Here is a 230,598-nt window from a genome sequence, read left to right on the forward strand (position 1 = left end):
GAGAAAAAGCCACAAATTGAGCAAGTCGTTGGAAATTTCCCTGCAAGTTTGGCAGAAATAGATTGGTGTTCATATAGGAAGGTATCTCGCAATACCTTCCTTAAGAGCCCCTGCTACCCAAGGCCCATCATCCAGTAGCCACAGGAAGTCTGCCAACTCATCTGTCTGCCTTCTTCACACAATGCATAATTTCATATGCCACTTGTGTCCCCCTCTGCTTGGTTTTCTCCAAACTAAAAGGTAGTTTGTCATGCAGTTGATAACAGCCATATATGCTCCTAGCTTGTAGTTTTCTGTATCCCACTGTTCTGAGAACAGGCTGCTGCTTAAGACGCAACTTCCACATTGTACCTGGTTCAAGGGAGTAAACATTGGCACTGCTAGGTTTTGCACTTGAACTAGCTGGAAATGTGGCATGAGGTACTGAAGTATCTTCAGAACAAGAATGACCAGCTCCAAATATTGCTGGACTCCCAATATCATCCCCATTGGCCATGCTAGCTAGGATTGATGAGAGGTGGGAATTCTGAATTAATATCCAGAGAGTGGCTTGCTTGCTACACCAATCCAGGAGGATTCCCTGCCAGTATAACTGGGGAAACCCTTTGAGGCAAATTGACAAGTCATTGATAATGTATGCATTTTGGACTGGATCTTGCAAGCATGCATTGGTTTTATGATTGCTTCGGTTCTTTTAATTTGCACTACTTGGCAACAGCCCCCATCCACACACCAGCTTACAGTAAGTCTTCTCTTTTCATGTTAAACACTGTAAAGCTTTCCACACAATAGGAGTTCCTAGGTAGTATTTACCCCATAACGCAGTGCAGGGCATTTTGCCAAGGAATGACACCTTGAAATACTGTCTTTTACCTTGGTGCTAAGGGATGCAGGTGGCGCTGTGGTCTAAACCACAGAGCCTAGGCCTTGCTGATTGGAAGTTAGGCCATTCGAATCCCCATGATGGGGTGAGCTCCCATTGTTCGGTCCCAGCTCCTGCCCATCTAGCAGTTCAAAAGCACGTCAAAGTGCAAGTAGATAAAATGGGTACCACTCCAGCGGGAAGGTAAACGGTGTTTCTGTGCGCTGCTCTGGTTTGCCAGAAGTGGCTTAGTCATGCTGGCCACATGACCCGGAAGCTGTCTGTGGACAAACGCCAGCTTCATCGGCCCACAGAGCGAGACGGGCGCGCAACCCCAGAGTCGTCTGCGACTGGACCTAACAATCCGGTACCCTTACCTTGGTGCTAAGACTAAATTGATGTTACTCATTCCTCGGTAATGTACAACTGCTACAGCAGATAAAGCCATAGGAGGTTTATTTTCCCCAAGCATAGATTTAAACAATGTAAGAAGCATTGTGTTTAATATAAAGCTTTTATTGACTTAAAATAGGTTCTAATCCTACAAGGTTTCTATGGCTTGGGTTGCTCAAAAAGGTGTATAGATTCGCATTGTACAGATTGAGCTCAAACATCATTTTTGCCTTTTCCTTGCTCCACAGGGAAGTAGAGAATGGCTGCTTGCTTTCACATATTTGGAAGCATTTCCGAAAGTGCCTTTCAAAATAAAGGATTGTATATTTATGCTTTCTGAACTGTGACAAAGCATTACCGCTCTTTTTCATCTGTCATTCAAAAATGCCACTGAATCCTAGGTAGCCAGCCTAAGCAGCTGTTTTTCCCAGCTCAGGCAAGTTTATAATGGGGGTTTATACTCCTGGAGTTTAATGTGTATTTCAACCGAAACAAACCCATTCTTGCAGTTATTTTGGAAATGCTTAAAGCATTTATGTAGGCTGTTGTTTCTTTTACAGGCACCCATTAGATATTGAGAACCAGCTAACCAATAGGAAGTCGGATGTGTAAGAAAATAAGACCCCAATCCAAAGAAACTTAGCTTTTATAAACTATTATTGCAGTCCATGAAACTTGAGAACCAACTTACTACACAGCAGGCAGCAGCAATAGGTTTACTGAGCAAGTAGAGGAGTTAAGACTCCAGTTGTGTGTGAGAAAGAGCACACTGTAACCTCAGCTTCGGCTATGAAATTAAGTTTTATGGTAAGGGGCTGATACAAGAGCAACTAATACATTTAAGGGTGCTACAACCTCATACCCTGGAACAACGCTTGTATCATACGTAACTAGAATTTGACAAAAAGGGACACCACAGCTGCATTTAAGTTGGGCAACAGATATTTGATGGGAGAGTGAGAGGCATAAGTTTCTTTAGTATTTCAGTAATTGTATATGGGCACACATTTGGCAATCCATTAAAATTTTCTTATAAAATACATCAAAGTGTATGCATGCCAACAAACATCAAAACTTTTAATGAATTCATAGTGGCAACTTCCTTTAGTGTGTGAAACATCAGCAGTTTCCCATTAAATGGATTGCTGGTTTACTGAAGCTTGGTGATAACTTTGGTCCTAATTTACCGTCTCATATATTGGTTTCATTCTTCCTTTTGGTCCAGGCCACTTAAAATAGACAGAACATCATCTTAATCACTCTTCTTTGCTGGCTTCCTGTAGTGCAGTATAGTTGCTGTGACCCATATATTCAGAGCCATCATGACTATGAAACGGACCAGAACTGTGGGAGGGGGGAAGTGTTTAGTTAAAAACTGCTTTGTTTTCCTCCATTTTACTGTATGTAACTTAATTTACTATATTTCTATTTAGTCTCTCATAGGATACACACTCTCGATACAGCTTACGATCGATCAATAGAAGACAACATTAACATTCTACGATTTAAAGCAGTAAAAACTGTCAGTATTAAAAACAGTTACAGATAACAGTTCTAAAAACAACAACACCACGGACAATATTTTTAAAAGCCCCAAAGCATTTTCTTAAAGCTCTGCGCCATACAATTTTCCCTGTAGAGGGCATTCCAGAAATAAAGAGCCACCATGGAGAAGGCTCAGTCCTTGATGCTAACCTAACCACTTTTACTTGCGGACCAGAGCGCAAGGCTTTGAATGCTAATTCTTCAATCCTGGGAAATGGTAGTCTTTCATATAGCCTGGTCCCAAAGCATTTAAGGGCAGGTGTGGCTAATACATGGCCTTCTGGAAGCTGCTGAATTACGACTCCCATCATTACCCTGCCCACGGGCCATACAGGCTGGGATTGATGCGTGTTTTAATTCAGCAACATAGGTCTGCAGGTTAACTACCCCCGCTTTAAGGTTTTAAAAGGCCAATATTTGAGCCCAGAAGCTAAGAGAAGCTTCCAGGTATAATCACAGCTATGCCAACCTGACGTCACAGTAGCTACTGAAATACCCGACAACTGTGTTAATTTGCATGCATCCCACAAGGCAAAATTCACACACGGAAGGCAACTTCTGTCTACAGATCCCCTTAACTGCAACATAATGTGCAGTGCCGGTTGTGAGATGCACTGCTGGATGCAAAGCACACGGTTGCCATCCACGCCAGCAAAGTGGCAGATTGATTGGAATGTACATTTCCACCTGCCTTGTCAATATCAATATTGAAAGTACAATATTAATATAAATCACTTGAATTGCAGAATTTATATGCAGAGGATTTTAAGTCAAATTCCCACAGTAGACGCTTCTAATCCTTTCGTTTAAAATGCAAAGAACAGGTCTGAAGAGACTGACTTGTCAAAAACAATTCAAGCATTCCCCCCTAAAGAGATACAGCATAAACCAGATATTTGCAAGAGTCTGTCCCCCCCCCAAAAAAAAACACCATGTCTTTGCTTTATTATATGCCAGTGAAACAAAAATTATGTAACCAGGTAGCATAAAACCATCTGCACTACTGCTATTGATGGAAATGTGTCAGTGTATTTGCTGACCAGTTAAGGGCCTCTTATTTTATTGTTCTCAGCGAAACAAATTTTAAATTGCCACACACACAAATCACCCGGCATTACAATATTACCTGTGACATCCTTTGTGGTCATTACTGTTGTAAATATTCTGGCTGCAATTGAAAGAGAGCATATTAGCACACTTTAAACAGGCAAAAAGGGAGAGACGTCAAGCAAATATCCTGGCCTTTTGAAACCTGTGGTTTCCCCAAGATAAGTGAAATGGCTCAGTTAAGAACCACTTTTACCCCCTACGCAAGATGTTTCGCTGGTAATTCTGCATTCCTCTGATGTTTCTCCTTCCATGTGCGATTCAAAATTTTGTTTCAGATTAAAACTGCAAGCAAATCCAGCCCATTTAAGTAAACTTCGTTCACTGTTGTGTAGTTTCTACACCCCTCCCAGCAGAATTTCCAGCGCAGACGGCACTCACAGTACAGATGGCGCCCACAACTTCCATTCATTTTCTCTCTGTATAAGGATATAAGGAACCGTCTCCAAAATGTTATTAGGCTGACAAACTTTTAGTTTCCCTTGGAATTCCTTTGAGCAGGAAACTCAGAAGTCTGCATTACACAATTTTTGGAGGCAATTCTATTTCAGGCATGAGCTGCTCCCATGCTAAAGCGGGAGTTTGCACAGGGTAATTTGCATTAGAAAATGTTCAGATGCTGGCATCCTTGTTTTATTTGTATTTAGTAAACAAAGCTAAAAGTTTGAGAAGCTGCTTACTTGCACAGGTATATGTGGCTAGACTCCAAGTCATGGCACTCACTTGCCCGGAATCTCTCGTCCGCCAAAGATATCGAAGCTGCACAAGTTTACTTGCAGCACTGATTACAGTGCTTAAGTTCTGCAGGGAAGGAAAAGGGATAGAGTGGGAAGTAGTGGGTGTGGTGGAAAACTGCCCAATTCAGGATAAATCAGCTGCTTTGGAGAGTTTTAACTCTGAGCTGAGATTTAAGTCTACTCTAAACTTCTGAAGACTTGACAGCTCAATCACAACCACATCCATTCAGAAGTAAGTTGTACTGAATTCGGTGGTGCTAACTCCCAGGTATATGGGGCTAGGATTGCAAACCCAGGAGTGCATATTTTGCTTAATCCCAAACATTTAAAATACAAACATAGTCAATCTCAGCCCCTCTCCAATCTTGTGAAGTCTACCTATAACTTTATAGTAGTACAGATTCAGCTCTCTTTATTTAAAATAAAAAAATTAATTTAGGAAAGCCAGCTGCAATCTGAATGGCTCTTTCAACACTCATAGAGGCAAGAAATGGAATAAAGAATTTGTTAAAATGGCTTGGCTCAGAAAAGGTTTCACTTGTCATAGTTTAAGCTCCTCCTCGTTTTCCATAAGCAGCAGGAGAATGAGCCTATGAGTGATTTTCAGGAGTAAGAAATGCTGCAGCAATGCATAAATGTTTTATAATATACCATATTTTCCTGTGTATAAGACTAGATTTCCCCCCCTAAAAAATGTCAAAAATTATGAGACATCATATATACGGATATTGCTGAGGGTGGACTGTGTATTTTTGAGTCCCCCAAAATAGGGGGCATCTTATACATGGGGATGTCTTATAGACGGAAAAATACGGTATATCTTAATCCAGGTGAAAGGGGGGGAGGGGCATTCAACAGCCAGGTCACTGGGTTCTGGCTTTCCAATCCACCACCTTCCCACAGTACACATGAAAACTTTACACCAAGAACTGGAACCATTCGACAATTGTTTCCCAAATTTGGGGTCTGTTTTCAGACTACAATTCCCATCATCCCCGACCACTGGTCTTGCTAGCTAGGGATGATGGGAGTTGTAGTCCAAATACAGCTGGAGACCCAAGTTTGGGAAACACTGCATTAAACAAAAGAGACTTTGCTGAGCATGATGTGCATGCCAAGCTTATGACTCAAGTGGCCCATGAGAAGCTTGTGGGCTGGCAGCAAGAAATTCAAAGCTACTTTGCCCCTCCCTGTTCTTTTTACTTCCTGCCACACTGAGCTGTACCATGCTTTGGCTTAGTGTGTCATCTTAACCTGGGCTTATGTTCCAGCTCTTTCCTTGCTAACCATGAGCTGTAGCCACTGTTTATTATTCAGCTTGTGGTTAGTAAGGAAAGAGCTTAACCAACCTGGGTTAGCTCAGTGTGGTGCAGGATTTTAAAAAGTCAAAAGTGGCTGCAAGCTTTCTTCTGGAAGCCTGCGCATTCACGCAATCTGGGTGAGCCAAAGTTTGGCTTACCGTGATGTGCAAACCAGGCAATAGGCGCGTTCCTTCCAACTACTTACCATAGCCAGGTCCACTATCCATTTCTGCAGGGTTAGCATGTACCATCCTGCCACAAATCTAATCTTGAGGTTAAGTTGCATAAGGATGATGGCAATCAGGTGGACACTTGGTAGTTCACTGGGTTAAATGCATTTATACCCTGTCTTTCCGGGTCAAGAAATGTAGCTTCTCAAGGTAGATTAAGGAATGAATTAAAAGCCAATGAAGGAATTACTAAATTGCAAAGGTAGCCTGTAAAAATCACTACAAAGGGTTTCTAGCCCCAAGGCAGTAAATTTTGTGATTGGATACACCACTCTCAGGCAGCCATCTTGTGAGCTACGCCTCCCAGGCAGCCATTTTGCGCTGGTCCCCAAAACACACTCAAAATTCCAAATGTGCTCATAGGCCCAAAAAGGATGAAGTTCATGCTGTAAAAGACAGGGAATGCCTCATCATGCCAGGATCCAAAAGGGAATTTGGACAGGGTGCTCTTTTGAGGGGATAGGGTTTAATTACCCCTGGTCCCTGACAATAAATAATGCAAAATAAGCAAATTATGAAAATATTCTTATGTGCAATTTATACAGGTTGCTCTACCCTGGTACAGAGTTTTGATTTTAATTATAAGCACGGCACATAAGCTAAAAATAAAAGAATCCCAGGAGTTAAAACAAAGGCTGTTCATGATGGACCTGAACTTTTCCCACAAAGTCCTTATATTCCATTACAGTGATTCAATTGCAAATTTTGCACCTTAATCCACCAGAAAACACCTGAATAAGATCCTGGGAAATGTGCACATCAAATCAGGAATGTGTGCTGGAAAATAGTTGCTTTATTCAAGAAGATGGAATACAAAAAGAACCAGCAGAAATGCTATATAAATGGAAATGAGCCAACAGATAGTTAAAAGGATACATGGCTGTGTAAGGCAAAGCATGCTTCATTTTGCCACTGTAATGAAGAACAAATAGCAAAAGAATGACATCTGAAACACAACAAACGAAAAAGATCGTGAGCGAGAGAAACAAATGATGCTGCAATATTGGTGGGTAGGAGCAATGTACTACCTTGAACAATGATGATAGGATATTCTATATACGTTGGCAGAGGATAATTGTAGTAACTCATATACCGCAGGCATACAAGGAAGCTGAAAGGGAAAGGTACAATTTCAATTTGCACTTTAACCACTCGTGATCTAAATCCACCTCTGATAGGGGTCAGTTACAGAGGGCAAGACATGACTTATCCCTTAATAACACAGGGCATGAATAAACCTAGTAATATCTGTGGGTTACGAAGCACAACTGCACTGGAGTACAGAAGGGCTGTGTGGTACAAGCTATACCTTTAAAGCACATTCATTCCCTCAAAGAATTCTGGGCACTGTAGTCCAACCTTCAGAGTTCTATTTCCCAGCAACCCTTAAACTACAGCACCCAGAATTCCTTGAGAGGAAGAATGTTTCGCATGTGGTTAATAGGTACAGTGTGTACACACACACAGCTAATGATTTATTATTGCTGTACTTGCTTTCTGTGTTCTATTAGCATGGCTGTGGTTGTAAAGTCCACAGCACTGGAATAAGGTGACTATTCTGTGCAAAACAACCTTAGAAATACCCACCCAACCTTAAAAGAAGAGATTTATTAAAACAGACCATATCTTTTAAATACTGTACATAAAATACATACATTAGGGCTTGTGGGAAAATCAAACCTTCTGCTCCAGGGAGCTCAACCCATTCTGCATAGAAGAAGCTACCTGGAGCCTGTCTGCGATACACGGAATGAAATCTGCACATGCTCAACGATACTACTTGTTACTTCATCTATTTTTTCAAAGTTGCCCAAAGAAGGGAAAAGAAAAGAAAAGCCGCTTGGGGTCCATCATGCAAATTAAAGCTATGTTTACCTCTTTTGAAAACAGGAGCCAAGGCTCACATTTCTCTTCCGTTTTCAAAAACGGGCTCAGCCCTGGAACTTTTGAATCATCTGGTAGGAGGCAGGCCACACATGATACAGCAATCATAGAATTGTGGAGTTGGAAGGGTTCCCCAACGGTCATCTAGTCTCACCCCGTGAAATGCAAGAATGCAGTTGAGTAATCCTGAGAGCCGACAGCGCCTGAAGGCGAGACCCGCCCGGGAACCCGACCTAAGCCAACTTGAGTTGAAAGCAGCTCAGGAAATGAAAACATAGCGGGGAGTGCCTTGCCTCTGGGCGTGTTCAGAGTGCTTTCCCCCTCCCAACACTAAGTTGGGAAAGACCGCGCGTGCTTTGGCGCCAAAGAAACGGGAGTTCTCCCTCCTCCGAAACCCAAGAGAAAAACGAAGCCCAGAACTTAAAAAGATCCCTTTACTTGCCCACTCAGCTCCAGCACCAAACTTTCCAGGCTGACTCCCCGGGCGGACTTGGCAGCCAGCAAGGCGGCTCCCTGCGGCACTTTGAGCACCCCGCAAACCAGGATCGTGCTCCAGTTGGCCACGTCTAGCAGCAGCGACTCCGGCCCCATGGCGATGCCCCCTTTCCTCCGCCCCCAAAAGATGCTCCTGATGCAGCAGCCCCGGCCGCCTGCTCGTCTCCCTCCTGCTTCCGCCGCCCTGGAGCGAGGGGAGGAAAACGCCCAGTGGGAGGAGAGATGAGGGGAAAGGCGGCGCGCCCTGGGCGCCTGTTTCTCCGCTTGCATGGCGCGCGCGGATTGCAAAAAGGTATTATTGTTATTCCTCTCACGCACACTCACACCCCTTTCCCCCTCACTCTTATTACTACTAGCGGTAGTTGTTGTGCTGATAGTAGTGCAGTAGTAGTGTATCTACCCCTCCCCCCGAGAGCTAGTTTTTGTTTTTAATGATTTCTGGCGAGGGCGCAGATGGAAACGAAAAATCCTATTCCGAGATTCAAAGGCCGCGCCCACAATAGGAGGCGGAGGGGGGGGGAAGCCTCACGAGTTAACTCCTTCGCATCGCCCTGCCACAAAAAAGCAGGCTGTTTGTTATGCAGTTGGCAAAACCCAGTGATTTATTATTATTATTTAAATCCATTTTGTAGTTTTAATGATGTGCCCGTGCTTGATCAAAGCGCCGTGCGTGGCGAGGCAAAATGGTTGCAAAAGAAAAGAGGTTCGTTCTTAGTACCGTTATAAAGAAAAGCACTGGGAACAACTGTTGTCAGCATCACCTGATGCAAAGCAGGGCTTACCCTCTTTCAGTTGCATTACAGTGGTACCTTGGGTTAAGTACTTAATTCGTTCCGGAGGTCCGTTCTTAACCTGAAACTGTTCTTAACATGAAGCACACTTTAGCTAATGGGGCCTCCCACTGCCGCCGCGCCGCCGGAGCACAATTTCTGTTCTCATCCTGAAGCAAAGTTCTTAACCTGAAGCACTATTTCTGGGTCAGCGGAGTCTGTAACCTGAAGCATATGTAACCTGAGGTACCACTGTACTCCTTCCCCCACCTCACAGGTAGTGCGTGGTCCCCCCCCCCCTTATGTGTTTCAGGGCAAAACAAATTTCCAACCAGTTATGTTTTTCCAATTGTCCTGTTAAGCTGCACCTGTTGAATTTTTTGCCAGTCAGCAGAGGAGTTCTAGAGGGGGAAAAATAAGGCAACTTTGGAAGTTACGCACAACTTGCAGAATTATTCGTATGTTTATGCAGAGGTAAGTCCCAGTGTGATCTTACTGCTTTGGAAAGTGTGCATGGGGTTGCAGACTTGGGTTGCAAGCCTATTATGTGCATTTATTATTATTATTATTATTATTCATAATTATTATTATTCATAATAATAATAATTATTATTCATAATAATAATTTCATTTCTATACCACTTTATATTTTAAAGAAACAATCTCAAAGTGGTTTACAACACATTAAAACTTCAAATAAAACAACCCAGAATAAAACAAATTCAAGCTTCAAGGAAAATATTTCAGATCCTTCTCTTAAGTGACTTTTTGCTTTTCTCGCATTTACTTACCTACTTAATTTATATAGCTGCCCATAGCAGAAGTGCTCTAAGAGGTCAGTGTGGTGTAGTGGTTAAAGCCAGACTAGGACCTGGGAGTTCAGGGTTCAAATCCCCAAATGGGCATGCTGTTGCATAGGATCAGACAACTCAAGTCTGAGGAGAAACACTGAGAACTCAGCTAGTCACTGTAAGCTCAAGCGTTTAACAACAGCTTGATGAGTATATGCTAGCTTACAGTGTTTTATATTTTTGCACTGTGAAGGGCTTCCACCTAACGTTGTCTGTCAGATAGCCAGTGGGGTGGCCCCCCATATATTGTTGGACTCCAGCCACCATCATTGCCAGCCAGCTTAGCTAATGGTCAGGAATTATGGGGGTTGTAGGCCAAAAAAATGATGCAGAGAGTGCCACATTGGCTATCCACAGGTAATCCTGTGGTTCTTCAGATGTTGGTGGACTACAACTCCCATCAGCCCCACTCAGCACAGCCCGTGGTCAAAGATGGTAGGAATCATAGACCAGCACATCTGAAAGGTCACAGGTTCTTCCCCCTTGCTGTTGGAGATGGGAATATACTGGGCTTGTATTTTCACCTTGTTATTTGGCAACCCTAGAGTACAGTCCAGACACATTTCCATTTGCAGTGACACACCATAGCTTTATTGGGACTCAAGTATGTCTGGAATCCTCACTGTCTGGTTTGGAGCGTTCAGGAAAACAAGGGGAGGCTGGTTGAGAGAACGGTAGTCTTCATTTGCTTAGAAGCCCACCCTTATTTGCTCGTACTAGGACTGGAATTCAAAACCTCAGGATTGCGTGACTCTGCACTGCCCCCACGTAAGCCCTGCACTTTCCCCAAATCTGACTGTAGATCCTAACCCTGCTTGATCTGTAAGTAAGCCCCATTGAATTTAGTGGACTTATGAGCACTCACGGTTATGATGTTCCCATAGTTTCAATTACCCCATCTCGTTTTGCTTGGCTTGAAACTTAAGATTTGGCTTTAGATTACATATGTTTGCTAAACCAGCTAGTGGGACATGGATGTGTTAATGAAATGGAAGGGCAGCCTGATGCCACCTTTGATTGCAAATGGCTGTCTGCTGCATCCAGGTTTCTATTGTTCTAGTTCAGCAAAGATTGCCAGTGTCGAAGCAATGATTCTTCAACATCAACTTTGTTGGGCAGGTCATGTTGTTTAGATGCCTGATTATTATCTTCCAAAGGTGCTCTCAAGGCAAATCTTTAAAAATGTAGTATAAATACCGACAACTGGGAAACATTGGCCTGCAAGCGCTCCAATTGGAGAATAACCTCTACCAAAAAGGTGTTGTGGACTTTGAAGAAGCACAAACTCAGGACGAAAAGGAGAAATGAGCTAAGAGGAAGGCACGTTTGGCAAACCATCACTGTGATCAACTCCTGCCTGGAAACCTATGTCACCACTGTGGAAGGATGTATGGATCCAGAATTGGCCTCCACAGTCACTTATGGACTCACTGTTAAGACCATATTCATGGAAGACAATCTTACTCGGCTAAGAGTGATCGTCAAAGAAGAAGAAAATGCAGCAGCTTACAACTCACAAGCCATGCGAGGTCCAGAGCCCCAGCTTGACTGGCCAAATAGCAATTGAGGAAAACAATACACACAGATTGTTGCCTTTACTATACGTGCACAGTGGTGGTACTCTGTGTTTTTTTTCCTCCCTTGCTGATCTTTAGCCAGCAGTACTTAAAAGCACATTAGTCACAGAGCTGGATTACTGCTAACATTATATGTAATTTAAAAGCTAGAGCAGCGAAAGCTTTTCCTTAGCATCATTTAATCTTCACTTCCTGCTGCTGTTGATTCCCCCACGCAATACTTTACAGCTAAGAGCTATATCCTTTGAATGGAATGAAAAGATCTTCATTCAGATTAGTCTGTTCTTTCTCCACAAGCTTTATATTGCCTGTTTGCGTGAGCATGTCTGTAGTATACTTAAAATGAAATTATTCTTTTATTTAAAAAATGCCTAAACCAATAACTGATGGAATAGTTTGGTACACTTACATTTGTCTTCGGAAGATTACCAAGAACAGTCCTCAGCCTGTGTAGCACAGTAATTATAACTAACGTGTCACATTTATTTTCCTAAAGAAATTAACAACTGCATATTCCATAGCTTATTTTGTATCTGAACAGGCTAGCAAGATCCACCTGTGGCTGACTTGTTATGTACTGAAGTTCTCACCCTGGGCCAGCAGGGGGATACTGTAGATAGTTTTCACTCAGGTCCACATATGCAAATAAGGGATTGAAAGTGACGTTCAGTGATTGGATAGTTACAAAAAATGGTTACTGTTGCGTTCTAGTGGAGCTCTATATAAGCAGGCTGGCTGAACCCTTCAGTTCAGTTCTGTTCTGGCCTGTGAATAAATGAGCTGTTTGAAGAATCGCTGTGTCGTGTGATATGTTCACCCACAACTTAACATGACTCTTGGTTTGTTGGTTGTTTGGATGGTTTGTTTGGGGGTTATTGTTTTGAATTTTAAGGGGTCAGGGACTGCTAATCCATAACAAGGAAATAAAAAACCTTCCCCAGTTTAACAGAAAAGGGAAACCCAAAGGCTGAACTGTTTTCCTTATGAGGGAGAGTTGGAAGCCCCGTTTTTTGCAGTTTAGGAAAAAGATGACTAAGAGGAGAAAAAGATGACTAACATGAAAAAGTTATTATAGTGGTGGGGGACCCTGTGGACCCTGTGACCCATCAGCCCTAGCTAGCATGGCCCAAGCACCATGGTGGGGGGGGGGGAGTTGTTGCCTGACATAATAAATTGATATTGAAATGAATTGATGGGCTTTTGGACATATGGTGAAAAATGCAAAATTATCAAACAAATAACAACTTGAACTTAAATTATGATAGCACAGAAGCATATTGGAAAACCAGTCAAGGAAGCACACTGTGTAGGAAACAGGCAATACAGGTTTGTGCTGTTATTTATTTGATGGTTTTGTATTTTGTCAGAAAACCTATAAATTAATTTCAACTACAGTCTTGAGCTCATGGTCCTTGTTACTGGTTGTGCTTTACCCACTGGGGTGCAGAGGTGCGAATTCAACCACAGATTAACAAAAACTGAATCTATAAATGCGCCTAAGGGTGCAGTTCTGTGCCTGTCTACCTGGGAGTAAACCCCATTCAGTGGGACTTATTTCTGAGAAGTCACATATAGGATTGCTCTTTAAACTATTTTGGGGGTTGGGAGAAGAACCAAAAGGTACTTAGAAGAACGTTCTGAATAATTTTGTTTGATGCTTCTTGCCACAGAAATCGTTAGTGTTGTTATCAAAGGTGATTAGGTTCAAAGACCTATCAGCACAATTGATTTCCTCCGGACTATAAGATGAAAACAGAAATAAAATCCAGAACATTATCAATATTGCTACCTATGTGTTGCATGGAAAGGAGAGGCAGGATCAAAATTTGGAGATATGCTTCAAGGTCCAGACTATGGGAAGTCCCGAAAAATTTATAATTATAATTTGGATGATAATTTGGTCTTTTTATTTTAGTTTTTTTATTTTAATTGGATTATGAGTTGATATGTTAACTGGATGTTTTTTATTGGAAAATTAATAAAAACAATTTAACATAGAAAATCTCTACATTTTTTAATAAGTCAGCCTTGAGTGCCATCTGCAGGTCGCTAAGTATTTTGTGTTGTAGTCTCTGCATTCAGTAGCAACATCACTGAATTCTGTGTGATTACCTTAAGTGGTTTTAGGATTGTGAACAAAGTGTTATTTATTCTGTATTCAATTAGTCAGGAAGAAAACATCACCGTTACGTATCCTCCAAAGTGTTTTGTTCTTTTTCTTCACAGAGTCTCACCAAGCCTTCGAGTCCAATAGAAAACTGTTTTCAGGGTTTTCTGAGATCCTGGCTGGCAGAAAGGGATTAAGCCATTATAAGAGGCACAGAGCTTCAGTCACGGGTTCAACCGCTGTCATATCCCTTACAAGGACCCCAGGTAATAGGGGTTATCAGGGCTGCGGAAGGCATTTCCCCCAAGATTGGAGAGCTACCCTTAGTCAGGTAGGCAGTCCTTGGCTTCCCAGGCCAATGATGTGATCAACACGGGTGCAACTGGAAAGTGGTTTGCACCCCACAGCAAAGTGATAAAGAGAAGGCAGAGCCAGTTGATGCTGGAAAAATTTATTTCAATGCTGGTTTCTAGGATTTTCAACACATTGCAAATGTAGATGTTCCTTATCACAGGAAGCCATTTGATGTCTTCATTCAGACATCAATACACTGGTTAACAAAACAAAACAAAACACCAACCTGCTTATTCTAGAGTAAATACCTTAGTTCATCTGCTCTGGGTTTTCATTCAGGTTTACTGTTTCATGGGAAACACACTGTAAATAACCATGGTGACTTTCCTTCAGTGCTAACTCAGTACAGTTGTACCTCAGGTTACATACACTTCAGGTTACATATGCTTCAGGTTACGAACTCTGTTAACCCAGAAATATTACCTCGGGTTAAGAACTTTGCTTCAGGATGAGAACAGAAATCGCGCAGCAGCGGCACGGCAGCAACAGGCGGCCCCATTAGCCAAAGCAGTCTTCAGGTTAAGAATGGACCTCTGGAACAAATTAAGTACTTAACCCGAGGTACCACTGTACTATGTACTTTTGAGCCTAACCTACAAAGGTGGATGTAGAAGGAGACTGGTTCCCATAGCCTAACAGTTCAGTGATTTATCTAGCTGCAATATGGTACCATCCAGCTTGAATTGAATGAGTCACTCTACTATTACTCTTTTGACAAGTATAGTCCGTCACATGCTGAATTCTATCAGCTGTAGTGTACATGACCAGCTGTAAATTAGTGCTTTTAAAAAGCATTTTAAATAAGGGACAATTGGTTCCCACAAAAGGGCAACAGGAAGCCAGTGGCAATTCTTCCCTAGTGGGTCCAATCAGTTCAGTCAGCTAGGACTGGGAGGACGTAAAGCCTCTGCCGAACGATCCCTTAGGACTCTGTTTTCCAGTAGTTTCCTAGGCAATAATTTCTGTAGTTTACCAGCAATTATATACTTGGGGAGGGGGGAATCCCAGACTTCTTTTTCATGTGTGTGAACAGAAGTGGATGAATGAGAATGGAATTCAAAACCCACAGTTGGGCATTACCTTCATTGGGACCAACCAAAATGCCGGAACATAGCGGCAAGCTTTCAAGTTCTCCTGAACTCTTCATCTGTCAAGACATTACACAAAGTGCAGGGCAGGGATGAGAAATAAAAAAGTACAAGAAGTTAAGTTGGGTTTTATAGCTATAAGGCCAGCTTTTAGATTCATTTTCAAGATGGTGTATTATTCCCCCACCCACTTCATAGACCAACACAGCTTCCTTTAAGTTGCTTAGGGCAGAGTTCTTAAGCTCCTTAATTTGACATTATCGATTCCAGGATCTTCACTTTCTGTCCTTATCTGGGCAACAGGTCAGTTTCTTCTGCCATTGCACATCAGGCTTTCAGCTCAATCGTAAACACCCACTTCCAGCACTGGACACAACAGGGACTATCCTAGTGTTTGATTGGGTATGGCCATCCACAGACCTGTCCTGAAACTTTTTCTCAGTGAGAGGGATTGCCTTTGTACACTCAAAGCACCCCCTGTTTGGCACCACCAGATCTTTGCTATGTAATGTTCTGGACCACTTTGCGTAAGAAAGATGGCGAACTGGTGATAGTTCATAAAGGAGCTATAACTATAGGGTAAAGAGAAGTTGTAGTCAATAGGTGCTGAAGGCTGCAGATACGTAGAAGCAATCCATGCAGTCTTCATTTGAGAGAAACTCACCCTTCATTGTACAGCCAATCTTCCATGACTCTTATTTCCCAGTCAGTCTCCCATCCAGGCATTGGGCTGATCTGCTTACCTTCAGCAAAGCGGTGGCCTCATGGACCTTTAAATAATGTCCTCGGACTCTAGATCAGGGTCCTCTCCAAATGATGTTTGACTCCAGCTTCCATTATTCTTGCTGCCTGGGGCTGATGGGATTTGCGGTCCAGCAAACATCGGGAAAGGACAGCTTTGGTTCTCCCTGCTCTGAAGATCTTGTACAAAATCGTTGCAAATTGCTTTGTTAACAATATGCTCAGAAGCTGCCAGCCAGCCTTCTGGCCAGCACTGTCTGCTAGGAGGTCACGACTGCTTTCTGTTCCCCACAACAACTTATGCAGAATGCAAGGTCAAATTTGGAACAAACTGTAACCTTGAATGAAATCATTTCTCACTTGCATAGCTGTTAAATTGCATGTCCTTTCACAGGTCACTATATCACTGTGAAAGTTATTTTGGCTCTCTTTGATGCAATGAATATAATATAATGATGGCAACTGCCTGTGGGCAGATAATGTAGACGGCTCTTAGTTTTTTGTAGAGCAAATATAAGCTGCCAAAATATGACAGATTTGGTAAAGATAGACCTCTTCGTTCTCTAACATAACTCTGCACAGATTAAGCTTTTGGAATGTGATTTAGCTCCATAAACTTCTTAAAACGTTGAAACTAAAAATATTAAATGTGGTCCGTATGTTCTCAGGTGTGCACTTTGAAATCACTAAATGCCTTATTTGGATAGAATTTCAACTAGCCTTTGGAAATATGGCATATATATAGAGAGAGAAAGCATGTTATTGTTTTTGGTTGTAGTTAGAGCAGTAGTTTCTCTTTTAAAAGAGGGGGGTAGAATTCTTTTTTCTGATTCTAGGAAGCCTGGAGTTCTTGTCCAAGTTTATTTTTTCTTCTTCCATAGTTGAGGAAGTAATCCATTTTCACTAGTGTTTTGCCGAGATCTGTGTTCATTCTGCTGCCAATAACATGTCCGCTGGTGTTGGGGATTTTGTCTGAGAAAACTGAGATGTATTCAGGAAGCTCCTCAGGTTCTTTTATCCTGCCCTGGGTAAAAGAAACGTCAAGTTATGTGAGCTTGCCTCAAACAAACAGAAAACGCTTCTGTAAATACTGCATTTACTTCCCTTTATTTTCAAGTATTTACAGACCGGTTTTCAACATAATCCTGTATGAACTAAAATTGTATAACTGTTAACTGTCTATATCCTGTAGTACTACAGTTCCCAGAAATCTCTGTAAGGCAGAGGTGGGCAACTGGATTCAGCTAGTGGGCCAGATCTAGAATTCCTTCTGCCCCCACCATCCTCAGGCCACATGAACAGGTGTGAGTGGGGCCCCTCACCTGTCAGTCACCTGGTGTCACAAAGGAGAGAATTGGTAGCACCCTCTTAAGCGTGACCACAATTCTCCCTTTGCAGTCATATCTTTTTTGTGCTTGGAAGAAGGGTGGAGAAATCTCATCAGCCTCATCTCAGAAAGCAGTGAGATTTTGATGTTCTTCTGACAGCAAGGCACCTTGCATAGAATTTGAATGATATTTAAAATGAGTATGAATTAAGAAACCTAGACGAACAAGAGTAAAACAAACTCTTTTTAAGAGAAAGGAAAATTGCTCAGTGATAGAGACTTGTAGGCAGGTTTTTTTTTCTGCTGAAGCTAAGTAGGTCTGTCATTTTATAAAGCAGCCTCCTATCTTCCTTGGATGGGAGACTGGGAACTATAAGCTAACAAAAGATCTGGGTGAGTCCTCCAGCCGTGACCCAAGCATAGAGGAAGGCAAGGAAATCTCTGAGACCTTGTGCTCAGCATGCAATCCCTGCATGTTTCTGGGAAGTAGGCATTGCTCCTGTACTCTGCCAGCACTTAGGCAGAGCATCTCCCAAGCTTAGCATGAGAACATATCACTCCCCAACCTTTTGCGGGAAAGAGCATTGGTGTGCAAAGGGTTGCCTGGCTACCAAAAACTTCCAAAGTTTGTGGACCCCTGCTAGGGTCCATTGTTGTGTGTGTGTGGGGGGGGCAGAAGACAGAAAGGAACAAGCATAATTAAGGCAAGAATATCTTAATTATACCACCCTGAAGTTCCTCATCCCTTTTGTAACAGGGGTGTTCGCCTTTGACTTACCAATGGATCATAGTCCTTTAAGAAACTCCAGTTCCGGTACCTTTGGAATAATAAAGAGAGAGTGCTTTAGTTTTGTTAGCCAAGCATAGCGATGCCAGATGTTCCGAAATTAAAGATGGCATTAAAAGGACTAGAATAAAGACATAACTATAGGGCTGGCTCCAACCAATGGCTTCTTCTTTTTTTAACGTATTTTTATTAAAGACTTCTTTGTTTACAAAAGTATGTGCAGTGTCTCTTTTTCCAAGTTACATTTTCCACAGATCAGTTTCATTTGTTGAGACATTAGTGTTACATTAGGAAGAAAAGGGGGGAAGAGGTGGAGGGGGGCATGGTGAGTGGGGGTGGGGTCCGGTGGCGATGTTTCTATTTTACTTAATGTATGTGTGGGGTTTTAAATAATAATAATAATAATAATAATAATAATAATAATAATAATAATAATAATAATAAATTTATACCCCGCCTATTTGGCTGGGTTTCCCCATCCACTCTGGGCGGCTTCCAACAGAATATTAAAATACAATAACCTATTAAACATTAAACATTTGTATCAGCATTGCTTGTGCAGGTTCTTTTTGCTATTCGCTTGTGCTCCTTTGGTGGTGAGAGGTTGGGGTTGGCCTAGGGTGTGGTTGTTTGTTTGTGATTGGCTGTGGTGAACTTTGTTTTCATGTGTGAGTGGGGTGTGTGTGTGTTCTTGAATCAGGTTAGCCATATCGATTCGTGTTCTGTTTGGATTCTTGTTGTTGTCTTGTTGGGCTGTGTATGTGATAAAGGGGAACCATACCGGGGTGAAGGCGTCTTCTTCCATTTGTCCCCATGTCAGTTTCAGCTTATAGATTAGTTTTTTCTAATAAGGCTGTTTCCCATACTATTTGGTACCATTGGTCCATGCTTACTCCTGACAGGTCTCTCCAGTGTCTGACTATGATGTTTCTGGCTAGCTGAGAGTAGGCCAACCATTGGCTTCTTGAATTGAAAACTGCTCATCTCAGCCCCGATGTGTTCTAAACCTGCACACACCTAGCGTGGGCAGATGCAGAAGAAGACAGAACTCCTGCTGCTTTAATGGTTGCGTAGAAGATGGACTTTCAGCAGGTCTCATGCAAGCTGCACCTGCTGGAATTCCCTCTTCTATAGGTATATTAAAGGTGCTGGAGCCCTGCCATCTTTTGCACCTGCTCACCTTAATTCTACGATAGGCACGGTTAGAAGGCATGCCTATGTGATATGCTTTTTTTTTTACTACTACCCCAAGGTCTACTAACCAGAACCAGGTGCAAAATGGTGGTTCGTGGGGCAGAGCCGGTTGCCTGCTGCACCTCATGGACCATACATTGGAATGGCCTGCTATACAAGTACACATTTACATCTGATGCAAATTGGGTAGCCATACAGTCCAATTTGGTTGTGTCCTTTTGCTGCTGCACTTGGTTAAAAAAAAAAAAGCAAGGAAGTCAGAAATGCTTGGTGAGCTAATGCAAAACCATCCATCCATCCATCCATCGCCTAATGGATCCCAATCTTCTTTCCACCCTCTCCTGCCTTAGAATACACCCAATGTCCTTCTTCATATTGCATGAGGATGTGTGTAATTGTGGTCACACGGTCTTTCAGGGATAAACCTTTCAATTAGAGCAGAGTTTGAAGAGGGATGGGTGGAAAAACCACTGGCCCAGATGCCTACCGTATTTTTTGCTCTATAAGACTCACTTTTTCCCTCCTAAAAAGTAAGGGGAAATGTGTGTGCGTCTTATGGAGTGAATGCAGGCTGCGCAGCTATCCCAGAAGCCAGAACAGCAAGAGGGATTGCTGCTTTCACTGCGTAGCGATCCCTCTTGCTGTTCTGGCTTCTGAGATTCAGAATATTTTTTTTCTTGCTTTCCTCCTGCAAAAACTAGGTGCGTCTTGTGGTCTGGTGCGTCTTATAGAGCGAAAAATACGGTATGTTCTGTGAAACTATTACCATGCTATTATTACTGATGCTGTTACTGCATTTATTTATTTTTTAAGGCAGCACAGCATTGGTGTAAGGCTTGAGCAGCTGGAACAATCGGTAACCCCAGTTCTTAAAAGCCTGCAAAAACAAGAAAGTGTTCTTTTTCTTCCAGAGGTCTTTCATTTGCCACGAAATGGAATAAGTATTGAATTTGCCATTTCATGAGAAGTCCTAGAATACTGCTGGCCCTGGTGCAAACCTACTGTTGAAAAAAAGAAGCTCTTCGCCTCCTCTACCAGAGTGCTCATGATACAAATGAAAGGGTCCTTTCCTGTGAAGCATTTCCCCCAACATGAAAATATTCTTCACATGAGGCAAAGTGCATACAACCATTTGGGCCCTATCTTTGCTTTTTCTTTCTTTCTTACAGAGATACGTTGCAAAGATGTTTTGTGCAAAGCAACAGCCCTAAGAAACAAGACAATAGGCAAATGCACCGAGATGGAGATTATAACAGTGGCACCCACAAGGAGTAATATAAGACAGTCCAAATGCCTACTGGGCGGTGGGAGGCTGTGATTAAACAGCTGAGCCATCACTGCATCTGCAGACACGTTGGCCAGCGAACAGGCTGTACTGGGCAAAGAGGCACCTCTGCCCAAGCCAACGCCCTGCCTGGCACAAAGGGAGGTTGGACTGCAGCCTAATGACCCATCCACAATTCTGCTTGTCCTGTGCCTAGAAAGCATGAGTCCTAGACATTTCCCAATTATCCCATGCTTTCTGAGTGTGTTTTTCCTTGTCACTACAGTGGTACTTCAGGTTACATACGCTTCAGGTTACAGAATCCACTAACCCAGAAATAGTACCTCGGGTTAAGAACTTTGCTTCAGGATGAGAACAGAAATTGTGCTCCGGTGGCGCGGCGGCAGCAGGAGGCCCCATTAGCTAAAGTTGTGCTTAACAGTTTCAGGTTAAGAAAGGACCTCCAGAACGAATTAAATACTTAACCCGAGGTACCACTGTACTAATTTCCCCTGGGGAAAACCTGCTGTTTACCGCTGAATCAGAACAAACATTAATCTGCAGAAAAACCAATTGATGTTTTGTTCTGATTCAGCGGCAAACGGTGGGTTTTCCCCAGGGGAAAGCTGTGGGATGAGCCGAAGTCTGGACGAACTCCCCATTTGTTGTGGCAGTCCAGGATGCCCGCCCGAGGTCAGACATGAGTTGGTAGTACGGTTGTGCCTAAACGGCCTCGGCCCAGTATACCCAAAGGAGCGTTTCCACCCCCCATTGTTCTGCCCGGACGCTGAGGTCCAGTGTTGAGGGCCTTCTGGCGGTTTCCTCATTGTGAGAAGCCAAGTTATAGGGAACCTAGCAGAGGGCCTTCTCGGTAGTGGCGCCCACCCTGTAGAACGCCCTCCCATTAGATGTCAAATAGAAAAACAACTTCCTGACATTTAGAAGACATCTGAAGGCAGTTTAGGGAAGCTTTTAATGTCTGATGGATTACAGTATTTTAATATTTTGTTGGAAGCCGCCCAGAGTGGCTGGGGAAGCCCAGTCAGATGGACGGGGTATAAATAATACATCATCATCATCATCATCATCATTATTATTATACATCTGAAGGCAGCCCTGTTCAGGGAAGTTTTTAATGTGTGACATTTTCATGTATTTTTAATCTTTGTTGGAAGCCACCCAGAGTGGCTGGGGAAGCCCAGCCAGATGGGCAGGGTACAAATAATAAATTATTATTATTATTATTATTATTATTATTATTATTATTAGGTTACTCACCAATATTTCGTCGCCCTTCTTTCGGCCTCCACGAGCTCTCTCCAGACCGTGTCCTGCCGGACCTGGTCTGCTTTCAGGGCTTCTTGCTCCTCACCACCACGGCTTTTGCTTGATTGTTTCACCGAGCTCTGTGTGGTAGCCAGTAGAGTCCTTGCAGATTGGCTGCTGCTGAGCGAAGGAGATGAGGATGAGGCTAAATTCACATCTGCAGGGCTGGTCGCCGGTGACCGGAAGCCTGCCGACGTTGTCCTCCTGAGTCCATTTGCTCTGCTCCCCATCCTGTATGAGCTTTTCTCTGCCAAGCAATACTGGGTCACCAGCCCCCAAGAAGCTTGAGCAAGTGCTAGCAAGTCCCTAAGCATCCACAGTTTTCCTTACCCAGCATTTTCCCTTAGGCATTTGATTAGGTAAGCAAAACAAATCAAAACCCTGGTGTCCAGCATGCAACATGTCTGAAGAGGTTCTGCAGGTTTCCTGTTTGGGTTTGTGCACACTTACTGGATGGCCTAACAATGTTGTGTTGTGAAGCTAGATCTGTGCACCGCATGGAGGCAAGATTCCATACGACAATATTTTTCTAAGCTAAAGATGCTGCTGTTGGAAGCTCTGAGTTATCAGTTGTCCGTAGCAAGCTTTTGTTCCTGGAACTCAAGCCACACTGATGTGCCCTTTCTAACACCCACATTGCTTCAGGAATCCCCAGAATGCCCACTGATTGTGTAAGGAGAGCCTGTTGTTGTAGCTTAGTACTACGGTAGCTTTTGTTCTGGTGGTGCAGCTGAAACCAAACACCCCAAGAGCCTTGGGTTTTCCCAGTGTGTTTACTGTCTCCATTGGAAACCAGACTGGCTTTGTCATGAATATTCATCACAGACAAAAGGACATGTACCTTTTGTCTGCTCGAGGGCTTGGCTAGACATTTGATTGTGGGTTAGGAATTTCCCTTTTAGCTGTAGTGTAGTGGTATTCAATCCTCTGCTTCGGTTATCTGTTTGTTTTACTAAGGTATGTATTTTAAGACCTGGCTGGAAACAAAAATATCAGTCCTGGGGTCACACATGTGCACAAACTATCTTCTGCCTTGGGCAAGTGAGATTTGTATATTTGCTGCTTTTGGGACAAAGTGATGAGCAACTGCTAAATGCTTTGTCTAAAGCAACGTTATGGGACGCGGGTGGCGCTGTGGGTAAAAGCTTCAGCGCCTAGGGCTTGCCGATCGAAAGGTCGGCGGTTCGAATCCCCGCGGCGGGGTGCGCTCCCGTTGTTCAGTTCCAGCGCCTGCCAACCTAGCAGTTCGAAAGCACTCCCGGGTGCAAGTAGATAAATAGGGACCGCTTACTAGCGGGAAGGTAAACGGCGTTTCCGTGTGCAGCTCCGGCTTGCCAGAGCAGCGATGTCACGCTGGCCACGTGACCCGGAAGTGTCTCCGGACAGCGCTGGCCCCCGGCCTCTTGAGTGAGATGGGCACACAACCCTAGAGTCTGTCAAGACTGGCCCGTACGGGCAGGGGTACCTTTACCTTTACCTTTAAAGCAACGTTGGGGAACTTGTGACCCTGCAGGTGTGTTGGACTCCCAACTTCCCATTATCCTTGGACATTGGCCTTGCTGACTGGAGCAGCTAGGAACTGGAGACCAATGCCATCTGGGTCACAGGTTCCCCACCTCTAGTATAAAAGATGTACTAGGTAGAAAGATCAAACTAAGAAACAAAACATAGCAAATCCCCCTTGCCTTTGATACTTCCCTCTCTATTCCATTGGAGGCGAAAAGCAAAGCTGATGCGGAGCAAAGGTGTTTACTTTTTGACCAATATCAGATCTTCTTGAACAAGAGTGAGTTTTCCTTGTGTTTGTGCTCTTCCTAGGGAGTCCTGCACGTTCCTAACCTTGCCATCATTTTGGTGTCTGCCAAAGGTATTCCCGCCCCCTGCCCCCGCAGGGACATTTGGACAGCAGTATGATATCGTGCTGCAAAGTCTATTTTCTAATAATGCTTACACGGGTTTTTATTGTATGTTTTACTTTGGGTGTAATTTGCTGCGGGAGATTTTTAGTGGGAAGCAATGTATAAATTGAATAAACCCAACGTAAACCTCCAGCCCATTTTATTGGCCCAACTCCTATGCACAGCAGTTAAGTAGGTCAGACCTTTCCCATCACTGCCTTCATGCCTGGAGATGTTTCACTTGGCCAGATTTCTGCGTGGTCAGATGGTGCTGAAGGCATAGGGACAATGCATCTGAAAATATGGTTCCTCCAACACTTCTACAGGGGGGTACCCAGGGGTTAGCTAGGTTGACCCTACAAGGCGGGGGGGGGGGGGTACAAAAATAGCGCCTCTGGCTCGGAGTGGCTAGGAGCTCGCCCACCCCCCAGACCACTCCTGTGCTGCTTTGAGCAGCCAACATCTCATTGCCAAGGGTGCAAGGGACCGGATAGGGGCACCAATTCAACTCCTTGCTTCTTTCTGTATGTTGCTTTTAAATCTGAAGTGTCCTTATATGGCTGTTGTTTGAAGCTATCAGGGATTTCATATAACATGGATTCTGGTGCAGCAAAGGTGGTTCAGCAAAGGGCTGGTGATGGATGGGTCCTATAAGAAAGAACATCATGGCTTCGATATTTGTTTTCAGTGATTTATGAATGAGTGCTTAAAACCTTTTTGGTTAACCACTAAACGGAACGGAACTAATTTATGAGCGGAAGCTTGAATGCACATAGCATGTTGCGTTTACAGTGCACCTCGGTTCCTCAGAAGGTCAGTGAAGACCAATACCAAAAGCAGAATGGAAATTTGCATGGTTTCCTGTTACTTTACTGAGGCAGGAGGGGATGCATCTGACAAAACAAATATAAACCACAAGAGGGTGTTATAGGGCAAAGTATACAATAGGAAAAAGCCGCCGCCGCCACCACCACCACACTGATTTGATTTCTCTTTCTTATCCATGGCAAATTGAAACTGAACAAAACATTTGCAACCATATAAAAATCCATTTTTAAAACTAAAGAAAAAGAAAAAACATTCTTCTCTTCAGAACACAAATTATGAGTCAAAACTGTCTAAATGGGGTAATTATTCTCACACTTTTACTTTGGCAACCAGTCAGCAAAACTTTGGGCAAGAGAAATTTGTCCTGCCTTCTTTGGGGACTGTTCTACCAGTTGTTTTACCTGTTCTGTTGCTATTAGTACAAAACTGAGCAGTTCCTCCACAGCAGCAGCCCCATTGAATTTGGCAGGAATAGCTCTATAGCAAGTAGTAGCTAACTTGTGGCTCTCCCAAGCCTTGCTGGGCTTCTCTCCCTTCATCCCTGACCTCTTACTAAATCATCTGATGGGAACTGGTGGGAGCTGGGGGATCCGGCAATGTCTGTGGCCTTCATGTAGAAAACACATTTAGTGCAACTCGGAAGACAGCCCTAATATGTCATTCATTTCTCCACTTCCAAATAGACCAGGAATATCTGAAGTGAAACCTGCTCACTTAATCCTCTTCAAGAGAAAATTTCGTTAGCTTGCTGTAGCCTGAACCCTCTTCGTGTTGCTACACTGCCATAAGTTTTTATTCCAAGTGGATCCATAGGTTAGCCTTACTTGGGGCACTATTCTGCGTGGAAACAGTGAGCTGGAACCTAAAGTGCACATACAGCGGTGGACAACGCTGGAGACTCTCCAAAGCCCTGCCAGTAGCCACCAGGAATATCCATGTGGGCATGGTTATTCTCCATGAGATGGCAGAAATAAATTCTATGAACTACATTTGAGGAATAGAGAAACATCCCCTCAAGAGGTGATGGTTTTGACAGCTTCACTGTGAGAACCATCCACATGCGTTCCATTTCTTCACCAGAACTGGGAGGTTAACGATGGAAGATCTAGGCTCCATATTACTTCTTTGAACATCACCTCACAGTGTGTGTGTTTTTTAGCAGCGTCACCAACAACATTTCTGCAAAATCCACAGTTCTACATACCTCCTTGGTTGAAACTGACGTTCCAAACCCGTTTTCTTAGAAAAAGGACTTTGAAGAGCCATAGTGAATCGCTGAATCGCAGAGTTGGAAAGGACCCTGAGGGCAATCTAGTTCAGCCCCCTGCAATGCAGGTAACTCAGGCCAAGTTACTTTGCTTGTCTGATTTCAACTTTGTGACTGACAGTATACACATGGACATTGCTAGCGTAAGCCAACTGGCCTGTTGGCAAAAGAGCGCACCATGGCAACTTTGGCTTCAATTTACAGTTCAAATAAATTCCCATTGGCTGAAGAACTTGCAGAAGGTTTGCAAGTGGCTTTTCTGATTGCTTTGGCAACAGACGGGTTGTGATTAGGGCTATGCCTCTTTCTCAACAAGCCTCTCTCTCTTTTCACAGCAGAGCTTTGCCATCTGCAGGGCAATATCCTTCAGAGAGAAAACAAGTTCACGATTAGATGTCAAACATTTATTGGTGCTTGTATATTGTCCTTCATAGGGCAGGTAACAACTTGCGTGCTTGGGAATTAAAACTGGAAAAACCTTCGTGGCAGGGAGGGTGAGGACCCCACTCTCAGAGCCAAAACCTCAATTGTCTTCCCTGCCACACACAGAGGGAGCTGACTTTAACATGGGAATGGGGAAGCCTGTGGTGGCCCTCCAGGTGTACAAAAAAACAAGTAGCTGACTCCTCTTCAAAGACATATCTCTTTTTGTTCCTTTATCTGCTGAAAGTGCCCTGTCCCTCCAGAAGGGAACTTGTTCTTTGTTGTCATGGTGAGCTCTCTTTCCTCTGTGATGCATCGAAACACACTTTGCCTCCAGAAGCTGATCATACATGTTCCTGTTTGCTCTGCATCCATTGGGCTTTCACTTCTGGTTTGGAAAGCGTTGTGTACATGTCTTTAGCCACAAACTGTACCTATCCTGTTGTTTCTGATGGAATGCTGCACGTTGATCTGTTTTACCCACAAATCAGCGTTCATAGAATCATAGATCATAGAATTGTAGAGTTGGAAGCAGCCCCAAGGGTCCTCAAGTCCAGACCCCCTGCAATGCAGGAATTTCAGCTAAAACATCTCTGACAGATGTCCATCCAATGTCTGCTTAAAAACTTTCCGGGGGAGTCCTTTCCACTGTTGAACAGCTCTTGGTGTCAGAAAGCCCCCCCCCCCCGATGTTTAGACAGAATCTCCTTTCCTGTAACTTGAAGCCATCTGTTCAAGTCCTACTCTCCAGAGCTGGAGAAATCAAGCTTTCCTCATCCATGTGACATCATATTATATCTCCTCTTTTCCAGCTCCTTCAACCATTCCTCATATGGCTTGGTTTGATCCAAATTGAGAAAAAGAATAACCCAGCTGCCTTTTAAACAGGTAATGTGCACACAGTGTATGATTTAGGTCTGCTGTGTTGGAAGTATCGCAAGGAAACATGCTTTTCTGAGAGTAGGCAGGTTGAAGCAAACAAATCAGTGACCTTCGCAGCCTTGGGAAAAGAGACAGGGCTATCCATCATAAGGTCTTCCGCTTTGGATCTGATCTGAAATAGCTATTTGGACTGCCACAGAGTGAAAGGAAGCTCTGGCTTGGATTATGTGTCTGGTGGTGATCTCATGGGTACTATAACTCTCAGTGGGGTGGCACATATCCATCGCCACCACTAAGCTCTTCAAAGGCAGAAAACTAAGCTGCTGGACAGGTGAAATTCTGCTGCTGCTTTGCCAAAAGAAGCTGGCAGCTCAGCTCTTCCTATGAAAGGCCTTCCTCGTAATCTATAGTGCTCAGGATCCAGCTGCTCACTATTACTGTTGACAGGATAGTTAGGAAATTAGCAGTGTTTCAAGGGGAGGGGAAAAAATGCTGAGCATAATCATAAAAGAGCTTTTTTTAAAAATGTTCCTTTAGAGGGTGAGCCTCACTTCAACAACTATTTGAAAGTTGTTGGTTTTTTTAATCAATCCTTTAAAGTTAATGTAGTTGTCAGTAGAGGGCACCCTAAAGCTATGAAGGTTTGAATCTATGTTCAAATTAAACTCATCGCCTTTACTAAAACACCCCCCTTTTTTCCTTCTGCGCTGTTATGTTTGCCCAGTGAACGAAGAAACATCAACAAGCAATTTTATAATTATTTTTAGCTATTGTCGTCCTCTGTTTAGCAATATGCACAGGTGCTTTTCATGTACTTCCAAGAGACACATCTATTCCCCAGCCAACCTGAGATCCTCAGATGTCAATGGAGTTCTTCAGTTTTCATCTCAGACTGCTAGACATATGTAACAAAGCATAAGAAGAGTTGGATCGGGGCCTCAGCTCCTATTCAAAAAAACCCTAAAAAAACCTGAACAAACAGGAATTCTTATTCCAAGGATCTTATCATTAGAAACAAGAGGAGCAGTGAGAGGACTCTATAGATTTTTAAAGGCAGGAATATCAGTGAATCAGACTAAACAGACATTGCTCATTGTTGACATTGCACTGTGTAAAAAGTGTAGGAAAGAAGCAATATAGAAGGCAAAGTTGTGCAACAACCTCTAGCCAGTCCATTGTTTGGATGGTAAAGGTAAAGGGACCCCTGACCATTAGGTCCAGTCGTGGCCAACTTGGGTTGCGGCGCTCATCTCGCTTTATTGGCCGAGGGAGCCGGCGTACAGCTTCCGGGTCATGTGGCCAGCATGACTAAGCCGCTTCTGGCAAACCAGAGCAGCGCACGGAAACGGCGTTTACCTTCCTGCCAGAGCGGTACCTATTTATCTACTTGCACTTTGACATGCTTTCGAACTGCTAGGTTGGCAGGAGCAGGGACCGAGCAACGGGAGCTCACCCTGTCGCGGGGATTCGAACCGCCGACCTTCTGATCGGCAAGTCCTAGGCTCTGTGGTTTAACCCACAGCGCCACCCGTGTCCCTGTTTGGATTGTACCATCTCACTAATCCCCCATCTTTCAAGGGATTGTAATAGCAAACTGGACTGGTTTGGATTTGGGAGTAAAAGCATGGGGGATCACATGTGTCTGTCGTGCGTGTCAAATGTGCTATATCAGATCATATTTTGGGGGGGCACAAGGGGGCACACTGGAAGAAGAGAGGGAGGGGAAGTTCTACTGCACACCCAAAAGCTCTTGTGCTAGTAGACGTATTTCTCTGGATAGTGGCCTAAATAATCTAAGACATAATAATCTATGTGTATTGTGGGAGGAGGATATTCAAACCAGATGCTTGAAATCAACGGGAGTTTTTGCCCTTGATTTCAGTGTGCTGTCACTTTTATTCATGAAAGGTGGAGAGATGAGTAAGGGGTAAGGTTCTTTGGATTTTTTCTGCTTCTGACAAAAAACTTATTTGTCTCACTATCTGCCATGGGGAAAATTTACATTTATTTATTTTTTGCAATGTAACAAGCTTTATTAATAGTCTTACAATACATTACATATATATATATATATATATATATATATATATATATAGTACATCTCGTAAAGTAAATTGGGATTTCAATCATATACACGCACACTCTCACACACAAAAAATATACTTGTCTTTTCTTACATAGTTAAGCTTCAACTGTGTTTATGCTACTTTTTATGTGGTTTTTAAGAAAGATTATTAACAAAAAATATTAACAAAAAATATCATAAAAACTTTGGACTTCCTGTCAATTCCCGTTGTATGCTTTTATTCTAATAGTGAATGTACCTACCATTATTAATCTATTCTTTATATATTCTCGAATACATTCTTACAACAATTTGTACCATTGATCTTATTTCTCCTATATTTCTTTATCCAAGGTCATTCAAATACTGCCATAGATGAAAAACCATTGGTATATTTTTGTACATATCTCTTGTATTTATCCCATTTTTGTGCAAATTCTTGTCTTGAACTGCCCCTTAGGCTGTTGATCAGTTGTGCCATTGGCGGAATTTACATAATTAATTACAGTGGTGCCCCCCAAGACGAATGCCTCGCAAGATGGAAAACCCGCTAGACGAAAGGGTTTTCCGTTTTGGAGGTGCTTCGCAGAACAAATTTCCTATGGGCTTGCTTCGCAAGACGAAAATGTCTTGCGAGTTCCTGTGATATTTTTTCGCTCCCCACCCCCTTTTTCTAAGGCACTAAGCTGCTAATAGCCTTTTAGCAGCTAATCCGCTAATCCCTTAAGCCTTTAATAGCCGCTAAACTGCTAATAGCACTAATCCGCTAATGGGGTTGCTTCGCAAGACGAAAAAACCGCTAGACGAAGAGACTCGCGGAACGGATTCTTTTCGTCTTGCGAGGCACCACTGTACGTCACATTGTGTTCATTTCAATGCAAAGCAAAGGGGTGAAGGGCATAGAATCATTTACGTATTGTTTGTAGACTGAAAACAAGAGCAACAGCAGCAAATACTGATTGAATTCACTGGATTGAATTCCATTCTGAACATGGGACATACAAGGAAATATCAACAATTCCTTCTTCTGTTTCCTTTTGATTTCTGTGACATCCCTGTTTCCTGCTGAGTGCTTACCCAGACCAGCCAGTCATGGTTCCCTGGCAAATGTAGCTGTATGATACTCATGCGTCCAAACACCATTTTCAGATACATCTTAGGTGTACTCCAGTAAGCCTGTACGCCCTTTAAATTTGTGTTTCCACCACTGACATGGTGGCTGACCGGTAGCTGAATCACTGCCTCTGGCATTCTAGCTGCAGTCTCAGATGTTATCATGACATCTTGCTTGAAGTGACTCATTTTGTCAGGAGTCCTTGAGTTATCCCAGCCTCTGCCCTCTTGGGCAAAGTCGAGGAAGTAAATTACATTTCCCAGCCATATCAATATCGGGTTAAAAGACAGCTAATTATTGATTTCATGCCCCCAACTTGATGGCTCGGGAGTTCAAATGTTTACAAAGCATCTACTCTCACAGCAATTCCATTATGGCAAGTAAGTGGTGTGCAATTTATAGCAACTATAAATTAATGAGACGAAGGATCCGGCATACTCACACAAATTAAACAGTCAGTAAGATTGTTCCAGGCATGCTGGCATGATTAAAATTAACAATCAAATCCGGTTTTCTATATACCAGTTGAGTTGTTCCATCTATTTCTAGGCATTGCCATACAAGGAGAGATGTTTCACATTTCATTTATTTTGTTAATTACATTCCTGTTAGTTACTGAATTGTAGGCAGATTTAATTTCTGGCAAGCGAAAGTTCAGCACAAAAGGAAAAGGGTGGGGTGGGAAAAACCACACAGTTATCATTGCTTCTCCTGCACTGCAATGTACTGAGTCGCTGCATATTTCATGATTTAGCAGGAAAAAAGTAGAGAATTGGGTATTCAGCATCAATTCATTAAATACAGCAACAAAGTTCTAGACTTCATGCATGCAGCTGTTGTTGTTGTTGTTGTTGTTGTTACCACCTTTGAAATATTTAAAAGTTTTAATGGGCAAAACCACAAGACAGGTGGTATGGGTGGCGTGATAAAAGTAAAGGGACATTATATTACAATGAGTAATATAAAAGGTAAAGGTAAAGGGACCCCTGACCATTAGGTCCAGTTGTGACCGACTCTGGGGTTGCGGCACTCATCTCGCTTTATTGGCTGAGGGAGCCAGCGTACAGCTTCCAGGTCATGTGGCCAGCAAGACTAAGCCGTTTCTGGCAAACCAGAGCAGCGCACGGAAACGCCATTTACTTTCCCGCCAGAGCGGTACCTATTTATCTACTTGCACTTTGACATGCTATTGAACTGCTAGGTTGGCAGGAGCAGGGACCGAGCAACGGGTGCTCATCCCGTCGCAGGGATTCGAACCGCCGACCTTCTGATCGGCAAGTCCTAGGCTCTATGGTTTAACTCTTACCCTTCCCTTAACATAGGGTGTAGTTTGAACAAGAGATTGGTATATTTGGGGAGGCTGGTTCCTTAGGATGTCAGAACGTGCAGCCATGTCCCAGATTGTAATCTGACATTTTTATTCAGGCGAATTTATTTTCTGACATTAATATCCCTCATTTCTTTCATCATGGAATTCAAGGCAGGGTGCACATGGTTCCACGGCAGTCAACGCGCCAAGCACTGACGAGACCCAGACCTGCTTAGCTTCATGAGCAATCATACTGGAAAACAGTTAAGGTAAACAAACAAACAAAATTTACTCTCTGGGTTTAGCCTCCCTGCTTGCCCTCTTCACTGATCATTGGCTAATGCTACTTGGATCAAGGCCTGCATGTTGGAGGCTGTCTGGAACGATGCCTAAATTGGCCCAAATCCTTATGATCCTTCAGTTTTGAGCTTCCATCCTTTTGGCTTTTGTTTCGTTGCTAGGAGTTTGTGCATTTTGAGCAAAGCCTTGCGGTTTCCTTGTTGTCTTTTATCCAAGACAGGCTGTTAATTAACCTATCACGTTAGACAAGACATCAAAACCTCACTAGGGCTGCTTGCTTTGGCAGTGAAGTTGGCAGCATGGCACAGCTTGACATTGTAATACTGATATTTTGTGGGCTCTGTGGGTAGACTTTCTGGAATAGGTGGCTTGTGTTTAGATAGCTTCATTAAAATAGCAGCAGCCAGCAGCCAGTTGGTTTTGTAGTGGCTCTTTGAGACCAATACTATAGTCCTGTGTCTAAACATTTTATGAATTGTTTTATACCAAAGTAAAAGATCACCAGATCAGACCATTCTCTGGTGGCACCATAACTAGTTGTGATTCCAATGCGGTATGTTTGTGTGTGATTGTTCAAACCAAGTGGAACACTATCAGTATCTCTGTGCAAACACTCTTTTGTTTCTCCGGCTTGCTTTAAAAAATGCTCGCTTCTGCAAGAGAGGAACGAAGAGCAGAACTCCACCACTAAAAATCAGCAATCTAAACAGTTGATGCACCAGCTGAAGGAGGCATTTCAGCCAGGCAACAACTCTGTTTATGGAGCATTCTCTCCTCACACCAAGAAGCCAGTGCATGTTAGCTGTATTATCTCGCACAGCAAAACAAAAGGCCCCCCTCCCCAAATCTGAGCTATGTGTACAATATTCCCAATCTGTGCCCCTTATAAACTAGAGGATGTGGAAAGTTTATTGGCCTGAGCTGAGTCTAAGGAAGCAGGACTCTCAGTGGCGTAGCTAACTGCTTGGGTGCCCCGGGGTAGGGCGTGCTGTGCAGAGCCAGGGCCTGCATGCAGTCCGCTATGCCTCCCCCTCAATTGCAGGCGCCGTACCGCCCGAAAAGGCAGTGTGGGGCTCGCATCCGTCCCCTGCCTCCCCCTCAGCCACCCTCCAGCTTAGGGGGCAGTGGTGGCTGGACAAGAGCTCCACGTTGCCTTTTCAGGCAGTGTGGTGCCTGCAGGTGCCCAAGCCATCACATCACTCCCAGGAGAGACATGTGGCTTAGACACACAGCAGGCACTGCTGTAAGTGCCGCCCCTGTGGTAAGTGGCCACCCATTGTGCCCCCCCCCCCCCGCTACGCTAGTGAGGTCTCTTCATATAGCATGACAAGATAATGTAGGACGTTATAAAAGAACAGGAATTTGAAACTAGCAAAAGGGGGGGGGGGAATGAGACACCTAGAAGAATCATTAACAGCAAATGATAATGTCAAATGGTAATGATAATTGCAATCAAACTTTGCCCCTATTTTCATCGGGATGATTTTGGGTCACAGTTTAACTTTCTTTCACCAGCAGAGTGTGAGGAGATCTTATGCAAATGAATGCAGAAGTGATTCAGACGGTGTAATTATGGCTTTATTTGGCTGTGCTTAGGATCACAAGTTTGCAACTCTAATCTTAACACTCACGTGTCAAGTGGAGATTAGATTCTGACCTGTATGTGATTAGATGGTCCCTTTTTTGATCACATAACATTGTTAAATCAAAATGGCAATTACGGTTCCCAAGCTTTTAAAAGACAGCCTAAGCAAACCTGGGAGTTCTATGCATATAGATTAATTACAATGTTAGTTATAAGAGGCAGCTGTTTGTAGGCAAGGAGTCTTGGGGTTTATATCAGATTGAGGCTACTTCTGGGTCCAACGTCAGTGATTCCAACGCAAAGATGAATTATGATATGGAGGAATTATCCAATCAGTGTACCGCAGCAGAACATATACTTGCGCATCAAGGCCCTGAGCTCCCTCATTTGTTGAATAATAAAACACATGGACACCAGTATTAATGGGTGAATTAAGGCCACAACTTTATTGGTTACAGAATGTGAGTGGTATTGACTTAGGCACTGGAATTGAACCGACTATATCTGACTCCTGCCCGCCATGCAGGAAGTCCAATAAGGCTCAGCCACCAGTAGGGGGAGCCCTGCTGGTGTACATCAACTGAGAGCTCCCCCAGGGTCCCTGATGGGGCATGGCATGGCCCTTACTCCATACCTAGGCTTTGAACGAGATCCACAGCCCCGGTTCCCTTTAACGGAATACCCTTAAAGAGGAGGGGCAGGAACCAAGAGGGTGATCCCTGGTCGCACAGCTGCTTAAATGTAGCAAGCCACGCCCCTCCCCATATATCATAATTTCTAGCCATTTTTTTTATCACACTTACTTTTACCACAGAAATCTTCACATTTTATCACTTACAAATAATACTATTTTAAAATACACTATCTTCTACTTCTAACCCTACGGCCTATATCCACTTCAAAAGCTATTCTAAGATTTAAATATTAACATATTTTTTCAAATATTGTTTAAACTTCTTCCAATCTTCTTCCACCGTCTCTTCTCTCTGGTCTCTGAGTGTCCCAGTCAGTTCGGCAAGTTCTATATAGTCCATCATCTTCATCTGCCATTCTTCAATAGTTGGTAAATCTTGTTTCTTCCAATTCTTCGCTATGTGCGAATGGTGTTTCTTGATGGCAGGGGACAAGTTGGATCATGCAACACGAACATCAGCAGTCCAAAGTCAAGAGATGTTCTATGCAGTGGTGAGTCAGGGGAAAATCTCCTGGTCCCTACCTCTTTTGATCCTCTGTGGCTACTTAAAGTATTAATACCAGTGTGTCAGTCAAGCAGTTTGTCATGTGCACAGGGTCTTAATTTAGGCTTGTTTGCATTGCATGTCCGCCATTGATGGTGAAGGTGCTCTTCGGCCAATTTAGGTAGATGAAGCAAAACTCATCAGGTGCTGGACAGGACTGGTGACGGGTTCCTCAGGGACCTCAGCGGAGAGAGTTGGTGATGTGTTAATATGTATTTCCAGAAAACCCATGGTGATGGTACTCCAGCATTCAATTATCATGTGGTACTGTTAATCTGAACTATATAGCATGCAAACAGGACTATTGTGTTGTATAGGATGATAGCTCTGAGGCTGCTTGAGTTCATCTGTGGCCTAAACCAGGAATGCCCAGTTGCCAAAAAATAATAATACTGAGGCATTTCTGTTAGAGAGAGATTAGCAAATATCCAGAGAGTCGATTTTTAACAACATTTCCAGCTGGTTAATTAAGGCCAAGACCCCCATTTTTGTGAAATGAAACGAATAAAGCTGGGGGGACGGGACCATTTTAAATATTTTTAAACTGGCAAGAAAATGAGGATTCTCTTTAGGTGCTACCATCTCAGTTAACCCTGATAAATGTGTTCACAGGCTCCCTAAACTGCTCATCACGACTGATTTGAAGTGCCAATATCCCCCCTCCCCCCTCATTTAAAAAGCTGAACACTGCCTAAGCAGAATCCTGTTGCTGGCCACATTTGTAAATAACAATCTTTTTTTCTTTTTTCTTTTTAATACGTTGAGAGAAAAGCTCAAGGATATTTGGTAAGATAATTGAGACTTCCCTCCCCCCCCCCTTTTTTTTGTAAGGAAGCATCTCTGCGTTCCAGAGGCATGAAAGTTTTTCATGAATTAAATTATGTTCTGCAAGTATAGAGCAAAAAAAAAAAGAGAGATAAAACTGTTAGCAGTGCTTTGGGGGATGACTTGGTGTTTGTAGATAAAAGCCTAATCTGAAGGAAATCTGCCTTGTGTTTGGTGCTGATAGGGAATGAAAAGCCAGGCAGCAGCAGAACTTCTGAATATCTTTGAAAAGCAGGCAGCAAGTTTGCAGCAAGTTTTGCTACTCAGCTAGCTGCTAGGTCTTCCTTCATATCCAAGCCTACTGAGGGTGGGCAAGAGTAGATCCTAGGTCCTTTTTTGTTGTTGTACTTTCCAAGACGCTGACCTGGCGCTGACTCAAGGGTGCAACTGCGAAATCACTCCCATCATCACTGCTTCACTGTTGCTTCCTGCGCACTTAACGGGACTACAAGAACGGGGTATTTGGAGACAACATGGCCATCTAGAGGCCTTTTGCACTGTTATCCTGAAATGAAATCCTCCATTTACCATATTTTCGCTCTATAAGACGCACCAAGCCTTAAGACGCGCCTAGTTTTTGGAAGAGGAAAACAAGGGGGGGGGGGGATTCTGAATCCCAGAAGCCAGGACAGCAAGTGGGATCGCTGTGCGGTGATCCCGCTGGCTGTCCTGGCTTATGGGATAGCCGTGCGCAGCCTCTCCCGGGCAAGGGGAGCCTACCCGGGAGAGGCTGTGCGTGGCTAAGGCTCCCCCAAAAGCCGAGCTCCCTTTAAACACGCTCCACGCGGCTCTCTAAAGGAAGCGCTGAGCAGAGCCTCCCACCTGCATTCGCTCCATAAGACGCACACATTTTCCCCTTTACTTTTTAGGAGGGGAAAAGTGCACCTTATAGAGTGAAAAATATGGTATACAGCAAGGCTGTACCATGCAACAAGGTGAACAAGGTTGTGAGCCCAAGATGAAGGCAAGAATAGGTGCTTCACTGATGCAGCAAACTACTTCAAATCTTGGGACTGGCTTGGAGGGATGTGGGGGGACATTTGGTGCTCCCACCTCAGGCAGTGAAATGGCTTGGGACATCACGGACAGTAGTACCTTGCCCGTCATAGAATTGTAGAGTTGGAAGGGATCCTGTGGGTCATCTAGTCCAACCCCGCTGCATTGCAGGAATCTCAACTAAAGCATGCGTGATTTCACAGTAGCCCTTTAGCTGTGGCAGCCAATGTTTATACAGTGGTACCTCAGGTTACATACGCTTCAGGTTACATACACTTCAGGTTACAGACTCCACTAACCCAGAAATAGTACCTCAGGTTAAGAACTTTGCTTCAGGATGAGAACAGAAATTGTGTTCCGGCGGCACGGTGGCAGCGGGAGGCCCCATTAGCTAAAGTGGTACCTCAGGTTAAGAATAATTTCAGGTTAAGAACGGACCTTCAGAACGAATTAAGTTCTTAACCTGAGATACCACTGTACCAGCAAAGCTCCATGACATTAGTTGCCTGGCAGCACAACTGAGATAATACGGTTTTAAAAATTTTAAACTGTTCATGTATTTCTCTGGCTGAGAGAGTTTATATGTTCTTTAGAACTGACAGTTGTTGTTTTCTGTGTGTTTTTTTAAATTTTGTAAATGGGCACAATTTTCACATAACGTCTCAGGAAGCAACTAGGAGGGTGCCAACCAAAAGCACTATGCTGGTGTGAGTCATCTTTTAAATTACAATTATTCTCTTTCCTTTCCTGGGCATACCTTCCGAGATCTGTGGTCGAATCCAGTGCTGATTTTCCAGAAAAAGTGGTGCCGGAACTCACCACGAACGCCTCCCTTGTTCTCTTGTAATGGCAATGGTACTCACCTGAGAGGTGCCGGAATTGAGCTCCGGTGAGTTGCGGCTTGGGGGCGGGGGAAAAAGCCCTTGTCATATCCCACTAAGTTCACCCCAAATTAGACCCAAATTTGGTCCCTGGGCCTGTAATTCCTCACCCCTGCTAAAGAGAAGCTGCCCGCCATAAATCTGAATGAATGTGAAGGGGTTTGATGTGGGGCTTGCCATCAGTAGTTCCCCATTGTCTGCTTGAACCCTGAACTTAGGAGATAAATGTTCCCTTTCCTGCTATGGTTGTACTCCTAACTGCCTCGCGGGGTGGACTGGACTTTCCAGTTGAGGGGAGAGGTAAAATTATGTCCTCGTAACTCACTGATATCAAGGAGAGCCATAGTAATCCTAATCACACTACCTTATATTAGGAACCTATAAAGAAGGCAGATGCATTTGATTTAGCCCAAGGAACTCTGCAAAGGATAAAGTCATTATTTAATAATGTTTTCAATTATCCATAAGCTCTATCTGCATTACCCGAGGCTAAGGCAGAGTGTGGTGAAACTAGCTCAAGTGCTTTCCCCCCATTTTGTGGAGGGAATGAGTGGAGGAAATCTTGCTTTTTTTTCTTCCATTCCACCTCATTCCGTCCAGCCGTATCGTCCACATGTGCTACCCATCTGGATCTCTTCCAAGAAGAGGAAATTAGAACTGCGGGAAATGGATTAGCTGTAAATGTCAGCTAAGAAATGTTGAGCCATAATGTTTGGGTTTTTACAGAAGGATTTATTGCCTTGCGGCTCCCCAAGGAATCACCCTTTCAGGGGGCACTTCTGTCTTCTGAGTTGAATAGTTTCCATTTCTTGGAGTTCTTCTCATTCCAGGCATGTTTTCTGTAAATGACGGCACACTAGAAGCCCTGTTCAGACATCCCGTTTTGTACAATGAACGCACACATGGCAGGAGGAGGTGGCCACAGGTGTCTTCAGTTGCTTGTTGAAATGTGTGCTTGCAGTGTGTTTATGTGATTCGGAACATTGTGCTGCCACTATTGCCTTTATGGGGTTTCTGTAGCATCTCCCATCATGTGTAAAACTTTTAAAACTAGTGTATATAGTTTTATTCTTCGTTTAATAGGCCCTGGTCACAATAGGTGTCTTCCATGGAAATCTCCATGGAAATAGTTCTCGTTCACCAAGACTAAAGAATTTCACCTGGAAGGGATTCTTACAATGGCGACCACAAGAGTTTGGGTTGGTTGTTCCTTGTGTGGGTGGGAGAGAAATTTTGATTCAGTTCTCATTTAAAAGCAGACTTCTCTGAATTTTGCAATGCCATTCTCCAGCCAAGTACTGTATTGTGGATCCTCAGTTCCCAAAAGCCTCCGTTGTCGTACATTTCGGTTCCCGAACGCTGAAAACCTGGAAGTAAATGCTTCCGTTTTCAAACATTTTTTGGAACCCGAATGTGTGATGCAACAGCCACTAAGTACAAGAAGCTCTTGCAACCAATGGGAAGCCGCGTCTCAGTTTTTGAATGTTTTGGAAGTCAAACACACTTCCAGAACAGATTTTGTTCGAGAACCGAGGTACCACTGTAATGTGTTCAAAAATGCATATACAAGGGAAACAAGCATGCATTATGTCAGGGGAAATTGGTATGCAAAAATGTGTGTATCAGGAGAAAGTTGCTCTGAAATGCTGATGAATTTTCATGGGAAACCCTCCCCCCCCCAAAAAAAATAATTCCACCAAGTGTTGTGGAAATGTGGAGAAGTGAACAGAAGACTGGAAAAAATAGAAATTGAGAAAAACTGAGGTTGTCTGACTCTCTCATGCCTAGTTACATGCATCTTCTAATTCATTAAATGCGGGGTTGCTTATTCTCATTCAGTGACTGAGCAGAAAAAAATATTTTCCCATTATTTAATATTTCTCTCAGCGTGTGTTCCAGGCTAGAGAATTTACTGTTTGGGTTGCTTCTTTTTTATTAAAAAAAGACATGATCCGTTTATTTGGAATGGATGAGGGAGAAACTATTGTTAGTCTGTCAGTAGCTGAGAAAAAGAGCATACAAATTACCAATATGTTGGTAAAGAATGGACGTTTTCTGAATCTTATCATGCCTTCACAAATGTTTGGCCATAATTGGTGTTTGCCAAGCTGCCCTTCAAACTGTCATTCCTGTTAAGTTAAGGGATATTCAAATTAAGGGATATTCAAATCCCTGCTTCCATTTTCTTGATGGCGTATAAAAACAACTTTTGAAACACTTAGCAAATATTATCTTTGAGCTCCCATTCTAGCCTATAAAATAAAGGATAATTTCACATGATACGCAGATGCAAACCTGGATTTCCCACCAAGTATATACTTAAAAATGGAGATGTGAGTAATCGAGACTCTCTTGCCTTGTTTACATGTTACTTGTGTGTAGGGCAGGTGGGTTTAGCCTTAGGCCCCTGGAGTTGTGTCTTTTTCTTTCAACAAAGGATACGTTGTGTGCTGTTGTTTGTAAGGAAAGCTCAACCTGTGAGCTCTTGCTCGTGCGTATCGGCTCCAGGTCATCAAAACACCTGATATGGAAGGTGTCCTGATTGTGCAGGGCATTGCTCATGAGCAGGAGCTTGCAGTCTCGACTTTCTTTGCACACAAGAAGGTGCGATACATGGTTATCGGAAAACATGCGACATAGGAGGCAGAACTAAACATGTGGTGCCATTCTACATATGCCTTACAACATGCAGGTCTACTGTGAAAAATACAGTAGAATAGGGTCTACTGTAACAGTTTTCCATACTTGTAGTTTGCACTTATAGGTAAACGCTTAACCAAAAGAGTATACATGTAATACTGCAATTTGGTTTTGGCATCCGCCTTGTCTTGGGAAACAGTGTAGTAGTGCGCCTTTTGGGGGTGAAGTCAAACCGTTGGAGAGTTACGGCGCCTGCTGTGACCGTGTAGACCAATATGTACGTGGGAGACATCGAGGCATTGATCCTGGCTGTTGTAAGTTGTTCATGACTCCCTTCCACAAAGCAGCGTTCTCAGCACACAAGCCTGGTAGGCTTCCATCTTAGTATTGGTTGTTGGTATCACATTTTCCCATACCCTTTGGGAGAAGCGAGCCATTGCCGTAGCTGCCTTGCCAGTTGTGCCTGTCCAGCTCAGCGTCAATGGAGAGGTTGCACGTTAACGGTGGAATCCAGGTTGACAAAATCATCTACCACCTCAAGCGTGTGGAGTGCTGGTGACGTCCCTTACCCAGGACATTGGTCTTTGTCAGGCTGACGGTCAGGCCAAACTCCCTGCAAGCTTGGGCAAAACGGTTGAGGAGCCTCTGTAGAGCAGCACAAAGGCAGATAACATATAAGCAGAAAACAATGGACCTTTAACCAATCCCTTTAGCTTTTCCAAAACAGTTAAGTTACTTCCACGTTGGAAGCCTTTAGCACTGCAGACAGACATTTCCCCCCCACAACTGGAAGCAGAATCAAAACAGGATTTTCCACACAGCAATCATCTGTGGTTGACTAGCATTCCCCTTCCCCGTGGCTAAGATCTGCTCAGTCTACTCAAAAGTCACAGCCATACTATACATTTAAAATGCAATTAAAGCACACGGTTCCCTCAGATAGTCTTGGGCGCTGTAGCTCTGTGAGGAGGAAACTACAGTTTTCTTTGGGGGGAGGCATGAGCTATAAATGTATGGTGTGAATGTAGTTATGTTCAGCAAAGATCCCTAGCAGTTGCCAATAAAAGTTTGTTCCTTTTGGCTTTATTGCTTCCTATTGATCCTAGCTGAGGTCTGAGGAAATATTTTAACCTCGAGTAGCCTATCTGTGAATTGGCCCGTGACATTTTCTTTTGCAGTGTGAGCAAGTTTTTTGTTGCTCATTGTATTTTATTTTTTCATATAGTGACGTAGCACTGTTAATAGTTGTCTTTGAATGCCATCCAGGACAAAGCTTCTCTTTTATCAGGTTATAAAGTTTTTCCGGGGACGCGGGTGGTGCTGTGGGTTAAACCATAGAGCCTGAAACTTGCTGATCAGAAGGTCAGCGGTTCGAATCCATGCGGTGGGGTGAGCTCCCGTTGCTTGGTCCCTGCTTCTGGCTACCTAGCAGTTCGAAAGCACGTCAAAGTGCAAGTAGATAAATAGGTACCACTCCGACGGGAAGGTAAACGGCGTTTCCGTGCGCTGCTCTGGTTCGCCAGAAGCGGCTTAGTCATGCTGGCCACATGACCCGGAAGCTGTACGCCAGCTCCCTCGGCTAATAAAGTGAGATGAGCGCCGCAACCCCAGAGTCGGTCACGACTGGACCCAACGGTCAGGTGTCCCTTTACCTTTAAAGTATTTCCACTAGTTTCTTATGCCACTTGTTTTTAACAGCAGAGTGCTGTGTGTCTGCCTCTGCCCCCCCTAGTTTGTTTGAAATGTCAAAATCCATTTATGAACTCTCAGAATTGCTCTTGAATTACTTTTTTTTTTTTTTTAAAAAAAGCAGCTTTGAGTAAAATTTGGGAAAGTGAGTGGGTGGCTGCAATTGACTGATTTCCATCTCTACATGCTGCCCACATGGGCAGACATTAGGATTTCTTGCAAGGATAGAAATTACTTTCCATCTTAATATTCCTCCTTTCTTTGCTTTCTTCACTTCCTCAAGGGATTAGCAAAGCCAACACCTATACAGTGGTGCCTCGCAAGACGAAATTAATTCGTTCTGCGAGTTTTTTCGTCTTGTGAATTTTTCGTCTTGCGAAGCACAGTTTCCCATAGGAAATGCATTGACGGTTTCCCATAGGAATGCATTGACGGTTTTAAGAAAAAGGCGCAAGACGTTTTCGTCTTGCAAAGCAAGCCCATAGGGAAATTCATCTTGCGAAGCAACTCAAAAAACAAAAAACTCGTCTTGCAAGTTTTTCGTCTTGCGAGGCATTCATCTTGCGAGCTGCCACTGTAGTGCTATATCATGAACAGGCACCCAGGCTGCAGATGTTTCCTATTCAAGTTCCTCTTGAAACCCTGCTGCATACAGGGACTTGGTGAATCGAGATGGCTGTCTGTGCTGTAACAGCCGGATCCACTCTGAAGAAATATTGTTTTTCAGTTTATATTCGGGTAGGGGGAGTATGTTTAGTTTCTCCCAAAGAATCTTGCTAATGGTAGTTTAGTGAGGGTGTTGAAAATTCTGTTAAGAGACAGGCCGGAAGTATCCTTGGGCAGTGTGCATGCAGAATGTTTCTCTTTCATCAGAGAGCAATCTTAATGCCCCCCTAGCTCCAAATCTAGAACTAGAGACTGGTTCGTACAATATCAGGGGGAGGGAGGTGGAAACGGACCACTTCCTTCTGGTAAGACCCATCCTGATTCAGGAATGCTTGTGAGGAAAGTGGGGGGCAGCTGCACCCCTCCTTTCAGGAATGTGTGTGCAAGCGTGCATATGCAACTTTGCTGCAGCTCTTCTGTTCACATACATACTGTAGTGTGTATGTATACTGGCCCTCCTGGTTTGCAAGCAGGCTCGGCAGCTGCCCGAGCCAGTTCTCACCACCGGTGGCTGGTGTGTTGAGGAGTTTGGATTTGGATTTGATATTCCACTTTATCGCTACCCGAAGGAGTCTCAAAGCGGCTAACATTCTCCTTTCCCTTCCTCCCCCACAACAAACACTCTGTGAGGTGAGTGGGGCAAAGAAGTGTGACTGGCCCAAGGTCACCCAGCAGCTGCATGTGGAGGAGCGGAGACACGAACCCGGTTCACCAGATTATGAGTCTATCGCTCTTAACCACTACACCACGCTGGCTCTTGGGAACGCTGGTTTTGTCCCATTTTCCCTACCTGATGGGTTCTAAAAGGGGCAACACTGAGATTAAGGAGGAGGAAGGTGGCAGGCAGTTTATCCCATCCTGGGCTGGTTGTAAGACAATGGGGGAAAGGGAGGTGGGTTGAGGAGAGTGCAGAATGAGGTTGGTGGAGCAGTGCTCCTTTTGCCCAAACAGAGCTGCCTCCATTAGCTCTCACATGCCTCCCATGGCTGGCCCAATGTATTTTACCCCTTCAGATGTCTCTCATACTTAGCACAATAAACCTGGCTACGACAGACCGCTTTCAGATTTCTGCACCACATTGCTCCTTCCTTCCATGGTGCACTAAAAACTGAGCAAAGCAGCACAACAGCGGGCGCAGGAGCACAGCTAGCCCTCCCCTCAAGGACTTTGGGAAGCCAGCAATTATGACATAAAAGCCTTTCTATTTCAGCTGGCATTGTGCGGAATGGCAGGAGCCTCAATTAAGGTTGACATTGATTGTATCAGTGTATTCAGAAAGTAGAAGGGAAAGGGATAGACACAAAAGGCTGAACTCGCTCCCGCCTCCCCCATAGAACATTGCGCTGCCGACTTGAACCCCCATGTCCATTTTGTTTGTTCAGTTTCGCTAGTATAAAACTCTGAACAAAACACCTAAGTCATCAAGGTTGTTTTAGAAATGGATGATATGTTCCAGTGATGGAAATGGGTTTGGTGTTTTCTGCTTCAACATTCTTTTCTGGGACATGGATTTTATTTTTCGTAGGAAATGTTATAGCAGATCAAAGTAAAAACAACAACAACACACCAGTTGATGTTTCATTCAAGCACTAATGCTTTTCTGGAACATCATTCCTGTCTCTTCCTCCCCTCTAATGCAACTTCAAGTTCTGTTAGTTTGTTGTAGCAAAAACAAGAACCTGGTGGCACCTTAAATACACCTTCTCTTGTGGCATGAGCTTTCAAAGGTCAGTCCATGGAAGTTTACACTATAACCAGGGATGGACAATATATTGATATACAAACACCTCGGATTATAGACTCCGCTAACCCGGAAGTAGTACCTCAGGTTGAGAACTTTACCTCAGGATGAGAACAGAAATCGTGTGGCAGCAGTGGGAGGCCCCATTATCTGAAGTGGTACCTCAGGTTAAGAACGGTTTCAGGTTAAGAACAGACCTCTGGAATGAATTAAGTTCGTAACCAGAGGTACCACTGTATATCGTCCAAAACCTATTTTGAAGTCTATATCGCGATATGGATTTCATTGTTTTTGACCTGGCAATATCTTGGAGCGAATCATGATGTGTGTGTATGCTATGCAAAAATCACGCTGCAGGAAAAACCAGGAAGCCAGCTAGGGCCTCTACATAGTTTCATCCTTATTTCTGACATTGCGATATATCAGTATATTGCGATGGTTACCTGGGTTGCCATATTTCAGAAAGTAAAATTCCTGACACCTGCAAAGTTGTTGAGTTTTTTGTGGGGATAAACCTAACCCCAAAATAGTGATTTTAAGCTTGTTGAGCTGATTCCGCTGCTTTTTCTATCGCGTTGCCAAACATCCGGGTTTCCACTGACATTTCGCCAATTCAACAAAATTCCCGACGCCATTTTTAACACTTAAAAACCAGGATGTGTCAGGAATTTTCCTGATGTATGGCAAGCCTATGATATATCACAAAGTAGAAAACCAGCCCTACTGTTCGCCTCTACATACTTCCATCCTTATTTCAGACATTGTGAGATATATATCAGTATATATATCAGTATATCACCCTGTCCTAATAATAATTTTGTTAGTCTTTTAAACCACTAGTCTTGGTTACATTTTAAAGATGTATTCCTAAGGTATTTTATGTGCACTATGAACATGACAGATACTGTACTGAAGATGGTTACAGGCATGTGGTAATATGGGCCTGAAGCTCTACCTGGTGCTAACATCATCAGAGGGAAGCAGGCAGGCAGGCAGCTAGTAAGTAGCAGGAGCAAGGGCCACTGAGGGCTCGTCCACACTTATGCTTGTATCATCCCTAGAAAGCCTGGGTCCAAGTGGTTTTGCCTTTGCTCTGCTGCTTCCTCCCCCAATCCTTCCTGCTCTTTAGCTCTAAATCGGAACAAATGGAAATCCGACTGCTGTTTGTTCCGATTCAACCACGAGATTCCCCAGGGGGAAAGTGGTGGAGCAAATGGAAGTGTGGCTGAGCCCTGAGAGAAGATTCATTGGTGCCGCTGGACAGACCATCGGAGGGCAACTCCCCCAGGGCCACCCACAGCTTGGAGCTGCTCTGGACCGAATGTTCTGCACTGTGCTCAGATGCCCTTTTTGTTACTTGCTCACGCATAGCGTGCCATGAGCAAACTGCGAAAGGTGCGCCTTTGCAGGAGGTGCCTTGAGGCAAAGAAGAATCAAAGTAGCCAAGGAACACAATGCAATGTAAATAAATATGCAGAACAGCTGGAGTTTGAGGGAAATGACACGGTCAGTAACCTCAAAATGCTCTGTAATACAGTGGTACCTCAGGTTAAGAACTTAATTCGTTCTGGAGGTCCGTTCTTAACCCGAAACTGTTCTTAACCCGAGGTACCGCTTTAGCTAATGGGGCCTCCCACTGTTGCTGCGCCACCGGTGCATGATTTCTGTTCTCATCCTGAAGCAAAGTTCTTAACCTGAGGTACCACTTCTGGGTTAGCGGAGTCTGTAACCTGAAGCATCTGTAACCCAAGGTACCACTGTATAGTGCCATGAATGCAACAAAGCAGAATGGAATGCAGAGAGGGGTAGTCTTTGTGGGTGCATGCAGGTGAAGCTACACGTTGCTCAGGACAGATGGGCAGGGGGGAATACTGTATTTTTCGCTCTATAAGACGCACCAGACCACAAGACGCACCTAGTTTTTGGAGGAGGAAAACAAGAAAAAAATATTCTGAACCTCCGAAGCCAGAACAGCAAGAGGGATCGCTGCGCAGTGAAAGCAGCAATCCCTCTTGCTGTTCTGGCTTTTGTGATAGCTGCGCATCCTGCATTCGCTCCATAGGACGCACACACATTTCCCCTTACTTTTTAGGAGGGAAAAAGTGAGTCTTATAGAGCAAAAAATACGGTATTTTGGTTTCTCCTCGTCACAGAAGGGTTACATGTGTGATTTCTATTATTTTTTTTTTACAAACTGGCTTAGAGCTTGGCACAGAATTCATTTGCAACCTGAATCTGCTTTCTGTTTTTTGAAGCCATGCCTCCTTTGCCAATTACCTGCATCAAATTCCTTCTACTAGGCCAGGAGAAGTCAGTCTGATGGGGCAGTGCCACAGAACCACCATCCCCACACCGGCATTGCTGCAGGGGCAAGGCAGGCTAGTGGCAAGGCTGAGTCTGCAGAGGGTCACTAGCAGAGTAAGCACTGCCCAGGTATGTGGCAGTGGAGGGTGATTCTGTGGCACACCCCCCCCCCATCGCACTGGCTACTCCAGTGCCAGGCTAGTGTTAAAAACAAAGGCTGCACTAGGGTTAGAGGAAAACAGTGGCCTTAAGCATACAGTGGTGCCCCGCAAGATGAATGCCTCGCAAGATGGAAAACCCGCAAGACGAAAGGGTTTTCCGTTTGCAGAGGCGCTTCGCAAGACGAATTTCCCTATGGGCTTGCTTCGCAAGACGAAAATTGACGAAAATTCTTGCGATTTTTTTTCGCTCCAAAACCCCTTTTTCTGAAGCGCTAAGCTGCTAAAAGCATTTTAGCAGCAAAACCGCTAATCCCTTAAGCCTTAAAAAGCCGGTTTTAGCCCTTAAACTGTCAATAGCGCTAATAGCGCTAATCCGCTAATGGGCTTGCTTCGCAAGACGAAAAAACCGCAAGACGAAAAGACTCGCGGAACGGATTCTTTTCGTCTTGCGAGGCACCACTGTACTTAATTCTGTGTTGAGCCAAAACCAAAGTGTGTAGACGGAAACTTCACTCTTCTTACAACTTCCTGTCAGATTTACCATTCTGTACTTCTGTTTCTTTGAATTTTACTTCCATTTCATCGTTGCACTGTTTTGGTTTTAACTGAGGTTCTGTATATTTCATAGATTTATTTTTTCTGAGTTTGCGCTACAGAAATGAATAATAACAATAACAGCAGCAACAACAGCAATAATAAGAAGTCAGTGGACGTGTACAGTATTCTGTGCCCTCCTCATTAGCCTCCCCACACTTTCCCAAAGTACCAAAGAGAGAATTGCTTTGAGTAGTAATGGTTATGGAGTAATTAATTATTCCTTTACGCCTCCTGTTCTCCTACATAACAAAAGAAAAGCTCCCTCAAATGAATTCCTTTGTTTTGACTAAACCTTACTTTGCAATTATTATTGTTCAAGTTTCCAGGATGAGTTCACTAAAGCCTTAAATGGAAGAGACATAGCTGGCAGTATCGGCAGAGCTTCTGCAACTGGCTCAACCAGTAGGAGGTGAAAAGAGGCATTTGGTGCAGCAGGCATACCAAAGTCTCTCCTCAGAGGTACAGCTGCCAGTTCTTTCTAGGTAGATGGTATATATAATATATCTCTGTTTCCCCTGGGTTTTTGAATCAATAAGCAGTCAGCATGGTGTATATAAAGGTAAAGGGACCCCTGACCATTAGGTCCAGTCGCGGATTACGGCGCTCATCTCGCTTTATTGGCCGAGGGAGCCAGCGTACAGCTTCCGGGTCATGTGGCCAGCATGACTAAGCCGCTTCTGGCAAACCACAGCAGCGCACAGAAATCCGTTTACCTTCCTGCCGGAGCGGTACCTATTTATCTACTTGCACTTTGACGTGCTTTCGAACTGCTAGGTTGGCAGGAGCAGGGACTGAGCGACGGGAGTTCACCCGTCGCCGGGATTCAAACCGCCGACTTTCTGATCGGCAAGTCCTAGGCTCTGTGGTTTAACCCACAGCGCCACCCGCGTCCCTTCATGGTGTATATAAATGAGCCTAATTGAAGCTTCTCCGTAAGCATGGGTTTGTGTCAGTGACGTATCTTGGGGTCTCAAATGTCAGTGGCGCCCTGTGCGACACCAAAATTCGCCCACCCCCTGGCTCTCTTGCTCTGTTCTAAGTCTGTGCCCCCCCCCCGAAGCTTGGCGCACCATGTGACTGAATCGGCCGCGCTCCCCTGAATCTGCCTCTGGGCTTTTCCTGCTCTGAAATACCTAGCTGCCCACTTTCCTTTTGGTCAACATCAGAAACTGTTTTTGTTTTTGTTTTAATTATGGGATGCTTAAAATGCAGCTTGCCACACGACACCTGTAAGGAGGGAGGGGAGCAGAGATGGTAGAAGAGAAGATGGAAGTGGAGATAGATCAAGGAATAAATCTGCCCCCTCTTGTCAAGGTTCAGGGAATCCTATCCCTCCCCCCCCCCCCCGGCGGCAGCCAAAAGAAACAGATAAACACAAAGAGCCCCTTACCACGTGATTCATTCAGTGTTCACAGAAAGAGAGAGAAAGGAATGTAGTCCCTATTCAGTAATGGCGTTGCTCCGAGTAAAGCCCAACCCCATCCGTCTCTCTTATCCTATGTCATCCCTACGCCGGCTGAATGGGGTTTTCTGCCTCTGAGCTTTCTGTTTGGCTACTCTCAATGCACGCCTAGTCCTTGGAGGGGGGGGGGGCTCAGGAATGCTCTCCAAAGACACTGTCAGCTGTCTCTCCCCCAGTGTTTCTTCTTCCTGCTGTTCCTCTCCCAATATTTCCCAGCTTTCCCCCTCTGTCCTTCTGCAAACCACTGTTCTAAATCTATACTGTCCTCTTGTTTTTGGGAAGGTTATTTTCCCCTCACGGAGCTACATTTCCCTAACAAACTTAACATGTGTTAGGATTGCAGTGGGCCAACGGAAATTTGCTGATTTAATGGGTCTCCTCTGAGTTTAACTTAGTTGGATGCAGTGCTCAGGGGGGATCACTAAAATAGACCTAATAATAAAAATAAATTTATACCCTGCCCATCTGGCTGGGTTTCCCTAGGCACTCTGGGCGGCTCCTAGCGGAATATTAAAAACATGATAAAACATCAAACGTTAAAAACTTCCCTAAACAGGGCTGCCTTCAGATGTCTTCTAAAAGTCAGATAGTTCTTTATCTCCTTGACATCTGAAGTGTGTTCCACAGAGAGGGTGCCACTACCAAGAAGGCCCTCTGCCTGATTCCCTGTAACCTTGCTTCTCACAGTGAGGGAACCAGCAGAAGACCCTTGACATTGGCAGCCAGTATCTGAGACAAGCATAAAGTAGACTGGCTGAAGATAGCCAGCGACAAGAAAAACATACTGACAGCATGAGTATGGATACGATCCAGCGAAAGTCTTATAAGAGGTTGCAGTCCTGTACCTGCTTTCTTGTGAGTAATGCCCATAGAACATGGTGGGACACCCCTTCTAATTTAAAAATACAGAAGGACTGACTCACTCTGCACATGTATTAAGTCCCTCGCACTGAAATCAATTGGACTTGAAAGTTCTTAGCTCTGTCTTACTAATATGACGTTTTGTATTTTGCTTTCATGGGTTCTCTAGTTGAAACGGGAACAGCAGCAAGAAGTTGCCGACTAATAGCATTTTGTAGCTTCTAGAAGTTGACAGCATAAATTAAACATGAAGCGATTAGAAAATTTCTACCTTTCCTGCAAAGTTTGTGACATTCTTCACGGATTCCAAAAATACCTTGTTTGTTATGCTCTTTGCAAACAGCCCAGCTTGTGTCCTCAGTGAAATGCTCCACTTGTTCTTCCTCTAATTCCGTATGTGTGAGTGGGTACAGGCGCTGGTCATTTGACCTTGCAAAAAGAACATTAGCAAAAGGAAGCTCTTACCGCGTTTCATTTCACTTTTAATTTGTATACTGCCTTTCTACATTGCTACGCACAAGGCGGTTTACAGCAACAGGATATACAACAAAGAACATGCGCCTTATAATAATCTGATCCAATACAAAAAAGCCATAATGAAACATAAATTTAAAATGGAAGAACTTATATCAAATAAAGTAATACTCAATAATCTATTAGAATGTAACAGTGCACAGTAAAATTGACTCTCAAAACATCAGCAAACAATACAGAAATTCTCTCTTAATAATTACAATAAATAATTACTAAAATTTGATCAATAAAAATAACTGCAATGCACAAAATACCACAATGCCTACAAAACTACGTAAAAGGATCAAACTGAGAAACAAAGACATCTAACCCCACGCCCCCGCACGAACTCATCTTCTCCCTTCCCAACTGCTAATTCTGCTGTTCTTAAAGTCATGGCCAGTATAGTATACTGGGGGAAGTTTTTGTTTTTGTTTTAATTTGTCAAGGGAGTGATGCTGCTAAAAAGTCCAAGTGCTTGTATCAGATTCTGCTCTCTGCAGTGAACCAGGACTGGCAATTGCAGAGCTGCTCAAGTAGCTAGGATCAGACTTGCTGAACCTTCCAGTGTTGAACTGCACATCAGCTGTGCCTCAATCCAACACTAATAATGTAGCAGAACCCGAACAGCAGCAGAATGGAAAGGGCGCTGATTGCGATGAATACAGGTTGGAACAGAAACCTCTGCCTTCTTACATCCCTTCTCTTGAGACATGGTAGGTTTTCCGCCTTTGGTGGCCCTCCTACCAATGCATTGGTAACCTATGCAACATTGCAATGGGAGGCAATTGCTAGGGCATTCCAGCCAATAAGATGTTTACCTTCACAGAAACTTGGCACTGGTTAGCAACTGAACGAGCTATTTATACTTCGTGGCTCGCTTTGCCCAGACGTTTGCAACAGCTTCTCTTCTAATGAAAGCTTTTAGCTTTTCTCCTTGTCACTAGGCTGAGGCATGGTGCCCGTCACAGAACTAACATACAAATAATTCCTTCTTGCAAGTCTGCAGCACTGTCAGTCTTCCGTGGTAAAACGTCTATAAGTGCCAACTTATTTTCTCTGTACTAAAAGAATGCCTCCATCACATCAGTTTCGATATTATGCAATATGACTGATTCAGATGCCCATGGGGGCTTGTTACAAACTCCTTTGGCACAGAGTGAAACTGAATTTCCTGAGAGATGCATATTGGAAGACCGTCCTTTTAAAAGTTGGTTCCACCCCACCCCACCCCTCCGAAAATAACCAGACCCTCTTGATATTATGTGAACTAAAAAAATGAAGCTGGGAATTGTAATTAATTCAGGTTGGAAAATTCAGGGATGGCAAATCATTTGATACTGGTGGGAATCCTACCAAACAGTAAGAACATAGGTGGAATGCAGATATACAAGCTGTTACTTAACTTACAGAAGTGAGAGCTGGACCATAAAGAAGGCTGATCGCCAAAGAATTGATGCTTTTGAATTATGGTGTTGGAGGAGACTCTTGTGAGTCCCATGGACTGCAAGAAGATCAAACCTATCCATTCTGAAGGAAATCAGCCCTGAGTGCTCACTGGAAGGACAGAGCGTGAAGCTGAGGCTCCAATACTTTGGCCACCTCATGAGAAGAGAAGACTCCCTGGAAAAGACCCTGATGTTGGGAAAGATGGAGGGCACAAGGAGAAGGGGACGACAGAGGACGAGATGGTTGGACAGTGTTCTCGAAGCTACCAGCATGAGTTTGACCAAACTGCGGGAGGCAGTGGAAGACAGGAGTGCCTGGTGTGCTCTGGTCCATGGGGTCACGAAGAGTCAGACACGACTAAATGACTAAACAACAACTTACCTCTCTATGCCTACATTCACATGGATCCTAAGTGGCAGCTTTATACTTAGCCCAGTGTTTCCCAAAGTGAGCAATAACGCCCCCTGGGTGGCGCTGGAACGATTCAGAGTGCAGTGCAGTAGTGGCCTCAGGTGCAATTTCGGGGGCGGTGCGAGCATAAAGAAGGAAGAAAAGAAAATTTTGGAAAACCATTTGTACAGGTTGCATCTGTTGTGTAATGACACTTACCGCCATGTTGGGCGCCATTGCAGGATGGCAACAACAACCTCTCCTGGATCTGGTGGTCGCGAAGGGTTTACCCAGGCTTGGGTGGAACCCTTTTTGGCTTCACCCAGGCCTGGAAAGTGGATCGCAGCTTGCCTGCCTATTTGGCCAGTTACAAGCTTGCTGCGACGCCAGCCCCTCCCCTTTGGTTAAAGAAGATAGATTCCCAGGGGTGTGCTGAGTATTTATTTTTTTCTGAAAAGGGGGCAGTAGGCAAAATAGGTTCGGGAACCTCTGACTTAATTGTCTAGCTCAGTAAGATCTACACTGACTTGCAGTGGTTGTCCAGGGTTTCAGACAGGGTTCCCAGCCCTCTGTAGAATATTAAAAGGGACACGGGTGGCGCTGTGGTCTAAACCACTGAGCCTCTTGGGCTTGCTGATTAGAAGGTTGGTGGTTTGAATCCCTGTGACAGGGTGAGCTCCCGTTGCTCTATCCCAGCTCCTGCCAACCTGGCAGTTCAAAAGCACACCAGGGCAAGTAGATAAATAGGTACTGCTGTGGCGGGAAGGTAAACAGCGTTTCCATGCGCTCTGGTTTTTGTCACAGTGTTCCGTTGTGCCAGAAGCCATTTAGTCATGCTGGCCACATGACCTGGAAAGCTGTCTGTGGACAAATGCCAGCTCCCACAGCCTGAAAGCAAGATGAGCGTTGCAACCCTACATTTGCCTTTGACTGGACTTTGGTGGATTCCAAGCCTATATGACTGTTGGGGAAACACGCAAGCATTGGAACACATAGCCAGGATGCTGGTGCAATTCTACCTGTGGAAGAGCCCCCAATAGAGCAGCATTGGGGGACAATGCATTATTTGCCAATTTGCAGTAGAATGATGATGCTGATGTAAATCTGAAGGTATTTGCTGTTTTCATTAGAACAGCTCAGGTTTATTTTCTCTCTCTCTCTTTTATTATCCTAGCGTAGTGGTTATGTGACAAGCTTCATCAGACTGCCTGTTCAAATCGACAAAAAGGCAGTCAAAGAAATGTTAAAAAATAAAGGCTGCCAAGAGCAGGCGGTTGCCAATGAGAACATTGTTGTGCAGCTTACAAATTCCCTTTTTGGTGCGGGATTGTGTGCATGTGCTATTTAGAAGGGGAAAGGATAAGAGAAGGAAGTCCAGGGCCAGTAAGAAACAGCACATCTTTCAAAAATGTAATAAGAGCCCAAGTTGGCTCAGAAAGTAGCCCCTGACACTTCTACATCAATAGAGGAATTTAGGGACACTGGTGAGGGAGGCAAAACTATCTCCTCATGCCCTCAAGTACATGTTGTGTTTACGAAAAGTTATGCTTCTGTAAATGACCAGACTTCAAAATGCCACAGGACTCCACATCATACAGTTAAGGACCAAACTAGCTGTGACTGACTTTCATTTGTGTGAAGTTTGGTAATTGTATTGGATGGAGGCATTGTTGCCCATGGTTTGAATACCAGTATTTAATTTCTACTGTCCCATTACATTCTGTGGTGGTTTTTGCCAGCCCTATGCCTCCAAGATAATTCTCACGGCCGGAGAGGTTGCGTGCGGCTATGGCAGAAGCCAAGACAGCCAGCGGGATGCATCCCGCTTGCTGTCCTGGCTTCCTCTTTAGCCGCGCGCAACCTCTCCCGGGCAAGGGGAGCCTTCATCCCGCTGCCCGGGAGAGGCTGCGCATGGCTAAGGCTCCCCCAAGAGCTGTACTCCCTTTAAAGAGCGTGTGTAGTGTGTGTGCAGCTCTTGGGGGCTTTTCCCAAGGAGGGAGAAGGGCAGCCCTTCTCCCTCCTCTGGAAAAGCCCCCAAGAGCCGCACACACACTTCACACGGCTCTTTAAAGGGAGCGCTAACAGAGCCTCCCGCCTGCATTTGCTGTATAAGACGCACACACATTTCCCCTTACTTTTTAGGAGGGGAAAAGTGCATCTTATAGAGTGAAAAATACGGTATGCACATGATAGGCAACAGCTGCCCCATAGCATCACCTTCAATCCTCGGGCAGTGGCGGAGGGACTTACCGTACTTTTCCGTGTATAAGACTAGGTTTTTTTCTTTTAAAATTATGCTAAAAAGTGTGTGTCATCTTATTCAGGGATAGTGCATAGGGTGGATATTTGATTGGTTGCTGCCATGGCTGTCAGAGCCTATTGGGCTCGTTATTGGTCACTGCGTGAATGGCTGGTGTTGATTGGGTGACGCTGTGGCAATTGGGCAGGCGATTGGCAGCTTCTGCTGGTGAGGGGACAGATAAGAAGCGGATATTTGGATGCATGCTCAACAACTCTGTGCCAACTCCCCCCCATTTTCTTAAATTTGAGTCCCCCCAAAAGGGGGCGTCTTATACATGGGGGCGTCTTATAGACGGAAAAGTACTGTATTTTTATTTGTTTGTAGCCATAATTATCCTTGTACAAAGTCACATTTGACTAATAGGGCGAATATAGCAATTCAGAGTAAGTGTCATAAAAGAGTGCAATTTATTAAATGCTGTTGGCAGGGTTGGCCCAAGACACTTTGAGGCAAACCACAAAATGGCGCCCCACCTCTCCACAAGGGAAGAAGGGGTAAGTGGAGATCAAGAACGGCAGTGGGGTGGGATGGGATAAAGATCTATATCAGGATCTGCTTCCCCTGTGGATCTTGCCACCTGAGGAGGCCACGTCACCTTGCCTCATGAGTGGGCCGGCTCTGGCTGCTTGGTTTCACAAAGGGTTATTTAATGACCGACCTTAATATCTTTCTGTTTCCAAATGCCTTTTCCCCCCCAAGGCAACTTCTCTGTACCACAGTTGGTTTTCTTTAATGCGGCAATGTTAACATTGTAATGGTCTTGCTTTGTTCTGCCTTCTTTCTTTCAAAAAATCGGGGAACAATATGCTTTAAAACAAACAGCTTGTAGTTACTTCAAATGCCTTTTCAAATTACCCATAGAAATTTCAGATTAGATTGCAAATTAACGAGCCAGAAATAACTACCCTGGAGGCTGTACCAAACACTAATAAAAAGCATGTGTAACGCTTTCTATCCCAGGTTTTAAAAGGCATGTTACAAACATTAATTAGTTATTATCTCATCCGTGACTTTGTACACCCACAAAGCAGAACAAAAGAAAATAAAATTATAAATATGGAAAGGAAGAAGATAATGCATGAAAGGAGACTGAAAATGGCCTTGTTTCTTACTGCTGTGTTCGTACAGTCACATCACAAGATATACAGCAGGTAGAAAGAAGTCTTCTGACAGCTCTAATATATATCTAAAAGCATGCTGATATTGTTCAGCACTGAACAAAACACATTTTCTCAGTGGTACCTGCACAGAGGTAAAAAAGCATAGCTCTGATCTTGTTGCCATCAATAGAGCTTACAGGTAAAAGTGTGCGTTGAACACCACTAATTGGAGTTCTCCCAAGAGGGGCCTTCTATATTCAGGCAAACCGCCTACATTCTCCTCTCTGTTGAAATATAATTTGAACATCACAAAGTAACGGGGGGGGGGGGGGGGCTCCTGTACATGGCTATTGTGATAACAGCAGTTTGTTCCAGTGTCAGGAATGGCAGTGCATGCTTACAGTTCCCCTGCCCTCAACAACTTTCCCATTCATTTCAGTGGAACAGCTGTGCAGATTAAACCGGCACCGTGTAAGGAAATTAGTGTGAGATAACCAGCCTCATTTAGGCAACATGCTGAAGTCGAATAAATGCATGAAGGGGTTAATACCATAGACTAAGTTGTCCTGCTGGGCTGAGCTATGTCACTTCCCTTACCTTGGGAGGAAATAGGTAGCCAAGCCTATTGTTGTACCCAGTCTACCTGAGCAGCTCAGCATGTGAGGAGGTTTGAGCTGGTTGATACAGCTCAACCGCATGGCTCTCACCAGCCACTCATGAGTTCCTATACCAATAATCTAGGAACTTTTACTACTTTGTAACTAAGCTTCATTTCACTCTAAGGGTTGTTGGCAGGCCTGATGGAGCTTTCTCAGGCTGTCCACAACAATGTCCCTTCAGCACTGCTCAATGCCCAAATCCAGGATGCATGTTATGTTAGCAAAAGGCTCTTTTCCACAATAAATATTCTGAGATATTTTGCCGTTTTCTCTCTCTCTCTCTCTCTCTCTCTGACACCTACCTTCAAGGAAAAAACAATTGGACTAGCCCTGAGACTTCAACTTTGTCCTTTTAAATCCCATTAGCTTTTTTTTTTATTAAAGACTACACAGAAATGCATGCAGCAAAGGAGAGGTGCGCTTGAGTTTCAAAAAAACAGGTGTCAGCAGACAAAACCAGATGTCTGATAAAACATTTAAGAAGAGGTATTTTTAGTGGAGTTTCTATTTATGTGAAAATGATGGCTTGTAGATTATGCTTTGAAGACAAAAAGAGGATGCTAGAGGAATAATTTGCTCTCGTTTAAAAGATGACGGCAAATTAAGGGAAAGTATCACCAGTTTGTCCTCCCTTTCTCACTTGAGCAATCATGCAATCACTTCAAAGCAGCTGGGCTCTCCGAAGCTATTGCTGTTTTCAAGAGGGGTTCAATCTCATACTGGGTTTCTCAACAAACCTGGTTCCCCAAAAGAACACCTTTTTTGCGATAAAGTGAAGGGAGAATGCACTGGAAAGTGTGGGATAATGCTTGCTTTGATACAGCAGCATCTAACCTCCCTGAAAACAAATAAGAACGAATGCACAATTAACATGTCATCTGGATGTGCCCCTAGAGCTCTAACCTACTGAAAAGCCACTGTAACAGATTGCATTTTATAATTTGCATTTATCCTCTGCCTTTCTTCCATGGAGCTGAAAGTGGAGCACACAGGGCTCCCAGGCCATCGCTCACCTAAGCACTGATCTGACACAGACCTATGGCATCAGCAAGATCATTGTGTTTTACATGGCTTCAGACCTTGGCCTGAAGGAACACAGCATACATTACAAAATATTACCTGGAGTCCATATCAGAAATTATAGTTAGGTATAAGAGCATCAGCTTCTGAAAAATACTGTACATGGAGTATTTCATTTAAAATGATCTTGTCTCTGTATCCAAATTTGCCAGCACAGTATGTTGGTGTGAGCACCAAGCAAGCCATAACCCAATGGCAAATAGTTGCTCCTTTGGTTAGATAACTTTTCAATCAATTGGTTTTTATTATATATATATAATACGCATACACACGTTTTTCTCTTTCCTTACTGGTTGGCATGTGATATGGATTAAAGCTTTCTGGACAAATGTATTTAAGGAACTAAGCCTAATAACATCACTAGACATACAAAGTACTCCTCGGTTTGCTTTATTAATAATCTTCCTCAGAGAACAAAAGAATCTTCCTCACAAGGAGCTGATAACTCTTCTTTTGGTTTCAGAATGGCAATTAATAGCTTGGCACTAGAAAACCACAGACAATTTGCCGGCGCATAACTGGAGGCAAAAAGTATGGACAGTTGCTCTAATGGAGAAACTTTCCAAACAAGTAACAGCATTGAAAACTAGATTTCAATATTAGTTTGATCAAGATTAGTGATAGTATGATATACATTCTGTATACAGTGATTTTAAAAAATATACACTGCATACCATTTAAGAACAGGAGGGACTTTGCAATAGGCTCACCATATAAAAGAGACACATTAGAGGAGTGTAACAGCATAAGCAGATTCTCTGGTACTCTACTGAAATAAGAAATGGCGCCCCTGGATTTATTCAGTTTTTTCTTCTTCTCTCCTTCAATGTGTTTTAAATCTGGGTGCCTTGGGCTTTCTATACATTATTAGATGTGATACCCCCACTGCTGAATAATGATTTTCAATGCATTCTAATCAAATGATACTAAAGCAACACAGTCAACTAGACTAAAGAATACAAATGAATATAATTTCTCTTGCACCATTATAATGCAGCAATTTATCCCTTACTCTCACTGTGTAAGTCATTTTGCATCCTTCATTTTGAACAGCTGTTAGTTTAAAAAGTAGACACTACACATTGTATATAAGAAAATAGATAGGGCAAATGCATTTCAAATGCTTGCTTGAGATACAGCAGCTTAATATTCAAATACGGCTTATCTAACTAAATGCTCACGAGAAGGGAAAAGTACCCCCTGGACAGCTTAGATAAACTTGGGTGCCAGCCGCAGTTCCTCTGAAACCTCCTGCTTTCCATTTACAAGTCTATTGAGCTGGCAATCTTATCTTCTGAAACGGTAATTACTTGGGAAGGCTGGGCTTGAGAAAAGCAGCCCAACAGAACTGTAAGGATTGGCTGTTTTGTAAAGCCGTGTGGGTGGGTGGGTGGATGGCTGCTAATAATTTTCACAAGTAAAGAAAAGGCCTGGTTCATTTGGAAAAGTATCATTCCCCAGCTAGCATAAGGATTACCTGCTTCTGATGACAATGGCTGGGAGGGATGATCTATTGATGAAAATGGTTACAGTTCGGTCCTAAAAATTTCTGCTCTAAACTTTAAATTTAGGGCAGGATTCACCCAACAGCCCTGTCAGTACAAGCCTTGTGTGAGGTCTTCTGCTTGTGCAACGGGGATTTTCCTCTCTCCTGCTCCAACCATAGCATTTTCCAAAGCTCTCCAAACAGCACACAGGAAGAAGAAAAGGAGAAGTGCTCCGTCTGACAAACCGCAGTGTTTGTGCTGATGGGACGTTCACCATAGTAAGCAAAACCTGGGGCTGGCTTAAGGAATTTTGCTGCCAGAAGCAAAGTTTGCCCCCTTGCCAAGTCAAGATGGACTAGCCAAGTTATTCCAGCACCTGAGACAGAAAATCCCACAAGATCTGCCCTCTTTTCCTGGCAGTTAAACATACAATAGTAATGAATTAAGCAACTAATAATTTGCCCTTTCATGACACCTAAGTTCAGCTCCCTGAGGCGGACATCTCGCTTTGCCTAACGTTAGGGCCGGCCTCCCACTGAATTCAGAGTCTGTATAAGATTGTAGTCTTCATGGGAGCAGGCTGTAAGTCAAGTAAAGCAGACCGGTGTTTTCATTTGGTTTTCTGAAAACTATAGGTCATGATAAAACAACACAATTTAAAGAGTATTAAAGCTTGCTTTAACAAATGCCCCTCAACAGTATCTGGGGTGTTCTCACCCAAGTAAATATATTATCACAGATCAAGCACCTCAGAGCACCTAGAAATATAATTTAAGGGCAAAGTACAATAAAATGACATGACAAGAAAAGAGAGATATGATTTAGTTTATGTAAGGAAAGTAATCCCTCAACGGCTGTTTATTTGCATACCACTTTCCCACAAAATTGTGCTCAAAGTGACTCACAATGTATACAAGTGAACAATAACAAATCCAAACAACAAAAGAGGCTCATCCTAACGCTTGCTATCTATGGGAGCAAATATCTGCAGTTCTGTCAGCATGAGAGTAGGTGTGGTTTATAAGAATCACCTATGTGTACCATTTTTATTTTTGACACGCACTGTTATCAGTCATAGAGATCTTGCACTACATGACCGGCTGTTGTGCTAATCAGACAACATCTAAATTGCAGCATTAAAAAAAGCCTGATAGGCTGATTTGAAAGAAAATGCATTTATCTGGAACTATTCTCCGGCAAGGAAAGCGTAACAATATGATTGAAGCAATACTTCCAAGAGGGGAAAGTGAGTGGATTCCGATTTCATTATTATTTTGCTCTCTTTTCTGTGAGAAGGAACGCTTTGAAGATGAACTGCACAAAAACAACTTCATTCTTTATCTGGTTCACTTCAAAAGGTGCATTTTTTCCATTTCTGAAAACTCAGGCCCCTATATGTGAATTTTAATCATTTGATAAGGTTGAAAATTTCACTTTCCTAGAAACCTGATTCCTGCCTTCCAGTGAAAGCTTGCAAATCCCTGCCTTTAGGGCAAGTGAAGGCAGTCATGTAATTCACCAAGTTTATTCCCTAATATTTTCTATTTGCGTGCCCAGCCACAGAGTCCACCCTCCGGGCACGCCTAACTGCTGAGTGGTAAAATGAATGGACACAACAATTGGGCAATTGGGCCTAAACTGTGATTGATGAAGGGAAACTCACGAATTATTAGTGAAGTTCTAGGGTTGGTGCCTTAGAACGACCAATTCAAAACACAGTGAATAAGGCCGAAACTCCTTTCAGATTTAAATCTAGGGTTCCAACATTTGTTTTGGCCTCAGGGCAGCTGCAGCTGCAATACGAGGTTCTCCCTCAAATTAGCCACCAATCAGAAATAGCAGCTTAACTTTTTCTTCCTGAAATGATAGAAGCAGAGATATAGATCTCCTCAAGTGAGATGGCAAAAACTAAATTAATTACAGTTTTCAATTAAAACGAGATCCTGGGCCACGATAAATATTCAGCAGCTATGCTTTAAACTAAACATTTTCATCAGACTTCTCTCCTGTGAAATAATACACATTCTGTACACCAGCAGTGCTGCTCTGATTTTTCTTACTCTTACCTTAAAAAATAAAAGAAAAAAGCTGAAGGATGTATAATCAAGACAGTGAGGCTGGCAAGCAAGAATATCACAGAGGAGTGCATTAAGAAACTAGGAATAACAACATCATTGTGGACATGTCAATGCTGCTAACCAGCATATTTTCAGGGACCACAGCTGCTTGCTAAATGCAAATTGTGCAGAGTTGACAAGGAGCAGAGTATGAACGCTTCTTGTTTCTCAAATTTTAAGTCTGCTAATGGCAGTATCAGTGACGGTGTAACATAGCAGTAGGAATATCTCTTAACCTGATAGACCAAGGACATATTTGAATGCAATATAATGATGGTACTAAATATAATATTATACATATGATTATATTTGGATGGCAATATGCTACTTGTATATGTTGGACTTGCGTTCGACCGAGCTACTCTTCCGGTCGAGTCCTCTGACGAGATTAACGACCTGAGCCTTTGATGAGGCTCCAGGCACGTTCCCTCATTACGCAGAGTATACAGCAGCAGGGAAGGGCGAGAAATATGAGCTACATGCTAAGAGTTTTATTTCTAACTACGCAGACAGAAATAAAACATACATCCTCTCTCTGTGAAAGCAGAGAGGCAACTTGAACAAAGAAACAGGAAACCAGTAATATCAACATCCATCTGCCGCGAGACTTCCAACAGTCCAGAAACTCTGGAATGTAAACAGAATCTTGAGACTCCAAGCACTGCACAGTGGCAATAAACAGAAACCTAACAGTATAATCAGAGGCAGTCTGCTTACAGAACAGCATGTGCTGCAGAACAGAGGGTGAGGGACATTACACTGATGTCTGCTTGTGGGTTTCCCAAGAGGCATTTGGGTGGACCACTGTGAGAACAGAATGCTGGGCTGGATGAGCTTTTCCTCTGATCCAGCAGGGCTCTTCTTATGTCCATATACAGTGTACAGAGGCAATTTCGGGAAGCGCAAGCGGTTCGGCCCCAGTAGGGCATCGCGTTGCAGGGAGCAGCACAACAATGCTGCACGATGCAGTGCGAGAGGTGTGATATTGCCAAATGTTAGCAACAGCACAGGGTACCGCTGGAATTTGAGAGCCCAAAGTCCACCACTGCAGGGTGTGAAAAGGTGGGGAGGGGAGAATATAAACTGCATAAATGCATATTTGCACCAGGTACTGATTTCCCCATAATTGCTGCTTATTTAGAATGTTTTATTGCATAGTGATCTATAATAAAACACTGTAAGTAAAAGATACAGGGCGGTACTCAACTATGTTTGACCCAGAACTGACACACTGAAATTAATAAATACGACTAGGCAATGCCCATTACTTTCAATGAGTATGAGTAACACTTAGTTCATGGGTAGGCAAACTAAGGCCAGGGTGCCGGATCCAGCCCAATTGCCTTCTCAGTCTGACCCGCAGATGGTCCGGGAATCAGCGTGTTTTTACTTGAGTAGAATGTGTCCTTTTATTTAAATTGCATCTCTGGGTTATTTGTGGGGCATAGGAATTCATTCATTATTTTCTCAAAATATAGTCCGCCCGCCCCCACAAGATCTGAGGGACAGTAGACCGGCCCCCTGCTGAAAAAGTTTGCTGACCCCTAATTAGTTGAATACTACCCGAAATATTAATAGGCCACCTTGCAACAAAGTTCTTGGGGTAAAGGTAAAGGTACCCCTGCCCGTACGGGCCAGTCTTGACAGACTCTAGGGTTGTGCGCCCATCTCACTCAAGAGGCCGGGGGCCAGCGCTGTCCGGAGACACTTCCGGGTCACGTGGCCAGTGTGACAAAGCTGCTCTGGCGAGCCAGCACAGCACACAGAAACGCCGTTTACCTTCCCGCCAGTAAGCGGTCCCTATTTATCTACTTGCACCCGAGGGTGCTTTCGAACTGCTAGGTTGGCAGGCGCTGGGACCGAACAACGGGAGTGCACCCCGCTGCGGGGATTCGAACCGCCGACCTTTCGATCAGCAAGCCCTAGGCGATGAGGCTTTTACCCACAGCGCCACCCGCGTCCCCGGGGTAGATATCCACAAAGCAGCATGAGAATCTGGCTTTTACGGTGGTTTGGGTATGAGCGGTGCCTATTGCAAATCTGGGAGTGTGCCCCACAACTCTTGGAAAGGTTCCTGCAAAGGATTCTGGGGGTCCGTTTCAGTTTGCAGGCTAGCAGGGCCCTAATACCATTTTATGGGATTTGAATATTTCAGATCATTAGGCTCAGTGATGCAACGGCTTCCTTCTAATGGTAGTACTGTATGTAGTATACAGCTGGAAAACATTATTTGGTTTTCCTCTTCATACTGAGAACAGAATCCGTTTAACAGAGGGAGAAAATTACTTTTTGATTTATGCAATATATGAAAGAGGGCTTGGTAGCACTGGAGTTGTTTTTCTCTCTCTCCCAGAGATTGCTCTCAGGTAAGTCATTTAAATTCTGTGTGTCCTTTTCACCTTTATAAATAATTTTCTGTTTTCCATGTCTGTCGCCTGTTTCAAAAATAATCCTCTCTGGCCCCTTAAGCTATTTATTCCTAATTTACTTTAAAGACTGCAATCCTACATTGTACACTGACATTCATCCAGAAAACATTTTTAATCTAATTCAAAATGTATGAATTGATTTGGAAAACTAATCTTAAACGAAAAATGTACATGGGATAATTACTTTGGTACAAAGTACATTAAGGATTTTCTCAAAAATTATTACCTATTGGGTTTTTTTAAATGCAGAACAATGCCAGCTGTTAATATCTGTCTACCTGATCACAGGTGTTGCTTTAATTAATCTGAATTCTTCCCCCCAAAGTGTAGCGCATTTGGTGTTTGGACAATATCCTCAAGGTAGCGGGCTAAAAATATGATGGTGTTACCTAGAGTATGTCTTTTAATTATACTGAACAAATAAGTTTAATCATCTGTTTGCTTTTGTTCCTGACTGTTAATATGAGAGAAATCATCTGCGTAACAGACATTAACATGCCTGCAGATGTCTCCACTCAGATGCTAGACCCTTTTTAAAATAATGGTTTTAAAACCAGCCCATGAGCAAAACAAGGTGTCTTCGTCACCGTGCCCTAATTTTCCTCTCACTCTATCCTTTTCTCATAAGCATATAACACGAGCAAGTCTTGAATTGCTGCATATACACAAAATGTGTGCAGAAACTTACCATGCAGCTTTTTGTAGCATGGAGATGCAAGCCACACTTAGTTCACTTCTACCCGACATGAGATTAGGAAGCCATCTATACCAAGTCACATCAGTGTTAGTCTACATTGACTGGTACTGACCAGGATCTCAGACAGGGATCTCTACCAGCCCCACCAGGAAATCCTAGGAATTGAACCCAAGATTGTCTTCCTACCAAGAATGTCCTCTACCACTGAGCTACAGCCCTTCCTTTTTCTTAAAGGAACAGGTTTTCTGCCTATTAAAAGCAGCAAACCTAGAATCCATGGGCCAAAAATGTCTTAAGTGTTATTCCACTCAATGGTACCTCTTACTGGCATCACTCCCAGACTGCGTTCTCTCTTTGGCTATTCGTCCTTCTCTCTGGCAATAGCTGGGCTGCTTTACTCATTTTTAAGTTCTTCCAGCCCGTTCCCCACCCCACCCGCTCCCGCTTTATGTCAGGGCCAAATTGGTTTTAAAGACCTACGATAAATATTCAAATGTAATCTTACACTTTCCAATGACAAGGTCATCCTAGGAAAAAACGTGAATGTAGCCACTTTGGATGGAGACATAGGTTTTATTTGTGCAGCCAAGAGGAGGAGAATGGAAATTTTTGCTTCTATTTTCAGCTAACTGGGGAATCTCATTAGGTATGTACTAGAACAAATGGTGATTAGTGTTAACTATAGATTATTGAAATGACCCAGCTTCAATGGGATTGTGGCTTGTTTCAATAAACCATGGCTAATACGAATTGGTTCATTGGTTCTGGTTCATTCATAATGAGAAACTGTAACTAGCTGAAAATGGAGGCAGAATATCCTAGCCTCCTCCTGGTGACTACGCTAAGAGGAGAAGGAAGGGTGAATTTATATGCCTGAGGCATGTACATGTAGCTCTTAACTGTGGCTTAATAATATGAAAGAACCAGGCCATAAGATTGGCTCCTAAGATGATGTAAGTGGAACTCTACCTCCTGGTGGAAGACGGAGGAAGCCATTTTTACTTGCATCTCCTTACACCCTGCCCAATCTGCTTCAGAACGTGGGGGGAATATCCAGAAATGGCTGGGTGGTGACACAGAGGCTGCCGTGGGCAAAAAGAATAATCAGCATCACTTCCACATCTTCCAATGGGAACCATTGCTGGAACAAAGGCCACTCTGTGGAATTGAAGGAGCTTCTTTGCAGAAAGGTAACTCTGGATGCAAGGCACAGTTACTGAGGAAGTTGAAGTTTCCCTTCCCATGTTACATATACACATTTCCTTTGCCGCACTGTTGTACAAGCTTATGAAATTCCACAACTACCTGCAAATCCTCTTTGGCCAGAGGCAACAGCACAATGAAGGTACAGTGGTGCCCCGCAAGACGAATGCCTCGCAAGACGGAAAACCCGCTAGACGAAAGGGTTTTCCGTTTTGGAGGTGCTTCGCAGGACGAATTTGCTATGGGCTTGCTTCGCAAGACGAAAATGTCTTGCGATTCCTGGGGGGTTTTTTCCCCGCTCCCCACCCCCTTTTTCTAAGGCACTAAGCTGCTAATAGCCTTTTAGCAGCTAATCCGCTAATCCCTTAAGCCTTTAATAGCCGCTAATAGCCGCTAAACCGCTAATAGCGCTAATCCGCTAATCCGCTAATGGGCTTGCTTCGCAAGACGAAAAATCCGCTAGACGAAGAGACTCACGGAACGGATTCTTTTCGTCTTGTGAGGCACCACTGTACACACTAAGAGCAGTGGTCCCTCTTTCAAGCTACTGTCAAGACCGGGGCGGGGGGGTGATGGGGAAGGACCCTGCTGTTTGCCCTCAGTAAGGAAAATGAAATTATTATACTGGTGCCAGGTGGTAAACATCCAAGTAGAGTGGTACCTCGGGTTAAGTACTTAATTCGTTCCGGAGGTCCGTTCTTAATCTGAAACTGTTCTTAACCTGAAGCACCACTTTAGCTAATGGGGCCTCCTGCTGCCGCCGCGCCGCTGCTGCGCGATTTCTGTTCTCATCCTGAAGCAAAGTTCTTAACCTGAAGCACTATTTCTGGGTTAGTGGAGTCTGTAACCTGAAGCGTATGTAACCTGAAGTGTATGTAACCTGAGGTACCACTGTACGTTAACAGTTCTAAGTTCAGGTGTTTTTATTTTTGTAAAAAAACCCATTTAAACAACATTGCGAAAGCAGCCCCTTTCTTTTTTGGCTACCCTCACAGCTCCCAGTTTGGGTTTCCATTGGCCCCATCAAGCAGGGGAAGACAAGTTCTGTTGCCATGAAACCATTGCTCCAAACTGTAAGCCAAAAAAAGGGAGAGCGTTTGTATGTGGACTTTCAGATTAAATGTGATTAGTTCCATGTTCCATGTCTCTCGACGCAAAGGCTACTTTATTTGGTATAGACAACTGGCTCATGTGAATTAGTATAAACGTTGGTGCTTTCTCTCTGCTCCTTCTCAGTAACCTTTTAAAGAGACACTATTGCTCAGGCTGGCCATAAGCCAAAAAGTAAAACTGGCAATATAAAAGACAGATGTGAGGACTATTATTTCAAGTAGCACAGAGGTGCAAAAAAAGCGGTGTCTGGTCCATGCAACCATCAAGAGCAGGCATCCCCAAACTTGGCCCTCCAGCTGTTTTGGGACTACAACTCCCATCATCCCTAGCTAACAGGACCAGTAGTCAGGGATGATGGGAATTGTAGTCCCAAAAACAGTGGGTCACTCCATTCTAGCTAGGACAGTGGTTCTCAAACTTTTTTATCTGGGCCACACTTTCAGAATAATTGCGCAACCCCAATTTTTAAATATATAAGAAATACATTGGGAAACAAAAAGAAACAACTAGCAGGGCCACTGGCTGTGCTAGGTGGGGGCTGATAGGAATTGGGGGTCCAACAGTATCTGCAGGGCCACAGATTCCCCATCCCTTCTTTAGAGAGGTCAAAGCAAAAGTTCTGAACTGCTCTAGCTAACAGATCAGTCTGAGATAGCAGCTGGTTGCTGATGTGGCCGTGTGAGATGCATCACACATTCCTCTGCATTTCTGCTCTTAAATGTTTCACCTTAAACGACTTGGCTGTGGGCATTCAGGAGATCAGCGAACCAAATAACCTTCCATAAAAGGGACAACGGCAAGTCATTTCACATATCCAATCCAATAAAACTCATTTCAGCGCCCTGTCTTGTTCCGTGTCATTTCCTGCAGTATTACTAACCTCATAACATCCCCTCCACCTTCTTTTGATGCTTCCCCCTCTATTCCTTTGGAGGCCCAATGCATGCATAGCTAATGCCAGAGGGGAAGTGTTTAGTTTTAGAGCGAAAGTGACTCTTAAATTGAGCACCATTCCTAGTAAATACAAGTTAGGGCTTCTATGAAATTTGCTGCAGAGAGGGCAGGATTGTCCACAGATGTGTACAGGTGGGAAGTTATGGTTGGTATCATACTCCCAGGTCATACATGCAGCAAACAGGCATATGCAATCTTCACATGTGATAATGTACATTTTATCCACACACATCCCTCTAGGGCTATTTTACACATTTTAAAACTCAAAATGTATGCAATACCATCACATCTGAAGTGACTGTATTCATGTCAGGGACTGCACTGAAGAGGAATGGTGGGAGCCCCCCTCCCCCCCAATTCTGAATCTTCCCAGCAGCAGGAAGACAGTATAGATTTGGAACAGTGGTTTGCAGAGGGGCATAGTTCAAAAGGCAAAAGCTGGGAAATACTGGATGGGGAACAGTTAGGAGAAGAAACACTGGAAGAGAGAGGGTTAACAGATTCACAGTCGTTGGACAGCATTCCTCGACCGCCCTTCCCAAAGTCACGAAGAGCTCAGAAAGTCTCAGAACAGAAAGCGCAGCGGGTACAAGCTCAGACAAAGAAGTGATGTAGACTAATAGGGACGGAGGGGGTGTAAGCCTTAATTGGGAGCACCGCCATTTCTAAAGGAGATATGTTCTTTGCCTCTCACTGTGATTATTAAAGAATCTAACTAGTAAGATGTTCCTTTCATTTGATCTTATTTACTGCTGCGGGGAGGAAGCTGATTCCTGAAGCCTGACAGTTCATCTGTTTCTCCATGCATGTACACTGCACTTTACAAGCATGATGTGTGAAGCAACTCTTAGAGGGACTGATTCTGGAGTAAGGAGAGCAGAGCCAGGATTGGAGGGGGATGACATATTTTACAATTATAAGATTGTGTTCAAATGGAAACATGGACAGCTCTTTTGTGGACATGTCCATGTGGCTATTATGCAGGATGGATCACATATATGATGGTGCTTGCGTGTGTATCTGTGGAATAACACTCCATGCATCCACTAAAGTAAACTTTTGCTCTTGAACACTTACGCTCAATAAATCTCTTCAGAGTTTTTTAAGGAATCACAAGCCTCATTGTTAAGTTTACATTTAAAAATTATTTTACAGAAGAAGGCATTGATTCTACTCAAGAGTAAATCCCACTGGAAATAATGGACATGATCGTCCTTGATAGCTCAGTTGTTTACAGCATGGTGCTGATAATGCCAAGGATGCAGGATTGATCCCTGTACGTTGGTTCTCAAACTTAATCCATTCTGGAAGTCCATTCCAAAACCAAGGCGCGCTTTCCATAGAAGGTTGTGACGAGACCATTGACCCATAAAATGAAAGCAATAAACAGTGTACTGCAGTCACACAATCAATCAGTAGCTGGGTTCCAAACAGTCACACACACACACACACACACACACACACAAAATGAAGCACATTCGACATCCAAAGAAAGTTCGCAAACCGGAACACTTCCGGGTTTGCAGTGTTTGGGTTCCAAGTTGTTTGAGAACCAAGGTACCACTGTATGGTACAACTGCATATTCTTGCATTTCAAGGGTTTGGACTAGATGATCCACAGGATCCCTTCCAACTCTACAATTCTATGATTTCCATGAATAATATACCCACTCTGGGTGATTTAGACTGATGTGGTCCAAACACTTAGAGGGGCTGCACCACGTCAAGCATCCATTCGATCACTACTTCAGGCTTAAAAAGATAGGGAGAGTACCCAATGATATTATGAATTTGTTATGAACAGAATGAAAGAGCCAAGTTTCATTAATCTTGGAAATGCCTTAGTCTTGTTAGCTCAGTTCAGCAGTCGGATAGAAGACTAAGGAGGATGAAGATTGTTCACTTATTTCACATCAACCAAACAAACTCATCATTCTCCAGAGCACAGCAGAATAGTTTTTCACATTTTATATATCTATCTACATCCAGAACAGAGAGAAAAGTGCTTGCTGCATTCTCACTTTTGTGGAAGCAAAAAACCCCAGACAAAATAAAGTCTGGTTTTCATAAAGCAACATCTGTTTGTACCCTCTGACTGCTTCAGCACAACCTCAGCAGTGAACATATATACAGTATACAGTATTGAAGGCTACGGTAAGTAGAATCATGGAATTGTAGAGATGGAAGGGAGCACAAGAGACATCTAGCCCCACAAGGGAATCTTTCGCCCTGCCTTGGGCTCGAACCCACAACCCTGAGATTAAGAGTCTCATGCTCTACTGACTGAGCTATGTTCAATGGAATTGGCTTTCTCAAAACAGAGATGTTTCTGAAGTTCCACATGTTTAGGGGCTGCCTGTGGGTTACCCAGAAAGAAATGCACTCTGTGTATGCTCAGGCAGGTTCTTTTTGTTCTTACTCAACTCATGTGTTCCGGCGCTCATCACCTGTGTACAGTGTTGGAGCTGAGCTTCACTTCAAACATGTTTGCTTTCATCTAGAAGTAAAAGAAAAATTAAAAAGTGGCAGTCATTCTTTGTCTAGCTAATACTGTGAATCAAATTTAAAATTATAGAGCAATGGAAGATATAAAAATTACTTGCAGTTCCCAAAAACCTAATAAACATGGCACCTGTAACCATTCCAATCAACGTGAACAATTTGATCGCTTCATTTCCTGGCTAATTTTGTTTTATCCATCAGCACTAGGAGAGAGAGAGTTCCTTAATGACGCTAGGAAGGTTTGTACAGATGGCTAATTAGTCTTATTTACAGACTGGCCAAATTACCTCACCGAAGGAATGTGAATCTGATTTTTATAATAGCCAGTTTTATGGACCTTTAAAAATATATATTATTTCTTGTATGGATGTTTCTGAAATCTACGTAGCAGTAAATATGTGGCTTCATTTATATTTTCCTATTCCAAAGCCTCTGGTAACTTTTTTCACATCAGAAATGTCATCCTATGCCATGACGGCAGTAGACAATCTTTCTGGTGCCTCGGATTCTGATTGGCTGATTCTGAACTTCATACAGCTCTCCAAATCGAAGCCTAGCTGGCTGCCGTAGCTCATATGTCTGGTCACACAGACATGGATTTTCCTTGAGAACAAGTGTTTGTGGATTTGGAAACAACTCGCAATCTGTGGGAGACATGATACTAGGACGTGTGGGGAGAGCAAACTGGGGTGTCCCCATGTAAAAATATTAATCCTCAGATTTCAAGAATTTAGGGCTGACAGGTTATAGGAAAAAACACAAGGAAAGCCATAAAAAGAATAGAGGTAGCAACTTGCTGCAGAAATGCTTCTGCAACTAAGCATTCACTTTTGAACGCAATAAGTAATTGGTGCTTTGAACAGGGAATTAATGATGAGGAATAGCCAGCCAGGTAAGTGTCTTCAGTGGGGAATTTGAGCAATGGCCCTGCAAGAAATGCATTCAGTAGCCAGCTGGTGCTTTTGGAAACCAAGAGCAAAAACTAAAATCGCCTGTCTGCAAAGATTGCCCCAGACATGCAGTGCTAATATTTGGGAAGGCAAAAATATATGCAGAAAAGAAGTTGGAAGGTTTTGCACATGTGATGTCAGGGAAGCCATTATTATGAACATGGTTTCACATCCTTCAGGTAGCACGCAGGCTTGCCTCCGCAGTTATATAAGCTTTTGTAAATGGTGGAAGTGTATTTCTGTAAGGAAAAAAAGTAAGGGATGTGGCAGAACAGAGAATGGTTTTAGAAAGAAGGACTATGGTCTTGGAAGTTGAAGCATAGCACAACAGGGAAATATCATGTGTACAGATATATAATGGTGACCTATATTACAGAGGCCCGACTCATATTATTCCTCTTTACATAGTTTCAAAGTACAGTCGTACCTTAGCTCCGAAACGCCTTGGGAGTAGAATGTTTCAGCTCCCAAACGATCGAAAACCGGAGGTGAGTATTTCGGTTTTCGAACGTTCTTTTGGAAGCAGAACGTCTGACAGGGTTCCGTGGCTTCCAATTGGCTGCAGGAGCTTCCTGCAGCCAATCAGAAGCCGCACTTTGGAAGTCGAACGTTTCAGAAGTTGAACGGACTTCCGGAACGGATTCTGTTCGATTTCTGAGGTACAACTGTAGACAGGAAATAAAATAAAATAAATGGATAGGATGAAAAAAGTGGTATATTTTTCAGTGCACTGGAAAAGAAGTGAAATCACCATCCCACTACACTTTGAGCACTTAATCTGGGGTGAATGGTCTGGAGATGGAAGCGATAGCAAGAGAGAAAACCAGCCAGCTAGAATTTCATGTGAAGGGTTTTAGCGGTAGGTACAAAAAGCAAAGGCAGATTATATACAGCAGTTCTGAAATAAAATAAGTCTTATGTAAGATAGCTATTCTTATAAAAAATGCAAAGGATTTGGCAGTTTTAATAATGCCTTATTAAAGAAAGCATCAGCTTTATATATTCAGCTTTATATTTTAGCTACTGTTTCGTGTATCACATCATCTGCATGCCTTGAAGACAATGGGGGAAAAACAGGCAAATGAGTTATTAAAAGTATAGCCGCTTTTGTGGTGGATATTGTACGTACATTTCAATCTTAAAGGCAGAAAATGAGATATGCTATTTTTTATTTGTTCATTAGGGGTGGCATATTAGAAAGACATAACTAGGATTCCTTATTCATTAAAATAAATTGTGTTCTGGGAAAGGTTTCTCCGGCTGTTAGTGAGCCTTGAGCATATTTCGAAAATTACATGTAATTTGAGATGGCAGTCTTTTGTTTACTTTTTCTTTAGTGAAATCCTTCAAGGCAGACGAGTCGCTTTATTAGATTCATCCAAAGGGAATATGATTTCCATAAACTAATTCCACATGTTAAAATGGAAGTACATTTATGGAAACATAATAAAACTGATATCTATGACCAAACTGACTGTACTGTCTTAGGACACTGTCTCCCTGAGATCACAAGCATAGATGTACACTTTACCAGGTGAGTGGGTTGCAGAGGTACACTTCTGTTCGTGTGTCAGAAAGGTGGACCACTATGTAGTAATTTCCAAATAAATTGAAGGCATTAACAGGACAGGCAAACAAAAAGCCTAGTAAACGAGAATGGTGCTAAATAACAAAATTGGTCAAAAGCAGCAGCATCTCGTCTTCCTCTACCCAGCAGTACAAAATGCATTGATCACACAAGATGTCACTGCTCTCACAGCTTAAGCGACCACGTTCTCCACCTGGAGTGGTACTTTGGAGCAAGATGACGACACCTGAGTCTTTTCATTCAGGAAAGTACAGTGGTACCTCTGGTTACATACTTAATTCATTCCGGAGGTCCGTTCTTAACCTGAAACTGTTCTTAACCTGAGGTACCACTTTAGCTAATGGGGCCTCCCGCTGCCACCGCGCCGCCGGAGCACGATTTCTGTTCTCATCCGGAAGCAAAGTTCTTAACCCAAGGTACTATTTCTGGGTTAGCGGAGTCTGTAACCTGAAGCGTATGTAACCTGACGCGTATGTAACCCGCGGTACCACTGTACAGACATACAACATAGTGCAACTTTAAAATACCCACATTTTTGTATTGAAGGATGGTCCCAGGGAGAGTAATGTACTCTTGGTAAAGGTAAAGGGACCCCTGACCATTAAGTCCAGTCATGGACGACTCTGGAGTTGCGGTGCTCATCTCGCTTTACAGGCCGAGGGAGCTGGTGTTTGTCCGCAGACAGCTTCTGGCGTATGTGGCCAGCATGACTAAGCCACTTCAGGCAAACCAGAGCAGTGCACAGAAACGCCGTTTACCTTCCCGCTGGAGTGGTATCTATTTATCTACTTGCACTTTGACATGCTTTCGAACTGCTAGGTTGGCAGGAGCAGGGACCGAGCAACGGGAGCTCACCCCGTTGTGGGGATTCGAACTACCAACCTTCTGATTGGCAAGCCCTAGGCTCTGTGGTATAGACCACAGCGCCACCTGCGTCCCATGTACTCTTTGTATGTCAGTACAAAGATCATTTATACAAGAGTCTGAAAATGATGGCAGATACTAGAAATCACCATAAAATTCTCTATAGTGCATATTTTGTGGCTGTTTTCTTTGCCAACCAATCCCATTTGCAGTAAGATAATGCTTACACCATCAAATGATTCTTCACAAACAAATTCCCCCCAAGTACTTGCTCCTTTCAGTGTATATTTCCAGAACTAGAGGTGTTGTTTTTCTGGCTCTGTGATGAAATCCATCTGATGCAAGGCTCCAGTGAAATAATGATAATCAGGTCTATTTACTCCCATTCTGCTCAAAGCAAACAGTTCTCTTTTTAAAGGGAAGTGTTAGTTTCCCTTTAGCAGAGGCAGCTGAAATGTGCGAACTGCCGACGTATTTAGCATTTCTTTCAAGTCTGGGAAGCTGGAAATGAGCTTCTATGGAAATCAGGCTAGACAACTGGTGTAAAACACATTTCCCTCCCAGACAATGCTGCTAATTCTGATGCTATCCGTTTTTTGTTCGTTCGTTAGTTAAAAGGCCAAAAGGCTAAAAATTACATGTACAGAATACAACACTGTGTATATCGCTTGTTTATGGTTCCATTCAGCACTGCACACCACTGTAAAGTGCAATGAAAGTGCGAGCATCTTCGCAGACAACATTGCAATTCTGAGGTAAAAGGGTTCTGCTTTAAAGGTCATTTCTTCTTTCTTTTATTCAAGTTCTGTGATTCTATGATAGCCTCATGCATGAATACCAGCACTGATAGATAGTGCAGATTAAAGGAGAGAGGGGCTTCTCTATTAACTTCCATGGGGTGAAAAACACTGGCTTCCCAGAACTAGCTGGAGGTGGGGAAATCTGCCCCACCCTATAACTATGTGGTTATCCCAAGGGTCCCTGGCCAATTGCCCCAGAGACCATTGGCTTAAATGAGGCTTACTTTTGAGTAAAGTGTGCACTGGGGCACAACCTCCAAGTTAGTGTCTTTCTGCTTGCACCTTGGTGGAAGTAATGAAAAGGCAAACAATATATTGTCAGGAGTTCCTGTCTCTGACTTGTTGGATTTAGGCTGTGGACCCAGTTTCCTGGGAGGAAGCCCCTTTGAACTTGCTGGGAATTACTTTTGACTAGACATTTATAGGATTGTGATGCTAAACACCCAGTTTAAGTCATTTGTGATTACTGAATTACATCATGGTTTTTTTCTGGCGACGGGAGGGCTGAACAGGCACATCTCCTTACCAAGGGCACAAGGGGGCTTACTTACACTCCTGGCTTTGGCACATAGAATTTGTAGTCCAGCTACATCTGTTTCTACTAGGACGTGGGTGGTGCTGTGGGTTAAACCACAGAGCCTAGGACTTGCTGATCAGAAGGTTGGCAGTTCGAATCCCCGCGACGGGGTGAGCTCCCGTTGCTCGGTCCCTGCTCCTGCCAACCTAGCAGTTCAAAAGCACATCAAAGTGCAAGTAGATAAATAGGTACCGCTCCGGCAGGAAGGTAAACGGCGTTTCCGTGCGCTGCTCTGGTTCGCCAGAAGTGGCTTAGTCATGCTGGCCACATGACCCGGAAGCTGTATGGCCGGCTCCCTTGGCCAAAAAAGTGAGATGAGCGCGCAACCCCAGAGTCGGCCACAACTGGACTTAACTGTCAGGGGTCCCTTTACCTTTACCTTTATATCTAGAAGGAGCCATGCTCAGTACTCCTCTTGTAGACAGTACTGTTCTAAATGGACCAAGGGCATAAGGCAGTCTCCTCTATTCCTAAAAGCAATATTTGGAACAAGATACAGAGGTGTTAGCAATTCCTTTTTCATGACTAATTGCAAACATGCTTAAGATGGCACTGTTTGCAATTAGCTAATGTGGTATAACTTGTAGGCAATTGTGGCAAGGTGTAACAAACAGTCAAGACAAACTGCTCGAGTAGCTAATATAAAATTAATTCATAATTATTTCTATCCCTCCTTTCCCCCTGAAAACAGCTAAAAACATATTTTTTTTTAAAAAAGGGGTCATTTAAAAAACACACACACAATTAAACATGCACAGGATTTCACCATAAAACATTATTTTAGACATTTCTCTTTTATTTTTTTTAGACAAAGAATCTAATCGTTTGTTAAAGGTGCTGGAAATTGTAGCTCTGGGAGGCATAAACTATAGTTCCCCAGAATTCTTTTTGGAAAACTGTGTGCTTCAAATGTTTAGTATGGATGTGACCTCATCACTGGAACAGAAATGTGTCAGGTGGTAGGAATCTCAGCTGTGGGGTGTTCAATTGTGCAAGACAGCAGGACTCCTGCGCCTTTCACAGTTGTGTAGCAGAGGGAATGTCAGCAGGCTTTTGCGGGATTGCTCAGTTAAGAAAGACTTTGGTTCCCAACACTGAATATGTAGCTCAACAAAAATAGAAGTGATAGGTGTGTATGCAACAGTGTATATTTTGTCGGCAGAAAGGGATGTACTGGAGGTATTATTTAGGAACTGCAAGTTTGGAAGTCGATGACAACAAATCAAGCCTGCAATTTCAAACTGCCCCTATGGATCACAGATCAATCATCCAGTAGCCAACATGGTGTTTTTTTGTGGAATGGTAAGGTTGCTGTCTCCTTTTTTAAAATTTTTCTTCTACGCCTTTATCAGCAGCCTAAACACAGGATATGTAGCAGGGGATGTTTTACTCACTTCTTGTCTCCATGTTAGCAAAAGCATCATTTGCTGCTTTCTACTATTAAAAGAAAAGGAGGCAGCATTTCTTGGGACTCCTATAATGCTTCTCCTAAAGTGTTTCTTTCATTATTGGTTGCGGCCCTTGTGGTTTTCCCACTGCAGCTGCTGCAGCTGTTCCTTGTGTTATTGTTGTTGCATTCAGCAGGTAGCGCGATCCTGAGTCCACATACCTTGCATGAGTCTTGGGCAGCCAGCAACATGTCGAGTAAACTGTACCCAGGCCCCATGTCCCCCATCCTGGCTATGTCTGTGCCATAATCTTCCGAAGCTTATTAAAGGAAAGAGATCTCCATTGTAATCTTGCTGTAAAGTAAAACAGTCAGTTCACACAACTTAAAAACATTAAAACTGACCAGTACACTTTCAGACAATGGAGGCTGCTGCATAAGGGCAAACAGGACACTGCCCTACCACCCTCAGTGTACCCTCAACTAGCTCCCACCTGCCTGCCTCCTTGCTCACCAGTGGCGTAGCGTGGGTTGTCAGCACCCGGGGCAAGGCAAGTAATTTGCGCCCCCTAACCCGTGGATTTTAGTAGGGGCAGAGAGCTGCGAGTGCCCCCCCCAGATGTTGCGCCCGGTGCGGCCGGCCCCCCCTGCACCCCCCACGCTACGCCACTGTTGCTCACAACCAGTCCAGGAAGTGGCACTGCTCGGTGGCGGACTTAGGGCTTTCAAATTTCAGCAGCGCCCTGTGTGATACCAAAATTTGGTGCCCCCTCCCCCCGGCCTCTTCCTTTCTGTTCTAAGTCATTCTTGTGGCTCCCCCTGTGACATCCTCTCGGCTCAGGGCCCAGTGCGGGCAAACTGTCCATGCAGTGGCAGAGGAAGGGGGTTGGGCCGCTCCGGGTGCCAGCCTGGGGTGACATTGCCATGGGTGGGCGCTGCCCCATTGGGACGCTCGCATGTGCGATGTGCCACACCCCTGTCACCCCGGGTACCGAAGCCCCTTCCTTTGCAACTGTGTCCGTGCTCCCCTAAATCCGTCTTCACTGCTTATCAGCTTTCTCCTCCAATGCTGGAATTAGTTAGCTCTGCCTGTCCACTTACTGTTGAGCCTACCACAGTGCCTCACCACGCAGAACAGCAGCACTGAGAGTCAGCGCGGTGTAGTGGTTAAGAGCAGTGGACTCATAATCTGGTGAACTGGGTTCGCATCTCCACTCCTCCACATGCAGCTGCTGGGTGATCTTGGGCTAGTCACACTTCTCTGAAGTCTCTCAGCCTCACTTACAGAGTGTTTGTTGTGGGGGAGGAAAGGAAAGGAAAATGTTAGCCCCTTTGAGACTACTTAGGGTAGTGATAAAGCGGGATATCAAATCCAAACTCTTCTTCTCTCCACTTAGCATTAAAGGAACGCCCACAGCAGTCTGTATAATTCACTGTGCCACAGCCATTCATTGTTGTTGTTGTTTAGTCGTGTCCGACTCTTCGTGACCCCATGGACCAGAGCACACCAGGCACTCCTGTCTTCCACTGCCTCCCGCAGTTTGGTCAAACTCATGCTGGTAGCTTCGAGAACACTATCCAACCATCTCGTCCTCTGTCGTTCCCTTCTCCTTGTGCCCTCCATCTTTCCCAACATCAGGGTCTTTTCCAGGGAGTCTTCTCTTCTCATGAGGTGGCCAAAGTATTGGAGTATCAGCTTCAGGATCTGTCCTTCCAGTGAGCACTCAGAGCTGATTTCCTTCAGAATGGATAGGTTTGATCTTCTTGCAGTCCATGGGACTCACAAGAGTCTCCTCCAGTGCCATAATTCAAAAGCATCAATTCTTTGGCGATCAGCCTTCTTTATGGTCCAGCTCTCAGAGAGCTGGACAGCCATTCATACATCTGTGCAATTCAAGGTGGTTTGAGCACTGAACAGTCTGTTGAAAAGGTTTACTCATCAGCTCATGGAAGATGGAGGAGAAATGTCCCCAGCCTTTTTTTCCCCTGCTAGTGAATTGCTGGGTCCAACAACACAGAAATACAGGCAGAGACTATTTCGTGTGGGGGGTTTGTTCCTGGCCCCCCACGCATCAGCAAAGCACATATAAGCATGCCTCAGCCCGTTCCACCATATGCTCCTCCCTCTTCCAGGTCTAAAAGAACCCACACATCGGCAATCATGTGTCAATTGGATGCACCTAAAATGGTCACTGCCTGTAGTAATTTATACTCTGTGGAGTCAGGCTTAAAAAGAGTCCTCAGAGCATCAAAAAGACACAAAAAACGTGCATAATTATATGAAAACAAAAATAAGCAGTAAAAATTTATGCGGAAGCTTACCAGATTATTAATCAACCAACCATAAAAAATAATAATAATATACAGTAATGCTTTGGTGGTGAATGCATATGGGTAAACACCACCCAAAAGTGATTCATGCGTTGTCTGACTTCTCTCTGCAAGCTGCTCCTGTTGGCAGAGAGCACATCTCTTCAGCAGGGAAGATGCAAGAAATGCCTCGCATCCCTTCCTTCTGACTGCTTAGGAACAGTAATTAAGTGACTAAGCATCTTTAGCAACAGCAACTCCTCCTTATCTGCATAATAAGTCTTAGAATGTTGCCTCAACATTTTGCTTTCTCATTCTCTTGTGAGATATCTGGTGTGCTTTTAAAAAATGTAAGTTAGGAGTCCAGGCCTTCCGCTAGGGTCAGGGCTGGAAGAAGGAAATACAGTGGTACCTCTGGTTACAAACTTAATTCGTTCCGAAGGTCCGTTCTTAACCTGAAACGGTTCTTAACCTGAGGTACCACTTTAGCTAATGGGGCCTCTCGCTGCTGCCGTGTGATTTCTGTTCTCATCCTGAGGTAAAGTCCTTAAGCTGAGGTACTATTTCCAGGTTAGTGGAGTCTGTAACTCTTAGCATTTGTAACCCAAAGCATTTGTAACCTGAGGTACCACTGTAAGCACCCACCTGCACATAGAATATCAACATGGTGTGACTAGCAGACAGATGCAATGCTGACCCTTCCCTCATCAAGAGCTGCATGCCCTCTGGACCAATTTTTTTTTTTTTTTTTGGCCATGCTTAATATGTGCCAACAAGTCTCTGGGGTTTTTTTTAAGCCAAGAACAGAAGCAAGTGAGTTTTCCACACATCAGAACACTTAGAAAGCTGTTTCCAGGTTTAATTATGGAGCTCAAATGGAATTCTTGTTTCCTGCTGACATTTTTCTAGTGAAATCTGTCAGATGCTATACTAGGCTCAGCAGCATATATTGTAATTAGGGTTGCCACCTTCTTCTCTTCCTTAAAAGAGATTGCCTGCCTTTAGCAGCTTCATGGCAACAAGCAGAAAATAAACGGGGAAGGTTTTTCCGTTGCTGCATCTCCATACAGGGAAAGGCTTCAACTGCCGAAATTCTGTTTTGTCTTCTCCCCTCCCCCCTTCCTTGCAGCTATTCAAGACACAGGAATTCTGCAGTCCCTGAGAGAGACTGAAAGCACCCTCTTGTTGGCTGACAAGATTATGACACCATCACTCAACTCTTGCAGCTGCTAATGAAAATATCTACACCTACTTAGCCCCATTGTCACTCAGAGCCCATCTGTGCCATAAGTTTCAAGCACTATTATACCACTTTAACAGAGTTGTTAGGAGACTCCCATTTCCCCCCAAAGCTAAAATTCCTAGAGGGATTAACAATCAAGGAACTCTGGGAATTGTAGCCCCATGAGGGGAATGGAATTCTAACAACTCTCAGCATCCTTAACGAACTACGACTCCCAGAATTCTTCAGGAGAATCCATGACAGCTATAATAGTGCTTTAAATATGCGGTGCAGATGTGGCTTCAGTCTAAATAGCCTGGAGACTGATCAGCATTAGAGTAATGGAGTAACTGAGCAGTGGTGTCATAAAAATGTCAGCAAATGAAGGGTGTTTTCAATCTAATACCTGCAGCAGCAATTCTTGTTTCTCACCCCTTTGAGGACGTTGTTGATGCAGTTATAATAGGAGAAATCCCCGAGGCCTTTAGTCTATGAACACTCAAGCCAACAATAAACCAGTTAGTCTTTTTAAAATGCCACAAGGCATCCCCTGCCGGGCACTTTCATGATGTTGTTGGACTGCAGCTTCCATAGTTCCTGACCAACGGCCTTGCTGTATCAGCCTGATGGGAGTTATAGTCTAAAAGTCACCAAGTTGGAGAAGGGCAGATTGACATAACTACCTCTTGGGAACTAACCTTAGCTGTAGTGTGAGGCTGTTGAGGATAGAACAGAAATCCTGTATTAAATATTAACTACCCTGTATCCTTCTAAAGCACATTTGAAGTACATTTGAAGTACATCACTGCAGATGGTGACAGCAGCCACGAAATTAAGAGACGCCTGCTTCTTGGGAGGAAAGCAATGACAAACCTAGACAGCATTTTAAAAAGTAGAGACATCACCTTGCTAACAAAGGTCCGTATAGTAAAAGCTATGGTTTTCCCAGTAGTGATGTATGGAAGTGAGAGCTGGACCATAAAGAAGGCTGATCGCCGAAGAATTGACGCTTTGAATTATGGTGCTGGAGGAAACTCTTGAGAGTCCCATGGACTGCAAGAAGATCAAATGCATCCATTCTTAAGGAAATCAGCCCTGAGTGCTCACTGGAAGGACAGATCGTGAAGCTGAGGCTCCAATACTTTGGCCACCTCATGAGAAGAGAAGACTCACTGGAAAAGACCCTGATGTTGGGAAAGATGGAGGGCACAAGGAGAAGGGGACGACAGAGGACGAGATGGTTAGACAGTGTTCTCGAAGCTACAAACATGAATCTGACCAAACTGCGGGTGGCAGTGGAAGACAGGAGTGCCTGGCGTGCTCTGGTCCATGGGGTCACGAAGATTCGGACACGACTGAATGACTAAACAACAACAACAACAACAACCCTGTATCCTTCTAAAGCACATTTGAAGTACATTTCCCCCCTCAAAGAATTCTGGGTACTGTCGTTTACCCCTCACAGAGTTACAGCAGCCTGGGTTTTTTCTACCTGGAACTCACCGAAACTCAGTTCCAGCCCCTCTCAGGTGGATACCTTTGCCATTATAAGAGAAAAGGAGAGGCGTTCATGGTGAGTTCCGGCACCTCTTTTCCTAGAAAAATAGGACTGCCAGCAACCCTGAACAAACTTCAGTACCCACAATTCTCTGAGGGAAAGAATGTGCCTTAAAAGTATAGTGCAGTGGTAGCGAAACTTGGTGCTCCAGATGTTTTGGAACTACAACTCCCATCATCCCTGACCACTGGTCCTATTAGCTAGGGATGATAGTTCCAAAAGATCTGGAGTGCCAAGGTTCGCCACCACTGGTATAGTGTGTGTACACAGCCTAAGATAAGAGCCTGGTCCCATCCAGCTGTGGAAGAATATACAGTTTTCTTGAACCTCTTATAAAAGGCTCTTTCCAACCTGAATGTGGGTAGCTATCACAGGGAATTCATACTTTTGAAGACTCTGTAGAATTCTGGGGGGAAAGACATAATCTTGGTCTTCATTTCCAAAATGTGGATAAGAAAAAGGATTTTGAAGAGCTCTTCCTGGAGATTAAAAGTGTTTTACAGTAAATAACAAATAACAAATTAGACCACACTTTAATATCTGTTTTACTATTGACAATTTATTCCAAGCTCCCAATTTGGATTTAAAAACGCCTTTTGGTTGTTTCAGATTAATTAGGGCCAAACTACGTGTTTGTAAAAAAAAAAGTAACAGTAATACAATGTTTTGTTGGAAGGGCCACTTTTGGTGGAGGCTGATGGTGGAGGGAACCTGATTTTCACCCTTTCCCCACCAACTATTTCCCCATTTTAATTCCTCCCCATTCCCCTGTGGCTTTCGCTCTCACTTTTTAAAAATAAAAATAATACACACTTTTTAAATGTCATGGTGAAAAGCTATTGAGAGGTGACTTGAGAAATGATAGGTACAGAAAGGGTTAAGCACTTTTCTGCTTCCGATTGTCCCCTGCTGGAAAAAGAAGCTTTTTCTCCCTCCAGAACAGGCCATCAGGTTATTATTACACGTATTTATGTGTAGCATGTCATTTGAGCTTTAGGCTCTTGAGAATAAATTGCTAGTTTGAAATCGCTCGAAAGTATTTTTACATCAGAATCAAGATTATGCTATCTACTTTTCTGAGAAGAAAAACCACACATTTTAAAAATAAGCGTTGCTGACAAATTGTCCTCTGCTTTTCTGGGAATAGTCAAATATGTTCATAAAGTAACTTTTCCCCAGCTGCAATCAACTTTTGGTGCCATGGAGGGGATTGTTCAGGGAAAGAACTCCTGGATCCAGGGCTCAGTTGGCTTACCTGTTCTGAGATCCAGCTCTGAAGGCCTTCTGGTGGTTCCCTCACTGCGAAAAGTGAGGTCTCAGGGAACCAGGCAGAGGGGCCTTCTCGGTAGTGGCACCCACTCTGTGGAACGCCCTCCCATCAGATGTCAAGGAAATAAACAACTATCTGACTTTTAGAAGACATCTGAAGGCAGCCCTGTATAGGGAAGCTCTTAATGTTTGGTGTTGTACTGTTCTTGATGTTTTAATTTGTTGAAAGCCTCCCAGAGTGGCTGGGGCAACCCAGTCAGACGGTGTCATGAACTGGCAGGACGACACGGGGAAGAGGATCCCAGTGAGGGGTTTGGCCAAAACTGGGACATGCTGGGGCAAGCTGGGAAATACAGTATGACTGGGGAGGGGAGGGGGGGGGTCAGAGCAGCAGGACCCATCACCAGAACCATATACGATGGGCTCTGAAGGATAGGAAGCTTGCTAGCTCTGGGAGGAGGTGTGTGATTCCTCAGCTGGAGTAGGCTTGGAACAGGTGAGGGTCACCTGCCTCGTCAGGCCCAGGTGCTGCAATCAGCATGCAAAGTCCAAAAGGGAAGCAGAGCTGAGGGGCTGTGTTTGCTCAACTGTCCACGTTGATGGACCTTGGATTGGATCTCTATAGGACTGTGCTTTGGGTTCGATTCTGGACTGAAACCTGACTTATCTTACTTGGATTGACCCAGGATTGTGTTTCCCGACGTTTGGACATCGCTTGCGTTGACTGACCCCTGGTCTTTGAACTTCGGACTTGACATACTGACCTGCTACCAGGTAGGCCACAGCAGATGAGTGGTATATAAATAATGTTGTTGTTGGTTGTTGTCAACTTCAATGGGACCCAAGTTCAGCTAACTTATCTGTCTGCAGCCAACCCCTAATTTGCAATCTAGCTCAAGAGCACTGTAATCATTGATTTCTGGCTACAGAAAGGTAGGCAACACTTTCTGCTACTTATGAATGTGATGTTTCTATGGAAGAGAGCGAATATTTATTTGCAGGAGGTCTCTCGCTGCAGACATTTTCCTTCACCCTTTGTCTCTGGGGAAGCTTAGTAGTAAATCACATTTAGAGGACTGCAAGCTCACTCCCTGGAAATGTCTTGGCAGGGCTGGTCAGAGGGAAAGGAAGAATGGGGCAGGAGGGGCTTGGGAGGCAATTATCTAGATGCTTGGGAAAGTTCAAACAGGTTGTCAGAGGAGAGGACTGTCCCAGGGACATTGGAAACTCTAACCAATACAGTAGAGCCTCATGACTTGCCACTACTTCCTGTCAGTGAAGTGCTCCCCTCCTTCGGTGCGGCTTCTGAGGCTAGAACAGACAGTGATACAACCATGTCAACTCTGCCCCATTGCTAAGGATGTGGTGTTAGCTGTTCCAGAATGAGCAGACACAGCAGACTTGGGCCTGTATATGCTTGTCTAGTCCGGTGGCTCAGGAAAACAACTGTGTGAATGACTGTGCTGGCTCCATTCTTCAAACAGTTGTACACTGTGCTATTTTTCTTGAAAAAAGAAGCACCAGAGTTCACCATGAACTCCTCCCTTGTTCTGTTATAATGGCAGTGGCACCCACCTGAGGGATGCCAGAACTCAGTTCCGGCAAGTTCCAGCTGAAAAAAAAGCCCTGGTTGTACACAAGTTTTTTCTCCCTTCAGACCTAATGTCATGAATAATGCTAGCCTGACCGTACCTTTTGTGAGGCAAATTGCTTGGTAATGAATGGCCTATGGTGTTAGGAGAAAGCATCTGAATAGGATGGTGGTGTTAATTATTAGAGCAACTGCTGGCTAATTGCTCTGGCATGTTCTGAATGGAGAGAGCCATGGCTTTGGAAAAGGTGAAGGGAAGGGGCAGAGGTCTGTGTGTGGAGCATGAAATTAGCTTTGAGTCAGGGAAAAACTGAGGGAGACAGCTAGCTGACAGATGGACAACAGCCAGTGTGTCTGTTTGGAGATGTCTTGTGGGTAGCCAATCTCTCCCCCCACCCGAAGCACAGAAGCTGTTTGCTTCCACATATGAGCTACTGGGTGAGAGCGTGTAGCATTGTTATGAATTCATGGAGGTGGGACACACACGGTCAAGCTCCTCACACTCCCATTCATCCATACAACATTTGTGAATAGGACTCTTGAGAGCTTCTGTCATGGGGTAATCATCAGCCCAAATAATACAACTCCACCCACTAACCAAAGGGCATGATCGCTGTATACCACTCTGGGCCCTTTTATATGAATAGTAAACAATATACCTATATAGATAGGTGTAGAACCATAGAATTGTAGAGTTGGAAGGGATCCGTAGGGTTATCTAGTCCAACCCCCTGTGATGCAGAAATCTCAACTAAATCAGACAGGATGGCAAACAAATGACTGAATCCATAGCTCTTCTTCTAATGATGTTTACCATTAAAACGACCACATAGAACAGTAGGCACTGGGGAGGGGGGTTGTCATATAAAACCTAGGCCTGAGACCTTGGGGGGCACCGCTGGTTAGAGTAGGCCATAAGGGTGGGGCCATTCCCAGGTTCAGTTATTGGCATCTTCAATTTGATTGATCAGATAGCTTGAGATGAGAAGGAACTCTGTCCGGGACACCCCTGGAGCAAACCTCTGAGTTCAATGAGCCTCTGGTGAGCTTTTAAAGTTGTCGTCGACCCCAACCCAAACTCTTGCAAATGTAACCGAAATTAAAGTTGGGAAATATCAATTTGTAATCAATAGTTACTGATCATCAGTCAACATTACTAGGAATAATGAAGTGTAAAAATACTCATATATTGTGGAATCACCTTGTTAAATACAGAGGTTTCTTGCTGGCAACGGGAGGGAAGGGGTGTGTTGAATCTGTGCATTTCTAAGGCTCATATTTTGTAATTATTATTTTTTGCACAATAACTAGTAAACTTGTATTCCACCTGTCGGCCCTTTTCAACCCCATGGTCTTTAATTCACCCCATGCACAGCCCCATCAACCCCAGGAGGTCAATATCAACCACTTAGCGAAACTGTGTTCTGAAGAGTTTGATTTTAAGGTTTCTAATTTAGGCTTCGTTAAAAGTAGTTGCGATCCACTTCAGATGTGTTTGTGGTCCCGATCCTAAAAGGATGGATGATTGAGTGAAGGGAAGAATATGCATGTGAGAAAGAAATAAAAAGTTTGGACTAGGCACAGTAGCAGACTCATTTTCAACAATACAAATAAATAAAAATATTTTGCTAACCGTGTTGAGTTCAGTTGATACAAATGGAGCATCTTGTTTATCAATTAATGTGCTGCAGTTTCAAAAAAGTTGTTATGATGACATCTGGCTGGCTGTGACTGTATCAGCGTGACAGTCTAGTTGAGAGGTTTTTCTTCTCATGCATTTCTCATGAGGACAGAATGGAGTCAGTGCTATCTCAGAAGTATGTGTTCATCCTCCACCCTATGAATTATTTGTGCCTCTGCCTGCAATTTATTTTGCTTTCAATTTCTTTTTCTCTACGTGCTGAAGAGCATCATCCATATGGATTTGAGCAGCCAAGTGTTTGTTCAGATGAAGGCTATTTAACACCAAAAATGTTTTCCTCGAGTTTTGACTCATCCATACAGCTTTTATGAATCCATCAGGAAAAAGAAAACAAAAACAGTCAGTACATCTTCCATATGAACAAAGCTTTGTGGGCTCTGCCGATAAACATGTCTACCACAGGAGGCATCTTTGCAGTTTGCGGCAATCGCAGAATACTGCAGGAGGTCTCCCCCAACCTGGTGCCTTTGTTTTTGGACTACAACTCCCATCAGCCACATATGTTGGGCATCATGTTGGGGAAGGCTGTACTAGAGACTAGAGATCTTCCATGTGTCCTTTTTAGTGTTCATTCATGATCATCATTTTATTAATTATATTATACAAGGCATTTATACGTTGCTTAACCACAAACATTTATCTGATGCCATGGGGGCGAGGCGGTCATATGCAATCCTTTGCCTCTGCTTTCAAACCTTTCTACAGATCAGTTACATTTGATGTGAGACAATAATGTCATGGAACAGTGTGAGGGGTGGAAGAGAGAATGGGGGGGATAGTAAACTTTCATTCTTTTACATAGTGCTTGCTTACATAGGGTTTTTGTGTTAGCATCATGTGGGTAGGTTCTTTTTCGATTCATTTTTTAGTTTTTGCTGGTGGTGAGACATTTGGTGGGGGGGGGGCATGATTGGTTGCCTTCAGTTGACTGCAGTGAGTTGTGTTTGTGTGAGGGGGCTGTTGGGTCAACCATATTGATTCATATGCTATCAGAGGGTTTCTGTTGTTGTCTTGTTGGGCTGTACATGTCCTGTTGCACTGTTAGCCTCTCAGCACAGCAGTCGTGTGGGGAAGCATCTCGGGACACCCAATAGAACAACAGGGAAAAAAACATGTGGCCATTCCTGTACAAATCCACCAGGAATTCACTATTATTGCACCATTTAAATGTTGCAGAATAGACCTGCAAAAGGAGCACCCATCCAGAGGGACTCCTTGTCTTCCCCTTCACTGGCTAGAGCAGGCTTCCTCAAACTCAGCCCTCCAGGTGTTTTTGGCCTACAACTCCCATGATCCCTAGCTAGCAGGACCAGTGGTCAGGGATGATGGGAATTGTAGCCTCCAGATGAGGGCCGAGTTTGAGGAAGCCCGGGCTAGAGAGAGGTAATTAGGAAAATTGTCCAGAGGTCCTCTATATCAGAGGGACATCTAATGCTAGAGCCTCAAGAAGCGGGTGGGTGGATAATCTTGTTATGTCCTATCACTACTAAACGTTATTTCCACTATCCCAAATCTGCAAAATCTATGGCCAAGAGTTTATGTCAAGGTGAGGACCTCTCTCTTTTTTCTCCTGCTGAAGGCCGCATTTTATTTTGGGCACCACATGCCAGCTGTGGGTGTGAGGCAGAAGTAGGTGATATGTGTAACATCTCTGCCTGTGTCTGTCCCCGCACCTGTGTGTGTGTGTGTGTGTGTGTGTGTGTGTGTGTGTGACTCCATCATTTTGTAAGGATCAGCTTTGAAAGGAAATGACTTAGAACTAGGCAGAATACAAGCAGGCACAATTGACATAAGTAGATGCTAATCTCTGGCAGCAGTGGAAAGTTTAGAGGAGGGTGTTGAGGGAAGTAAATAATGATTAGTAGACCTGATTTGTGACCTGCAGAGATCATAGGAATAAAACAGCATTATGTAGCTCTGCCGCAGGTCTCAGGAACACAAATGTCAAACATGAGCACTGAGGTGCGGAGTGGTCTGCCAGCTGGGAGGAGTGAAAGAAAGCGATTAAAACATTGTAAATTAGCCTTGGTGCCTAGCGTTGGAACAAAATCAAGCAAGGCCTGCTGTGTTCCTAAACAGAACAGGGTTGTCTGAGGTAGGCCATAAGATAAGTGTCAAGCATTTTCTCTCTCTCTTTCTCTCTTGTGTATGGGCGTATTGAAAGACAAGCCACCTGATCACAAATTCCCACCTGGTGCTTCTGAAATGAGGGGCAGATGTTTCACCTGCAGCTTCTCTGACGTGCAGAGCTGCCCACATTCAGGATAAAAATAAGTGAAATTCTGGATATATCCATCATACTGAAGGCGAAGCAAAAATAATATTTTATTTTAAAAATAAAACTTTTTTGAGTTCAGGATGTTCTGGGCCTTTGGATATGGCACTGCTTTCAAGCAACATTTCCCACCGTTTGGTGTTTATGCTGAGAGATGAAAACAACACGTCTTCTCTCACCACCAGCTAAACAATATGGCTGATGACTTGTTTCTGAGCGCTTGGCAGATTGTTACAGAAGCCTTTGTTGTACACACCTTCGCAAGGAACATAGAAAGTTGCCTTATACCAAGTCAGATCATTGGTCTATCTAGTTCAACATTGTCTACACTGATTGGGCAGTGCCATCCAGGGTTTCAGAGTGGAGATGTTCCCATTCCTAGCTGGATTCCAACAGTGGAGCATGGGACTTCTGCATGCAAACCAATAAGATACAGTTCTTCCCTCAAACATGTCACCAACATAGTGTGGGAAATTCTGCTCCAGGTGGGAGACCCACCTTTGACTTTTGTTCTCCTTCATATTGCATTTACTGTTGCGCATTATCCTGTTCTGGCCCTGCACCCCTTGCTGGAAATTTGTCCGTGCTGCAACAGCTGAGGCTTAAGTTCAGGTTGCCTCCTGAGCTCTGGACTTCACCATACAGTTGAGCTAGTGGCTCTGGGATAAAACCCAAGTGGAAAAGTGAGCTTGGTGCTCAGTAGGCTTCACACGAAAATAAGCCACCTTCATAAAGAAGGCAGCATAAAAGGTCCCAAGATGAAAGAGCTGGACAGCTCCTCATAAAAAAAGATCATAAACTCATTGTTTAAAAAAAAATAGCACCTGCTGGGTTATCCTCATGAGATCAAGCTATCAAAACCATAACTCCCTTTGAAAAGCCAAGTTAAATAGGCTGTTGTTGTTTAAACACTTTATGGCCTTAAGGCATCATAATTATTCAGTGCTTTCAGGCTTTGGAAAACAAGTACAGATAGCGACAGCAGGGAGGAAACATAGTTTTATCTCATCTCCAAAAGAGAAGCAGTAAATGTCTGCAGTACACTTCCTTCTCTGGCCTCCTGAATACCAGCAGTGGGCATGTACACACCATATATTTAAAGCACATGCGCGCGCACAAACACCAAATAATCCTAGGAGTCGTAGTTTGTTTAAATGTCCTGGGAATTGTAGCTTTGTGTTGGGGGGGGGTAACCTACAGTTTCCAGGGTTTGGGGGGCAGGGAATGTATGGTGTGGTGGTGGCATAGGGCAAAATACTTTGTACTCTTCATGCTCCCCTGCTCTGCAGGTGGCGGCAGAAGTGGGATCTTGGGAATGGGGCAAGCTGTGATGAGAGAGGGAGTTTGGGGGGGGGGGACACACATATTCCAGGAGCTTTGGAATATGTGCCCACACCCTCGTCCATGCTGTTCTTCTCACTCCCACCTTGGGGGGGGGGGGGGGAGAGGAGGCTTACTGCTTTTGCAGTGCTTGGAGGAGATTTAAAGACCTGGAAGCGGACTGCTTTCTTCCTGGATGCCTGCCACTGTCCTTAGCGCGTGCTGCCTTTTTTGGACATTAGCTGAACACAATTTGCAGGACTGTCCTGATTTGTATTTCTTTTGCTGAAGGGGTATAGAAGGAAGCAGGAATAAATGGCATGCTGGGAGGGATTAATTTGCTCTTGAGGGTAAACACTCCATCTCCACAGCTGCAGGTGGGGTGTGTGTGTGTGTTTGCCCCCACCCCGGCCCCAGGAAAGCATTTCTATTCCCTGTACAAATGGCTAATTGGCACAACGCTCAAATCTGAAAGGCCATTTGCCAGTTAGTTTACATTTGCCCCTCAAAAGAGTCATCTAGGAACTGCGTTTCGTTCTGATTTATTATACTTGACGAAAAACAGCAGAAACAAAAAGCTCTGTTGGCAAGGGGTGTTGGTGCTTTGTTCCTGCGCAACTGTGCTTGTGGTATTTGACTGGAGAGAGCAGCCATTCCAATACCCTCTGTGGTAGCTTGCCTGTGGAATGCAGCAGTGCCATGATGAGACCATAGATAGCTACACAGCCCTTGCATGTATTCTCATGTGCAGCTGCAGTATACAGAGCCAAACCATCGGTACATCTTGTGTAGCACTATGTATTGCACCTGGCAGCAGCTCTCCAGGGCCTCGAGCAGATATTTCCCCCCAACTCTGTTACTCAAGACTGTTTTAGATTGGAGAAGCCAGAGATTAAAATTTGGGACTTCATGCGTTCTAAGTACATGCTCTGCTACTGAGCTACAGCACCATCTGCAGGTGTTGCTATGGGAAGTTTCTGCATGACACGAACGACCCACGTTTGCATTTCCACCATGATCTGGTAGTCGTGTGATGGCGGCAACAGACCCTTGGGCCTCTGTGATGTGATAACAAACCGTTCAACTAGGTCTGTGTGACCAGTATCTAGATTTTGTGGGTAAAAGGCTAGGATGTTGCACACACCCCATGCTTTGAAGTGGGGAGTGGGCTGCTGCCAACCTGCCTGCCAACTAGGTGCTCTGCCATCCATGCATCTCCAGCATGTGGGAGAAGCAGCTCTGTGCATGTGACGACATGTGTCAGGAGCTTGGCCAACACTCGAGTAGGACCCTGGCAGAGACACATGCCCAACTGGCATGTTCTCTCCCACCTGGTCTTTCGTTCGGGAGCTTCAAAAGCTTTCTTCAGCCCGAACATCACAGTGACCGATGCCAACCGACACCAGCACACTTAGGGATCCGCAGAGTATGCGCATCATGCATAACAGACCTCAGCTACTTAGCATTTTGGCTAATCTGCTTTATTTACATATATAAACACACACGGAGCACGGCAACATGGCTCCCTCTCTCTCTAGCATCAGACAGCAAACGGAACACAGTAACACAAACATCCTGTCTCCGTCACTTCCCACTCTGTGGAGTCAAAACATATACCATCATGTGATAGGCAACAATCCCATGACTGCAATCATGAAGCAGGAGTTCTAACATCATGTATGTAGAACAACTCCATATTGGTTTGGGGAGGGGTAGATACTGGACTAGTCTGAACCTCCAACCTGGAATGGAGTGATTCCACACACAGCATGCACAGAGCTCCTTCTCAAATACAGCAAAAGCAAGAATGGTGTGAGGCATAGCCTCAAGGTGTTAGGAGTGGGGCTTTCCTACATGGTCATGCATCCCTCTTGAAGGGAGGGTTACCTAGACAATGCCCAGAGATTTTGCCAAAGATTAGGATCCTGCCATGCAGAGGTAAGGCACAAGAACAAGGAATGAGCTCCAGCTAATGTGCTTTGCGTGCAAGGATGAATCAGAGCAATATGAACTAGAGAGCAATGAATGCTACAGCTGGATAGCACAGTTGGCTAGAGTGTGGTGCTGATAACACCAAGGTTGCAGGTTCAATCCCCGTAAGGGTCAGCTGTTTATTCCTGCGTTGCAGGGGGGGTTGGACTAGATGATCCTCACAGTCTCTTCCAACTCTATGATGATTCTGTGAAATGACACAAAAGCTTATGGACCGATACCTTGTGGACCAATAGTGGATTCCCTCACAATGTGTCAAAATTAAATAATGGTATGCCCTTATCACCTAATCTCTTATTCTCAGTAAGAAAACATAATGGCTCAGGTATGGTCATTGCACTGAACTTCTGAAAAGTGGTTGAAAGTCAACATTCATTTTGTCCATACTGTTACTCTCCTTTTTTCCAGTATAGAAGGGATTGAGCTGTTTCTAAGATGTTATCAGATAGTAGAGCATGTCGCTGGAGAAGCTTTAAGGTGTTTTATAAAGTGCATTGAAAAGACTATGCATCATGTATGGCAGAACTGGTCCTGCACTGCTCCCGAGGACTGAGAGAGAACCTTTTCCTGATTGCTTGCTGAATGTATAAACTTAAGATTGCCACACTTGCTAATTGGATGCCATGAAAATAAAAGCAAATGTGAGTGCCTTTCTCCATGGGGGGGGGGGGAGACTCCAATGCTAACACTAGGAGGGTAGTTTTATTTGCTTCATTTTATAAAATTAAGTCCCAACTTTTTAGATGAATATTGCAAAGTCTAAAACAAAACAAAGGAAGTAAGCCGTAAAACTACAAAGAATAAAATGATAATGATTTATTCTGCAGAGTGCAGGTTTGTAGTAGCTCTACCACTCTCGCCATCAGCCATGGAGCTGGTGAAGGGGGGGGGGGTCAACCTGGGTGGTCTGAAGCTCCCAGGGCAGCTGGATAAAAGGCACTAGATGTGTTAACTGAGTGTGTCAGTCACATCCATGTAGCCTGAATTGGTCCCTAAGACAGCATTGGTCCCTAAGACAGCATTGGCTACCCAATACATGCTTACCTTGGAGTAAGTTCCATGGACGTTGATAGGATTTGACCATCGGGCATGTTTATAGGACTGGGTTATACGGCTGTCGTTTGATGCATGCTTTCCTGAGAGTAAGCATCTTTGAAGATGAGGGATGAGTAAATATGCAAAGGATTGTGCTGCAAGTTTTCATTTTTCTTCATTTTGCAGGCTGATTGTTCCTCCATGATTTAAGTACCACTTTTCTCTCCCACAAATTCTGAACCCATCTGTTTTTAATCTCATTCCTATAAGAATATTGTGCTGGTTGCTTAAAATACAATGTAAGGCACTGTTGTTGTTGTTATGTGCTTGAATGAAAGACTACAGATCGCCCGAGGGGCTAGAGCACGCTTTGCTCACAGTGAGAATGACTATAGTAATCAATACAGCTTGATGGAACAGCATCATTCTCAGAAAGATTGCGAGTCTCCTTCCTTAAGTAGGGTACTTCCGTAATTGGTTCCCTGCACCTGAAGCCGAATTCTTCAGAAGTCTGCTGCTCTTGCACAGCTCCGTTGCAGGCAATGGGCTGATTCGGTTCCACTCAAAGTTTGCAGTGTTTTGAACCCTGTTCAAAGGAGTGCAAGGAAGAGGGGAAGCCAGGGTGAAGGACAGGAATCGGACATGTCTTCTATCGCCAGTCTCCAATCTCTGTGCGTTCAGCTCATCTGCGCAGAACCTACACATGTTGAGCATGTATCTGTGTAGCCTATGCACAGAATACCTGATGCGCATGCGGAGGTTTGGTCATGGGGACAGTGAGCATGATCCTGTCTCCTTCCTTCCATGTGCAATTGGTTATACAGTATAAACAGAGCTTGGTGTGTATGTGTGTGTGCACGCACACGTGCGTTTTCATAAGTTGTCTCCCATAGGGTACAGACAGACTCTGGCTGAAATCCTAGCTCCACTTACCTGAGAGTAAATCCCATTGATTTCAGGAGGATCTTGCCAACCCAGCAGTTCGAAAGCACGTCAAAGTGCAAGTAGATAAATAGGTACCACTCCGGCGGGAAGGTAAACGGTGTTTCCGTGCGCTGCTCTGGTTCGCCAGAAGCGGCTTAGTCATGCTGGCCACATGACCCGGAAGCTGTATGCTGGCTCCCTCGGCCAATAAAGCAAGATGAGCACCGCAACCGCAGAGTCGGCCATGACTGGACCTAATGGTCAGGGGTCCCTTTACCTTTACCTAAAACTAGGCATTAATTGTTGCATGGCATAAAGATGCATTCACAGCCTTTCTCTTGGCTGGGATTGGCTCCTGCTCAAAGTCTTACTGATCCCCGTGTCTGGCGTTGGCAAGGAGTTTTTGCCTTAGGTCAGATTGGCCAGTAACCCTCAGTAGGGTTATTTTTTGCCTTCCCCTGCAGCAAAGTGAAATGACTTCTGCTTGCAGATGTCAATTCGAGCTATTTGCTCCGTAATTGCCCTTCTGTCACTGCACCTGCCTTTTGCTTGTGGTCTAAATCTGTAGCACAGGGAGTAGAGATGGAATGCAAGGGTAACTGGGGAAACTTGCCTGCACTGTCATGAATTTGAACTACTTGCCTCTTTCAGTTGTAGGGATCTAGTGGGAGGGAGATTTTTAAGGGCACAGAGGAGGTGTGATCATACGACCCTTCGATTCCCAGGTCTGCATTTTAAGACAAAACAGTGTTTCGAACAGTATGCTGAAGAGGTTGTGAAAGTGGATTAAAATACTGCTCACACCCACAGCATTTGTTTCAAGCACTGTTATGTCACTTTAACTGTCATGGAACCCCTCAAAGAAGCCTGGGAATTGTAGCTTGCAAAAGCTGCTGAGGATTTAAGGAGAACCTTAACAAACTGCAGATCCAAGGATTAACAGGGGGAAGCCATGACAGTATGAGTGCTTAAAAGGTAGGCTGTTAATGTGACCATAGTTTTGTACATCCTCACCCTGTACTTGGATCACATCACAACTGATACACCTAGGTTCTTTTATGTTATTCCATCCTTCATGTATTTGATTTACCTTTGGGGTTTTTTGCCTCCAGGCAGCCACCGTTCCTGTTAACCTGTAATGTTGCATTGTTCCAGAACATTCTGAGGGGGAAATAGTGGCCAGCACACACAAAGAAAATGGTGCCTGCCATCACCCACAGCATGCCCCAGAACAATGCAACATGGAGGTCATTCTTGGAGGGAAATGAAAACCATCAATGGGTATTGTTTTTGTGTGGGTGGTGGCCGCCATTTTCTCTCAGAAAATTGTTTAGTATTATGCTTTCACCGGGTTTAGATATGACAGGCCAAACCTATTTCTCTCGGAATGTTCTGGAATAATGCCGCATCTGTTGTATTCCAAGAAGAGAAAATGGTGGGTACCACAAGACAATTGCCAGAGTCAGTTCCACTGCTGCCACCAAACCAGGCTATGGCAAAAAAAGGAGTGGTAGAAGAAGTTAAGATAAAGACACTTTTTAAAAGTGGGTGGTGAAAATGAATGTACTGAAAAGAAATGCACAGTGAAACAAATGTGATTATAACAAATGAATAGCAAAGCAAAGCAAAAAAACATTGTATTCCTTTAAGATCTGAAGAGCCAATAATCAATCTGGAAAAAAAGAGCACAAACCAGTATTCTTTCCTCAAGGAAACCAGTCCTCCGTTGGGAGAGGCTGCGACTCTTAATCTGAGAGTTGTGGGTTTGAGCTTCACATTGGGCAAAGAGATTCCTGCATTACAGGGGGTTGGACTAGATGACCCTTGTGGTCCCTTCCAACTTTGCAATTCTGTGTTTCCATTATCGGTTTTGCATACAGCATCCCTTGAGACTTTCATAGAATTGTAGAGTTGGAAAAGGATCCTGAGGATTCATCTAGCCCAACCCCCCCCGCAATGCAGGAATAGGCAGCTGACCCATACAGGGATCGAACTTGCAGCCTTGGTGTTATTAGCACCACGCTCTAACCAACTGAGCTATCCAGACTTTGCTCCATCTTTTTGTCCTGTCCTGGACCCAGATCCCCTGCAGGGTGGGGCAAAGGATGGCTTTCAAAGACTCTGGAGCTACTACTATCTCTGTTTCTAGAGAAGCAGTGTGCCTCTGAGCTACCTGCCTTCCTAATCTCTTTCCAAAGTGGCATAATTTACACATCCCTTCTTGCTCCAGGCTGTGTCTAACTAAAGAAATAATTACCATTAATAAAATGAGTCATTGCCATGTTGAATGTCATGTTTAATAAGAACTGTTGGGCCTAGAGACTGTAGCAGTGAGCATTTGACAGTTTTATTTAGCATCTCCCCACCACCTTTATATACTGTAATAAAGTTGGTCATAATTATTTGTCCCTATATGTGGCAGCCACACACTATGTGGAGCAGTGGTTAGATTGCTGTAAAGGTAAAGGGACCCCTGACCATTAGGTCCAGTCGTGGCCGACTTTGGGGTTGCGGTGCTCATCTTGCTTTATTGGCCGAGGGAGCCAGCGTACAGCTTCCAGGTCATGTGGCCAGCATGACTAAGCCACTTCTGGCGAACCAGAGCAGCACACGGAAACGCTGTTTTACCTTCCCGCCGGAGCGGTACCTATTTATCTACTTGGGCTTTGACGTGCTTTTGAACTGCTAGGTTGGCAGGAGCAGGGACTGAGCAACGGGAGCTCTCCCCGTTGCAGGGATTCGAACCACCGACCTTCTGTTCGGCAAGTCCTAGGCTCTGTGGTTTAACCCACAGCACCACCCACGTTCCTTGCTGTACTAAGGCTGAAATCCCCACTCAACCATGCAGCTCAAGGGTTGGGGGACGGCGGACCTTGGGTTTGCCATTCCAAAGGGGGGAACACTCATCTATGCCACCCTAAAATCTTTGGCGAAAGTGTGGGATAAAAACGTAATTAAAAACAGCCAAAATAAAACAATGGGTTTAAATATTGCATCATGATTTGGGCATTTGTCCCTCTAATCGTTGCTTGTTTTATGCTGTGATAGTGAGGCCTAGTGTACAAATACAGGAGAACAGAAAATGATTGTTATGATAACAACTTTAATGAGATAACTTAGTTTGGTAGTGCAAGAGACCGTTAAACTCAGAGTCGTGGGTTTGAGGCTCATGTTGGGCATTGTAGGGGTTGGACTAGATGACCCTTGTGGTCCCTTCCAACTCTACAATTCTATGAATTCCAACTCTTTAGTCGCCATCACAGTGCCCAGCTTATGGGTAGTCTCCAGCTGTCATGATCCATGGGGGGGGGGGGGAATCCTGCTTGTGCAATGGAACTTTCCCCTTGAGCCTTGCCTCTCCCCCTCCCAAAAAATATCTTTCCCCAGCTCTCCAGAGCAGATTTAGGGAAGGTTTGGGGGCATGCAGGGCGAAGAGGAGGAGGGGGAGAAATTCCACTGCGCAAGCGAAAATCCCTCCACTGGTGGGATGCGTTAGTTGAAAACTGCCCCATAAATATGTAATTATATACAATAAAATAAACATATGGCCAGCGGAGGAGGGGGGCAGAGGAGTCACGGGTCTGCCAGTATGACTGCAGTCTCCTCTTTGTGCTCCAGAGGAAACTTCCTGTTTTATCCCAAATAAAATAGGGCTCTGGGTTTTGCTTCAGAAATGCTAAGGCAGAAACACTGAGGGCACAAGAGACAAAAATTCTTAGTCTTACATACTCTGAAACTAAGCACTCTCAGGTACCCTCCAACACACTTGGGCGAAAAGCAGGGATACAGTGGTACCTCAGGTTACATACGCTTCAGGTTACAGACTCCGCTAACCCAGAAATAGTGCTTCAGGTTAAGAACTTTGCTTCATGATGAGAACAGAAATCGTGCTCCGGCAGCACGGCAGCAGCAGGAGGCCTCATTAGCTAAAGTCGTGCTTCAGGTTAAGAACAGTTTCAGGTTAAGAATGGACCTCCAGAACAAATTAAGTATTTAACACGAGGTACCACTGTACCGTCTTCTGGGGCCATACTCCTGTGCGAATCATGTGACCCACGCAAAATTGTGGCACCGAAGGATGCACTTTTTTCAGGGTGAGATCACGGCACCCGAAATGGCCGCCGTGCTCTCGCACACAAAAAATGAGATGTCCCAGTTTTATCTGGACAGTAGAGGGCTATGGTTTCAGGCACAAGGCTGAAATGTGCCTGCCGTTGTAATTCAAAAACAGAGGTGTGCCTCAGCTCTCAGAAGTTTGGGAGGTGTTGGTCTAGATCAGGGCTCAGCAACCTTTTTCTGCAGGGGGGCAGTCCACTGTCCCTCAGACCTTGTTGGGGGCTGGACTATTTGGGGGGGAATCCCCCCCCCACGACTCTCCCCTCCCTTCTCCACAGCACTGGATGAGCTCCGGTAGCTGCTTACCTGTGCCTTGCGAGCAGCAGGGGGGTGATGAGCAGCATGAAAGGGCTGGCTCTGGAGAGGGGCTGCTTAAAATGGCGCTCAGCCAACCGCGGCTCAACAAAGCCCAACCCCCTTCCTCCTCTAGGCAGGGCAGGGAGAAGCCAGGAGGAGGGAGGGAGGAGGTGCCGCCGCAGTGTGTGGGAGGGAGTGGGGGGGGAATGGTGCAACCCAAACGATCAGCATCCACAGGCCGGATCCAGAAGGTAATTGGACCAGATCCGGCCTCTGGGTCTTAGTTTGCCGACCAATGGTCTAGATCCTCAGAATGACTAACATGGCTACTTTGTGGGGGGAAAGTTCCAAGGAAATGTGAATGAGGTTATTCAAATAAGTGCTTTCAAACCCCCAGTTCCAAACAATTACATTGAAACCACAGACACATTCTTCAGGTGAACACAATGCCATAACATGTTAAAGTGTGGTGGGAAGTGGTGCGTACATACATTTGTTGCCTTCTTTCTTATGCATTTGTTTTCAGGGCACCCAATACCCAATCCACTCCCACAATAATGGAAATGTTGATTAGGGTTGCCATATTTTCAAAAAGTAAAAGTCCGGACACAAAACTAGTTGAGCGTTTTTTTTGGGCCAAAGTTGTTGAGCTATTTTTCTTTTAAAAAAGAAGTTGTTTGAGCTATTTTTTATGGAAATTCACAGCTGAATCCCAGCTATTTCCAGGAAATTCCAGACGCATGGCAACAAACACACAATTTGGCATGGGTTTTCTCTCCACCCATTTGGATTGGCAGGCTTTTATGCTTTTTGCCCCCTTGATTGTGCCCCCCATAGGGGGAAAGCCAGCCAGTTGCATTTTGTACAGCAATTGCACCACTGCATTTGAGCCAGGAAGTTCTAAGCATCATAAAGCCATTCCAATGTAAAGCAGGGATAGCCTGGGCAGTTTAAAATCCTGTTGGTTTTCCAAGATGCTTTACTTAGCTGTCCAAATACATCACATCATAAATTGCCCAATGATATACAGCGCTGTACTGATGAAACGCAGGACATTAGGCACACAAAATTCCTTTCCTCATCTTAAGAAATCAAGTGCTGTGTTGCTGTACTAATAGTTGATCATTATAAGTAGAATATACATTGCGGTTACTTAATATTTATTTTGAAAGATTTAGAATGCTCACAGGCTTTGGTAAGTGTTCAACTTTGGGATATATATAGTATGCAACTTCCCTGTGAAGAACTGAAGGAAGTTACTTAAAGAAAATCATGCCCACTGCATTTTAATCAATACTTTTTTATTTGCTGTTATATTTCTATCATTAACACATTGGCTCTTCATCCTTTTCTCTTTCAAAAAATCTGAGCAATAAACATTTTTCTCTATTAAAAACGAAGGTGGAATTCTCCAAACATTAAGGTTCAGAGGCTTCTTTACATTTGCTTTATCTCCCAGAGCATCATACATCTCAAGCAGCATTTTGCTAGGCAGAACATAAAGTGACAGTTCAGTTTAATTTTTCTTTCAAGCAGCACTTCCCAACTAGAGAAACATTTGACAGAACTTGCTTTTTGAGCGTTGTTCTCTTCCCACCCCCCTTTATTATTATACATACATTTTTTTTCTGACTCTATAAGAATTTACATCCAAGTCGTTTTATATATACTGACTGGTATGCTTTTTTTGACCCCTTTGAAATGTTTACAAAGGGATCTGAGTTAGGATGCAGTTCTTATATTTGGCCATACATTCATTGTGTTCTTGTGTTTTATAAACAATGGCTTACTAAGCTGAGATGGAGTTGCTGAAGAGTGTGTGTGTGTGTGTGTGTACACACACACACACACATACATATACATACATATATGTCTGCCTATGTATAAATATATGCACATGAAAAAGAGCGGCTGACCTCAAAGGAGTCCCTTTTATTCTTATTTCAAGACGAGATTGTCACTTGTATTCCAGATTTCCACCGAATGGAGGCATACTCACAGGCTACTTACAGCTCTGAAGTCTGGTTCGGTGGTGGTTATCTGACAGGAGGTGAATGAAGGTGTCACTGTTGGAGAATCTGAGATGGCTGCTCCACCGGGGATCTTCCTTTTCTGCCTCCAGAAGAGATGCAGCTTCACATCTGGGGCTTCCACCTTTCTTGTTATCGCCTGCATATAGTTCCATCAGTTCCAGTTCGTGCTTGGCAGCTGTCTCCAACACTCTCTGCTTGTTATAGTATCTGACAAAGTTATTAATGATAGGGTGGATCGGGAGTGCAATGGCTATGACCCCGCAAAGGAAACTGATGGCAGCGTTGAGCTTGCCCAACGTGGTCTTTGGGTAAATGTCCCCATAACCCACCGTGGTCATGGTTATGATGGCCCACCAAAAGGACTGGGGTATGCTCTTAAACATCGTCTCGGGGTGGCTCTGCTCTACCGTATAACCAAGGGCAGAGAACACAAATATCCCAACGGCCAAATACATCAGGAGGAGCCCCAATTCCTTAAAGCTTCTTTTAAGAGCGTAGGTCAAAGTCTGTAGACCTGAGGAGTGCCGTGCCAGCTTGAAAATCCTTGCGATCCTCATGATCCGAAGCGCTTGGATGGCTTGCTGCACGTTCGTTAGCTCCATCAGTCTGGCACCTAAGTGGGTCAATATCAGGCTGACATAGAAGGGAAGTATTGCGAATATGTCGACAGTGTTCATGAAAGAAAGAGCAAAGTGCAATTTGTTAGGGGATGAGATGAGTCTGAGGACGTACTCAAGAGTAAACCAGACTATGCAAGCTGTCTCAATCTTATCCAGCACCGGGTGCTCAACAGATTTTCCTTCAGAGTCCTCCACCTGCAATTCTGGGATGGTCCCCACACACATCACTACCGACGAGGTTAGGATGAGTAGAAAAGACACGACTGCTATTACTCTAGCCGGGTACGAAGATTCTGGTTTTTCCATGAATTTCCAAATGTACTTTTGGCATTTTTTCCAGCTGTTTTCGGAGCTGTCCAGTCCTAAGTCATCCAAAATCAGCTGGACTCTGCGGGCAATCTCTTCTAGCTCTTCCTTTTTTTCACTGAGATGAGTTTTGCAGCAGTCATCCAGGAATTTGAGATCCACTTTCCAAAACTCCATTTCGTTCTTAAAACAAATGGGACATATCCCTTTCTTCATGTGAACCTCCCCGAAATAATACAGATCAATTATGCATTTAAAAGCATCCGGATCTCTGTCGAAGTAAAATTCTCTCTTCCCAGGATCATAGTCATCGCAAAGTGAGAAAATGGTGTCATATCCCCCTGATAAACAGTTCACAAGCTCTGCTAGTCTCGTGTTTGGATACTGATTGAGGTGGTCTCCGTACAGCACCTGCCTCACCCCGCCGACATTGACGACAATCTCTGTTTCTTCACTGTTCTCTGACCCGTCACTTTCCAGCTCTTGAAAACTAATGTCATCTGCCATTTTAACGTTATTGCCTTGTTTCCAACAGCCTTCTCCTCCCACAGATTATTACGGGAGAAGCTTTGCGATAAATCAAGTCAGCTGTTCATTAGCAAAACCTTAAGTGGCAACGACTTTGAACAGGACTAGGGGGAAAAATAGACTTCAAAAGGAAAACCTGCAGGCTGCGAAACCTTGCGAAGTCTGCAACAAGCTGCAGTGGGGAGGCAAGTCATCTGTCTGCTTGCGAGTGAGAGAGCGCGGTTGTTTGACTAGCAGCGATTGCTCCAATAGATTTGAACGAGGAGTGTGGGGGAGAGAGAGAGACAGACAGGGAGGCAGAGGAACACTTAAGGAAACTCACCCATTGCTGTTTTCAGCTTTTCTTTATTTCCTGAAATGGCATTGATTTGCCATCGGAGATTCTGGTTCCTACAATAAGTCCCTTATGGCTAAATAACAACAAAAGTGAACGAAACAGTTCTGAGAGAGAAAGAGAGGAAAAAAGGGACAAGTCCCATCAGCTGCTTTTGTGATGTCTTGGCTTCAGAGAGGCTCACAGAGGGAATTCTGTTGTGTGTCTTTTGCTACAAAGGTATTCTGGAGTTTTGCAGCAGCTCCCTCACACAAGGGCTTGAAGTGTGCGAAGGATAAAGTTGTGCTGTTATCCCCCTTGCTGTTTACAAGCACAATAGGACTTCCAGGCTGCCGGCAAGTGCTTTCCAAACTCTACCCTCTTCTGGTGAAATGCAGTAAAAACAGGAGCAGTACTGCAAGGTGGGGATTAAATACCATTGATGGGTGTCTAGGGATGTACAGTGCGGTTTCCTTTTTTGCATGTTTATTATTGGGTCGGGGGTACATATTCTTGAACATTCAAGGAAAGAAGCATTTATATATAATGTGTTTAAGGACCATAGAATATATCTGGGGGAGAAAAGTTGGTAATGCATTAAGGACAGACTTTTTTTTTTGCTTTCGAAGAGGAATTTACATCATGGGATGCCAAAATGTTGTTGCTTCCTCCTTTTTACCGGCACCAGTCCTGTCTCTCTCTGAAGAAGAAACTACGTCCAACTCAAGCCAACTAGGTGGAGGAACAGATTCATTTCAGTGCAAGAGTAGACGTTATGAGGCATTCTGTTCTTAGCTACAGTGAGAATTTGGCAGTGGGCAAGTTTTCAGAACAACCTTCCACCATGTGAGCGCAGTTGAGTTTCCGCCTTTGGGTTGTTGCGACCCTTGCAGAGATCAGTTACACTAATGGTTAATTTTTTTCTATATCAAACTGAATTCATATTTTGCTGTCTCTTACGATACCTCAATCAAGTGGGCAATTTTACCAGTCCTTGACAGGGATCTTGCTTTGAGGTTTTTGGTTTGGTTTGGTTCTTTGTTTTTACACAATCAAGCTATGTATAAGTTTTATGAAATAAATAAAATGAATGAGTGTATGTCACAACAGAACTTGGGCGCCAATAGCTGGTCCAAGACACACCGAGCAGAAATTCAGCTGCAGAAGTTTTCATGCAGCACTTCCTCTGTTTGTTGTGCTCTCCAAGTTATTTCACGCAGGGTACATGAAAGGCTCATAATAACGCAGTGGGTTTTAATCATTCCCTTTGTGATGTTAAATGAGCCTGTTTTGCTAAATTCTGGGGCTTGTTTTCAATGACCAGTCAAGAGAGCCACACAAATAAATTGCTTGCAGTTGGTGGTTAAAACAACAACATCCTCTGCTCCAGGCCAGTGTGCTTTCAACCCGCTAGGTAAACAAACAAAAAAGAAGCCAAAGCAACCACATTTTTCAGGCATGTTGGCCCTATAGTTTGGGCATCCTTAATAGCATGGTTTAATTTGGTTGCTCATTTTTATTATGCCATTACGCACCCCAAATTCAAATGGCAGTTGCAGAGGGAATCCAGGACCACAGTCGGACAAAGGGTTATATCCCACCTTCCCTCCCTGCCATGGGCCTGATCTGGTCTGGAGGCCTCTGCTCCTGCTATTCACTATTTTAAAAAATAAAAAATCTGGCCATTCCTAATTGTGTGAAGGATGTGATGCCTAGTTTGCTCTGAGTCAGTCCCAGAGATGCACCAGGGCCAACTTGCCCTAAAAAAAGGGTGGCTCACGTGGTTGATCTACTCAAGTGTAGCTTGGAGACTGCTAACTCACACAAGCCGGTGGCAATCTCTCTTGAAGGCCTCCCATTTCTGTGCTTCACATGTGAATGAGGCAGGCATGTTTTATCTCATCTGGTTTTGCCCCCAGTTTGATGCAGTGCTTCTGGTTGGAAATAAGAAGGTGTTTGCACTGTGGGCCGGAGAAGTGTTAGCAGCAGGGCATGCCAGGCTGCGGAGACCCCAGAAGCGGTCCAGGGGTCCATGCTGATGCTGGACTGACCTGCCTTCCTGCCAACCTAGCAGTTCAAAATCATATTGGCGTGAGTAGATAAATAAGTACCGCTATGGCGGGAAAATAAACAGTGTTTCCGTGCGCTCTGGCTTCCATCACGGTGTCCCGTTGTGCCAGAAGCGGTTTGGTCATGCTGGCCACATGACCCGGAAAGCTGTCTGCTGACAAACCCAGCTCCCTCAGCCTGAAAGCGAGATGAGCGCCACACCCCATAGTCAAATTTGACTGAACTTAACTGTCCAGGGATGCGGGTGGCACTTAGGGACGTGGGTGGTGCTGTGGGTTAAACCACAGAGCCTAGGACTTGCCGATCAGAAGGTCGGCGGTTCGACTCCCCACGACGAGGTGAGCTCCCGTTGCTTGGTCCCTGCTCCTGCCAACCTAGCAGTTCGAAAGCACGTCAAAGTGCAAAATAGGTACTGCTCCGGCGGGAAGGTAAACGGCATTTCCGTGTGCTGCTCTGGTTCGCCAGAAGTGGCTTAGTCATGCTGGCCACATGACCCGGAATCTGTCTGCGGACAAAACGCCGGCTCCTTCGGCCTATAGAGCGAGATGAGCGCGCAACCCCAGAGTCGGTCACGACTGGACCTAATGGTCAGGGGTCCCTTTACCTTTACCTAACTGTCCAGGGGTCCTTTACTCCCTCTGCAATGTCCTTCCCTCCCCACTGTAAATGTCTTCCCTTTTTAAAAAGCCCATGGCCTACAGAAAGCTCTTCTGATTCCTATCTGACATGTTAATGATAGATGGTTCTAAAATAACCACGCAAAAGTTTTTGCTGGGCTAATTTAAGCATATAAGCTCATTCGAAGGAATGCTGAATGCATGACAGATGTAACACGTTTGCAAAGTCCAGTGGATTTTGAGGAGCTGCACTTGATAAGCCAAGAAGCGATATTTGCAAAGTCAACATTCTAAGTGTGACCAGTTAAAATCAACACATTGTAAATTCTTCACACCAATGCAAAGTCTCCCTTGCCATTTGTGCAACGAGCATGCAGTGTCCCACTAGCAAACTTGCTTTCAAACTTCTTTTAAAGCACATGGCTTCCCCCAAAGAATCTTGGGAACTGTAGTGTTTTTCCCCCAAGGGTGGTGAGAATTGTTGCTCTGTGGGGGTAAAATACAGTCCCTGGGATTCTTTGTGGGGAAGCTGTGTGCTATAAATGCATGGCATGGATGTGACCTGAATTAGGAGTTAATTATCACATAACACAAGCCAAGTTCAATACAGTTTGTATTTTCTGTGTCACTTATTCATTTATTTATTCATTCCCCTGCCTTCAATTTCTCTGCAAAGTCTCTGAGGACATTGGCATAACAAGGTACCAAAACAAAAAACTAAAGCAATGCTGTGCCCACGCACCCATAATTTTCTTTGCACAGGAGCGATCCAACCCCCCTTTCCTCTTTTTTTATATCAAATTTACCAGTGTGGGGGATTGAAAAAATGTAAAAGAAAAAGCTAGACTGCTGGATAATTACTGTCACTTGTGGGATGCTCTGAACAAAATAATTAATTATGGCATGGTCCTATAAATAATTCCATAAATCAAGCAAAAAGCAAGGCATGAAACATATGGTGCATACTTCCTAAAACGTTTCTGCATCTTACTCATACCATTAAATGTACAATTTCATCTGGAAGTACCAGTTATTTGCAAAGATACATAGCTATAGGTAGAAATAGATGTATAAAGAAAATGTGCTGTAATTATGGATTTTTTTTTAAAGGTTCTTTTTTCTTCCCCAGGGCAAATTAATCATCTTCTTGGCAGATATATATTATTCTGTCTGTCAATCTAATACATTTACCTCACTTTTCATCCAGAGCATTCATACAGGTCCCTCTCACTTTATCCTCACAAGATCCCTGTGGGGTAAATAAGGTTGAGACAAACATGCAAGGTTGCCCAGTAAGCTTTGTGCCAATCAGGGATCTTATTTCCTCCTTTGACTTCCACCCAAGAATTCTGGGCAAACTAGTTTGCCCCTCAGAGTTACAATCCCCAGTACCCTTAAACTACCATTCCCAGAATTCTTTGAGGTATGTCATGTGCTTTAAATATGTGGTGTGTATACAGCCAGAATGCAGATAATGTACAGTCATACCTCTTGTTATGTTCCCTTCATGTTGCGGATTTTCGGGTTGCAAACGCGGCATACCCGGATGTGTATACTTCCGGGTTTTGCTGCACGCGCAGAGGCATTCAGCGCACTTCGCACATGCACAGAAGCTCTCTATCGCGCTCCGCGCTTGCACAGAAGTGCCGCTCTAGTTGCAGACTTTTCGGGGTGCAAAAAGCACCCCGGAACAGATTGTGTCCGCAACTAGAGGTACCACTGTATATTACAGTGGTACCTCGGGTTAAGAACTTAATTCATTCCGGAGGTCCATTCTTAACCTGAAACTGTTCTTAACCTGAGGTACCACTTTAGCTAATGGGGCCTCCCGCTGCCACCGCGCCGCCAGAGCACGATTTCTGTTCTCATTCTGAAGCAAAGTTCTTAACCCGAGGTACTATTTCTGGGTTAGCGGACTCTGTAACCTGAAGCGTCTGTAACCTGAAGCGTCTGAAACCTGAGGTACCACTGTATTGTGTGCAGAAGGCCTGCCACTATATATTGTTCCTATGTTTTTAATTGTTAGTTGGTTATATATATATATTCATTACATTATATGTATTTATTCGCATACATTTCTAGAAAGAATTTTAAGTCGGTTGCTGCATTTCTCACATAGGCTGAATTTCCTCCAGCTTCAGGGTTAGTTTCCTCATAACACTTTAAATCCAAAGTACTGGACCAAAAATATCACACATTAGCAGGCAGCACAAGTTCCTTTATGTATGCGCCTTAAGGTTTCTCTGATTTCATGGCATTTCATATGCAATTGGCCATGGCTAGTGGAGGGAATAATTATAACCCCAGAATAGAGAAACCTGAAGCACTTTGTAGAACACAACTAGCATTTTAAAACCAAAGCTTTAGAATTACTGATTCAGTGTTTGCTAGCCAAATGAGAATTGACATCCAATCCTGAGCTGTCAGTATCATTCTTCAGGAAATAAACAAAATTAAAATGGACTGTCTTAAGACTGGATTTTGTAACTAAGGCAGGTGCTGGTTGATAATTTGCCACCCAGGGTAGTTATCAGAATCGTAGAGTTGGAAGGGGTCTTGAGGGTCATCTAGTCCAACCCCATGCAATGCAGGAATCTTTCACCCAACGTGGGGTTCGAACCCCCAACCCTGGAGTTAAAGAGTAGGCAAAACTAGATAGAGACAGAGAGCTGCAGTCAGATATCCTGACATTTATGTTGTTCTTTAAAAACTACTGGGGAAAGGGATTGGAATCAGGGTAGTGGAATTGGGGGAGGGGATGTGCTTGGGGGGCGCTATTAGGGACAGGGCTTGTGTGAGTGACCCCACCCCTCTACAACCCTTTTACCCTCATGAGACGCTGGGGAAGTTAAGTTGATTACAAAAAAAAGTACTATCAACCAGAAAGTTCCAGTTCATCCCTCCCCAGCAAACTTGACGTAGCTGACGTTTCTGAATTTTTGTTTGGCCTGAGCTGTGTGCCTCGAGATTTCAGTTTCTGATGTTTGTAACCCCCAACTTTGTACTTGTTAACAATCTACTTCCCTTTTGCTGGGTTTGCTGTTGTCCCTCCGATAACAAAACAGCACTCCATGATGGGATTTGTTGGTCGTGGTGAAATGGAATTTCATTTCTAAAGGACTGAATGCAATCAGGGCAGCAAACGACCCAACCTCGCATCCTCACCAATGTGGTGGCTTGGTCTTGTCATTGCCACGTGGTGAGCGAGGCTTTTGCAATAGCAACCTGACAGTTGCTGCTTACATCTGCAGAGGCAGTTTCAGTGTGGCTCCACCAGACGCCGCAATGCACGGGGTGCCAAAACAATACTGTAGAACGAAGCGTGAGAGGCGGCAAAGGAGGCACCGAATTTTAGCTTCGCCCAGGCACCACTGAAATTTGAGAGCCTGAATGCCACCACTGAGGTCTGTAGAAGTTTTACTACAAAGCTCGGATTTCACATGTTAAGGTTCTTCATGGGCCGTGAAAAATATAGGCAGGCGTTCGAAGCAAAATCTTGTTTTAGTATAACAACTTTAGAGCAAACAAGTATTTAGAGGGAGACCTAGCCTGTAGAAACAAGTTGTCAGAAGAACCTGAGACAGAACTACTTCAGCTATTGATATGGTGAAACTAATAGGGAACCTGGACTGTATTTCTAAACATCACACATGTAAACTTAACTGGGGAACATGAACTGAAGAGCACTTTGATGCCCATGTTCCTACCTGTCAACCTCTCAAGAAGCATCCGGTGGGCTACGTACTATGGAACAGGATGTTGGACTAGATCAGGGCTCTCCTTTTGTCCTTTTTACTGCTGAATAATGTACACCATTCACATGTCAGTTGCAGCCACGTGATATTACTGAGGATTTTGGTGGTGGATACCCCTGACAATTTATAGCAGCTGATGGAAAGTGTCATCATGAGCCCAAAGACCTACTGACTTGGGCTGATGCGAATTAAATTTCAGAACATCTGGAGGGCACAAGTTTGGCAAAGGCTACTTTGCTACTAATTGGACCACCTGCATTTTTATTTTTGCCTTTTAACGTTCCCTTTGCTGCCGCCTTTCTCTCCATTAACATTTTGCCCCATCAAGCGGATATCCTATCTACAGGCCGGCAATTTCTGCTAATGAATACATAGCGTGTGATGGTTTTCCTCTGTTTTACCATGAAGCAATTACGAATGTCATCATTAGAAGATTAATTCAACAAACAAAAGCATCTCTAGCCGTGCCCTAGGCAGATGCTGGAAATTTACTCTCTTGGGAAACGTAAAGTTGATGTTCTCTGTGACGTGATGGTTGATACGAAAGAGCTGTCTATCTTCAGATAAGTATCTAATTAGGCAGAGCTGTTATTTGCCGACATCTCCCCCGAGGCCATGTTCGCAACCATGCAGCAAGGAGATAGTACTACTGACCGAAGGCTGGTTTGCGAGAATGTTCACGTGGACCCATGCTAGATGGTTGCACTTGAGTGCTGTAACATTTATGTTTGCTCCAAGAGGCCTTTTCAAGCCCAGCTATACCTTATGGGATGATTTGTAGGCGCTGCCATATTTGGCTTCCTTGTTTGCCTGGATGGGAGGATGCAGAGATGTATGTGTGTGTCTATGTAGAAATGCTTGACATTTGTGGTGCTGGAACACAGTCTTCAGTACAAAGGTAAACATCACATCCATTGCTCCACCCACTTTCGTTTCTGGCCCCGCCCACTGCTCCTAGCATGGAGTCCCTAGAAGATTATCCAAGGAGGGAATGTGGGTGGTCTCAGAAGTGCTATTTTTTCTAGAAAAAAGAGGTGCCAGAACTCACCAAGAACGCCTCCCTTGTTCCCTTATAATGGCATCCACCTGAGAGGTGCCAGAACTGAGTTTCAGCGAGTTCTGACGGGGGGGGGGGGGAGCCCTGGTTGGTGAAGAAAATTCCCACTCCCTTTATTAGAGTATGACTCTGCTGCTGCTCAGAGTCCTTCAAAGGTAAAAAAAAAGTGGATATTAAGGGAATTATTGTAATATTTTGAAATGCAGTTTGATGATAAGGATTCATTCGATCTGGAAGCATGAGAAGTTAGCTAAAAAACAATAATAATTGATAATTAGGCACAATATTTGATTATTGGATAATTTGTATAATTTGGAATATATCATTAGCTTTGATTGGAAATTTTTAATATTTTCTTTTTTTTAAAAAGTGGATATAGGAAACAGCTCTTTACATTACCTTGCAAACAACCCTCTTCAAAAGAGAGAGAGAGAGAGAGAGCAGGGTGCTCACTTCTCCCTAGGGTGAATTCCCATTTCTCTCAAAAAGGACTGAAAGCAGTATGTGACTCTCACATACTATCAGCCAAGTCAGGGATAGTCTCAGGCCTGACTAAACATGACACCAATAACATTTTAAAAAACTTAAATTACCAGGTGTTGCAGGGGTAGTCAAAAGCACTGTGGCACATAGGGCAGGTAGGATTGAGCTGTGATCTTTGTAAAAAAAATCATTGCCACCATGCCACAGATAGCATGGAGGAGACTGCTGTGCCAGGACAGGAGGAATTTACAGTGGTACCTCGGGTTAAGTACTTAATTCGTTCTGGAGGTCCGTTCTTAACCTGCAACTGTTCTTAACCTGAAGCACCACTTTAGCTAATGGGGCCTCCTGCTGCTGCCGCACTGCCGGAGCACGATTTCTGTTCTCATCCTGAAGCAAAGTTCCTAACCCAAGGTACTATTTCTGGGTTAGCGGAGGCTGTAACATGAAGCGTATGTAACCCAGGGTACCACTGTACTGATATCACAGTTAGGAAGGATAGCTTAGACCTTCCTGCTGAATATGCCACTGTGCCAATGACTATTCGACCCCCACATCTGATAGTTAATTTAAAGAACCCCCCCCCCCAATGTGGTTGCTAGTCAGGTCCAGTGCTTGAAACGAACTAGTTCATTTGAATGAAGTTCAAAAATCTCTGAACTACACCTGAAAATATTCTCCATAATTGCTGGGTGAGCTAAACGCAAAAAAAGTTCATTTGGGCGGCAGAATGTAGAATGGTTTCTAGTTTTCTAGTTCATCTTCAGGTTCATTCCCAACCCCCTTCCCCAAAGCAGGAGCCAGCTGTTGCCCCTCTCTTCAGGAAAAAGAAAGGTCACAGCCCAGGGGAGCCTCTTGCAAATCCTTCTAAGCCTTCTATCCCTTTGCAAAGATAATTTAACATTTTGAATGAGCATCCAGATTGAGTTACACCAGCCTGCCTGGTTTCTCCTGTCATCATTGCATGGTACATCCACTGGATTCAGGGCTTGAGGCTTTTTGCCCAGGCACCAGCAACAGCTGATTCATCTACGGCCAGCCAACATCACACCCCAACAATGTGACCTTGCTATAAAAGCAGAGGAGCGTTTGAATTCCACCTCAAAGTCACTGTCATTCCAGGCTAGATTTATATAGCACAGACGACAGAGTCGGAAGGTCCTTCATACTAGGCGAAATTAGCTGTTTAGATATTGACTTCTTCATTGTTTTGTCAGATGCATTACTGCATTCTCCACCTACAGTCTCACTTTGCACTTTTAGACACTCATAGAAACAGCAACTGCTTTTTGTCAAGCATTTATATGAGTAAATGCCTTAGGCATTATTAGTAATAACTGCTGTGGTATTTGGGTAAGCTTGGATCAACAAACGTAAGCAGTTAGTTCTTTCAAATGTGCTCAGTCCTGTACCATGAAGCTCGTGAGTTGGACGTTCAGCCTGCACAGCAACTGCTTCATCTTACACAGTATTCAGTTCAGTTCTTCACATTTCCACTTAATGTTTACATTTTTTTTAAAAAAGTCCCCATGAAAATTCAACAGCATATTTTGGTGTGAATTTCTCCTTACATACACATTTTCAAATGCACTTTTGTCTAATATAAATGCATCTTTGCAGAGCAATTCCCCCATGTATAATGCTTTTCTATATGTTGTTTTCCCTTAATAAATGCATTTTTATGCACACTTTGTCAGGGAGCTGTCAGGTGAGTACAGGTCATCCATAGGGCAGGAAAGAACTTGAGACACTGAACGCAATTAAGCTTTTATTCATAGAAAGTAAACAACACAGCAGAGTTCCTCTTGCTCATCTTACCTCACTGAAGACGTTGCTGGAACTGACCACTGGCCCCGCCTTCCCCCTCTACCCCCTCACTCCGGATCCCTCTCAAGTAAACATAGACTGTGGCGAGGGGCTGAACTTCTCCTCTGGGCCTATCTGGCCTGTTGCTTAGTAACGTGCAGGACTCTCTTTGAGTGGGGTGTCAGGAGAGGAAGAGACCCAGAAAGACTAGGACTATCTAGCTGCCGGGCAGCAGGGGCAACCTCTTAACTCCTCTCTGCCTAAGTCTACACTCAGACTCTCAGCACCCAGTCCTGTCCTAGAAAGGCCCTCCTTCTCCTGATCCCACTTGATCACCACCTGCTTCTAGCACCTCCCAGCTCTTCCCTTCCGCAGACTAGTCCCCAGTGTCCCACCCCCACTATCCAGGGTCTAAGTCATTATCATCTGTGTCATACCTGGGGGGGGGGCTCTTCCTCATCCAGGTAGTCCCTGACACCCTAGTACAGTGGTGCCTCGCAAGACGAAAAGAATCCATTCCGTGAGTCTCTTCGTCTAGCGTTTTTTTCGTCTTGCGAAGCAAGCCCATTAGCGGATTAGCGCTATTAGCGGTTTAGCGGCTATTAGCGGCTATTAAAGGCTTAAGGGATTAGCGGATTAGCTGCTAAAGGCCTATTAGCAGCTTAGTGCCTTAGAAAAAGGGGGTGGGGAGAGAAAAAAAAACCCCAGTAATCGCAAAACATTTTCGTCTTGCGAAGCAAGCCCATAGAGAAATTCGTCCCGTGAAGCACCTCCAAAACGGAAAACCCTTTCGTCTAGCGGGTTTTCCGTCTTGCGAGGCATTCGTCTTGCGGGGCACCACTGTATATGCATTTTTGGTACACGTTACTTGACTGGACCCAACTACATTGCAAAATTCAGGGAAGTGTAAATTTTGAAAGATGGCTGTGTTTCAGAAAGTGTGGATTTGGTAAGTTCTCCTTTTTAAAAAAAATGTATTTTTGTTAAAGATTTTCTTGGTTTACAAAAGTATGTGCAATGTCTCTCTCTCTCTCTCTCTTCTCCAAATAACATTTTCTATGGATCAGTTTCTTTTGTTGAGGCATTAGGAAGAAAATGGAGAAAGAGGTGGGGGGCGGGAAGGTGAGTGGGGGCGGGGGGGCAATGTTTTTATTTTACTTAATATATGTGGGGTTTTGTGTTGGCGTCGCTCGTGCAGGTTCTCTGCTGTTCACCTGTGTTCCTTTGGTGGTGAGAGAGGTTGGGGTTAGCAAGTAAGTTCTCCTTTAAATGTGAAGTGAATCACATTGCCCCCCATCCCTAAGGGTTGCCAGTTCAATTTTGCTCCCATAGGAAAACCTTCTCCCATGCAGAAAATTAGTGTGGCAGGGAGAAGGAAAATACATGAGCCCACCACCACCAGTTGAGGTGGTTCAGTCCAGCAAGAACTACACCTAAGGATGGACTAAACATACGAGTAGCCAGGGGTGATATGATAGCCATGTTCAAATATATAAAAGGATGTCACATAGAGGAGGGAGAAAGGTTGTTTTCTGCTGCTCCAGAGAAGCGGACACGGAGCAATGGATCCAAACTACAAGAAAGAAGATTCCACCTAAACATTAGGAAGAACTTCCTGACAGTAAGAGCTGTTCGACAGTGGAATTTGCTGCCAAGGAGTGTGGTGGAGTCTCCTTCTTTGGAGGTCTTTAAGCAGAGGCTTGACAACCATATGTCAGGAGTGCTCTGATGGTGTTTCCTGCTTGGCAGGGGGTTGGACTCGATGGCCCTTGTGGTCTCTTCCAACTCTATGATTCTATAATTCTATGATTCTAAGTCTATTCCATGCATATTTTTTCAGAAAGGTCTTTAAAATTCTGCACACTTTAAGGAGATTTAAGCTGATTTGAAGAACTTACAAAGTGGCCTGGAAGCCACCAGGGATGGTACAGGGGGAAAGAAAGATAGTGGCTCCCGTCAGAAATTGGGAGCAGACCTCTTTTGCTCTGTACAGTTACCCAGGAAGGGGTGGCATGTCATAACACACTGCTGTTTCCAGGTGCTTTGGAGTCACTTTCCAGCTGCCTCTGTTGTTTAAAGGAAAGAAGGAATCTGGGAAGCCTTTGGGCCCCCTCACGTAAATGTAAATTGTGACAACCTGTGCTCCAATCTAATCTACATGTCGATATTCCTATCTGAGCATGATCCATCGGGTGCCAAATGGGGAGGGTTGCTCCAAATTGCATAGCGAACCAGAATCCTACCCTATTTCCAACTAAACCATGTAACCCTGCTGATCATGTAGCTTAAAAAATAAGCAGAATCAATGGCACTTTTAAATAAATGCTTTCAGAATAAAAGGCAACAGACATTTAAAATCTTCTTCCCGTTCGTTAACAAGGGTATAATTATTATACAGAGGCAGCATCTGTTAGGCCATGAAAACAAGTACCGAGGAGTGTATTGCTGAAAACTGTTGAGAAATAAAACACTATAATCAGTGACCTTGAAACACGTTGCTCTCCCTTTCATTTTGAAGGGGGTTGTTTCAAATACTGTGCAGTTTCATTAGGACAAGGCATAGGTAAGAGAAAACGATCAACAGCGGCTGTGCGTTAGCGATGCTTCCAAACTAAGTGCTTAGCAGTAGAATGCTTTTCTAGCTTCTCCTCTTTCTTCTTCTAATATGTTAGGAAAACACAGCCTCATAAATGAAACAATGTTTTGGTGTTATAAAATCCCATCTGGTCATTGCTGCTTCAGCAACATTCGGGTGTTTCACCTAATTGAACATTTCTAATCCAGTCTTCAGTATTAGCAAAATGCTGCTTAAACCGAAGTGTTACAGTGCTATCACACTATAATGCTAATTTTAAAAAAAGATATGAGAAAACACCTTTCCAGTCGCTGCCATTCTAGGACTCTGTCACTCCCCCTAATGAAACACTTCCAGTCTACATCCTGATCCAATACAGATGTTAAGCATTTTACTTATGTCAAAGGCATTATGACATGGGTGACATAGGTGTGTGATCATGCTTAAACAAATATGTGCTTAGCACTTAATAAAGCTTTTTCTTTTAAAGGTTTACTCATACATTCCCCACCCCAATGGCTGCTCAGGTGGATTGAACACGTTCCCCACTCGCGTCTGCTAATGCTGTGAACCCCTCCATTGTAGGCTCAGATTGTGTGTGTGTGTGTGTGTGTGTAAATAGACCATATATCATAAAGCTATTTGTGCCTCGTTCCAAAAGGAAAGACAAACTCTGGGTAGACGTCTAGAACACCTGGAATATCGCACCACTCAGAGATTGGGGTGGTGTACGACAATATGTAGTGAATGTGGCCTGGGTGACTTTGCCCCTGCCACTCGCTCTAAACCTGGACAAACAGATTAGCTGATAATCCCTGTGTGTGTAGATACTGTCCTTAAGCTCTCTTGTGGTATGGTGAGTTATAAATATGAGCACGTCAGGACATACTGTATTGATGAAGTCACTTTTAAGATGGATCCAACTTATACTGCAAATGATTAATAGTGGTGTAATTTAATACTGAAGAGGAAATGCCAATTTTCAGCAGCTGCAAGTTTCTTGGATCTGTTCCAGCTTGCAAACCAAAGCTTTCAGGGAAGAACAGAATTGTTGGCAAGGAGGATGCAAATATTTCAAGTTTGTATAGTGTTCAAGTGCCGTTTCCATATCTGTGGAGGCCAATATCATTTCATTTTAGTGGGCATTCCAGCTGCCATGCCCAAGCCAGATATGTGTAGCAGAAAATAAGGAGTAGCACCTCCTACACTGCTGAAGTTTTTGCCTCCCACAAACTTTAACAATTTAAGGGGGAATTCTACACAGCCCTTTTTTGGGCTGCAGTGGAAGTAGACAACCGTCTGTGTATCTATTATCTTCTAGATTAGTTCCACTGATGCTAAACAACAGTAATTACTTCAAATATTACAGCCTAAGGCACAAACATCATTTAGTTCAGCGTGGCTTGTGCTGTGAGAACGTTATGAAGTAATCTGTCACGGAAACAGTGTCATTTCAGTTCAGTTCCGAATGGAACGGTGCAACTCTGGAGAGAAAGACTAAGAGTAAGTTTTTTTAAAAAAAACATTTAGCAGAAGCTCATTTCAGTGTAGGCCTGCCCAGTCAACATTTATGTTAGTGCAAACCATGATTTTCTCATAAATCTGATTTGAAACCATGGTTTAACCTGAGTTTGCAAACCATGATTCAAAGGGAATCTCATTTCCATGAACCATAGTTTTGCTGCTGCACATGTACTGTGAAATCATGGCTAGTGGCAAGAAGTGAAACAACGGGAAATTGCTCTGGAGAAAAGGGGAAACCGGAATAAGAAGTTATTCCAGTAAGTGATCCCTGATGTGCAAGTCTGCAGGGAGCCAGTGTGATGCCTGCAATCTACTGTGTTTTAGATTTAGATTTTTTCTCTCTCCAAAGGACCTTATAAAACCTTTATTTTGCCATCCTCAGAATTCTCATCTCTTTATAGGCTGCTAGGCTCCTGCTTTGCCATCATATTTATATAGCTAATGGAGGTTAAAAGAGCCAGCTGGATACATTAATTTGACAGTAATTACTGATAACCTTGCGATCAGTTCACAGGAGAGCCATATGAATCAGCCAGGAAAAAACAACATTGTCCTAAATAGCAAGATTATATTTTTCAGAGGAAAAGTGTTTCAGATATGGTTGTCTTCCCTCATCTCCTGCCTCAGTCTAACAACTTTCTTTGACTCTTGAGCTGGAAAAACCCCCAGCACGTGGCCAGTCTATGATGTATATGTAAATGTAAACATCAGAAATATGGAATATTTCTCAGATACAGTTACTAGTGAGGTCCTCAATAACTATTCTATTTACATCTCTTGGGCAGGAAAATGTTACCCAACTTATGGAACTCACTGCCACAAAATGTGCTGGTGGCCTCTGTTAGTTGGCTTTAAAAGGGGGGGGGGAGAATCAAAGAAATTTAGAGAGGTTAGTTCCATCAGCAGCTATTAGACAGGAGGAGGAGTTTGGATTTGATATCCCGCTTTATCACTCCCCTTCAGGAGTCTCAGAGCAGCTAACATTATCCTTTCCCTTCCTCCCCCAGAACAAACACTCTGTGAGGTGAGTGGGGCTGAGAGACTTCAGAGAAGTGTCATTAGCCCAAGGTCACCCAGCAGCTGCATGTGGAGGAGCGGAGACGCGAACCCGGTTCCCCAGATTACGAATCTACCGCTCTTAACCATTACACCACACTGGCTCTCGACACCAGACTGAAATACAACTTCAATTTCCAGAAGCAGTATACCTTAAAAGGCCAGTATTGAGGATAGGGGGTAGGGTGCTGTACACATAGAGGCCTGTAGCTTAGTGGTGCAGCACATCATGCATGTAAAAGATTCAGGTAGGGTTTGGAGAGACCCCTTGTGTGAAACCCTGGAGGGTCCTGTCTATTCCGTTTAGAGAAATACTGAGCTTGATGGGTTAAATACTGGATTGCATTTAATGTGCATAGGTAGGTGGGACCATACTGTGCAAGCAGGGTGAATTTAGCCCTTTCCCCCTTGCTGTGGTCCCGGTGAAGATTACCGCACTCCCAAAGGAATTTGCCTATGGAGGGAAACTCCTGGTTGGGGCTCCCGTGGGACAATGGACTAAAAAGCACATTTGATATAATTATGCATTATGTCTGGGTTGGTCCCGCGGAAGGTGATGGTACAAACTCAGAATTCCACAGTTGCATTCCATTAAGATAATTGGGTATCAGTCAGCAGTTGAGGACCACAAATTTACATGCTCCCTTAGGATCTAGGATGTTCTGAATCCAGCTGACATTTAGAGTTAAGTCCCTTTTTATTTAAATGCCATACCTTACATGCTGAATTTAATCATGCAGTCAAAGTCAGGAGGCAAGCTATTATGAAAGCATCTGCCGAATAAAAATATAGAGATAGGCTTTCGTTAGACATGTTTTTATAACGAAGGATTCTACTTGAGCAATTAACTAACATTACAACCGGGAGATTATGCCATTGTAATGCCAGTGGAATATATTGCATTCAATATGGAGCCTTCAGCAACCTTTGGGCTGATGGGAGTTGTAGTCCCAAAACTTTGGGGGGCACCATGCTGATGAAAGCTGCTATATGTGTTCGATTTATGAGGGGAGGAGGAAACTCACAACATAGATCAGAAATGGGGTAAAAATGGCAGGCAGTTGTAATGTCAAAGAGTTTTGAAACAGACATGTTTTTTCTTACCTGTAACCAGCTGGCTTTTATTTTTAGAAAGTGGGGAAATAAATGTCTCTCATTTTCTTGGTGTAATTTCCAGAGGTCGGGGGAAGGCAACCTTCCTGTTAAAGTGCATCGCACTCTTCTGAAATTATCCTCCCTCTGGCTTACCAGAGGAACAGAGTGTAGCCTTTGATTCACCAAGGGAGGGTCAAACAAGCCATTAGCTGCTTCTAACCCTGCTGAACTGCAGATGGCCCTCAGAGCTGTTACAGTGATGAACAGAATCAGCTCCCCTCATCAGGAAGGCAGCTTGATATCAGGAGAAAACAGACCTAGCTATTGCACCATTGTCAATTCTGCCAGTGTTATCCAAAGCCTGTTTATACGAAAGGCCTTTCTCCCCAGGCAGTGAATAACACAAGGTTCATTTCAAGCAATTCATTTCACTTTCTTGGTGATTGCAAAGATTTATTTTTCATAAGAAAAATATGAGACAAATGTGTTTTGACACTTAAAATCAAAAGATAAATTTTAAAATAATCTTCCTACTCTTGAGTATGTCACATGATCCTTGTTGATTTTAGGCTATAGCACTTGCACAACATGAATTTAACAGTTTTCTTTCCAATTTTTTTTTTTTTTTTAGACCTGATTGTGGTGACTTTTTTGCGGGTGGGGATAAAATTTAGTTTCAGCCTTTCTGATGCGGACATGCAAGTTGCTATTAAGGATCTTTAGGACTGAGGGCTCCCATGCCTTTTAAACTTTATTTGCAGGTTCAGCTAGTTTTATCCACACTGGGGAATTAGTGAGCAATTCCCCCTTGAATAGCCGCTCTTTGAATTGCCCCATGTCAGTTTCTTTTCCTGGCATGTGTGTGTGTGTGTGTGTGTGTGTGTGTTTTATTGCCACACATTTCTGTTGTAATAAATTTCTTCTCATTGAATTTTTATTTTCTTTCTAAATTGCAAAATGGGGCAATCCTCCCCAATAAAAGACAAGGAAATTAGAAGGAAAAGAGACAATGTTTTAGAGTATAAAAATAGTAGAAGAGCCCTGCTGTATGAGCCCTGCTGTATCAGCTGTATGAGCTGAGTTGTGATGCCTGCAATCTACCTTGTATTAGATTTTTGATTTTTTTTTCTTTCAAAAGGACCTTATAAAACCTTTATTTTTATAAGGCTTATCTAGTCCAGTACAGTGATACCTCAGGTTAAGTACTTTATTTGTTCTGGAGGTCCGTTCTTAACCTGAAACTGTTCTTAACCTGAAGCACCACTTTAGCTAATGGGACCTCCTGCTGCTGCCGCACTGCCGGAGCACGATTTCTGTTCTCATCCTGAAGCAAAGTTCTTAACCCGAGGTACTATTTCTGGGTTAGCGGAGTCTGTAACCTGAAGCATATGTAACCTGAAGTGTATGTATCCTCTTATCACAGTGGCCAACCAGATGCCCATGGGAAGCCTGTAAGTGAAAAAGAAGAAGTTGTTGAGCTATTTTTAAGGGAAATCGCCCAAAACGACACTGCCGACATGTGTTGCCATACATCCAGATTTTCCTGGACGTTTTAGCTCAGGCATAGGCAAACTCGGCCCTCCAGAGGTTTTGAGACTACAACTCCCATCATCCCTGACCACTGGTCCTTTTAGCTAGAGATGATGGGAATTGTAGTTCCAAAACATCTGGAGGGCCAGAGTTTGCCTATGCCTGTTTGAGCTATTTCCACCTGGACACTGTTTCCAGTGGCTATGTCAGGGAAATTCTGGACATGGGGCAACCCTACAAGCAAGACCTAAGTGCAACAACTCTACTCAGCAGCTATTCCCAGCAGCTAGTATTCAGTGATATGCAATGTAGGTAGAATATTTAATGTAGATTACTCTGGTGCTTTTGTGTGTTTTTTAAATATATATCTATATCTATACCTGGAAGCAGGGACGCGGGTGGCGCTGTGGGTTAAAGCCTCAGCGCCTAGGGCTTGCCGATCGAAAGGTCGGCGGTTCGAGTCCCCGCGGCGGGGTGCGCTCCCGTTGTTCGGTCCCAGCGCCTGCCAACCTAGCAGTTCGAAAGCACTCTCGGGTGCAAGTAGATAAATAGGGACCGCTTACTAGCGGGAAGGTAAACGGTGTTTCCGTGTGCGGCTCTGGCTCGCCAGAGCAGCGATGCCACACTGGCCATGTGACCCGGAAGTGTCTTCGGACAGCGCTGGCCCCCAGCCTCTTTGAGTGAGATGGGCGCACAACCCTAGAGTCTGTCAAGACTGGCCCGTACGGGCAGGGGTACCTTTACCTTTTATACCTGGAAGCAATGGTTCCCCTCTCTTGCATGCTTGGGGTTATTTAAGAATTCCACAGTAGCAACTGCAGTTTATCTTTGCTAATGGTTTTATAATCTCTAGGAGCTGCTTGGCTTGGCCTCTGGTTATAGATTTCATGGGAGCTGCATAACATAGTTAGCCTGTCATCTCCCTAGAACTGGACAGTTTACAAGAGAATGGATTGAGCAATCATTTTGAGTGTGCAAAAGATTCCCATCGGTCACCAGAAAAAAATTGTGTCTCTTCAGATCACTCTGGATTTGTCTGGGGTTTTGTTTTACCTTTTAAAAAAAATATGAAATAGAAATGAGTCAACTCTGGAGGAATAAAACCATCTCTCCTCAGAGCAGTTAAAAGCCAGGCAACATAAGAATTATAGCTTTGCTGTATCCTGCAGTGCCTTGTTTGATGGATCTTTCAAGGCCACTGTTGGTAACGCCAAGTAACCGGCAATCCATTTCTTTTTCTGGTTTGTTATGAAGACATAACTTGAATATACAGTACTCTGTGAGTGTTCCCCCCCCCCCTCTTTATGTCGGGAAAGTGGGAGAGAAGAGCAACCAGAGCAGATGGTGCCCACAGCATTACTCCAGGGCTTTTTGGGAAATCAAAATGGCTGTGTTCCTTTTTTAAAGGAAAAGGTCCACCTATGACCAGGGTGTGTGTGTGTGCAGCTTGGGACGCTTCGTTGAGGAAATGTTAAGAGCAGAAGTTGGCCCTGGTGGGTCACCATACATGGCTGGTTTGGTTAGAATTATTAAATTTACACTCTCTATTATCATTTTCCACCCAAAAAAGTTCTGAAGTGATCAACAGAGGCAAAGAGAGCGAGCATGTACTGTGGCAGATTGTAAACTTTCTAAACCCGCTGTGCATATTTTACTAGAGATAGCTTCTTAAATTTGGTAGCTTTTTACCAGAGACAACTATGTTGACGACTAGGATCACGGTCTACTCTGTACCTTCCAACCCCTTATATTCATATAAAGGCAAGCTATTACAAACGTACTTGGTGATTTAAAAAATAAATAAGAAGGATGGCATATTCTGCATGGCTTGGTGGGTACCAGGCAATCAAACTATTTATAGTATTATATAAATTAACATATTTATATCCTTAAAAAAAAAAAGTCAGGCATACAACAATTCCCAACAACCCTGTGAATTAATTAATTCATTATATTTATTTATAAGGTTTCTAGGCCCCTTTATAGGACAGTGTCCTAACAGTACAGTCCAATCTCTTGTCTCCGATGAGCGGTGCAGGAGATTCCAGGGTCTTGACATTTAACCCGGCTTTGTGTTTCCTTCAGGAATGAGGCATAACGGAGACTATAGTGTCTTTATGATGTATGATTTATTTGAACATATATACAACCTGAGCCTACCTATGGAGAGGCTCACAGCAGCAGCGCCCCCAAAAGGCACCAGCTTATTATCATCTGCCCATTCCTACTCAGAGCAATATTTTTCTGGAGAGCAATAGTGCCTAGAGAAACTTCATCCTAAAACAGTGTTAAGTTGTGGGTGAACATATCAGACGACACAGCACTTAATCAAACAGCTCTTGTTTATTCAGAGGCCAGAACAGAACTGAGCTGAAGGGTTCAGTCAGCCTGCTTATATAGAGCTCCAGTACACATAATTGTAACAACTTTCTAAAACTATCCAATCACTGAACGTCACTTTCGATCCCTTATTTGCATAACTATCTACAGTATCCCCCTGCTGGCCCAGGGTGAGAACTTCAGTACATAACAAACAGTGTTTTCAGACTTTCTGCCTTCTTTCAGGGAATCCTTTTCACATCTGTGACGCTGACAAGAGTACCACTTCAGCTCTATGAGGGAGCTGCTCCATGATGCAGAGAAGTCTGGACATGTTTGGGCCATAAACCCTTTCCTGTATTGCAGAGTTTTTTTCCAATTTTGGGTCAGTCGTATCATCCATGACCATTGGCTAAGCTATCTGGGGATGAGGGGGTTTGTCATCTAATGATATCTGAGGTCCCACAGTGGAAGAATACTGACATTTGTAGGATATATTAGGGAGGGAGAGGGACTGAGGATACTGAGGACAGCCAACTCCAAAGTTAGTCAGGGCAATGATACCAATAGCACATTGTTCTGGGGGATTGCAAAAAAACAAAACACACACACAAAAAAAACAGTTAAAATAACCACATTGCACACAAACAGGAATATGTCAAGAAAGAACCATTAAATGCCTTTTCGTTTTCTATCCTCTGACGTGCAGCTGGCCTAAGTTTTGTATTTCTGAATTGCATGCTGCTATTTAAAAAATTTTTTTTGAAGTTGAAGGACTGTGCATATTAGTAACGAATAGGTCAGATTTGAGATCAAACTTACTTACTTCCAAACTCAAACAAGACAGGCTCAAAATGAGGGTCACTTTATGCATTATCTGTTTGGCACAATGTACATGCCGATGACTTTCGCTTTCAGATCTTTAAAAACAAAACATCACCTAAACCATACCTGATATCTCTGCTGATTTCACATTTGCTGTATGTATGTCCTTTTCCACTTCGGATTTTGTTATAGAGGAGCACGTCACCTAGAGAATTTTTACAGGCATCTAACTTGTTGTTAATAGTTAAATAAATGGGATTTAAAAGTATGCATTACTGTACTTTGAAATATTGCTAGCCTGGCTTTCCACTAATGGGTCTTGAAAGGTGGTTAATGAAATAATTATTATGGGGGAACTTTAGAAAATACTTCTGTCACCCCTGCCACCCAAAGACTTTGCACAAAAATGAGCTGAGGGCTTTGTCAGGCAACTGCCAAAGGAGAGTTAAGTGTTTATTGGAAAGAAATGAGATGGTGACAACCCTTTCACAGTTTCCTCTGTTACAAATAGGGCTCATATGCTGTTTGCTCTCTGAGCAGATTGCACTGTATTGGACGCATATAGGAGTTTTGATTCCTGTCCTTTACAGTTCAATACAGCGTATCTATTTTCGCTTCACTTAATGGGCTTGAATGAGGTTCATCATTTCTCAGGGGGAAAGTAGGAAGTTTTTTTCCCTTCAGCAAACACTACATGATTCGAGAACATATAAGGGGAATAATTTGTTGCAAAATAAGAAGGTCTTAGGTCTCAAGGCAAAGATCAGTTCAGCATATCCAACACAAGTCAGTCTTTTTACAGAGTGGTAGATGTACTCTGGGCTTTTCCATGGTATTTTTAAAGCATGAAGAGTCTCTTTGGAAAAATACAGCACCATCTGCACACACAAAAACAGCACACTGCCAAGGAGAGGGGTAAGCCAGACTCCATCTCCCTGATGTGCTAGTTTTCTATATGCAAGGATTCCTTTTTATTTTTTGGTATGGAAGGTGTATGCAGTCAGGTGTAATCCAAACCCATTTATGCTGACTCAGTGAGAGCTAGGCCTCAGTTGGAGAGCATTTCTTTCAATACTGTATGTGCTAAAATAAAAATCAGTTCAGTTCCTGTGCGTTTGTGTTGGCCTTAAGCCATGACAAAACTCAAGAATACAAAAATATATTCAACTACCTAAGCTGCAAGGTATATGGAATTGCAAAATCACACAAGTTTCGGAAGGTGCAGAAGTGCCTTTAAATGTGAACTGAATCGTATTTCTTATACTTCCCTAGTAACGGCTTGAACAGGGGGAAGAGGGTGACTGTTATTGGCAGGGTGAGGTGTAAAACACTAAGTGCGATCCAGTTGAGGCAACTTTGTGATTACAAAACCCAGATATTAATTCATAAACATGAGGACAAAGCTATAAGGCCCATAACGAAACGGGTGTGCTAACCAGTTTGCACCAATAGTACCAGTGCCTCTCCTTGGAATCTATAATACGATAAGTAATTTTCCCAGTTAGCCTTCAGATGATTTGAATAACGTCTAATAATGGATTTTTTTTCCAAGTGCTGAAGATGTTCCCCTTGGAGACAGACTGCTAATTAGCCCCCTATTTTTACTCTGTCTGAAAGTTAAAAATTGCTTTGCCCTTTCCGTTAGCATTTTATCTTATCTTCTTTTCTCTTCTTTTTACTTTTCACTCTCTGCTTTTCCAGCTTTCTGGATCCAGAACTATAGCTTCCTTCAGTTGCAAATGAATAACAGCAGATCCTCCCTCACAGTGGAGCAGTTTAATTGACGTCAACACTTTGGTCAAATCCACATCATACATTTAAAGCACTTTTATGTTACACCACTTTGACAATCATGACTCCCCCACCAAAAAAACAAATAAATCCGGGGAATTGTAGTTTGTTGAGGTTGCTGGAAACTATAGCTCTGTGAAGGGTCTCCTAACAACTCCTGGCAGCCTTAACAAACAGTTCCCAGGATTCTTTGGGGGAAGCCAGGATTGTAAAAGTGGTATTGGAGTGCTTTGAATTTATGGTATGAATATGACCACAGTGTTCATGACTAAAGACACAGTCTATTTCCTCTCCTGTGCAAATAATTCCTCACTGAAATGGCTAGGATTTGCACTTGCAGACCTTAGAAGGGACATAATCATAGAATTGTAGAGTTGGAAAGGACCACAAGGGTCCAAGCCCTTGCAATGGTTTAGCCCAACATGGGGCTAGAACTCCTGACCCTGAGATTACAAGTCTCAGGCTCTGCCAACTGAGCTATCCCAGAAGTCTGCAGAATGTCAGGAGGTTTATCCATAATACGTTTCTCCATACATTAGTCAGGGCTGGTATAGTCCTCACATGGCGGAGAAGTGGCCTTGGTACCCTCTTCCCATCAGCCATTTGGCAAATGTCTACTAGGAATTGAGTATTCCACCATGAGCAGCTAGTTGCATGGTAGACATGGCAGAAATCTGGTCCTCAAAAAAAGGGGGGGGGGAGTGGAAAGATTGCACAAATGGAATGGTAACAGCGATGTTGCAGTTCTTGCCAGCTCTCATTTTGGTAGCTGAGTTTTATTATCTAGGGGCAACCAACATGGTGCCCTCCATTTATTGTTGGGCTCCAATTTAAGGTTGCCAGATTTTTTTCAATGCATCTAGAGACACTTTTCAACTTCAGTAGAAATGATAGGATTTTGTGAGGGGACTGATTTGTAAATCTGGGGACTGTCCCCCGGAAACGGGGATGTCTGGTAACCTTACTCCAATTCCCATAAATCTCACTCAGAGCAGATCTCCCCCAGGGAGCATATTCCCCAAAGGCCTGGGGAGACCGGAGGGACATCGCTATGCCTGACAACAAATCCTAATTATTAGATTCTTTTGCCCCATCTGTTTGTGCCTGCCAAACAGCCGTGTCATGCTTATATTTTATTCTCTTGTTAATTATGCTGTTTTAAATGTGCATTTTATATTTGGCTTCACTTAGCAATGTTTTCTTTTGAAATGTTTAAGATTTTGTTTTGTTTTTTAACTGCAGCCCATCGGAAGCTGCAGAAGCCACGTCAGACGTTTGGGTGCCAAAGAACGTTCACAAACCGGAACACTCACTTCGGGTTTGCGACATTTAGGAGTCAAAACATTCGACTCGCAAGGCATTCGGGATTGAAGGTACGACTGTATCATACTGATGGCTGTATCAAGGGCAAGGGCTGTCGTTCAGTGGTAGAGCATCTGCTTTGCATCCATGAAATATACTCGGAGTGGCGAGTGGATTTCATGCTCTTTATTCAGCTCATAGTGGTGAGGAGGAATGGAAGTTCCCCCAGAATGTCTGCTTTATATACATTATTTACACAATGGGCCCCACGTGATTGGCTAATTCCGGGATTCTCCTGTAGGCCAATCAGGTTGCGGATTCCCTTCCACCTGGAGCTGGATTGGGTGGGTCCTGAGGACCAATCAGACTGCTGCATTCTGGATCCTATTGTTCTAGGACCAATCAGACTGCTGCATTCTGAATCCTATTGTTCTAGGACCAATCAGACTGCTGCATTTTGGATCCTATTCAACTCAGTACATAACAATGCAGAAGATGCCAGGTTCAACCCTTGACATTTCCGGGAAGGTACGGGAATATTCCTTCTTGGAAAACCTGGAAAGCTTCTGCCAATCAGTATAGACAATACTCAGCTAGGTGGACCCAATGGTGTGACCCTGATACAAGGCAGCTTTCTATGTTACCAAACAGACCAGGAATTAGGGTTGAAGAGATAAGCCCATGAGCACGGCTGTATTCCGAAACTCCTGAAACCTGGCCATAATTTACCAAAATGTTGACTAAATTGTACATTTGCAGTGTGGGTGGAGCTTTGTAGTGCCATAAATGCTCTCAGCAAGACTGAAGTGAGGCTGGTTCCTGCAAAAAGAATGCTCTGGGAGATTCAAACTCAAAGCATTTGTTTAGAGGTCGTCTGAGGGGATTTCTGCCCTCTTACCAGTCCCAAAGGTACAATTTAGTGCCATTTGCAAGACTCTGTTCTTGGCACCTTTCCTCCTAAGGGAATTGTGAGAACTTCACAGTCTATGTGGAAGCAATTGTTTCTCAGGTGACTAGAGAAAGGTTAGAATTCGTTTAAATCCACATCAGAGGATGGCATTTTAGCCAAGGAGAAAAGGACAGACCGTCCCTCTAAACTAAGCATCAAGAGCCTTAAACGTTCACAACAGCAGCTTTCATTTACAACCCACTGCAGTTTTTAAAGAGAAATGAACAAGTCTAGATCTGGGATATTGTTGTAATAAGGATTTGTTAAATACAGTCATTACAACTATGCAGAACAGCTCATTCAAAGTAAGTTATATAATACTTATCCAGAATTATTCACAAAGGCGCATTTACTGAGCTTTTGGTAATATGTACTTTAAAAATAATAATAATCTAATCAATCATTTAAGTGGAAGCCATTAAAAGCCACGTGGTTGATCAACCACCCTGTCCTAATCTTAATTCTACTGCTTTGCAAAACACTTCCCCAAAATACTCTCAACAGCAACTTGCCGCATTAAGTTTTAAGAAGTGCAATCCTTATACCCACTTACCTAGGAGTAAGCCCTGTGAAATTTATTGGGATTTACTTCTTAGTAGACGTGTCAGGGATGCGGATGGCACTGTGGGTTAAACCACAGAGCCTAGGACTTACCGATCAGAAGGTCGGCGGTTCGAATCCCCACGACGGGGTGAGCTCCCATTGCTCGGTCCCTGCTCCTGCCAACTTAGCAGTTCAAAAGCATGTCAAAGTGCAAGTAGATAAATAGGTACCGCTCCGGCGGGAAGGTAAACAGCGTTTCCGTGTGCTGCTCTGGTTCACCAGAAGCGACTTAGTCACGCTGGCCACATGACCTGGAAGCTGTACGCCGGCTCCCTTGGCCAATAAAGCGAGATGAGCGCCACAACCCCAGAGTCATTCGCGACTGGACCCTTTACCTTAGACATGCCTAGGACTGTACTGTATAGCTTCCTTTTCATTCCCATGGATAACTAATGAAACAAGACTTGTCCCTTTTTTGTGTTTTGTATTTCCTCCTACTGTTCTGAGACTTAAGCCTGGTTTGATAGTGCTTTGTTCTGAGGCTTACTTTCTTGGACTTCTGTGGGCTGGGAAAGGTGGCTGCTTACTTCTGCTATATTGTCTGAGCCCCCCATGAGCTCAGAAATCAGTATGGATCTCATAGAACTTCTCATTTTGACCCAAACATAGCTGAATTCTACAAATATATCAAGTGTGAAGAATGATGGTTCTACGGAGCCTAAAGAAACTTGGATGTAGTTCAGACCTATGAAATCTAGCTGGGTATTGTCCCCTTTTGGAGCAGATTGTTGCACACTGTTGGATGTCAGCACATGGCTTAGTAAGTTTGTTTGTCAGGCTTTTGACAGACACAGTGCTAATAACGTGTCTGTTATTTTCTGCGTAGGCTAAGGCTTTTAGCATAGTGGAATGCTTTTGAAATCAGATAGGTACCTGTAATTTTTATATTTGGTCGCCTGCTTACGTTCCTGTTTTGTCATTTTGAGAATCAATTTGATTGTTGTTGTTGGTCGCTGGTTCTGCATTTTTGTGGCATTACAATTTTGAATGATTTTATTGGACACTACCATTCTTACTATTATTATGTTTAGTTGGTGGGTTATAAATAAATAATGGCACGGGATTATTACACTACATTATTTAAAACATTAAATAGTAGGACTGAACTGATATTGTTGGTTTTTTTATTTATTTTTCTTGACCATTCAAAGGGGAAGAAATAAATTGCCTCCCAAAACTGGTAAGGGGATGAGAGAGAAACTCAGTGAAATTTTCTGAGGTGGGTGTGGTTGCAAAGAGGTTGCCTTTTTTTTGCTTTGGTGCTAATAACATTATGAGATGGTCATGCAGTGCTCTTGCTTTTAACTTTAAAAATTCCACAGGTCTCTGGTGATTCCACAGCTTCCTGCGCTTCCTGGAATGCTTGAATTGTGATGTCTTCCAATGGGCACTTTAGGAAACGTGGCTGGCAGGGAGGCAGTTTTCCAGCAAACACTCTTCATCAGTAACATATGAATTATTCCTTCCAGTAATATTCATTGTCAACATCTGTGTGCCCTATGCATTGCCGAATCAAAGCAAACAGCACCACCTGCTGGCGTTGTGACCACTTGCACTGAGCCTCTGGAAATGGCAACAAAACACACACACAAACACAAACATGTGTGTGTGTGTGTGTCCCCATCCGTGTGTGTGTGTCCTTTTTGCTATGGAAAATGGCTGCGTTTTCACAAAAGTTGCTCTCTAACATTACTGGGTGTGTTAGCGAAAAAGTGTGTGTATAAGTGTAAAAGACTTTGGCATCCTCTCCATCATATGGCAAGATGCAAGTGTGCACCACTATTCATTTATTTTTTATTGCATTTATACCCCCACCTTTCCTCCAAGAAGCTCAAGGTACATGGTCACAACAACCCTGTGAGGTAGGTTAGGCTGAGAGATGGGTTGAGTAATAATAATAATAATAATAATAATAATAATAATAATAATTTATTTATACCCCTCCCATCTGGCTGGGTTTCCCCAGCCACTCTGGGAGGCTTCCAGCAAAAGATTAAAAATACATTAAAACATCAGTCATTAAAAGCTTCCCAAAAAAAGCTGGCTTCAGATGTCTTCTAAACATCAGATAGTTGTTTATTTCTTTGACATCTGATGGGAGGGTGTTCCACAGGGCAGGCACCACTACCGAGAAGGCCCTCTGCCTGGTTCCCTGTAACCTCACTTCTCGCAGTGAGGGAACCACCAGAAGGCCCTCGCATTGGACCTCAGTGTCTGGGTTGAACGATGGGGGAAACGCTTCTTCAGGTATGCTGGGCCGAGGCTGTTTAGGGCTTTAAAGGTCAGCGCCAACACTTTAAACTGTGCTCAGATCAAGTATTGATCTGATGTGTAGAGGTCTTTCCTATTCTAATTAATTCAAGAAAGTTCTGAAAGCTGCTCTGTCTGAAAGAAGCAAGCAGAAGGTTACTGATGTTTGGGTTATTCCTTCTGAGAAGCTGAGTACAGCTGGTTCTGTTATCTCTTTCTGTCAAGGTCATGCTGACTATCATAGTGAGGTCAGAAGGAGCCTGGGTTTCATTCTCTCTCTCTCTTCCTATCTCTTTTCCTTCTGGTGTGGTGTTCTGTACATAGTATGCTTAGTGCTAAGGTTTAGACTTATAATTATAAGTTATTGTAAGTTTAAGTTAAGAAATCCAGTTGCAGCATACTTATGGACAGTGTCAGTCCTGAATGTATTGGATTTGTGACCATTAAGCTCATTTGCCTTCAGTAGCAGTAAAGATCTGCTGGATGAAATATAATTGCCTCTGGTGTATTTTGGGCGGATCTTGTACAGTGGTACCTCGGGTTAAGTACTTAATTTATTCTGGAGGTCCGTTCTTAACCTGAAACTGTTCTTAACCTGAGGTACCACTTTAGCTAATGGAGCCTCCTGCTGCCGCCGCCATGCGATTTCTGTTCTCATCCTGAAGCAAAGTTCTTAACTCGAGGTACTATTTCTGGGTTAGGGGAGCCTGTAACCTGAAGCGTTTGTAACCCAAGGTACCACTGTAATATGTTTAAGTTTATACTCTGCTAACTATACATTTGGAATCTACTCTGGATCAATATTGAGTAGAATTCCATGGCTGCCGCTGCCACAATATTAGCGTTGAAATTAATTGCAGAGCTGAGTAACTTCATTCTTGAAGCGTTTAGCCATCCAATTACAGGCAGACGCTGTGTGCTCCAGAGATCCACACCTCTGGTAAGGAATGACCATTCTTTGGATGACAGAGAGCCAATCTTCTTGGTGGTTTCTTGAAAACACAATGGACGCTAAACCCACAGCCTTGTGATAGGCCTGTTTACAAGCCTGAACATGTGCTCAGTTGGCTCTGGAGCAAGATCGATACCACTTCTGCTGCAGCCCTCAATTGGTCGTTTTCATCGACCTCAGCTCCTCAGTATACCAAGGAGTAAAGTGGGAGATCTATAGCACCAGCAGCAATCGTGTCAATGACCCTACAAGCCTCGCAATTCCATAGTGAAACCACAACCTCAACCAGCTCTATCCACAGGGGGCAAAACCCCAGAGCAGTCAGAAATCTATCAGATTCTATCAGTTTCTGGGAGAGGATCAACCTAACTGATCTCCCACCCCTGCAGGGGAAATTGATGCTGCAAGTCCAAACCTGTCTCCGGACTTGTCCCTGGAAGCAGAGAAATGGAAGATTGCAAACAAATGCAGTATTTTGCTTGAATCAGACATACAGGTTTATGAAGGAATAAAACTGCAGGCTCTTCTTGCATCAAAGCCAGGCCTGTGTTGTGTGTTTACTACAGAGATGTGGAGCCAGAAAACAAGTCATTGGGACCTACTTGGTGCATGGAATTGGATACGGAAAGAAATAGTACCTTGGGGTCTTAAAAATTCCAATCTTCTGAAAGAACAGCATTATCATCACAACCAAAAAATATATTTTCATGCTTGTGTGCTTTCATATTAGTAACTAACGGCACAGTCCAAGCTGCTGGGTGAAGATAAACCATGCTGGTTTGTGGTCCAAATATCGCCCAAATGGGGGTTAAAAAAAACCAAACTTCTTGCAGGTTAATGCTGAGCCAGTAGTTGTGACCTCGAACCTATTTGGATGTTCCACAATGTTACCTGTGATGAAATATTGCTGGCTTGCACCGGGACAAACTTAATACATCTTAGGATATGTGCCAATTTGTGTCATTTGGCTTTTGTGAGTTAGCAATTAAAACGTGAAGAGCTGGCTTTTGGCAATTGGTACGGCGCTTTACAAGAGTGTCCAATGAGGACTGAAAGAGGTTCATTCCACCTCATCAAAAGGATACCAGATACCTGCTTTTAAAGAAATGCCAACATGATGAATTTTAAAAAATCTTTCAAAAAAAATGATTGTAGTAATGACAGTGATGAGAAAAACAATGATTTTTTTTAATCTGGAGAGCACAGAAGTCTCATGACTGTTAATAACTTACATTCTGCTGTAGATAAAAAATGAGATGAGCCTACAGCACTTTGTCAACAACTAGTTTTTCCCCCTGAATGCCTTTTTTGAGGAGTGGGTGGAGTAGTGAAGGAGGGGAGAAGGCTCTTGTGCTTGAGTCCTGCTTGAGGTTTTACGTTCTTACGTTCCTACAGAATTGTTCTCCGTGTAACGGTTTACTGATAGGTCCTATGACTACAGGTACTGCTCCCTCCACACACCTTTCTTCAGCTGGATTGTTGGACAACAGCGTCCATCAGCCCCAGTCGGCCTGACCAATGCTCAGGTATGGAAAGAACTGTAGTCTAGCAACATATGGATGGCCACAGGTTGCCCACACCTGCTCAACCGAATCAAGAATGAACAAGAATACAATTCTGTATTGGTGCAAATTAAATGAAACGGCTGACTCAAGGAGTTCTGAAGAAACGCTTCTATGAAAAAATAAGATCAGGGCAATCGGCACAGATCTGTCAAGATAAAATAAAGCAGTATTCAAATCTGGGAGTGTATGTAGCTGTTCGCGATCTTCAGACTAGAGACTATGTGAGCAGATTACCAACTTCCATACAGTTGCAGGTAGGAAAGCAAATTAACAGAATAATATTCTTCTCAGTGGTGTGCTACCAATAAAAAGATCATCAAGCCAGAAGGTACCTATGGAACATTATTTTCTCACAGCTGAACTTAAGATTTCAGCAGATTACCACTACCTCTTTAGAATGTATGCATCAGTATACTGCCATGACATAGAGATAATGCATCAGTGGAACTGGCTTCATTAATGTAAATTATTTACTGTTTTCTCTACTTTGTGCCTATGCTACAATTAAACTGTCATTTCACCATGTGTCCCAATGCACTGGTTACACAAGATATAATGGTTTGTCTACTCCCAGATGAATCTGAACACAGATCTTGCCAAATCACACTGTTTCAACTTCCCCAAAGAAAACTCATACAGGTTTCTTGAATAATGTGGCAGTGAACTGCATTTCTATCCTCCACCCTTAACAAGTAAGACATTGTCAACCAGGAGTTACCTTTGTCATGGTTTGTGTGCTGTTAATTGGAAACTTAATTGCATATATATATATATATATATATGGCCATGTGGAAAAGAGACTATTTTAAACCATTCCACATGCCCACTGCCACCAGTAATGGATTGTTCTTGAGCAGCACTTCCTCATTTTTTCTCCATTTCAATACAAGTATTTTCTTTTGAAGTGGGATTTGTGGGTTGCGAAGCTCATGCAGCTGTTTCTGGTGGCCACAATGTGTTAATCGCTTTGATGGCAATAGAAGGCTCATAGCTCAGTGGCAGAGCACATGCCTTGCATGCATAAGGCTGCAAGTTCAGCCCCTCCAGCTAGGGAGATGGGAGGTCTGAGAAAGTTCACGCATGACACCAAACCACAGTTTATTAAACTTAGGTTTGTTGAACTATAACATAGCATTCCACATGCCCACATGTGAACCCAGTCCAGCAGCTTAACTATGGTTTATTAAATATGGTTAATGGTCACTTGTTGACCAAGAATCACAGTTGGTTTACAAACCTTAGTTAACGTTAGCCATAGCTTAGTGTTATATTAAAACCTGAAGCTCCTCCTTAACTATGGTTAAGAAACCATCATCACTCAATATCTATAGATCCACAAGTGGAGAGCAGCAAAAAAATTTACAAACTGCTCTCAAGATTCAGCTGCTGTCACTGGTACTTTTAACTATTCTGTGATGTAATAAACCAAGTGATCGTCTGACAACTTAGGTTTAACTATGGTTAATCTTAACCCTGGTTTAGCATTATGTGCCATCCAAGCCATGGTCAGAGCAGACAAGCTTAATGGAACAATGTTTGACTTGATCGTTTCATGTGGTTCAAATGCTTTAGAATAGTATTTATGGGAACCGGGACTGCCACCTGTTGTTTATAAATTGTTAAGACTTGATCTAACCTCTCAATCACCTTCAATTCTGGCAGTTTTACAGGAGAAATGCGAAGAACCAGTTCCTACTCTTTTGGTGTTCTTTGTTTGCTGCTCCAGGGCTGCAGCTTTTGAACTGCCCACCCACCACTTGCAGTCAACCAAAGAGCAATTACCTTTTCCCTCTAGTACAGAAGCAAATCTGTTAGGGATGACGTGTCAATTCAGGCAAAATACGTACTTCTGCTGCAGAGCACACTGAATGCTGGGATGCATTTAGCTTTTGCAATTGCATACATTAAAAACAAATAATTAGGTTTATCCACCCCATGGTTTTTGTTTTGTTTTTTGTTTAGTGCTGTAACACTTTGCAACTAAAAATAAAGTAAGGCTCATTGTACATTTGCAAAATTAAAGCCCAGTTCAGTGCCATTTCAATGCTAGGCTTGGAAACCACCCATTGATTAAGTTTATCTATTGCTTTCCCATAGAAACTGTGCTCAAAGCAACATACAGAGAAAACAGAATTAAAAGAAAACTGAAAAAAAACCCTAAAATGTAAACATAAAACATGTTTAATAGATCTGAAGAAAAAACTAGGAATCCATCAAGTAAGATGCCATCAGGTAATGAATGCCTCTGTAAGAAGTATATAGGATTACGATGGAACATGGGCATAGCTGGGGGGGGCAGCTGCCCCCTGATCAAGTAAAACGATAGAAATACTTAACTAACTGACCAATCACATCGATTCTGCCCCCTAACAAAAGTTCTTTCCCCCCCAACAAAATGCTGCCCCCCCCTAACAAAAATCCTGGTTACATCCATGCGATGGAAGGCATATAAGGAAGGAATATTTGCGGAGTGCCCTAGAAAGTAAGTTCAAGACAGAAGGAGCCACCACTGAAAAGGCTTTGGTGTGTATTGCTTGAGAACTGGGCTGAGCAAACAGAACCACAAGCAGAGAGCACCACTGGAACGTCATAAGGTGTTAGAAGATAAACAGGGTGTTCGAAAAGGAACTATACACCTACCATATGTAGTACGTTTTCCAAAGGTGTAATACTTACTTTTCGAACACCCTGTACAGTACAGTGGTACCTCGGGTTACATACGCTTCAGGTTACAGACTTTGCTAACCCAGAAATAATACCTCGGGTTAAGAACTTTGCTTCAGGATGAGAACAGAAATCATGCTCCGGCGATGCGGCGGCAGCAGGAGGCCCCATTATCTAAAGTGGTACCTCAGATTAAGAATAGTTTCAGGTTAAGAACGGACCTCTGGAACAAATTAAGTACTTAACCCAAGGTACCACTGTGTATGTATTAAGGCACCTAAGGTATATAAGACCCAGGGCCATCTCACACTTTGAAAGTTCCCATGCTTCTTTGAGGCGAGGAAGCCAGTATCTGGTGCAAATGTGACAAGTACTGTGAAAATGCACCACTGCCACCCGATGCTCAAAACGTAAGGCTCCTTCCTAAGGGGAGTGTGACCTCATCTAGAAAAGGAGATTTCCACTATAATGGAAACAAAATAAAAAAAAATCCTTCCAGTAGCACCTTAGAGACCAACTAAGTTTGTTATTGGTATGAGCTTTCATGTGCATGCACACTTCTTCAGATACGTGTGCATGCACATTTCTTCAGATATGTGTGCATGAACACAAAAGCTCATACCAATAACAAACTTAGTTGGTCTCTAAGGTGCTACTGGAAGGAATTTTTTTATTTCGTTTTGACTATGGCAGACCAACACGGCTACCTACCTGTAACTACCACTATAATGGGATTTAGCCTCATGATTAAGAGATCTTACAGCTGCACTTGAAGCCGACCCCAAACAAAAACAGACCAAGGAGGCGTCCTTAACATACTGATGCCAGCAGTGATGTAGATAGGGGCTGTCGCGGGATCCAGAAACCCACAGCGTAGGGGGGAACCCCACCACCACCATTGAAAAGAACCCTGCGCTTGCAGGTGGCGACGGGCGCCTGCCTCCTTCCCTTGTCTCTATGACTTAGAGGAAGCGGATCTTCGCGCCGGCTCCTCCCCCTCGCGGCTCTTCTTTTCTTTCTTTCTGCCGAACGGAGTTAGCTCCTCCCTGCCGAACCTTCTCTCGGCGGCGTTGATCCGTCCGATTCCCATTGGCTATGCAAAAGAGGGAACGTCGGGAGCGCCAATGAGCGGCGGCCACGGCTGGAATCGGCGAAGCTTTGGGTGCCCTTAACCGGAGGGGAAGTCGCAGGAGCGTGGAGAGGGAGCGCAGGAGCTTGTTAAGAGTGCAACATGGGCGCGTTCGGCGTGAGGCGCTTTCTGCTTGGTAAGGGGCGCGCGTGGGTGGTGGGGGAGGAGGAGAGGAAAGAGGTGCCGGGGCTTTAATTAATAGCAAGGTCGGGGAGGGTGGGGGTCGTTGCAAGCTTATTAATAGGATATGGGGGAAGCCCAGGCCTGTTGGGCGGCTGTGGTTTGGGGTGGGTGGAAGAAGCCGGCTCTATTGTCCAGGCTGAAAACGGATCGTGGTTTCTATACCCTGCCCAGAATCAATATTTTAGATCATGGGAGTGATCAATATTTTGGATCATAGGAGTGATCAATATTTTGGATCATGGGAGTGATAAATATTTTAGATCATGGGAGTGATCAATATTTTGGATCATGGGAGTGGGTGCGCCAAATTGCTTTCTTTTGAACTACGTTTTGAAACAAAGCTCAAGTATCCTTTTAGAAGAAGAGAGACGTTGCATCTTTCTCAATTTTTGCTCCTGGTTGGGGGTTTCCTTAGAGCAGCAACCTAGGAAGCAGCCTAATACAGAGTCAAACCAATGGTCCATCTAGTGCAGGCATCCCCAAACTCAGCCCTCCAGGTGTTTTGGGACTACAATTCCCATCACTACTGGTCCTGTTAGCTAGGGATGATGGGAGTTGTAGTCCCAAAACACCTGGAGGGCTGAGTTTGGGGATGCCTGATCTAGGGCTTTGCTGCGAAAGATTACGAGTGTACTGAATTATATGCAATTTTTTTTGTCCCACCCTTCCTCCCAGGAGCTCTCAGGGTTGCGTACATGATTTCTCCCCATACCTGTTCATTCTTGCAGCGACCCTGTGAGGTAGCTTTGGCTGATGGGTGGTCTAGAGCAAGCTTCATGGCTGAACAGGGTTTTCAACGTGGGCCTCCCTAGGCCACGGTCAGTACTCCAGCCCAGCCTTTCTCAACCTTGGATCCCCAGATGTTGGACTACAACTCCCATCATCACTAGCTAGTGGGTGGGGGTGGGGAATGAACGAATTCCTATGCCCCACAAATAACCCAGACATGCATTTTAAATAAAAGGACACATTCTACTCATGTAAAAACACGTTGATTCCCGGACCATCCGTGGGCCGGATTGAGAAGGCGATTGGGCCACATCTGGTCCCCTGGGCGTTAGGTTGCCTACCCCTGCTCTTGAGTATACATTTGTAGTTAGCACAGCGCAAGTAGTCTCCCTACTCCTAAGCAAATGTAAAAGTTATGAGGTGGAAGGTGTGTCATCTCAAGTCATCAGCCTATCCAGTGTGGTGATCCCTCTTAGGTATGCCAAGCTAGGCAAATACTCCTAACATGCAATGCATAGAGCAGACATTCCAATTTTCTGTGATGAGATCTTGTTAAAAGGGGGGATGAGGTGGAAATGGCTTTATGCTACCTGCTTTTGCAAAGGCATCTCCTTTCACATGTTAAAACAGACCCTTTGCTAGTTAAGAATAGAGAGAACAAGGATGGTCAGTCTGCTTTGCTGTGGATAACAGCTACATGTTTAAACACACCCACACCCCACTCTTTTCTTCTGGACTCAGGTTTTGGAAGAGATTAATGCTAGCAGGCAAAGTTCTTTTAGGTCTTCATAAAATGACCTGTTGGTTGGTATATGTTGGAATGATTCGTCCATGTAGCTCACTTGTGAAACCCATTAACTGTTTTATCCTGAAATCGTGCTCATGGGGCCAACTACAACTGCTGATGAGCAGGATTATTGGGCTGCAAACAATTACCCTGGGCTCTACTAATACGTACGTACTAAAGACCGGATTTTTTCAAATGGGATGTGGTGCTGAACATAGAATTGTAGGGTTGGAAGGGACCCCCAAGGGATAATACCTTGCTGTGCAGGAATCTCAACACATGGTTCCCCATCCAATTTGAAACCATACCAGACCCTGCTTAGCTTTGCAAAAGGGCTAGCAGTTTTATTGCTTAAGTCAGAGGTACTTTTATTGCTGTCCTTTTTTTAAAAAAAAAGGCAGGAAGGCATGTTAGGTGTGTTATTCTAGTAATGAACTACAGTTTTTGAATTAACAGCCGTATTTATTGGAATAAAGCCACTGCAAATGGATACTGGTGAAATGATATGTGGTGTGATAAATTGTGCTGGTTGGTGCAGTCAACACTGGAAGCAGAAGAGCTTAGTGCCTTGAGTTCCAAGAAGCTTGAGATACAACACACATCTGTGCATGTCTGTTGTGTCTTAAGAGGATTGCAGCCTGAGCTGGAGTGAATCCAGTCTTTACAGAACCCTGACTTGGACTCCATGAAAGAATAAGCCATCAGGAGAATTATCTCTGTACAGCACCAACTATAGAATGATGTGTTGTCAGGCCGCGTACAAGACCTGCTAACCTGTAAAAGGGCACACAGTGTACATGACACAAAGTAGTTGGAAGCCCCCCTTGTGCTTTGAGCTCTGGTGACTGTGGTTGTGTGAAGAGAGAGGCAGCACCAAATTAATGGCAAAGGGTGTGTGTCACTTAGCCTAATAACAATTCTTCTCCTGTTGGGATTGGTGGTGCTCTCTGGCGTCAATTTTCCCCCTTGCTTTAACACACATGAGTTCTCTTTGCCATAAAAGCAGCAACGGTGATGCTTGTCTCTCTGAAAGGATATTGACTTTTGTTCAAATTTTGCATTTTAGGAATGGTAAGCTGCTCGTTCTTCCTTGCTGTCAACGGCTTATATTCTCCCAGCGACGATGTTATAGAGCTGACACCTACAAACTTCCACAAAGAGGTCATCCACAGCGACAGTTTGTGGCTCGTAGAGTTCTATGCACCATGGTGAGTAACGATTGAGCCACATCTTCTGGCGAATAATTACTGTTGGGGTGTGTTCTGTCTGCACCAACATTCACCAGCTTGGTGCTCTTGAAATGTTTTGGACCACAACTCCCATCAGCCTCAGACAGCCGATGGGAGTTGTAGTCCAAAGGGCATCACGCTCTTATGTGTGAGTGAGGAGCAGGGCTGCAACTTTCAGTCTTCATTTTCTTGCTGCCCATGTTCCCTCAGTGGCCAGTTGCACACCAATAAAAGGTGAGAGCTGGTGTATGGGGACCTTGTCTGTTCTTAGTTGCATACAGCCAGTGCATCATATTTGCAGGGTGTGGCCAGTGGTGGTATCATTTTTCCTCCACAAATGTTGAGCATATGTATAGGTCAACAGTTGGTTTCCCCTCCTCCGAGAATGACAGCTATAATCACCCTTAGCCACTCCTCTGGAGGCTGCATATTCGCAATGGGTGGGGCACCCCATGAATACATGACATCACCCACACATAAAGCACAGAGCACCCCCTTCCTCAGCTGATCCCTGCATTGCCTCTTCCTCACTCACCTGATGAGCCAGGAGGGTTTGATCTGCATTCTCCATCATGGCAGGGAGGGTTCTGGTCATTCTAGACCAGGCACGTCCAACTCCCAAGAGACTGCGATCTACTCCCAGTATAAAATAATTGGCAGTGATCTACCCATTGTCTTTGGAGGGAGGAGAGTGCATTTGTTAGGCAGGGGCGTTGGCCAGAGTTGTTGAGCTTTGGGGGGGGGCAAGGGGGGGGCTGACCTGAGATGTTGAGCATTTTATGTTTCCGCATTCCACAAGGTTCTCTGTGTGAAAGAAGCAAGCAGAAGGTTACTGGTGTTTGGGTTATTCCTTCTGAGAAGCTGAGTACAGCTGGTTTAAACTGGTTCTGTTGTCTCTTTCTGTCAAGGTCATGCTGACTATAATAGTGAGGCCAGACGGAGACTGGGTTTCATTCTCTCTCTTTCTATCTCTGTTTCTGTAGCCATCAAGCCTCATCATTCTTACCCCTCCTTTACCATCTGGCTTGGCATCCCCTTCAACTGGCTGCTTTTCATAGAGCTGGCCCTGCTGCCATCTCTACTCTCAACCTTTGCAACACACCTGATTTATAAGGTGGTTGTAAATGGCACCATCCCAGCTGCCTCTGCTGTTTTGTTTGCTCCCCCCCCCCTTTATCAACACAAAAGACAGACACAAAAACCAGCCTGCCACATCAGCTCCTGCTGCACCCACACTCTGTGTCTCCACTTGCCACGGACGCACTGATACCAAACTATAAAACAAATGGAAACCCGTGGTGTTGCTTGAAATTCAATGAATGTTCTTTGTGTTCCCTGTTCCTGCAAAATATTCTAAGTGGCTGGATTCCTGTGCACCTTGGATTCAAAGAGTTCTTAAATCTGTGTGTGTGTTTTCTTCTTCCCCTTTAAGGTGTGGCCACTGCCAAAGACTGACACCTGAATGGAAGAAAGCTGCAACAGCACTGAAAGTGAGTAACCGCAACATGACATTTCTAGTGCAGCCTTCTGTAACCTGGTGGCATTGTCCCTGATTCCATTGGCCATGCTAGCATGGGATGATGTGGGTTGTAGTCCAAGGCATTTGGAGATTGGGAGAGGCCAGTCTGTGTTGACTGGCAGCTACTCTCCAGGGTTTTGGACAGGAGTGTTTGCAGCCCTGCCGGGGCATGGACCTGGCAAAGCACGTGCCCTACGGCACTGCTGTGGCCTTTTTCTCTCTTGGTGTCTGGAAGGTGGCTGCCTTTTGTAACACGCGTTTCTTATTTGCTTTGAACAGGCATATTGTTTTGCAATCTTCATTTTAAACACTCGGGAGCCTTAACCTGACAGTTTTGCGATTGCAAAAGTGGCGTGTGCGATGTCCCGTTTCATACAGAAGAGCTCCCTGGTTTGTAAGGGAGCATTCAAACCACAGTTTCCCGAGTCAGATGCAGCTCAGCAAAACTAGGAAGTCCCCTTTGCTGCTGGGTGTGCAAGGAGAAGCGAAGGGAGTGCTTTAGCTTGGTGCTTGTTCTTGCTACAATAAACCATAATTCCTTAGATTTGTTACATTGTCTGAAGTGGGCCACCCCCAAGACTATATGCTACTAAGCAGTGCAGTCATACCTCGGGTTACAAATGCTTCAGGTTGCTTTTTTTCAGGTTGCAGACCACCAAAACCCAGAAGTACCAGAATGGGTTACTTCCGGGTTTCGGCGGTCGTGCATGCACAGATGCGCTAAATCGCGCTTTGCACATGCACAGAAGCGCTGAATCGCAACCCGTGCGTGTGCAGATGTGGGTTGCGAATGTGCATCCTGCATGGATCACGTTCGCAAGCCGAGTGTCCATTGTACTTTTATTTCATCTTAAATTCTTCTTACCTTAACGGCATCATTGCAGCAATACCTATATTATTGTAGATGAAGCTTCCTCAGACTCTGCCCGCCAGATTTTTTTTTTTTTTGCCTACAACTCCCATGATCCCTAGCTAAAAGGACTAGTGGTCAGGGATGATGGGAATTGTAGTCTCAAAATATCTGGAGGTCCAAGTTTGAGGAAGCCTGTTCTAGATCTTCTCCATCATGTTATCCTGTGATCAGGATGGTTAACACTTACTAAAATTTGACCCTGTGTTTCAGAATACAAATCCTTTCAAGACTGTCCCCATCAATGCATCATTCCTCTGATTACATTTAAATGGAGAATCAGTTTCATACAGCTTTATTTCTCATTTTTGGAACTCGGAAAAAGTTACTCTCTTAGGAACTAGAAATAGCCCTTAATCGAAATCAGCTTTATTAATGTTCAAGGCAAGCACATGCTCTGTGTTCATGAGCAGATTCCTTGACTTACCACATTCACCTGGGCAAAATTTAATGTGTGACATCCTACATAGAACCCTATCAACCCCTCTCAACCCCATTTTAAAGGTGGTGCTTAGTTTTCATTCTCAAATGGATCAATCCTACCTCATCTGAAAGTCTCTTTCTTGCAGGGTATTGTGAAAGTTGGGGCGGTGGATGCAGATAAACATAATTCCCTAGGTGGTCAGTATGGTGTCAGAGGATTCCCCACTATCAAGATATTTGGTGCCAACAAGAACAAACCGGAAGATTACCAAGGTACTTCTGTAAAAGTGGTGGTTTTTACTAGGATTGTTGAGTCTTATACACTTAACTCGGTGTTTCCCAAACTTGGGTCTCCAGCTGTTTTTGGACTACAACTCCCATCACCCCAGTTAGCAGGGCCAGTGGTCAGGGATGATGGGAATTGTAGTTCAAAAAAACCAAACCCAAGTTTGGGAAACACTGATTCACTGATGAGCATATTAAATGAAACTTCTTACAGCCCCGTCTTGTTTCCTAACTAATCAGGCCATGTATTGTAAAGGTAATCATCACACCTTCTCATTTTCTTATACTAAAATCGCCAGAAGTGGGCGTGGTAGTTAGGGAGTCACAGCTGAAAGAGGAAGGGGTAGCTGTTCCCTCCCCAACTGTGTTCTTTTGACCCTCCTTTATTGTAACTGGGCTTGAGAGAAGGCTGTTTTCAAGCCTACTTGCAAGGAGGCAGGATGTTCCACTGCATCTCATCTGTGACTCATTCCTTCTGGCATCTGTGCTTTCTCCCAGCGCAGCACTGCAGCTATCAGAGGAGCCTGCCTGTTGGAAGGCTCCATCGCATCACAAGGCAATGCTGACAGAATCTGACATGGAGCCAGTCTAAACATTCCTGCTGTCTTTCCCTTACGTTCTTAGGGGCCAGGACAAGCGACGCGATCGTTGATGCTGCTTTAAGCGCCGTCCGGTCAATGGTGAAAGATCGTCTTAGTGGCAGAGGAGGTGGCCAAAGCTACGGAAAACAGGTACGTCCAGGCAGAAAGAAGCAACAGATTGTTTCCTTTCGTGAATGTGTTTTCTAAGCACATCCCTCAAGCTATAATTGGAGAGCAGTTTGGTGAGGATTGGTCTGCATTAAAAAAAAAATGCATAGTGTATAAGGATTTTAATTACAGGTTTAAAAAGAATTTAAAAAAAAAAAGTCTGGGAAGGTAAGCTGTTGTAAAGTGCAAAGCAGTGCAGTGTGTTTGCCCATTTAAAACTAGAACATAATCACATGTGGCAAACTTAATGCACGTTGAGTAACTAGCAGGATTGGTCTTTGCCTGTGAAGTATTTGTGGCATATTGTATAAGTATCAAAATACAGTTTGGTGCCAACTAATGGGGAATATGAGCGGGGATGGCAGGGCAGTACTAAGAGCCAATGAGAGAGTTTAAGTGGAGGGAGGAAAGGGAGGCAAAAGTTCTCTTTCTGAGGAGGAAAGAGGACACACACACAAAATACCACCATAGTGCGATCGACCGAAATCCATCTCGCAATCGACGCGTTGGACGTGTCTGCCATAGAGGATAGACCAAGAATAGCGAACATGGCGCCTGCCACATGATGTTAAGATTACAGCTCCCATCAGCCCCTGCCAGCATGACCAGTGGCGGAGGATGATGGGAGCTGTAGTTCAGCAACACTTGGAAGGCCCCACATTGGCTACCCTGGCATAGACACATGCAGAGAGCGCTCCACAGACTTGTAGCTTGCAGTTGCAACTCCCATGTTCCCATGTGGAGTGACTACTGCTAGACTGCGGCAAAGGCGTTCAAACTAAATTTGAGGCCTTTTGTGTTTTGAACTACAGAGCAGCCGGGAAAGCGGTGGCTCGGGCAAAAAGGATGTGATTGACCTGACGGACGACACCTTCGATAAGAACGTCTTGAACAGCGAAGATGTCTGGCTGGTGGAGTTCTATGCTCCTTGGTGCGGGCATTGCAAAAAGTAAGTGGATTGAAGGCACCGTTTACTTGCTACAGGTGCAAAGTACGAGTCAAAATTTCTCGGCAGGTGTCTGAAATGTTTATTCAGTACTCCGATGCAAGGACAATCCTATGTATCACATCTGCTCAGAAGTGAACCCCACTGCAGTGGAACTGAACGCATGGACAATGTAAAGGATTGCAGCCTAAATTGCTCTTCAGCTTGTTGACAGCTGAAAATGATGAACATCTTCTGCTTCCCTTATGCTGGGGTTTTCTCTCTTGATTTCAGTGCGGTCCCCTTGGTGCCAGTTACCCTCATGTTCCCCACAAACAAATCTGGAAAGCTCATAGCTTACAGAGCAGGGGTGGGAAACCTGTGGCCCTTAGACATTTATGAACTACAACTCTTCCTCATTCCTGACCATTGGCCGTGCCGGCTGGGACTCGTGGTAGAGGTGGAGTCTGACAACCTCCTGAGGGGACCTCCCTTGCTTTTACCCCTGGTTTAGTCTCACTCTTATTTCAGTTGTGACAAAAGGTGCTTTAAAATATATTTTGGATGCTGCTGCTAATTAGTAGTGATCTTTAAAATAAAATAAAAAAGGAACAAACACGCAAAAACCCCACCTTTCTTCCCACAGTTTAGAGCCAGAATGGGCAGCAGCTGCAACAGAAGTGAAGGAGCAGACAAAGGGGAAAGTGAAATTGGCTGCTGTAGATGCTACAGTGAACCAGATGTTAGCAAGCCGATATGGGGTGAGTTGAGCAGAGCAGTGTTCTTTTCCTCAAAATACGTGAAAGTTTTCTTGATTAGGGTTTTGCAGGGGAGTTTAAAAGATACTTTATTGATAAGCACTTTGATTCAGCGAGTTAATGTACTGCGTTTTAAAGCAAGCAGTGAGAGCACAGCCAGTTTTTTACATCCCATGCCAGGAATTAGTATTATTTTTTAAATGCAGGTATATGTGCTCGGACGTCGCTCCTGCTATGCAGGAAAGCAGCTATACGTAGAAAGTGTGTAGCCTCCCAGTGGCTATCGCTGCTTTGTCAGGTTTGTGGCTCTGATTTGTTACTGTTTGAAACCTCCCAGATCCGTGGGTTCCCGACAATAAAGGTCTTCCAGAAAGGAGAAGAGCCCGTCGATTACGAAGGTGGAAGGACAAAATCGGATATTGTTGCTCGCGCTCTAGACCTGTTCTCAGATAATGCTCCACCGCCTGAACTCCTGGAGGTATTCTTGTCCTGATAATCTGATGAAATGAAGCAAACGGGCCGTGTAGGAAGAGATCTCATCTGCACAGCCAACTCATTGTAGAATGGGATGGGATAAGGGAGCATGTTTTGGGGAGAGTGATGGAGCTAGATAAAGAAGTGTGCTTGGCCAGATTAGGCCTGTGATACAGGTTTCCCCACGCCTGCTTTAACCATTAGTAATTTCATGGGTGATGAGGCATGTGTGTGTTTCTCTCCCTCTCAGATCATCAATGAAGATGTTCTGAAACAAACTTGCGATGCTCACCAGCTGTGCATCATTTCCGTCTTGCCCCATATTCTTGACACAGGTAAATAAAAGCGGGAAGAAGCTTGTTGTCCCCCCCCCCCCCAAATCGTGTTTGTAATAAGTGCCTCAAACACTTTTGCCCTTCCCCGTCTTGTCATAACAGGAGCCGCAGGTAGAAATTCCTACCTGGAAGTCATGCTGAAATTGGCAGATAAATACAAAAAGAAGATGTGGGGGTAAGTCACATCAAAACGCATAGAAGGGAAAAGAATGCTGCCAGACCCGTTACTTTTTTAATGGACGGGTCATTTGTATTCTGCAAAAGAACGTGCCCCATTCAGACATGCAAAGGCAGCTATTACTATGAATGTAACACGTGGGAAAGGCAATAACTCAGTGATAGTGTATTTGCCTTGCATATGGAAGGTCCTAGTTCAATCCCTGGCATCTCCAGTTAGAGCCAGGAAAGTTCCCTGCCTGAAACCCAGCAGAACCTGCTGCTAGTCAGTACACTGCAAGATAGAGCAATGCTCTGACTCGGGATAAGGCAGCGTCCTATGTTCAGGGGGTCAGGGATTAGGATTGGATGGTATGCCTGCACACTCCAGCCAGCTTTCTCTCTCTCCCTCCCTCACCCTTGTCCTGCTTTGGTGTTCCATTTCACGAGCATTAACCAAGGTGTCGAAGCAAAGGAAGGAAAAACTAGTTTTTTTAAGGCATACAGATGTGAACTGACCTTCACATACAATGGCGGTGATGTGGGGTTTTTTGCCCCCCAGGTGGTTGTGGACGGAAGCTGGAGCTCAGTCAGATCTTGAAAACTCGTTTGGAATTGGAGGGTTTGGCTACCCAGCCATGGCAGCCGTGAACGCTCGGAAGATGAAATTTGCACTGCTGAAAGGATCTTTCAGCGAACAAGGAATTAACGAGTTCCTAAGGTACGGAAATCTCTGCGTACGTTTTGCTCCATTTGATGGTATCCAAACAGCAAGAACTATATGCCTTTCCCCCTCGAGTTTTGGACACAAGTTGTTGTTTTGCATTGGTAGAAGAATGCTACTGGACTTGGAAAATCATTCTTAGGGTTGCTTTTATTTTCCCATTATATCGGAGCTAATTTTTACTTCAACCCTTTAAAGGTTACGTGTGCTTGGTTTTGCATAAACCACCTGAGCATGTTAGGTAACCATTTTTTAGATGCAGCAAATGAAATGAGGAGACCATATATTGCCCACTGGATGGTGGAAAACAATTATGCCATCTCAAACTTGGTAATGGTTTGGTATTTTTTCACCCACTCAAAAAAACCAAAAGCAAATTCTAAACATGACGGAACCTTCTCCTTTTAGGGAACTCTCCGTTGGTCGAGGGTCCACAGCACCTGTAGGCGGAGGGGCTTTTCCAAAAGTTAACACAGTAGAGCCATGGGACGGCAAAGATGGCGAGGTAAGAAGTGCCTTCTTGAACTCTGCGCATCAGAGCATTTTGTTTTAGTGCTTGTTTGGGGATAAACTGTACTCTTTTGGAATCCACTCCATAGCTTGTGGTTTTGGATGGGGCGTTCTGGGGTGTCTTCCCCCAGGCTGCCCGTTACCAGATCAGATTTAATAGCATTGTAAATATCTGTTCTGTCTTCACGTAGACTATGGATAGCCAACCTGGTGCCCCCCTTTTGTTGCCGGACTACAACTCGAGCCATCTGTCACCATTGACCATGCAGTCTGCAGCTGATGGGAGTTGTTGTCCACAACATCTGAAGGAGTACTACATTGTCATAGACTTTGCTAAAATCCCAATTCTCATTATTCATCTATAGCAGGCACATCCAACTTCCAAGAGACTGCAGTCTACTCCCAGTATAAAAAAACTGGCTGTGATCTACTCATTGTCATTGCCCTTTTTAGGGGAAGGATGCCCCAGAGTTGTTGAGCTTTTTTTTTGAGGATCAGTGAGGACCACACAAGCGATCACTTTACTTAAAACCACGATCGACCTGTTGGACATGCCGGATCTATAGTATTGCCACGTCTCCTGTTTAGCTCATCAGAAAACCTCTTTCCCCCCCCCCCCCACTTGAAGCCAGTCTCTCATATTTCTTTGATTGCAGTTCTATTTTAAAGCTTTCCGCCCGTCTTTTGGTCTTACATTCCAATCATATACTGCTATAGATGGTTTTGGCAACTTCCCTGCTTCCTTTTGTGTGATGCTCTACTAGCAAAACTCTTGCAACAAACCACTGTACTCTCTCAATAGAGTACTCTCTCAATATATATCTGCTACCTTCAGTTTATAAATGTCTCTGGTTAGCGTTTTCTACTTGCTGATGGCATTGAGAGTGAAGCAAGTTCACAGGAAGACTGAACCACCTTCCAATATCAAAGTTTTAATGAGCTGCATACATCTTTGTGTATGAGTGAGAGCTGTCTGTTCAAGGGCTGCCAACGTGGTGCAGTTCAGCTGTTTAGGACTACAGCTCCCATCAGCCTCAGGCAGTATAGCCAATGGCAAGTGGATGGTTGGAGTTGTAGCCCACAATGCCATAAAGGCACCACTTTGGCTCTTCTTGCTCTAGTTAAATTGCATAAGTATATCCTCTAATTCGAGGACACATTTAAAAAGGGTGTTGGTCGAGGTGCACAAACTGAAAGGTAGCTAAGCCTTTATTTTAAAGCAAAGAAGTCTCCTGCAACAATGGCTGGCATAGATAAGAGTCTTATTTGTGTGTTGGCCATGTGCCTGTGAGCTTCCTGTCATGGTTCGAGCACACAGTTTCTGAATTTGTTCAAAGAAGCACATGGTGACACCAGCTGATGCATCTGAATACCTGTAAACTTGATTCACACTCTGCTTGGTTGCCTTATAGCTGCCAGTCGAAGAGGATATCGATCTCAGTGATGTAGATCTCGACGACTGGGATATCCAGAAGGACGAATTGTGAGAGCAGGAAGACGCTTTGTTTCTTGAGAGACTTTGAGCAGTAGTTTGACGGAACATCTCTTTGCATCCCACGGATACTCCAGTGGCCTTTTTGCCGAGAGAACCCCCCTCGGCCAGCTACCGTAAGCACTGTTGCAAGTGAACTGTGTGCCTCTCAAGAAAGCCCATCTTTAAAATTCTGTGAATTTTTTTTTGTATTGAGTAAAATTGATTGTATCCTGTGCAACAGATATTTGCGGGGGGGCGACGCTGATCTTTCATTGAAATACTCCTGTTTTAGCTTTTCTCCAGCTGGTATGTGGTTGACCGTGACCCAAGACTTTGTTTAACTAGTTTTAAAACGTGATCTAATTCTCTCCCCCTCCCCCTCAAAAATCTAGGTTATGCCAGCCTTCGTTTCAATGAAAGAATAAAACAAAATATTTTTGACACACAGTGTCAGTGTTGTACATTGTATGCAGCACTATCTTCTGATAAACAGCACAGTGTTTCTGGTGTCATTACTCGGTAAGCGCTTAACAGCACCAGAGGAGCTATTTTACTTAGGATACTTCAGTTTCGTCTCACCTTTTTGGAGCCTTACAGGTTTATTGCTTGAAGGTGTCCTGGGGGGAACGTCTGTTGCAGGCATAACTCTTAAATGGATGCTATTTGGAGTTGGAATCTTCTAGGAGTAATGTTGCATTGATGCTGGCGATACGGGAAAGGCGATGATCTGCCGTGACTGCTTAACGGTTATTTCACAGGAAGAAAAGGTTTCCTAATACAGCGTTCCTATTGTCTGATACAGAACCAGGTAATCCGGGTTGATTTGATGTACAGTGTTTGGCTTTTTTTTTCCCCTCAGAGGGGTTGCGCAAAGGAATCTACATTTCCAGTATTAAAACAAATGTCTCCTTCCGCAAGAAGTACAGAACTTCCCGGTAAGAAATACTTGACATATAGAGACCTATCTCTTTTGTGTATTATTTCTGCCAATTACCCTCTGAGAAGTTTATTAACGTCAATATTACCACTCTTAAATTATGTACAGACTTAATTGTTACCTTGAGGTTGCTATAGTATGTGTTACAAATTTACTTCAACTTAGGAATTAATCTTGAACTTGGCTGTAAGAGGGGGCACATATACTCTGCCCTTGTCAGAGAAACTACTTCCACCAAACTGTCAAAATGGATTAGATTTTCCAGCACTGTATTTTTATTAATCTATTGCCTGCCAAGTTTCTCCTTTTCACCACACATTAGATTAGTGGAGGGATTAAGTATCTTATTTATTACAAGTCCTACATTGAAACAGCTCACCCATCCCCAAAATTAAGAATCTGATCTACTGATTAACTTTCATGCAAGAGTTTGTACCTTTGACTGATTCCAAATGTTACAGATTTAAGGAGTACTTTTATCATCTTAACCATCAGGTACCGCTTGATTTTTATTTAAAATCCTGGTTCAGAACTTTAATTTACAAAAAAAGAAGAATAAATACAACTGTAACACAACTGCCTTGCGAAGCATGTTTTCTAACATGATCAGAAGAGGCTCGAGAATCTTAATACTTTCAAAATGGAAGAGGGCAAAATTACTGTATCTGTAAAAAGCAGGCAAAGCCTGGGAACTACAAATGAGTACTTGCTTACAGTTATTTAATCCTCCTGCATGAAAAAAAGGCGCCTATCTCACGGTCCCCTCAGAACTTGGGTTCTTAAAAAAGCAGCTTGGAGTAGAGGTGCTTGCCACATCAGTTTCATTGTTCGTGAACAACCGAATCCTAAAATGCTAGAGGATAAATGATGTTCCCAAGTCAGGCAATTATTAGCTGCACTCAAGAATGCTGAGGTCAATCTTGAAGTAGACATAAGGATAGTAGTCTTGATTGCCTAGTTGCAAGCCAGGAATGTCCATAGAAGTCTGGGGAGAAAGATTCAACAATGTAACTAGTGCCAAACTGCCCAGATAGGTACATTAGGGGTTAGGTGAGAGTAAGATTATACTGCTAGTTGGAAGGGGCCCTGAGGGTCATCTAGTCCAACCCCCCACCCCCAGTTTTTGTGATTTGCTCACAAAGCAAAAATGGCGCTTTTCATTCAGTAGACACTTACATCCATTATGCTGGCTGCTGCTACTTCATCCAGATGTTTGAAGACTGCATTAAGGACGTCTCTCAGTCTCTTTGTGGACTTCTTGTTGGGCTGAATTAGCATTGCTTGGAAATTCACTGGTAGGCCATACCTTTATAAATGGAAAGAAATGTGGTAAACTGCCAAGCAGATAACTTGATACAACTACTTTAAAAATTGGGGGACGGTAGTTAACTGCAAATCATGCAGTGATCCACCAGTGGATCAGTAAGGGTTTATGGTTATCAGTTGTGGTGTATCAGTAATAAATGGGGGGCGGGACCCTTTCCAAATTAAAAGCCTGGGGGGAAATGAGGAGTTAATATTTCCATAAAATGACTGAGTGTTCAATTCCCTCTCTGTTCCTTAAGTCTGTCTTGGCTCCCCAGAGCCACTGGTTTTCACTTGGCTTCAGCCAATGGCATCTGAATGCTATAATAATAATAATAATAATAATAATAATAATAATAATAATAATAATAATTAATAATAGAGATGCCACAAATCTGGTCTACTTCCACTATTTCTATTGACATTTCTCTTACTGGCTGGAGCAACCCGGCCAGATGGGCAGGGTATAAATAAAAATAATAATATTATTACTGATTATGGAACAAGCTACCTGTTTCTAGTTTTGTATGCGTGGTCCTTTTTGTGTTATGGGTGGAGTCCCTGAGTGCTACCTGTTTCAATGCAGAAAGTTTTCAAGTGCAACCTACCTGAGGACAGATTCTGAGAAAACTCTAAGAGCCTTTATGTGAATCCAGGCCACAAATGATTCACTGAAGTTCACCTTTAACCAACGTAGTAGTGGACCCTTTGAGAGGAAAAACAAAAGCGGCACACCGTACTTAGATTTGTTTAGAGACACACTGTAATGTTTTTAAGACACCCACCTAACTCTGCTATGGGGATCTGTATGGCTTAAGTCACCACATTACTGTCCATAGAAATTGTAGTTCTTTATGCAATATATTGATATACCTAATAGGGGACAGTCCTCTCGTCCCTGCAAATTGCTCTTGTTCTATAACTAGGTCAGGTAAAATGGAAGAATGTGAAATACCATTAAATGGTAGCAGTTTGTCTTGAATTTAGTTTATCATGATTTGGGGGGGGGGTATTGATTTGCTTCCTAAAACGTGTGGGGAGGCTGTGGCCTTTAGGCGTTGAACTAGAAGCTCCCATCATTCCTGTCCACTGGCATGAGAGTTGGCATCTTAACAGCTGCAAGGCCACAAGTTTTTCTGCCCTGGCCTAAGGCCTAAACATATATTGGATGGCTTCTGAATGCTAGCAACCTTCTCCTTGTATTGTTGCAAGAGCAGGGCTTCACTTGGAGGTATTTGTTCCACGTCTAGGAAGGAGAAGTACCCCTGCCTTGAATCAATTGAATATAATGATGGAGGCGCTGTCTTGCTCCTGCTTTAAATTAAATAAGTGCTCCTATGCTTGAATGTTAGGAAGCCGTTCAGCAACAACCAAAGGGAATGAAATGGCCTCTCAATATTATTCAGCCTATTTGTGAGCAGAGGGAAGAATCATTTAACCAAATTTCTCCTGAGGAAATATCTGCCCAGGATTAGCAGTAGCATAGGTTCTCATTTTACCCTAAATTTCACATTTTCTCAACAACAACAAAAAACTGAGAAATTTTAGCTCGGCTCCAGCATAGTCATGATGGGTGGGAGGAACTGTGTCCTCTATCACCAGTGAATTCACAGGAACTACCAACAAGTAGGTGTGATGCTTGTGGAACCAACATCACACACAGTGCTTAAGACAGTAACTGATGAACTAGTGAAGGAGAAGGAGGGAACCAGAACACAGCTCAGAGAGTTGTGGGAAATGTGCTGTCAAAATCATTATATTGTGGAAAGAAATCCAGTTAACTGCACAATTCTTTCACTGAAAATACCACCACCATACACTTAGGGTATTCAATTGGCATGAGAGTTGTCATCCTTGGGTAATGTAGGAAGGTCTCTTCAATCATTGTATCTCTAACCTACGACCTAGAAACCAATACTTAAGAGAAAAGACAGGGGTATGAACTTAATTTGTGTACTCACATACTGTTGCTTCTTATCAGAAGCCAACTTCCTCATTTCTTCCTTTTCGCATTTCAGCTCTTTCTCATCGTAATAAAATTCCCGCACCATGAACCTTGAAGCAAATAGCAAATGAGAATAGATTGAGATTCAGAAGTCTTATTGAAACCTCTGCATTCTGTTTGCCTGCCTTGCCTGCGTTTTTAAGCTGTGCAACATGTCAAATAGTACGAATTAAAAAGCTATGTTGGCGCAGCAGGTCCTCTTAAGCAGGCAAGTCACGTCAGACCTATCACAAAAGCTTTCCAGGAGCTCTTGCAATTAGCATGCATTTCTTTCTCTGCTCTAATGGGTCTGTACACCCACAAGGATGCATCAGAAGAGGGGAAACTGACTCCTTCAGAAAACTCAGCATGGCTTTAACTTCACAACAGCTCTGTGAGGTTTGTTGAGAGATAGTGGTCACGCTCTACTAAATTCCTAACCACATGTACTCAGAAAATAACTCTTGCCTTGAATTCAGTGGTGCTTACAGCCAGGTACGTGGGGTTCTAATTGCATCCTTTAGGTACAAATTTATAACACACCTCACTAGAGAGTACACTCCACTGAACACAGTGGGACTTAATTCTGAGTAGGCACACATAGGATTGCATTGCAAATAGAACTGAAATGAATAAATGTAATGCACAGTGGCCTCTGCCATCAGGGGGACCAAAGGCAACTGACCCCTGCTTTCAGGAAGGACAGCATGATAAGGGTGGAGGCCACCCTGATTCTAACCAAAGGAGGAGCAACCTGCCTCCTCCCTGCCTTTCCAAGTGATTTTCCTTTAGTGGCCTGTTTTTTAGATGGGGAATGTGTTCTAATTAATTGTAGCATGCTCTGGAAGCCATTTTTGGCTCAAAAGAGTGGGGTGAAAAGTACTTTCAACAAAACAAGACCCTGGATAGGTGCAACTGATTTTTTTCCATTGGTTCCTTAGAACTTAGAATGGAGTCACTGATTGTACAGTCTCATACAAAATTTGGCTGGTAAATTGCCATAGGACATATTGATTCTACCGTACTTGGAAGTGACATAGAAACAGTTTTACTCCATGATTTCTTGCCTTTCCAGAATTCCGCAAATCTGTGTAAATGCTGAAAATTTTTTGATCAACATCTTTACGCCCTTGCAGAGCTACAGCTCCTAATGTTCCTTGATTGCGAGCTATAGCATTTTAATACACTTTCACGTGTTAGCCTAAACACCTTTGTTACAAACTTCCTATTTATGCAGTACAAATATACTGGGTTAGAATGAGTTAGGTTTTTCTCCTTTCTACCCCCAACCATTATTTGTACCTACATACAATTAATATCATTTATGAAAAAGCAATTAAACAGATTTGAAACTAGTTAAGCAAAGAATTCAGAAGGACTCATGTACCGTATTTTTCGTCCTATAGGGCGCACCAGCCCATAGGACGCACCTCGTTTGGGAGGGGGGAGGTGAATAAAAAAAAAATTATTTCCCCCCCAGCCGCGGCTGCCGCCCCAAGCCTTGCACACACCTGCCCGAAGCATGGGGCGCCCTCCGGAGGGCTCCCCGTGCTTCGGGCTGCAGGCTGCTGCCCCAAGCCTCACGCACCCGGCGGGACCTCTCGCCGGGCGCACGAGGCTTGCGGACATCCGCCCGAAGCACGGGACGCCCTCCGGAGGGCTCCCTGTGCTTCGGGCTGCAGACTGCCGCCCGCAAGTCTTGTGTGCCCGCGGGAACTCCTGCAAGGCTTGCAGATAGCTTCCTGAAGCCTGGAGAGCGAGAGGGGTCGGTGCGCACCGATGCCTCTCACTCTCCAGGCTTCAGCAAAAGCCTGCATTCGCCCCATAGGACACACACACATTTCCCCTTCATTTTTGGAGGGGGTAAGTGCATCCTATGGGGCGAAAAATACGGTAGTTATTAAGCATGCGTGTTCCTAGCTTCTGTCCAATAAGGCTAAGCATTCTGACTTATGGCATTACGAATGAAAAGTTGTCAGTACTTGTTCTCTCTTGCTTTGGCTTTAAAGTCATCAATCACTTTTCGGAACAGTGTTACTGTGAAGAGTCCTCCCTCTGCATCTTCAGTAATCATCCTGTGCAAAAAAGAAAACGTCCATTTCTTTGTTGAAAAAATTATTCTGCCATTTTACACTCGGCACCCAGAAGAGCCAATAACAACAAAAATATCTTATTATGAGCAGAGCTGGCTCTTAATTAGGGCACACTACAGGCATTTTATGTTCTTTATATGTCTATTTCAACTTTCATTCTTCTTGAGATCAGGAGCATACTAAACAGACATGTATCACATTAAGCAAAGCATCACTAGAGCAAGGAACACTAATAAGAGAAAAACAAGCAGCTGTCAAAGGCCTTGGAGGAGGCGATAGCACAATGCCCTATTGTCACCTAATTCCAGTCTTATCTTCACAAGTGAACTGAGGGTGCCTCCAGTCCGTGTATTTTGCAGAGGGATTCGAGTATACCAGAACTTGAGGTTTGGCTATTTAAAGTGGATTAAAGAAAACTGCCACCCTAGCGCAACAAACCCACTTCAAAAAAAAAACAAACAAGCAAGTAAGCAAGCACCAGCAGACTTTTGTGGCTTGGAAAGTGATGCAGAAATGCATTGAACCAAGTGGGAGAAGTGAATTAATTTGATTAATGAGAAGGTGTGAAAACACAGCACAAGCAAATCAGGATAAAAAAAACAAGTAGGGGACGGGCTCCTACTGACTGGTTTCCTAGAGCCTATAGGAGAAGGGATAAAAAGGTAAATGGGCCCCTGACCATTGGGTCCAGTCATGGCCGACTCTGGGGTTGCAGCACTCATCTCGCTTTATTGGCCGAGGGAGCAGGCGTACAGCTTCTGGGTCATGTGGCCAGCATGACTAAGCCGCTTCTGGCGAACCAGAGCAGCACACGGAAACGCTGTTTACCTTCCCGCCAGAGCGGTACCTATTTATCTACTTTGATGTGCTTTCGAACTGCTAGGTTGGCAGGAGCAGGGACCAAGGAACGGGAGCTCAACCCGTCGCAAGGATTCGAATCGCCGACCTTCTGATCGGCAAGTCCTAGGCTCTGTGGTTAAACCCACAGCGCAACCCGCGTCTCACAGGAGAAGGGATACGTACAAGAAATAACACACCCACCGGAAAAATCCAAAGACAGTCACTCATCTACAAACCCCTCACTATTTTTCTTTTGTTTGTGCCAGGGAAGTACCCTCCCAAGACCAGAGTGTGCTCAGCTCTGTGCCGGGAGGAAGCTGCCCAGCAAAACCGGCTTAGCATCGCTTCCTCCCAGCGCAGAGCCCGTCGCCCACTGCCGCTGCCCGGCGAACCCATACTCGGCATATAAGACGACCCCTGACTTTTTAGAGGATTTTCCGGGGTTAAAAATTCGTCTTATACGTCAGAATCTATAGTATGAGGAGAAGGCTTAAGATAAAGCTGACCAGAGAAATGAGCCAGAAATCTCACTTACTTCGTAGAGCGAGGAACCACCATATCAGAGAGAGATTCATACGTTTTTTGCCATTGTACATAGCTTGATCTGAAACGAGAAAGATTAAATTTTATACGGTAGCATCTGTATGAACGAAAAAGTGACTTTTAGTACAAAATTGTATGACTGGCTGCCTTGCTCATAGTAACAACATTGGAACCTCAAGCCTTACGTATCTTACCTAGTATTATATATTGGGTCCAAATTCAAGACAGGGTCCTTATGGTTAGCATGCTTGGAATTCATTGAGTGTTAACACTTTCATGCAAGACTGATGAATGGGAAACCAGCTACCATCTGGGGTTAGACCCGGAGTCAACATGCTGGCCTGGCTTATATCTCCAAAACCAGGGAGGATCAGGATAGTGAGGTCCAGCTCTTGCCATAAGCAGGAAAAAGCAGGAAGGGAGAGTTGGCACAGTCCATCACAATTCCGTCTCCTTTTCCAGGGTCCAGAGGTCGTATCATTTTGTATAGGGATTCTGCAGGTGTGCTGTCCACCCCACTGCCTAAACAGTATCTCTGCCTAAGCTGACAGGAGTTTGTCTCAAGAGCTGTTAGAAACCCCAACATTCACACAGGTGCCCCTTTAGCCTGAGCGATACCAAATTTAATAGACCTTGTGACATCCATGGGCTTTTCCCAACAGATATCTGCCCACCCATCACCCACCGCTTTTCAACACCTACATGAAACCGTTGAGTAAAGGTGTCTGGAAATACGGGCTGATATACTGACAACACCCAGTTCTCTTTCTCATTTTTTAGCAACACCTTCACCGTTTTACACGCATGTGGGAGCATTGTATGTTTGCTGCTTTGAGTTTAAATTCTACAACCAACTTTTATCTTCAAGAATTAAAACACAGAAACAAACAAATCCTGGTTTCCATCTGCTCAGGGTCTCTCTCTCTCACTGCATTCACATTTTGCATCCAAAATGCTTATGTGAATTAGTTCAGGGCAGTGGCTCTGAGACTGAGCAGTGAACCATACAACCCTGGTTCAAACATGTCTTTGTCATGAACTCTCTAGGTGGCTAGTTTCTACTTTCTTCTTTCAACTTCATATCTGCAAAATGAGGATGGCAGTCATAGTGGCCTTCCTTGCGAGGGTTGCTGAGATAATGCAATATCGTATGTGCTTTAATTTCTCTATAAACATGCTAAGTGTTAAGACACTGAGCCTGCTGCGGATGGACTTAATTTATCTTACTTGGGAACTACAACAAGGAGAGTGATGAGATACTCTGAATTCAACACAAAGTCTTCTTTGTTCACGATATCCGTTAGCGTACGTGTCAAAAGATTTCCCCTAAGAGAAGACACAAAAGCCAAAAATGATGAGATTCGTGCATTTAATGCTCATTCTTTACAAATGTTTACTAGTGACAGTGGTGTTCGCTGTATCAGAACTAGAAAAGGGGCCACTGGTTTGAGTTTTGGGGAAGGAAATGTTTTCCTGACTTCAGAACACACTGTGCCCCCATGCCTCCCCACAACTTAAGATCAAATTATGGTTGCTTTGTAGGTTTGGAAAAAATTGGGCTCCCTTCAACTTCCCCAAAGCTTGCATTTACTCTTGCTGTTCACCATTCCTTGAAATGTATTTAACCTGAGTCTAGATGGTTTTGTATTGTCTATCCAATTTGTATCCTGCTTTCCCACTGTGGCGTTTACCCTCCTAGGTGTGTGACATCATAACGGGTTCATAAGGAAAGGGTTAACTAATTGTAAAATGACTAACCAACGGGAACCCAGGGAGCAGAGTTAACTGTGTATAAGGTTTAAGCACAGAGGGGTTTTTTGGAGAGAGTTATAGTTAGGGTGGTTGAGAAGACAGTCTGGAGTTAGAAGAGACAGATAAGTCAAGTCTGTGGGTTGGGCTAGTCTGGTGTGAGAGAGTGAGAGAATTTGTTAAGAGGAGTCAGTCAAACAGTTGAGATAATCAGTCAGAAGGTATTAGGAAGGTATAGGCCGGTAAAGAAATTAAAGTTAAGGTACTGACAGGAATATTATCGGAGAAACCATAAACTTGTTAATGTTTGTAAAATAAACTTGGGGGTTTTTTTGTTCACTTTTAACAACTGTCTGGACTCAGTGTTTTACCAGAGAGTAACTGCTTGGTGGCAGCGGGGAAGCGAGCACAGTGGCGGCACAGGGATCAATAGACCGTTAAACGTCTGGGGACCCTGTGTGATCTCCACATCCACTGTCAGAGCCACAGCCGTCTGTAAGGCTATGTTCTAGTACGGCTAAATCCACTGACATGTTGGGGCATCATCATGGCAAGTAAATATTGCCCAATACATATTCAGATGCAGTGCACGCATGCATGCATACACATGCACACACACACTATACATATATGTAAATGCTATACATACACAGTTTTCCTTTCCAGATTCTGAAGATTTCCTTTGATGTTGTTGTACACAGCTGCTCGGTTTTTCATGTCTGTTTCTATTTGTGTAATTTGCTAAATATAAAAGGAGGGGGAGAAATCCAACTGAGCAAAACTGACTCTGCATATGTTAACAGTTTTACATACCACAAATGCAAAATACTACAACAAAATGTGGATTTTATTGCTAAATTCACCAATATGGCTAGATTCCACCATCAAGCTTTCAGCGCACACAGCACCTTGGCAAGTGTGTTTCAAACAGAATTTCAGTCATTCTCAAAACTTTATGGAGCAGATAATTATTAATTTTACAAATGACAGAATAAAACAGCTATTTGTTTAAAACTACCACCTAGACCCAAAGCATACTCATGATTTTATGAGATTTCTTAGGTCCAAATGTATATCTTAAGAAGGAAGTATCCCTCTCTCCTCTCAGGAAGAAAACATATGCAGGGGAAAGATTATTTGATTCCTGCAATTTGCCAGTGTGAAAAAGCCATTGCTTTGGATTTTGTGCTGTATATAGTATGATAAGCCTGCTTTAATATCAAACTCATAGCCCATATATATATACCGGTATATGTTGCCCAGATTTGTTTCTGCAGAAATAATCCACAAAACTCTGACTGCTTCCAATAAGAAAATAATCATATCTATTGTAAGTCCTGAAAACTAGCTTTTGTGAGGGTGCTCTTCCAAAAGAGATCATATTACCTTTGCTAATGCTTCTGAAATGTTCTTCAGTGGCTGTTTTATAGGATACTTAGCCATGTCCCACTCAAACCTCGTCAGATAACTGATCAAGTCAACTGGAAAGATATGAGTAACTCCAATGAGTTGAGAAGAAGAAGAAGAAGAACCACCAGGATGCATTGTTCTCCATTCAGGGGCTGATCTAATATTCACAGTTTCCATCTGAAACCTGGCTTTTGCTATCATTTCCATATTTTCACGGCACCATATAAAAGTGGATGGTTTTAAAATCCATCTTCAACTCACTTGATCATTTTCAGACACGGTGTGTAGATTAGCTATTCAAATAAAAGTTCTGCATGAATTAAAAAAGCAATGCTCAGAATAACTATCCTGTAACACCTGCCTCAGCTGCTAAAGGCAGTGTTCTCATCACAGATGGTTTCCAATCGAAGGGAACTTAAGTCTTTAAACCTTAACTATATAGGAGTTTTGCTGCTGAACTTGTGATGGCATGGATTATACCCTAAATGGGTACCATCAGCAAGGGCTTGAAGTAGGGACTTTTCAGTTGTGGCACCTAGAGTTTTGGAACTCCCTCCCGAAAGAGACTTGCCTACGGGCCAAACTAAATGTGACCACCATTCAGGCAATTGACAAGTGTGTGAATGGTCTTTTGTTTCAAACCTTACTTGGTTTGAAAAGTAAAATATGTGGATATTGAGGGGTGTTTTCCCTCCCCCCAGCAAAATATAACAACTCCTCTGTTCATTAATCCTTTGAAACTTTGCTTTGAGATTAAGTCCTCGAAACATAATCTGTCAAGCAATTTTCTATTTTTTGTGCAGTTGTGGGGTTTTTTAACAGGGGAGAGTACACTGGAAAGCAGGTTTTGGTCATCTAACTGCACTGATAATGTGTGATGGGAAACCTCTCCGATGCTTTAATTTTACCGCTTTTTTACGCTCCTGTTTGCTGTCAAAATGTTCAGCCTTCACCCAAAAACAATCTAGACTGCATCTGGAAAAAATGGGCATGTGATGGGGCTCTGGTGTGAAAAACTTCCAATGGCCATCTTTTGGTTGTGACATATGCTTAGCGCTTGGGGATGGGGAATAGTCTATTGCTATTCAGCATTTTTATTTTTATCTGACTCGCTTGAATGCCTACCGGTAATGCTCTCCTCAACCTCCCTGCCCCCCGTCCCATACACCCAACTCAACATGAATGTGGATCAGACTTTAAACTGGATATCCTGCACTGATGCTGAGCTTGGCTTGTATGTTTACTAAAATTTGCACCTTAATGAAGCAACGCAAAACTGATATAAAGCCTGCTGATCTTAGGAGAGGATGTTTTTAACAAGCACATCTTTAACAGAAGTCTAGTTTTTTGGCTGTGCTTCTGCCACGAGAATCCCGTTTCTTTCTAATAGTCAGAGCCGGCACTTTTCAGCAGCTTCCTCTTTCATGACGTGAAACTTGTTCCCTTCGGAGTATCTGAATTTCCTTCCCTAGAGTTTCTCTCGTCTTCAAAAGAGTCGCCTTACAGTCTTAGGTTTCATGGGTATGGAAAGTATAGCATGCACACAGAAAGAGCATGCAGAATGTCCTGGAGTCAGCAGGTGCCATCTTTATCACAGTTCCATAAAGTATATATGAGACAGCCAATACAAGCATAAGAGAACAAACAGCAGCCCATACAAAAGAAGAAGGGTTTGTTAGGCTCTGTAAGTGCACTCACGATGCTCACCAGAGATGCTCACCCTGCACGGTGCTGATTGGCTGGCACCTATAATATAGTACACAACCTTGGCCTTTTTGCAGGCAAGGAATGAATTTGCTGCACAGGGCAGATTAAAAAAAAAAATGCAAAAGGAATACAAGAGGCAATTCAATGGTGGAGAGAACCTGGACTCACACCCTGAGAGCAAAGTTATGGTATAGCCCTTTAAAGTCAACAGCAAAACTCCTACCAGGTAAGCTCCTATCTGGATTTTATTGCCACAAATGCAGGGCCAAACTAGGCATGATGTTAAATGTGTAGCTGCCATCAAAAACAACAGCTGCGCATTTAATTCCTCTTCCCCTTGTAATACCAAGTTGAACTTAGCCCAGGTCACATGACAATGGCCCACATTGCCTGCCCTGGGCCAATGGTAGCCAATAAAAGGAAAAGACACAAAATTTTGTGACATCTACTCTGTATGCTACCTAGGGCGGGGATAAGGTGTGCGCGCACACACACACACACACACACACACCCCACAGCCATTTCTTGCAGCCACTGCCCTGCCTAGTTTGGCCCCCAGTTAGTGGTGCCTACCTAATTAACTAGTCTATTGAGGGGGGGGGGAATCGGGCTAAGACAAAATAGTCTTGGGAGGATAAACATTTGAAGTCTTAAGCACAGGCCCAACGAGTACAAACAGAGGCGTTGCTAGGAATCTAAAAGACTTGGAGCACAGGTCTATGGCATAAATTTGCATATGCTAATTTTCATGCAGCAATGCAAATTTATCCCACTTCCAGGTGGGGCAGGAAACCCAACTCTGACTCTTTCTGACAATGCTTAATTTGCCTCTGGGGCAATTAAGATGGTGGCAGCTAGAGTCTCATTTGCCCCGTGCTTTGCAACACACCCACTTTGTAAGCGAAGCAAGGGGGGGGGGACAGGAACAGGAGAGGCTAGGAATTGGGTCTTCAGCTGGTGAGTTGGGATCCACTACCAGGCTGTGGCGTGATCTAAGGTGGGTCCCAACAGCAGCACTGCCACCATACAAATAGATGGTTAAAATGTTCCCTGAAATGCAGTGGCGTAGCGTGGGTTGTCAGCACCCGGGGCAAGGCAAGTAATTTGCGCCCCCCCCCCCGCTGCACTGTCCCTCCCTTGCTCTCTCTCTGCACCGCACTGCACGCCTGGCACCCCCCCCCTCCACAGTGGGCGGCGACCCGGCGGCTCGGATCGGATTCGCACAGCCAGCACTGCAGTGAGAGTGAGTGAGCCAGGTAGGGGCAGAGAGCTGCGAGTGCGAGCCCCCCCCCCCAGATGTTGCGCCCGGTGTGGCCGGCCCCCCCTGCACCCCCCACGCTACGCCACTGCTGAAACGTATTGAGTAAAAGGCAGGTCCCAGATTTGCAAAAGTTGAAGACTAATGGGCTAGAAGATCCAGGTCCTGGGGCTCGGGCCCCACCCTAACAACGCCCCTGAAAACAGACATGCATAGGGAGTTTTCACACAATCCAATAGTCCCTACATCCTCTTGTTTTACATGCAGCGAGTGGTTAAGAAGGAAAGAAAGAAAAATATATCCAGGAAAAGGGTGAAAAGAAAGGGGAGGTTGTCAAACCTGCTGTTATCTGAATCATAGGGAGATGGTGATCGAGCTACGAGGTTGTTACTAGAGAAATCCATCGTAACCTGATCACTGTACCCCTACAACCAGATGGGGAGGCAACTCTTTCATTAAACACACCAGCACATGCTTGCAAGGACACAACAATCACCCATGCTCAACATACTCTTTAGTAATTGCAGTTTAGCCTTCGCTCCTGAAATATAGTAATTGTGATTATTAAACATGGAAAAGACAGGTTAGGTTTAAAATTAAGCCTATTGCATACAACACAATGGATGTCAAAAGAGTGGGGTTATGTTCTAGTCTTTAAAAGCTGAAATCCCACTTGGGAGCAACTCTAGGTGTCAGCTGGCCCTGAACAAACTGGTCCCTGGCAGGCTCACCTGGTTATGGTAGTCATGCTATAAGCAAAACCAGGCAACCAGGTCTAGTCACTCTCTTAATTTCCCCTACTGTGATGTGGGAAGGCAAGTGGGTGTTAGGTCAGGGTCGTCAAGGAAAATTAAAAGGTGCTTTTGATCCAACCATGTAGTCTGTTTTAGGGTGCCAGGCCATGGGGGGAAATTAAGGGGGGACAAGACAGCAGTGTGACCAGGAATGCCAGGTGCCAACACCAGTCCTGATCCCTAGAAACAGCTTTTGTTTGGGATGGGGGAAAGTGTTTTGGAATTAGTACTTCTTCTGTTCCCACCAAACAACTGGTTAGCCAGTGGGGAAAGGAAGCTACAGAAGACAGATCTGGTTGCTCCATCCATTGTCTATTAACAGACTAAAGATCTTGGCTTGGATCTAAATTCCCATCATGCTGAGAGTAGATCCATTAAAACCAATGCAACCAGGGCTTCTTTTTCAGCCGAAACTCAGTTCCGGCACCTCTCAGCTGGGCACCATTGCCATTCTAAGAGAACAAGGGGGAGGTGTTCACGGTGAGTTCCGGTGCCTCTTTTTCTATAAAAATGGCACTGAATGCAACTAAAGTTAGTCACCACTATTTCAGGAGGTCTGCTTTAAGCATTATTAAGCCTAGATAATTCAACCCCGTTTCCTTTTTTTTCTTAACTTAGCACCTTTTAATGTTTTAAGCGGGGGGGGGGGGAATGGAAACTGAATAGATTAGGCCTCAAAGGCTTCTGCTCACAAGCACCAACCAAAATCGCATAAGATGCAATTAACTTCCTGTTATGAGTCTTGCAGATCTTCTACCTGATTGCATGGCTCTCAATACTGCATCTTCGGGGTTTATTGCACACCCAGGCCGATTTTCCTCATCAAGCCTCAAATGCTGCCAGTTGCCAGATATAATCTAATATAATACAGAACAATAAAAGCACATCGGTTCCCCACCCCTGCTCTACCGGGCTACATAGACCAGATCCTTCCCAGGATTGGTCTCACAGGCCAAATCTGAAGAGTGGGGAATCACCTGACAGCGCAATTATGTCAGGAGATCTGTCACTTCGAAGTTCTGAAGTGGGGGTAAAAACATTCAACCCAAACCCCTTTCTGATGAGTAAGGGATTAGCAACAGATTCTGTCAAATGGAGCAGGATTTAACTGAACTCGTGAGCTGTGGGTTAAATCCTGCTGCACTGGCTGAATGTGCCCCTTTCCCTGCAGGGCACTGGCATGTACAGCCAACACAGAAATGAGCCCACAGGCCAACAGCTCGTCACCCACCCATCAATGTAATGTCAGCTGATTGACGAGTGGCTGTGATTTTGAGAGAGAAAATGGCCTCCTGGACCAAAATGGGACCAGTGGTAGGCCTTGGCTGGCCTGTGGATTAGAGGTTCCCCTCACTTCTGATGCAGAGTGATTATGGCATATTTCTCCATGCTATTAGCGAGAAGTAGATGATGGGAGGAAGTGAGTAATAGCCACCTCTGAAAATCTGAACTCATGATGGAATAGTCACAAGATCCCTTTGTCAAGCAACCAGAGGAGGAAGAAAACCAAACCACGCCACCTACATCTCACCAAGGAGCAAAAATGATGTTCCCTGATCCCGGCAGAAACAGAGGCTGCTGACTATCTGAAAGGGTTCTTTTCTAAAACTGGAGTAGCAACCCAACTCGTAAGCATATGGATGTATTAAGTCCAGCTTTTTCCATTGGAAACTGGATGGAAACCGGTAGCAATTAAACAAAAAACCCCACATCTATATACTTTGCAGGACCTACCTCCATTTGCCAACAGGTTTTCCTGAACTTTGTCTTTTGAGTCTTCCATAACCTCTCCAATATACTGGGCAATTTTCTTTATTACACTAAAGGCAAGGAGAGAAGCCTTTAAGATAAGTCAAATAAGTTATTAAAAAAATCATACATTATTAAAAAAAAAAGCTTACAGCAGGATGCTCAAAGCGAATGTTTTTACAGTCACCAGGTCCATATCCTCAGATGGCTCCAAGTAGCCAATTCTTCAGCTACTTTTCATAGTAGGTAGAGTTGCACACAGAACTATACAAGGCCTGACTTGTCCCTTCAATGCAGGATCATGATAAGGAAAGCACAGCTGGGGCTTGAGTTTGAGTTACAGTGGTACGCTTCAGGTTACAGACTCCGCTAACCCAGAAACAGTACCTTGGGTTAAGAACTTTGCTTTAGGATGAGAACAGAAATTGTGCTCTGGTGGTGCGGCAGCTGCGGGAGGCCCCATTAGCTAAAGTGGTGCTTCAGGTTAAGAACAGTTTCAGGTTAAGAATGGATCTCTGGAATGAATTAAGTACGTAACCAGAGGTACCACTGTATTTGTAACCTGTGCTCTATCAGAGGTCCTAGGTGGCACCTTATACTGCAAACAGGTCGTAAAGATTCTGATTTTTCTTCCCCCCCCCCCCCAATAATTTTTATTAAGTTTCCATTTGCCAAATTAAACATATCATACCAATTAGTCCAAATTATATCAATACACATCTTAAAGTCCAAATGTTTTCCAAATAATTTTTTTTTTGTGTGGGGGGTGCCCATGCTCCTCGATCGTCAGGAATCCAAAGATCCAAATTCGTGCTGCTTTCCTTACTGCAATGATGTTTCCAGTCCCATCTTCTCATATTTGTAATTTATTCATTTTCCTTTTCTGTCACCTCCGAGTTTTCTCCACAAGTGGATTAAAAGGAAGTCTTATTTTGTCTCTGTGTGGGTTTTATAATGCTTTCTCATATGTCCACAAATCCAACCATCATGTTTTCGAGCAGACACTCCGTCCTGTCATTCCGGTGAAATACAGTCTAAATGTCCACTCGTTTACTTTCCAGACCCACTGCCTCATAATTAGTCTTCCAGGATGAAAACAGCCCTTTCTGATTTACAATTCCAGCCTGATATCCAAGCGGCTCTTCCTCCCTAGACCATCCGTCTCTCCTATTCTACGTCACCCCTGTGTCAGCTAATCTGAGCTTTCTGCCTCTGAGCTTTCTGTTCTACTACCCTCAATGCTCGCCTGGTCCTGGGAGAGGGTGGGTCAGGAATGCTTTCCAAAGGCACTGAGTCTGTCCGCTATCTCTTCCCTGGTGCTTCTTCCTGCTATTCCTCTCCCAATATTTCCCAGCTTCTCCTCACTGCAGCCTCTGAACTATGCCCTTCTGCAAACCACTGTTCTAAATCTATACTGTCCTCCTGTTCTAGGGAAGGTTCAGGAGAAGGGGGGACGGCCCCCATCATTCCTCCTCAGTCCAGCCCCCGACATCATCACCTGAGCTGTATTTGTCCGTCCCTCGGCCATGGGCCCAGCCAGGGCTGCGGGGGGCAGCTCCCCCCCCAAAAAAATCAAGTAAATAAATAAAAATATTTAACTGACCAATCAAGTCACAGATAACTCATTCCTACCCCCCCCCAACAAAAGTCCTGCCCCCTCTAACATAAATCCTGGCTATGCCCATGGTCCCTCCCCTATCCTCATGTACTTTTTTCTGTTCTGGTCAAGACCACAGGTATTTCTGTACCTGTGCATGAACAACTTGTTTGAAAAGAAAAGAAAAAAATCCCAGAAGTGCACAAGATTCTTGCCAACCTTAGTTATCATGTTTTTGTTTTTACAATGGGCAAAACGAGACTTTGGGCCAATCAGTATCCCTCAGCAAGGTCAATTTGAAGCTAGAATAAAATATACCGAGATCTCTGAATGAAAGGCAGAATGTAATAAACAAATGGGTCTCCAATAAATAAATGGAACCCCAAGGTCAAGAGTTCACTTTAGCCTTCCTTCTGAAGATTTATGTTGATTGCCAGGTGTCCCATAACCCTTGGCTTTCGCCCACATCTTTCCCCAGCAATTTTTAAAATGGGTTTGCAAAAGGAACGTGCCACTTGATAAGGAAACAAATCAAGAATGACCAGGCAGAAAGGCATCTGAATGCCAAATGCTGCTTTATAGTGACATGGAAAATTACCCAGTCTCCCTGTGTAAATAAGTAATAAAAGTACATGGAAACAATAGACCCTGAAAACTCTTGCCCCTTCTCTGCTGTCCTGGCCAGAAGCAGTGCTGACAGGTTTCTGCTGCCTAGCTAGGTTTACTTGCACTTCTTTCGGTGTGTTGATCCAATAACAGCTCTGGCAGCAGGGTGTTTCAGCGGAGCAAAAATGTAAACGCCTGGCCTGGCTCATTTGCTGTGCTTCAGATCAACTGACATCATGGGAGATGATAAAAATCATAAGGCAAGCAGGCCAAAGACCTGCTGGAATAATTGCCTTCAAAAAGGCATCTAAATGTCGCGGATTTGTAATCCAAATTTGGTACCTAGCAGTATTAGGATCCCAGTCAGAAAATAGTTCTGCTACAGAGCCACAGTGAGAAGGTGACAGCTGTGGGTAAGGTGTCTCAATTTTCTTGCTGTGTGGCTCCTCAAGGCTCCATGACCACACCCAAGCCTCTTTTCTTCACTCTCTAGTGTGGAGGCTCTCCTTCCTCTCTGGGGAGGGGGGAGAATTGGGGCTCGTTGCCTAGCAACAGGCTCCGAATGCTCCATTACTTCTTCAGGATAGCCTGAAAGCCTGGAGAAAAATGGCAGGCTATAGTATACTTTCCACTAAATAGGCTAACAAGGAGAGAAGAGGGAAGGGAAACAGTGACGCACATAGGAGCAAGCAAGTAGAGTCAGGGTTTTCCATTCATTCATTCATCCTGCTTACTTGACTCCTCCTTTCACACTTTTCAACTGGAAACAGGAAAGGGGTCAGGCAGCACACACACACACTGCCAAAGAATTGGATTTGGCTAGTGGCTGCTCACTGGCAAAGCCAACCTTGGTATCTGGAATAGACAAATCCGTCTCAAGCCACATTACCCGTCTCCAGCTCAGTGCTGTGCTTTAGTTCTGGCTAACTGAATTAGGCAACTGGCTTTTGCCAAAGTAGAAGACACCCGTTCATGCTACTGCGGTTCTGGGTTGACAAAATATTTCCGCCCCTCAGGGCCCGACAAGAAGTGGCAGCCCTACAGACCTGTAGAGTCTGAATGTGAGGACGTTTTCTGGGAGGTAAGACCTGCCAGTGGATACCGTCTTTAAACGAAATAGGAGGCGAAAGAAGAAGAGGATTATTGCTGTAACCACTGGGCTGTTTATATTGCAAAATGCAACAACAACAACAACTTTATTATTTATATCCCACCCATCTGGTTGGGTTTCCCTGCCCATCTGGCTGGAAAATGCTGTTTCCTTGCCCAGAGCCAGCCTGTGCAGAAGTGTCCCAGTTCCATGCCACTGCAAAGAACACAAAATATAGGAGGGAAAGTACCAAGTTTCACAGGGATTTGTCTACCTACTCCCAATGTGAAGTCCACCACCTGCACTAATCCCTGATGTTTCCTGTATAACTATTGGATAAAGGAGAAAATGCAGGACCAAGCCTTATTAGGGATAATCCTTTTCTAAAGAAAAGTCACACCTACTCACCCTGGCTGAATCCTAAGGCTAAGGTTAAAGATGCCTGTGTTAGGTTGACACAGGAACACTGTGTCTTGTAAAAACAACACCCATTTGCTCTGTGTGTGTAGTAAATAAGTTCTATTTTACCTTTCAGCAAAGCTATCAAGTTTCCCCAACTCATCTGAGAGGCCAACGAGAGCATCCAGGGTCCCCACCTGCAGAAAGGAGTACAAACACATTAAGCTTAAGCTAGCCAGCCACAGGGCATATTTTACCAGGCATTTAATTTTTCAAAGTGACCTTTCTTTAGCAAATGAGAACTTCTTGCTATCAAATAAGTATATTCATGGGGAATTCAAGGGAACGTTTTCCTCCAGTGGAAAACGGTTGCAATAGTTCAAAACCTACTTTTAAAGAAGTTTTTAAAACGCTGTTCTAAGTCAGGAAAAGATTCTATGCTGTTGTCTCATGATCAAAAGCCACAGTGGAATTCTTCCCAGTTTTTAAGTTCCTTAAAACCTTCTTGCTCATAATGTAAAACACTGTCTCCCTGAGCCACTAAAGTCAGTACAAGTTTTGTCACTGACTTTACTGCCAAGTCATATACATATCTACTCAGAAGAAAGTCCCACTAAATTCAATATGACTTGCTTCGAGGTGAGTATGTATAGCATTGTAGTCAAAATTTTCATCCTTAGAGATGAATGATCCTTACTTGTGGGGGGAGCAATTATTCCAATTAAATTGATGATTTCTATTCTTTTTTTATATTAAAAATACCTGTTACAAACAGAACAGCTGTTTTTAAGATATCAGCAAGCATTTCTGTCACAACTGCATGCTTACATTATAGCCTTCTAATATGTCTACGCCTGTAAGGAAAGTGAAAATTGATGAATGCTTGTCAAATGAAAGAAGCTTGCCAATTGACAGAAAAATCCACACATGAATTTGAGACCATCTAGACAGCAAGGTCGCAGCTCATATTGAGTGGTGAGATCAGACTTCTCTGTCAGGAACATAGCCAATTTTAACCACCAATAGATATTTGAATACTTCTACAAATTAGGCAATCCTACAAATTAGGCAAATAGTTCAGCTCAAACATTTAGCAGATTCAAATTGGCTTCAGCTATATTAATGTAACAAAAGCTAAACAAGCTTAACTTAGAAGAAGCCCCTTTGAATTAAATGGGACTTAATTCTCAACATGTATAGAAACCTTTTGCAACAGACCTTTTGCAAACCAATCTTACTGGAAGTAAGTTCAACTGAGTTTGGCAGCATTTACTCTTATGCGTTTGTGCTGCAACACTTACTTGGGAGTAAACCCTCTTGGAAGTCAGTGTTGCAAACATATATGAGGGCTGCACATTGCTCATCTCAGGGCTCTGACCAGTCAAAAGTTGCCCATAAACTTTATTATTTACAAAAAGGCTTTCAAGCCTTCCCGGAGATGACAGCTCTGATGGAAAGTTTTAAATCTTTTTCCCCCTATGAAGAATTAATCCATTGATTAGCAGTACAAAAATGGCTTCCTATTTTCATTCCTGATCTCAAGACACCTCAAAAACAAGTATATAATCTTTGCTTAACCCTTTATAGTCATTTTAATATTGCAGCACAGAGCCACCTCACGAAGAAAAATCTGCCCCATCCCTGCCCCTTTCTTCATGTTGCTGTTCTGAGTCCCCCCCCCCCCCCCATTCTCCCATCTTTACCTTGAGGTCAGGGATGATGAACTTGCTGTTGCAGGACAGGTTGGCTTTGGCAGTCACTGTGTTCATCCTGTCCCAGGCTATTAGGTTTGCCTTATCTCCAGGTGCCGAAATTAACCAGAATTCTGACATGGTGCAAGCAGTTCCCTTCACTCTTAAATCACTGTAGCCAAAAGCTAAGGAAACCAGAAAAAGAAAATCACCCTGGAGCAAAAAAGCCCCCACAATAGATCAGGTCAGAGGAAATTATCTTCGATCTAGAATAAGTTATTCAAAAGCAGCAAGACGATTAGTATTTCTGCCTAGTCACCTTTCAATCCAGATCTTGACTAAATGTGACCTTTCCCTGAATGTTATCATAGGGCAGTACAGTGGTTCCTTTTTTTCCTGCTCTGGGTTGTTTCATCTGGTCCATGGGGAGGAGTCTGCAGTCACAAGGTCACCGACGCCTGAAGCAACCCACAACATTTGCAAAAGTAATAAAACCAAATTCTAAGTCCTGTCGCACTGATTGGAGTACTGTACAACTATTCTAAAATAAACCTATCATGGACTGCAAGCTAAAGGGTTTTGATCAGAGTAAGAAAAAGGGGGGAAACCTTCTCAAAATGGCATTGAAGATTGGAAAACCTTTTAGACTTTTCTTCAAGTTAAAATACAAATAATGTTTTAGGACATTTAAAACTTCACTGTGAGAAAATGTAAGTGTAAGCCAATCTTTACTCTTGGGAAAAAAGATACCTGCTGCTAGGTCACTGACATTCTATTACTGTTCATCTCAGGCAAGAGGTTAGTGAAGGTTAGGCACTGGAAACTGAAAATGGCAAAAAAGTGAGCAAAATAATGTACAAGATGTAACCAACAGATATCTTAAAAGGGGGGGGGGTCTATTTAGTAATTAAAAACTAAAGGAGCCCACTCTTCTTCTGTCCCAGATTTAGAACTCAGTGGCAAACTTCTCAATAATACAATAAGAATGAAAAATGAAACACAATAAAACAGTACAGTAAAAATGAAAAATAGTATGCTCTTGCCTCAGTCTCCTTGTGTGCAAGTAAGGCTTACATACCTGTATCCCTAACTCTGGATCAGAAGCCCTGCTGCCTACTTGCCCAAACTGCAAAACAGGTATGATGGCAACCCATCTCACAGGGCAGGTGTGTAATCAAACAAGGTATTTTTTATTAGCAACATTTCTATCTCATCTTTTCACTAGAAGTGCCCAAGTCAGCCAAGAATAAAAATGAATTCCATCTTTAAAAGTTCGGGATAAATGGCAGGCAAATAATAAATGATGCTTGTCACCAAGTGGGCATGCCCAGCACTCATTTCTAAACCTGTTTTTGTTAACTGAAGCAAAATCAAGCTAACTACATGCACACAACATCACTAAAGTACCATTAGGAAGGACAGAGCAGAGAGTTTCCTCCTTCCATCAGGTTTTAGCTCATTCGTCAAGAGCACAGCATCAGGAACAGGTGGTTTTTCATCAGGAACACACCTGTAGCCAACTTACTCGTTTGACACACCAAGTATTACATTATCAGATAAATTAGCTTCTGCTCTAGGAGTACATATCAAAGGCACTAAAAAGGAGGGGGAAATGACTTAATTTTAATGGACATAAACCTACTACGTACTACAAATACTTTTTAAACAGTGTTGCTTTCAACAATTCAATATTCAATTTATCCTAGTAAGGATTCCTGTTCTGAACCCCCTCCCCCAATCACAAAGGACACCCTTGTATAGCCTTTGGATTTTGCATTTTGTTACCTAAACGTATGTTACCTATGTTTTTTATATTCTGCTGGAAGTGTCCCACGAGTGACTGGGGAAATCTAGCCAGATGGGCGGGCTATAAATAATAATAAAACAATAATTTATTTATTTTATTATTATTATTAAACATTGACCCTTTTCATCTCCAGTTTGGCATTATAAACTGCACATTGCCTCTCAACTTCACCTTTTAGGAGCTCTGTGGCCCCACCCTCCCCTCCAAACCTTAAGGCCCTACCTAATAACTTTTTCTATTGATGCTTGGCTACCGTTTCACTGCTGCAACTTACATTTCGCTTTTCATTGTTGCTCTTCAAACTCGGAAAGGCTGGAGCTCAATTTGTCTTCCATCATCACCACCTCGGCTGTTTTCAGGAAAAGAGCCAGAGAACGAGCAAAGCCACACACAAGCGCCCAACGTCCGATAATTAGAGCATTCTATTCTCATTAAGCAGCTACCTTAAACACGAATATTTTGTTTTAACTTAACAGACGGAGGTGCAGGGCGGGGGGGGGGGGGGAGTCCACCCACGACGGCTCGCCCCCCTCGGAGCTTATCCAAAGCTGAGCCCACCGGAGCCTTTTCCCAATAGGATTCTTCAGCCGAGCGAAACGCAGATAGGCTTTTGCGCAAAGGCGTCCAAACCACCTTAAAGGGCGGCGGCGGCGGCGGCGAAGAGCCGCGGATAAAGTTTTCTGCTGCCTTAGCCACCGAAGAAGACCTTCGGGTATTTGCACGGGCTGGCGGCTCCCCTTCCCGGCCAACGGCCGGCCCGCTGAGCCCCCCGCAGCGGGCGGAGCTCGGAGGCGCCTTCTCCTCCACCTCCTCGCGTGCAATAGTCGCCGGCGGGGCTTCTTTCTGCTCCGAGCTCTGCATGTCTTGAGCAGCCTCGGGGATTATTTTGCACCCAGGTGGTGCTACCTGGACGCCCCGCCCCCTTCCGCAGCTTTCCCGCCTCCCCATCCCCCTAACTGGCGCATCAATTTAAGGGGCATTTGCCACGGGTTAACTCTACCCCCCCAACTGTCCCATCGTCAGGTTTCAGATGTGTGGTGGGCACACACAAATGTGGATGGTGTGCAAACTTATTCAAGGAAGAAAAACTGTGGGTGACTCTAATGATGACGACAACAACAAATTATTATTTATATGCCGCCCATCTGACTGGGTTGCCCCAGCCACTCTGGGGGCTCTCAACAAAAAATAGTAAAAGCACAATACGACATCACAAACTAAAAACGTTCCCTGAACTTAATACCACGTATGGAAGTGTGGTTAGCTATACAGTGGTACCTCAGGTTAAGTACTTAATTTGTTCTGGAGGTCTGTTCTTAACCTGAAACTGTTCTTAACCTGAAGCACCACTTTAGCTAATGGGGCCTCCCACTGCCGCCGCACCGCCGGAGCACGATTTCTGTTCTCATCCTGAAGCAAAGTTCTTAACCCAAGGTACTATTTCTGGGTTAGCAGAGTCTAAACTGAAGCGTCTGTAACCTGAAGCGTATGTAACCCGAGGTACCACTGTACATGGCTATTTACAGGGATGCATTTTGGGCTCCACACAGGAAGGACCTAGTGCACTTGACACAACACAATATTTATTTATTAACGCCTCAATGCCTTCCATGTCTGCTGTGTCAGGAACATTTTGGGCATCACATGGCAGGACAGAGTCTCAAACAAAGATGTGCTCTCCCAAGCCCACTTTCCCAACACGTTTGCACTCCTGTCTCAGGGACATCTGCACTGGCTTGGTCATGTCCACAGAATGGAAGATGGCCGGATCCCCAAGGACGTGCTCTACGTGGAGCTGGCTTCAGGCACTAGGCCCATTGGCAGACCAACTCTGCATTACAAAGAAGTCTGTAAACGAGACATGAAGGCTGGCAACATTGACCTCCGCATGTGGGAATCCCTTGCAGACGACTGCAACGCTTGGAGACAGACAGACAGTCAGGCTGTGACCACAAGTGACCGAAGAAGGAATGACCGCTGGGAGGAGCGCAGAGAGAAAAAATGCAATGGTGCATCTACAGCAGCACAACCGGACACCTTCATCTGCCCCAGCTGCAATAAAACGTATCTCTCCATCGGTTTGACAACACCCCTGCAGGCACACTCTTCCATTGTCTCCCAAGACAAACAGATGCCAACCATTTATTACATTTATATCTGACCTTTTCTTCCAAGCCTGCATGTTATGACTGCAAAATCCTGTGATGTAGGTTAGGCTGACAGACACTGAGTGGCCCAAAGTTATGGTCAAATGGGGACTAGAAGCCTGTACTCCCAGGTCCTAGCTTGTCACACTGTCCACTGGCTGGAAACAGTACAGAGAATAACAGTTAACAAAATGGCGGTTTCCAGTGGAGGTTTGTGTACTGCAGTGGAAAAAACCAAAGGACTTGTGGCACCTCAAAGATTAACCAGTTTATTACTGCACAAGCTTTTGTGGTCTACAGTCGATTAAGAGCACGGCTGGTTTTTGTTTTATGTAAGCTGTGCACTTTAAGAGCCATCGTTTAGAAGGAGACCACATATTTTTTACGTTAGAGGACCCAGGCTGCATCCCTGATTTCTCCAAACAGGGCTGGGACTGGGAGGGACCCTTGCCTGAAACTGTCAACCGCATTGGGCTTAATGGAACAATGGACTGATTTGGTAGAAATTTCCAATATGAATGCCTATGGAGTTGAGGTCCACTCTCAGACCCACCCAAAACCACAGGCCTCCTCCACCCCAGACCCAGCAAAATATCACTTGGCTATGTCCCCTGCCTCCACCATTGGAGTGTCAGCCCCAGCTTCTGACCAATTCTTTAGAGGTTTATTTCAAGAAATCAGTAACTCCACTCAGCGGGCAAGAAAAGGCACCCCTTACATGCTCAGCAGTGCATTTGTTTATTATATAATGTTACCCCACACATATTTATTTGAAAGAAGGCACTGCAAAGGAGGGGGAGTACAAGGGAGGGAGCTAAAAATACGGCTTTGTGTGACTCCAAGTATTTTCTTTATATGAACCCAGAGAAGCTCCCTTGATGAAAATCCTAATCCTGTGGTCATGTGGGGCTTAGGTGGGGAGATGCTGTAGTGTCTGTCTCCATATATAAGGCAGGTCAGCAGGCCAATTAAATTATTATGCCTATAAGGTAAAGGTAAAGGACCCCTGGACGGTTTTGTTCTTGTTTAGTCGTTTAGTCGTGTCCAACTCTTCGTGACCCCATGGACCAGAGCATGCCAGGCACTCCTGTCTTCCACTGCCTCCCGCAGTTTGGTCAAACTCATGCTGGTAGCTTCGAGTTAAGTCCAGTCAAAGGTGACTATGGGGTTGTGGTGCTCATTTTGCTTTCAGGCTGAGGGAGCTTGCATTTGTGCACAGACAGCTTTCCGGGTCATGTGGCCAGCATGACTAAACCACTTCTGGTGCAACAGGACACAGTGACAGAAGCCAAAGCACATGGAAACAGAGTTTACCTTCCTGCCGCAGTGGTACCTATTTATCTACTTGCACTGGTGTGCTTTTGAACCGCTAGGTTGGCAGGCGCTGGGACAGAGCAATGCGAGTTCACCCCATTGCACAGATTCGAACTGCCAACCGATCGGCAAGCCCAAGAGGCTCAGTGGTTTAGACCACAGCACCACCTGCTCCCATTTTTTACCTTATTATGCCTATAGGACAGCCTCTCCCCATATGAACTGACCTTGACCCTGCAATCATCATCTGTTAACCCGAAGGTTGGTGGTTTGAGCTCCCCCCTCCTTCCAGGCACGGCTGTAGGCAGGGGGTCGGAAAAGGTGACCTTCAGGGTCCCTTCCAACTCTCTACAATTCTGATTCTGTATGAGATCCTTATTCACGTGCCTCCTCTGCAAGAGGTCCAGAGGGCCACAACACGTGTAAGGGGCCTTTTCTGTGGTAGCTCCCCGCTTGTGGAATGTTCTCCCTAGGGAGGCTCACCTAGTGCCTTCCTTATGTATCTTTAGGAGCCAGGCAAAAGGATTTCATCTTCCCTCAGGCCTTTGGCTAATTAAACAAATCTATGACCTTTTAAACAGTGTGGTGTTATTGTTTCGTTAGTATATTATGTATTTTTGTGTTTTTATACTGTAAACTGCCCTGTGATCCTCAGATGGATGAAATTTAATAATAATACAATTATAGTGATAGTGATAGCAGACCCTCCAAGTGTCTGTATTTTCCAGGGACGTCCCTAATTTAGAGAAGGCACCCCAGTTTCAGATTTGATCCTGGAATGTCCCATTTTTCCTTAGGATGTCCCTATATTCATTGCAGAAATGCTGGAGGGTATGGAGTTATCCGACCCCCAAGCTATCTGAAGGCAATAAATACAGTACAATGGACAAAAGTGCAAAGATTCACAAAATGTTTAGGGGTATACTCCCGGGGAAAAAGGACTGATTCATAGGGATGGTTTTTTAACATGTTTAATGTATTATTGTGTTTTTATATATGTTGGAGGCTGCCCAGGCCACCCAGTCAGATGCGTGGAGCATAAACAGTAAAATGACCATTACAGAAAGGAGCAGTCCCTATTTCCTCTGGAGTAAATGTGTTGGAGGGAAGGACTGCCAGTGTGTAACTTCCTGCTTATCTAGGGGTTTTTTTCCTGCCTCTATGACCGGATGTGTTCCTCTCTGACCCCGGAAGTGAAGCCCTCTTGCCGTCGCTCAGGAGGAAAAAGAAGCATGCAGGTCTCCAGCCTCAACGAGGTGAAGATCTACAGCTTGAGCGCCGGACGGAGCCTGCCTGAGGTGAGAACACCGGAGCCCCGCCTGCCTGCCTCTCCCCCCCCCCGTCGGTTCCCCCTCGCGCGCCTCCTTCCTCTACCCACGAGCGAGCTCCTTCCCACGCACCCCGTGCCTTCCCTTCTCTCTCCCTTCTCTTCCTCCACCCCTTTTTCAGTTCCCGATGGATGTGCAGAAAGTACATAGGTACCAACAGGGGTCTGTAGATGATCCCGAGCGACTGCTAAGCATCTCTTGCTTTCTGCACCCTTTTATTTTTTATATATAATTTTTATTAGGTTTTTTAAAAACATATTTTCAACAGTAATTAAACGTACTTTTACATCTTATTCAAATTTTTGACTTCCATCAATACCGTCTGAAAATTTCCCAATCTAATCTCTCAGTATGCATTTATTATCTTCCCTATTACATTTCAAACTCATAGCCAATATCTCTATCTTTTTCTACTTTGTAACACATACGAAGTGTTATTTCTCCTTACAAAACTTCTTGTAGTCCTACTAGCGTAATTTCTTGATTACAGTTGCTCTTCAAATAATTCATATACTTCTTCCAATCTTCTGTAAATCTCTGGTCCTGCAGGTTTCAAATCCTTCCTGTCATTTTGTCCAATTCTGTTTTCTGCACCCTTTTAAAGAGGCACAAGTCACATCCATAACACCAAATTTTAAAGCACGTGGGTTCCCCACCCCCTTCCTCCTCGCGAAAAGAATCCTGCAAGGTGTTTTTTTCCTTAATGTTGGACGGACAGTCATTTATTTTATTTTAAACGGCTCCTTCCTGCATTGGCTACTCAGTTTGCTGGGTCTACTGGCTGCAATTTTTTTTTTTTAATTTACATTTGCCTAGTGTGCACAAGCTTCTAAGCTCGGAACAGTTGCTTGTTCGCTTGCTTTCATCTTTCTGAGCAAAACAGCTGGGGAGCTTAAAGTTTCATGACCAATGGGAGTGTCTGTTTGTAGCTGGTTGCTATACATATTTATTCTAAAATATTGTGGAATTTTAGTGGTGTGCCTAGGTCAGTGGCTGTTCAGCAGTACATCTGAATGCTCAATCTAAGACACATTTCACAGATCATCATCATCGTTTGATTTGCCATGCCACCTTTCCGTATTCAAAACCATGCCCATGAAATGTGTCTTTTGGTCTCTGCTACAGCACAGTGATCTTTGTTGTAAACAAAATCTCTGCCCTTTTTCCCTTACGGGGTATCCAAGAGCTCATATAGAGTCCTTATGTAGGTTCCCTATTGGTAGGAGAAAATAACAGAGGCCAACTAGAGCATATTGAGAACAAAGCAGCTAGTAAGCTTGATATTTATTGATCTGCTGCAACAGGGTGCTCCCCTCACACAGGAAAGGAGGAGGAACCCAGAACAATGGCGTGCAAGGCCTTTATGACTTTTGAAATTGCCACCCTGTAGATCAAGACCTGTAGATCAATCACCCTGGCGTGCTCTGGTCCATGGGGTCATGAAGAGAAGGACTAAACAACAACAACAAGATCAAGACCACCCCCAGAAACATCATACATACATCACAGAAGGGGTGTAACCTAAGACCACCCCCCAGATACATCATACCTACATCACAGAAAAGGCAGTCTAAAACAGAAATTTGAATGTTTTTCCTGTTTGCCAGGTTATCTGATTGCCTTTCCTGATTGCCTTTCTTGATAGTCTGTCACCCATTAAAATGCTGATTACTCAATTCCTGAGTCAATGGGAAGACTCCCTGACCCCCCCCCCCCCTTGCAGGGAAAACATTTGGTCAGTTTGGGAATCAAAATGGTTTCAGGTCAGTCTTCCTGTGCTGATCTATGTACGCGCTTAGTTGGTACACTTATGAACATTGCCATATATCTAAGACCTCAAAATTCCTATCACATCTTCAAAGTGATTTTCTCTGTTTTATATTGATTTAATACTGGAACTTTTAACTACCCTGCTGCATAATTGTTTGTTTGCTTGCATTTATTGCATTTTGTTTTTAACCTCATATGGACTGCTCTGGGAGCTCTTTGGCTGAACTTCCTTAAATATATGTGAAATAGGGCTTATAGAGCATAATAGTTTGATTATCAATCTTATTTTGAAGGCTATATAGTACCATCTCTGTTTTTAATAAACAGAGTTTTTAATAATATAGTAATAAATTTTATTTATATCCCGCCCTCCCCAGCCATAACCGGGCTAACATCAAAATATACCGTATTTTTCGCCCTATAGGACGCACCGTCCCATAAGGCGCACCTAGTTTTTTTGGGGGGAAATAAAGGAAAAAAATTATTTCCCCCCCAGGCGCGGGGTTGGGGAAGCCCGAGCTTCCCCCGACCCCAGCCCCCAAACAGGCAGCTCTCTGCAAGCCGTGGGAGCCCAGTGCTGGCTCCCGCTGCTAGCGGAGAGGTCCGCGAAGCCTGGACGCGCTGAGCTCAGCGCGCGCAGGCTTCGGCATGCAGGCACCTCTCCGCCAGCAGCGGGAGCGCTCCCGCTGCTAGCGGAGAGGTCCGCGAAGCCTGGGCGCGCTGAGCTCAGCGCGCGCAGGCTTCGGCATGCAGGCACCTCTCCGCCAGCAGCGGGAGCGCTCCCGCTGCTAGCGGAGAGGTCCGCGAAGCCTGGGCGCGCTGAGCTCAGCGCGCGCAGGCTTCGGCATGCAGGCACCTCTCCGCCAGCAGCGGGAGCGCTCCCGCTGCTAGCGGAGAGGTCCGCGAAGCCTGGGCGCGCTGAGCTCAGCGCGCGCAGGCTTCGGCATGCAGGCACGTCTCCGCCAGCAGCGGGAGCGCTCCCGCTGCTAGCGGAGAGGTCCGCGAAGCCTGGGCGCGCTGAGCTCAGCGCGCGCAGGCTTCGGCATGCAGGCACCTCTCCGCCAGCAGCGGGAGCGCTCCCGCTGCTAGCGGAGAGGTCCGCGAAGCCTGGGCGCGCTGAGCTCAGCGCGCGCAGGCTTCAGCATGCAGGCACCTCTCCGCCGGCAGCGGGAGCGCTCCTGCTGTTTGCGGAGAGGTCCGCGAAGCCTGCATTCGCCCCATAGGACGCACCCAGATTTCCCCTTCATTTTTGGAGGGGAAAAAGTGCGTCTTATAGGGCGAAAAATACGGTAAATACATTAAAACATAAAATTCAGCAATCGACTGAAATACAGCTGAAGATCGGATCAAAATCAAATAAGATTAGAAGGCAACCCGCAAATTATGACTATGGGGGCTGGGAACCTTTGTACTCACCAGGCTCAGCTATTTATATTTTTGCCCATTTAACACTAACCCTCTATGTTCTTTTCTTTTTCTTACAGTGGCTTTCTGATAGAAAGAAGAGAGCACTGCAAAAGAAAGATGTTGGTGAGTTACCCTCATTGTACAATGTAAAGGGCACTGCAAGACTAGCTTGGGTGCCATTTCTGTTTTCAAAGAGTCAGCTGATGGTACTTAGCTGGAAGGGGGTTGCTTGGATCTTGCCTTAAAGCTGGAACAGTTTGTTTTATGCTAAACTTTAAGCCAGGCATGGGAAACTAGTGACACGCTGAATGGTGCTGGACTACAGCTTTGATTCTCTTCGACTATTGCCTATTCCGGCATAAATCAGGAAAAAGAAAACATGGCATCTCTTCTTGCCATCTTCTCGGACTGAAAAGCAAAAGCAATACAGAGCAGAAGTTCCGCTCACGCCAGCAATCTGTGCTGGAATGTAAACAGACATGTGGCACGCAACAATCCCATGTCTGCAGCAAAAGGTGGAATGGAATCCCAACAGGAAGATGGAGTCCAAGAACATTAGGACACCCCTTTCCCCCATCCCTACGTTCAGCTTTTTCCCCCTTAAGTACTTTTGGCAGTACTTTTGGAATCGAAAACTTTTTATTGTGATGTGTTGATTAGGCAACGTTTCATTTAACTTTTTTATTTTAAAGGCATTTCTAGGAGAATTGAACTTATCCAAGATTTTGACATGCCTGCTGTTAGCTCCAAGATCAAGGTATCACGGGATGGGCAGTACGTGATGGCAGCTGGTGAGTATGCGAACATTCAGGTTTTTTCAGTCTGCTGCTAGCTGTAACAGTGCGTCTGCACTGAGTTGTAAAGCACTAGTAACTCTGGCATTGGATATATTATGGTTGAGGAAGACTGGGTTCAAAGCTAGTAGCTGGCAAAGGATAGCATGGCAGGAAGCATATCTTTGTTTGAGGGCTTAAAATTTCCTTTTGTAGTATTAAAATGGGACTTTGGGGACCTGCAAACAATGAGTTAGATTCAGTAAAGGTATGTCTCAATCCAAGCTCACCCTCCCAGTGATAAGGCTTTATGGTGTTTCCGCAGCATCCACAGGCCCACTGTTCACAGCAGCAGAGGGTGTGGGGACAGGATGATCGGCCCCAAATTGGGCCTAGTGCCATCATGCAATGGTAGTGAGACTGCCTCAGGATCCAACCACGTTTTGGGGTTTCTGCTGGCTCCTACTGACAGGAATCCCAGCAGTGGGCTTCCTTTCAACATGTTTGGCAGCTGGCAGGGGGTGATCCCCTCCCAAACTCAGCATAAGGCTGGGAGCTATTGGTTTGTTTGGTTCGTTGCACTTAGATGTCCTTCAGTTCAGTGGTACAAGTTAGTTATGACTCAATTTGGATTGATTACAATTGGAACAAAGCACAGCTAACTGAGTCTGGACTCAATATCATATCTCACTTACCTTCTAGTCCCTTTTGCTCATTTACAACACTTGTGTGTTGCAATCACATCCCTCCAGAGTATCATCTCTGCATAGTTTAGAGCAGGGGTCAGCCAACTTTTTCAGCAGGGGGCCAGTCCACTGTCCCTCAGACCTTGTGGTGGGCCGGACTGTATTTTAGAGGGGGAGAAATGAACGAATTCCTATGCCCCACAAATAACCCAGAGATGCATTTTAAATAAAAGGACACATTCTACACATGTAAAAACACGCTGATTCCTGGACCATCCGCGGGCTGGATTTAGAGGGCAATTGGGCTAGATCTAGCCCCCGGCCGTAGTTTGCCTACCCATGGTTTAGGCAGGGGTGCCCAAACTTTTTTCAAAGAGGGCCAGATATGATGTAGTGAACATGCGTGAGGGCCAACCGAAGTTGTTGAGCTTTTTGGGGGATTTTACCCCAGGAAATAAACTGCTACAGGGGCTGGATTAAACCAACCAGCAGGCCAGATTAGGCCCCTGAAACAGACTTTAGACATGCCTGGTTTAGAGAGTCTTCCATGAATCCAAGAGTGAAGGTTTTCAGTGGGTAACCTCTGCTTGTAGAGGCTTGCTGTGCGATAGAGGATCTCCCTGCTCAATCAGGATCCTAAAAATAACACACTGAAGGGAGCAGGGTTTGGCTGTGTACTGCTCCTCCCAAACTGCTGAATGTTACCTCTGCTGCTCCAGCTGCTTGGTCAGTCTGTTACACATGCCAGCATCCATCTACATAGAGGTTTTCTCATTCAGCTAGCTAGCTAGGTATCTATATCTAAGCTTGGTTCGATGTGCTTTTTTTTGCCTTGTTCTTTTGGGATATAATACGACTGTATCCCCCCCCCCCCCCGCAGCCCTTTATTGGAAGGGTACCCCATAGCAACCTTGTCAGTGTGGCCCATTCTTGCATACTTGATTCCTATAATTTTCAAAAGAATGTAAGGGAATTTACCTGTCTGTTCTGTAGAATTCCATAGAGATATAATACCAGTTTTGAAATAAGACTCGGCAAGGGTTAATATTTGATTGCGATTAATGTGCTATTTTGTCCAGTTAATAGGAATCTTGTTTTTTAATGGACTGGGTCATGTTAAAAATTAAGTTAGGTGGAATTCCTGTGAGTTCAGCAGCATAAGGCATTGTGAATTTGTTTATTTCTATATAAATCAATACAATTATTTATATACAAACATTTTTTTTTAAAATTTAATTGTGCCACAATCCCAAAAATAAGTTATATTGGTTGATTGGTGTTATTGTCACGAAGGAACAAAAAAACACACTTATAGGGGCAGAGTTGCAGCTCTTTTTGAACAACCATTCATGGCCAGGTCAGAAACTTTTTCAAGACCCGAATCATATTTTCTCTGTGAGACAAATCAATTCAAGAGTATTAAAGCAAATTTTCTCACATGTCAAAAACACTATTTTATTTTGTGTTTTGAACAGGGACGTACAAACCAAGGATTCGATGTTACGATACTTACCAGTTATCGATGAAATTTGAAAGATGCATAGACGCTGATGGTAAGTAAACCCTAATTATGATGGAAACTAATATATAAAACATATTAACAGGGAAGTAGAAAACAGTGCAATCCTATGCATCTTTATTAGGAGGGAAATCCCACTTCGTACAATGTTATAATATTTATTGAGCTAAGTTGCTTTGTGACTCTAAAAAAAATAAAAAGCAACCAACAAACATAACAAACGATAACTCAGTAGTAATACAGCTGGACTTATTCACAGATAAGTGTGTGTATCATTCTTCTACAACCTGATGCCCTCCGGATCTTTTTGATTACAGTTCCCACCATCCTTAGCCATTGACCATGCTTACTGAGACTGATGGGATTTGTAGTCCAAAAGGGCTGGAAGGCACCAGGCGGGAGAAGACTGATGTACAGAATTGCTTGCTAAGTGAGTAGATCCTGTGTTGCTACTTGCCCCAATTGTGCTTTCCATATAGATCAGGGTGGGGTTTTTTTTGAGTAGAGCACATGTCATTTGCCTTTCTTTGGAAAGTATGTTAGTATACACATGAATGCAAAAAGTTATACATTAGTATGTATAGTCTAAAGAAATTTGAGAGTGTATTGGAGGTTGTATTTTTGTGAAATCGAGATAATGATCAGTCCTTGGCAGGATATTGTGCTACTATATTGGCTTGTGTTTGTTGCTTACCTGGAGCAAGTAGCACGGATGGTAGTAAGCTATGGTGCCTGCCAAGAGTACACTGTCACATGTTTAGTGTTGCTTGAAATGGGAGCCAGCGGCAGCTGCCATCATGTTAATTCATGCATGTGGCTCTGCTTCCTTCTGTCGGAACTTGCGCTACGACCGAGCTGGAAAAGCTCATCCTCCAGTCGAGTCCTCCAGAGTCACCTCTGACGACGATGATTAATGACCTGAGCCTTTGATAAGGCTCCAAGCAAGTTCCCTCATTACGCAGAGTATCCAGCAGCAGGGAAGGACGAGAAATATGAGCTACAATGTAAAGAGTTTTATTTCTAGTTACGCAGTCAGAAAAGAAACATCCTCTCTCTGTGAGAGCAGAGAGCAACTGGAAAACAAAGAAACAGGAAACCAGTAACATCACATCCATCTCCCGTATTCCGTGAGGCTTCCAACAGTCTGGAATGCCTGGAATGCAAAACAGAGTCTTGTGACTCCAAGCACTGCACAGTGGCAACACACAGAAACCTAACATCCTCCCCCTTTCTGTGAACACCACTGGGCAGTGTATCGTGTACAATCTCAGTACAAACCCAATTTCTGTACATAGGTACAGTCTTGATCCCTTTGAACAACCTTGGACAATAAATCAGCAGGAATTTCATTACCTGGCATGTAGGACACCCTTACGAGTCCTTTCTGAACACATTCTCTAGCATGTTGCAGCTTCAATTGCAAGTGCTTTGTGCTTTGCTTACAACCTTCAGAAGTCAGCAAAGCCAAACATGCTTTGTTGTCCTGATAAACCTGGACAGTGGCAATACACAGAAACCTAGCACCTTCCTGGCTATTAACAGGGATGGGGAATCTGTAGCCATTCAGATGTTTTTGGACTCCCATCAGCCCTGGCTAGCATGGTTGATAGCCAGGGATACAACATCTGGAAGGTCATCCCTGATTTGTATGCTACTGATTCTGTAAGGCAAATAGAAGTTAGCAATGGAGGTTGCAATAGCTCGCCAACACTTCCCTTGGACCTTTGAACCCCAAAATGAGTAACAGCGGAAAACCTTCCTCCTATGGCAGGAGGATGGACTTAATAATTGGTCACTGTCCCCTTCAGTGGGCTCTCGGATCCCAGTGAGATGGTGGCATGGACGGAAACAGCACTAAGGTGGCTGTTCTCTCAGCAGACTGCAAACAGAGCATTGCTAATGGTTTTGCTTGTTTCATTACACACTCTGTCTTTGGTTTTAAGGGAAGAAGGGAGACAGACAGACAGACAGACAGGAGCATTGTGCGATGAAAATTGAGGTTGTGCGGTTTATTTAAGAGTTTCTTAGTGACTCCTATTTATAATTGTTTTTCATCTCCACAGTCATTACGTTTGATATTTTGTCAGATGATTACTCAAAGGTACGTCTCCTTTTAATGTTTATATCATGTAGGAAGCTTTAGAAGAATTTGCATTTCAAAATGTTTAAAAGGATCCATCTGCTGTAGTGTGCAATTACCCGCCGTTTCCTTGAGCAACAGAAACCTGAATGCCTTGTTTGTTTGTTGAAAAGCTGGAATTAGCTGGGGTTTTTTAACCCCCCCCCCCAAATTATCCTCCATAGTGTGGTACATTTTTTAAAAAATAAAAAGTGCTCAAGTAGCACTAAAACATTCTTACCAATGTGTAAGTTATATCTCTCCTGATGTGTCATTGATCACATGAAACAGACTTCACATAGTTGCTAAATTAGTATCATGGATGATCAATCTGCCATTATTTTGTTTACACCAGTCAAATGTATCCAAAGTTGCACTTCAATGGACTGAAAAAAACTTCCCTAAACAGGGCTGCCTTCAGATATCTTCTAAAAGCCAGCTAGTTGTTTAATTCCTTGACATCTGAAGGGAGGGTGTTCCACAGGGAGGGTGCCACTACTGAGAAGTCTGGTGGAGGGAGCTTTGGAGAAAATAGCCTCTCTTCTCACTTCTGCCTCAGAAAGCATCTAGTTTGAGGCGTGGGAGCCTCCTCTAGAATGGAAACATTTGCAGAACAGCAGTTCCAGATCTGAGCCCACTTGATTATGCCTCTAGGAAAATAATCATTCCCCACTTTTAAAGGTTAAGCAAGGCGGGAGAGTTACTCCCCTCCAGATCTCAATCCTGTGCTCTATATTTTTCAGATAGTCTTTCTGCTGTGTGACAGATACGTAGAATTTCATTCCCAACATGGTCGTTACTACAGGACAAGAATACCAAAGTTTGGTAGAGATTTCTCATATCATTATCCATCATGTGACTTATACTTCGTAGGAGCAAGGTATTTAAGATGCGCTGATTCCTTCCTTAACTGTGCATACATTTTTATTTAGTGTTTATGATGAATATCCTACAAAAGCAGATTTACTAAACATTCATAAGTATATTGGGAGAGAACTCTGAATGAGTAGTTCACAAAACAAATGAGTTTTGTTGGAAATATTTTGTAGGAAGTGGTTAAGCTGAATTGTTGAGAAGCTCTGTTAAAAAGCAATTGAGTTCTGAAAAATATGTGGGCCATTTCAATTTTATTGTAATTTAGTGATGGTTTTAAGTTTATTTTAGGAATTTTAAGGCATTTGAAAAGCATTTAATTGCATGAAACCAAAAACCCGTTGAAAAAGCCTGCAAGCACCTTGTTCTGCCCCACCCTTCTAGTAACGTTTCAATGATGTCTTTATGACGTTCCCAGGTCACTTCCAGGTTTGGCGCTGTACATGTATATGTGATCGCACACATATCATTTGTGCCTAAAATGGGTGTTGCCTGTACACTAAATGAAAATAGGGAGAAGGAGGGGTTGGAATTGATTACTTGCTGCTGCAATGTAAGAAAAGAGTAGATTTATTTATGACTTGGGCATATGTAGACATACATACATTTATATGAATGTTAATATATACATTTATTGTCACTCTTATTGAAAGGAAAATGTGTAAGTACAATTGTTGTTGTTGCAGCTCTGAAATATACAGGCTAAATCTGGAACAAGGAAGGTACCTGAATTCCTTACAGACCGATGCTTCGTAAGTATCTTCAGTTCACTAGGTGCATCTTATTCCAGCAGGTGGAGCCACAGGATAGATTTTTTAAAAAAAATTGTCTAAGATCTGTAATCTGAGTGTCACAAATGCATTGCAGACTGCACTTATAAATTGGGGGTGTTTGCTCTGTTTATATTTTAATGTCTACTTTAATTACTCTACTTTAATAAGCAAAGGTTTTAATATTTCCATTCATTAAGTTGCTCAGGGGAGAAAATACCTCATTGGATATTTTGAAGTATCTTAGAAGAAAATGGCAAATAGTTTTAAATAGGTACAACCGATAAACCAATAGACCTGCTATCTGCGATGAATTGTTCCTTGTTTCAAATTTGCATAGCTGTTAGCTATGCTTTTAGTTATACTTCTTAACAGAACCAAAATAGAGTGATGAAAATATAGCGATTGAACAAAGAAACACTGCACGTAAAATTGCATTTATTCTTCGTAGCCTTATAGGTTTGGGTTGATTTTAGAACATTTCACAGACGGTATTAGCTTGCTTATTTTAATATTTTATCTCCCTGTCAGTCATTAAATTTCTTTTTCCTTCTCCTCTAGGGAGAATCACGTCTGTGACATAAATCCTGCACATGGTTTATTTGCCACTGGCACGATTGAGGTAAATGTTTCACCTTACTAAAAAATGTAGCACCATGTTCTGTTTAAAAGACAAGATATTGACACAGGACTGCAATATCCTATACAGTGGTACCTCAGGTTAAGTACTTAATTCGTTCCGGAGGTCCGTTCTTAACCTGAAACTGTTCTTAACCTGAAGCACCACTTTAGCTAATGGGGCCTCCTGCTGCCACCGTGCGGCCGGAGCACGATTTCTGTTCTCATCCTGAAGCAAAGTTCTTAACCTGAAGCACTATTTCTGGGTTAGCGGAGTCTGTAACCTGAAGCGGATGTAACCTGAGGTACCACTGTATACTAATAGCAAATTCATTCTCTGAGTGTGGCTCATTATGAAGCCAAAATAGCTCCTTCCCTGAAAAAGGAGGTAACATCAGGCTTGGAAGAACCCAATCAACATTGGAGTAGTTCAGAGAATGTTTCAAGGCTGGGGACTCTAACAAGGGAGGAACTCCAAAATAGATTAACTTTTGGAGGGAAGAAAATGGAAAACCTTGTGGCAGGAACAGTAATGCAATGGAGTGTTTGTTGTAGAAAAGGCATGGCTGGCTGACAGCAATCCTACATAGAAAGATCTCACACTGCAACATTTTGTTGTGCCAATTTATTACAGGAGGCATTCAAAAAAATATACACCAAAATGCAGCAGAATATATTTCCATCACATTTACTAAGGTTGCAGTTCTTTTCTCATTTGCTTGGGACTGACGACTGAGCAGATATGCACAGATTTCTCTGTAAATCTAGGGAAACCAATCCTGCGTGCAAAGGACACAAGATGTGTTGGGCATCATGACATCGGGTATGTCAACTGAAGAAGAGGAATAGCTCTATGGGAGGTCAAAACAGTGAGGCTCCATTGAGGTGCTATATCACTAGGGTGCAGCGGAGTTGTTGTGACGATGGAGACGAAAGGCAGGAGAATAAACCTTCTCCTGTTGAGTTGTGATGCATTTGCATTGTGCTCCATTGACAATGCTGCTTCAGCAGGCTCAGGCATGCTTTTGAGGAGTGGGCATGGCCTAATTGCAGGGTGAAATAATGGTTTACTGCCAGTCTGTGTCCTTTGGTTTAACGTGGGCCCTGTTTAAAAAGAGGCAATCGTTGCCATGCTAGCAATGTTTCTGCCATGGATATGTGGGCACTTTCACCCCATCTTCCCAAGGGTCAAAGTTTTCTTTTTCAAAGTGCTTATTTACATTGGGAGCGGGGCTGGGACAGCCTTCTATTGGCATCTTCTCTAAAGTGTCAAAAAGGCAGAAAGCAAGCGGATGGTTGTGGGGAGTTGCTGAGGCTGTGCTGGGAATCTATGTTTTCTATGAGTCCCCTATTTTTAACCTGGATGGAGCGCAGCGGCAGCAGACTCTGCCAACTCTGGTATGTAATAGAGCTGGTTCACATGCTGCAACATGTGTCATGTCTGTAGTCCCGGCTGTTGACTCACCCCAGCCCGCCCCAGCCCCGGGTTACATAAGGAATTGCTCATTGCAAGTATGTGAAGATCAGATCATTTTTAAATGCAACAAAAAAACCCTGAAAGCCAAGGAATCAGTCTTTCGAGACTGAATGCTAAATAAGTGGCTTCAATAAACGGCAGATGAGTAAACTGATGAAAGCATGGTGAATTGTTTGAAAGCACTAAATGGTATTTTCTTTGCTTTCCTCAGGGGAAGGTGGAATGCTGGGACCCTAGAACAAGAAACAGAGTCGGGGTGCTGGATTGCGCTTTAAGCAGTGTGACAGCTGATAAGGAGTATGGAAAATATATTTATCTTGCCTCTTAAGTAAATTTTCTTAAGTAACATTTTTTTTTTTTTTTACATGCTGCAGCTTTTCAGAATTACGTACCATCCTTTGGTTGGTGCTGAGCCTTAAGAGTTAATGATTATGGCAGTTAACTAGAATGAGGTTTTTCTTAAATTCTTTCAGGATAGATGGTCTGCCATCTATTTCGGCCCTGAAGTTTGATGGAACATTGAATATGGCTGTTGGAACATCCACGGGGCAGGTAGCTATGCTTTCAGCTTAGTTGCTATGGGCTTTGTGCTATATTTCTGTGCTGAGCTAGGGCCACATTGTCAGATTCTTAAATGTCACATGTAAATAATAAATCATGGTTTACTTGGAACATGGTTGAGATCTTCTTTCTAGCAAGGGCCTTAGTGCTACATCCAAACAAATTTTGTGGTTTGTTTCACTCCAAACAAGCCACGAGGTTAAGCCAAAGTTTATCTGGGTGAAACAAACCACAAAATCTTGTTTGAGCATAATGCTAAGCCGGGTATTGTGGTTTGTTGCTGCTGCTGGCTAGAGGGTAAAAGTAAAGCGAGAGCAATTGAATGTGTTCATCGTAAACCATTAACTATGGTTTACCATTATGTGCAAACTGGGCTGGTGTGCAAGACTGTGTCCAGGTCTTCTATTGGCATATAAATTGTGGGCCGTACGTTCTGTGGAATGTGTCAAATCGATCTTGAGCTGCATGTGATCAAAGTAGGAGACACTGTGTGATGGGGGACCCTGTTGACGCTTTGCAGTTGAAATTGCCTTCTGCCTCAGCTTCCCAAGGAAGCTACAGTTCCAATGCAACTAGTGCTCATTTGTTTCATGCTGTGCTTTTCTTTAGGGCAGGTATAGGGAACCTGTGGCTCTCCATAGATTGCCAAACTACAACTTCCACTAGCTCTAGCAAGCATGGCCAATGAACAGGGATGATGGGACTTGTAGTTCAATAACATCTGGGGAGCAGTAGATTCCCCCACCATGGATTGCCCCAAAAAAGTTCAACAACTGGATTGCCAGTGTGGTGGTTAAGAGCGGTAGTCACGTAATCTGGGGAACCGAGTTCGTGTCTCCACTCCTCCACATGCAGCTGCTGGGTGACCTTGGGCCAGTCACACTTCTCTGAAGTCTCTCAGCCCCACTCACCTCACAGAGTGTTTGTTGTGGGGGAGGAAGGGAAAAGAAGATTGTTAGCCGCTTTGAGACTCCTGAAGGGGAGTGAAAGGCGGGATATCAAATCCAAACTCTTCTTCTTCTTCCAAACTTTTTTGGCAAATTCCCCAAAAAACTGAACAACTTTAAAATACTGTTTCCTTAATTTTGGGCTCCCAAAAGTAGGAGTCTTCTTATACATGGAAAACTACGGCAGTTTGTTGCACGCCCAGTTTGGTGATGGTTTGCTGTCTATGTGCTCGTGTTACAAAAGTTCCCCTTATGGGGAACTGATAGCAACATTGTCTTGATTTCTGTATTGCAAGTTGCTTTGAGGCGTTTTTGTGGAAATAATGGATCAGTGTTAATAATTGTAGTAGTAGTAATAATAATTAATAATAATAATAATAATAATTGCAGAGGAGGATGGATTTATTTCTTCAAATGTTTAAGAGTGAATGAAATATAAATGTTTTTTATATGGAGGCACATTAATGCAAGGCCAGACTCATAACTGGATGATTCTAAGATTAGCTTGTTACAACCTGACCAATTCCACACACACCTCTTCTTTTCAACCACGCGACATACAAATGGGGGATTTGTAAAGCATACAGTGGGATGAGAATTTGGCAGATCTGGGGGTTCAACAGCTTTTCTGCTGCCCTGCAGGCTGAAAAATGCGAGTTATGCTAAGTAAGTTCGAACATGAGTTATGCTTAAGAAAAGCTAAAAGTTGCGTTCTCACACAATCCAAACTATGGCTTAGTGTGAATGTACTGGCTCCTGAAGAGGAGATCACACCCATTTTGCTCTGTCTTACCATGATGTGCAAACCAGGACAAAGCTTAACACTGCTTCTCTGCTCTGTTCATCTATAGAGATCTTTTCTTTTTGTAGATATCAGTGTTTGAAGGCTCATGCTTAATTCTTACAGAATAAACCCATCTCATGATTCTATGACGCTGTTATTCGTTCCTCTTCAGAAATACTGTGGAAATCCTCTATTTATCTGATAATTATTCACCTATTGAAAACGTAACATAATTTTTAGACCTCTAATATCTTTTGAATGTTGAACATGTAATCCAGTGACCTTTACTTGTTTCCAGGTTCTTTTTTATGACCTCCGATCAAGCAGCCCATTAATAGTGAAGGATCACCAATATGGCCTGCCTATCAAATCAATCCAGTTCCACAATTCATTAGATTTAATTATTTCTGCTGATTCAAGAATCATAAAGCTATGGAACAAGGACACAGTAAGTCAAATTCCTTTTGTCTTTCTTTTGAGTTTGATTTCCCATTCCATTATATTTTTTTTCTAATATTTCCAGAGGTATCACTCCAAAAAAAACTTGTGTCTCCCCTGGGAGAAGCCTTTGTGGGGCTGGGAGAAGGGTAGTCACTTTCCGCCAACCCCCTTCCATGTGACTCTAATCTGGATCCAACCCATAGACTGCAGCCCAGTGCATGTTTGTGAGGATGTGTTTAATTCTGTATTGGAATGTGACCATCATGCAGTCCTAGGCAACAAGAATCAATATATTTTGTCTCTCCAAATTGCACCTGCAAGAGTTCAAAGTGGCTTGTGGAGTGCCAGATGAGATTTCTGGCTGCAAGGCAGATGCAGTTGTTCTTCCTTGGCAGGTGATGTGTTTCCACTGGCCTCTCGTCTGATGCTGGTTCCTTTAACTGTCTCTGGCTGGAAATCAGTGGCGAAAAGAGGAAGGGTGTGTGGCAGAGAGGACCTACAGAGACTTGCCTGCAGCGGGGGAGCATCCAGCTCTTTTGTTTTCCAAAAGCGCGGAGGTGGGGGAAGACCCTTCCTCCTGTTAATTACCAAGGCGGAAGGCAGCAGAAGTGGGTGGGGTGGCAAAATTAAACAGGGAGGGAAAGGAAGCACCCAGGAGGGAGGTGAAGCTGTCAACCACACAAGGGGAAAAAAGGGAGGAGTGCAAAAGGAAACAAACTGCTTTGTACCCTTTTATCTGCTTAATTAGCTGAATCATTGAAGATTCAGCATTGAACAGGTTTAGGCCAGATCTCTCTCTCTTTCCACTCCAAATCAATGGCCACTTTAAGTCTGCACTTCCTTGCCTCTACAGCCTAGCTGCTCTGCCCACCCCTGACTTTTTATTTTCTTCAAAAAGTTTTATTGCTTTTCACAAAATTAAAAAACACACTAACAAATAAACAGACAAACATAAATCATATCCTTATTAAAACTAATCTTCTTAACATTGTTAAGTGACTTCCTCGTATCCCCCTAGTTGAATTTCAGTGGATATCATTTTCACGGTTTTCCAAATCAAAGTTCTTAAAATCTTAACTTAATCACTTAACATCCGTCTTTCTTCCCAATTCAGCATTATACATAATAAATCCTCATATTACTTATTTATACCCTAAGCCAAGCTTTTTCCAATTATTCTAACTTGATGTATTTAACTAAGTAGTCATTAAATTTTGTGCATTCTTCCTGATACTCCTCCTCATCCTGATCAGGTCGGCTAGCTCCGAAAAGTCCATCATCTTCATCTGCCATCCTTCCACAGTTGGTAGTTCTTGCATTTTCCATTTCTTAGCTAGTAATATTCGAGCAGCAGTTGTGGCATACATAAATAATTTAACATTTTTCTTGGGCAATTCCAAACCTGTTATTCCAAGGAGAAAGGCCTCTGGTTTCTTTACAAATGTATATTTCAACATTTTTTTCAATTCATTATAAATCTTTCCCCAGAAGTCTTTCACCTTGGGGCAAGTCCACCACATGTGATAAAAGGTTCCTTCTTTTTCTTTACATTTCCAACATAGGTTATCACAGTTATGATAAATCTTTGCTAGTTTGACCCCTGGACTTTGGTGTGGTTTCCCCTCTGCTCTAACGAGGCTCAGCATCGGCCTGATGTCATGTCTGAGCCAGGGATACGGGCCTTCCTGCTGCTGTCCCAGCATGTGCCACTCACAGCAGGCAAGCAACAGCCATGATTCAGCTAAGGGATGGAGAACCTATGGTCCTCCAGGTGTTGCTGCACTCCAAAATCCCATCATCCCTGGCCGATGGGAGTTGGGAGAACAACAGGATCTCAAAGGCCACCAGTTCCCCAGCCCTGATTTAATAATAATAATAATAATAATAAAAAAAATTATTTATATCCCGCCCTCCCCAGCCGAATCTGGGCTCAGGGTGGCTAACAACAATCAAATAATCAAACAATCAAATAATCCAACATTCTAAAAACATTTCGTTATAAAAATTAATTAAAATCAAATTAATGGCAACCGTTAAGCAAAATTCTGTGCAGGTTGCCAGAGGAGGGAGTCAGGCTGGGCCCTGACCAAAGGCCTGGTGGAACAACTCTGTCTTGCAGGCCTTGTGGAAAGATGTCAGGTCCCGCAGGGCCCTAGTTTCTTGTGACAGAGCGTTCCACCAGATTGGAGCCGCAGCCGAGAAAGCCCTGGCTCTAGTTGAGGCCAGGGCATTCATTATTTTATTATTTACCAAGTATATTATTTACTCAAAGGAGTCTGTGGCAGCAAACAACAGGTGATAAAACAATAAAAAGGCCTTAAAAGGCAATGCCAGTGCGTTTTGCTGGTACATGGGAGATCATTGCTGCGGATGGTGGAAGCGAGGTAAGGAGGAAACAAGAAGCAGAAGCCGTAATGCCTAGAAGTGAATGACTGGGTCAGCCGACATGATGCTCGCTTCAAAGCAGCCGCTCTCCTTCCTCTCCTGCCCCCCTCCCCACTTGCGAATCAGGGCTGGTTGTGACCAAACTTCTTTTCCTTTCTACGTGAGTGATTTCCCCCGGGATACATATGTGGAAAATGTTATAGTGGAATGGGAAATCCACACACTTCCCATGGAAGGGGGGAAAATCCATTACTTGTCCTTTCCTTAGCGGTCCAGCAAGGCCGTGTCCACACACGGCACGAAAAGCATGAGGCCAATTCCTGTCGCAGCAGGCAGGAAGTTTGTCCCACCTCAGCAAAAGATTGCATGTTTGCGATGGGGAGTGGGGGGGCTCCTCACTGGCACCTGTTAGAAGGAGGAGGCCACTTTAGGAGCCTTGCAGTCATTTCTCTCACCATTACACACAAGTTTCTTAAATGTCCCAATTTGCAACTCCATTGCAAATCCAGCCACCATTTGGGCCTTGTTTCATTTCTCAATGAAGGAGCTGATTTCCATTCTTTCTTTCACATATGCAACAACATAATCAGCCGATTGCCTTCTTTTTAATATACAGGACCTGGCTGTCAGTGGAAGGCAATTTTATGCCAGTGGTGCAGTATGTATGGCTTGGATGTCTGTGCTTAAACACACACACACACAAAGCACATATCCTGGAATTTTAAGAACAGCTTCAGTAATTCAGTTCTTGAATTACTCGCAACTGGATCATATTTATTGCGCCTCTTAAAGTGCAGGTATACTGCAGGTCATAAGCATTTATAATGTCTCGCTTTATTTTTCATCAGTCGTCTTTTATATAACAAAGAGGCTTCATAGAACTCGGATGTTCAGCGTTTCTGCCCAAATGGCTACAGCGGGAAATTGCCTGAAGCGATTTGGGTGGCCTCGCCCAAGTTTATATAAAATAAAATGGAGCCTGTTGCAGACTGCTGCATCCTAACTGCAGAGCACTGGGCTAAAGAACTGCATGTCTTAACATTCATTTTTGCCTTCTGAACGGAAAAGACTGTAGCCCACATCTTGAAAGTGTTAGAGAGCAAATAAGGATGCTTAAGAGCATGAGAGGAACCGTGTTGGATCAGTCCAAAGCAGGCTTCCTCAAACTCTGCCCTCCAGATGTTTTTGGCCTACAACTCCCATGATCCCTAGTTAGCAGGACCAGTGATCAGGGATGATGGAAATTGTAGTCTCAAAACATTTGGAGGGCCGAGTTTGAGGAAGCCTGGTCCAAAGGCTCACAGTGACTCATTCACTGTGGGAGGCTGAAAAGCAGGAAGTGAGCACAACAGTTCTCTCAGTGTTCATGATCCTCAGCAACTAGCATTCAAAGGGATGCTACCTCTGAGCACAGATGGTAATATAACCATCATGGCTAGTAGCCATTGTTAGCCATACACTCCATGAAATTATTAATTGATTTATTTATTGTATTTTTATTGGCTGCCTGATAGTCTAGGTCTCCTAGCAGCTCAAAAAGATAAAATACAATATTAAAAATATCTCAAAACAGTTGCAGCATAGGAAAAAAAACTTGCAGCAGTAGAGCCAAATCGCCAATACATATACACACACACACACACACACACTCCGTGGGACTAGAAAATCGGATTTGTGAGATCAGGGTTTTTTGAAGTCTCGGAGAGTAAAACAATCTTCCATTTGCTGCTGAAAAGACCATAAAGAAGATGGTAGCAGGCATGAGAAGAGAAGACTCCCTGGGAAAGACCCTGATGTTGGGAAAGATGGAGGCCACAAGGAGAAGGGGACGACAGAGGATGAGATGGTTGGACAGTGTTCTCGAAGCTACCAGCATGAGTTTGACGAAACTGCGGGAGGCAGTGGAAGACAGGAGTGCCTGGTGTGCTCTGGTCCATGGGGTCACGAAGAGTCGGACACGACTAAACAGCAACAACAAGCCTTTCTGAAGAGGCTATTCTGTAGCTTGGGTGCTGCCACTGAAAAGGTCCTCTCTAAGATCCAGCCAAAGCTTAAGCACTCAAGTCCTGCTGCTTTCACTGGAAGAAGTTTGATACGCTTCACTCTCTCACTGAAATTGATGGGGCATAAGAGTGTTTTTTTTTAACATCATCTGCCCTGCAATGAAGGTTTATGCTTATGACTGTAGTACGCTTTTTGCATTACAGGAATTTGGGCTCTGGTCATATTGTGTTTTTATAATGGTGTTTAACATTCAGGTGACCTCTTAGTGAGAACATCATGAATGTACGAGTTGAATAATATCAGTGTTTCGTCTCCCATTTTGGAAGTGCAAGAAGGTGACTTATAATGAGCCAGATCTTTGGTGCATCTAGCTCAATCTGTCTTGTCTGCACTGATTAGCAGTGGCTCTCCAGGGTTTCAGGCAGGGAGGGAGTCTCTCTCATCCCTACCTAGAGATGCTGAAGATGGAACCTGGGACCCTCTGCATGCAGAGCAGATAAACTCTACCACTGAATTACTGTTCTTCCCCAAATTCTCTCAATTTCAGTGTAAAGCAATGCATGACGGCCATGTTATTCAGCAGGCAGCAAACTGCCACTAATGCAACTGGTGCAAAATGCAAGAAGGGCCTATCAAACCTGTTCTTTTCTGCTCCTTTCCTCCCCCAGAGCCTCCCAGCACCGACAGACGGACAGACACACACCTTCTCACCTTTCCTCTTTTGTCCTCGTCTTCCTTCCTGTTCTACTTTTCTTTTTCTGGGACCCACTGATGACACCTTATTTGCAAAAGTTATAACTGTCCAGAGCAGAGCTTTTCAAACTTTTAATGTGGTTGCACACTTTTTAGACATGCATCGTTTTGCGACATGGGAATTCAGTTTTACTAGCAAGCCAGAGGTTAAACTAACCTCTTTCCAGCCCCGGTGCAGGGAGCATTCGCATGATACACCTACACAGTGCAGCCAGCACACTAACGTGTCATGACACACAGTTTGGAAAGCTCTGCTCTGGAGAGTTCCTCTTCTGCAGTTCAGTCCTTACCATGCAGGAAATAAAACTTTCACGTGAGCTGACCACTTTCACAAACAGTGAATATTAGCAGATGAAAATTATGTAAGATTCCTTTGAGAATGTCTTCAGTAAAGGCAGGCTAAAGTGAGAGTGATTCAGACTGTTTATATTTGCTTGGTTGTTGAAGCCTTGTTTTTTAAAGGGGGTGGGTCCTAAGTATTTCTCAATTGGAGTAAGCTGCCTTCAGAATCTGTTTGGATAGGCGAGACATGAAATATGTTAGGTCTACCACTTCTGATGGATTAATCAGTCAGTTGATTAAAAACATTTTCTTCCAATTAATTAAGGTCACTCCAATTAATTGACATAGGAAAACTGCCCAGTATCGTCAACACTGATTAGTAGCACCTCTCCAGTGTTATAGGCAGGAGTCCTTTCCAGCCCAAATGAAGATGGCAGGAGTTGAACCTGGAGCTTTTTGCATGCAATGGAGAGGTTATTATATTGCCTAACTGGCTCTTTCAAAAGAGCTGGGTTAATCCTTTATGTTGCTTATTTTTCTGTTTCAGGGGAAGGTATTCACTTCCTTGGAGCCTGAACATGATATTAATGATGTCTGCATATATCCTAATTCAGGTATGTGGAAAATTCTTCACCATGCTGGTCCAAACATGATTGCATCTGGTAACTTTCCTACCTGGGTGTGGTTGATTTTGGTCCTCTGTTGGGTTGTAGATAATCAGAAGGGGGACCTGCAACATAGTATTGCAGTATGGAGGGCTTTTGTTCAGGATTCCTGAAATCACTCCGTTCCCCTTGTTTTCTGGCTCCCAGCCCCACCCCAAACAGTTTCTCCAGAGCCAGCACCAGACGTCATGTGCCAGTGATGGGCCCCTCATTCCAACAGCCAGGGCAAGGCTCTGTTGTTGCATAGTGTGCATGTCTGGCAGCACTGCCTCTCCACAGGCTGTGTCCCACCCTTACCAGTTAACATCGGCAAACCTTTCTCCAGGCCAGCTGACACTGCCCCATTGTGTTGGTTTGGCTACATAAGGACCAGCCCTCAAGAGAACTGAGAGTGCTATTAGTATGCATGGTTGCTCCTTGCAAGTTTTGAAATATGTCTAGGCCTGTTTGTGGAGTCCTATACGAGACTAGGGGCTAGATTCAACTGAGCCAGCATGCTAGTGGGAGTCAGTACAAGAGCTCTTGCTAGTGCAATGTGGCTTCACATCCCACACCCCCAAATTGACTGGCAGGTCTGGTGAACCCCCAGAACAGCATGTGGGGGGTGGAGAGGAGGGATCGTTCCATCTGGCAAGCAGAAATGCTTGTGATGGAACAAGCAGAATAGTGCCTGTCTAAAAAGCTTGTTCCTGTCGGAATAAATATCTATATCCAAGAAACAGCAAGCGGTCAGTTGTGTCTCCAATGTTTTATCTTGCACACGTCAGCTCATTCATACATTCCAAATCCTTCATTTCTCATAAAAATCATATCCTTGTCAAAACTGGATGTTTCATTCCTTCATCCTCTGGCTTCATCATGAAACACCTACAAGATCTCATTCCTCAGCATAATTTCAGGTGTCAGTATTTTAGTAATGAGGAGGTTATTCAAACATGTCTGAAATGCTTCTTCATGTAATCTGATTAGTCTGCTCTGTGGTTTAATAGGTGTGTCCCTCTTCCTGTAAACAGTGATCAGGATTAGCGTGTTTAAACAAAAGAGCTCTAGGAATCTCTTTAATTCAGATTTCTCCCTATCGTATATCTGCATCCAGCAACTGCCCCAAAGAGTGCACACCTTCAGTCTGTGGGAATATTGCTTCCATTAGGAAGTTGTTTTCCTTTTCTTGACAGAACTATTAGAAACTTTTGAAATAATTATTAAACTGAATCCTCCCTTTCACCTCCTCTTCACTGACTGCTGGGAAAAAATTATCATTTGTTCCTGTGAGTAGAAGATAAAAGAAAATGGCTTGATTTCAAAGGTGCTTTTCCACTCGTCGAAACCCTCTTCTCTTCACTCTTTTGACATAGCAGAAGGGTGAAAAAAGTGACTCCAACTGCAGAGTTTATTTGCTTACTATCACTTATTCAAACAACAGACCTCTAAATATGTTACAAAACACAATCTGAAGTGTTCATTAAAAATACCAATAAAAGCAAACATTAAAAACAAGTTACATTACGTTTAAAAAAAATATAAAACAAGTAGTTTTAAAACAATTATACTTACTAAAATCACATGCCTGGGTAGATTTCCTGAAACAATTCAGATGGGTACATATGGGTTCTTACATATGGTTGCCATATTTCAAAAAGTAATAACCAGGACACCCCAAAAGTTATAGAGGTTTTTTAAAGAAAATCTGGATGTATTTATTTATTTCATAAAATTTATATACCACTCGATTGTATCCGTTCTTGAACAAGAGCTTTTAAGAGCTGACTAGATTTCATATAAACCATCTGGAGCTACTAATAATTAACTCTGCAACAGAAAATTTGACCATTTTCATTCCTGCTCCCTTAAAATCCGTGGTCATTTTGCAACTGATTTCATGGGAGGGCTGCATCTGTTGTTGCTTTCAAGGGAGAACGAAAATTAACCCCCCATTTTTCAGATACTTGGGTGGCATTGAGGATTGGTCTGGAAAGGTGACTTTCTGAATAAAATAAAATGGCATTTGACTGGGTGAGGGTGTATGTGGTAAGAGAAGAAGAGGAAACAGGAACAGCTCTGGGCACTCAAAAGAGTGGAGCTTTTACTGAGCCAGAGCTGGTATGTCCATAGTGCTCTCCAGTTTCTTTTTAGTAATAGCTTTGGGATTCATGTTCTCACCAAGTGTGTTCAGTTCAAATTTCTGAAAGTTAAAAATGGGAGGGGATGTCCTGTCTTTTACAAGATTCTTTTATAATCTTTAGGAATGCTGTTCACGGCCAATGAAGCCCCCAAAATGAGCATCTACTACATACCAGTAAGTAAAGCAAAAAATTTCTCTGCTATTATGATCTCTGGACACCATGAAATAGCCCTGTGCTTTGTTTTCGATTGTAATACAGTTCTGTATTTGTACTGTACAGTACATTTTAACATGTATGTCTGAGTCTGTGGTGTAAACTTGCTACTGAAAAGTATATTCCAGAAATTTATCATGGATACATTTCACTCTCACCCTGTTGTAATAATGCAACTATACTGGTTTTTAAAAGAGTAGAATTGCTTTGAACTAACCTTGAAGCTTTTCTCTTACTCATTACAATTTAGTTTTGAATTAGCAGAACTGGAAAAAACTACTGAGAGAGAAAGTATCAGTTTTCTGTTAAAATGAAGCACATCTAAAACCTGCATAAATATTACTTCTGGGATCAAGCGAGTTACTTTTTAATCATCATTTATTGAAACACACAGCTCACAAATTAAAAACAAGAAAATGAAAATATCATTAAAACAATGATAATGCAACCAGCAGTATACAGAATTAAAAGAAAGAAGCTCATGAAAGAGTAATTAATTAATGAGCCTTACAATAAAGGTCAATTTATTAATGAGCCTTACAATAAAGACTTTCTTCAAAAGCTTCAAATATCTATGTTCAGATGACATGGTAAACCATGGATAACCCTTCTCTGGTGTGCCACAAGGCATTAAGGAGGTTAAATGTCCATATATAGTTGCAATTTGTTGCTTCCTCTGAAGCCATCAAACTCTGGTTTCTCTTAATTATGATTTGTTAGAAACCAGCCAGCTTCAAATGACTGATTACGAAACTGGATTGTTTCAACAAACCATAATCAAGATTATAACCACAGCTTAAGGTTTTAATATAAAACTAAGATGTATTTAATCAAAAACGGTCACAGAAGCTTCCATTCTCCTCACAACCATGCTTGAGAGTGGACAGCAGGTGAGCCCAAGCTTCGCTATGGCTAACTCCCATCAAGATAAAATGGGCATAGTATGGTGTTCAAATGCAGCCAGTGCGAGCAGCAAGCATGACAAAATGGCCGTTTTTGGAAGGGAGTTTCGGAACTTGAGCATCATAGTCAAAAAGGCCTGTCTCAGACCCCCCACCTGCTGCATTTCATATGGGATGCAGGAGGTGGTTCTTGAGAAACACTAATCCCAGAAGGCTTGAGGCAGCCTTCCCTCAACTTGGTGCCCTCCAGATGTTTTGAACTACAACTCCCATCATCCATTGCACTGGCCAGGCTGCAAGTTTTCCCATTCCACAATACAAACTGGTGTTGAAAGCCACCCTAGTTTCAAAAGTGGTTTGTGACGTGGCATAAATTGGGAGTCTTGTTTGACAAGCAGAAGGCCAGAGCGTGGTTGAGGGCATGCAATTGTGGCCAGGTAATATTTTAAAGCACAGGTTTTTTGCCGTAATGAAATATGCCAGAGGAGAGGAGGAAAAATAAAATAAAGACCACGTTCAGTTTTGGTTTCACAGAGTAAGTGCAAATTGGCATGTGCAGAAAGGGAAGAAGGTGCTGTTTTATTTCCAGTTCACATTAACGTAAATGGTTAATGACTTGGGTTGGGTTTTTTTTTTTACTTTGCTGAACTTCGATAGAACTTGAAAGCATATCATAGAATTTAGTGCAGCCAATCACAGCCTCCCTTTAGGATTATGAGGAAGAGGAGTGCTGTGAAATCCCCCAAATTCCACAATAAAGGTTTGCATTTATTTTGCCTGCAGCCGTACTTGCATTTCTTGGCTTTCCTAGGTTTGTAACTTAATCCAGTCTTCCACCTCCTACACCAGATACAAAAAAACCCCAAAACTTTGATTTATGCACCCCGGCTGGAAAGTGCAAAGGTATAAAGGTGCTTACTCGTGGATTCAAGTTGCAGAAAGCTCCACTTTAATTTGCATAGCTGAAAGGTTTTCCCTTTAATTGCAATTAAATTGCAACTTCTGGAAAGAATCTCTTGAGTATTGCAAGAGCACTGAACTGCCAAATGCCTTGAGTGAAGCTCATATTAAGGATGGGAAAAGGCTATGATAGGGCAGTGAAAGAGAATTGCAGGACATTACAATGGTACCTCGGGTTACATATGCTTCAGGTTACAGACTCTGCTAACCTAGAAATATTACCTCAGGTTAAGAACTTTGCTTCAGGATGAGAACAGAAATCGTGCTCCGACAGCAGCGGGAGGCCCCATTAGCTGAAGTGCTGCTTCAGGTTAAGAACAGTTTCAGGTTAAGTACGGACCACTGGAACGAATTAAATACTTAACCTGAGGTACCACTGTACCATTTTATTTTGTGCTTTTAAAAGATCTAAGCTGAGAAGGACCATGGTTGTTTTTAAAATAATTTGTTCAGGGGAAAAGTTGTATCAGCCACTGATGGCTTTGTTAATAACTCTTCCTTCTTTTCACTTGATGGAAAGCTTGATAACAGTTATTGTTTGGTTATACTTTTTCTATAGTGGTGAAGTACAAAACAGTCAATGTTTAAATTCTGTTTTCACAAGATGTCTCTCCCCCCCCCCCCCCCGGTTTAAAACTCTAGTCTTTCCACCCACAACTTAGATGAATTATTGCATAAACTATTAAAGGAGGTACAGATGTGGGATTTAATGGACGTGCCATTTAATGGGTGTATCCTAAGAGCATTTTCATACAGATTTTAAAATATCACGAACGTTGTAAATTACGCTCATACAATATTAGGTCTCTGTCTCTCTTCTGCATCTGTGTCTGCATAGAGTAATACTGTATGGATTTCAAGTGAAAGGCTGTGGTTTTTCTGCTAGTATTTTTAAGTGTAACCTGTTGGATGGTTGTTTTTCCTTCTCAAAACAGGAAGCATGGGTTTCCTATCTGTTTTCAGATAAATACTTTCAATCTCAAAAGTAGCACGTTGGGCTTATTCACAACAAAGGAAATCCTCCACTTCCCATCAAAACAGGTTGCCTCAAAGGAAATGCGCGCGTGTGGGCATAGGTGCGGAAACCATCCAATGTGTGACACTCGGGAAGTAATTTTGTGGGGGCCATCCGGTAGAATCTCTTAACACATTTGGATGCTCCGTTGGGAAGTGTCTGTGCGCCCGATAAGCGGATGTGAAGCACAGATACTGCTGTTAGAAGTGAGGCGCTGCATTAGTGAATAGGATCCAGTTCATAAATGGCTGCTACAGTTCGGCTCAAGTAGAATAACTCTGGCCTAGATGACAGTAGAAAGCTCTACAGCAGGGATGAGGAAACTCTAGCCCTCCATATGTTGTTGGACTCCATCAGCCCCAGCCAGCATGGACAGTAGTCAAGGATGATGGGAACCATAGTCCAGCATTTAATCTGAAGGACCACAGGTTCCCTAACCCTGCTCTAGAGTTTGGGAAGTCGAGGAAATGGGTTGCTTATGCCTGCAGAGTGTTAAAAACGCTACATTGCCTTACTTCCAAGGGATGCCAAACAGCCTCATTCAGGGGCAGACCACATATACTGCCCATGGGATTCATTTGTTCCACTTAAATGTTTTAAAGTGAAAGGTCTTGTTCTGTTTACAAAGGTATTGGAGATTTGAGATGCTTCCAAACTGGGCCTTTAAAGGTAAAGGTAGAGGGACCCCTAACCATTAGGTCCAGTCGTGACCGACTCTGGGGTTTCGGCGCTCATCTCACTTTAATGGCCGAGGGAGCCGGCGTACAGCTTCCGGGTCATGTGGCCAGCAGGATTAAGCCGCTTCTGGCGAACCAGAGCAGCGCATGGAAATGCCGTTTACCTTCCCGCTGGAGCGGTACCTATTTATCTACATGCACTTTGATGTGCTTTTGAACTGCTAGGTGGGCAGGAGCAGGGACGGAGCAACGGGAGCTCACCCCGTCGCGGGGATTCAAACCGCCGACCTTCTGATTGGCAAGTCCTAGGCTCTGGTTTAACCCACAGTGCCACCCGCGCCTGTGGAATAACTATACTTTTGTTCTCTCACCTTTTTTTATGGGACATCTGCATAAGATAATGAACAAAACATCCCTCTCTCATCTCCACCCCGCCCCCGTTCCGGTTCTGCCCCCCACCCAAAGCTCAGCAAAACTGCCTTTTTAAAAAAATCCAGTGCCATTTCCCACATGTAAATGGCCTATGGTCGGTAATGGCCTGTATAATTTCTCTGGCAAGTTATTTATTCACAATGAATCCTATTATATTCTGAGTAAACATGTGATATTGCACTGCATGGATGTGAATAACTTAAGACCCAAATAAGCCAGTCTAGCATGCCTGTGAAATATTGAGGAGTTCTGGTGAGTCTGTAGAAGGTTTCGCCCTTTAGACTTGGGTTGGGGAGCCAATGTCTGGCTTGTAGCCTACTTCAGACCTACCAAGACCTACCAACTTGCAGGCAGGTTATCATGAAGAAGGGGAAGAAAGACCTTGGCAAGCTGGTTGTGGGCCATATGTACTCTTTTGAAACCTTTATGTCTCAATGCCTATTAAGTGTTTGGACTGGGGGTGGGCAGGAATCTTGTAATGGGGACACTCAAGGGCTTCCAGAGATGGTTATTTAGGACAGCTGTAGAGAAGGGAAATAAAAGATGCCCGGCAAGAAGGAAATGAGTGGAAATTGTCTATGGAAGACCTTTATGTGTTGTTTAGAGTTCTAAGGAGCAATTTACTTTGTCAGCTCCTGACAAATTGTTAATGCATCCCCTTCCTTGGAGCAGCTTGCTCAGACGATGAGCAATGCATCCATAATCCTTTAAAAGAAAAAGAAAAAAAGTTTGATCTCTGGATAATTAGCAGTGACTGGAAGAGGACAAAATACACACATGCAACCAAACTCAAAGAGATCTAAGGGTGACCCAGAAAGTATAAAGCTAGAATGGGCAGCTTCAATTGTGCTGGTTATCATATAAGGCTGAAAAATAAATTTAATAGAACTACAATATGCTTGGCTCAGGCACTTTCTCATAGCAGGATATTTGTGGGTGGGGTGGATTTAATGTCAAGGACGTTGTTATGGAAAGAATGAGGAGTAGGGGTTTTTTGCGTAGTCAGTTAAGGATATTTAGCAAAGGGGAAAAAGGGACAAAGACTGAAAGGTTTTTAGCAGGGGCAATTAGAATAAGATCTATTATTTGATTATTGATGCAAACCTCCAAAATGTATTTTGCACAGTTAAGTTTTTACCTCTATCTTCAGTACATTTATTTTATTTTATTTTATTGCTATGGCTAGTGGCTGAAGATTCTTCTGATTCTGAAAGGGACAAAGATATGTCTGAATCTTCCCATTTCATTATATGCGTAGCTCTCCGTTGTGGCAGTTTTCTGCAACTCTAGTGCAAGTACCCCCTGTTACCTTTTTCTTTTAAGATTGCACCAATGACACACTAAAAAAATCCCATAAATTGTGGTCCACTGAGATACAACAGCTTGCTTTGCAAGAAATGTCAGCAGTTAAATTTAACAGACGTAGCATATTTGGATGAGTAGTTTTTAACTCAGCCTGTTGTATAGATGCAACTCATCTTTAGTCATTGATAGTTCTCCCCCAAACATTGTGTGAATACACAAAATAAATAAACGTTAATGATGCCAAGGAAATATTTTTAAACAACTTGGAATTGGAAAAGGTGTCCACTAGAAACAGCTGACATTCAATATTCAGAAACCATGTTTGTTTTTAAAGTACTGTAATATTTTGTGATTACTGTTTTTCCCACGTGTTATAATATTGACATTTTTGTTAATCCACACCCCTTCCCAATGTAGAACAGTTGTTCGCATAGTATACAGTAGCTCAAGTGGACATTGTCTCAGTCATTGTACTCAGAGCATATATGTACAGCACAACAAAGATACATACTTTTTTTTGGTTAATCAAGTAGTGTATTTGGATAGTGACCATGACCTTTTAGAATTCCTTGTTTGTTTTCACTTAAATTATCACCACTGATAACATTTTTAAAAAGGAAGCAGACCTTCTAACGTTCCATTTTGTAGGTGCTTTGGGTATTCCGAACTTGCCATTATTTCCTGTTTCCTTCCCTTGGAGAGAGGGCTTTTGATGTTTACCTTGATGCATTCTCCGGTTACTCAAATAATCTAGCTTCACTGGGTGTGACTGTGTGCGCATGAAGTGGGAGAGAGATTGATATCAACAGTGGAAAAGAGTTCAGTCGGTCTGAATTTTGGAGGAAATGGAAACCTAATTTTGAGATACATCAGTAGTGTGGCATCAGGGGTCATAACTGACACCCCCCCGCCGGGCTATATGAATCCATACAATGTTTTAATCCCTATTCCATGTATTATTGTGGTATTCAACCTGTTCCCTGTGTTTAATTTGAGTGTTTCGGCATATAATGTCATTAGCGTCAGTCTCAAAAGTGGAGGAAAGGGCAGAGGCGTAGCGTGGGGGGTGCAGGGGGGGCCGGCCGCACCGGGTGCGACATCTGGGGGTTAGGGGGCGCAAATCCACGGGTTAGGGGGCGCAAATTACTTGCCTTGCCCCGGGTGCTGACAACCCACGCTACGCCACTGGGAAAGGGGAATGAAACATTGCATTTCCAAAACATGGAGGATCAGCTCTAAGGTCAGCACAATGAAAATGCGCATTTAGTACCACAATCTTCACATTTGCATGGTCAAATCTTTCCTTAATCAGTCAAGATATGCACAAGCTTCAGACAAGCCAGGAAATTGCAGTTAACATTGTGGCTTCCTTTTGCATCCAAACAGGGAAACTATGAGTAATGGCTTCCAAGCAAGCCAGAATCTTGAAACCATATTTAAAACCATGGCTTAATATATTCTGGATTGTTTAGAAGCCATTCATCACAGTTTCTCGGTTTGGGGCGTAACAGGAAGCTATGGTTACCTGCAGTTTCCTGGGTTTTTCACTTGCTTGCAGAAACTGGTTATGTGTGGATGTCTGAAGCTGATGCATATCTGTTTATTAAGCAGTGCATTTGACCGGGTGAACGGGATCTTTACGTAAACTACTTTTATCTGGTATGTCTATACACAACCTTCAGAAGATTTTACCAAAAAAAATAAACAAGAGTTGCTGACCTGGATCCAGCAGGGCCTATGTTTGCATGTAGGCTTGACTGGGATCCTGAGAAAGTTGTATATGTATTGTGGGGTGGGTGGGCTTGCAATGGCAGGCTTTTTATGGAGCACCCCATGACCTCTAAAATCAGGGAGATGAAAAGCTTCTGTGACCTCCCCACCTCCCCCTGCAACACCTCTATTCGATTCCAGCAAGTGGGGGGGGGGGGGAATTAAAATCAGCAAACCCTTCGTCACCATAAATGGTTTGGAGTGCTGCAATAAATATTGTGCTGATTGACATGGATTTACATGAGTCTAGTAGACGACCGAAAAACAAACCTACAAATCAAATTTGTTTTTAATTTAATCGTGTTGCTCTTTTAGCAATATGTGGCAAACTTGTTTGCATGAATTTGCCATGTCTGTGTGAATACCTTCATTAATGCACCTTGTCTTAAGAAATGGTATCTACGCACTTTTGTATCTGTTCAGGGTACACTTACAACTATCACAACTTCTCCAGCAAAGTTGTAGTTTTCAGTGATCGTTCATATGTTTAAGTCCTGGAATAGCTTCGTTAGGATCACTAATTACTTGGCAATCTCTCTCTTTCTTTTTAGGGGAGAGATTGAAACACCATTATATAGTGGGTGGACTGAATCCCCTGTATTTGTTTTTGAACCACAGTTCACCACACAATTACTATAGTTTAATGGTTTGACTGTGCGTCACTTACACTGTTCAGACTTGCATCTTAACAGGACTTGTACAGTCTTAAAAGGCTTACTCATCTGGCTGTCCTCTTGTCTGCAAAGTTAGAAGTTCAGTGTTCTGGTTAAAGCAGTGACAAATTATGTAATAACAGCTGTTGGAATGTCACAGAAACAGTGATTACGACTAACCTTGGTGCATTTACAGGTTTTAGGTCCTGCTCCAAAATGGTGCTCGTTTCTTGATAACTTGACAGAAGAGCTGGAGGAAAACCCAGAGACGACTGTATATGATGACTACAAGTTTGTAACAAGAAAAGACCTTGACAATTTAGGTACAGTATTGCTGCCTTGAAAGATGCAAGAATTTCTTTATTCTTTCTTGTTCTTTTTCATTAATTCTGCTCTCAGTTACTCATTTTGTTTACATGCTGCTATAGTTGCTGCCTCCTGCAGCTGAGAGAGGGAGCAGTGATGGTTTGCCTCTCCTAGCCCATCTCTTTTTGACGTGATGGAGTTGTGGGTACAACACATGACTCCTTGTCTTTTTCCTTTTGTCTACAAAGCCTACATCAAGCTAGCAAGAAATTTTACATGACAGTTTGCAGCTTTTCACCTGGCAACGTATATTTCCTTCCCATGTTGGAAAAGCAACCCATTCAAAGGGGTCCTTTCATACATGGCATACTCCTAATAATGTTGTTGGAGAAATGGACAAACCTTTGTATGCAGCGAAGGTGTAAATACATTCCAATATGTCTGTCCAGTGTTCTGAACATGTCTGAAGGCTATAAACTAGGAACTTTCAAATTTTTTGCAAATGGTTATGTACAACCATCCCCAAGAAAATTACAACCCCAATTTTATTTTACTTTAAAAAAAAAAAACCTTCTGTGATGTAGCCAAAATATTTCCTGATACATTAATATTTTCTGTCTGTGTCTCTTTCTCTCTCTCTTCCCCCCACCCCTCTCCACCTCAGGGCTGGCTCATCTGATTGGATCGCCACTTCTCCGAGCATATATGCATGGCTTTTTCATGGACATACGACTGTATCACAAGGTGAACTGGGCAAAATAAGGCTGCTTAGAAACAGGGCATCTTATGAGTTCTTTCCTTTTATCCACTTAACTGTTTTGTGTTTGCAGGTAAAAATGATGGTGAATCCTTTTGCCTATGAGGAATACAGAAGAGAGAAAATTAGGCAGAAGATTGAAGAAACGCGGGCACAAAGAGTGCAACTAAAGGTAAAGGCGCAGTTTTAACTGTTCAAGGAAGTTTCCATAAACAGTTCATTATGGAGTGATGGAGAAGCTACCCTAACATTCCTGTACATTTGTGATGCCCTGAGACACACTGGGTGATATTCAGTGTTCCACGGACCCCTTTCCTCTCCCTGCCATGCACATTCCCATATCTCCTCTGGGAAGGGTCCCCAAACCCTCCAGAGCAGCTTTGGAGGGGAAGAAGAAGAAGAAGAAGAAGAAGAAGAAGAAGAAGAAGAAGAAGAAGAAAGGAGGTTACTATTGCCCAAGCAGAAATCTTTCACCTTGGTGGGAGGATGTTGTTGGATGTCACATGTGATCAACACCCTCTCAGATCTTGTCAGAATATGTAACTCTAATTAAGTGACTAGAAATATCCACAGTAAATACTTGCAAAGCATCTAAAGACAGCAAAGCATCTAATTTAAAAGAGGTTCGATTTCTGACAGCCATTACAACTAACAGATGAAGCTGCTAACAGATGAAGCTGCTTAAGTGTGCATTAATAAAATGCATTACTAAAATTAAAAGCCCCTGGCAGCACAGAGTGTAGGGGGGAACAGGTTGAAGGTGGTACCAACTTAAGCAATGCTTACTAAACTCAAAAGTCTAAATACATGGTAAAAACAGATTGTAAATTGATGAAAGAATCAAGCTGCAAAGGAGTATGGGTGTTTCTTTCTGGAGGAGCTGTTTGACAATAGCCTTATAAGACTGCCAAGAAGGTTTTCACACCCTTGCTCCTGCAGCCAGCAACAAAAAGGGCAACGGGGACATGGAAGGCAGTGCCAGTATTTGGGCACCGTAAAGTCTTAAGGGTAATGAGACAGCAGTGGAAGCAGAGCAGAGTATGCTGAAACAAACCATGGCTGCAGAATGTCCTTTGGCTTAAATGCAGTTTGTTCAGTAGCCCATAGTTTTAACATTTCTTTCATTCGCTAGAAACTGCCCAAGGTTAATAAAGAGCTTGCACTGAAGTTGATCGAGGAAGGAGAAGAGCCACAAAATGCAAGAAAAAAGAAGCAAAAGGTAAGAGGATATCCTTCCCTGTTTCTGCCATTGCTTTTGTACTGCAATAGTAAAATGGGAGGGGCCTTCAGATATTAAGACATGCCAAATTGAATCATTGCTTCTATTTTCAGGGTAAGTGTGTTTCTGTATGCAGTTGGGTGGGGAGCTGTAGAGCCATGGCAGAGAATGTCCCTTGCAGGGATTGCCCCTGGTTAAAGAGTCATGTCAGGGAAGAGTTAGAAGTTTTCAGTTTATCAGAGGGAGAAAGCATTCCCCAAGGGGGGGAGCAGTGAATCTAATAGAAGGGAGCAAGAGGAACAACAGGGAGGGACTGGCTGTTCACCGGAAAGGCAAGGGTTAAGTTCTAGCTCAGATTCGGAGGAGGGGAGATACAGGCCAGCTCTAGCCAGGAGGTTAGAAAAAAGAGCGGGAAAACGAAGGGAGAGGCGCCTTCGCCATTTTGAGGGTGGCTGGTCATGGAGAAGCAGAGCTCAGAAGGTATCTGAAATAAGTGACTCTGAGGAATAATAGTTAAGAACTGTTTATAAGATTATTTTGTTAATACACAATAAAAAGTTATAAAAGAACAAGAAGTGTTTGTGTGGTGATCTGAACAGGACAACGACCAGTCCTGACAGGTCAGGTATAAGGTCACTTCATATGCTTACTTGACTTGGCGGAACATAACGTGTTTGCAGTTAATCAGCACTTGAATAGTACTAATAGGTTACATTGCTCGCAAGCCTCTGTGTCTACTATATTTCTAATCTGAGCCTGTTATTAAGCATATTACCATTGAGCTAAGGCAAAATTTTGTATAATTGAGGAAATTATCAAGAGTACCAAGAGCATCCCGCTATGCAGACGTTGACGTGGAGTTAATATTGTGATAAAAGTTAACTCAAATTGTCATGCATGATAGCTTGAGTTTGCTTCCATCGCTATTAACTCCAACCCAACTTCTCTGCAGAGGAAAGTCAAAACCTAGGCAGCATGACTGTGATAGGCAGGGTGGGAGTGGGTGGGAGAAGCAACAGCTTTTATCACATAAGCATTACGTCCTTGGCTGGTCTGACATTTTAAACTTGGCCTTTACAGCTTTCTCACTTTAAATGTAAAATAAATTATGGCGTCAGCACCTGACTGTTTCCCCGATGGGCCATAAAGCAGCTGGCCTTAGTAATATTCCTCTTAGTTGTTCTTTCTGCATATTTTTAGACCTACCATTGCTGCTCAAAGAATTTTCCTTTCTGGGCAGCTGTACAAACATGCTGTTGGACCAGATCGATTCCCAGGTGTTAGTACTTTTCCAACGGCAGCAGTCAAATGGCATTTTCCTAACTAATAAAAAAATGAGCATTTGTTACTAGGCTACCCATTAAAGCGTCATAATCTTAATTAAAAATATAGCTCACTTTAAAGATAAAGCTGCCACGCTTGCTGAAGTTTGTAAGTGAGACATTCCAGCTGCCCAAGTTTTCCCATACTGGGCTTCCTTAATTTAATGGTGTCTGTGACTAAAAGATTTGGTTCCAAACTTTCCAGTAATGTCTGTTTAATGGTTCACACAGACATATTGCCAAGCACCAGGTGGGCATCGACTTTCATCCCTTTCAGGTTCCTCAAAGAAGTCTGTGCAGGCTGCCAACACCATGTCTACCTGATATGTTCTACATAGCTATTCTTCTTCCTGCTGTAGATTTTTCAAATGTTATTTCCTTTTGAAATATTTAAGATGAGCTATGCAGAAATGCGCACATGCAGAAACAGGCATGGATACATGTGTGTTTGACAGGTACATGAAGAGTTACAATAGACAACCTTTGTGGGGTAGATGTATTTTCCATTCCATGTGTTGGTTGCCATCCTATTTTAGTAGCTTGTGATCATTTCATAAGCAAGTCTGGAAAATTTTGATTTCACATTTCTAGACAACAGCTTAAAATAGTTAGGCATCCAAAATATTTCCTACCCTTCCCATGACTTGGCTCTGTGGTAGGTGAAAAGTATTTAGATGCTGTTGGTGAGTCATCCTTGGTCACATTTTGTGTCCATCCAATGTTTTTAAACTTTTTTGGGATATTTTAACTTCAGTAGTTATGTCCAGTGTATGAAACATGTGCTATATGCAATATGAAGTTCGGTGTGTGGTGTCCAGTGTTGCTCATTGAATGACAAAGGAATCTCTTGGCAAAATGACAATTTTGATTATTCCCCTTCCCCTTCTGGTGAAGAAAATAGAGCCTTTATTTCACAGAAGGCCTTCTTGCTTTGTGAAACCCGACGGAAAACCAGGTTTGTTAGAACATTGTAAGTTTTATAACCAGCACTTGACTGTGTTTTTGTTTTGTTTCCTTCTAGAAAATGCCTAGCATTCTTAATGACGATCGCTTCAAAGTCATGTTTGAGAACCCAGATTTCCAGGTGGATGAGAAGAGTGAAGAGTTCAGACTGCTTAATCCACTTGTTTCCAAAATAAGTGAGAAAAGGAAACAGAAATTAAAGATCTTGGAGCACCAAGAAACCCTGGGAGAGGTAAATCTGTGAGGTCTTAGGATTTGCCTTCTGTTCTCTAACATACATTTGCAAGAACGTGAACACCATCCAATCACATTGTGGGCTCAGTGCCCTTATACAAAGGATTCCCAATAGGACTCCGTATAGCCTTATTTTCTCCACCTAATCCTGCCCTCAGGTACTCATCCAGGCAATCCAACAAGGGGAGTATTTGCCTCCCTCACATAACATGTGAGGAATGTTCCATAGTTATACTCTGAGCACAGATAACATGCAAGGCACAGATAAGGCTGAATATGAGAGGCACTGCATTTGGGGTGCAAGTCAGCCATGCTTTAAAATTTCTAAGAGCATGCAAGAATATTTATACATACTAAAAACTCTGTGCTTCAATAAATCATGGATGATGAGCTTGAACTAGCTTGGATCACCCAAACCTGGGGGGATGAGTTAGGTGGAGTTGATCTTTCAGTTGTGTTCACCTGGATGCTCCATTCAGTACCAGGATAAGCTTAGCAGGTGATGTTTCTGTCATGTATAAGAATCCCTTCTCCCTCTCCAGATTTCCTGTTGAGATGGGTCACAGTCTCCACTCTGTGTGTGGTGTGTTGGGCAATTGGGCCCAATAAGAGATTCTGCCTTTCTCAGCCTGAAGTGATAGAGGTTCTCTCTGATTTGATGCTTAGCACCACAGGGTGTTGGCCCTGAAAGACCTCAGCATTGATGCCAAGGCCACCTTGACAGAGGAGGCTAAGGACTCTGGAAGCTGGCCCAACATTTTGTTGACCTAATCCATGTAGCAGGACCAACTCTTGATTTGTTTTTCTCAATATGCATGAGGATGGTGGTCAAGCTGGGGATTTTACTCCAACTCTTTTTTCATGTTTGGTACTTCTATCTGGTCTTGTGTCTTTAAATGAATTCCAGCTTTTGAGGCCTGAGGATGTGGACAAGTATGCTTGACCAAGTGTTGCCCACTTTGTGGCTACCTGTCCTTCTTGGGCTCGTTGCAGTGAGCAGGGAGGGGTTTACCAGCTGGGTCCAGGAAGTGTTCAGTGTCTCCTTGAGTCAGGGAGCAGTTACATTTAATTTAAAAGAGGCAGTGGTTCAGTTGTTCCTGAAGAAGCCTACTCTGGACTCAGATCTTAATTATTACCAGCTGGTTGCCAGTGTCCCTTTCCTCTTATAAGCAGGCAAATAGGTAGTTGTGTAACTGTGATCTAAGTGGTTTTGTAACCCAGTAGTAATGGTTGTTGTTGTGAGATGTTCAAATGGAGCCAGGCTAAATCACATGCTACGGGTGTGGGGGTGAGACTGGGGATGGGATCAGTGAATATTAGACAAAAAGAGATTTTGTTGCTCTGTGTTCCTCTCTTCTATGAAGATTGCATCCAAATTATTAAATTTATTCTGCTCCTTATCTTTCTGAGAGTTGTATATATCCGATCTAGAACTGTTTATTTAATAACGTATCAACATCAATAGTTTTATGAAGAACACTGTTGCAAATGCATTCTGTTTCCTTGTGTTCCATGCCATTTAACCACCCCGACCCCCACCGTTAGAATTATAGCCCTCTCCAAATAGTGCATCTGTAGAGTGTCACGTACTCTAATTGGATAAATTGTTCTTCTAAGGAACATTAACTAGTGTGTTGTGGGGAGGGGTGGCTTGTTGCTGTTTTTCTTCTTCTTTTTTTAAAGTAGTTATTTTTGTCTGCAGGAAGAAGAGGAAGAACCAGAAGGAAAACCAAGTGATGCAGAAAGTTCTGAGACTTCAGATGATGAAAAAGGTTGGGTTGAAGAGGTCAGGAAACAGCGCAGACTTCTACGCCAAGAGGAAAAATTAAAACACCAGAAGTGGATCAAGGAGGATCAGCAAACAGTCCTGGAACCTAAGTTCTTTGAGATTAAAGCTGGAGAAGAGTTTAGAAGTTTCAAGGACACCGCCAAAAGGCAAAAGTTAATGAAGTAAGGCTAACACCTCTGTTTCATTCACCGGGCTTGCAGTTAATTCCACCCCGTCCCCCTGAATTGTGTTTGAGAGGCTGATTTGGATGTTGCACTGATTTCTTCTGGGGATGGTTGTTTCTACAGCCAGACATGGTGCTGGGGAAGGATCAAAGGAGGTGCCCCTCTTGGACACACACCAGTCCGCTGTCTAAAAATACAACATAGGGCTACACCCAGAGAGACTCAGCAGCGTGTGCTGTAATTGTGCATGGATTGCAGCCCCTTAAACCCTAATGTGCACCCATGCTGATTGGGCACAAGACCAGTTTCCAGCTAGCTGTCAGCCTGTCTGAACCAGTCTAAAGAACATCTCCAAACTTTGCTGCATCCCTTGCCTCATTAACCAACTTCATATTGTTCTGTTTACAATTGGCAATCAAATTTTTGCAACCCATATCCAAATTTTTGCTAGAACTAATTTAATTTCTCTACACCAGAAGCTTACCAGTGTTGCCCCCTCCCCCCAAAAAAACAACCCTTGGATATTAGAATTGCTTATACATTTGTTAGAACAGGGCTTGACTTTGAGTCTTTCACCTCATGGGCTTGGTAGTTTTTTTTCTTTGTTAAGACAAGCACATTTTGAGACTCCCCATTTTCACTCTTGGTTTCGTCTACTGCAGGAACTTGCTATTAGCATTAAACAATAGTTCTTAGTGAAGTTTGTCCTGAAGAAAGTTCAGTAGATTTAATTATTTATATTGGAGTATAATCATTATTAACGGAGTTGTATTTGTGTGTGTGTGTATATGTGTGTGTGTGTATATATATATATATATATCCCACAACATTACCTATGATTGTAATATCTTACATTACTCTGTTTCATATCATCATAATAGCACCTTTGATCAACCTAAGAGTTGTATCTTTTAAGTGAAAGGATTTTATTAGTATCCTTCAGGTCACCTGCATGTTTTGAGGGAAACAGGTTTAGGCTGTTCTTGAAAACAGCTTCTGAATATAGTTGCTTTAAATAGCAAAGATACAATAGGGAATATCGTGGTTACTGTAGTTATAGAATTAATTGCTGCAAGGTGTAATGGTGAGTATTAGCTTGGGGATTAGACAAATTCACGGCAAAACAGATGTCTCAGTGCCTGTAGCCATGGTACTCAAGAACAGAACCACCATATACAGTTTTCCTGTAATTACGAACTCTGGGAGCAAACACACCCTGCTTGGGAACATCCCAGAAGGCATCTAGCTGGTCACTGATGGTGACAGAATGCTGAACTTAGATGGGCCTTTCCTTTTCTCTCTCTCTCTCTCTCTCTCTCTCTCTCCCCCCCCCCCCCCGGAAAAGTGATACTTATTCTAGCCAAATAATTACCTGAAAAACTAGATGATAATTAGTTGGTCTGCTGTCCATGAAACCTGTCACACAGAAAGAAGAATTTCTGGTTACTCATAATTCCAGGATTCACAAGAGGGCTATACTTTTATTAGACCAACCGTAATGTCACAAAATGGTGAGAACACTTTCAAGTTCTAGAACTCTTCATCAAATTGGCTATTAAGGGAAGTAGAAAAACTGGCTTGGTGTTAGAAACCATTAAAGTCTGCATTTTAGTATCAGTCTTAAGGCATTGCTAGGAGCTGTGCAGGTTTCCAGTTACATCTAGGGACATTGGGATGAAGAAATACACAACGGCTGATTCCTCATTCTAAAAACATATAACATCTAGAAAGTGTTCTATATCTGTCTCAAAAGTTAAGCAAAACAGACAGGTTTCTTGTGGCTGAGAACCAGTAAGAAAGAGAAACATAGCAATTTTTATACAGTGGTACCTCGAGTTAAGTACTTAATTCGTTCTGGAGGTCCGTTCTTAACCTGAAACTGTTCTTAACCTGAAGCACCACTGTAGCTAGTGGGGCCTCCCGCTGCTGCCACGTCACCGGAGCACAATTTCTGTTCTCATCCTGAAGCAAAGTTCTTAACCCGAGGTACTGTTTCTGGGTTAGCGGAGTCTGTAACCTGAAGGGTATATAACCTGAAGCGTATGTAACCCGAGGTACCACTGTATTGGCAAAACTGGATATTAATTTCATGTGGTCTACTTAGGTTTTTAAAAAAGTCAGTGGAAGCCAAATGAGAACACTTTTACCTAGTGACTGCATGGAATGTCCCTTCAGAGAGTAAAGTCCTATCTTCAGGTGTATAAAATCATGTTACTCCAGCTGAGGATGCCACTCTTGAATGGCAAAATGTGGAATTCTTCAAGATACCTAGTAGATGCCAGATATATATCTCTCTTTATTTATTTTTTCTTTTCATTGTAGCATATGTAACGTAACTTCCTCAGTCTCCAAGAAGGGCCACCATATTAGTTGCTGTAGCAAAAACAACAAAAGTCCTGTAACTAATTTAATGTATTGTGGCATAAAGTTTCACATCTGATGAAGTAGACTCTGATCCAGAAAAGCTTATGGCACAATAAATTTGTTAAGGTGCTAACAGGGCTCAGTCCCCACCCCACCCCGAATCTTGACTGTCTTAATGTCTCCCCAATCCACCTAATGGCTAGACATTTTGCTTTTTATTATGGCATTTTGAAGAGATTTATGACTCTTTTATATAAGACTGGGTGTTGCTTTATCATATTCCTGACTCAGTGTTGCTCCAAGCTTTTATTAATACTGTATTAAGTTCTTCCTTAACAACCGTAAAACACACACAGACTGAACAATAAACAGCGGTATGGAGGGGAGAAGACAAGGGGAAGGTGGCAATGGCCAAGTATCCAGTATTCCAGCAGTTTGCAAAACTACTGCCCTTACTAAGCAAAGTGCTCAAGAGGTTGGTGGTTAGCCAACTTCAGATGCTTGTAGAGAAGACAGATTATCTACACACAGCCTGGCTTTAGGCCCCATTTTGAAACTGAATTCGCCTTGGTCACTCCAGCAAATGGCTTCCTTCAGGAGCGAAATTGGGGGATGTGATCCCATCGAATCTCTTGGACTTCTCAGTTCCTTCTGAGACCATCAGCTATAATATCTTACTGAATTGGCTCTGTGGGTGAAGAGTAAGGGTCACAGGGTTACTGTGGTTCCACTGCTTTCAGATAGCAGCATGGGGGTGTTCTTGGTGTTTCTTGGATCTAGGTATTGCGTAGATGGCCAGCTCTTGATAGGGTTGCATTCATCTGGAGAAACAGGAATGTACATATTCTAGGGGTATTCCTAGATTAAACTTTGTATCTGGATTTGGAAATGCAGGATTGCAGTGTCTTAGCTTCTTGTAGCCTATAAATTACATGTGAGAGCCCCTGTTAAAAGATTTGTGGAAAAATTGCTTAGTGCTAATGTATCCTCTTATTTGAGGTACAAATGTTGGTATATAAACTATGCTTCAGGATGCTTCGCTTGCTTTTTTCGCTTTCACCTAAAATTTGCTTCCTGTTTTGTCCAAACAGAAAAGAGATTTCTTTTGTGTGGCATATAAAAGATTAGAAGTGTGGTTATTTAGAGCTCTGGGGTTTTTAAAGCGTATTTTGTAGACTGCTTTGCATATAATAGTTCTGCTGGAGCACCTGTGCATTCTGTAAAAGTGGATTTTAAACATACAGTGTGTGTGGAGCATACAAATCTCATGTTTGTATGTGTGTAATATTTGGGAAAATAAGAATGAAATTTTCAGAAAAAAATGTTTAGTGATCATATTTGGAATAGCAGGAAATAACTTGTGTGCACACAGAGGTAGCTATTTCCCCCCCTCTATGTACTTTTAATATGCTGACTAGAAATACTAAGAATCTGACTTTACCCCCTCCTGTATCTCCTGCAGAAAAACACTCGGAGATCGTTTGCAGCTTGAAGAGAGAGTTGGTGCACTTAGCGTACATGACACCACAGTAGGAAGTAAACAAGTTACCTTTAAATTAAAAAAGGTAAGCTTAAAGTCTTAATGGTGCACGTTAATGCGGTGTTAATTGCAATGCAATAGAAGGGCTAAGTCAGCCTTCTGGTACAACTTGGTTTGCTTCAAGGGCTGGGCTGTGTTTGTGTTGTGCAACTTCAGCAGATTTGCATACCTCTACTTGCTTTATATAATTTATTTCATTGCTTCTGGCTGTGGGTAGGAGCAGTGAGCTAGGCAAGCTGCTGAATCTCTGTAAGCTGCTGGAGGACTCTCCTCGGAAGCTAGGAATTCTATTCAGTCATGTATATGGGATGGTGAGGGGTGGTTAGTTTGAACCCAGCACAGCTCTAGCAAAAACTGAAGGCACAAGTTGGGGGGCAGAGGAATGTTCCACCCAGCATCAAATATTTTTCTAGTGGTATCCCCAACCTACTGATGACTACACACTGGTGGTGAGAAGGAAATTGGGAACAAATGGAAACATGGGTGTCTTTAAACAAAGTGCCTTGCAGTATAATCTTGTACATGTCTACTCAGTTCTATAAGGCTTACTCCCAAATAAGGGGGCACAGGATTGCACCCTTAATTGAGCTTGTTCTATCTATCTATCTATCGATCTATCTATCTATCTATCTATCATCTATCTATCTATCTATCTATCATCTATCTATCTATCTATATCTATCTATCTATCTATCTATCTATCATCTATCTATATCTATCTATCTATCTATCTATCTATCTATATCTATCTATCTATCTATCTATCTATCTATCTATCTATCTATCTATCTATCATCTACCTACCTACCTACCTACCTATCTATCTATGGTTGTTTTTATTAGATTTCCCCCCAAATGCACTTCCTTCCTTTCTTTCTTTATTAAAAATCAGAACAAACAAGGGGTACACAGGATTAAATATAATTAAATGTGCTTGTACATGAAACTAGAAGATAAAGTTAATAGCTTGCTGATACACCCAAGACAACACGGCAGTAATAATTCTTGGGTGACTACTTAGTAAATTGTGGCTTTTTTGGATTTGACTAGAATAAAGTAATATTTTCTCCATCTCTCTTGGTACATCAGTATGGTTTGGAAGTGCAGTATTTACTTGGGTATTTTCTGCATTGTTTTCAGTCAGAGCAACAGAAAAAGCAGCAGGAAGCAGAGAAACACCATCATCAAGAAAGGCGAAAACTCAGGCGTTCAGCTGGCCATCTCAAAAGTAAAAGAGGAAGAGGGCAGCCCTTCCATTAATAGGACAATTCTGCTTTTCATAGACACAAATAAAAACTCTTCAAGTTACATTTGACAGAGAAGAACTGTCCATGGCACAACTGGGTGGCGAAGAAAGAACAAAACCAGGGAAAGCTGCTGATTTGGAATGGAGATACTTACGTTTCTAAGCTGCTGATTGTATAACCTGGTGTTTGTTTCAGATACAACCATTCCTGTGCTGAGTAGACTTCACCTTTAAAAAAAATTTTTTTTAATAATAATGCGCTGTTTCAAAAGATTCTAGCTTTCAAGGACTGAAAAACTTTGATCTGCCAAGTCTTTTAACAAGATGATGAGGGGTGGGAATGGGAGTTATATGACAAGAAATTCCAAAGTCGATAACAAAGATCATTAATTATCGTCAGCTTGGACAGTGTGAGAGCATGGTGCCGATAACGCCAAGGTTGCTGGTTCGATCCCCCTATGGGACAGCTGCGTATTTCTGCATTGCAGGGGTGTTGGACTAGATGAATCTTCAGGGTCCCCCTACAATTCTATGATTCTATGAAGAGAACTCAAATTCTCAAACTCTTGTCTTGTGACTCCTCCTTAAATCCCTGCAATGGCTTCCTAGCTACTCCTGGATCCTGTACCAAGCTTATTGTCCTCAGAATCCTCCATGGCCTCGCAGTGCTTTCCCTTTCTGCATGTTCATTCTTGTCACGTACACTCTCATCCAGTTCACCCTGTTGTATTTCGTCTTTGAAAACTTCCATGCATATAGATGGCACTGTATTAAAAAATAAATTATTCTGATTAGCTCCCATCAGCCCCAACCAGGAGTCCGAGATGATGGGAGTTGCAGTCCCACCAACAGCTGGGAAAGCCATCAGCTCTCCATTCCTAGCGAAGGATAGCAAGCGATCCATGTGTATGTTAGACCCAGAGTCAGCAAACAGGAGGACTTCTTATAAAGAAAAGAAAAAAGACAATTCCACAGGTCAGGAATGGTTTCCTGCACGCTTACGATGTGCCACCACCACCAAAGTATATCTGCAAAAAGTCTGAATGAAAACAAGGTCTTTTAAGAGGTACGCTAAAGTAATCAAACGGGCTATAGTGATCTGTATCACGGTAAGTTTTCAGAGCAGTCCTTGGCACTGAACCTATTTCCTGCCCCACACACGAGGAGAGAGGCCCACTTCACACTTGAAGTCGCCTATGGCACCTTGAGCCAAGAGATGTTCTTTATTAAAAGTGCAAGTAGCTCCCTTAAAAATAGTGCATCGGTGTGGATTGTTGCTGATCAAGCAATGGGTGCTTTTCCTTCCATTTCGCTACTTTCCCCCTTTAGCTGAGACATTTATGAGAATTATTTATTGGAATTTATTAGCGACACTTAGTACCAGAATGCTTTCAGAAGGCATTCCTGCCCCTGGGCAAGAGATTTCAAACTAAAAATCAGAATACAGAACATGTCACTTCAAAAATGTGTGTTCACCGTTCTGTGTATACATTACTTCTGTTATAAAAGAAGTAACATCACTGGTTACATCTACAGAGCGATAAATTTTTCTTCATAAACTATTGAAATGAGAACTTGTGGGACAATGATGGTCTCAGTTTTGCTTTTGCCACTTAAAATCATGTGCTTTTTGTGTGTGTTCGACATTTATGGTAATACAGTGGTGCCCCGCAAGACGAATGCCTCGCAAGACGGAAAACCCGCTAGACGAAAGGGTTTTCCGTTTTAGAGGTGCTTCGCAGGATGAATTTCTCTATGGGTTTGCTTCGCAAGACGAAAATGTCTTGCGATTCCTGGGGTTTTTTCCCCCGCTCCCCACCCCCTTTTTCTAAGTCACTAAGATGCTAATAGCCTTTTAGCAGCTAATCCGCTAATCCCTTAAGCCTTTAATAGCCGCTAATAGCGCTAATCCGCTAAGGATGAAAAAACCGCTAGACGAAGAGACTCACGGTCTTGCGAGGCACCACTGTAATAAAAAGGGTATAGTAACTATCTTAGCCACAGCTAACACAGATCTTGGTTCCCCCCTTAACTGCAATCAGAAACTTTTAATCAAATCTTTGCAAATAGAAAACCAGAGTTAGCATTATTTAGAGTGTAACTGTCTAACAGTAATCAGAAACCAGCAGGGAGAGCACAGCCGGCCCAGAACACTCGGATCACTGGCCTGAATCTGGTCATTCTCAAATCAAAAGAAATTCAAAGGTAGCCTCAAGTTGTAATTAAAGGGTTTTGTACCAGTTGATAAGTTCAATTTTATCACCTCTGGGTTGAATTGTGCCAGTGGGTTTTTATCCCTCTGCTAGCGGGTGACTCAAATTAAATCGCATCTTATTTAATTGATATGGTGAATGACCAGCGCCAAACAAACAAAATAAGAAGCACATAAAATAAATCATCCAAATGTGTACAAGACAAAAAAAATTGAATAAAAGAAGGTAAATAAAAAAGACATGGGGTGAAAGAAAATGAGCATCAACAACTTAAAAAAAAAGTAGTTGTGTCACGAACTCCAAAGAGGGAAACTACAAAGTGTCTGTGATCAGTTCTCATTGGGCTTTACTTGATGACCAGAGTTAATTACCGGTAACTTAACAAGCTAGGATGTTTGTGATATCATCAGTTACTAGCCTTGTGAATAGTCATAATGCTTATTTCTGCATGCATTTAAGAGTTTTAACATAGTTGTCATAGATCTGTATCAATGAATATAGCTTTTATTCTTGGCTGCCATGGGCAATCTGTGACTAACAGATTGATGTGGCTATGATTATATGTTTATGTGGGAAGAACTAACGGCCCATAGATCAGCTTCCCACAAAGAGGCATGAAGCCCCCTTTATGTGATGTGGGAGCAGTGTGATGTGGGAGATGGATTGTTAATGACTGGCGTTAAAACTATTTTCAGTTCCAGTTTGCAATGCTTCTGGGTGATGCTGTAAATAGCCCCAAAACTCTGGGTAGTGTTCCTTTTATAAATGAATTTGTTTCCGCCAGAGCATTAACCAACACTTGTGTCAAATCAGCGGTCATGATGCAGCTTTGCGGTTCTTGTGCATGTTGATGGGCAATTAGAGCTTTGTGCTTAAGATACTTCCCAAAAATTATAACCCTCACGTTCTGTGTTTAACATCTTCATGCAAGTTGCTGCTTCACTTCTCCTTCCATCTTTCGCTTCTCTTTATCCCTCCTCTTTCCCTTTTCTAATGGTTTCCTCAGTGTGGATTATCACCCGTTATCTGCTTTAATTCCAAGTCATGATTAATTGGTCACAGTGATTCCGTAACCTAGAAAAGCTCAGGGCTGGTTGGCCGTGTGATGTTATAAGCACCCACGTGAGGCAGCTATCCAGTGGAACATCAGGCACCAGCCTGGCCCACTTAAGACACTATTTTGTCACCTTGCGCCATGATCTCTCCTTAGTGTGATGACTCTTGTAAGCTGCTTAGAGTGGCAGGCTAAGAAGTAGCTGTGCTCTTTTGTAGAAAGAGAGAGCTGCATCTTCCTTGAGGTTGTTGTAAATAAGAAGCCTTGTTCCAGGCCAAATTAGGCCCTGGGACCCCTTTGCAAATGGGAGCAGAATGGGTCTCCTGTGAATCACTACAGAAGGGGAAAGGGGTAGGTGCCTCCTTTATAAGCCCCACCCCCCCACCTTTGGAGCTCAGTGCCATTCTGTTTTCATTTTTCCAGATATATCCACAGATTTCACATATAATCCCGATACAAGCAAACAGAAGCACCAAGACAAGTGGAGCACCAACTCAGGAAGGGTGGGAATAACAGCCGCTCCCTGAAGTGGCTGCCTCACTTTGCCTAATGGTAGGGCCAGAACTATGGTGACGGTGATACCATTGTGGTTCAAACATGAGAAGCAAACAATAATAGACCGTTCCTACTATGTAGAGTCAATGTGAGGAGAAAATTCTCCACCCCTCTGCCCCACCCAAACGGCACCTTTATGTTACACACACCTGAAGATGTTGGATTAACCGGCAGCGGTTCTCAACCTGTGGGTCCCCAGATGTTGTTGGACTACAACACCCATCATCACTGAGCTCTGGCCTTGCTAGCTGGGGGTGATGGGAGTTGTAGTTCAACAACATCTGGGGACCCACAGGTTGAGAAAGGCTGGATTAACGTGAGGGGATGAAATACTACTTTCCAGCTGCCACTTAGCTCAGGGTTTATGCCAGATAATGCCTCCATGCTTCCATTTCCAGGGATTAGCCTTTGTTTGCACCAGAACAATACACACATCATAAGAACACACACAGAGCCGGCAGGATCAGGCCAAAGGCCCACCTAGTCCAGCATCCTGTTCTCACACACAGATGTCCATGGGAGGTTCAAAAGCAAGATCAGAGTGCAGTAGCACTTGCCCCACCAGCAATATCCAGCTCTGGCATTTTCTGTTCTCTTCCCCACCAACTTGTCAGACTTGCTAACTTTTAATGTCAGCCATTTGGAAATTTCCAGCATTAAATTGCATGTGAGAATCTATCTGAAGTTAAAGCCACATAATTGCAGATCACCACTCTTTGAAAAACGAGAAACCCGGCTTTTATGGCAGGGAAGGAAATCACAAGTGTCACAACCACATCATATAGAAAAGCACTTTGGAGACTGGATGTGGTTCTTCAATAATTCAATGCATGGTGTTCCAGTGAAGTCACAAATTAACTTGTAGTTTTCACTGTCCTTTGTAGAGGGTTAAGAGGACAACAGAAGAGGGTGAAGAGGTTGGGTGCTAGTTTGCAAATGAAGAGTCTGAGCAAGAATAGATGCTTGTATACTCAGGGAGACTGCTCCCTCTTCTTCCTGCCCTTCCTTCTGTGATGATCAGTATGAAGAAAGCATACCTCACTCCTATTTCAGTAGTTGTATCCCTGGACCATTAAAAAACAAGCAAACAAACAAAAGCCAACAAACCAACCCATTGAGCAGTGGGGGCTGATCCTTTAGAGGAAAGGGGCACTGCCAGATCAAACTTTGCCCTCAGCAACCCCTACCTTCCTGCCTTCTTATTTACAATCAGTCATGGAGTGAGTCTGCCTTTCATTGGCTCTACCGCCACCTACGGTTGGTCTTCCTACCTTCTGGCCTACCAGTTTCAATGGGTACTAGTCACAATCACTTTTGGGAGGCGCCTCACTGGGCTCAGGGAATAACATACTAAACACCTGCCTACCAAGCATACCAAGTGGTGACATCAGAAGTGGATAAGGAATTTAACAGTACTGGAAATGCAGAATATGTGAGTCAAACATGTGATCATTTTTTTTTTGTTCGTACTCCAGCCTGGAAATACGATTGCCCATCAGCTTGAATTTCACTGATCTGGCCAGAATTTAATTAAACAAAACAAAACAAATTGATGGAGCTCCATTCAGAATTAAGTAGAGAGGTGAAAATAAAGATGGGATTGGGGAAAATGTTTTCATTTTTCTTTTTACATAACATGATCTTAGTTCCTCATTCCCTGTAATAAAGGTAAGAACTAGATAAGAGTGCAAAACAGTGGCAGTTGATGCACCAAAAGGCAGGCAATCCTATACACATTTACCTAGAAGTAATTCCTATTGAACTTAGCAGGACACACAGGACTGTGCTGCAAATAACCATGGGCCAATAATCATGCATATTTTAGGCTTTGTTCCAGCTCTTAACAGGCTTAACTGAAGTGCTGCAGGTACAGCGGACAAGAGCCTGTCCCAAGTTAAGCTTTTTCAGCTTTTTCAGCACCATTAATTGCAATGGAAGTGTTAAGCACATGTGTCGCTTTCTCCGACTGAAAGCAGTGGGATATAAATGTGCTTAAAGGTAAAGGTAAAGGTACCCCTGCCCGTACGGGCTAGTCTTGACAGACTCTAGGGTTGTGCGCCCATCTCACTCAAGAGACACTTCCGGGTCACATGGCCAGCGTGACAAAGCCACATCTGGCGAGCCAGCGCAGCACACGGAAACGCCGTTTACCTTCCCGCCAGTAAGCGGTCCCTATTTATCTACTTGCACCCGGGGGTGCTTTCGAACTGCTAGGTTGGCAGGCGCTGGGACCGAGCAACGGGAGCGCACCCCGCCGTGGGGATTCGAACCGCCGACCTTTCGATCGGCAAGCCCTAGGCGCTGAGGCTTTTACCCACAGCGCCACCCGCGTCCCTTATAAATGTGCTTAGCTTTGGCTAAATCATGCCCTGCTCATTTCTGGCATTTCACGTGCGACATTTCATCCATTTGATGCCTCCAGTTGTGGCCTAGCTTTCACAGAGAGGTAGCAAATATGTCTGGGTTGTACCAATTCAGGCTGCCTGTGGAGGCTCACTGGACTGTCCTTCATGCAACATTTTGCTGCACATAATAAACTAGACATTTGGGAGGAAAGTTCCAGTGTGTAACCTTCTCTCAGACGTACCATTTTTCTATGTGCAGGGTGCATGTGGGGCAAGGAAATGGTTGTGTATCTCTGATCTAGGCCACACCTTCAGTCTGAAGTGGCGCAGCCCTGAGACAGGCTTACTTCCTCAGCAAAAACTAGGTCAGCTCTTACTGATGTAAAAAAGGGGTTAGCTTTCTGGTCCAGGTAAATACTTGTTTCCTTTAATATAATGCCAAAAGTTTAATAGAGTGGGGAATTCAAGGAGACACATCTGCAGGATATACAAATCAGGGAAGAAACTTAAAATTTGGCAATCCTATCGGAAGGGGATGATGACGGTGTGATTGTGTGAGTGTGTGTGTATTTTAAAAATTAGGTAAAGGGAGCTGTTTATCAGTTCAGCTGGGATCACGCTTCCTTTCTCAAGATGTTTCCACATACCAAGTGTCCAGGGAAGATAACTGCATTCCGTATTGGAGGACGGGGATTTCCAACAAGAGGACATATGTTTCCTAAAACCATTGCTAGCATTTATTCATCCGAAACCGAATCAGCATACCTGCCTGTGGCAGCGTGAAAATAAAGAAAAATAAAGCAGGTTATTATCGCTTTGTGTTCATTAAGTTACTGCCTGACGCTTTGTGAAGGCTCATCTTTACAAGTAGGATATAAATACGCAAATAAAAGAGGGGCAACAACTAGGATCCCCTGAAAATCTGTGCATTGTGATGATTCCCAGATCCTCACTAGTATATTTTTCTGGAGGGGCATGTCAGGGAATGTGGGAGCTTGGGAGTCTGCAGATCCAAAGCTACTACTACTATTAATTTTATTATTCATACCCCGCCCATCTGGCTGCATTTCCCCAGCCACTCTGGGTGGCTTACAGTATATATATAAACATAATAAAACATCAAACAAAAAAAAACTTACTGGTAAAGGGCCACCTTCAGATGTCTTCTAAAAGTCGTGTAGTTCTTTATATCCTTGACATCTGAAGGGAGGGTGTTCCACAGGGCGGGTGCCACTACCGAGAAGGCCCTCTGGCTGGTTCCCTGTAACTTCGCTTCTTGCAGTGAGGGAACCAGCAGAAGACCCGCGGAGGAGGACCTCAGCTACCTCCACCCCCATATTGCCCCATTCTGACCCCCACCAGGAACGGAAATACTTCTGTCTACACCACAGGAGCTTTCTGCAGGTGTATCAGTGGATCTCCAGTGGCATTGGGTCCATCTCATGGCAGATCAGGTCTTTCTCTATTTATGCAGCATCCTATGATCTCTCGGCTGAATCCAAAATATACATGGTCACTTATAACCTATTTATATGTTGTGGATTTGGGTGACATATAACCCACGGGCTGTGAATGCACTCGGATTATATTTTGGGTACGTGCTCACGTCGTATATTTTGCTTGTGTGTGTTCTAGGTATTTTTGCAATTTGTATTTTTAAAATCTGTGGCCACACTTCATGAACCTGAGTTAATGACCTTAAGGGGAGTATCCTGGGATTGCGTGGTGTGTGTTTTTTTTTTAACTTTCTCCTGCAATCTCATTTTTCTAACGAGAGCTCATCTCATCCTTGACTTTTGTTTTTGTCAAAGATTTACTGACCCATTCAAGAAAAAAACAAAACCTATTATCTCTCGGCACTTTTAAACATAGCAAGGGTTCATTTCCAGCTGGTGAATGAACTGTAGCTTCCTGCCGAAATCCTGTGGGGGTTTTTAATACCACAAACATTCCAGGTTGGGGGGTGGGAGGTATTGGCTTGCTTTTGTTGCACTATAGTGCAGGAGTGACCTTTCAGAAAGCAATAATGTAGTAACACTGGGGAAGCAGCACAGAACAACTAATGAAGTGGAAAGATGCGTTTGGCAGTCCAGCACAAATCCACCATTAGCGCACAATGTTACAGAATAAAGCACCAGTCTGGAGGGATTTTAGCATTTTTTAAACTTGTTTTAAAGGTACCGCTTTATAGCGGGAAGGTAAACGGCGTTTCCGTGTGCTGCTCTGGTGCCGGTTGCAGGAGCAGCTTCGTCACGCTGGCCACGTGACCCGGAAGTGTCTGCGGACAGCGCTGGCTCCCGGCCTCTAGAGTGAGATGAGCGCACAACCCTAGAGTCTGTCAAGACTGGCCCGTACAGGCAGGAGTACCTTTACCTTTAAACTTGTTTCTGTGGAAGATAGCAAAAAATGATTATTATAAAGAAAACAGTCAATACTATCAAGAGAAGGAGGAAAAGGAGAAGGAAGAGGAAGAGGGGTTTGACTTTCTTTGTGTATTAGATAATTTAGTAAGGCCAATATTATTAGACTGAAGAGAATAAAATTCAGATCGGAGAGAAGAAGAGCAATTTTTGAAGAAATTTAAAAACTTTGTCATATTTTTTATTGCAGTTTTTTTTGTTTTATTGTTGTAAATCACTTTGAAATATTTTCATGACATTGCTGTACATAAATATTTTTATCAATCAATTAGAAAGTAGTAAGCTATCCAAGACAACAGGAATAAAATATATGCAAGGGGGGGAAATGAAGGAAAAGAAACACAGTGATAACTGGGTAGAGTTTTAGGCTTAAAGATGGAAGTAAATTCACCTGGAAAGTGAGAGACCAATGAGTTAAAGAAACTAAAACCAAATGAATGATAGAAGACAAACGGGAAGATAGAATGGGATCAAGCAAACAAGTTAACGAAATTGCAGAAAGAAGAGGGAAAGCTTCTGTGGACAATTACGGTGATCTCTCATAGCAGTTTCTGTGTTTTGTCTGTATATGATGAATGGCTCCCAGTACAGTGGTACCTCGGGTTACATACGCTTCAGGTTACAGACTCCGCTAACCCAGAAATAGTACCTCGGGTTAAGAACTTTGCTTCAGGATGAGAACAGTAATCGTGTGGTGGTGGCACAGCTGCACCAGGAGGCCCCATTAGCTAAGGTGGTGCTTCAGGTTAAGAACAGTTTCAGGTTAAGAACGGACCTCCGGAACGAATTAAGTATGTAACCAGACATACCACTGTATATCGAAGGAATAGCTGCCACCCCCCCCCCATGTGTCCTTCATTTTAAAATGAAATTGAAAATCTAAAGCTTCCTCATGTTCAGCAAATTAAGAAAGCCCCTCCATGTGTCATGAGTTTGCCATCCATATTTTTTACCTCTTGCATGGTCTCGGTGTTATTTGGTTGTTTTACATGTGCATACTTAAAAATAAAAGATAATTTACAAATGACTAATACTTAGTCTGGCCTTTCAAGAAAAGTGACAATTGGTTTATTGTGGAGGCATTCGGCATGCAGTGTTGTGTTTAGAATCGGCTGGGTGTCAGAGACTGATTGGCTCTGAACTTTTAGCTGGACACTGCTATGGATTCATGGGTCTGCAAGTTTTGTCACCAAAGGGTATGTTGCAAATTGAACTGTTGGTCTAACGGGAACACATTAATTTTGCACTCTGACTTGCTTTGTAGACAAGTCCCATGCAGCTCGGTATATGGGTGTTAATTTTTTAGCCCAGTTACTTCCTTATGCAAGGACTTGAAGAGCCAATCAAATGTCAGATGTGAGCTTCAATCTACTGTACTTCATGGCCACTTTCCTGCAAGTGGCTTGATCAGCTGCTTTGTATTGTTTTGGTTATTCTTTTATATTAAACACTGTTATGCTTTGGGACAAAGATACAGTGGCGCCTCTTGTCTGACTGCCTTTATGCTACTAAAAACAGAACTACTTTGGGCCTTCCCTAAAATTCTGCTCCCGTAGAGGTCTTTTGAAAAATATAGAGAATTTGCTGTCTACTTCTGGTTAATGCTTGATTTACGCTGTTGTTACTGCACCCCATAAAAAGAGCTTTCTCTATCACAACATTTCTAGGTACATAAACAATCATGACTCACTTGTTTGAAAGTTCCTTGTGCTTGAGATCCAAAATACCCTTTAGCCCCTTTCGCTTTGATCTCATGCCTGAAAAAAGAAACCCTTTTCCTTGAAACGGGTGAAAGTTATTTCAGTTCTAATAATGCATCAAAGCTAATACATGTACAGTGTACAGAGTTGAGCCAAACCTCAGGATCTCTTTCTCCTTTTCAGTTTTAATTTACTGTTTTCTTTTCGGTGAATTTGGTGAGAGCCTTTTTATGCCTTTTGATGCTCATGAAAGCAAGAGATTAGGATTTCTTTACAGAAGCAATCTGCAACCATGGAAGCTTCTTTGCCTTGGTCTGCTGGTGCTTGTCAGCCACTTCTTGGAGAACTTTTGGATGTCTCCTGATTTCAGAATGTTTCATGGGAAGTTTTTAGAGAGCTCCTTTAGTGCGGGGGATGAATTGAATATGTCAGTTTTGGTTCATTTTTCCAGTCCCGGGTTCATTCCTCCACATTTCCACATCAGTTTGCATTTTTTTAACAACGTCCACATGAAAATTCATCAGCATTTTAGTACAAATCTCTCCTCATATAAACGGTTTTAAAATTCAAGTTTGCCTAATTGAAATACACAAGTTTGCAAAGTAAATTTCCCTGCTGAAACCAGTGCAAGATGAGGACGAACAGGGACTCAACCCCGCTTGAAAGTTGTTCCCATTGATTCTGAAACACTTCTGTCTAATCCAGATGTGGTGCTGCCGATTGTGTTTGTTCAAAGGTTTCGGAAAGGCACTATGCACTTGCTCATGTGCACTGTATTGTATTGCATACAGATGTGTGTCTTGAGCTTGCATATATAACCTTAACATGGCATGCCTCACTTCATTGTGCAGAGTTAAAGGCAGCATTCATTTTGTAGGCTAAGTATAAACCATATCCTGGTATTATGCCATCAGTGATGACCAGAAAAACTAGAAGAACAACAGCAATAATGAAGGCTGTGTCTACCTTGACATTTTAAATTTACAGTGGTGCCTCGCAAGACGAAATTAATTCGTTCTGCGAGTTTTTTCGTCTTGTGAATTTTTTCGTCTTGCGAAGCACCACTGTGTATTGACGGTTTCCCATAGGAATGCATTGGCGGTTTTTTAAAAAAGGTGCAAGATGTTTCGTCTTGCGAAGCAAGCCCATAGGGAAATCCGTCTTGCGAAGCAACTCAGAAAACGAAAAACTCTTTTGTCTTGCGAGTTTTTCGTCTTCCGAGGCATTCGTCTTGCGAGGTACCACTGTATTTTATCAGATCTGCATGCCACTTTTCAATGGAGGATGGCTATGTTGAGAACACTATAAATTAGCAACTTAGTTATTTTATGAAGAGGTTCTCTCTACTCCAGATATGACTTCTACATCACTTAGGAAAACCTTGGGGCCCCTCCACATTCATTGCACATTAATGATTATTTGTGCTCTTGATGGTATTGTGGCGTTACACATGATCCCACTGTCAATACTGTTTGAGCCTGCAAAAGTTTTTGGGCTAGACGTGCTGCTTTGTTTCCATTAAGTGCATGCCCCATAGCTTCCAGATTTTTTTTTTACCACAAATGTTCCTGGGGGTTGTTGCACTGTAGAGTGTTTGTTCAGATGGCAATAATATTGAGGAAGCACCACCGAATTAATAAATCAGAATGATGTATGCACTGTCTAGTATAAATCCACTATTATCACACTATTATTGCATCAATGACATGCTGGACAATACACTAGCAAAACAAACAAAGAAACCCTGCAGTCTGGAGGGGCTCTTAAAGAACCTAGAAATAGTGCTCATAAATATATCACTGACCCAGGGACGGTATTCATATTAAATGGAGAAAACTGAAGCA

The 230,598-nt window shown here is 43.5% G+C and overlaps 7 protein-coding genes across 16 annotated transcripts; 3 read left to right on the forward strand and 4 right to left on the reverse strand.

Annotated features, from left to right (window-relative positions):
- Positions 1-1,357: 1,357 nt before the first annotated feature.
- On the reverse strand, positions 1,358-8,758 carry SLC66A3 (solute carrier family 66 member 3). Of its 3 annotated transcripts, none has more exons than XM_083431819.1 (7): positions 8,502-8,758; positions 7,204-7,286; positions 7,052-7,121; positions 6,151-6,208; positions 4,588-4,708; positions 3,927-3,968; positions 1,358-2,599 (listed from the first exon to the last, which is right to left on the reverse strand). In XM_083431819.1, exons 1-7 carry the CDS (start codon positions 8,648-8,650, stop codon positions 2,508-2,510), a joined length of 615 nt encoding a protein of 204 aa, XP_083287945.1. In that variant the 5' UTR covers positions 8,651-8,758; the 3' UTR covers positions 1,358-2,507. The 3 variants fall into 3 exon arrangements, with proteins under 3 accessions (XP_083287945.1, XP_083287946.1, XP_083287947.1); XM_083431820.1 differs by lacking the exon at positions 8,502-8,758 and adding an exon at positions 8,214-8,377; XM_083431821.1 differs by lacking the exon at positions 8,502-8,758 and adding an exon at positions 7,831-7,979.
- Positions 8,728-135,015, forward strand: LOC310673405 (uncharacterized protein; the record flags this gene model as incomplete). Of its 2 annotated transcripts, XM_083431876.1 has the most annotated exons (4): positions 8,777-8,846; positions 13,979-14,125; positions 124,990-125,120; positions 134,955-135,015. In XM_083431876.1, 4 exons carry the CDS (start codon positions 8,777-8,779, stop codon positions 134,991-134,993), a joined length of 387 nt encoding a protein of 128 aa, XP_083288002.1. In that variant the 3' UTR covers positions 134,994-135,015. The 2 variants fall into 2 exon arrangements, 1 of the variants encoding a protein (XP_083288002.1); XR_014508980.1 differs by lacking the exons at positions 13,979-14,125; positions 124,990-125,120; positions 134,955-135,015 and adding exons at positions 9,712-9,798; positions 10,533-12,517 and having other exon boundaries at positions 8,728-8,846.
- Positions 14,295-26,311, reverse strand: CIMIP5 (ciliary microtubule inner protein 5). Of its 2 annotated transcripts, XM_083431856.1 has the most exons (5): positions 25,871-26,311; positions 21,893-22,057; positions 18,148-18,187; positions 14,892-17,066; positions 14,295-14,363 (listed from the first exon to the last, which is right to left on the reverse strand). In XM_083431856.1, exons 1-4 carry the CDS (start codon positions 25,930-25,932, stop codon positions 16,875-16,877), a joined length of 459 nt encoding a protein of 152 aa, XP_083287982.1. In that variant the 5' UTR covers positions 25,933-26,311; the 3' UTR covers positions 14,295-14,363; positions 14,892-16,874. The 2 variants fall into 2 exon arrangements, with proteins under 2 accessions (XP_083287982.1, XP_083287981.1); XM_083431855.1 differs by lacking the exon at positions 25,871-26,311 and having other exon boundaries at positions 21,893-22,745.
- KCNF1 (potassium voltage-gated channel modifier subfamily F member 1) lies at positions 98,725-103,653 on the reverse strand. Of its 2 annotated transcripts, XM_083431697.1 has the most exons (2): positions 101,068-103,653; positions 98,725-100,945 (listed from the first exon to the last, which is right to left on the reverse strand). In XM_083431697.1, the coding sequence occupies exons 1-2, from the start codon at positions 101,123-101,125 to the stop codon at positions 99,447-99,449; spliced, it is 1,557 nt and encodes a 518-aa protein (XP_083287823.1). In that variant the 5' UTR covers positions 101,126-103,653; the 3' UTR covers positions 98,725-99,446. The 2 variants fall into 2 exon arrangements, with proteins under 2 accessions (XP_083287823.1, XP_083287822.1); XM_083431696.1 differs by lacking the exon at positions 101,068-103,653 and having other exon boundaries at positions 98,725-101,049.
- Positions 133,434-147,770, forward strand: PDIA6 (protein disulfide isomerase family A member 6). Its single transcript, XM_083431711.1, has 13 exons — positions 133,434-135,297; positions 137,927-138,068; positions 139,522-139,579; positions 141,088-141,214; positions 141,851-141,957; positions 142,788-142,924; positions 143,547-143,661; positions 143,996-144,136; positions 144,383-144,467; positions 144,570-144,642; positions 145,186-145,344; positions 145,756-145,852; positions 147,270-147,770. Exons 1-13 carry the CDS (start codon positions 135,264-135,266, stop codon positions 147,342-147,344), a joined length of 1,350 nt encoding a protein of 449 aa, XP_083287837.1. The 5' UTR covers positions 133,434-135,263; the 3' UTR covers positions 147,345-147,770.
- Positions 147,771-147,946: 176 nt separating this feature from the next.
- Positions 147,947-172,517, reverse strand: ATP6V1C2 (ATPase H+ transporting V1 subunit C2). Of its 5 annotated transcripts, none has more exons than XM_083431714.1 (14): positions 172,415-172,517; positions 169,096-169,268; positions 167,522-167,589; positions 163,686-163,771; positions 161,669-161,698; positions 158,169-158,263; positions 157,432-157,523; positions 156,261-156,359; positions 155,026-155,094; positions 153,540-153,632; positions 151,535-151,628; positions 150,182-150,279; positions 149,445-149,574; positions 147,947-149,253 (listed from the first exon to the last, which is right to left on the reverse strand). In XM_083431714.1, exons 1-14 carry the CDS (start codon positions 172,500-172,502, stop codon positions 149,158-149,160), a joined length of 1,311 nt encoding a protein of 436 aa, XP_083287840.1. In that variant the 5' UTR covers positions 172,503-172,517; the 3' UTR covers positions 147,947-149,157. The 5 variants fall into 5 exon arrangements, with proteins under 5 accessions (XP_083287840.1, XP_083287842.1, XP_083287841.1 ...); XM_083431716.1 differs by lacking the exon at positions 172,415-172,517 and adding an exon at positions 169,403-169,550; XM_083431715.1 differs by lacking the exon at positions 161,669-161,698.
- Positions 172,518-175,499: 2,982 nt separating this feature from the next.
- On the forward strand, positions 175,500-218,723 carry NOL10 (nucleolar protein 10). The gene is made up of 21 exons (XM_083431637.1): positions 175,500-175,649; positions 178,934-178,979; positions 179,549-179,647; positions 181,791-181,868; positions 183,898-183,935; positions 184,697-184,833; positions 185,513-185,578; positions 186,158-186,218; positions 187,903-187,988; positions 188,165-188,243; positions 190,282-190,431; positions 196,396-196,462; positions 198,757-198,809; positions 206,760-206,886; positions 207,534-207,613; positions 207,700-207,798; positions 208,759-208,845; positions 211,189-211,362; positions 213,067-213,314; positions 217,144-217,246; positions 218,362-218,723. The coding sequence occupies exons 1-21, from the start codon at positions 175,521-175,523 to the stop codon at positions 218,479-218,481; spliced, it is 2,127 nt and encodes a 708-aa protein (XP_083287763.1). The 5' UTR covers positions 175,500-175,520; the 3' UTR covers positions 218,482-218,723.
- The last annotated feature ends 11,875 nt before the right edge of the window (positions 218,724-230,598 follow it).

This window comes from Podarcis tiliguerta, assembly GCF_965153285.1.
Source record: "Podarcis tiliguerta genome assembly, chromosome: 3".
In the NCBI taxonomy this organism is placed as follows: Eukaryota; Metazoa; Chordata; class Lepidosauria; order Squamata; family Lacertidae; genus Podarcis; species Podarcis tiliguerta.

What these genes read in the sequence shown, in the direction of transcription:
- SLC66A3 (XM_083431819.1), bottom strand. Translation starts at nt 8,650, where the DNA reads ATGGGGCCGGAGTCGCTGCTGCTAGACGTGGCCAACTGGAGCACGATC. An exon ending in TTGGTGCTGGAGCTGAGTGG is followed by an intron (nt 7,287 to 8,501) that starts GCAAGTAAAGGG and finishes TTTCCCTTTCAG; the next exon opens with CTTCCTTGTATGCCTGCGGT. An exon ending in GCTTTGCCTTACACAGCCAT is followed by an intron (nt 6,209 to 7,051) that starts GTATCCTTTTAA and finishes CCTCAAGATTAG; the next exon opens with ATTTGTGGCAGGATGGTACA.
- CIMIP5 (XM_083431855.1), bottom strand. Translation starts at nt 22,254, where the DNA reads ATGCTTAGGGACTTGCTAGCACTTGCTCAAGCTTCTTGGGGGCTGGTG. An exon ending in AGAAGGGCGACGAAATATTG is followed by an intron (nt 18,188 to 21,892) that starts GTGAGTAACCTA and finishes ATTATTCCAAAG; the next exon opens with GTACCGGAACTGGAGTTTCT. An exon ending in TAAAGGACTATGATCCATTG is followed by an intron (nt 17,067 to 18,147) that starts GTAAGTCAAAGG and finishes TCTTTTACCCAG; the next exon opens with GGCAGGATAAAAGAACCTGA.
- KCNF1 (XM_083431697.1), bottom strand. Translation starts at nt 101,125, where the DNA reads ATGACTTGCCTCCCCACTGCAGCTTGTTGCAGACTTCGCAAGGTTTCG. An exon ending in CAAGGTTTCGCAGCCTGCAG is followed by an intron (nt 100,946 to 101,067) that starts GTTTTCCTTTTG and finishes AATCTGTGGGAG; the next exon opens with GAGAAGGCTGTTGGAAACAA.
- PDIA6 (XM_083431711.1), top strand. Translation starts at nt 135,264, where the DNA reads ATGGGCGCGTTCGGCGTGAGGCGCTTTCTGCTTG. An exon ending in AAGCTGCAACAGCACTGAAA is followed by an intron (nt 139,580 to 141,087) that starts GTGAGTAACCGC and finishes TCTTTCTTGCAG; the next exon opens with GGTATTGTGAAAGTTGGGGC. An exon ending in CAAACCGGAAGATTACCAAG is followed by an intron (nt 141,215 to 141,850) that starts GTACTTCTGTAA and finishes TTACGTTCTTAG; the next exon opens with GGGCCAGGACAAGCGACGCG.
- ATP6V1C2 (XM_083431714.1), bottom strand. Translation starts at nt 172,502, where the DNA reads ATGGAAGGCATTGAGGCGTTAATAAATAAATATTGTGTTGTGTCAAGT. An exon ending in GGAGCCCAAAATGCATCCCT is followed by an intron (nt 169,269 to 172,414) that starts GTAAATAGCCAT and finishes TGGTTTCCTTAG; the next exon opens with CTTTTGGCTACAGTGATTTA. An exon ending in CTCCTTGTTGTAGTTCCCAA is followed by an intron (nt 155,095 to 156,260) that starts GTAAGATAAATT and finishes TTCTCGTTTCAG; the next exon opens with ATCAAGCTATGTACAATGGC.
- NOL10 (XM_083431637.1), top strand. Translation starts at nt 175,521, where the DNA reads ATGTGTTCCTCTCTGACCCCGGAAGTGAAGCCCTCTTGCCGTCGCTCA. An exon ending in TCCTTACAGACCGATGCTTC is followed by an intron (nt 185,579 to 186,157) that starts GTAAGTATCTTC and finishes CTTCTCCTCTAG; the next exon opens with GGAGAATCACGTCTGTGACA. An exon ending in CTGCATATATCCTAATTCAG is followed by an intron (nt 196,463 to 198,756) that starts GTATGTGGAAAA and finishes TATAATCTTTAG; the next exon opens with GAATGCTGTTCACGGCCAAT.